This window comes from Eleutherodactylus coqui, chromosome 7, assembly GCF_035609145.1.
Source record: "Eleutherodactylus coqui strain aEleCoq1 chromosome 7, aEleCoq1.hap1, whole genome shotgun sequence".
Taxonomy (NCBI): domain Eukaryota; kingdom Metazoa; phylum Chordata; class Amphibia; order Anura; family Eleutherodactylidae; genus Eleutherodactylus; species Eleutherodactylus coqui.
This window is the reverse complement of record NC_089843.1, coordinates 193,744,308-194,001,367: the sequence shown is the minus strand read 5'-3', so window position 1 is coordinate 194,001,367 and position 257,060 is coordinate 193,744,308. Positions and strand designations below refer to the sequence as shown.

General features: G+C 45.4%; 3 protein-coding genes across 6 annotated transcripts; 2 read left to right on the top strand and 1 right to left on the bottom strand.

Annotated features, from left to right (window-relative positions):
- Positions 1-13,531: 13,531 nt before the first annotated feature.
- Positions 13,532-147,694, top strand: MYO1F (myosin IF). The gene is made up of 28 exons (XM_066574187.1): positions 13,532-13,685; positions 58,801-58,938; positions 66,783-66,872; positions 69,989-70,083; positions 70,656-70,743; positions 77,363-77,452; positions 81,794-81,925; positions 82,048-82,182; positions 82,293-82,425; positions 88,545-88,741; positions 89,413-89,493; positions 93,878-93,964; positions 95,666-95,752; positions 96,843-97,010; positions 97,209-97,294; positions 100,791-100,872; positions 110,107-110,213; positions 110,297-110,395; positions 110,495-110,639; positions 120,911-121,025; positions 123,516-123,685; positions 125,575-125,720; positions 137,492-137,638; positions 140,654-140,802; positions 144,666-144,740; positions 144,814-145,003; positions 146,390-146,559; positions 147,480-147,694. Exons 1-28 carry the CDS (start codon positions 13,683-13,685, stop codon positions 147,554-147,556), a joined length of 3,282 nt encoding a protein of 1,093 aa, XP_066430284.1. The 5' UTR covers positions 13,532-13,682; the 3' UTR covers positions 147,557-147,694.
- A 32,698-nt stretch (positions 147,695-180,392) lies between these two features.
- ZNF414 (zinc finger protein 414) lies at positions 180,393-212,898 on the top strand. The gene is made up of 7 exons (XM_066574186.1): positions 180,393-180,717; positions 186,826-186,961; positions 188,319-188,426; positions 189,814-189,919; positions 190,789-191,297; positions 210,694-210,846; positions 212,434-212,898. Exons 1-7 carry the CDS (start codon positions 180,715-180,717, stop codon positions 212,502-212,504), a joined length of 1,086 nt encoding a protein of 361 aa, XP_066430283.1. The 5' UTR covers positions 180,393-180,714; the 3' UTR covers positions 212,505-212,898.
- Positions 212,899-229,324: 16,426 nt separating this feature from the next.
- Positions 229,325-238,559, bottom strand: LOC136573049 (acidic leucine-rich nuclear phosphoprotein 32 family member B-like). Of its 4 annotated transcripts, none has more exons than XM_066574185.1 (7): positions 238,397-238,559; positions 237,618-237,767; positions 235,986-236,108; positions 233,518-233,680; positions 232,329-232,400; positions 231,189-231,242; positions 229,325-230,576 (listed from the first exon to the last, which is right to left on the bottom strand). In XM_066574185.1, the coding sequence occupies exons 1-7, from the start codon at positions 238,448-238,450 to the stop codon at positions 230,488-230,490; spliced, it is 705 nt and encodes a 234-aa protein (XP_066430282.1). In that variant the 5' UTR covers positions 238,451-238,559; the 3' UTR covers positions 229,325-230,487. The 4 variants fall into 4 exon arrangements, with proteins under 4 accessions (XP_066430282.1, XP_066430281.1, XP_066430280.1 ...); XM_066574184.1 differs by having other exon boundaries at positions 232,329-232,403; positions 238,397-238,557; XM_066574183.1 differs by having other exon boundaries at positions 231,189-231,240; positions 232,324-232,400; positions 238,397-238,557.
- Between the last annotated feature and the right edge of the window lie 18,501 nt (positions 238,560-257,060).

Below are 257,060 nucleotides of genomic sequence, written 5' to 3'. Positions count from 1 at the left end.
ATGCTCCGTGCGACCCGGCATTGCAATGGGAGCAGATATGCTTAAATCTGCAACCTTGCCCAAATTTGCATTGGCCCTCATTAAATTGCCAACACAAACCGACCCTGTTACCCCCTGACTGTCCACCTTGGTTTCCTCCTTGAGAGGTAGAGGCCAGGCCTGACGGCCCGGCTCCCCTGTGAAAGGACTGCCCATAGCGACTTGGCGCCATAACCCGTAGCCATAAACCGATGTCCTTCTGGTCCCATTGGATTGACGGCCTTATCGCCTTCCTTTGCCTAAACTGTTCATCGTATCTTAACCAGGTTTGACCCCCATACACTCGATACGCTTCGCCTATTGAGTCTAGATAGCAGAAAAGGCCCGAGCAGTTATCCGGCGCCTTCTCTCCTATCACACTCGCCAAGATTGCAAAAGCCTGCAACCAGTTATTGAAAGTCTGAGGAATTAAACGCCACCTGCGTTTCTCTTCCTACTCCTTTTTGTACTCCGTTCTTTTGCCTTTGTCCAAATTGAATTTTTCCAAAGGCAGGAGGGAGAATATTTCCACATATTCGTCCCTCCATATCTTCTCCCTAACCTCCTTTTTTAAATGGGCCCCTAAGGGGCCCTCGAAGCACACATACACTTCACCCTTTGCCCTATCGTCCAATCGCACCGCTTCCCCGTCTTTTTCTGTTTGTACCGCTACCGCAACCCCCGACGCCGACTCCTCTACCCCTACCGAGCTCCCACCCAGAGTACTTACCCTACTGGATGATGCTGGCAGCGAGCTACTCCAAGCCGCAACCGGCGACGGTCCAATGCCTGGCCCCCCACTACCTCTTGCCTGTTCTTCCCCAGTCCCCCCGGCGGGGGCACCCGTCACTGAAACCCCCCTTCCGGATGACGCACTACACGCCATGCTATACGCCAAAACAGGCAATCCGGCAGTCCCCATTTCCTGCCTCCGCAAAATTTCCCACATACAACCTTACAATGCCCTCATCTCACTGTCCCCCCCACGCGTCCCGGAAAAACCGACGCCACCACTGCCTACCCCCAAATTCTCCCCGGCGGGCACAGATCTAGTAACCACATTGCAAGTGTTTTGTAGAATGAGTAACTCACCGGGCTGCATAGGTGCTGTGGGCCCACCAGCCGCCGATCCGTCTTCCTGGCGTCTCGTCCTGGAATCCATCCACGTCCCGCTCGGTCCATCTGATTCCTCTGCCGACTGCCACCTCTCTGCTGCGCACGCAGCCGCCCCGCTGAAACTCAAAAGACCGGCATTAGGCACATCTCCTGGACCAGCCTGACGCTGTCCCCCTCTATGCTCCAACCTCTGCTCCCCACGCTCCCTGGCCTCCTGGCCGGCCCCACCACTGAGTCCACACTGCTCCTCACCTGCAGCTCTGGACCCCCTGCTAACTACTTCCCCGGATCCTCCCGACGAGCCGGGGCAGGGGCGCTCCTCTCTGCTACCGACGATGCTGGAACGGCCCCCCCTCTCACTGCTCCTGGAGCCGACTGTGCAGCCGCAGGCCCCACCCCCCTTCCAGCACGGGCACCTGAGCTGCACGCTGCGCTACGCCGCCGGGCAGGATTCCTCCCAGCCCTGTTCCCCCCTGCCTGCCGTTGCGGGGTGCAACACGGCTGGAGGTACCACTGCTGGGCTCCTTGTGCGGCGCCGGCGCACAGGCGCATGCTCGGGGCTAAGCCTCTTCGGAGCACGTGCCCGACGCGGCCTCCTCTCTCTCTCCGGAACTGCCGCCGCTCCCTCCTCACCCTCACTTGCCATCCTCTCCAGCCACCCGATGCCTCTCTCCGCCGCCGCCGCCCGGATCCTCTCCAGCAAAGCCTCCATTCTAACCAGGTACCATCCTCTTCAGGCTCTTCCTACTCCCTTCTCCCTCTGGTCTTCTCCTGGAAATCTTCTTCCTCTGGTCTTCTCCTGTAATTCTTCTCCCTCTGGTCTTCTCCTGTAATTCTTCTTCCTCTGGTATTCTCCCGCTGCCCTTCTCCCTTCTCCCACTGGTCTTCTTCTCTTCTCTTGCCTCTGGTCTTCACTCTTCTTTCCGTCCGGCTCCAGGTCCTTCTTCTTCCTCTGCTGCACCCGGAATGACTCCTCCCCCTCTTTTCACGCTCTTTCTTACCCATAATCCTTTACTGCCCCCCTTTTTAGCCCCTCCCCTTTTACCTCATACTCTCCTGTTTACTTTTAAAACTATTAACCCCTTCCTCCCCGTTAACCCAGTCATGTCCGCCTCCACCTATTGCCCTGCTGGCTCAGGTTCCGGCCTCCCTATACAGCCTGAAATATGGTGTAAGGTCTAGTTTCATTTATAGATCTAAGATTGGCGTAGAGTTAAAGCTGCTTCCATTATAGAGCGAGCTCATGATTTTTTTAAAACCAGAACAGTAATCGAATGAGAGCAATTGTTGTTGGCATCATAAAGATAACTATTTTCACAGCACAGATTTAAGACAAAAGATGCAAATATCAGTTTATGCCGAATAGCAAATAACAGAAGTGTTACTAGAAAAACATACAGGATGCGTTCATACGAGGCATAAAAATTCCACCACGGACAAATCTGCAGCAAAATCTTAATGTCTCACATGCAGATTTCGATAAGGATTATTTCTGCAACTGCTGTTGATTTAGTAAATCTGCAGAAATTTAATGGAAAAATCCGCATGTAAGAAATGAGTATTTTGGTGCAGATAATTCTTTAGTGGAATTTTTATGCCACATCTGACCGCAGCCTTGGTGTAAAGCATGTTCTCACTGCGGTATCAGACATGGAGCTTTCTGCGCCGATTCCACATTATTCTATGTCTGAGACTCTATTGCGGATCTACTCGCAGATTTAGCCCTGTCGATAGGCAAAATCTGCTTGTGAAATTTTAAGGCTGGGTTCACACAGGGCAGATTTGCTGCGGAAATTCCGTGCGGAATTTCGCCGCGGCAAATCCTCTTGTGGCCGCTAATCCTGGGATTATCCAGCCAAGTGGACGAGATTTCTCAGAAATCTCATCCACAAGGGACGGCAAATCCGCTGCGGCTAAGCCAGCAGAAGCTGCTGCTGCGGCGCGGATTTGCCGACCGCAGCATGTCCATTTTTTTCCCGCCACGGCCGCGCTCTCCTCTATGGGAGCGCCGTCCGCAGCGGAAGAACGGGCTGCCGGGCTGCTTCAAAGCCGCTGCAGGTTTTGCAGCGGCAGTTCTACCGGCGGAAATGTCGCGGTTTTTCGCTGCGGCCAAACCGCGCCTTTTCTGCCGGGAATCCGCCCTGTGTGACCGTGCCCTAAAATGCACGTCTGCATTGATAGTACGATATCCATGCACAAATACAGGGGTCTGGATTGTGCTTTTGTATTATATCCAAGGAAGTATTTTCTATAGACATCATATTGTGTCCACCTTTTTGCTTTTGTTAAAAATCACTTTCTTTTGAAATTATGTGTAGTTTTTTTTCTACATTTTCTCTAATTGAATTATTAGAATTGAAACATTCTTTTGTTAAAAAGAAACATGAAATGATAGTTGTACATTCCTTGTAAATGTTCATCAGGAGTGTCAAATGATGTAATTGTGGAACAGGCGCACAAAGCAGAAACACAACTCGGGCTCATACCAGTTGTTGAATGCTGGAACTTGTGCCAGTGTGAAGGACTGAGCAGTGAGGAAGCAATGTACTAAGTCAGCCAGACTAAAGTCAACCAGGAAGGATCTTGCAACACTATAAGCAGCTCTTAGCCGTCAGTGAGATGGTTAACACTTACAGTTCTGCTCTCAGAATGACACTTACGAGCAGGAAGAGAGTAATTTAAGAAAACATATAGTAACTAAGCTAGAATTATTGATCTACAGCTCTCCTGGGATTTTCTGGATTGCCGTGTCTGCAGACAGAGCTCTTGTTTCTTAAAAACTACAGTATCTAGCAAGTGTGTTTCTCAACTCCAGCCACATTTGGTGGTTTTTCTGATGTTGACACCTGAGGAACTGTCGCAATTACTTTTTGTATCATTTCCCCAAAGAGCTGTGCTAAGTCTGAACTCAGTGAGCTCCATCGCCGTCATCCATTTGCAATAAATATCAGAAAGGCAGTTAAAAACTGTTGTTATTCTGTACTCTATAGAGGTTAATATTTGAGGTGGTCTGATGACTCAGGCATACGGGCAGCGGACGAGGAACCATGGTAGAAGCAGTTCACACTTCCTCACTCGGAAACAACACTTCTTAAAGTGAATGTCTATTTTGTATCATCACATCATTTCTAATTCTAGAAGTACATTGCTGATTAACTTCTTTATCTGTTTAGAGAGATTGGAGTTCTGTTTTTTTCTGGCAGAGTTCAAAAATCTCTTAAATAGATACATAATTAAAAGATACTTGGATTATATTCAAATAATGTCTTAAAGGTGCAGTCAAACTGTACCACAGAAGCTGCGTTTGTTTTACAGCACTTCAATGTATTTTTCGATGTGGCTGTGGTAAACACCGCTACTGCACTGAAAAATGTAAAAAGTAAAAGGCATGCACTTTTTTCAGTGTGGTTTTTGGCGTATTTTTAATTGCACCTCAACCATCTGAAGACACAGAGCATACTGTGTTAGAATAGAGCTTAATGCATAGGACGTTTGCAGTGAGCGCACTCTAGTGGTGGCTGGAAGCAGTCAGATTATTATCTTTTACATCTATGTAGGGGACTTGGAGTTCAATATAAAAGAAGTTCTGACTACTATTAAGATGTGTGAAGAGATTAATCTGTATAGCAACTTAGGACAAGTTCAGGTTGTTAGTTTTAAGAATTTACAGATGGACTTAATGAGATACTGCTTATAGGTGACTTTAAAGGGATTCTGTTATCAAGTTCACACAGCCTGAACTACAGGCAGCCTAAACCCAGGATAGGGAAGCCTGTTACCCCCTATATGTTATTTGGAATCACTGCGGGATTTCATAAAAGCAATAGGGTGATGGCTACTGCAAAAAGCACCTACAATGGCACATGAGCAACTAGAACCGTGGAGCAATGAAAGAAAGGGGCCTGGTCTGATGAATCATCTTTTTAATATTATATGGATAGGCTGGTGCATGTACAAAGAGGGTATGTTGGCAGAGTGATGTTCTTGGTAATGTTCTACTAGGAAATCTTAGGACCTGACATTCATGTGGCTGCAGACCAAGAACATCCCTTGATGGCATCAGCAGGGTAATGCATCAAACACATTGTAAAAATTGTTCAGGAATTGTTTGAGAGACATGAAAGAGTTTAAGGTGTTGAGTTGGCCTCCAAAACTCAATCTGAGCGAGCATCTGTGAGATATGCTGGAAAAACATGTCCGTTCCATGGAGGCCCCACCTTGTGTATTTCAGGACATAAAGGATCTGCTGTGAATGTCTCAGTTCCAGATACTGCAGAGCACCTCAGAGGTCCTGTGGAGTCAATGCCTCCTCAGAACATCAGTCAGAGGTGGGCATGAGCAGACCTGCACAACATTAGGCAGGTGGCTTTTATCATTTAGCTGATTGGTATAAGTCTTTGTTAACAGACATATGGTTCATTTCTCTGATCTTGTGATCTTGTCTATTTAGATTTACTGATTTATATTTCTAGATTTTGGATCTGGGATGATTTAGTAAATCCTGCACTGAGCAGGGGGTTGGACAAGAGGACCCTGGAGGTCCCTTCCAACTCTACCATTCTACAATTCTATGATCTCATTTCCAAAAACCCACACAATACAATGTATTTAATTTCTTAAGAGCACTTACCTAGAGAAGAGAGCAAACTTCAAAATGTGAAATGTCATACATCCAACAAGATATTGTACATTTTAATTTATATCTTAGATTGATAAGAATTAGGGACTAATCTGCTATTTTTATTATATTTTTCCCACCATAAGCATGTGAGGAAAGTAGGCGCCATTCAAATTGTAAAGCACATGTCATTCTTTCTAGCCCATGGACTTGTTAGAGCAGTCACACTGTAAGGTTTCCGGTGTATTGTGTTTTTGATGTCACCATGTGGTCTCTCTGGGCCAATCAAATAAGTGCGATGTTAAATTAAGGTACACTACAAGAGCACTTGACTTGTTAGATGGTCAAAATGCGCGTCCTTCTTTGAAATCCATTCAAGAATTTATATGAAACACATATAGTTCCCTATTTACCAGTCTGCTAGAAATTGCTCAAGTTAAAAAGTAATTTCTAAAATTGTGCAAAAATTTGCAACATTGGTCTTCTCAAGTGAACAAGTGAGAAAACTCATCGTGGTCAAGTTGTAAATGTGATTTACAACTCATTTGTTAAAGAAGAAAATGTTAAAAAGGGATTAAGAGGCATGTTACTTCTAATAAATTATGCCTAGTTCTCTCCAACTGTCCTCCACATTTTCATTGGTGTAAAATACTCCATTAATTATAAATGTAATAAAAGTCTTTATAAAAGGTTAAAGAACCTGTAAATACAACGGGGCAGATTTACTAATGAAAATTCAACAGTTTTCTGGCACAGATTGCACCCAAAAACTATTTTACCCAATTTATAGACTTTTAGGCATTTTTCATGACTTATCCGACAATGGGTCATGGCTTTGTAGAGAGGTGGTGGGGCCTAAATTTTACATTGTATGCCAAAAACTGGACCAAATTTTTGTTGTATACTTAGCCAATTAATATCTGGTGAAACGTTAAACTACACAGATTAGACTTGAACAGTCACTGTGATAAATCTGGCACATTTAAAGATTTTATATGTTTACACTGTGTAACCATTGGATAGTATTAGTAAATCTGCTTCATTATCTGGTCATTATCTGGTCATGCGTATTTATTAACTGGTCATGCGTTTTACTCTGTTATAGTCAAGAGCAGCTGTAGCGTTCAGGCGCTGGATTGGAGCCATAGGTGTGGTAGCGCCAGTCTGGATAGTAGTCAGGGAAATCCAGGAGTCAGTATCCGTAAGTCTGGATCCGCAGTACAATGGAGAAGGCAGGTGGCTCTGTAAGGAAGAGAAGCCAGAGGTCAGTATCGGAAGATCTCAAGTTGCAGAATAAATGAGGAGACGGATATCAATGTTAGGAGGAAGGCTAGAGGTTGGTATTGGAAGATCTCAAATTAGTGTTGTAGAGGAGCAGGCAGGAGAGGAGCTTGACTAAGGCTGCGCAGCACAATAATCATGCGCTGGAGAAGAGACCGGGCCAGGTTTATATAATGCCTCTAATTAGGAGCAGGGTGATACCAAAACAAGGCAACAGATCAGGAACCACAGAAACATTGCTAGGTGTTTAGCAGAGGAACTGTCCAAGGCCTGGATGGCTCAGCGGACAGGGCTGCTGACTGGAGTGCAGAAGGTCCTGGGTTTGATACCTGACAATAGCCCCCTCATTAAAGGATGGCTTCTGGACATCCTAGGGGCTGGTTTCCCTGGGTCTTTCTTGTGGAACTCCCTCGTGAGCATCGGATGGTGCACATTTTGTTCTGGTTCCCAAGAGTTCTTCTCTGGCCCGTATCCCTGCCACTGCACAAGGTATTGTAGTTTTCCCCTGTGTCTTGTAGAATGAAGGATCTTCTCTACTATAAATTTGTCTTGCCCTTGAACTTTTATAGTGGGAGAAGTGGCTGCCTTCTTCTGAAGAAGGTATTCTCCTGAAACAGCTTTAACAAGGACAGATAGAAGACGGGGTGAATCCTCAGGCTGCCCGGGGGCTTCAAGCAAAATGCCACCTGGCTGACCCTCTCTGAGACTAGGAAGGGACCGATGAATCTTTGGCCAAGTTTGGGAGAGGATATGTGGTTCTTTAGATTCTTGGTGGACAACCACACCTTCTCTCCAACCCAGAAGATAGGGGCCGCTTGGCAGTGTCTGCCACTTTCTTATAGATATCCTGGGCTTCTCATAAGGCTTCTTTCAACTTCTTCTGAGTTTCAGCTACGTCTGTCAGTCTGTGATTGACCACAGGACAAGAGTGTTGACAGGAAGGCCAATAATAAAGACAGGCTGTATTCCGTAGTTGTCATACAACGGGTTCTGGGCAGCTGAGCTGTGTTGGACATTGTTGTAGGTAAACTCCGCTGTCAATAAATAATCCACACAGTCATTCTGAAGATGGAAAATGAAACAGTGGAGATGGTGTTCCAGAGTATGGTTTGTTCTTTTGGTCTGGACGTTAGACTGAGGATGAAAGGCTGTGGATAAATTCATGGTAGTTCCCAGGGCCGTGCAGAAGTGTTTTTCAGAATTTTGACATGAACTGAACTCCTCTGACAGAGACCACATCATCAGGAATTCTATATAGTCGGAAAACTTACCAAATCATCAACTCCGAGGTGGGCTCGGCGGTGGGAATATTATTGATAGGGATGAAGTGAGCCATCTTTGTAAGTCAGTCCACTACAACAAGAATCGTAGTCATTCCTTTTGTGGGGGGCAGATCCACAATGAAGTCTATAGATATAGATCCCCATGGCCTGGATGGGACTGAAAGAGGTTGTAGGAAACCCAAAGGATGAGCCCGTGGTGTCTTGTTTTGAGCACATGTGCCGCATAAGGTGACATAGCTCTTCACATTGCTTCTAAAGTTGGGCCACTAGAAGGAACGAAGCAAGAGTTCCAAAGTCTTTGTGATCTTCCCCCTCAGGTGACCGGCGAGCTTGAAATTGTGGACCAGTTTAAGGACTTTGAGTTGACCAGCATTGAGGTCAAATACTTGGTCTTTTCACATCCATAGTCCATTCTTAAAAACAAGCTCCACATCTTTAGAGGGATGACTCAGAAAAAGGGTCATTTTCGTATCCTTCTTTAAATTTAGCTATTATATTTTCTGAGGGCATAATGTCCAAAAATGTATTGGAGACAGAATAGTACAGTTTCTGTTTTACCCCCTTTCAGCTTCAGAGAAAATCCTGACAAGGCGCCCACCTTGCCATTTCTGGAACTGAGTTGGTAGAAAATGACAAAGTTGAACCTTGAGAAAAACAGAGCCTAGTGTGATTGTCTTGCCAATAACCTCCTGGCTGTATGGAGAAATTCCAAGTTTTTAAGGTCAGTAAGGACTGTTACTGGGTTATAGGCTCCTTCCAGGAGGTGTCTCCACTCAGTGAAAGCGACCTTCATGGTCAGAAGCTCCTTGCTTCCGACATCATAGTTCTTCTCTGTGGGTGACAAGGTATATGATAGAAATGCACAATGATGTAATCGCATCCTATCTCCAATCGTTGTGATAGGATAGCCCCTATTGCGGAGTTGGAGGTGTCTACCTCAACAACAAAAGGCATTTCTGGCCTTGGGAGGATCAGCACTGGTGCCAAAGTGAACAGAGTCTTCAGTTTCTCTAAAGCAACTTGTGCCTCTTTGTGAAGGAGGTGATAGGAGAGATGATCTTTGAGAAGTCCTTTATAAATCTTATGTAGAAGTTCGCAAAACCAATAAGGCATTATACCTCTTTTAAATTTCCTGGAATGGGGAAATCAATGATGACTTTAATCTTGCTGGGGTCCATACTTAGGCCATCTGGAGAAATGATGTATCCCAGGAATTGCATCCAGGTTTGTTCAAATTCGCACTTCTCTAGTTTGATGTAGAGATGATTCTTTTGGAGTCGTTCTAAGACCACCCGGACGTGGCTGCAATAAGTCCCTCTTAAATCTAGTTTGGGGAAGATTTTAGCAGAGCAGAGTCTCTTTAGTAATTCCGGAATCAAGGGGTGGGGGGTAGAGATTTTTAATCATAATCTTGTTTAACTACCTGTAATTGATACATGGTCACAGGGTGGAGTCACTCTTTTCTTTAAAAATATGGGCACCCCAGCTGGGGGAATACAAATGGAATACAAGCTCCGGCGAGCAATTCCATTGGGCAATCATAGGGCTGATGAGGTAGTAGTTGGTAAGCTTTCTTCTTGCTGCAAACATCCCTGAACATTTGATACTGAACCGGTAACTTCTCAAAGTCCTGTTGACCATCCATGGGGTCTTGTACTGGTTTAGGGGCGGATGGTGCCATCTTGCAGTCCTCTTTACAGTATTTTATAGGGAAGGCAATGGTCCTTGATTACCCATTGATAGAGGTATTATGATTAGAGAACCAGGGAATCCCGAGAATCACCGGAAATTTAGGGGACAAGATGAGCTGGAAACTGATTGTTTCTTGGAGGTCAGGTTTCATGCAGAGCTCTAGTTCGATTGTGTCCTGTGTGACTGATCCTGAGGACAATGGTGATCCAGACACGGTTTCTATATATCAACAGGTATGGGCTTTGGTGAGTTTGGAATGTTGTTGTCGAGAGCTAATCTTAAGTCCATGGTTTCCTTCTGCTCCTGAATCCAACATCGTTGAGGATTGTATCTTCTGATTTCCCAATACGATCTCTACAGGGAGGACAAAATGGTGGAACAGGGGAAGGGTCTTCACGCCATCTTGAATTACAGATGAAAAGGCTTGTTTGGTGGCATCCCCCTGTCTCGTGATGGTTGAGTCAGTCATGGTCTTGATGTTGGCTAGAGTGCGAGTCATTTGGAACTTATTTGGGCACTTTAAGGCATAATGTCCAGGGTTTCCGCAATAAAGTCACAAATTTTCAGCTTAGCACCTCTCCTCAGTGGAAAGGGGTTTATGAATGACATCAACCTGCATTGATTTGGGTGCTGTCTCATACCTTGGCTGGGAAGTCAATGTGGATTGACTGAAGGAGTAGGTAGGGTTGTTATCCAAACCCTGCAGTTCCTCCTTTTGCCGTTCGAAAAGCCTCCGGTCTATTTGGATGCATAGCTGAATGAGGTTTCCCAGGGTCTGTACTCTGGCAAGCTCATCCTTTACACTCCCAGATAATCCTCGACAAAATTAGCTTTGTTGTGCAGCTTGGTTCCATGTAGTATCAGTCACCAAACGACGAAATTCTTCTTTGTTTTTCACAACAGAGCAGCGCCCTTGTTGTAGGTTATGTAACCTGCCTTCAGCTGTGGCACAGTGATTCAAAGATCTGTTCCATCACGGTTGTGAAGTCAGCAAGGCTAGATTCGGCATTCATTTAGGAAACCTCGGTATTTGCAACGATCACCTGCAAATTTTGCTGGCAGTGGCATGCGGATGTTGGGCACTGAATTGCGCATCTCGAAAAGTTGCCTCTGTAATCCCTCGATCTCTCAGTGTATACAAGCAACCTTCTCCAGTTAGGAAGCGCAAAACTTCTGAAGCTCAGTAATCTGTTTCCTCAGAGTGGCCACCATGGAATTGATCTTTTGGCGTTATTATTTTGTATAGTTCAGAACTGGATGGAGCTGTAGGTGTGGTAGCCGAAGGTCTGGATCAGGGAGAGCTGGGAGTTGGTATCCATAGGTCTTTGTTTGCAGTACAATGGAAGAGGCGGGTCACATTCTCAGGAAGGGAAGCCAGAGGTCGGTATTGGATGTTCTCAGTTAGGGCTGTAGAGAAGCAGGCAGGAGAGGAGCTTGACTAAGGCTGTGCAGCACAATAATCACGCGCTGGAGGGGAGACTGGGCCAAGTTTATATAATGCCTTTAATTAGGATCAAGGAAGGCCGAGACAAGGAAACAGAACAGGAACATTGCTAGGTGTTTAACAGAGGAACTGTCCAAGTGCTGGATGTCTCAGTAGAGAGGGCTGCCGATGGGAGCGCAGGAGGTCCTAGGTTCTATTCCTGACAACTGCAATGCACAGTTCTGCTTATTGCTGTAGGGACAGTAAATTGATGTGCAGCTCTTCACTTCTCAGAAGACAAAGAGCCAGAACATTCTTTTTGCAAAAAGTCAGCAAGTAATGCTGAAAGATTTCAACTTCTTGGGCTCTCTTACATGAGCATATACTACTGCATATTACGCGCATAAGTTTTGTGCGAGTAATACGCAGCACTAATCTTTACATTACTCTCAATTGTGCCTCTCACACACAGCATACGAAATATATGCAAAAAAGAACGCAGCGGGCACTATCTTGTCAGGTATTAGGCACGCCTACATACCAAGATGGTGTATGGAGATTGTCGGCATGCAGTAAGTTCGCAATACATTGCGTACTTGCTGCGTGTTCCCACACGGTACATACGCTACCATAAAGTGCTTCTGCTAAAGAGCCCTTAGACTAATTTCAAATGAACGCATTTGCGAAGGCATTTCCGCAGGTAAAAAGTCAGGGTGACCAAGCGATGCCTTTGATTTTAATGGCTTAGTTCAGACGAACGTGTTTTTTCTGCAAAATATTAGTGTGGGAAAAGATAGTACCTGCTCTATCTTTCTCGGAAGTATCTTTTATACGGGGCGTAAAAAGATAGGTCTTGCCCTATCTGTGTTACACAAAGTTTGTATGGCAGCTGAAAAAAAGGAATTGAGAGAGAATTACTCTGCGTACAACCCTGGGAAAAGGAGACAGCTCGCCCTAATTAGCCATTTAATTGCCATTCCAAGCATTTCTTCCGATCGTTGCTTGTGATCGGTTCACTGTGTTTTTTTACCTGCCCGCTGCATGGCTTTAAAAACTCCACTTACTATCGTACGTCGAGTGTGTTAAAAATGAATTCATGCATAAATACGTTCCGTATGGATGAATGAGTGAATGTATTTACGCATACATTCATGTAAATAAAACTTAAAACTGTAAATCCAACTCTGGACTGTAATGCAGACTGCAACACGGAATAAGTCCGAGATAAGTAATGTGGTATTTTACCAAGCTAGGCCCCCTGCACACGGGCGGCAATTCTGCAACAGGATTTGCCGCAGAATTTCCACCCGTACCCGCCTGCATAGGATTGCGTTACAAAACGTAATCCTATGCACACAGCCACGATTTGTCCGCAGGAAAACACGCACAGAAAACAAATCGCCGCATGTTCTATTTCTGTGCGGGTCTCGCAGAGGCCCACACAGAAATGTCAGTACCAACGCGCTGACTCCGCGGAAGCAGGTGAGCCCCATTGGTCACTGCAGGGGCGGGGGTTGGATTCCGCTGCGAGGATTCTCGCAGCGGGATCCGACCCGGACGTCTGCAGGGGCCCCTACTCAACTTCAGTGGTGGAGATTATTTGTATATATGTCAGGTAGGTTTACAGTTCACAGTGGAAATAAAAAGACATATCTACATATATACTGTAGAATCTGCAGTCTTCTATGGGCGAGTCATATGTGAAAGTGTGTTCTTCGGGCTTATGTCTGGAAAGTTTACGCCCTGTTAGTTTCAGTTATAAAATGTTGTGGAAAGGTGAATGTGACTATTAAGTAAATGAAATTGCACAGACAAACTCTAATTTACTCACAGGTTTAACTGCTATGTGGCCTTATAACCAAACACATCAACAAACTTAGAATACATGGCTTACATTTCACACTTATGTTAAGAGAATCCACTTCGATGCAGACAAAGGTGATTTCATGAAATGTTCTTTTAGGGTGAAGGGTGCCTCCAGATTAGGTATTTTTACCATTGCTCTTTGCTGAGTACAGAAATACATACTCCACCCTAAGCAAGATAATATTTTCAAAAAGCTGACAATCAGAAAGAAGGAAGTGGGTGACTGATAGAGAGAGGAACTTCTGCAATAACCAACTTTTCTCACTAAACTTACGATCAGAGGAAGAAAGAATGACTCCTTCAATCAACACTTGGATTATGGTGGCATTTTAAGATCCAGAGGACTGGCAGAGGCAGAATCACTACAGAAGGAATCCATCTAATCATGGTAGTATGCTATCTACTTATGCATCGTATTATACACAAGAGAAGGCTGAATCATACCTCTCACTTCTGAATGTGAATAACAATTTCCCCTGTCTCTGGGGACATATGATTTAAGGAGACACAATATAATGTCTTTATAGCAAATGTTTTTCTTTTAGATGTTTTTAGATTAATAGTTTATGAAAAAGATGCAAAACCCTTTAGTGTCAGGATGGAGTAAAAATGAAAAATATTGAAAGTTTTCATCAGTGAGTACTGTGACCCCTTCAGCCCATTTTAGCTTTTCTCAGCTTCACCTAGGCTCACAGACAGTAATGCAAGTTGATTAAACTGAGAAAATCTGATAGAATCCAAAGGGACACAATACTATGTAATTCTACCACTGACATTTTTCTAGAAGACAGAACACTCATTACAATGTAGGATTGGCTTGTTACCTTGTCTAATACTGCAAATTAGTCCAAAAAAAGAGAAAAAACAAGCTGGCAAGGCAGGATGTGCATCTAAAATAAGGAATGCAGAGTCTTTTGATGCCTCAATAATTAAAGGGTTTTCTACCAAAAGTGATTAACACAAAATGATATAATACTAATAAGGATGAGTTTGGCCAAAGACAAAGACCATATGGATGAAAGTGCAATTTGTATTTAGCAATATATTTATACAATTATTCCTATAAGTTGCACCCAGGAAATAGATTTTGATACTGTATATAAAGGTGTTTAGCAGATTTAATCACTAACCCAAATCATAACAGGAAATATTATCACATTAGGGGCAGGCAACCCTGGAATCAGATGCGATGTGGACATCCTGTGGCTTACAAAAATATATAGATTTTTTATTTATTTTAACAAATAACCCTGGAGATGAAGTTGCTGTAGAAGCTTCTGTTAATAGATAAGCAATGTGTGGTTATTCAGAAGGGTTAGACAACATAATTGACTGTGACTAAGAGTCTGTTTAACTCTACTGTGAGTGGGGAATGGTAGCAATCTGTTATAAATCACAGAGATCAGCCATACACTTAAATGCAGAACAAGTGGCAGCATCACCGAATGTTTCACCATAGCAATGGTGGTCACCAGTCCAGAAGCAACGCAAGTGTTGTCCAACAACTTGTCCACAACTGGCGGATGAATATGTGTCCTCTGGTTTCGGCTTAAGCGTGTGTATTTTAACTGGAAGGCCTATATTTATGTCACTTCCTGTGTGCACATGCCGGGCCTTGTCCTGAGGGCCTACCTCACTTACATATCTCCAACGTGTTCGGTGCCATAATGAACGTGATGCATCTGCTGGAGGTACCTCCATGCACAGAACTGCTGGACAATGTCTCTCTAGCTGTAGTCCCTGCAGCTTTGTGTCCACAGCAGCGTCTGTTCTGGTGCATTTTGGAGCACCACTTCCCAAACACAGACTGCCTCCTTTCTGGTGTCCATGTCCCTCTTTAACAGGCACAGATTTTCTAGATTACATCTCCCCAAGTCGACTCCTCACTCCATTAGCAGCTCTCTTTCCCAGCAATGCAGTATCTCTTAAGGCTCAGTACCATTCAAATTACTCTCCAGCTTGCAGCTCTCTAACATCCCAAGTCCTCCAGATCTCCCACATGACAGCCAATGGAAAGTCACAAACAACACTCTATAGAGAAATACACAAACTGCAGTAATTTATGATCGCCAGTAGAGGTCGCCCTTATACCATCTAGATTATATAACTATAAGAACTATAACAGAGCCAATTACAGCATAAACTCAAACCTGGGCTCTGTTCTTACAATAGTAAAGTTATGCCCTAAAATTCTGTTTCACTGATTACACAAGCTTCTTTTCAAAAATTGCGAAACAATCCAATAACTGGACAGATCTACTAGGTAAATGTGTATGGGGCAGCCCAATATTAGATAATAAGCTTTAAAGCGGTTTTCCGGGAGCGACAAAAAAAACTAAACTTTAGTAAAGCAAAATTTGATTAGCTCAGAACTACTCTTAAGAACATTAATTGGTACAACATCCTCATAAAGAACAGGCGACAAATGGGAGAAGTTTAGAAACATCCTAATTACCTCATGTGAGTAGTTCATACCCATTAAAAATAATAATGAATGGAAAAAAAAAGCATTTAAATTACAAAAACAAAAAGGCAGCGACGAAGCCTTTAAATCATACAAGGGGGAAAAAAATTATGTAAAGAAAAGATCAAAATTGCTAAGGAGGCGGTAGAAAGACTGATTGTCAAAGAAAGCAAAAACAACCCTAAACTATTCTTCAATTATATGAACAGTAAAAGGATTTGCACTGAAAGCAGTGACTGGCTAACAAATAATGCAGGAGAAACCATAGAAGACAATAAAAGGAAGGCAAATCTATTAAATAGTTTTTTTTCTAGTGTATTCACGAATGAAAATTAAATGCCACATGAGATGCAGGGGAATAAAACGAACGCCCCCCTAAATATTGCATACATAACACAGGAGGAAGTGCAGAGCCATTTAAGGGCTTAGTCACACGGGCGCTGATGTGCCCGTGTGACTGAGCCCTCACTTCAGGAAGAAGACAGTCGCACTTCAGGACGGACGACTCCCCGCAGCGCAGAAGAAACAACTCATGACCGGCAATGAAGCCGGTCACATGCTCTTTCTTCCGGTGCTGCAGAGAGACGTCCGTCCTGAAGTGCGGCTGTCTTCTTCCTGCAGTAACACGGGCGCCGATGCGCCCGTGTGACTAAGCCCTAAGAGGATCAAAATCAATAAATCGCCAGGCCCAGATGAAATACACCCAAAGGTTCTAAGGGAACTAAGTGACGTGATAGCTAGACCGCTATTTCTTATATTTGTGGACATTATTGAGACAGGGGTTATACCGCTGTTCATGAGGGGTCGATCATGTCAGAGCAATTTGATCAGCTTCTACAATGAAGTAAGTTCTAGGCTGGACCGGGGAGAGTCTATTGTATATCTGGATTTCTCTAAAGCATTTGACACTGTGCCGCATAATAAGTTGATATATAAAATGAGACAGCTCGGACTGGGTGAAAACGTGTGTATCTGGGTAAGGAACCCAGAAATCAGATGGTAGTAATAAATCATTCTTACTCCGATTGTGCCACCGTTGCTAGTTGGGTGCCACAGGGGTCAATACTAGGCCCCATTCTGTTCAATATATTTATCAATGACCTGATATAGGGACTGCACAGTAAAATATCAATATTTACAGATGATAAAAAAATCACACAAGACAATTAATACAAGGGAGGACAATGTACGGCTACAAAATGACATGTAAGGTTATGCACATGGGCAGGAGAAATGAATGTTACCAATATACACTAAATGGGGTACTGCTAGGGAAAAGTCATATGGAAAAAGACCTGGGCGTACTAGTGGACTGTAAACTTAACTGGAGCAATCAATGGCAGTCAGCTGCTGCAAAAGCAAATAAAGTCTTGGAGTGCATTAAAAGAGGTATAGGGGCAAGGGACGAGAACATTATTCTTCCACTATATAAAACACTTGTCAGGCCTCACATGGAATACTGTGTACAGTTGAGGTCACCGGAGCTCAGGAAAGATGTTGCAGTGCTTGAGGGGGTTCAAAGAAGGGCAACTAAATTAATAAATGGGGAGGACTGGAATATCCAGAGAGGCTAACAAAATTGGGATTATTCACCCTGGAAAAAGACAGCTAAGGGGCGATCAAATAACTATGTATAAATACATTAGAGGACAATACAAGGATCTCTCCCAAGATGTGTTTATACCCAGGACTGTGACGGTAACAAGAGGGCATCTAGAAGAAACCAGGTTTCATCACCAACATAGAAGGGGGTTCTTTACTGTAAAAGCAGTGAGACTGTGGAACTCTCTGCCTGAGGACATGGTGATGTCAAAATCCATAGAGGAGTTTAAGAGGGGACTAGATGTCTTTCTAGAGAGCTACGATATTACAGGATATAGACATTAGGTGACCAGTGGGGTTGTTGATCTCAAATGTTGATCCAGGGATTACTGCCATTTTGGAGTAAGGAAGGATTTTTTTTCCTTCTTAGGAGCTAATTGGCTCGCTGTTTTTTTTTGCCTTCCTCTGGACCAACAAGGGGGAGGTTCAGGGTGGCTTCACACTGGCGAGGCAATCACACGATTTCCCAGCGCTGTGAGGCTGTGAGAAATTGCTAAATTATGAAGCCAATGGCTTCCAATGGCTCCATGCACATGTGCGATGTTTTAACTCTTGTGATGCAGAGTTAAAACAAAATCGCGGCATGTTAATTCTTTTTCGATCTCTCCCATTATCCCCAATGGGGTCGGCGGTAGCAGCACCAGCCCCATTGAAATCAATAGGTGAGGATCGCGATCCTCTGCCACTGCTGTGACAGCACTGGCAGGGGACTCTCCACGATGATAATTTTTTTTTTGGGGGGGGGGGCTTGAGATATTTATTGGTCACAGCGCTCAGCCAATCAGAGGTAGCGCTTCAGGAGGTGGGGGATTTTTTAAATCTCCATCCAGAAGAGAACCAGAAAAAGACTGCAGTGGACCTGCAAGAAGACGCATTTTCTTTTTTCTTTTTTTTTTCTACAGATTATTTTCAGGGAGGGGGTAATCCTTGCCTAGGAGAGTCCCCTGCCACTGCTGTCACAGCAGTGGCAGAGGATCGCGAACATCTCCCATTGATTTCAATGGGACTGGCGCTGCTGCCACCGGCCCCATTGGAAACAATGGGAGAAGAACACTATCTCCTGCTGTGGCTGGTTCCTTCAGCCCTGCAGGGATGGGAGGCTGTTTCCCTATGGAAACGCCTTGCATCCAGGGCTTCAAGAAAAATTGCGAGAGCTCTTTCCAGTATGCAGCACCCCTAAAACAGGCTAAACTAGATGGACAGTGTCTTCATTCAGCCTATCATACTATGCTACTATGTTACTATGAGTTGTATTTTTTAAGTAAAACCCCATTCCCCATGCTAAAACATAACTAACCTGCATATATTCACGTCTCCTCGCTCCCCGTTGTGTCCCAGGGCATTGCTTGGTCCTCGGCTCTTTGGTTTGTTAACAGGCTGAAGTCCCTCCCAGTTTACAGGATGTCACAAGCACTGCAGCCAAGGACAGAACTCAGTGATCCTCTATATGCCTTCCTGCCCTCCGTATCACATCATGTATCCAAGCTAGAGGCAGAACAACAGGGTACTAGAGCCTCCATGGCCACCCATATCACATCTTGTATCCACGCCAGACAAGCTGGAGGCAGTACAACAGGGTGCTAGAGCCTCCATGCCCCCCCCTTCTCCCTCATCCCCGTGTCTCATCTTGTATCCAAGCTAGAGGCAGTACTTTGAAGTGTTTTTCCATGAATTTTTCTGTTTGCTCACCTTGACATTTATAACAGACTAAAAAAGTAATAATGGGCTCAGAGACTTCTATTATCTGTGACACTAGGGGATCAGTCACTATACAGGATCTTCTTTACTCAAGATGGTGGCATCACTCAGTGATCTCACTTTACAACTGGAACTTCTTTACAAATCAGGCACCTGCCAGTTATATTGTGTCACAGGAACAATTCACAGCACCTCACTTTGTACGTTAACCCAAAAATAAATCCTGGTCGCTCGACCTCTACCTAAACATAATCTGCGTAGCTCACTAAATTGACCTAACGCCATAACATCACAATAGCGTTGACTTATGCACAGACCATTTACCATCACTTTCTGGCAGTACAGAGGTCTTCTCTCCCACACTCTGGGTTTCACCTCTGTCCACCACATTAATTACCATTTTGAGGAACATTTTGTTTTGCTACACCAAGCCAGGATTGCAAAGGCTCATGGGTGCCAGAATGATAGAAACCCCTTACAAATGTCACCATTAAAAAAAATATACACCCCTCAATGTATTCACTGAGGGGGTCATGAGTATCTAGACCACAACGTTTCTTTTCAGGAATGAATGCAATTTAGAGGAGAAAAAATAAGATTTCATATTTTTGCAAATATGTCATTTTAAAGACAGTTTTTTTCTATAGTACACATGAAAACAAGGATTTGCACCCCAAAATGGATATTCCCTGTTTGTCTTGCGTTCAGAAACATATCTATTGTGACCCTAATCTTCTGTCTGTATGCACAACGGGGCCCAAACAGAAAGGAGCAGCCGGTGGCTTTCAGAACAGACATTTTGCTTGATGGTGATTTAGGCCCCATTGCCCACTTGGAGAGCCCTTGAGCGGCCAAAACAATGGAGAACCCCGCAAATGACCCCATTTTGAAAACTTATACCCCTAACAAATTCATCTAGGGGTGTACTGGATACTTTGACTGCACAGTTTTTGAATGAATCTTAGCAAAGCAGAAGGAAAAAAATTACAATTTCTGTACAGCACACACATGAATGAAGACTTTCACCCCAAAATGGACCCCCTTGTTTATCCTGTGTTCAGAAACATTCCCATTGTAGCACCAGTCTAATTACAGGACACATGGTTAGGCCTATAATTGAGGGAACACCCGTTGGATTTCAGGGCACAACTGAATAAATTCCAGGCCCCATTGCTCACTTACGCAGAGAAACAATTGGCTCTCCAAAAATAATCCCCCCCCCTTTCCCTTTTTGGCATTCCCTAAATCCTAGATAAAAGTAATAATGTAAACTGTGCAGTATGTTGGAGGACAGGTGTAATTACGGGGGCCTGGGTATTTCTCAGTGGCAGAGATGGGGGGTAAAAAGTGGTGCTCTGTGAGGCTTTTTTTAAGCTTGCTGAAATGCGGTGGTCTCACACAGAAGTCGCTCAACAAGCTGCTCCTGGAACTGCAGGAAGGCAAATGTTCCCGGGGCTTGTAAATTACAGGTAGCGGTCTGAATAACGTCTGGCTCACATGGCCGGATGTAAAATCCGCTTGTGGAGGCCCGAAGTGGATCGTAGCTGTGGTCCTGTGTACGGCCGCGCAATGTACTGCCTCTAGCTGCGTACTCACACAGGCGGTCATGCGCAGTACAGCTTTTTTTTGTTTGTATTTCCCGCGCCATTGCTTATCGATGCCGCAGGTACACGCAGCCTGTACACAATGTAGTAGCGTATGGGCTGCGGGTATATCAATGAACATGGAGCGCAATGGGCCCTATGTTGTGGATATCCGCAGTAAAATAGAACATACGTAATTCCGACCTACTAATGTGAGCCAAATTGTATAATCCACTGCATTTGTTTGAACCGCGTATTCCTGCAGATTAAACGCATGCATAATCCGTGATTCCTATCTGCTTGTGTAAAACCGGCCTAAGGTAGAATACCTTTTTATCACGTGACCGGGGAGCACTCAAAAAGGCCACCAGTCACTGTTCTAGACTCTCGGGTACCTTTGGTAGCCAGGAGCTAGGAGATTTTAAATTTCCTGGGCCCTCCCCGGCTATTGCCAAGTGTCCAGCACGCACAGAAGCCCGCGGCAATCTGGACATGCTGCTGGTTTCTGCGCATCACAGAGGATGGAGATGAGTATTTTCAGCTCCCCTCATTGATCCGATCTGTGAGGGGAGCTGAAACTTCAATTTAATTTCACTTTTTTTCATTTTCCACGAACGCCTTTATCTATTGGATAACAGCGATCAAGGGCCCGGGGACATAAGTATTCACACCCTATACTCAGTACTTAGCTGAAGCCCTTTTGGCAGTGATTCCTGCCTCCAGTCTTCTTGGGGATGATGCCACAAGGTTTGCACCCTGGTTTTGAGGATTTTTTGCCCTCTGTCAGGTTGGATGGGGGCCGTCTGTGGACAGTCATTGTCAGGTCTCTCCAAGGTGTTTTATTTGGTACAAGTCAGGGCTCTGGTTGGGCCACTAAAGGACATTCACCGAATTGTCCCTAAGTCTCTCCTGTGTTGTCTTGGCTGTGTGCTTAAGTTTATTGTCTTGTTAGAAGAGGACCCTTCTGCCCTGTTGGAGGTTCCTTGCACTCTGGGTCAGGTTTTCATTAATAATAGCTCTATATTTTGTTTTGTTGGAAATTTACAGTGTAACAGAAGTTTTTGTAGCTTCTCCAGATCTGAGTATCCACACATTCCTGCCTCTAAGCTCTACAGGAAGTTCTTCCCTCCTCATGGCTTGGCTTTGACTCTGATATGCATGTATAGATAGGGATTAGAGATGAGCGAGCATACTCGCTAAGGCAAACTACTCGAGCGAGTAGTGCCTTAGTTGAGTATCTGCCCGCTCGTTTCTAAAGATTCGGCTGCCGGCACGGGGGAGCGGGGAGTTGCGGCAGTGAGCAGGGGGGAGAGAGGGAGAGAGGAATCTGCCCTCCGTTCCTCCCCGCTCTCCCCCGCCGATCCCCGCCCGCCACCGGCACCAAAATCTTTAGAGACGAGTATACTCGCTCATCTCTAATAGGGATCGATCCTCAGAGTTAAATTTCAAGTAGCATACCAAAGGGTGTAATTACTAATATCAATTCAAAAATAGCTTTCATTTTAAAAAAATGTACAAATATTTTGAACATTCTGTTCTCACTTTGTCATTATGGGGTACCAAGAACCAAGTGATGGGGGGGGGGGGATTAGAATTTTGTAAAACTTTTTTATTACAACTTTTTTTCATAATCAAAACCAAAATAAAACATATCATCAACTCACATTGCGATACAAAAAAGGAAAAAAATTTTTTGCTTAATCAAATTATATTTACCTCTTAAACACATGTACACAATGCCATTAGGAAAGTACACTCACCCAGGGTGGAATCCACTTATTAGTTTACTGATATAACTCAATTAAATAAATAAAACATGAATGCATTGTGTCTTATGTATTCAACATCTTTGAATAATTGCATCACAATGGTTAATTTTATATATATATATATACACACACACACACACACATATATATATATATATATATAAATATATATATATATATATATTTATATATATAGCACATTAGCTTTAATTGTCAACATAGAACAAAATAAAATACATAAACAACTAACGGTGGATGTTGAGAGTACAACTTTGTGTCTCTTTGGTTTTTCTTTTTATTAATTTACTATATGCTACGGCGTATCAATATACAAAAATTTATATTTGTTTCCTGAAAATATCGTCTTCTCATCTCCTATGTGATTTAATAATATTGCTTTATGATATTTTTAATCTTCCTAATCTTTTTGCTCCTGCTGGAGTGTAATACCAGGATGTGTTACAAAATGTGCGCATGTATTCTATGATCTCATTTGAGTCCATGAATTTTTCTATTAGAACTCCCCATTTTCCAAAAAATTTCGATGCTTGGGATTTTGCCTGTTTTTCCGTCTCCAGTCTCTCCATTTTTAGAAGGTGTTTTAGTTGTTGCATTATATCTGACATTCCCGGGGGACCAGTTTGCAATCATTTTGCTAACATGCTCCTCTTGCCTATTATGAGAATAGTGTGTATCAAATTAGCATTTTTTATTTGGCTAGGGAGAGAGTGAAATACATAAGCTTGTGGGCTCAATGGTAGTTGAGTTCATGTACCAATGCAAGTTCATGTACCAATGATTTAATTTCTTTCCAGAGAGTTTCGATTTTGGGGCAATGTCAGATTCCACGCAGAAAATCTCTTTTTGGTTGTGAGCATCTAGGGCACGCCTGCAGTCTAGTTGGGCTCCCGGGGTGCGGGGGTATGTTGAAACCATAAATCGCTCCATGTATGATTTTAAAATAAGTTTCCCTCCATCTCTCATTGGTTATAGCCTTTCTATAGAGATCCAACCATCCACCAGTTTTTGAGATAGTTCTTGGTCTTGTAGTTTCCTCTCCCATTTTTTAAACACCCCTCTCTAAATCGGTAGTATAGATCAGATATAGAATGCCTTTGTGATGATCCTTTAATGAACATGTCAATTGGATTTGTTATTGCCTCTTTTGAGACATCAGCAAGTCTAGCTCTTAGATAACCTTTTATTTGTGCATATGGTAAAAAGAGTGATGCGGGTAGGCCATATACATCATGAATGTCTTCAAAAGTTTTGTATCTAGGCTTCCTATGATGAAGAAGGTGTTGGACTTTTATAATCCCCCTACTACGCCATAGTTCAAACATTTTATTGTCTTGCCCTTCTTTGAACTCTGCATGCCCCCACAATTCCATATGTTTTGATAATTTGAATGGTAGCTGATAGTTTTTGCGTTTTTTTTTTTCCAGGCGGCAATGGTGTCCTTTGCTATAGCAGAATGTTTGGCCCCTGATGGGAGATTAGAAAATCCTGCGTGTAGGAGAGCATTTAAGCTCCAAGGGTGCATCAGATCATTCTCTAGCTCGTAGTTTGAGAAATGGCTGGTCCTCAATAGCCAGTCAACTGGGTGTCGCAAAAGGCTGGCTATATTATATGCACGTATAGCTGGAAGGTTCAATCCACCTCTAGTCTTATTCTATACGTGGACGTTTGCGGGACCAGATAAAGGCTGTGAATGCTGTATTTAGCCTTCCTTAATCTTGCCGTTTAAGTAAAAGTGGGTTAGATTGCAGGGGATAGAGAAGCTTTGGAAAACGGCCCAAAAGGTGGAAGGTTGTTCCATTTATGTAGTTTGTTTATGATTTTATGTGGTATTGGGGGGTAGTTCAATTTTAGAGATGAGTGAACGTACTAAGTAAGGGCGATTTCGCAATCGAGCACCGCGATTTTCGAGTACTTCACTACTCGGGTGAAAAGTACTCGGGTGCGCCGGGGGTGAGCGGGGGGTTGCAGCGGGGAGTGGGGGGGAGAGGGAGAGAGAGAGGGCTCCCCCCTGTTCCCCGCTGCTACCCCCCGCTCCACCGCGCCCCCCCCTGCCCCCCGGCGCACCCGAGTACTTTTCCCCCTAGTAGTGAAGTACTCGAAAATCGCGGTGCTCGATTGCGAAATCGCCCTTACCGAGTACGTTCGCTCATCTCTATTCAATTTATATATACTATCAGGGACCTTACCTATATTTATTCCCAAATACTTAATGGAGGTCTTTACCAACGTTTCTGCTATTGATCCTAAAACCAGATTGTTTCCCAAATGACTCAAGGAGAGCAAAAACCCGTGGCAGATCCATATGTGGTTGCGCCAGTACCAACATGATATCATCTGCAAAGAGCATTATTGATCTTGACTCCTTCTATATCTTTGCTTTCCTCCAGCATACACTCCAGTGGTTCTATTGCAATATTAAAAAGTAACGGGGATCAAGGGCATCCCTGTCTGGTTCCCTTCTGTAGTGGACACCTTGGGGAGAGAAAGCCAAGAGTATAAATTTGTGCTAAAGGAGATGTTTATAAATTCCATATATAAGAAGAGAAGGAGCCCTCAAAACCCTTCTTATCCATCACCGCCCTCAACCAATTCCATGAGACGTTGTCAAACACCTTTTCTGCGTCCATAGTTCGGAATTCCACAAAGGGATGAGCCAATGAGTTACTTTTAATGCCATCGAGAATTGTAAATATTTTTCATATATTCGTAGTGGCAGATCTACCCTTCATGAACCCAGATTGTACTGAAGAGATTGAATTTAGTTTTAATTTATATGAGGGCACAACATAACAAAATGTTAGAAAAGTGAAACAGTCTGAAGACTTTCCAAATGCAGTGTTTTTTGACTTATATACAGTTCTTTTGAGCATTGCTAGCATCACCATCAAGATATACAGTAGAAATTAGTTGACTTTATGGGAGCAACAGGGCAGAATAAACTTTTCATCACATTTCACTAAACCTCTACTGGTTGGTTGCTCTGTCTACTTAACCCAATATTGTGTACTCTGGAATCAGAGTCCAGGTAGCCCAGTAGATAGCAGAACCAGAAGTGATGTGCTTATGCAAGAAGTCATTGCTGCTTAAGTAACAGATGATCAATGAGGAGACGTTAGGCAGCAGGTTTTCGGTGCAAATTACTTTATGTGTCCATAGGAGTACAGAGTAGACACCTCTACATCACACAGAATAGCAACATTTTGACCTTCTATGCTGGTCTTATGATGTAGAGGTGTCTGCTCTGTACTCCTATGGGCACATAAAGTAATTTGCACCGAAAACCTGCTGCCTGACGTCTCCTCATTGATCATCTGTATCTTCAAGGGATTTGGATCTGATCCCGGTTTGGGCGTGCAGCCTATTTATATATAACAGAAAGACACCCCCCCCCCCCCCCCGGACTGGTGGTGGCGAGTGCTGCTGGTTCTTTATTTCGTTTGCTGCTTACGTAAATGAGAAAGCACAGGCTAACATATTAGTCTTGACAAATACATTTATTGGGAACCTGTTATCCTTCTGAAGCACCATAAACTACATTATAGTCCTGTTAGTTGAGGTTACAAGGAGACGGGGGTGTATTTTATATACCTACCCACTCTCTGGTTTCGGCGCTATCACCCGCCGCACAGTACACACAAACTGACATTTTCAAATGCCATGCACACACACTCCCATAGAAGTCTATTGGGGAGTGCGCACGGTAATGTGGAAAGAGGGAGTTTTCCGTGCGATGCGTGAACTTTGGCGGGTGACAGCGCAGGAACCAGAGAATAGATGAGTATATAAAATACACCACCCCCCCGACTCCCTGTTATCTCCCCTAACAGGACTATAATTTAGTTTATGGTGATGCAGGGAGGTGACAGGCTCTATTTAATGCTGGATCACTTTAGCAGTAAATGTATGAAAAAGTATATTCTTCTGCATATGCAGTGTCCCGTAGGGTAACTCAGAACACGGGGCACACGCTGAGGTGCTGGGAGGGTAAAGCTGTCGTCACGGTGGCACTTACCAGGCTCCTCCCCAGAGGGACACATGCAGCCTCGGCCAGTATATCGCTGGACCTCTTCCGGACACCTCTAGGAGAGGGATGACCAATATACATATAACAGGAATAAAGCTTGTCACATGACACCACCGTTCCTTTACTCACCGGAATGACCCTTGGCGATAATAAAGAGAATTCACACACGTTTTTGTGCTTAAGTACCTCAGTCCGTGGGAACGGTCAGGGCCTGGCAAAGCTTTACTGTAAAACTTTAACACTTTACATTTCAAAAACACACTGTTGCAGGTAAAATAGAAGAAAGGAGGTCAGGGAGGAACTCAGGATGATGCCAGTCCTACAGTCCTTGTTACCTGTATGGTACCCCTCCTGGAAGGGGAATTTTCTCAGAGAGTATACTCAGGATGATATCGGTCATACAGTCCTCATTATCTGTATGGTACCACTTCTGGAAAGGGAAGGGGCAAACTCTCCACAGACACTCACTTTTAGAAGTACTTCTGCACGGTGGTCTTGACTTTCCTCTAATTTTCTCTCTCTCTTTCTCCTTACTCTCTATTGGCTCCTGGCATCGAGGTCATCAGGAAACCTTTCTTCCTCTTCCATCCTCTTCCCCACATGAGGGTTCAAGGTACTCCCATGTGGCTGGCACTCTCGCTCGGAAACCCAGAAGATGATGGACTGAAGACTAGAGATGAGCGAGCATACTCGTCCGAGCTTGATGCTCGTTCGAGTATTAGGGTGCTCGAGATGCTCGTTACTCGAGACGAGCACCACGCGGTACTCGTCTCGATTAAACGAGCACTGACTATTGAATTCAATGGAGCCGGCAATACAGCCGGCTCCATTGAAAGCAATGGGCTGCCGGCGATCGCGGGATGAATTGTCGGGAAGGGGTTAAATATATAAGCCCTTCCCTGCAATTCATCCATAAATGTGTAAAAATAAAAAAAATATATATACTCACCTGGTCTCATTGGCTCAGCGGGACCAATCAGATGAGAGGCAGCAGTCACTCACCCATTCATGAATTCATGAATGGGTGTGTGAGTGAGATCTACCTCTGATTGGTCAGGCTGTGACCAATTAGAGGCAGCTCATTCAGCAGGCGGGGATTTTAAATCCCCGGCTGCTGAATACTACTCACTGCTGTTCAGAGCAGTTCAGGAGTACTGCCGCTGGCCACGCTGAACTCCGTCTGCCGGGACCAGGTGAGTATATTTTTTATATTTATTTTTACACATTTCTGGATGAATTGCAGGGAAGGGCTTATATCTTTAACCCCTTCCCGACAATTCATCCCGCGATCGCCGGCAGCCCATTGCTTTCAATAGAGCCGGCTGTATTGCCGGCTCCATTGAATTCAATGGGCTAACATCGTTCTGTCGGGACAAGGTGAGTATATATTTTTTTTATTTTTACACATTTCTGGATGAATTGCAGGGAAGGACTTATATATTTAAGCCCTTCCCGACAATTCATCCCGCGATCGCTGACAGCCCATTGCTTTCAATGGAGCCGGCTGTATTGCCGGCTCCATTGAATTCAATGGGCTAACATCATTCTTCTCTGCCACAGCTGTTACAGCTGTGGCAGAGGAGAACGATCTTTATGCTGACAGTGCGGGGAGGGGTCTCACTCTTGCCACTATTGTGGCTTAATAGTGGGACCTGGGAACTTGAGATGCAGCCCAACATGTAGCCCCTCGTCTGCCCTATCCATTTCTGTGTCGTTCCCATCACTTTCTTGAATTTCCCAGATTTTCACAAATGAAAACCTTAGCGAGCATCGGCGATATACAAAAATGCTTCAGTCGCCCATTGACTTCAACTTTTCAGTGATGCTCGAGAGTTCGTTTCGAGTAACGAGCACCCGAGCATTTTGGTGCTCGCTCATCTCTACTGAAGACCTTTTCCCGCTCTCAGACACTCATATTTATAGCCTCTAGCATCCCACATGACAGGACATAAATTGATACATTTGCAGACATCTCCCAATCTCATGTAGACATTAACCTCTCACTTGCTGCAGCTTTGCAATACACATAACAGAAGACAAGACATTTTGCACAGTTCATCCACACAAAAGACATTACCTGTATGACATTTATGGAGGGGCCAGGAATAGATATTCTGGGCCACTACACATATAATGTGATTGTGTACACAGTATCTATCTCTATGACTCCTGGCCCTACACAAATGTGCATTATTTGTGCAAGTGGAAGGGGAATAAGCTGCTGCAAGATCCCTCTGACACCAGCCTGTTTCTCATGGAAACAAAGTTAGCCATGTTGAACCCCAACATTCCTAATCATGCTGAACATCCGTCATCAATGTCTGCCCCTGTAGACTGTAGAGATTGGACTACACACACCTAATGAAATGCAAAATCCTTGTCTATTTTGCATATTTAATCGTGTGCGCTGTCCAATATCAACGTTCTAAGGTGTCTGAGGTCCATGATAGTGTGAGACCCCTGGATATCACCACACTCTAACACATCCACACATCTACTCTGCCTGCCCTTAGACCCCATTCACGTAATATTTGCCACTAAAATTGGCAGGTTTGAGCGACTTGCCTGGCCAACCTTAGATTGAATATATGTAGAAATTCAGGAAATTCAAGAGCTTACATTAGTTGTAGCACCACTTTACATACGTACACCAGCACACTCATTCACTAAAGGTTTTTTCAGGTACAGAACTGATTTGCATTAAAGACACTCCATCACCCCCTCTCTGAGAGCACCATACGGTAGTACCCGTCGTACTGAATACAGTGATGTGTCTGCTGTGTGGATCTGTTTGGGAGAAACTTGTGTGACCCTGTTTGGGAGGGGGATATGAACACTATCCCTCCCTCAGTGAACTTTGGCGCTAACCTGTATGGGATGAGGAGACCTAAAAACTTCACTGAATAGAAGAATGGGCATGTAGATAGTTCTAACAGCGCCTCCACCCAGGATGGAGCCTTAGTACCCAGAAAGGATCACTTCCCGACAATAAGGGCTTCTGTTCACGGGCGTATGCGTAAAGAGCTAGCAGGGACCGCGTATGGCACTGCGCATGGCCACATATCAAATGCTCACCTGACGGACACACGCACACTGCCTTTTTTTTCCTTTTTTTTAATTTCCAGCTCTGTTTCATAGCGGGGATGCGTATGAAAACGCTGCCCGTACACATTGCATATGGACAGCATATCATATGCAGCCCATACAAGTGTATAGGGCTTGCATTGTGTACGTTCGCAGAGAACTAGAGCATGCTGGAATTTATTTCTCTTGTGTATGGATACGCAGTGTCCACACGTTGGTGTGCATGGATCTGTAAAATTCCATTGACTTTCGTTGACTCAATTCACCATGTATCATGTGGCCGTGCAACGCAAGTATAATACGCAGTGAAAACACAGTGGTGTACATGAGCCCCAATAGTAACTATATTGGGATACCAATTAAAATAATAACTTTATGGGGATATATATATATATATATATATATATATATATATATATATATATATATAGCAGTCCATACACAGATTACATTTAATATCACGAATAGTCTATAAGAAGTCCCAATATGCTGCACTTATATACCTGGGTGTATATATATATATATATATATATGTATATATGTGTGTGTGTGTGTGTGTGTGTGTGTGTGTATGTCTGGAAAGTCCTGTACACAACATCGACAGACAGATGTGAGAGATGATTCTGATGCAAGGGACCCCGATGAAAGATGCCAGATTCCTCCAGAGACGATTCGCCCAGTAGTAGATAATGATGATAATGGGGATCTCCTCCAGCTTGGGCTCAACAGACAGGGTTGCAGATGAGGAAGATCATGGCAACCTAACTACTAGAACACTCGGTCCGTAACAGCTAACAAGTCCAGCAATGTGATAGGACCTCTAACTCCCTATGGGCCAGTGGTCGCCTAACCTAGCACATCCGGAACTACACAATGATACCTACCAGTGCAACTTGCCAGAACATGGATGCGTAGATGGAGGTGGCAGCAATGGTTGTGGTCACGGAGGCTCCGCTGTTGTCCTTCATGACCGGATGGTGGTATGCAGTTGTAAAAATAATAAATTTGTTTTTGGCTCTTTCGGCTACCCATGAAGTCAGATAGATTACAATGGTAAATTTGCCAAATTCGTGATACCAGTCCGCATACAAGCCGACAAAATAATAATAAAAAGTGGAAAAAGAAAATAAAATTAATTTGTCCTTTCTCCTGGAGTGAAATGTGGTACCTCAGCGCAGATGTTGCAGTACTGAGAAGGAATTCCAGGAGCCGGGGTTTAAACTTTTGAACAGTGGAACAGTTTATTTTCTTTAAAAAAAAGGGTCTTCTATACACTTCATACAATTAGCATTATTTGGTTACCTAAGGTAGATACATACTGTTGGCTTGCAGGCATTAACCCCTTAACGACCAGCCCATAGTGTTTTTACGTCCTCCCGAAGTGGGCTTTATTCTCTGAGGACGTAAAAACATGTGTCCTGCAGAGAATAAAGCCCCTCGGGCTCTGGACGTGACAGCTTCATGCTGTCGGTGTCCGCAGGTAGCTGACAGCATGGAGCTGTCATCCCGGGCTGTTCAGACCCCCCCCCCCCCCTCCGGCTATCGATTGGATAGCGCCGATCGCAAAAAAGTAAATAAAACTGCAATAAAATTTAAAGATTCAGCTGCTCTGATGGATCGGATCCATCAGAGCAGCTGAAATTACTCACCGAGGTCCGCGGCACGGCTCCCCGCTGTCCCGATGCTTCGGGCCCCGTAGCCGTCCTTCTGCGCATGCGCGCCAGGTGGCATTACGTCAGCCGCATGCGCAGAAGGCCCGGCGGCGCGGGAAATTTAAAATCTCCTGGCTCCCGGCTCCTGTAGGTAGCCGGGAGGCAGGAGATGTCAGCGGGGACTGCGGTGAGCGGTCCCCGTTACTGCGATCGTCGTTATCCAATGGATAACGGCGATTGCGGAAAAGTGCAAAAAAGTGTAAAAAAAGAAAAGTTTCACCTCCCCTCATGGATCGGATACATGAGGGGAGGTGAAAATACTCACCTCAGGTCCGCCGATGTCCTCCGGCCGGTGTCGTGACCCCCCGCTGGCTTCTGCGATGTGCCGATGTGGCGCGCATGCGCAGAAGCCGGTGAGCCCGGCAAATTCACAATCTCCTTGTACCTGGCTCTCACAGATAGCCAAGTGCAGGGAGATATGACTGGGGACCGCTGTATGCGGTTTCCAGTCATATGATCACCGTTATCCATCGGATAATGGTGATCATATAAAGTTAAAAAGTTAAAAAAAAAAAAAAAAGTTAAAAGTTTAAAAATTTTTTAAAAAGTTAAAGTTTCATCTCCCCTTACGGATCATATCCTTAAGGGTGGATAAAATTACGTACCCAAGGTCCCGGATTTGTTCCCTGGTGGGATGTTGATCCGTGGACCTTACCCCAGCTTCGGCGCATGTGCCCGTCAGCATGATGGCGGACGCATGCGCAAAAGTGAAAGATTGCCCAAGAAATTTAAAATCTCCCTGCTGCTGGCTACCAAAGGTAGCTAAGAGCCTGGAGATGTCACGGGGAGCCGTGGTATACGGTTACTGGTCACGTGATCGCCGTTATCCAATGCATAATGGCGATCACGTAAAAGTTCTTTAAAAAGTGGCAGTTTCATCTCCCCTCACTGATGCGATCGGTGAGAGGAGATGAAACATCTTCTCGGAGGCTTTCGCATTTGAATCCAGATGTGAATATCCTCCATGGATCCTGCCAGCTTCTGGGTATGTGCCCGCCGGCAAAATGCCGGACACATTCGCAGGAGCCGGGGAGCCCAGGAAATTTTAAATCTCCTTGCTCCCAGCGACCAACGGTCGCTGAGTGCTTGGAGCAGTGACCGGAGGCCTCGTCGAGCGGTCCCCGGTCACGTGATAAAGTAGCGAACTAACATTAGGCCGGTCACACATGACCGGAGAGGAATTACGGGTTCTGCATGCGCTTGATCAGCGGTAATCCACGGATCAATCGCATGCATTGGATTACACAATTCCCCCCCAATTAGCGGGTCGGAATTATGTAATCCACTCGCAGAAACAGAACACGGCATGCTATATTTTACCGCGAATATCCGCGACCTAGAGCCCATTGCGCTCTATGACCGCGGATATACCCGCAGCCCATATGCAAAAACATTGTGTACAGGCTGCGGGTACCCAGGTCATCTCTAAGCGACGGCACGGGAAATATAAACAAAAAACCGCCTGTGTGAGTAGGCTGTTATGCGCAGTACATTATGCGGCCATACGCAGAGTCACAGCCAGGCTCACAGCTTGAATCCGCTGCGGGCCTCCGCAAGCAGATTCCGCCTACGGCTACGTGAGCCCGGCGTTATTCAGACCGCTACCTGTGATACGTATTTTACAAAAAGCCCCTGGAACGCTCGCCTTCCTGCAGTTCCAGGAGCAGCTTGTTGAGCGCCTTCTCTGTGAGACCGCCGCACCGCAGCAAAATTACAAAGCCTCACAGACCGCCACTTTTTACACCCCATCCCTGCCGCTGAGGTTACGAAATACCTCCCAAAATACATGAGAGGAGGGGGGATACCCGGTTTTCTTGCCCCATGTGCCCATCCCAAGCAGCCTCCGTAATTACCCCTGTCTTCGGACATAAAACGCAGTTTATATTATTACCTTTATCTAATATTTAGGGAATGCCAAAAAAAATGGGGATGGCGGGGGGGGGGAGGGATTATTTTTAGGAAGTCAATTTTTTTTCTGTATAAGTGGGCAATGGGGCCTAGAATTTATTCAGTTCTGCTCTGAAATCCAGCGGGCATTCCCTCCATTATGGGCCTAGCCATGTGTCCTGTAAGTAGATGAGGGCCACAGTGGGTATGTTTCTGAACACGGGACAAATGGGGGTATCCATTTTGGGGTGAACGTCTTCATTCCTATGTACACTGGACAAAAAAAAAACAGTTTTTAAATTGACAAAATTGCCAAACAAATGAAAATCGTAATTTTTTCCTTTTGCTTTGCTTAGATTCATTCAAATACTTTGGGGTCAAAATATGCAGTACACCCCTAGATGAATTTGTTAAGGGGTCTAGTTTTCAAAATGGGGTCATTTGTGAGGGTTCTTTTTCGTTTTGGCCGCCCAATGTCTCTACAAGTGGGCAATGGGGACTGGAAGTTATTCCGTTGTACCCTGAAATCCAATGGGTGCTCCTTCCATTATAGGCCTAGCTATGTTTCCTTTAAGTAGATTAGGGCCACAATGGGTATGTTTCTGAACACGGGACAAACGGGGGTATCCATTTTGGGGTGAACGTCTTCATTCCTATGTACACTGTCCAAAAAAAACAGTTTTTAAATTGACATAATTGCCAAAAAAATGAAAATCATAATTTTTTCCTTCTGCTTGGCTTAGATTCATTCAAAAACTGTGAAGTCAAAAAAGTCATCGTACCCCTAGATAAATTCGTTAGGGGGTCTACTTTTCAAAATGGGGTCACTTGTTGGGGTTCTCCATCGTTTTGGTCACTCAATGGCTCTACAAGTGGGCAATGGGGACTAAATCTCCTTCAAGCAAAATTTCTGTTCCGAAAGCCACCAGTTGCTTCTTTCATTTTGGGCCGCATTGTGCATATAGACGTAATACTAGGGCCACAATGGGTATGTTTCTGAGCACGGTACAAACAGGGGTATCCATTTTGGGGTGCAAGTCTTCATTCATATATGTGCGGTACAAAAAAAACTGCTTTTGAAATGACAGAATTACCAAAAAAATGAAAATCGTATTTTTTTTCCCTTCTGCTTGGCTTAGATTCATTCAAAAACTGTGAAGTCAAAAAAGTCATCATACCCCTAGATAAATTCGTTAGGGGGTCTACTTTTCAAAATGGAGTCACTTGTGGGGGTTCTCCATCGTTTTGGTCACTCAATGGCTCTACAAGTGGGCAATGGGGACTAAATCTCCTTCAAGCAAAATTTCTGTTCCGAAAGCCACCGGTTGCTTCTTTCATTTTGGGCCGCATTGTGCATATAGACGTAATACTAGGGCCACAATGGGTATGTTTCTGAGCACAGGACAAACAGGGGTATCCATTTTGGGGTGCAAGTCTTCATTCATATATGTGCGGTACAAAAAAAACTGCTTTTGAAATGACAGAATTACCAAAAAAATGAAAATCGTATTTTTTTTCCTTCTGCTTGGCTTAGATTCATTCAAAAACTGTGAAGTCAAAAAAGTCATCATACCCCTAGATAAATTCGTTAGGGGGTCTACGTTTCAAAATGGAGTCACTTGTGGGGGTTCTCCATCGTTTTGGTCACTCAATGGCTCTACAAGTGGGCAATGGGGACTAAATCTCCTTCAAGCAAAATTTCTGTTCCGAAAGCCACCGGTTGCTCCTTTCATTTTGGGCCCCATTGTGCATCTAGACGTAATACTAGGGCCACAATGGGTATGTTTCTGAGCACAGGACAAACAGGGGTATCCATTTTGGGGTGCAAGTCTTCATTCATATATGTGCGGTACAAAAAAACTGCTTTTGAAATGACAGAATTACCAAAAAAATGAAAATCGTATTTTTTTCCCTTCGGCTTGGTTTAGATTCATTCAAAAACTGTGAAGTCAAAAAAGTCATCGTACCCCTAGATAAATTCGTTAAGGGGTCTACTTTTCAAAATGGGGTCACTTGTGGGCGTTCTCCATCGTTTTGGTCACTCAAGGGCTCTACAAGTGGGCAATAGGGCCTAAATCTCCTTCAAGCAAAATTTCTGTTCCGAAAGCCACCGGTTGCTCCTTTCATTTTGGGCCCCATTGTGCATCCAGACGTAAGATTAGGGCCACAATCGGTATGTTTCTGAGCACGGGACAAACAGGGGTATCCATTCTGGGGTGCAAATCCTAATTTTCATGTGTACTATAGAAAAAAGTCCTGTCTTTAAAATGACATATTTGCAAAAATATGAAATTTTAGTTTTTCTCTTCTAAATTGCATTGACTCCTGAAAAAAAACTGTGGGGTTAAAATACTCATGACACCCCTCAGTGAATACGTTAAAGGGTGTAGTTTTTAAAATGGGGTCACTTGTGGGGGTATCTATCATTTTGACTCCTATGAGCCTTTCCAATCTTGGATTGGTGTAGGAAAACAAAGTGTTCCTCAAAATGCTGAAAAGTAATGTTAAATTTGTATGTCTCCTAAATGGTTAAAAAAAAAACGAAAGTTTTTCCAATGTGCGCCCAAAATAAAGTAAACGGATGAAAATATTTATCTTAGCAAAAATTTCTATATTATGTTTTCACATATTTGAGATATTGCAGTTGGAAATGTGAAAAAAATGATGATTTTTTCAAAATTTTCCCAATTTTGGCGATTTTAATAAATAAACACAAATCTTTCGGTCTTTTTTTTCCACCTAAATGAAGTACAACATGTGACGAAAAAACAATGTCAGAATCGCTTGGATATGCAAAACCTTTCTGGTGTTTTTCCATGCTAAAGTGACACGTGTCAGATTTGCAACATTTGGCCTGGTCATTAAGGCGCAAACAGGCTTGGTCACTAAGGGGTTAATACAGGAACTATATTATTGAACTTGGGCTTTATAATACGAAAAAACCATGGGAATCCTTTCTGTCCACTGTGCACCCTTCTGTTTATCTCTCTTCTCCTTCTAATTACTTAAGTATGAATTCTCTTCTTTCTTCAATTATTGTTACTTTACCTGACCCTCTTTTCTTCTAGCCTTACATAAACTGGTTCCTTTCTTTAATAATACAATACTTTGTTTGTACTCACACTTTCCTCCTTCTCACCGCACTGTCTTTCCTGGTCCTTCTCTAACACTCATCCAGTCTTCTCTTAGTGTCCAACTCTCCTTCAGACTCCTTCTGTCACTTCCCTCTCTCCCTTTTATCTGATTTCTTCTAAGCAACCCGTGTGTGAGACTTAGCCCACAATTCCAGAATAGCTCTCTCATAGCTATCGAAACCACCAATAAGTCCAGGATGGTGTTTCCAGTGACAAAACAACCAAATTGCTATATGTGTGGCGATACCTGCAGATATCTATTGCCTCTCTCCAGCTATAGAAACTAGGAGGCTTGCTTGCCCTCTCTGCTAAAGTCTGACTATCTGTTGCTATATGTGTGCTGCTACCTGCAGATAACTGTTCACAGCAGCCCCCTCTAGGAGCCACACGGGCACCTGTATTACTTCCCTACAGTTTCACTATCAGCTGCTATACGTGTGCTGCTACCTGTAGATAACTTTTCCCAGCAGCCCCCTCTAGGGGCCACATCTGTACCAGCACTACTCCTCTACGGTCTCACTATTAGCTGCTATATGTGTGCTGCTACCTGCAGATAAATGTTCCCAGAAGCCCCCTCTAGAGGTCACACCTGTACCTGCACTACTCCACTATAGTTTTACTATCAGCTGCTATATGTGTGCTGCTACCTGTAGATAACCTTTCCCAGCAGCCCCCTCTAGGGGCCACACCTGTATCTGCACTACTTCTCTATCAGCTGCTATATGTGTGCTGCTACCTGCAGATAACTGTTCCCAGTAGCCGCCTCTATGGGCCACAACTGTACATGCACTACTCTGCTACAGTCTGACTATCAGCCGCTATATGTGTGTTGCTACCTGCAGATAACTGTTCCCAGCAGCTCCCTCTAGGGGCCACACCTGCACCTGCACTACCCCTGTACAGTCTGACTATCAGTTGCTATATGGCAGCCTGCAGGCGGGCGGAAATTCCGCAGTGGGATTTCCCACGGAATTTCCGCCCTTGGAAGCTGCCATAGGATTGCGTTAGCAAACGTAATCCTAGACAGACGGCTGCGGTTTGGCCGCGCGAAATCTCACGCGGCAAACAAACCACGGCATGTTCTATTTCTGTGCGGGCCCCGCACAGAAACGTCACTCACTGGCCGCCGGCTCCGGTCTGCGCATGCGCCGGCTGCCCGGTAGCTGGCACATGAAAGATCCGGAGCTGTGGGGCGCGGGTGAGTACACGCTGCTCTCTGCAGGCGCTTGGGTTGGGTCCCGCGGCGAGAATTCTCACTGCCGGATCCGACCCGGCCGTCTGCAGGTGGCCTATGTGTGCTGCTTCCTGCAGATAACTGTCTCCAGCAGCTCCCTCTAGAGGCCATACCTGTACCTGCACTAATCCACTACAGTCTGACTATCAGCTGCTATATGTGTGCTGCTACTCACAGATAACTGTTCCCTCTCTCAAGCTATGGACACTAGCTAGCTTACTTATCCTCTCTGGGTAATTATTAATCAGAGTATACCTGCAGATCCTTCTACAGGCCACACCTGCACCTGTAGGCAGCTCTTTTTAATGCTAAGCCCTTGGGGTTTATGATACAGCACTGCAGGGGCAAGTACTGAACCAACGTCATCTAAACCTGGGAGGTGTTGGGTAATTCCCTTACGATCAGTTTGTATGCCCTGGGAAAAAGCAGTTCCATACACTTGCATTTTATTAACAGCAGCACATTCGTAGAGGACTACTTAATGTAGTCCTCGATATTCATGAGCTGCAGGGTAGCTCCACCCACCTTCCAGTGATTGATTGACTGCTGTCTGCCTATTCCCCTGTATAGAGAAAGAAACTGCAAATCATTGGCTAGAGGACGGAATAGATGTGTCTAGGCTGCAGCTCATGAACATGGAGGACTACTTCTGTGTCTGGGTGCTACTAATAAAGAGGAAGTTTCTCAGAAACTCCTACACAGATCCACACAGCAGACGCATCACTGTAATCATTGTGACAGGCACTACCTTATGGAGCTCTGGGCGAGGGTTGCAAAAACATGGTGACAGAGACTCTTTAAATATATTATCTAGTTAGCTTCATGATGATGAATAAAGTGACATGACAAGTCCATCAGTATAAACAGGTTTTCAAGGCTGAGCTCCAGTCCACATTATCACATTTTCTAACCTTGACCAGGGTATCACGGAGTCGATGCTACTGTGACCTGACTCCCCCCTTTTTCCAATTCCCCCCCAATTAACACAGACTCTATAACTTGGATTAATTATGGCCACAGCAGCCATGTTTATTTACAAACATAAATTAACATATAATAACAATTCTAACCCCCTCTGAACTAAACCTTAAGAGAGATCCCTGGAGCCCTAACAATTAAACTAACTGTCGCCTCACCAATAACTGCCGGAAAATAGTTGTACCTGTCGCCGGTCACAATTCCGACTCAGGCAACACTATTTTCCTACCATTGCCCCCGCCGCCAGTCGATAGACTCGGAGCCCCACCACTTATCACCTCGCCCCAGGTCGCCTCATCCGGACCCCGAGGCTGGCTAGCCATAACTTGGCTAACCACACTTACCAACTCAGCAGGGCCCGCCCTGCGAGACCCAGAGGCGACAGTCCTAAAATAAACCACTTCAAAGAGGGAAAGGAAGCTATCCAGCCCCTGCTACCCCCCCTACTACCCCTTTTACTGGCTCCAAGGGACCCCTACCCCCCAAGCTGCCATGACAAATGCTCCCGCCCCCCTCCTTCTTCGGGCGGGTGGGCAGGACTCTTCGCAATCTCGCTGCAAGTGAATCTACCCCACCTTAACTGACTCCTCCCTACCCCCTCCTAGCTTTCCTCTTTGACCCCCCCTCCCCTCTTTCTAGCAAAATCTTACCCATTAACCCTTCCCTCCCCGCTAACCCCGTCATGCCTGCCTCTGTCTATGCCCCCTGGCCTCCGGCTCCGTCAGTTCTTTTATCATCATTTTATGGTCAAACAGTGTTTTATTAAAAGACAATGATCACTATACGATCTAGAAAATCAGACATATACAAAATAATGCAGTATATGATATAATAAGTATATGAAGTTAAACTGAAAAATCAGATTAAAACAAATTGATTTCTTCCATTTTAAAATGAAAATAACAGCAAATTAAATATAAAATTACCATTAAAGGAGTTCTATACTTACCTATTCCTCACCTGTCAGTCTTCTTACCGCATCTTCTCCTGGTCACTTCCTCGCAAGCCGGGCGATTCTTCTTCTTCCGGTGACGGAAGAAGTCTCCTTCTCTGCAGTCTCCTTCTGGCTGATCAGTATACCCAGTCACCATGGGGCCCCATAAGTTCTATGTACATCCCAGACTATAGTAGGTCATGAGGAGCCCCTGAACCACCCATAAAATTTTATGAAGCCTTCAGTGGCCAGTGCCCCAATATGGAGGGTGTCTGTGATTGACAGCTCACTACGTAGCCATTGCCAGTTGGCAACACAATACTGGAGGTACTGACTTCTGGCATCTTAGCAAGGCCTTAGAGCACAGCGCCACAATATAAGTCTTGCCCTGATTTAGAGAGGAAAAGCTAAATGTTTAGCTAGCGGATAGGCAGACAGGTTTTGTTTTATGATGCTGTGTTACATGAGAACATTAATAAAAGCTTGTAGGAGAACAGTTTTAAAGATATATATACCGTATATACTCGAGTATTAGCCGACCCGAGTATAAGCCGAGTCAATATGTTTTACCACGTAAAACTTATTAACTCGAATATAAGCCTAGCTATACTTGAGTATATACTAGGTAAAGAAAAAATGCAACACCCACCTCCCAGCCAGCGTCTATGTCCCTGGCGCAATGATCTCCCCGGCGGTGCGGTAAGCTGCTTCAGACTTCTCCCCGCTGTCATCTCCATGCTCGGCTTTGAATTCCCCCGCCATCAGCGCTCTGTAGGTAAGCGCTGTGATTGGGTCAAGCGCCAGCCAATCATAGCCGGTGCTCTATAAACCAATCACAGCCATTCAGTGATGTCATCCACTGAATGGCTGTAAATAATCGAGCGCCGGCTGTGATTGGCTGGCGCTCGATCAAATCACAGCACTTATCTACACAGCTCTGAGGGCGGCGGATTTCAAAGCTGAGCAAGGAGCTGACAGTTCGGAGAATTCTTAAACAGCTTGCCGCACCACCGGGGAGACCATCGCGCCGAGGACACAGATGCAGGCAGGGAGATGAGTATTGCGGGTTTTTTGTTGTCGGTAGTTTTTTTTTTCTTTGAAGAGGGCTACACACAATTGGAGTGACAGATCGTCGTTGATGGGGGTGGTTCTCTCATAAAAGAGATAAAGATATACACAGAATATAAGGATTGCAAAGAAAAATCTGGCCTAGATGGGGGTGATCTTTACAAAAACCCTAGTCTTTAGGAGAGGCTCCACTGTACTCAGAATGTGTCATTTTTCATGCCAGAAATACACTACCACATCCTTTGGACATTAGTGTTGCTTTCATTATTAATAGCAGCCTGTTTAGTATGAAGTTATGATGATGATTTTTTTTTTATTTTTGCACAATAAAAACACTTTTTCTTAAAAGATCATTTGTTTCTGCACCACTGCATTCCAAAAGTCACAACTTTTTATATTTCCGTTGATGAAGCTGTGCTTGGTTTTTGCAGGGCAACTTATCCTTTTTACTGCTGCCATTTAGGGTACACATTTAATTTTTTTTTGGGGGGGTGGGGGGGTTTGATAAGCTGAAACCAGCAGATCTGGCATTTTTTATTTTGCCTTTAATGCCCCGTCCACGGGCGTTGCGGTATCCCGCGGTGAATCTCAGCCGCGGGAGCCGCCGCCTGGGAGCAGGAGCCGGCAGTCGGTTCTCCGCAGGTCAGCCTATCTGACAGATAGGCTGACCACGGAGAATTGGGGCAATTCGAAGCATGCTGCGAATTGCCGTCCGCGAGCGGAGAATCGCAGTGATTCTCTTCTTGTGAACACGGGGCCGGCGCCGCTATGGAAAGCTTCAGCCGGCGTGATTCGCCGGCGATTTCCCGACGGCGAAATCACTGCCGTGGACAGGGGGCCTTAGGCATTCATTATGCAGTTGCTTTATTTTACACATCAACATGATTGGGCCTCGTTTACATGGGCGTCATTTTGACGCAATGTAGGCGCCTCCAAAAATTGCTTCTAAAAGAACCAATGGTTTCCTATGCGTTCCTTCAGACAAACAATTTTTTGACATACCTAAAAGATCGTGCGTCAAAAGATAGAATATAGGCGCTTTATTTTAGCGCAGAACTTTCTTGGTGCATTACAGGGGGGGGAGGCAGAAGGCTGCTAAACAATAATAGGTACCTCTAGCGAGGCATTTAAAGTAATTAAATGGTACTTCTGCCACCTAAGGAATTTCCAGGCTGCAGCGTTTTTTCACCGCAGCCAGCTGTCTGAGTGGATGATAACATTGCAAAGCATAGCCACGATTTGGTCGCATCTATTCTTCATTCCTCCGATTCGCAGCTGAGTTAGTTGCGATTTTTTAGCACGGCTAACTCAGCATCAGAATGACACTTGTGTGAACTAGCTCTTACAGTGATACCAAAATTATATAGTTTTTTCTTAACTTTTACTTCCTTTTTTTAAAAAAAAAAACTTTAAGGGTGGGTACACACGAGCGTGTTTTTGTGCTTACTTAGGTGCGTACATACGTCCGCACCTAGGTACAAGCAAAAACACGCGTGTACACAGCTGCGTGCTTGTTGTCAATGGAGACTCAGCTGCTGCCGGCGGCTCCATTGAAAACAATGCTCTTCCGGCACCCCTGCATTCTTTTTCAGGGAAGGGCTTTACATGTAAGCCCTTCCCTGAAAAAAAACAACATTTTAATGCAAAAACTTACCTCTCCGCCGCTGCCGTGACCCCTGCGGGCATGAACAACACATCTGCCGCATGCGGCAGATGTTTCCTTCACCCCCACTAGTTAAAAGAATTCCCTGCTGCTACATCTGCACCATCTGTGGCAGATGCAGCAGAGGAATTCTTTAATTCTCAACCGCAGCTGTCACACATGACAGCTGCGCTAGAGAATCCTGCTGCCCACATGCCCTTCATAAGCCCTTCCCTGAAAAGCCATTTAAAATAGTGTACAAAAAAAAAATCAATACTCACCCTCGGGGGCTCAGCCGCAACTTCTGCCGCTGATAGCTCAACAGCACTACAGAATCGGGGACAGCGTCAGAAGTCGCTGCTGAGCCTCAGCAGTCATCAATGGCTTTTCTGGGAAGGGCTTCATAAGCCCTTCCCTGAAAAGCCTTTTAAAATAGTGTTTAAAAAAATTCTATACTCATCTGCCGCTATCCCAGGCTCTGTAGTTCTCAGCTATCAGCAGCCAGGGATTTCAAATCCCCGGCTGCTGATAGCTAAGTACTACAGAGACGGGGACAGCTGAGCCCCGGCAGGTGGGTATTGTTTTGTTTTGTTTTGGGTTTTTTTGACACTTTTTAAAATGGCTTTTCAGGGAGAAGCTTATGAAGCCCTTTCCTGAAAAGCCATTGACGGCTGCCGGGGCTCAGCAGCGACTGCTGCTGCTGTCCCCAGCTCTATAGTTCTCAGCTATCAGCAGCCGGGGATTTTAAACCACCGCCTGCTGATAGCGCAGAACTACAGAGCCGGGAAAGGCGCCAGAAGTCAGGGCTGAGCCCCGGCAGCTGAAGGGAGGTGAGTATGCTTTTTCTTTTTTTTTTGACACTATTTTTTGGGGATTTTCAGAGAAGGGCTTATGTTTAAAGCCCTTCCCTGAAATCCAATGACGGGGATGCCAGCAGCAGGATTCTCTACCGCAGCTGTCATGTGTGACAGCTGCGGTTGAGAACTGAAGAATTCCTCTGCTGCATCTGCCACAGATGTGGCAGATGTAGCAGCAGAGAATTCTTTTAACTAGCGGGTGGTGAAGGAAACGTGTTCTTCTTGCCAGCGGGGGTCACAGCAGTGGCGTAGAGCTAAGTATTTTTTTTTTTTTTTTTTTACACTAAAATGTTTCTTTTTCAGAGAAAGGCTTATATGTAAAGCCCTTCCCTGAAAAGAATGCAGGGGTGCCGGCAGACCATTGTTTTCAATGGAGCCGCCGGCAGCAGCTGTGGCTCCATTGAAAACAATGCGTACATTCCCAATGGTGCACACATATCCTATCTTTGCAGGCACGCACCTGCAAACTACGGACATGTGAACACACCATAGGGAATGCATTGTTGTAAATACAAGCGTGTTTTTGTGCGTGCGTATGTACGCACAAAAACACGCTCGTGTGAACCTACCCTAAAAGATTGCTCGTGAATCACCGCATTCCAAGACCTTTTCACTTTCCTTGATGGAGTTGTATGTGGGATTGCTCTCTATGATGAGATGTAGATTTTATTACTCACAAGTTTTTTGCTACATACAATGTTTTGATTTCTTTTTAAAATGTTTAGTAGAGGTGGATGAATAAAACCAGCAATTCTGTTTTTAATTTAAATTAGAAAACTAACAATCGATTAAGAAAAATTGTTCCACCTGGTTGGAAATCTACTTACATTCTTCCATTTCAGTTCTCCAGATACAAAGACAAGGTTTGCCCACTTTGAATAATTCCTTTTTTTTAAAGGAGTTCCCCTGTTAATAAGTTGATGTGTGGGGCAATTTCCCATCAGAACCACTGGAGGTTAAATGAAGCAGTACAAAGTGCCAATTGTTATCAATTCCGAGGACTTATTCAAGCAAGCGCATATTGGCCGGCGTTTTCATGGCTGGTCAATATACGGTACCATGTGATGCACAGGATCAGCATATATGCCATCAGACAGGGGGAAACAGCTTAGCCCTGCTAAGCTGTCTCCCCCTTCTCTCCCCCTCATCGGCTCACCTCCTCTCTCCACCCCTCTAGCTGTTTGCAATAGGAGGGGGAGGGGTGCAGCTAAGCTCCCATCCCCTCCCCACCCCTTGTCTGCAGCCAGCAATAGAAGGGGCGGGATGGGGGCGGAGCTAAGAGCCCTCCCCCTCCCCTTGTCTGCAGCCAGCAATGGGAGGGGTGGGTGGAGATTAGCTCCACCCCTGCCCTGCCTATTGGAAACAGCCGGAGAGGAGGAGAGAGGAGGAGAGAAGGGGCAGGGAGTTTAGCAGTCACACTGCTAAACTCCCTCCCACTTCCCTTCTCCGGCTGCTGTCATTGGCTCACAAAGGAGTCAATGGCAGTGGCCGCAGATCGGCCAGGGAGATAGTTCCAGGCTGTTATGCTGCAGGAATACGCCTGTGTGATCTGATGCATTGGATTCCAATGCATCAGATGGTAGCATATATCGGCTGGCCATGAAAATGGCGGCCGATATACGCTTGTGTGAAAGAGCCATAAGGATGTGACCTTTATTTCATTTTCGTCTTTACCTCCTCACTTTCGAAAAATCATAACTCTTTTATTTATCCATCGATGTAGATGTCTGAGGGTTGTTTCTTGCTGGACGAGTTGTATTTTTTAACAGTCCTATAATGTACCATATAATTTACTGAATCGTTTTTAGAAATTAAAAAGTGGATTGAAATAGAAAAAAAAATAAATTATGCGATCTTTGCAGGGGTCTTTACCTTTAGTCTGTGGTCAATCCGATTGCGATACCAAAAATATATATACGCTTTTTTTTCGCTGTACTATTTAAAAAAAATAAAATATCTTTTTAAAAACATAAAATTATTTTCTGCCGCCATCTTCTGACGGCCGGACATTTTGTTTTCTCATTAACATAGAGGCTTCACACAACCTATCTTTTGTGGAATGTCCTGTAGTAACATTTTGGAGTACATACAACTTTTTGATTACTTTTTATTACATTTTTTCTTGGAGATAGGGGGACCAAAAAAAAGCTTATTTTGGTGTTGTGTATTTTTTTTACAAATGATATTTATTATGTAAGAGAAATCATGCATTACTTTGATTGACCAATCAGCCATGGCAGCAATGGGGGTCCTTCGTGGCAATCAAGTGGCACCTCTCAATCTCATCAAAGGATTTAAATGCCACTGTCAGAACCAACAGCAACATTTATGGGGTTAACAGCCACAATCAGCATTAGAAACAACTGGCACCATGCAGCTGAGGAGTTTCTTCTGGAAGCCCCAGTACAGCTGTCTTCCATAGGAGCAGAAAGCCCTCTACACCAGAGGTTAGTACAGGCTGCACTGCAACTATGCACCCCAGGCCCCTAAATCGGCCTCTAAGCCATTTAAGGGTCCTACACCAGCTAGAAAAGACTGGATTGATCCTCCAGCAGAATCTCCACAGACCTCTTTCCCCTTCTCAAATTTTGACCACCATAATGAGAAATGAGGATGCTCCTCAGAATCTCCTTTAGAGGACAATATGCCTTTTACATTCAAATCTGAAGAGAACAGATGGAAATATCACTTAAGGCACTTCCTACTAAAGAAGACTTTAGATCTCTTGCAATAGAGGTTAGAGAAACATGTCAAATGTAATGTTGACTTGGGGAATGCACCCATGATGATGCTCACCAATGTATTTCTGAGCTTCAAACTACTTTTTCATCTTAATCTGGGACTCTGTCTGTAAGAGCCCAGCCAGCACTTACAGGATCTGGATAACAGGACCACCAAAATAATATTATACTACAGAGCCTACATGAGCTCACTAGTCCTGAGCTCTTAAAGTTGACTTTAAGAGCCATCTTTAATATGCTCTTAGGTGAATCATCCTTGCGTGCTAACAAGCTGAACAGAGCACAACAGGTCCTATGCCCTAGAAGCACAGCTACCCACCTAAGAGATGCCATCTGTGTCCATGATTTTGAGACTAAAGAGACAATTATGACAAAAGCTTGGGCTCTATGCTCCGTGGACTTTGATGGAGCTTTTATCCAGCTTTATCTGTATCGCTTGTGCACAACCCTACAGAATCTCCACCATTTAAGCCCTCTGCTTTAACAACAGAGAGAATGGGATTACATATCAGTTGGAATTTGTCCTTTCCTCTCAATGTGACTAAGACTGTATACTCAGCCACTCTGTGTGTACATTCACAGACTTGCCATAGTTTTGTAGAGCATTGAACATCCCAGAACTCTCAAATTGGGAATTGGAGCTCCCTCCGCCTATATGCCCAGTGGTGTGGACATCAGTCCAGCAAAAGAGATGTTGTACAACCACTCTAGGATCTATGCATTCTCCTGGCAAGACCAAGATCCCCTCGAGACTAGTTAGGCCTAGATTCTGGGACTTGGGAATACCTATTGCTGTCTAAATGTTCCTCAGGGCCTACTTTCAGTTTGCTTAGTTCCTCGCTTACTGTTTATCCCCCTATTATAGATACTACTGCCTGTTTGTGTGGCGTAGACATGACCCCCTGGCTTGTCACTCTTCTTGTTTCCTTTGAATCAGTGTTATCTATTTTCTTGACTGGTTGATTTACCAAATCACCCTCCCACTGAAGGTTGGACAACAGTCCCCCCCACTCTGTGGGAGTTTATTATAGGCTCCAAACCTAGATATTTAGCAATTTTACCCTCTCCAGAATTACAAACTCTGGGTATTGAAAATGTTAATTCATTATCCTATTTCTTTTTTTTTTGTATGTCTGTGTGGTTTACCCTCCACTTTGTGTCTTTCCTTCCGCCGTTGCCTTCTGTGGACCTAGTACTGGTTTTTGGTGTCCACTATGGGGCCAGCCTATGGTGGTGCCTTAAGGGAGAGGCAGTTCTTTAAAACTTTGAGACTGGTAAGAATGATTATATACATATGCTGGCCCCTCCTTTCTATTTCAATATGGTTAGGTGTGTTAGTTTAAATGGCTCTCAACTCTAATGGAAACAGATGCCTAGCACTTAATGAACTTCACACTCTTCTAGCTGACATTGCATTTTTCCAGGAAATGAATTTTGAAAGCAAGCTTATTTTACTCTTATAGAGACTCTGTCACTATGTTTTTGCACCCCTCTCTGACACTACCATAAGATAGTAACAGGCCCACTGATTACAGACACCAATGTCTGCTGTGTGGATCTGTGCAGGAGTTTGGGAGAAACGTGCATATTATCAGTAGCAGCAAATACATAGAGGACTATTTAATTTTCGCTATTAGTGGTGTTCTTTCTCAATTAAATCCTTGGGGGTCTACCTAATGTCCTCCTATAATGTACCTTATTCCAACAATTTTCCCTCTTCTATTCGAGAATCATGTGACACTGATGCAGTGATAAAAAGAGGGCTTTGCCTAATTATTTCAATAAGCCAAGATTCCGTTGCTCTCCTATGACTTCACTGACAATGGAGGTCACGATACCATGTGACCTCTTGTTGGAACGCAACCAGAAGTGGCAAGTCCAACTCTAGGTGTTCCAGTAAGAAACTTAAATTGCCAGATAACCTCTTTAACCTTTTAGGCTTGAAACAACATAACAAACAGCTAAGCACTGATATGTTTCCCCATACCAGACTACAAAATTATATTGTATACCCTATATACAAGGAACAAATATCACCATTTATATAACCTTCACAGTCTAACTGAAATACACCCACTGTATGCTGTAAGATCAGTATTCCCAAAAACAGCACTATATAAGGGCCATATAATACCCCCCGGACGTGACATTACTGGTACTTAACAAAACACCAAACCACCATACAGTAACCATATAGATATGAGTTCTATACAGGCTCTCTGCATGCTGTATAAGTGATTACAGCATCATTATATCCAGTGATGACAGGTAATATCCTCTCTGACTGCAGTTGTTCAGTTTCCCTTTTCCATCAGGCCCAGACCGCCATGACTGTTTCTTAGGGTCACAACTTATCTCTGCAGAATTTGACACAAACTTATTTGGCTCCTCGCTTTTCCAATACCCTCCATGTTTTCCACACATCTACATAATAGATAATAATAATTACACCCCTGGTGCCACACAGTAATATTATCCCCCCTTTTGTAGCCACTGTAGGTTACACACAACAAGTGTCGCTTTTAGTCCGCATTTACTAATACAGTAAAATAGCCTCCTTTATGCCCCCACTCACTAATAATAACCACTTTTGCACCCATCACAGTAATAATGTCTTCTTATATCCCCACTCAGTAATAATGCCACCTTTGGTCCCTATTACAGTAATTAAACTTTTATCACATAAATTTTATTAAGGAAGCTACGTCTTAACCGTGTCGCCCCGTCCCAGCAACCAAATAGTTCATTCTGTTCCCCATTTTGCAACAGACATTGAAAATGGAGCTTTGGACGGGGTCCTGTCTTCAGGTGGACATAGTAAAGCAAGATACTTGAATCTTCAGCAACAAGCCATGGACTCTCTCTGGGATGGTCCCACTATGGAGAGTGGTAGCATTGTATTTGTTCAAGATCGTGCTTCATACACCAGTGCACCATCTCTGATGATTCTAGTAGATTTATGGCCCTAGGAGATGAATCCAGAGCTGATAGATTCAGGAGAGAGAGAGAGGGCGTAAAGGGAAAGGTACTGTTAGGTCTGCTACACGTGTCTGCCGTCCTCTTATGTTTCTGGGCAGATGCGAGCATCGCTCTGCTTCTCCTGTATGTATTGACTCTATGTCTGTTTTTTTCCAGTACTGAAAGAGTTAACCAGTTCTCTGCCTCTTGGCCCAGCTGCGAGGTTAATAGGCATTACTTTCCTAGTTAAGCTGGGCTGAGGCACTTCCTCTTTGCCTGAGATTTATTGTTGTGTTAATCTCTGATACCCAGCTTTCCTAGATCACCTGTTCCTGTTTTTATTGTATGTTTGATCCTGTACCTGTATGTGTATTCTGTTTACTGGTTGCCTCCCTGTTTCTGCACCTTATCCCATATATGTGTTTGGCTCTGTCATCCTGCATAGCCTCCCCTCTCCTGTCTTCTCAGTCTGCCCTTTGTCTTGAATGTTTGCTGTGTACTGACATTTGTTTCTTAGCCTGGTGTGAGCCTTGCTTGTGTCTTTGTGCATGTCTGTCTGCTGCCTAATCCAGTCCTGGAACTGTTCCCGATTCCATGGTTTGTACGGCCCGGTCCTGCTATACTGGTGCATCCTGTACCCAGTACTTCTCTCCTGTGTCATGTCCTGTTGAGGATAGTCAGGACTAAGAGGAAGACAAGTTGTTCTTATCAGGATGCCTACTCGGTTTATAGGCAGGGGTTCCCCCATCTCCCTCACTAACAAAGCGAGACATTTCTCATCTGAACACCAGCGCAGCTTTCATTTTACCTCAGCAGTATAACAAATGAAAGCTGGGCTGTACGACACAAACAAACAGATTTTGCCTTACAACTTGAACAAAAGACACATTAACATGGATTAAAATTTTAAATAAAATCTGTGTTGCCCATAGCAACAAATCACAGCGCAGCTTTAGTTTTACCTCAGCAGTATAAGAAATACCAACCAATCACAGCGCAGCTTTTAGTGAAATAATTCCAGGCTGCAATTTCCTCTAAAAACAGCCTTTGCAATGACAATCTATAAGACTGAAGGGCAAACACTTAAGGCAGCAGGTGCACATTTAGAAAAAAACAGGTTCTTCTCATGGGCAAATGTATGTGGCGGCTCAAGTGTATACAGCCCACAAAACCTTTATATCCTAGCAAAAGATGACAAGACAAATAACATACAGAACCGTGCTGATAGCAGATTGCAGTTACATTCATTTCACTATTTTAATTTTTTTTGTTTCAACGTACAGCAAAACACAGATTAGATTTAAAAAATACAAATTCCACGTGGACAACGTTGTGGGTAGCAAGACAGTTAGGATTCTAATAAAGCTCAATAGAGGTCATTGGGGTTCATTGAACACAGACAGGGAGGACTGGAAATGTCAAAGCCTTAGGTACTTGAAAAATTCCCTATGTGGTAGGGAGTAGGTGTGTGCTATTGAGTCTAAAAGATCAGCATAAAAAATATCTTTTAGTTGGGGGATACCCTTATCAGTAGATACCGTTATCAAGCCACATGGAAAAACAATAAATTTTGTATGACCTCCAGGGTTATGATCCTCATAGCAGGAGGTTTCAAGACTTTCAAATTAATCATTTTTCTCATAACATAAGGCCTGCAGAGATCGGGGGAGTTAGTGGTATTTGTTGAGAGAGGCAATCTATAGGAAACCAGAGAAAAGAAGAAACACCTGGAGGGTCTACAATGTTGAACTCCGCAGAGACCCAATTGTTTGTCAACATTTAACAACCACCAAAATTTGCATTGATCAAGAATAGCAGCTCTATAGCAGGAGAAAATGCTTGGACAGGTCAAACCATCTTCTTCAATTCTAGCGTCTAGTGTTTTGGCCCCTACTTTCGGACGTTTATCGTGCCAGATGAAAGACATGATTAATTTCTGAATATGGGCTAAATGGGAGAGAAGGAATAAAAAGGGAATGTTGTGGAAATGGTAGCCGATTTGGGGTAGAATAGGCATTAGTAATTAAGCTCTTTTATGCCCCTAAATCAGTATTAACCCCTTGAGTGGCACGCCTGGAAATTTTCCGGGACGAGCTCCACTGCGCATAGCGCTATAGCTCGGAAGATTTCTGGGCTATGTTTTACTATAGGAGCTACAGAGCACACTGCCATAAGCTGTGGCATTGTGCTCTGCCTCCACAGACCCACACAGAGCAGTGTAGGACTTTGAAAAACACAAGCAGGAATATATTGCCGATCTGCCAGCAATCTCGCCTTCTATTTTCAAAGTCCTGCACTGCTTTGTTTACAGGTTGCCATAGAGACCATCAGCTTGTCAGGAGCCAGCCGATGGTCTCTGTAGCACAGAGAGCTGGTGCTTGGCTGTCGGAGGATAGCCAGGCACCAGCTCTACACAGCAGAGAATGGAGAAAACCTCTGATCTCTGCTGTGTTAACCCTTTACATGCTGTGGTCTATAAGACCACAGCATGTAAAGGGCTGACAGAGGGGACTCCCTCTGTCAGAGGATAGCCAGGCACCAGCTCTTACACAGCAGAGAATTGAGAAAACCTCTGATCTCTGCTGTTAACCCTTTAAATGCTGCAGTCTATGTGGAAGTCCCCTAAAGAGACAAAACTAAAAAAAAAGTTTAAAAAATTATTAAAAAAATTAAAAAAAACACTTGTCTCCCTTTACTTTATAAAAAATTAAAAACAAAATTACACATGTGGTATCCCTGCATCGTAATGACCCAGAGGAGGAAGTTAGTACATTATTTAGTACACTATTTAACCCCTTAATGACGCAGCCTTTTTTTCTCTTTTTCTTTTCTTCCTCCCCCATTTTAAAAAATCATAACTCCTTTATCCATTGACATCACTGTATGAGGGCTTGTTTATGGTGGGACGAGTTGTATTTTTCAATGGTCCTAAAAAGTACCATATAATGTACTGAGAAACTTTTACAAAATTCTAAGTGCGGAAAAATGAAAAAAAAAATGACGTTCTGCCATCTTTCAGTGCGTTTTGCTTCTATGGCGCACAAACTGCAACAAAATGACATGATAACTTTATTCTATGGGTCAGTACATTTACTACGATACCAAACGTGTATAGTTTTTTTCTGCTGTAGTACTTGTATTTTTTTTTCAAAGACATTTAATTTTTTAAAATTATTTTCTGCTGCATTTTATTTTTTCATCGAAGTACTTGAGCAAGGGCTCATTTTTTGCAAGATGTCCTGTAGGTTACGTTAGTACTAAGTCAGTAATACATATGACTTTTTGATTGCTTTTTTATTGCATTTTTTCTGGGAGACAGGGTGACTGAAAAGTGCATTTGTGGGGTTCTTTATCTTTTTTTTTGGACAACGTTCACCGTGCAGGGTAAATAATGTGCTACTTTGATAGATTGGAATTTTACGGACGTGGCGATACCAAATATGTATTTTTCTTTTATGATTTAGATTTTTTTATTATAGATATGGCAAAAGGAGGGCGATGTAAACTTATTACTTTTTTTTAAACCGTGAAAAAGTTGCGAAAAAGAAAAAAACTCTTACAATTTGGTATTGGCATAATCGTACTGGCCTGCAGAATTACTTTAACATATTATTTATACTGCTCAGAGAATGCAGTGAAAAATGAAAATAAAAAACACGCCAGAATTACAGATTTAGTTAATCGTGCCACTGGAAAAAATGGAATAAAAAGCGATCAAAATTTTATATGCTCCAAAAAATTAGATAAATGCAGACTAGAGTTCATCCTGAAAAAACAAGGCCTTCTAGGGCTCCGGCAATGGAAAAATAACATTAATCCGGCTCTTGGAATGTGGCGACACAAAAGCAAACCTTTAAGAAAAAAAAATGTTTTAAATGTACAAAAATAGCAAAGCATAAAAAAACTGTATAAACTCGGTATCGCCAGAATCGTACTGACTCAGAGAATAATGTTATCACACTATTTATTCTGCATGCTGAACGCCATAAAAATGAAATACAAAAAAACAAATGGCAGAATTTCTTTTTTCCCCCAATCGCCCTACAAATTTTTTTACAAAACTTATGCAATACATTATATATACCCAAAAATGATGCCATCCAAAAGTACAACTTGTCCTGCAAAAAACAAGCCCTCACATGGCCGTGTTAATGGAAAAATGAAAAAGTTATGGTTCTTGGAACGCGACTGCAAAATTAGTTGAAATTAAATGATTAGGCCATTTAAAAAACCTGCCCTGGTGGGCACGACAGGGTCGTAGGAAACCCGCCACTCAAGGGGTTAAGGGTCCCTTATGCAGCCACCTAGTGCCACCAACTCTCTAATTATGCCCCTACAATAGTAGTTTCCCCTTGAAAAGAAATAAACTGCTTGTACTCCCCTAACCCCATTTGAGGAGTCTGAAATTTCCCCCTCTGCAGTCTGCAACATCGCCCCATCCTATTACTGCTACCATCAGCCTCTGCAGAGTTTGACTATCGTGCATATTAGCTCTGCCTTTTTCAGTGCATCCCAACGCTGCTGGGTGCATGGCTGGATATTTGTGCCGGACTGGTTTATCTAATGCTGCGGCACCAGTTGTCAAGGCATTCCGATGACTGCAGTGCAGAAGACTTGTGTACAGGCTGGGTGGCCGGTCCCCCTATTGCTGCGAACTCTGTAGCGGTCACCATGTCTACTTTGGTAACATCATTTTTGGCATGCATCCATGTGCAGATTAAGCCCTGTCAATGGCCAAAATTCATATGCGTAATTCTGATGCTGAAAACTATGTTTCTTTTTAGAATTCTACACGCAGATTTTGCCCATTGGCAGAACTAAGTCTGTGCTAAAAACTGTGGCAGAATGCCACAGCTTTTGATGTGATTTTGTAAGGCAGAATTTGCAGCGGCAAATTCCACTGCAACTTCACCGTATGAACATACTTATATAATTTCTTTAATGAAATACAGATAAAGAAAGACTGCTGATGCAATGCACGGACATGGCGGACCAGGCATCATAGGGGATGCTTTTTATAACATCTTATGCATCTGGCTAATAGATAAGCGACCTTCAGAAGTGTTCACAGATTGTTAGCTCGGCACAAGAGTGGGATCATTTGCAGTCTTACTTCCAGGGATACGATCCCGCCTGATCGGAGGGTCCCAACTGCATGTCCAGGGAGTATTGTGCATGCATGGGGCCTACTAATCAGATTAGAGCCCGACAACGGTAGTGCCCAGAGTGCAGTTACGTCTCTCCATGCCCGTGGAATATCTGTGACGAATGCGCACCAAAATCTGAAAGTGTTGCATGTGGATATTTGCTGCGGATTTGTTGCAGATTTCCGCCCACTCATGTGAAGGGATTTTAAATTGCGCTGTGGACTTTCACCCTGAATTAGAATACAGGGTTAAAGTCCACAGCGCAATTTAAAATCCATGCTGCAGTTCAATTTATGCTGCAGGTATTTTTTTACAGATTTCTTAAAATCTTTTCCACTTTGCTTGCATTCTAATATTCTGTGTATTTTTCACCAGTAAGGCCAGATTCACATGAGCAAATGCATATTTTACGTGCACATGAGCGTAGTACTTTTTACCTGCTGTAAGAAAGTCCTCCAGGGGGTGGGGGCGGCAAGGATACACTGGACTAGAAAGTACATAAAACTTACTTCAGTTTTATTGTAAAGTACACACCAGGCAAAGAAAATAGAAAAGTCCTTTTAAAATATCAGGTGCAAAGATACAAAGATGCACCACGCAGGGTGCTCAAGTCCACGCTGCAAGGTATTGCTCCTTCCTCAGCTTGACAGACACTGACTCCAAAGACCTGCAGCCTTTTATGCCCCAGTAACAGGGTCAGTGCCTACAGCTGAGTTGAGAACCAGGGTAAAGTTATGGACTGGATCTCCACCCTGTCCAGACTAAGAGCCTGGGAGGGAGATATACTCCATCTACAACTTCACCCTTTAACTGCCTACACTGCCCATCTCAGCTCTAAGTAGACATAAGCAGGTTCTCTCGCACTAGACATTCAACAACACACCCTCGTGTCCAGACTTTCCATATCAGGTTTTTATGATGTTTTTTTTTTTGCCTTTCTAAAGGCCTGTGTTTCACAAGAGCATACGCATTTACGCACACACGAGCGTAGCATTTTTGCGGAATGAGCAATACTCTTTTGCACGCGCATTGGCGTATTTGCTGTACATTTTGCGCCCATGAGGCATGTCCATTTGCTTGCAGCAAACAAAGATGCACCAACTGAAATGGCTTGTTTGTCTAATGAGGCCCAGACATATTATTTTTCCAGCTAAACTATGCAGCGTATCACACATCTCTCAGCACAAGAAAATAGGGCATGCTGCATTTTTTTTTATAGTTTTTTGCACGTGACCGAAGTGCACAGGGAACATACACACATGAACAAACCCATTGAAATCAAGGGGTGCAAATACGTTTGTGCGAATCTGTTCTAAATTCGCAGCATATACTTTGCAGATGATTATGCCCTAAGTGTGTTCACTTGCTGCGTTTTTTTTGGATTTTCAGATTTTACAGTGAATTCGGTGCAGAAATCCTGTGGATCAGCTTCTTCTGCAATGTGTGAACATACCCAAAATGTTGTCTGAATTAAAGAATCCTACTTGGGATTGCTGGTTGTTTAAATGGACGCCTGTTGGCCTCCATAGTCAATAGTTGCTCCATATTTGCCTCTTGGTGTACAATGAACCAGAACATGGCATGTACGGTAGATGGAGAGCATTTGCTAAATGACACTGAACAGATAACGGATGTCATCACTTCTCAGCAAGACTTTCTATACCAAGCATGGTTGTCTACGATTCATGTACCTTCTTGTCAGTTGAGAAACACAATGCAGGCTTGTACAGATAGAGCTAATAATAATAGTAATAATAATAATCTTTATTTGTGTAGCTCCAACTCATACAATACAACAATTACAATGTGAGGTACAATCAGTTTGAAACAATTGGGGTGGGGGTGGTACAGGAGATACAAGTGGGGAGGAGAGCGAGGCATGGGGGAACACAGGCAGTAGGGGATTTCATGTGTAAAATCAGTTATTAGAAAGCAAACGGGGTGGGGAGCCATAGGGTGGCGCGGGGGAAAAGGTCAGGGGATTTGGTATGCTTCTCTTAAGAGGTGCATTTCTAAGGCATGTCTGAAATTTCGTCCATCGGGAATCGTCCGGATGCCTTGGGGTAGAGCGTTCCAGAGGATGGGTGCTGCTCTGGTGATGTCCTGGAGACGAGCATGTGAGGTTCATATTAGAGGGGTGTTTAGTCTGAGTGTGTTAGCAGATCGGAGTGAGAGGGCTGGGTCATGTACGGACAGGAGGGAGGTGATGTATGGTGGCGCGGTTCCATGCAGAGCTTTGTGGGTGAGGTTGAGGAGTTTAAACTTAGTTCTTCAGTGAATGGGCAGCCAATGCAGTGACTGGCATAGTGCAGAGGCGTCTGAGTAATGGTTGGATAGAAAAATGAGCCTAGCTGCTGCATTTAGTATGGATTGGAGTGAATTGAGTCTAGTGCGGGGGAGGCCGATGAGTAGCGAGTTGCAGTAGTCAAGTCGGGAGTTGATTAGGGTGACCACAAGTGTCTTTAGCATGTCAGTGGTTAGAAACAGCCGTATTTTAGAAATATTTCTTGGGTGCATGTGGCATGTTTGGGCCAGAGATTGGATGTGGGGGGTAAAAGAGAGGTCAGAGTCCAGTGTTACCCCAAGGCAGCAGGCATGCTGTCTGGGGTTATGATGGTGTCAGACACTGGAATGGAGATGTTGGGGGGAGGTCTGTTGGAAGTTGGAAAGACGAGGAGGTCAGTTTTAGAGAGGTTAAGTTTGAGAAAAAGGGAGGACATAGTATTAGAGACAGCAGACGGACAGTCAGTGATATTTTGGAGGAATGGCTCAGAGATCTCACGAGAAGAGGTGTATAGTTGGGTGTCATCAGCGTAGAGATGGTATTGGAGGTCGAACTTATGCATGGTTTGTCCAATTGGGGCTATATAAATAGAGAAGAGAAGGGGACCAAGGACCAAGCCCTGGAGGACCCCAACAGCTAGAGGAAGTGGAGAGGAGATTGAGCCAGCAAAGGAGACACTGAAAGAGCAGTCAAAAAGGTAGGAAGAGAACCAGGAAAGAGCAGTGTCCTTTAGACCAATAGAGCGGAGCATAGTGAGAAGGAAGTCATGGTCGACAGTGTCAAATGCAGCAGACAGGTCAAGGAGGATTAGTAGGAAGTAGTCACCCCTTGACTTTGCCATCAACAGGTTATTTGATCCTTTTGTGAGGGCAGTTTCGGTCAAATATGTAGAGAGCGGAAATTAGACTGGAGGGGGTTGAGAAGTGAGTTGTCAGAGAGAAAGCGTGTGAGGCGGGAGTAGACCAGGCATTCTAGTAATTTGGAGATGAAGGGGAGGTTTTAGACGGGTCGGTAGTTGGCAGCAATAGTCAGGTCCAGGGTTGTTTTCTTTAAGCAGAGGGGATATGATGGAGTGTTTAAATGTGGAAGGGAAAGTGCAAGAGGTTATGGAGAGGTTGCAGATTGTGGTGATGTGAGTAATGAGAGCTAGGGAAAGGGACCGGATGAGGTGAAAGGGGAGAGGGTCGCTAGCACAGGTGGTGGGGCAAGCAACGGAAAGCAGCCTGGAGAATTTTTCCTCTGTCATCGGTTCTAAGGTAGAAAGTGAGTAAGTGCTGGATGCAGTGCCGAGGAGACTATGATCAAGGCTAGTTTTCAGAGATTTCTTTTCAGGTGTTGTCAATTTTGTCTTTGAAATAGGCAGCTAGTTTTCCAGCAGTCAGATTTGTCATGGGGACCTGTTCTTTGGGGATGAGGAGGGAGTGGAAGGTCTTGAAGAGTCGCTTGGGGTTATGGGATAGTGAGGAAACAAGGGAGGTGAAATAAACTTGTTTGGCATGGTGAAGGGCTAGGTTATAAGTTTTAAGCATAAATTTGAAGTGGAGGAAGTCTGGGGCAGCTTTGATTTTCTCCACAGCCACTCGGCACACCTAGAGCTCCGCCGGATGAAGCGCGTTTGGGACGTGAGCCAAGGTTACCGTGGTCTGCGGTTGATGGCACAGGTCACGGGTGGTGCTGCTTTGTCAAGGGCATGGCTGAGGGTTGTGTGGTAGTGTTCGGATGCCAGGTTAAGGCAAGGGAGGAAAGAGATAGGGGACAGGGAGGACTGAATTGTCTCGGCGAACTGTTGGGTGCGGACGGACTGGAGGTTCCTAGAGGTGCAATAGATAGGAGTGTCAGGGGAGATACTAGGGTGCCTGATGGAGAAAGAGAGAAGGTTTGTGATCTGAGAGTGGAAGTTAGTAAAGTGAGAGGCAGAGCAGAGATGGGTGGGGGAGTCAGAGATTAGCAATAGGCCGAGGGAGGAGGTAAGCGTTAAAAGCCGGGAGCTAGATTTGGGGTCGCTAGTAAGGATGTTGAAATCGCCAAGGATGAGGGTTGGGATTTCACAGGATAGGAAGTGGGGGAGCCTGGCGGCAAGGTGGTCTAGGAAGACGCGGGTGGGACCTTGGGGCTGGTAAATGACTGCGACACGTAGGGGCAGTAGGCGGAAGAGTCGCAAGATGTGGACTTCAAATAACTGGAAGGTGAGCGAGGGAGCTGAGGGAAGGACCTAGAAGGTACAGTTAGGCGAGAGGATGACACCTACTCCTCCGCCGCTCCTGTCGTCCAATCTGGAGGTGTGGGAGAACTGCAGGCCATCATAGGACAATGCAGCAGGGGAAGTATAATCGGACCGCTGTATCCAGGTTTTGGTGAGGGCGAGCAAGTTCAAGTGTTTGGTGGTGAAGAGGTCATGGATAGTTGGGAGTTTGTTGCCTGCGGATTGGGAGTTCAATAGGGTGCATTTGAATGGGGCAAGAGGGGCATTTTGGTAGATCTATTCCATTGCCTCTATTATAAATACTTCATGATTTTACTGAACCAAACTGTGATAACTCTGGAACCGTTTGATAAGTCTAATTCAGAAGAACCACTTGGGGTCCAGGGGTAGTGGACATGTTACCGCAGTCTGAAATGGACCTTAAAGATATAATTGCAGTTCTTTTTTTCCCCCCTTTCATGTTGTCTGTCTTTCTCTAGGGAAGCAAAGAAAGGTATCATTGGCAGAGCCAAAATGTCAAACAGAGTGGAGTTGATGATATGGTGCTCCTTTCCAAAATCACAGAGGATGCCATAGTGGAGAACCTCAAAAAGAGATACTTGGATGACTACATTTTTGTATCCTTTCCATTACTGTAATATACTTTCAGGAGATCTTGTTTGCAGACTTTGCCATCTTGAGCCATGAGTAAAAGCCTTAAGCAGTAAGTAAGCAATCTTGTTTTTGATAGGACTTTCACTAACTTCCTAATCTGTGGGATGTCTGTAGAACAGTGACCAGAAACCCCATGCACTGAGCAAAGGCAGATAAGGTTCTGGGGAACAATGTCAGCGTTGACAAAGAAGCCGGTTACAATATTTCTATCATTGTCTTCAATCTCGTCTTGGCTGGATGAACCAGAGCAGATGCCATTACTATCCTTCCTCCCTCTCACAACATTATTCATAGATTTTAGTTTTAGAATCTTACTTTTAGAACTGATTGCATAACATGAGCAGCAGCTTCTCTGATATCTACTAATTAGTAACATTTGGTGTGGGAGGGAGAAATTAAGAGAGAAGCTGTGGTTAACTGAAAGAGTCCATAAATGGACATGAAAGAGGAGAGGAAGGAAGAGGCGCCTGGTGGAGGGCCGCTGTGTGTGACGCATCCCGCAGCAATACATGCTGAAAGTGCAAAGAGTTTTAGAAATGTCCAACTTCTGTTTTTGGTATTGAGATGAGTATTTGTTATCAAAGGTTAGGAATTGTGAATGTTCAGCTTTTCATGTTCCGGTAGATGGATTTAGATAGCAAGAGTCTGGTTGCTGGACAACTTAAAAGATGAGAGTGGGCATCTCTGCTAGAGACGGGTAACGAGAACCGATGTAAATGTGCCTTTCTTGCATTCTGCAATGTCCATTTCCTGTAAGTGAGGTACAGTAAGAGATGCTTCCACATTCAGTCGCACTAAACCTATATCACTTGCCTTTTGGTTTAATAAGTTTTTATTAGGACAGACAGTATTCTGGTACAGACAGGGCATAGACAGTGATTACACAACGATTCTAGTGCATTTGGCAAAAGTATGTTTGCTTGGTTCGTCCCTCTCGCACCTGGTTAGTGAGATGGATCAATTTGTCCTCAGTTTTATAGGTAACAATACTTATCTAAGCACGAGATTGTGGTCTAGTAAAACTGCAAAGTAAACTTCGGGGGAGGGGATACAAAACTTAGAGAGAAAGAGAGAGGGAGAGAATGAGAGGGGTGTGGGGGGGGGGGGGGGGGGGGGAGATAGGACAGGTCACCCTACCATTCTTGTTTGGCTATCTTGTCGTTTTCACTTGCCTTTTATTAGACATCACATGGCCATATTTGCACGCACAATCCGCAGAGAATAGAACCCATTGATTTCAATAGGTTTGTTTACAAGCGCTTATTTGTACTGTGCATTTCAGATGTGCAAAAAGACTGCAGCATGCTCTACTTTTATACTTTTAAATAGTTGCTGCCGGCCACTCCATTGAAGGCAATGGTCTGCCAGCACCCCTGAATTGTTTTTCAGGGAAGAGCTTTACATATAAGCTCTTCCCTAAAAAACAAAAATTTTGGTGTAAAAAAAAAATTTGAAAAAATACTTACCTGTCTGCTGCTGCTATGTCTCTGCGGGGTTGAAGAACACATCTGCCGCATGCAGCAGATGTTTCCTTCATCCCTGCGAGGAAAAAGAATTCCCTGCTGCACCTGTCACATCTGTGACAGATGCAGCAAAGGAATTCTTCATCCCTATGGGGAATAAAAAATTCCCTACCACAGCTGTCACAGATGACAGCTGCGGTAGGGGATCCAGCTGCCGGCTTCCTGTAATTGTTTTTCAGGAAAGGGCTTTAAGTATAAGCCCTTTCCTGAAAAACAACAAAAAATGGTGATATAAATAAAAACAAATCTATACTCACCTTTCTTTAGCTACCAGGGCTCTGCTGCATCTAGCTAGCTCTTCTCCTGCACTGCTGTGAGGAGTATTCAGCAGGCAGGGATTTAATTCATGAATAGATGAGTACTGCCTTTGATTGGCTGAGCACAAGGACCAATCAGAGGCAGCTCTCAGCTGTCATTCAATAGCTAGGAGCTGCCTCTGATTGATGAGAGTGCTCAGCCAATCAGAGGCAGTCCATTCAGCAGGTAGGGATTTTAATTTTTTTTGTTCTTTTTCAGGAGAGGTCATATATTTAAAGCCCTTTCCTGAAAAACAATTACAGGATGCTGACAGCCGGATCCGCTACCTCAGCTGTCATCTGAGACAGCTGTGGTAGAGAATTTTTTATTCCCCGCAGGGATGAAGAATTTCTTTGCTGCATCTGTCACAGATGTGGCAGCTGCAGCAGGGAATTCTCTTTCCTTGTGGGGATGAAGGAAACATCTGATGCATGCGACAGATGTGTTCTTCATCCCCGCGGGGACATGGCAGCAGCAGACAGGTAAGTATTTTTTAAATTTTTTTACGCTAAAATTCTTGTTTTTTTAGGAAAGAGCTTATATGTAAAGCCCTTCCCTGAAAAACAATTCAGGGGTGCCAGCAGACCATTGTCTTTAATGGAGTGGCCGGCGGCAGCCGCGGCTGCATTGGAGACAATGCGTGCATTCCCTGTGGTGCACAAATGTCATATCTTTACAGGCACGCACCTGTAAAACACGGACATATGAACACACCATAGGGAATGCATTGTTTCTAATAGAAGCGTGTTTTTGTGGGCACATATGCACGCACAAAAACACGCTTGTGTGAAGCCACCCTTAGGCCAGCTTCACATGAGCGTAAGCACAATTGTGCACGCCTTAGTGCAACTTTTCTGCACTATGAACGAGGCTTTTTTAATTCCAGATATGTTCTTTTTTCCAGTGGATTTATGCAGCATTTCACGCATCTCCTTGCATATTGCGCACGCATTTGCACACACTCCATTGACTTCAATGGGGACCTTTGTTGCGTAAATATGCAGAAATATAGGACATGTGCTATCTTTCTGCAAATGAAATGCGCACACCCATAGCACCTGCAATAAGATCACAGGGTTGGTGTCCAGGCTGCCATGACACCTTCTGAAGGCCTCCGGGGCTAATATGATCATTTGTCTGTTAAAGTAATGCCTGTGGCCTATCTTTAATCAGCAGCCTTTAAAAAAACACGTACAATGCAATAATGCAGTATTGCATTATACTATATAAGTAATCAAACAATCACAACTTTAAGTCCCCTGTGGAAACTAATGAAAAAAAGTAAAAATAAAGTCACAATAAAGATTTTTTAAAATTATTATAAAAAATACATATTAGGAGTTAAAAATAAACTTTTTCCCAGTTGTCGCAGCTAAAAAAAAGAAAAGAATATATAAATATCGCTACATCTGAAAAGGTCCAATTTATTAAAATATCACATTGCTAATCTTGCAAGATTAACTACATCCGAAAAAATTACAAGGGCAGAATTGTGCTTATTTGGTCTCTAGGTCTCCAAGAAAAAAATTGAATAAAAGGCTATCAAAAAGTTATTTGTTCTAGAAAATGATACCATTGTAAATTATAGGTCACCCAGCAAAAAACCTGCCCCAGAGACAGAAATATAAAAATATGGTGACAGAAAGCAATCCTTTCTAAAAGGTATTTTATTATTGTTAGTATTAATATGTAAAAAGAGAACTATATAAATTTGGTATTGCTGACTTCATACTGACCCTCAGGATAAAGGCAATGTGTCATTTTTACTGTACAATGCACACTGTAAATATAACCCCCCCCCCCCCCCCCCCCCCATACACACACACACACATACAATGGTGCAATTGTGGGTTTCTCCCCCATTTTGACCCACTTAGAAATGTTTAAAAGCCTTTCAATAAAACATATGGTGTGTTAAATGGTGTTATTGAGAGATAGAACTTGTCCTGCGAAAAACAAGCCCTCATGTAGACATGTGGAAAATAAAAAAGTAATGATTTTTTGAAAATGAAAATACCACCGAACTAATTCAGTAAATAGCGTTTTGGGCAAAGCCTGAGATCTTGCGGTCTGAAACTGAATGCTGCTGCAGGGGATGCTGGAAGGACGCAGGAGATGGTGGGAGGATGCAGGAGATGCCAGGATCACAATCAACAAGAAGTTGGACCGCCTTGATCTGGGAAGTCTGCTCATTTGCATGCGTGAGGAACAGCTGCTGCAAATTTTTTTTTTAGAATTTTTTCTTAAATGGCATGTATTTAGAAAAATATTGATTTTCAGTTTATTTTCCTCAAAACAAAGACCCTCTGTCAGGCGATGGCTCCTCTTAATGCCCTGTAAGTTCATGGATCACACTTTTGCCATTGTAACAAGATTACCACTTCATTTTATGGCTGTTGGTTCTGCTTTTGTACTCCTTGTCTGGATCAGCAGATTTCTACTGCATTAGGGCTTATTTAGACGACCGTATATCGGCTCGGTTTTCACACCAAGCCGATATACGGTGTCCTTGTCTGCAGGGGGGGCGGAGGATGGAAGAGCCGGGAACATAAACTGAGCTCTCGCCCCCTCTCCGCCCCTTGCCATTATTTGCAATATGAGGGGGTGAGACAGGGGCGGAGCTAAGTCTCGTCCGCTTAGCTCCACCCACATCCCGCCCCTCCCATTGCAAATAGTGGCGAGGGGCGGGGAAGGGGCGGGAGCTCAGTTCCTGCTCCTGGCTCTTCCATCCTCTCCCCCCTCCTGCAGACAAGGACTCCGTATATCGGCTCGGCGTGAAGAGCGAGCCGATATACGGTCGTCTTAATAAGCCTTTATGCTGCAAAAATATCCTGAAATGGGATAAGCACAACAAATGTATAGTAAAATACTAACAAATGCACAAACTACTCAAACCTACCAAGATCAATAATATCAGAAAACATGAACAAACAATTGATGCTTAAAAATGGTCTTGATGAAGAATAACGAAGTCCAACCAAAAATAATTTATTTAGGGTCTTTTAGGTATGCTAAATTTAAAAATGCCACTAGCGTTGCCAAATTGAATCAAGTTTTAGTGATGAGGATACCCCTCAAATCATTATTTTACCCAAATCTGGCTGTATCTGCTAATATATACCGTAGGGATTCTGTTACGCAAATACCGTGCTGGACCTGCACCTGTGGATATGCACAAAGATAGCCCAAAGGGCGACAGCCCCAAGCAACACAAAGAAAATAAACAGCAAGGTCTTTCCCTAAATACGTCATGATTAGGGAGAGGGCCCTAACCCTACTTGGCCAACAAAATAAAGGACAAAGCAAACCCCAAAGGAAAAAACAAATGAAACACTACACTTAGCTGGTGGTGAAGCCACAGCACATGGAGCCGTCCTCTGTTCACGTCACAGTGGAGACCACGCTGTCCATGGGAGTCATTTACTACCAGCTCAGACAGCGAGCAACTGGCAATTCACAGCACCTAAGCTCACTTTCCAGCCCAGGTAAATAGCAAGCTAATCACCCCCAGGTGTGACTACATTACCTCACACCTACTGAGCTAGAAGGTGCAGAACCAAATCTAAAACCTGCATCAGACTTCGTTAATCCGACAGCGATCTCAGCACTGCTGCAACAGATTTGTCTGTTTTTTCACTCTTTGACATTGTTGTTACCTAATGTGATGATGATTGTCTGTTTAGTGAAGGACAACCTTTGGTCACTTTCTGGACCATCGTTCTCCATGCCAGCTGTTACCTAATGTACAGTTAATTTATTCTCAAATTCATAAAATCATCAACTATTCGAAGTTCACAAATATTATGAATGAGGTTGAAGCTTCTGTCTGGCACATATATGTCTCAGTTGTCAAGGACAACTTGGGTAACCATAAAGCAGACGACTAGGATGAACTGGTCCAAAACATATTCACAAACCTTCAAAATTTAAATACTGATCGTTCCGTCGTTCTCAGTCATTAGTACAGAGAACTAAACGACTGTGCGATTTATCGAGCGAACAATGTATCTGCCTGTGTAAAGAGGATGCGCGAGCCAACCCCATCATCATTCGCTTGTGTCAACGATAAATCATTCTGTGTAAAAGCAGCCTTAGTGATTTTACTGCAGAACAAGAGGAGAAGTTCCATGATGGCAGACTACTGCGGAAGCCTTTAATGTGATTGTCTTAATGGCCAACATCAAAGAAACTCATACAAACCATGTTTTTCTATGTATCATGTGTGATTAGCTTACTTGGTTCTGTGATTATACCAGACACAATGTCATTAAGTGTTGTGTGTGTTTACTTTTTTTGCATTTTTCTTTTGTTTTTCAATGGGGCATCTAAAACGTAGAGCTGTCTTTTTGCAATAATGAAAAAATTATCTCACCTATAGAAGAGCTTTGCGGTACTTGTAGTTTGTCTGCCCAAAGGAAAAACAACCTTAGATCCGTTGAGCCATCCGGTCCTATGGCTTGTTCATTAGCAAAAAAAGGTGTGGGAATCCGGACACATGGATAACATTTTTCTTTTGCTTTATTTCCATATCAGGCTTGCATAGTCAGGTACATGGTTTCACAGGTACATGGTTTTACAAGTACAAGAACGCGTATCGGCGTAAAGCCTTGTTCACCTGACTATGCAAGCCTGATATGGAAATAAAGCAAAGGAAAAATTTTATCCATGTGTCCGGATTCCCACACCTTTTTTTGCTATAAAACGTAGAGCCAATTTACCAAAACTGTGTTTTGTATATGCAAACAGTTGCATTGTTCTTGTTGCTTTCAGCTAGTGTCCCGCTGAGAACTGCCAGCGGGATACCAGCTGAAAGAATGCTATCATCACCAGCTGTGGAGATATTAGTGTGCAGCGCTGATAAGGCTCATCCCTTACTTCTAGCTGGCTAGAAATGAGTGGTGAACGAACAGTGCACGATGGCCGCACATTTAGACGCAACGATTATCGTTGACCGATAATCTTTGTGTCTAAATGGGCCTTTAGTCCTTGTTTTTAGCAATTCATATCATCACTAAGGTGTTTCATAAAGCAGAAAAAAACCAATAAGGATGTAAATATTTATCTTCATAATCAGGGATTGTATTCTACATTGTTTGGTGATGTCACTTCTTGTCTTACTATATTAACCTTCTGTATAAAGAGTATTGAGTTAATAAGAGCTTATTTTATAAACGGAAACTGGGCTTTTTTAGTTGCTGTGTGCAACTACTTTATTTCCCTGAATTCTTTTTGCTACTTCCCTTCTTAGCCAATCATGGCCATGATGGCAATACTCCTTTGCATGAGGCTTCTTCGAGTTACGGAAACAGCCGAGCGAGTTATCTTGTACGGTTTTCATAACTCTCATAAAGATGAATAGAAGTTATGGAAACAGTGTAACGAGTTATCTTGTTTCCATAACTTGGGAGCTGGGGAAAAAGTTTAGGTTGTTGTGCCACATTGTTTTAGTAACTCCAAATTTCCTTCTACAGGTGTTAGGGAAACATAGCGCAGCCCACTTGGCTGTTTCCTGACAGCTGGGGCCGGAAAGCAAAATATAGTGCGGGTGGCAGGGGTAAGAGCACATCTATTGCCATAAAAGTGTGAAAAAGGAATACTCCTTTAAAGGGGTTGTCCAGCTGTTGCGTATCTACAAGATAAGCCATCAATAGTAGATCTGTGGGGTCTACCACCCGGTATCCTAGCCAATCAGGTGTTTGCCGACCCAGTGTGATCATGACTGAGCTTATTAAGAGAGTGAGAACTTTGCATGGAATTCCATGTCTCGCCGCTGCATTGTGAACAGAGCTGTCTGCTTACTCCATATAAAAGCTCATTGCATGATCACTTCAGCCCGGTGAATATGTTTTTCTATATAGATGAGTTGATTTCATCTAGCGCAATTCACTTCACTGCAAAAGTAATTTCCACACAGAATTTCTAGCATTGCATATTTTAATGCTTTATTGCATGACAGACCATCTCACTTTCCTTTACTCTGTTGCCAGACATACATAGGTTCTGTACTTATTTCAGTTAATCCATTTAAGCAGATGCCCTATTTTACAGACCGAGAGGTGGAGTTATATCAAGGAGCTGTAAGTAATTCTGTGTCCGTACTCAGATTATATTAAATAATATGAGAAATACTAAAAGGGTTGTTCAGGCTGACGTAGATAAAATGTCACTCATTCCTAACTGTGGATTTCATATTTTGGGCCTTGATACCCACAAGAAAATTTCACCTTTTGCATGTTGCAATGTAGAGCCTCATTCACATGTAGATGTGGTCAGTATTTTGCTACATAAGCAGTAAGGTATACAGTATGTTCACACCTGCCAGATTAAGGTCCACAGCCCTTACGGAATATTGCTAGCGATATTCCGCCGCGGGGGAGGGGGGGACCCGGCAGGTCTCCACGATGAGCCTATCTGATAGATAGGCTCACCGCGGAGAATTGCGGCAAAGCGCAGCATGCCGCGATTTGAATCCCGCAAGCAGAGAATCCCTAAGATTCTCTGTTTGTGGACTCCAGGCTGTGCTTTCCATAGTTAAGTCTATGGGAAGCGTTCACTTCGTTACCCGCAGCTGGATTATCGCCACGGATAACGCAGTGATATATCGCCCGTGTACAGGAGACCTATGGTAACCCAGAGGAAGCCACAGGGAAATCCTCAGCAGCAAATGCATGCAGAATTTCCATGGTGCATTCACTTAATGTTCTGCTGTTTCCCTGGTCCGCACCGGTCTCTGCATCCTGGTCTCCAGCAATCACAGTAACACATGTGACAACCGTAATCTTCACGCGTTCAGGCCATACACATCCTCACTGAGGAACCAGCAGAAGATCAGCAAAGTGGGGACAGACTTTATTTTACATTTTTTTAAATTGCTTTTTAGTTTTTCAGTTGTCCCATCTGTGGATTTTCGGGTGTGGATAATCAGTTATACAATTGGAAACTATTGGGTTTTGTTGCAGATTTAGATTGCCCTATTGCACTCAATTGGGAAAATACGCAACAAATCTGCAACTCCTCTATGGCAGAAATCGAGTTCAGATGTACAACGCGGGTCAATCTCCACATTTTTATAGTGTATGGATGAGATTTGCTGTAAGTAGAGTTGAGCGAATATGCTCGTTCAAGTATTAGCATACGCGATGGTGCTCGTTACTCGACCCCTGAGTTCGACCCCTCCCCGTTTTGACCCCTCACCACATTACCACTTCCTGCTGTGACGTGCCAGTGTCCGCACGTCCACAGCAGTATGTGGCTTGCTGGGGGAGAGAGGGAGAGGAAGAGAGAGAGAAAAAAAAAAAGCTCGGCACCCGGCGGGTCAAATACAAAAATGCTCGGGTCTCCCATTGACTTCAATGGGGTTCATTACTCGAATAGAGCTCTCGAATATTACGAAAAGCTCTACTCGAATAACGAGCACCCGAGCATTTTGGTACTCGTTCATGTCTAGCTGTAACCCATCTACTTGTAAGTACTGTAATCTGTTGCAGATTTTCCACCCTCAAATTCAAAATCCCCAACAATTTCATCACTTGTGAACAAGCCCTACTCTTTTTTGGTTACATTTCCCCTATAGCTTGGTCTGGAGAAATACTGTTATAAAATACTGACCAAATCCCCAATGTGGGAATGAAGCCTAAGGGCTAATGCATATAGCAGAGCCTCTTCAGGGGGACGAGAATGGTATAGTCGGGTAAATCTGGGAACTGCATTAAAGGAGTTGTAATATGACTGAAACTCCTTTCCCATGGATATACTAAAACCGCATATCTGCACCTTTTCCCGCTCCCACTGTCCCGCGCCACTCTGGGTCTCCACTCACATTTACGGGATGTCCCTGGCACTGCAGGTAATAAAAGAGCTTAGGGCTTGATTGCTGAGTTCTGTTATTGGCTGCAGTTCCCGGGACACCCAGGAAGGTGAGCAGGACTGCAGCGTGTAAAAAAAGCAGCAGAGGAGCGAGTGGCATAGGATGCATCTGAGCTGGGAGTGGGCAGTATATGTGGGTTTGTTATGTTAGTGCAGAGGGAACGGGTTTTACAGAACCATTACAACCCCTTTAAGGATATGATAGATAGAGAACAGTGTTGGGCTGTCAATCTACCCGCTGTACCCCATTTCTTAGGTTTTGACAATGATTGCAAACATCTCTATTTAATCAGTATCGAGTATGAGTGCTACACAGAGAAATACACCCACTTACATGCCTTGGCACGCTATCAATGAGGTTATTAAGGATTGTCTGAGGAATGTTCTACTGGATGCACTTTGGCATGCAAATCATCAAGATGCGCTGCTGGCGGCTCCCATTGCAACTGTCAATCAATGAGGTCCCAGATGTGCTCAACGGGAGACAAGTCCAAGGATGCTGCAGACCATTGTAGTATGTGTAGGCTATGTTGTCCACTCACAGTTACACAAGCAACATGCGGCCCGGAATTATCATGTTGGAAAACGGCTCCTAGGACCCTTCGAGGAAATGGCCCTACTGCTGGTTCCATGACCAAATCAACATAATGCTGAGCTGTAAGCATACCTAGAATGAAGGTCAGAGGGGTCCTGCTACTGTTGGAGCTGAGAGCTGCTGCTGAGGACTGCTCTTGGCTCCGGCAGGCCTCGGCGGCAGCAGCCCTCCGCTCCGGCAGGCCTCGGCGGCAGCAGCCCTCCGCCCTGGCAGGCTTCGGTGGAGGCAAGCCTCAGCAGTAGCTCTTTTGCTCAGGAATCAGCAGAGCAGAACCCAAATGTCTTTTCCCAAATTCATCACCAGCAACAACCACCACTGCTCTATTCAGCCTGCCTTTGAGCTCCCTTTCTAGAAGTTTCCTGAAAAAAGTTTGGTACCGTGTTTCCAGCACAAATACTCTAGCACATTCCTTTGAGCATCCTCAGTAAAGTCCATACAATATAATGGCTCCTATTCACCTCTACTGACAATAGTCTCTGACTGTATCGGAGAGTCCTCTAGTGGCCAACTTTAATATTATCCTTAACAGAGCCCAACGCTGATATGAACATAGCCTCATATGTATTTGTGGCTGTTTGAAGCAGCTTGTGGAACTAATTATTATATTTTATCACCATTTATTTTGATGGTATCAACATATTACGCAGTAGAGTGCTATGCAGATCATAATACATGATTCCATAAGATGTATATGTTTGCTAAGTGGTTTATTATTGAATATGTTCTTCTTAGGCTCAATATGAGAATCCCCCACATATCTATGCATTAACGGATAACATGTATCGCAATATGCTGATTGATGGTGAGAACCAATGCGTCATCATCAGGTGAGTATGCTGCCACTCTTGCAGTACTTAGCCCCTGCTAATAGATAGTAATGGCGCTGTCTCAGGAAAACAACCGCTCCTAAAAATAAAGTCAGTGATCAGCTCTTCTCATCGGCATCCAGGCGAACATCACCCTTCCGGTGGCTCTTTATTCCTGTGTATAGAGGGAGACCCCTGTAAGATACTCTAACGTCCTGAGATGACCCCTTTAATAGAGGAGCCTGCAAATATTGAGCATACATAATATGGGAACCCAAAAATCCTGCAGACTGAGAAGCGGCGTGAATAAGGGTATCTCCTTCTAGCATTCACTTCCAAGTTTGGTGATCCTTTATTAAGGGTTCTTTAGGCCCAAACCAGGAGTGGATCTAAAAGGGATGAAAGATTTCGGGGAAAGATCTAGACTTTTCTTGATCCCGGAGTATATCACTTGTTCCTATCATCTTTGCCAACTATCTTTAGCAGAAGTACCTACCTTTATTGAGGTTCCTCATGATATTTTATGCTGCTAGATCATGAAAGGTAAATCATCTTCTAGGAGAACTATATATGCAATAATGTTCTTTTTTCAGCGGTGAAAGCGGTGCAGGAAAAACCGTGGCTGCTAAGTACATCATGGGCTACATATCCAAAGTATCAGGAGGAGGCGGGAAAGTCCAGGTAACCTGCATTTCATTCCATATTAAATTATTCTACCGTTTGTCTCTTAAGGACACTTATGTGTCCTAATTCTATGCATTGAATGTATTAACCCTTTCCAATCCACTGTCTGACGTCTTCAGACATTCTGATTGAAGCCTGTACAGCTCTGATGTCGGAAAACGTCCGACTGGGTATTCTTACAGGGTGTTTTTGGCTGCTCTGCTGTCCGAGCTTCTCTGGCGCATCACACACTGCAGTACTGGCTGTAGCCAGCAGATGGTGCCGTTGTATAATGTCAGAAAGAGAAAGCCCCCTAGGAAACCCTGAATCTAAAATTGGGTTGGTATGGGTTACGGCCGAGGCCAGCTTCACTCGTTGCGTTCAGCATTTGTTGTGCAATTTCAGTTGCAGAATTTGCACTTGTAGTTACAACATTAAATCTGCAGCGGATTCTAGACAAGCTGCAGCTATTCAAATCTGTGTTCATTGCAATCAATGAAATCTGCGGCTATGGCTGACTTCACATGACAGGGTCGGATTCCGGAAACGGAATCTCGCACCCAAATCCGACCCTGTGCCTGGCCGGTGACTTCACGTACCTGACTTTCTTTATCTTTTTCCTGTACTGCAGATGGTCCGGACAGCTTGCTGTTGGACATGCCTTACAGATTTTCCCGCACTGTCGCTAGGTGATGACACGGGTCCCACAACCTTTCCGTAATTTTAATGCGGAAGGGCTACGAGTTGGATGGCTTCCATTGACCTCATTGAAAGCCATTTGTGCAGAGCCCGCACAAAAGTAGGCCATGCTGCCGTTTTTCCTCCACAAGTGGAAAATCGCAATTAATTTCCACTCGTGTGCAGGAAAATGTGCTTTTCCATAGCATGCTATGGGTGGTATTTGCTGCGGAACCCGTGGTTCTGGATTCCACAATCAAAATCCGGCTGTGTACAGCCGGCCTTAGTCACACATACTACCAAAAAACACTGTTTTGAAGGAACACAAAACATAGAAAATACATAACCCCCCCCCCCTCCCCGCTCCCAAAAAAACAGCATTTCCCCCCATCCTCTCCTCTTATCCTTACAAAATGATTCAAATCCTTTGTAGTGATTTATTCCTACATAAGCTGACATATAGCAGCCAGAAAGACATAACAAGAAAGAACTCTCATACATGGGGCGATATATGGCTTTGACATCCCCCAGCATCCCAGAGGCCCTGCCAGATTACAGGCGTGTCCTAGGTGCTCCCAACCAAAGACCAGTTTTCTACATGGTATATGGCATTGCCCACAAATTAAAACATTTTGGGCGGAAACCCAAACGCTTTTACAGGAACTTGGGGGATTGACTATTCAGTTAACACCACAAGTGTGTGTATTTCATTCTCTCCCTAATTGCACTAGAAATTCTAATATGATACATACTGTCCTTCTAATAAGCAGAAGGTGTCTGTTGACAAACTGGCTGCAAGCCAAACCCCCGAGGATATTGGATATAATACATCAAATGAAATATCTTCTGAGGTTGGAGAGATTGGAGACGGAAAGATGTGTAGAATCTCAGGCATCAAAGTTTTTTAAGAAATGGCAACTTTTTATAGAAAGGTTCCTAGACCCAAATGAGATCATTGAGTGCATGCGGCCGTTAACCAATACAACTTGGTACTATATCCAAGCGGATGCGAATCGGTTGGAGAGATTAAAAATAACATAAATCCATAGTTTGTGATCTTACAGGAGAAGCTGTACCCAGGGGGGACTGTAAATTTGTAACCAAAATCAATATAGTCCTAAATACGTTAAGGAAGAACCAAGGAAGACATTTCATGAAACGCTAGTAGAGATGAGCGAGCGTACTCGCTAAGGCTAATTACTCGAGCGAGTTTTGCCTTCTTCGAGTGCATGCTCGCTCGTCTCAAAAGATTTGGGTGCCGGCGGGGAGCGGCGGGGGAGAGCGGGGAGGAACCAGGGGGGGTGATCTCTGTGTCTCTCTCTCTCCCCCTGCTCCCTCCTGCTCACTCCCGCAAACTCACCGCTCACCCCCGCCGGCACCCGAATCGTTTGAGACGAGCGGGCATGTACTCGAAAAAGGCACTACTCGCTCGAGTAATTTGCCTTAGCGAGTATGCTCGCTCATCTCTAAGCGCCAGTAATCTCCACCTTTATTTATTTAGTTGAGCTCATTCAGCCGCATTTTTTAGGTTCAAATGTTGATTTGTTGATAGATTACAATTTTGAGTGTATGTGCACATGGGTGTGTATATGCATATATTTCTATATACCTGATAACTGATTTATACGGTACAAAAAACTAGAAAATGCTGTCTGCACAATATTTACTTCTGTTCCTTAACCTAAGCCTATTGACAATACCCATAGTAATTTGAACATGCATAGGAATATTGGTAATTGGCAGTAAAGATAACATAATCAACTGTTTCTCCCTTGTGCAAGAATATAAATCAATTGTACTGTGATATTTTATTTATTTGGCTGGTTATATTGTTAATATGGAGAAAAGACAATAAAAAGGAGTTAAAAAAAAAAGAAGGGAACTCTTCAGATTTTTAGTACACCTTACAGATAAGGTGGCATCACCAGTGGTTCCCACATCGAACATTTAGAAAGTGTATTTAAAAGTTGAAGGGCTCTTCCATCTTACCATGTCATTCCGGCTGCTGTCAGTTCATGTACAAATATATCAGCTATAGGGCTCGTTGACATGGGCGTATGTGTACAGCACTGCGAGTCATCGCAGCCCCTACACTGTGGCAGGAGAGATAGTGTAGGGCTGCGATGGGCACTGCGCATGCCCGGGACTATGACATCATAGACATGCGCAGTGTGATTTTTTTTCTTAAATTCCCTGCTCTGTGCGGAGCAGCGCTCTGTACTAAACGCTGCCCTTCAAAGGCTCCATATGAAACGCAGAGAAATAGAGCATGCTGCGATTTATTACTCCTGTGTTTTATACACTGCGTCCCCTTGCAGCTCCAACACCGGTGTGAATGGAAGAATGAAAGTCCATAGACTTTCATCGCATCCATTCACCCCGTGTTATGCACGGGAAATACATGTGTGTAATACGCAGTGACAATACGCCCGTGTGAATGAGCCCTTAATTTTTGAATCCCCCTGTATATAGCTAAATCTTCTCTGTGCACCAGCAGACTAGCCTCACCCTACTCCTCCTTCTGACTGTCCTGCTATCAGGAATTGGGCAAAAAAGATTTTGAAGCGCCATCCATCAGTCATTCCACAGATGAAAACTGGATAGTTCAGCAGGAGATTAGTGTTTTCTTCTGGATCTACTGTTTGTCTCAAGAATGTGCACTAAATCCTGCAGACTGGCGGACATTAGGGGCAAAGTTATTTCCGATTCACGCTTATCATTCATTTCTAGGCTTAGTGTTCCTTTAGGCCTGTTTCACATGGACGACACCATAGCGCCGCGAAAAAACGCAGCAATGCCGCATCAGTGGTCTGTGCCATATTGCTGTGTTCTCTCACGGCGATACTGTGATTTTGTGGCGTTACAAAGTTGCGCAACTTGGAGGCACCACATGTGAGGATTTTTGGGGGTGAGGGGCTGGAAATATAAGACCTACCCCAAAAATAAGCCCTAGCTGCAGAGAAAAAAAAACCACATACATCACCTCTCCCTGCACTGGTCTTCAGGCATGTCTTCTGGTCGGAATTGGAAAATCACCACCACTAGGAAGTGCTACCTCTGATTGGCAAAGTGGTCAGCCAATCAGAGCCAGTGCTTGACCAACGAATCACAGCCATTCATTGAAGCCCTGGCTCTGATTGGCTGACCGCTCAGTCAACCAGAGGCAGCGCTTCCTGGAGGCAGGGATTTTCCAATTCCCAGCCAGAACACATAACTGAAGACAAGTGCTGGGGACCAGGGAAAAAAAGTGCCGGAGCCAGACAGCACTAGAGAGGTGATATATGTGTTTTTGAAAAAAATTTTAATGCAGCTAGGGTTTATTTTAGGGCTTTTACAGTAGGATTTCCTACTGTAAAAGTTATATTGCACCGCACGAAAACCGCGTTTTAATGTGATGCAATGCAACAGAGAAGAAGGCTCTATAGGGAAGCATGAGCTACAAAACCTCGCAAATTGCATGAATATCGTAAAACTTGCAAGGTTTTTGACATGCAGTGTCGCAGGCTACAAAACATCACAAATGTGAAGCATGCATCACATACATGCGATTTGTAGCATTGTTGCACCGCGAGAAAATCACGCAACTTTGTTGCGCCTTGTTAAAGAGGCCTTTAGGCCTCTTTCCCACGGGCTACAAAATCTCGCCACAAAACACATGTATGTGAGGCTCATGATTTCCAATAGGTTCTTTCAGGCTACAAAACATTTCATGTGAAAGAACCCATTGGAAACCATGAGCTTTAGTTCGCTTCTACACGGGCAACTTTATCAGGGGAATTTCTTGCAATGCGACAGTGCCACAAATCACATGCAAGATGAGCCCATGCTTTCCTATGGGTTTTTCCACACAAGCGAGACTACAAAATATGGCATGGTCTATAGAGCCGCGATTTCCAAATTTTTGTAGCCCACGTTTTCCTATGGAGCCTTCCTATGTGTTGCCTCGCACGAAAACCATGTTTTTGTGCGGTGCAATGCAACTTTTACAGCAGAAAATCCTACTGTAAAAGGCCTAGCTGCAGTAAAAAAAAATTTAAAAATTCACCTAAGCAGCTCTGTCTCTTCTGCAGCTTCGGCACTCGTCTTAAGTCCTCTGCCAGGCGTTCCTGGATTGGACGATCAAAATCCCCGCCTTCAGGAAGGGCTGGCTGTGATTGGTTCACGAGCGCCAGTGGCTCAGCCAATCAGAGCCAGCGCTCGATTAACCAATGACAGCCATTCAATGAATGAATGAATGTAAATTGTGGACGGGCCGTGGATCAGACAGCTTCCATTGACTTCAATGTAAGCCGTCCACATGGAACCCGCCTGAAAAGGGAGCATGCTGCAATTTGTTTTCCGCATGCCAAATCCTGCAAACAAATCTGCATGTTTTAATTGAGGTGCAGACGCCCATGCTTCCCTGTGGATCTTCACCAGTGAGTATTCCGCAAATCAAATACACCCGTGGACATTGGGCCTAAAGTAGATATATTATATTGAAAATGTCTTACAGCCTTCCAGGAAAAGAAGCTGAGTAAACTGAAATATAGTGTTATGGTGGCCGGTGGCATCACCTACCTCCTCCTGACGTTAGTCATGGCCTGTGCCATGTTCTCCATGTCCTATGCAGCAAACGTCACATCAGTGTTCAGTTTCCTGGTGCCCGTAGGGCGCATGAGAACAGCCGGTCTGTCTCTTGGGGCTCCTGCCCACGGGCGGATATTTGCTGAGGAATCCGTGGTGGGGGTCTACACTGCAAATCTGCAGTAAATAGCGCCCATAGCATGCTATGGGAAATTGATTCCTACTCCACACTTGTGGAAACCAATTGCAGTTTCCGCAAGTGGAGTAAAAATTGCAGCATGCTCAATTTTTCCATGGATTCCACGTGGACGGCCTCCATTGAAATTAATGGAAGCCATCTGAACATTGCGGACAGGCTGCGGATTCCACGTCATCGCCTAGCAACGGTGCGGGTGAAAAAAAAATCTTTATGCAGTACATGAAGAGCCGTTGGGTCTATCCGCAATACAGATTACCTGGCAACAGACCAAGTGCATGTGGACGCCACATGCGGAATCCGGCTATGCAGTGTGCAGGAAACCTTAAAGGGCCAGCATGTGCAGACAGTTTTTCATTCCCAGGCAAACCAAAGAGGTCTGTGGCTATTTAATGTACCCTCCCCAAATAGAAGGTGCCTGAGCAATTAGGGTGAATACTATGGGACCCCTCAGAAGTAGCCCTGGGTCCACACATGTGTGATAAAATTCTGTAGAATATAGAATGTAGTTCTGTGAATTCCTACTCTTTTCAGGCAAATTATTCCAGTGGGTGGTCTAAGGCCTAGTGTCCATGAGCAAATTTGACTTGCGGATGATCCACAAATCAAGCTGCCCATAGAGAAGCATGGGCGCCCACAAATGGATTAAAAGAATGCAGATTTGATTTGCAGGCCTTTTGGTTCGGAAAACAAATCACATCATGCTCCGTTCTCCTGCAGATGCCGCAGGGACGGTTTCTGTTGAAGTCAATGGAAGCTGTCCGATCTGCGGCACAGCTGCAGCTGACACTGTGGACGTGCCAAGGATCTGCGGGAAACCGGGAGATTTAAACAAAAAACTTTATTGCGCATGTCTGCCGGACCATGTGCAGTACAGCGAACCTGGGAGTGGTCAGATCCGCGCGGACACCGCTGCCGGGGAAATCAGGTAAGCAGGGCCCACTGGGCATGGGCGGATTCCATACATGGAATCTATGTGTGCAGTGGACTTAAGGCCTTACTTAGATAGTGACAGCCTCCACTGAATGAACAAGGGAGCAATGAAGCAGTGATTATATTGCCTAAGACTTGTAAATTGAAATCAAGAAATGACTGAATTCTAGATCATTTGCATATAAGTTGTCATCTAGTATTGTTAAAGAGAGAGAAATGCAAAAACTGTAAAAATAATATTTGGCTATATGTATTATTTTCCAGCATGTTAAAGACATAATCCTCCAATCTAATCCTCTCCTTGAAGCTTTTGGCAATGCAAAAACAGTCCGAAACAACAATTCAAGTCGATTTGTAAGTTACAGAACTCCTAAAATCGCTTAGTTAATTATGTAGTTAATAAAAAATTTTTAATGTTCTAAATCCTTCATAACACAAAAACATCCTGTATATTTAGCTCAGAATATCATTAACACATAATTTACTTTAGTTAATACATAATAAACAATTATTACTGAAAAACATCTGACAATAATGTGCTAACACTCTAAGGCCTCCGTCACATGAGCGTTTTTTCCCGCGATTTGCGGATCGCATGATGGATGTGCATCCGCAAATCGCGTGACCGGGGCCGAAAAATCGCCCGAAAAAACTGCTCCTAGCCGCGTTTCAATAGAAACGGGCCGGAGCAGTTCAGCGCTGTCCAGCGCATTGAATTCAATGGAGTCGGCAATACAGCCGGCTCCATTGAAAGCAATGGGCTGCGGGCGATCGCACGATGAATTTTCAGGAAGGGCTTAAAAATATAAGCCCTTCCCTGAAATTTATCCAGAAATGTGTAAAAACAAAAAAAGAGTATATACTCACCTGGTCCCGGCAGACGGAGTTCAGCCGCGGCCGGCCGGCAGTTCTCCTGAACTGCTCTGAGTAGTATTCAGCAGCCGGGGATTTAAAATCCCCGCCTGCTGAATGAGCTGCCATTGATTGGTCACAGCCTCACCAATCAGAGGCAGCTCTCACTTACCCATTCATGAATTCAGGAGAACTGCCGGTCGGCCGCGGCTGAACTCCGTTTGCCGGGACCAGGTGAATATATATATTTTTTTTTTTTTACACATTTCTGGATGAATTTCAGGGAAGGGCTTATATTTTTAAGCCCTTCCCGAAAATTCATCATGCGATCGCCGGCAGCCCATTGCTTCCAATGGAGCCGGCTGTATTGCCGGCTCCATTGAATTCAATGGGCAAACATCATTCTTCTCTGTCACAGCTGTTACAGCTGTGGCAGAGAAGAATGATTTGTCTTCTATATGTTCTCAATGGGGTCGGCGCTGCTGCCGCCGGCCCCATTGAGCGCATATAGAGAAGAGAACAGGAATCGCAGATCACAGATAGGTGCGATCTGCGATTTCTGTTCTATAATTTATCGGACGAGCGCATAAAAAGCGCTCATGTGTCCGATACCATTGCAAAGCAATGGTTCTATAAAATCGCCAGACGCATGCGCAAATCACGCGAAAAAACGCCCGTCTGACTGAGGCCTTAGGCCTCCGTCACATGAGTGTTGCGAACTTACGCCGTCCGTGTCGCGGCTAAAAAACGCAACAATGAAGAATAGCCACAATCGAGTCTCTAGATTAATTTGCGTTTTCACATCCATTCACACAAGCGTATCGCGTGAAAAATATGCTGCAGCCCAGAATTCCGTCAATTGGCAGAAATCCTCGGAATGACTTCTAATGCTTACATAGAGCCAGCTGTCTTCGTTTTTGACCGCTGAACACAGGTAAACTCCCTCCCCCTCCTTTTGTTTCCAGCTCCAATAGGCATCTGTGGAGCCTCCAGCAATTTTCGTCAAAAGATAGGTGAAGATCTATCTTTTGACACAGCATAAAAAACATCGATGACTAAAAATGGTTGTCGTTTTGACATTTTGACGCTGCAATTTTTTTATATGCCCGAAAATCGCTAATGTGAATGAATGCATTGGAATCCAAGGCTTCATAAGGTCGCAATTTTCAAAATTCACAAACACTTGTGTGAATGAGGCCTGAGGGCTCAGTCACACAAGCGCATCGGCGCCCGTGTTACTGCAGGAGAAAGATAGCCGTACCTCAAGACGGATGTCTCTTTGCAGCGCCGGGAGAAAGGACATGTGACCGGCTTCATTGCTAGTCATGTGTTCTTTCTTCAGCGCTGCGGGGAGTCGTCCGTCTTGAAGTACAGCCGTCTTCTTCCTGTAGGAAGGGCTCAGTCACACGGACGCATCGGCGCCTGTGTATGGCTGCCGATGCGCCCGTGTGACTGAGCCCTAAAAGAGATTCCGGACATGGCAGAATGTTTCCCACTGTGGTGGTGGTCTATAGCAAATCTGTAGCAAAATCTTATTGATTTGCCTTGTACTGTAATGTACTGTGGATTTCACCTGCACAAATTTGTAGATAAAATCCACAGCAACTCTGACACGTGAAATCACCAAACAGCGAGCGCCTGTCAAATATGCTTCAGTAAATAATTACATCCCCATAACAATTTTGGAGCATCATTTCTTATAACTCTACATTGTCCTTCTGTCATACTTTTTGGATAAGTATGAATAAATTGATGACTGGGTGTTAAATTTTCACTGTTCGTAGCAACAGTGTCAAAGTCTGTAGGCAGGGCTGGGCTTAGGTTAGATGGCGCTATGTGCAATTTTTTTTTGGCGCTCCCTTCCCCATCATAGTAAGAGATATTAGGTAAGACAGTTGCAAGCTGCAGTTCTACCAGCTGAGCACTCGGCTGGCTAGCAAATTTTAACCTGGAGGGCAAGCACAAAACACTGGCTCATGAGTACAGGGCCACCATTAGAGTATGTTCATGCATGGTGAATACAATTAGTATAAAATGTATTAAATTAGAGATGAGCGAGCGTACTCTCTAAGGGCAAATACTCGAGCAAGTATTGCCTTTTGCAAGTACCTGCCCGCTCGTCTCAAAAGATTCAGGTGCCAGCGGGGTGAGCGGTGATTTGCGGGAGTGAGCAGGGGTGAGCGGGGGGGGGGGGGGGGGGGGGGAGAGAGATCTTCTCCTCGCCCCCCGCCGGCACCCGAATCTTTTGAGACGAGCGGGCAGGTACTCGCAAAAGGCAATACTCGCTCGAGTGTTTGCTCTTAGCGAGTACGCTCGGTAATCTCTAATTAAAATTCTATCTGTACACATTGATAGTGATTACAGTGCGGTTACCTCCAGTGATCACAAGTGATGTCATCTCTTTTTGGAGTCATCTGTATTCGGTTTTCTTCTCTTTAGGCCCAGGCTGCCATTAAGAGCACTTTGAGCTACGACTTGCTCCTGCACACTCTCCCCAACCTGCTGGAGACTCTAATCAACTTTTAGTGCCTTCCCTCATAGTAATAATGTTCCCACTGTGTCCCAACTTAATAGGACCCCATTTGGCTATACTTAGTAATGGTAACCTCCGTTTGCCACAGTTAGTAATAAACCCCCTCTGTGGCTGCATTTAGTAATAGGACCTCCTCAGTGCTGCCCCCATGCATGTTTAGGGCCACTTGGCCCTGCTCCTACAACTCCAGCTGTTGGAAAGGGTTAAATTCATTAACACACTCACACACTGGCTGCCGCCTGAATCTCTGTGCAGGCTTGCAAACCCCTGCCCGTCTCTGGCACCCACTGTACTCGAAGCATTGGAGCCAGAGGACTGAATTAAGAAGCGGTGCTATGCAAGATCACACAGAGCCTCAAATAACAGCCAGTGTGTGAGTGCATCACTGAATTTAAACCTTTCCAACAGCAAGTGTCTTCTCCTCTGCTAGGCCGCCTGCAGACGGGCGGAAATTCCGCGGCGGGATTTCCCGCCCTTGGAAGCTGCCATAAGATTGCGTTAGCAAACGCAATCCTAGGCATACGGCCGCGGTTTGTCCACGCGAAATCTCGCGCGGCAAGCAAACCGCGGTATGCTCTATTTCTGTGTGGGGCTCGCAGAGCCCCGCACAGAAGCGTCACTGCCCAGCCACCGGCTCCGGTCTGCGCGTGCGCCGGCTGCCCGGCAAGCCGGCACATCAAACAGCCGGAGCTGTGGGGTGCAGGTGAGTACGTGCCGCTCTCTGCAGGCGCTCGGGTCGGGTCCCGCGACGAGAATCCTCGCAGCCAGATCCGACCTGCCCGTCTGCAGGCAGCCTTAGGACAGTGCTGTCACCAGAGGGAAAGGCTCAAAGGAAGCAAGATGTGCATTGCATTGCTAGTGCAGGGGGTGGAGCAAACTCCTGTCTAAGGGCCCCCCCCCCCCCCCGCGCGGATTCACTGGCTCCTTGATGGGCCAATCTGAGCCGCCACAAATATGCTTGATTTACCAAGAAATCCATCATTTTACCTAATGATAGACACAATATAAGTATATTTGAAATAGGAAGCAACATGTAACACAAGTAGTAATGCGGAGATTACTAGTGAGGGTGATCAATGAGTGTAACAGGTTGCCACGCGAGGTGGTGAGTTCTCTTTCAATGGAAGTGTACAAACAAAGGCTGGACAAATATCTGTCTGGGATGATTTAGTGATCCTGCACTGAGCCGGGGGTTGGACCCGATCACCCTGGAGGTCCCTCCCAACTCTACTACTTTATGATTCTATGAGATGCTTCTACCATATATTGCTAAAAATGTCCCTACAAATCTCTGTTTCTGCTTGTTGCAGGGTAAATATTTTGAGATACAATTCAGCCGTGGGGGAGAGCCTGATGGAGGTAAAATATCCAACTTCCTTCTGGAGAAATCCCGCGTTGTCAATCAGAATGAGAATGAGCGTAACTTTCATGTCTTCTATCAGGTAAACTCTGTAACATTATTCTGGACTGTAGCGGAAAGGCTCATATTTATGTCAGTATTGTGGACAAATGAATTTGTTGTGAAAGAGGAGAGCTTTGATGCCCGCATTATTGTCTCCAACAGCTGTTAGAGGGGGCATCACAAGAACAAAAGCAAAATCTGGGCATCATGACTCCTGATTACTACTTCTACTTGAATCAGTCAGAAACCTACAAGGTTGAAGGAACCGATGATAGAAAAGATTTCGATGAGACAACTGTAAGTTTTCTCTAATATGTTCTATTTTAGGGACTATAATGTGTGTTAGATAAACACTAGCTTGCACCTCGCTCATAATTGGTTATTGTTTCCACCCTTGTTTCCTACAGAATGCCATGCAAGTCATTGGTATTTCATGGGAAGAGCAGCAGTTGGTCCTGCAAATAACAGCAGGAATCTTGCATCTTGGGAATATCAGCTTTCAAGAGCAAGGAAATTATGCCATGGTAGAGTGTGCTGACCGTGAGTAGTACTATTCCATTCTTGCATCCAACACGTAGTTACTATGACAGGAGAGGAGAACCGACATGCAAGGCTGTTAATGTTATGTCATAGTTATGCATCGTAGATAGATGTCAGGAGTATTCCTCAACACAAGGCCAGTCTCATGAAATGTCACTGCTACCAGTTTGTAGACAAACTGGCAGCATGTCAGTCCTGGATCGTCAGGTGTAATGCACTGCTTCTTACTAAATTTTATACTGATGGCAGCTGTTTTTTTTAAGTCTGATAACGTTTTTAATAGATGTGCTGCTGTTCAAACTTGTATTTTATCCAACTACTAACAACCACTTAAAGGTCCCTGGGGACATCATTGAAGGTTCTACAACATATATAAAACATGGAGCCTGACCGACAGAAGAACAACACAGTTGGGGCTCTTGAAAATTGGAGGACAAAAATAACAAAATGAGAATACAACTAAGCCGTTATTATCTCAGACACAACTCCTGACAGGAGACACCAACCTACCACCACCACAGAGATCTGGTGGGCCGAAGGACCTGCGGTGACGTCACTGCTGTGGGAGGAGGCAAACTGTGTTTGTGCAGTACAGGCCACAGCCTTTAGAATACACAGTCCAAGCCAAAGGGCTTTAGCATACAGCCCGGGAGATTTTTAAGGATGTTTTACAAAAGTATGCTTTCAAAAGCAAACAAAGTTATTTAAGGAAAGTACTGTAATTCTATGATCTGCTCTTCTAGTTACTTTACATGGGTAGAAAACCCTCACAGGTTCCTTTTAACCCCTTAAAGACCAAGAGCTGTAAATTTACGGCACTTGGTCCTGGGCTTTAACCTCACCCGATCGCAAAAATACGGCGCTGTAATCAAGCAGGAGCAGGTCAGGTTGTCCTCTGTTAGTCACAGCCGAGGACCCAAAGGAGAAGGGAGAAGAGTTTTTTAATCGCTCCTGCCTTCTCCTTTCTGGGGTACATAGTGCTCAATGATCACTATGTACTAAGAAGTGAAAGTGGAAGTGCTTCTTCCACTATACATTGGAATACTTCGAAAAGTACTCAAAGCTGACGCCAACCAAAACCATTGCTGTATGCGCCCTGAAATCCAAAACCATACATATTATATATGAAAACATTCAAAACAAAATGAGGAACCCGTTCCCATACTTTATTTTAGCATAAATATACTAATTTAAAAGAAAAACTATAAATATTTTAAAAATCTTTGTTTAGCTTTTTACCCCCAATAAGACTAAAAAACTAAACAAAGTCAGTGAGAACGATATAAAAAGAAAATAGCCGTATATGTCTGCGGATAAAAACCGCAGCAAAAATTATTTAGGTAACTGAAGGAAAAAAAAATAGGGTAGTAAAACCATCACAGGTAAAATCCCTAAAAAGTGTCCTTAAGATACAAAACAGCCTGGTCCTTAGGGGGTTAATAGGTAAAGGTAGAGGAAATTTCATGGCTAATTTTTAAACTGAATGAATACCCTGTTTCCAAATGGTTTGAATGAGCAAGTTGAAACTACTTGAGAATTTCCCTTTTCTCTGCTTTTTGATATTAATCATCTTCCCTACCCAGTGATATTTATTTTACACTAGCTTACCCGTCGCGTGTTGCTGCGAAGACAGACAGACATACATTCATTCGTTTTTATATATCTAGATAACAACCAATCACAGCGCAGCTTTCATGTTACCTCAGTGGTATAATATATAACAACCAATCACAGCGCAGCTTTCATGTTACCTTAGCAGTATAAAATATAACAACCAATCACAGCGTAGCTTTCATGTTACCTCAGCAGTAAGAGAAATAACAACCAATCACAGCGCAACTTTTATTCTGCCTCAGCAATATAAAAAATAGCAACCAATCACAGCGCAGCTTTCATGTTACCTCTGCGGTATTCAGGGGCGTACCTAAGGGCTCAGGGGCCCGGGTGCAAAAGTTCAGCTCGGGGCCCCCCCACCCCGGGCCTCCACCCCACATGCCCCCATACCCATACCTAGATCGTGCTGCATACGTGATCTCCCCCTTGGCGTAATTTTTCCAAACATGACGCATTTCCTGCACATGAACATTTGTTTGTAGCCCCGCAGGCCACTCTCTCACACACCGCTTTGTACCGCTATTAGCGCGGTGTCCCGAGCGCCGTACTAACCGCGGTACAACACTCCCAGAGATTTTAATGAGCTTACTTAAACCTGCGCTCGAACATGGTGTTTCTAACGCTGTGATTTTAGAGAGCTGTCTGTTCTATTTTTGCGTTGTCGTGGTTTTTAACACACCTCCTCACAACGATGGGGTGCATTAAAAAGCGCCGGCAGACGCTGTAACCTGTGTTCAAAAATGCTGCTCAAAATCCTGGTAAAAATGCCACGATTTCAAGCTGCGTTTTCTGAACACGTGTCTATCTATCTATATACTATCTATCTATCCCATATCTATCTATATACTATCTATCTATCCCATATCTATCTATATACTATCTATCTATCCCATATCTATATATATACTAGCTATCTGCTATCTATATACTATCTATGTATCCCATATCTATCTATATACTATCTATGTATCCCATATCTATCTATATACTATCTATGTATCACATATCTATCTATATACTATCTATGTATCCCATATCTATCTATATACTATCTGCTATCTATATACTATCTATCTATCTCATATCTATCTACTATCTATACACTATCTATCTATCTACTATCTATACACTATCTATCTATATACTATATATACACTATCTATCTATATACTATCTATACACTATCTATCTACTATCTATACACTATCTATCTATCTACTATATCTTTACACTATCTATATATACATTATCTATCTCATATCTATCTATACACTATCTATCTATCTCATACTTATCTATATACTATCTATCTATCTGCTATCTATATACCATCTATCTATTCATCCATCTATCTATACACTATCTATCTATATACTAGCTATTCATCTATCTATATACTATCTAGCTATCTCATATGAGATAGATAGATAGCATATAGATAGCAGATAGATAGTATATAGATAGATGGATGAATAGATAGATAGTATATAGATAGATATGGGATAGATAGTATATAGATAGATAGTATATAGATAGATAGATAGATAGATAGTATATAGATAGATAGTATATAGATAGATAGATAGATAGATAGATAGTATATAGATAGATATGGGATAGATAGATAGTATATATAGCAGATAGATAGTATATAGATATGGGATAGATAGATAGTATATAGATAGCAGATAGATAGTATATAGATAGATGAATAGATAGATAGTATATAGATAGATATGGGATAGATAGAATATAGATAGATATGGGATAGATAGAATATAGATAGATAGTATATAGATAGCAGATAGATAGTATATAGATAGATGAATAGATAGATAGTATATAGATAGATATGGGATAGATAGAATATAGATAGATAGTATATAGATAGCAGATAGATAGTATATAGATAGATGAATAGATAGATAGTATATAGATAGCAGAAAGATAGTATATAGATAGATGGATGAATAGATAGATAGTATATAGATAGATATGGGATATATATATATATATATATATATATATACACACACAGACACACATACTATAGATATATAGTGTGTATGTATATATATATATATATATATATATATATATATATATATATATATATATATATATATATATATATACATACATACATACTATAGATAGATAAAGGAGGGAGACAGACAGACACATACATATGCACTTACCCCAGGGCCCGGTCCACTTCTCCTTCATGTGACAGCAGCAGCAAGCCAGCAATTCAGAAGCTTCCCGTTCAGCAGGAAGCAGGGGGGGGGGGGTGAGCACATGATCCCTTTCATGTGACTTCTTCCCTCCTTCCCTGCCGTCCCATGTGACTTCCTCCTTCTCCCCTGCCGCCCGCATATTAGGTATTTCAGCCGCACTTAAGCAGCTTAATATATCTCCAAAGGGGGGTGTGTACCGAACAACCAATCAGGTCGCGGGAATCGCTCACTGCTGCTTAAGTGCGGCTGAAATCCCAAATATGCTGCCGGCCCATGTGAGTTCCTCCCTCCTTCTCTCTGCTCTGCCGAGCCTTCCTCTCACGCTGGCCGTTCCGGCTGCCGCATGGTGAGAATTTTGCTGCAGTCAGAACGGTCAGCGATTAATGCACTAAATGTGCATGTTGGTTATGCAGAGGGCGGCGTCGGGGCCCCCTGAGCGCAGGGGCCGGGTCGCCATGGCGACCCCAGCACCCCCTGACGCTACGCCTATGGCGGTATTATATATAACAACGAATCACAGCACAGTTTTCATGCAACCTCAGTAGTATAAGAAGTAGCCACCAATCTCAGCACAGCTTTCATGTTGCCTCAGCAGTATAAGAAATAGCAACCAATCACAGCACAGCTTTCATTTTACCTCAGCATTCTCAATATCCAGCAATTGTCTTGTGAAACATTCGGCGGATGCATCATTTTGTAGTTGAACACGCATCCCGTTGCTCGTAATGCCTTTTGCTTTCGTGCTTGAGATGGAAATCAAACAATCTTTGTCTGGGGGGCATAACTGTCGACGATGCTCGCACGCGCGGCACCTATCGTAGGATAGTTGTACTATGCTTATAATCTTCCCAGGAGTGTACTCAGCAACTTCCCAAAGTCTCATGGCAATTGGATGAATGGTGTAGTAATGCATAAAGGACAGACAGACAGACATACATTCATTTATATATCAGGAAGTGAGAGAATTACATTCCGTACGTAAAATTTGGACGCTAATTCTTTGGCGCATAGAATTGAATAACCGAGTTGGGACCCATTAGCTTTTCCTATTTATGACATATTCAATGCCCGTGCCAAATTTCATGTTTCTATGTGAGAAAATTACATTCCGTACGTAAAATTTGGACGCTAATTCTTTTGCACATAGAATTGAATAATCGAGTTGGGACCCATTAGCTTTTCCTATTTATGACATAATCAATGCTCGTGCCAAATTTCAAGTTTCTATGACATTGGGAAGCGAAAAAATTAGATTCCGTACGTAAAATTTGGACGCTAATTCTTTGGCGCTTACAATTGAATAATCGAGTTGGGACACATTAACTTTTCCTATTTATGACATAATCAATGCTCGTGCCAAGTTTCATGTTTCTACAACATCGGGAAGTGAGAGAATTAGTGGCAATGATGGAAATCGAACGATCTACGTGGGGGGGGGGCGGAACTGTCGACGACGCTCGCACGCGCGCCATTTATCGTAGGATAGTTGTACTATGCCTATAATCTTCCCAGGAGTGTACTCAGCAACTTCCCAAAGTTTCATGGCGATCGGATGAATGGTGTAGTAGCGCATAAAGGACAAACAGACAGACACGCAGACAGACACACACGCATACATTCAATTTTATATATATAGATAAAATAATATGTATTTCATATTAATTGTTTCAAATTTATTGATTTTTAATAGTTTTTTAAAAATATTTTTTCCTTCTGAAATGTTTTATGTATTTTACAATATAATTATTTCAGAAACATAACATTTCCATGTATTTGACTTTATTTTAATTCATTATTATTAATTATTGTGTGTTATAGGCCATTCTTATTCTATGTATTATTCTATAGTACTAATTGTACTGACTGAGGCAGCTGGTGCTGGCACACTGCATTTGATAGAATCTCTGTGATGTCAGACATCAGTCTTTCCCCGCTTTTCTGTTTAAATTTTCTCTTTTACCTAAGTTCTGTAAGTGCTCTGATGAAGGGGCTTGTTTGGCTCAGAAACGTGTAGCCCAGTGAAGCTTTCGCATCATGTGAAATACTATCCGCATCATCCTCTTCCTCAGCAATTTCCTCCATATTTTTCTCAATTAGTTATTAACAAATGATAGTACCCTTCATAACTTGTTTTACTTCTGCTGTCCGTCTTACTTCTCTTTTCTGCCATTATGTATATTACAGGTAAAGATCATACTTAGAATGATGTAGATCAATAGAGCTATATTTGTTTCATTGTCGCTAAGTCTCTTACTCATCGTATTCTAGTCTTGGCCTTTCCTGCCTATTTACTTGGCATAGACAAAGATCGCCTCAATAACAAACTAACCAGCCGCAAAATGGATAGCAAGTGGGGCGGACGGTCCGAGTCCATCACTGTCACCCTAAACGTGGAACAAGCCACCTATACTCGGGACGCTCTGTCAAAAGCTCTGTATGCACGGGTCTTTGATTTCCTGGTTGAGGTGAGAACTATAATCAGATTATGTGTGATATCAGGTACTGTTTACAGAGGCAATGTGCAATCTAAGGCCTCATTTACACGAGTATTTTTGCACAGCTAAGTTGGCCGTACAATAAAATCGCGACCATCAGAACCAATGGTTTCCAATGTATTCATTCAGACGAACTATTCTTAGCCGCACAAAAATATCCGACTGAAGAACATAGCACATAAGCGACTAAATTCAGCAACCAAAATTTCCTGCTGCCGAAAAATATAGGTCTTGCCCTATCTTAGGACCGAAAAATACTGGAGCCCCCATAGACGCTTATGGGAGCTGCAAAACAAGGTAAGGGGAGAGAGTTTAGCTGCATCCAATGCTGGGAAAAGATGACAGATGCCTCTGTTTAAATCATTAGAAAGTCATTAGGAGGATTACTGCCGACCGAAGGTATTCCAATCAGCATCACATTTTTCAGCAATACTTTGCACCCGGCCATGTGAATGGCAAGAAAATGCTAATTGAGCTCAGGATTTGTTTGCAGAAAATCGTCCATTCACACGATTTTCGACAGAGATGGTCACAATTTTATTGCTTGACTAACTTTGGCGTGATATTAACGCTCATGTGAAAGAGGCCTAATATATAGATTCGGTATCAGCTTATACTAAACTAATTTTCTTCTGTTTTAGTCAATTAACAAGGCCATGCAAAAACCACATGAAGAATACAGCATCGGGGTGCTGGATATATATGGCTTTGAGATATTCCAGGTATAATGCTTTTCTGCTGCTTTTACATCTGCCAATAATGTACATGCTGTACTGATTGTTAGACTAATTGAATCTGTCCACACTAATGACCACACAAAAGGCATCAAATGATTTCTCAAAAATGCAAAATATAACTGAGTAGTGTCGGGGGCATATTCCCAAAAAAGCGTTAGGGCTTTAGGATCTGGTTAACCACATGTGTGAGGGAGGGGCCTTGATAATAAAGGGCATAGTTAAGTGTTTAGGGACTGCATGATTTCTATCCTGAGTGCTCATGCAAAAAATAAAATAAACTGAGATACTGTTTGCAAAGTGGTATAATCGGGTTATAACGGGTGTCAGCATGCCAGGTCAGACATTTTATAGTCTAATTAGAAAGGACTCAGGAGACAGTCACAGGAGAGCACTTATAAAAATGTTATTAGTATTAATGCTTGAGGAAAAACAAGCTTGGAAGAAGGAAGTCTTTAGAGAAGAGGGAGGGGAAGAAGCCAATTGTTATATCCACTGTTTACACTTGCTCTTCTCTCCCTGTTTCTGGCAGATGTGGGCGTCGTCCTGCTTTTCCTGTAGCCTGAGCTTCTACACACTTTCTTCCAGCAAGTCAATGGTTACATGCCCCAGGTATTCTAGCTCAGCTGTAGGGCAGGGTCAATCATTGCCCTATTTAGCTGAGCTGGGAATCCTTTCTCTTTGCCTAAGTGTTGTTGTGAGTTTCTCTCTGAGACCCAGCTTAGGTACTGCTTCTGCATTTATCCTGTTTTTGTCCAGTGTTTTTCTGTTTGTTGTGCTCCTGCCTCTGTACTCTACCTGTCAGGTAGTCCTTGGTCTTTTCTGCTGTCTCGTTCTTGTTTGCTTGTCCACAGCCCCTCTGTTTCTGTTCTTTTTGCATCCTCGGTCTGTCTTTTGGTTTTTACAGTGTTTTGTCCTGTGTCCTGTCAGGGTTAACTAGGCCCTAAAGGAAGACCACTTCTAGGCAGGGCTGTCCCTTCTCTCCTGTACTAGCTGAGGGCTAGGTATTTCGTCCATAGGTCTCCTCTCTGGACTGTCACATTGCCCTGGTATCTTTGCCTCTGAAGGTCAGTTGCCAACCTCGCTGGATTGGTCCTTCGCCTGCCCTGTAGGTTGACCCAGTAGTTCCACAACCATAGCCTTAACACCAATTCATAATAGAGGGAAGAGTCATGAGGAGGGAGAGGAGAAAGTGGAGAAAGCTGGAAATAAATCTTTAAAAAAAACATTCTACTACAATTCAAAAAAATGTTCAAAGCATTATTATTAATAACTGTTACTAATTACTGTCAGCCATTTTCTCTGCCAAGCCGTTTCAAAAAATTTGAACTGGCTAATTTGTAAGAATGGTTACTTGGAATGCAAATATGGTAGTTCTTTAAGAACTCCAGGACCTTATAAATTCCAGGAACTACTAAAAGCCAAAAATCATAATTCTTTTTCAGCTGCTGAAGATCTAATTCAATTATAACTGTTGACATGGACATCACACTTGTGGAGCCAGCATCACATTTCAGAGAAAGAGTTACCAAATTGTTGAAAGAAAAGTAGTTGTGCCATTCTTGGTCTGTTCTATTTTCCGTATCCTCTGGTTCTTGATCAGTAATTTCACAATCACTGAGAAAATGTTATTTTATCATCTCAGCATTTTATCCATCTCAATTTGTGGAACAGTCTGACACTTTTAAGCTCCCTCTTGGACTCCGCATCAGCAATTTCATAGTAACATAGTATGTAAGGTCGAATGAAGACAATGTCCATCTAGTTCAGCCTGTTTATCCCCCTATGTTGTTGATCCAGAGGAAGGCAAAAAAAACCCAAGAGGCAGGAGCCAATTAGCCCATTTGGGCGAAAATCCCTTCCCGACTCCCTAATTGTTTCATGTTCCTTTTCAGCAGGTGTCTTCATGAGTAGTATAGGAACAGATTGCCTAATTAGTTTGTCTGTTTATTTGCAAGCTCTGTCTTCTCATTGTAAAGACTCTACAGTAATGGCTCACTTACACACAACGATTATCGCTCAAAATTCATTCAAATGGCCGAAAATGAGCGATGGTTTTACTTTAAAGTTGAGTGTTTAACCCTAAGGATTACCACTAGAAATGGATGTGGCGCCTGGGCATTTCAGTTGTTTGTTGTGTCACTGGGTAGCGTTTACATGTAAAGATAAGTGGACCATTGTTTAATAGGAGGGCGTGTGCATTAGTGATGAAAAAAAAACATTGCTATTGTGCAAGTGTGGATTGGCCTCTGAAAGTAGGTGGCTGTGCATTGTTTGTGTGCAAAAACAAAAAGAAGGAGCTCTGTGAATGTGAAAGAATCCCTAGGTGTCGGTTTAGGCGTTCTCTCTGTTGACATTGTGAAAGAATCTCTAGGTGGTAGGTTAGAGTAAATAGTTTTGTGAATTGACATTTGAAGCGTTTCATGAATCTTTAGATGGAAGAAGTAGCGAATCCAGCTGGCGTGCAAAGATAGATCTTCGATGAAGATGCCGTGACCTTTGCATGCGAAGTAAAAGATGGTGAATGTATGTTCGATCCTCTTTGTAGCTGCTGCGGTGCGCGTCATAACAGCCGATGATTTACCAGCCAATGGTGGAGCACTAGGAGGGGATACAAAAATAGTTGCTTTGTTGTCCCAACAGCCAATCACTGAGCCTTTTTGGATGCAAGCAAGTACGCCCCGCCAAACGATAACCCCTCCCCACGAATCGCTGAGCGATTGTCATTTAAACCAAGCAAAAAGCCAAACGATGGCATTTATGCGAACTACAAGTAGGCAATGAACGAATAATAAACAAAAAATGTACGACTGCCCGCGTTTACACGTAACGATTATCGCTCACTTTCGGATGCTTTAACAAATTTTTTACGATAATCGTTGCATGTAAAAGGGCCTTAAGAAGACCGAGCTCACATAGACAGGAAGAGCAGTTCTTATAAGGGCATCATGTGCTTCATTTTGCTGGCTTTTCAGACTCACTGGGCAGGATGTGTATGTGAGTATACCATTATTGGATGTCACAACTGTTTGTATGGTACAGGCATGACTGTGTATCCTCACTTCTTTTCAGTAATGTTTGTTGATATTGGGTAATATTTGAAGCCTTTGTTCAAGTCTAGCAGATTGTTACTTCTATGGCACTTTGCACTTTTTTATAGTAGTCATTTGAGACTCCGGTATTACATAGCACTTAATTGGTTAGTGTCTTCCTGCAGAGACTACTATAAGTCAGGTTGTTCTGGGGCTTGCATACCACGTAATCTTGTGGGGTCATTTTCGAATTGCTTTTAAACGTGTTGTCCTGGCTTTTCAATAAAAGTTTGTTACTACTTTGCATCCATTGGAATGTGCTTTATGCGACTGTGTCGCCATTTCTTTGCATTAGCAATACCCATGTAATGTCTAGATTATGACCAACTTTCGTCAGCTGAGCACTTGAGACAGAAATTGTTTAATTCCTTTATATATTTTTTTGGAGATTTATTATAAGCAAAGTATATGTCTTCCTTAACAGCCTTAACCCTTTAGTGACCGGTCTGATCATGCCATTATTTAATTGTCTCATTCCATAATATTTTATTTTCTCATTAACATAGCCGTCTGTATTGGGGGAACAGTTGTATCTTTTGTGTCCATTCCACCACTTTGGAGCACATATACTGTATTCCTTTAATATTATAGATATTTTGGGGATGAAGAAAACCCCAGAAACTCTGCCATTGGCTCCTGGGTTTTACTTTTATGGTGTTATAAACACAGTAACTTTATTTTCTGGGTCACCCAGATTACAACAATACCAAATGTATATACTTTTTTTTTATGTCTCAACTTTTGCACAGTAAAAATACTTTAAAAAATTGACTTTTCATCATCACATTCCAAGACCCATACCACTGTTATCTTTCTTCCAACAGAGCAGCGTAGGGTATTGTTTTTCCTTTCTTTTTTTGGGGGGGGGGAGCTCTTTTCTATCCAGCTAAATAGATTAGCAGGGATGGAGACCATGTGGACAGAAGTGGTCTCTGTCTCACATACTGAACTTTATGGTGTCACCGGATTCCAATTCCTATGCAATTTTCTGCAAAAGAAAAGAAAAACCCAAGATGAAACTGATGCTTGAGCAAATAACACCATGTGAAAGTAGCTGTATTGTTTCTATTGCAAGGTTTCTGAAGGAGAATCTCTTTTATGGCATCATATGAAGAATTCATACATAATCAGACAGAAAAAAAACATCCATGACAAACTGAGATAGATGAGGGCTCCATAGAAGTCAATGGGTGTATACTACTGCTTTGTACAGAGCCGTTATATGACCAGATACATAAAGCCTTAGAGATAACAATTCATCTTTTCTCTTCTGCACACAGAAAAATGGCTTTGAACAGTTCTGTATAAACTTTGTGAATGAAAAACTGCAGCAGATCTTCATTGAGTTGACTTTAAAGGCTGAGCAGGTAATATAGACAAGGTAGAGATGGTAAAACCGGAACATTGCCTGAATGGAACTTTCCGAGTTCAGAATAAAATTGGCTGTAGAGAGGAAATGGCATAAAACAGACAAACAATTCCTGAGCTGATCTATCCCCGATGCTCCTTGCTAGTGTTTGTTTATTTGGCTGTAGCAATGACATGTATATTCACATGACCATTGCAGCCAATCGTTGGCCTCATGGCGTGCATCACTGAGGTCAGTATTTGGCGGTAGTGGTCATGTGGGTAATCGGGTACATCATTGCTGCAGTCAAATAAGCAGAGGCCGGCAGGGTGCATCAGACAATACTGCCGAGGCTGGGAGGGGTGGATAGGTTATCGGGCAATTGTTCTTTTGTTACATTACATCCTCATAGCCAATTTTCTCCTAAACATAGAAAACCCATTAGTTTTTAATCAGCAAATCACGGTAAAGTGTTAGTGTAATAAAGTATATGTAAACTTATACACTAAAGTGTTTTCATATGTCTATGGAGCTTAGGCTGGGCTTTTATATCAATTATTGCTAGGTTAACCCCTTTTGTCATGGGGTTTCATCTAAAACCACTAAAAACGCAATTCGGAAAAAAAACCAAACACAACCATTGGCTTAAGTAAAAGCGAAGCAAGGCTGGAAACTTTGGTTTCCATCCAACTAGATTTCCATTTATTTCTGGTATTTTTGGAGGATGGAGTAGTGTAGTCAACTTGGCTGTTCTGTCCTCCAAAAATACAGAATAATGAACGGAAATATGGTCAAACAGAGACCTCAGTTAGCAACATTTATTTTGATTAGATAAAAATCAATGGTTTTGTTTGGAGTTCCCTTTAAGTGTCAATTTCAGCAATTCCACACAAAACCACAGGATGGAAAGGGTCAAAGTAGCAATGAATGCCTTGTGAACCTGGTCTTAGAGGGTGTAGAGCAATGGAGAAAGATAATTGGAGCAGACCCTATAGTTTTTATTTAGTAGGGTGCTTCTTTTAAGTATGTTTTTTTGTTTATTTCATTTTTATATAGTTTATTCTCCCCCTCAGAATAGAGGTTCCAGGTCGGAGCATTATCAGTAAGGGAAAAGAGCTCTATGGTAACAGATCAGATGTATAATTTTACTTTTAAGACTGGACACATAAGGCTCTGTTCCCACCTGTGTCCAGGTGTTTTCCTGATCCATTATGGGAGCAGAGAAGGGGAATCCCCTATCCGAATGGATCCACCTTATGATGGAACCCAACAGCTCCTAACAGACGCCATTGACTTTAATGGTGTTCGTTTGGTCTCTGTTCAACTGTCCGGCATTTTACCAGATGAAAAGGACCTTCATGCAGGACTTTTTCTTCCCGGATCGTATGCCGGATCGGTGACGGAGCCTTCGAAGGAAGGTTCCTAACACAGATGTGAACATTGTCTTATTTCCATACAATTCATCTGTAAGGCCAACATTGGCAACTGTAGTCCGCTTTTCGCACTGAATTCATTGACTGTCTGTTTATTACCTAACTATGTATAAGAAGCAGAATGAAAAAACAAAGCATACAAATGTAGAAGACTTCTGTCACATAGGAATATAAGCTTAGACATCCCTTTGGTTGTGGTGTGAATTTGTATTATAGCTAACTAGCATATTAACCCCTTTAGTACTGATCAGTAGACACAGACTATAAACTGAAAATTATATTTTCAGGAAGAATATGTTGCAGAAGGAATAAAATGGTCCCCTATTCAGTACTTTAACAACAAAATTGTGTGTGATCTCATTGAGAACAAGCTGGTGAGTATGCAGATATGTTTAAACTTCCATCTCCGGATCTATATGTAGGTGACAGCTATACGGCGACTTTGGTCATGAGACAGGTTGCATGACCAAAGATTGCAGTGTAGTTAGTGCCACTTAAAAAGGGGCAATAACGTTTCAGAAAAAATGCTCATCTAATAGCCTGTGTGTGTCTCACTGATCTCGTATAGACTTCAAACGTGATTTATAGAGGTAAAAAAAGTAATAATGACAGTATATTACAAGATTGATGAGACAGCCAGGCTAGAATAAGAGCATTACCCTGTTTCCCTGAAAATAAGACCTACCACGAAAAAATAAGCCCTACCCAGATTTTTCAGGATTTCCTGGGAGGCTTGAAATATAAGCCCTACCCTGGAAATAAGCCCCAGCTGCATTACATTAAAAAAGCAATACATTACCTAGCAGATGCAGTCCACGTTCCTCCCGCTGCCCTCGGGAGCTCCAGCGGGCTTCCTGAATTCCTCGGTCACCCACAGAAGATTGCATCCTGGTTACAGGATTCATAAATCCTACCTCCAGGAATCCTGCCTCTAGGAACTGATTGGCTAAGCAGCACTTGAAAACCAATCAATGCAGAGCTCGATGAACCAATGCGATGGCTGTGATTGGTACATACATTGCTGCATTGATTGGTTCTTGACCGTTGCTCAGCCAATCATAGCCATCACGTTGTGGAGGAGGGATTTATGTATTGGCCAATAAATCCTACCTGCACAACGCGATGGCTGGGATTGGTTCTCGAGCGCTGCTCAGCCAACCAATGCAGTACTGGATTGAGAGATTTATGAATCCTGTAACCAGGAAGCGATCTTCTGTGGGCAGACAAGGACTGCAAGAAGCCTGCCGGAGCTCCTGAAGGCAGTGGGGGGGACATGGACTGAGCCTTCTAAGTAAGTATAATAGGAAATCCCCAGAAAATAAGACCTAGTGTCTCTTTTGAGGGAAAAATTAATATAAGACGGAGTCTTATTTTTGGGGAAACACGGTAGTTGTCTGAAAATGTAGTGTTCTTTAATACATATTGTTAGTGGCCATTTCTACTCATTGTCCACTATCTACCTAGAACCCTCCAGGTATAATGAGTGTGCTGGATGATGTGTGTGCCACTATGCATGCCACAAGTGGGGGTGCAGATCAGACCTTACTACAGAAGCTGCAGGCAGCGGTCGGCACTCACGAACATTTCAACAACTGGAATTCTGGCTTTGTTATCCACCACTACGCTGGGAAGGTAAATATTATCCAAACATCAACTGAAGTCAAAGGAAGAAGAATGGCCCGTATCTAATTCAAATTCAGATGATCACCTTCTGTGACTGTGCGGTCATTCAGGCAATCATGTAGCAAAATAGTACAAACAAACTGAACAGTTATGGGTGACATTCCTATTACTCCTTGCAAGCTGAAATATCCTTAATGTTTTCCTCAGGTCTCATATGATGTTGAGGGATTCTGCGAGAGGAATCGAGATGTTCTTTTCATAGATCTCATCGAGCTGATGCAGAGCAGCGAGTTGTAAGTAATGTACTAACTTCTTGGAGAAATTATTTTTGTATACAAATCAATAGATTTAGTGATTAACTTAAATTTACAAATTATTCTTAAGAAATCTAAGGGGAAATATGCAGTCTACAACATAGGGACATGCCTGAGGACGTGGTGATGTCAAAATCCATAGAGGAGTTTAAGAGGGGACTAGATGTCTTTCTGGAACGCTATGATATTACAGGATATAGACATTAGGTGAGCAGCAGAGTTGATGATCTCAAATGTTGATCCAGGGATTACTCTGGCTGTTATGAAGTCAGGAAGGAATTTTTTCCTCAAAATGAGCTAAATTGGCTCGTTGGTCTTCTTTTGCCTTCCTCTGGATCAACAGGGGGGGTGAAACAGGCTGAACTAGATGGACAGTGTTTACTTTCCATAGAGGTCCATTGGTTAGACGGAGGTTAAGAGTGTCATTTTGGCTCTTTCATCATCACAAGTATCCATTAAACATACACGTCAATGAGCTTTTCTATAGCTTTTGATGAGGTGAAACAGATGCTTTTATAGTCTATAGTTGTGACAAATGGCCAAGAGTGGCATCACTCACCCGTGAGCTATAATGGCATTCATTCTACAGGCGTTTCATGAAAAGCTTTGGAAACGTTCATGTTGTATGTGTTAAACCAATAACATTATAGCCTATGGGTGACGGATGCATTTAACACCTTCCCAACATTCCACATATACGGATGGCAAAGGTTGAAAGAAAAAGCCTGTTGCGGACTCGGGAGCGGAGGCCACACCTTATGCTTTGGTTGTCGGCTGTGTTACAGCCATTTAACCCCTTAGATGGAGCGGTCAATGCTGATTGTGGGGCAGAATAGTTGTCATGGCAGATGCCTAATGAAGACCTCCAGGCCTGCCATAGCAATATACCTATATTAGACACGGTGTAATAGGATGAGAGCTGAGGCAGAGTACACTGCAATATAGCAGTATGGCAGAATATTGTACAGGAAATCAATAAATCACATATTCAAGCCTCCTTAGTGGACTAAAACAAAATGTAAAAAAGAAAATGGCAATATTTAACTATTCCAATTATATATAAAATCTAAACAAGAAACACATTGATTATAATTGGTATCACTGTAACCCCAAATGTCTGTAGTCATAAAATATAATGTTAGGTACATAAAAAAACAACAAAACAACGCAATGCCAGAATTACAGGGTTTTTTGGTCCCCTCGCCACTCCTCCCCCCACCCTCCACAAAAAGCAAGCATAATTGATCAAAAAGTCATATGTATCCCAAAATTGTATCAATAAAATCCATAGCCCACTCTGAAAAAAGCAAAACCCTCACGCAGCTCCATCTATAGGCAAATGTGGAGCTCTGCATTTGCTGACATATAGCAAATTTATTTAAAAAGAAGAAAGGGTTTTTTATTTTTTAAAAGTAGGAAAATATAACCAAACAATATTAATTGGGTATTGTCGTAATCACACTGACCAGAAGAATAAAGTCAATATGTAATTTTTACTGCTCAATGCCATGCAAACAAAACCTGAAAAACTGGCAGAAATGCATTTTTCTATTCCACTCAACTTACATTTTTTGGAAGGTGAGATGAAAAAATTCAACAAAAAAAAGAAAAATGGCTGCAATGAGAAGGGATAAACGTATGCAATTTAGAGATGAGCGAACGTGCTCGTTTAGAGTAACTGCCTACTCGGGCGAAAAGATTTGGGGGGTGCCGGGGGTGAGCGGGGGTTTGCGGTGGGGAGTGGGGGGGGAGAGAAGGCTCCCCCCTGCTACCCCCTGCTCCACCCCGGCGCCCCGCGAATCTTTTCGCCCAAGTAGGCAGTTACTCGAAAAAAGCGATGCTCGATCAATTGTCCTAAACGAGCACGCTCACTCATCTCTAATACAATTGCTTTTCCCAGCCATTTATGTGTAAGTATGTACAGTGCAATGCTACATTCGTACCTGCGCTGGAGCCTCGGAGGTTCCTTCACAGATGCGGCACAAAATGCCAGAGGAAAAATTCCTGCATGCAAGACCTTTTCATCCAGTAAAATGCTGGTCAGCTGAATGGAAACTGGACGGACCCCATTATAGTCAATGGGGTCTGTTTGGCGCTTCAATTCCGTCATAAGACTGATCCATATGGCCAGGAAATTCCCCTTTCCTGCTTCCAAACCGCAGCAGGAAAACAGAACCCTTGATGCAGATGTAAAGGCAGCCAAATCTCTTTGAGACAACCACCCAAAAATGTGATGATCTACTGGGGCAATGTATCCAGAATCAGAAAAAAGTCCCCCGTGCTCCTCCAAGTAGGCATCAAGGTGGCAACCAAGTATCCAACTTAGATTCTTTTATTATATCATACACAAAAGGCAAGAACCAGGAACATTTGGTACTTGCCTTTTGTGTATGGTATAATAAAAGAATCTAAATTAGATACTTAGTTGCCACCATGATGCCTACTTGGAAAAGCGCGAGGGACTTTTTTCTGATTTTGGATACATTGGTTCTGTTTGCCGCTTGATTGTAAAGTGGGCAAGACCCAAGCCAGCTCTCCTAGGACCACAGGATAAAGACAGGTGCCAGAGGGCCAGCACGAATTGACAAGTTTACCAGGACATCGAGGTGCTAGTGGAGTGCTCCTACCTGGAGCCTCCGCTAGGCACCGGGTAAGTCCCTTTCTTCTTCTCCCATTGCATGTGTTTTTTGCCCCAAGTGAGGTTTAAACGTAACCTGGTATTACGGAGCGCTGTTTATAGCATTTGTATTATTGTATGATCTACTGGGGGTCCACTAAGAAAACACCTGGATTGAAAAATCTGACAACTTTTGCCAGACAGGTGCGTGTTCCACATTAATAGCGACGTCTGGCAATGTGAAATCATGAGTTTATCTTTTTAGGGTCAGCGACGTGTGTTTTAGGCTGCCTGCACACGCATGGATTTAAATTATGGAATGTGCTGATTGGCGTATGTACCGTGGGTTCGCAGCAAAAATCGTCCTTAGCATGCAATGGGAAATAATTTCTTCCTGCACACTCGCGGAAACAAATAGCAATTTCCACATGCTCTAATTTGTGCGGTGTCCACACGGACGGCTTCCATTGAGGTCAAAGGAAGCCGTCCGACCCGTGGCCAATCTGCAATTGACATTGCAGATAGATGACGGGTACCTTCGCCATGGCCTAGCAACGAAGTGGGAAAAAGAAATATTTTTAAAAAATCTGTGCCGCTGCCGCCGCTATCCGTAATACAGTTGAAGAACAGAAAGGACAGAAACACGCAGACGCTGGCAACTGTCAGGGTTGGAATCTTCTGTCGGGCTCCCGCATGCAGAATCCAACCCGTTCGCGTGCAGTCGGCCATAAAAATGTTGTATTATGTACATTTCTATATAAACTGAACCATAAAAGCACTATATGCGGACGGAGCTTTTGATATAAGACTACTTTGAGGAGTGCTTACACATGTTAATGTTTCTTTCTTCCTGTCCAGCCAGTTCATACAGAGTCTTTTCCCAGAGAAAATGGATTCGGATAAGAAAAGTAGACCAACTACAGCCGTCTCAAAAATCAAGGTAATATTTATCAAAACCTAGCAAATTCTTAGGGCCCTTTCACACGGGCGGAATGTATCCCAGTGGAGACACTGGAAATTGTATTTCTGCCGGGCTAACTAAGAAATTGCCAGCTGATTTAACCCATTTTGAAGCCGCATCAAAATTTGCATGAAGCAGTGCAGATGTTAGTGTGGAATGTACCGCGACTCCGCAGTGCGGAATGCAGAAAGGCCCGGCTTTATTATAGGTCCCTAAAAACAGAACCTTTCAGCTTGAACATGCTGCCCAAACTGCAGGCATGCTATCCAGCAGGAGTTACTGAGCAGATTGATATAAATTGTTTTGTGGGAAAAGCATAGTAGAACCTGTAAAATCTGCTCATTTATATCTCTGCTCATTGGAGCTTAGGGTTGGCGGACCTATCAATGGCCATTCCTCTACGCACAGTCATAGACAGACATCTGTAGGCTTGCCCACTGGACCTCACAGGTAAAAAGGGGAATAGTTTAGGGGGTAAGTCCTCACAGTGTGTGCTTCCAGTTTCCAGTGAGATTTGAGGGGAACCAATCCTACTGGTAGGTGTACCCCATGTGCTGACCTTTATTAACCCAAGACCGTCCCCAGCCTATCTACATTAACTCTGCTAGACCGGTGTTTTTTCTAAGTAGGTGACTGCCTAAATTAGTTTTACTAATTAAGGTTTGGCAAAGTTTAAATTATCCTGCAAGCACTAACTTTGGCTCACAGGGTACCCTAACTTATTTCTATCAGTGTCTGGGAAATTCTGCGTACAGCACCAATCAGGCCCACCCCAATGCCCCGCTGCCGGCGGTAAAGAAGAGACACCACACACGGAGGTCTGGTATAGTTCCTCACACGGGGACATAACTGCGCACTTTATTACAGATTACATGGGATCTTATACCCTTTGGTCTCATCATTAGGAATGGTTAATGGTCTCATTGGCTCAAATTCACCGCATAACCATATATGTTAAGTCCGGATTTCCGGCTGAGGCACTGATGATTATATACGTAGTTGAACAGTCGTTATCTTGATACGGCGCTTCTGGGAAAACAGCCAAGCATACGGCCTTCGTGTTCGGTTCTGTATCATCTCTGAATTTCTGGACACATCTCTCTCAGCCTTGCAAACTTTTGGAATATCTGATGTAAGGCGACATATAAGTTTTTCTCATTTTAACTTTGAATAGAACTTGCATACAGGTATAAAAGCATAAAAAACATATGGCAATATATACATATACCCTCACATCAGGACAAAATCACATTGCAGATTCCCATTCATGCCCTCAAAATTAATTCAGATGCAAAGCACAACATTAATTCAAAGCCAAGATTCCCATACTAATTCAGACCCCAGACTAAGACCCCAGCCAAATTAACGCGACCCACTGGTCCCAAAAAAACTAACATGGCCACACCACTTCTCTGACTACGTGATGCACACTCTCCATTGGTAGTGAATCTGTAGTCTAAGACATCACACACTACTCTACTCACATGATCAGTTCTGGACAATTGGAGGAGCCTTAGACTACTGATGCATTAGGTAGTCAGAGAAATAGCCATCTTTGTTTGTTTAAGACTGGAGGGATACTTTAACCCCTTAACGACCAGCCCATAGTGTTTTTACGTCCTCCCGAAGTGGGCTTTATTCTCTGAGGACGTAAAAACATGTGTCCTGCAGAGAATAAAGCCCCTCGGGCTCTGGACGTGACATCTCCATGCTGTCGGTGTCCGCAGGTAGCTGACAGCATGGAGCTGTCATCCCGGGCTGTTCGGACCCCCCCCCCCCCCGGCATTGCGATCGGCGCTATGCAATGGATAGCGCCGATCGCAAAAAAGTAAATAAAAGTGCCCAAAAAGTTACAGATTCAGCTGCTCTGATGGATCTGATCCATCAGAGCAGCTGAAATTACTCACCGAGGTCCGCGGCACGGCTCCCCACTGTCCCGATGCTTCGGGTCCTGTAGCCGTCCTTCTGCGCATGCGCGCCAGGCGGCATTACGTCAGCCGCATGCGCAGAAGGCCCGGCGGCGCAGGAAATTTAAAATCTCCTGGCTCCTGGCTCCTGTAGGTAGCCGGGAGGCAGGAGATGTCAGCGGGGACCGCGGTGAGCGTTAACGGCGATCGCGGAAAAGTGCATAAAAGTGTAAAAAAAGAAAAGTTTCACTTCCCCTCATGGATCGTATCCATGAGGGGAGGTGAAAATACTCACCTCAGGTCCGCCGATGTCCTCTGGCCGGTGTCGGGACCCCCCGCTGGCTTCTGCGATGTGCCGATGTGCGCATGCGCAGAAGCCGGCGAGCCAGGCAAATTCAAAATCTCCCTGCACCCGGCTGTCACAGATAGCCGAGTGCAGGGAGATATGACTGGGGACTGCTGTATGCGGTTTCCAGTCATATGATCACCGTTATCCATCAGATAACGGTGATCATATAAAGTTAAAAAGTAAAAAAAAAAAAAAAGTTAAAAGTTTAAAAAGTTAAAGTTTCATCTCCCCTTACGGATCGTATCCGTAAGGGGGGATGAAATTATGTACCCAAGGTCCCGGATTTGTTCCCTGGTGGGATGTTGATCCGCGGAGCTTACCCCAGCTTCTGCGCATGCGCCCGTCAGCATGATGGCGGACGCATGCGCAAAAGTGAAAGATTGCCCAAGAAATTTAAAATCTCCCTGCTGCTGGCTACCAAAGGTAGCCAAGAGCCTGGAGATGTCACGGGGAGCCGCGGTATGCGGTTACTGGTCACGTGATCGCCGTTATCCAATGCATAATGGCGATCACGTAAAAGTTCTTTAAAAAGTGGCAGTTTCATCTCCCCTCACCGATGTGATCGGTGAGGTGAGATGAAACATCTTCTCGGAGGCTTCCGCATTTTAATCCAGATGCGATTATCCTCCATGGATCCTGCCAGCTTCTGGGTATGCGCCCGCCGGCAAAATGCCGGACACATTCGCAGAAGCCGGGGAGCCCAGGAAATTTTAAATCTCCTTGCTCCCAGTGACCAACGGTCGCTGAGTGCTTGGAGCAGTGACCGGAGGCCTCGTTGAGCGGTCCCCGGTCACGTGATAAAGTAGCGAACTAACATTAGGCCGGTCACACATGACCGGAGAGGAATTACGGGTTCTGCATGCGCTTGATCAGCGGTAATCCACGGATCAATCGCATGCATTGGATTACACAATTCCCCCCAATTAGCGGGTCAGAATTACGTAATCCACTCGCAGAAACATAACACGGCATGCTATATTTTACCGCGGATATCCGCGACCTAGAGCCCATTGTGCTCTATGACCGCGGATATACCCGCAGCCCATATACAAACACATTGTGTACGGGCTGCGGGTACCCGGGTCATCTCTAAGCGACGGCACGGGAAATATAAACAAAAAACTGCCTGTGTGAGTAGGCAGTTATGCGCAGTACATTACACGGCCGTATGCAGGGTCACAGCCGGGCTCACAGCTGGAATCCACTGCGTGCCTCCGCAAGCAGATTCGACATACGGCTGCGTGAGCCCGGCGTTATTTAGACCGCTACCTGTAATCCGTAATTTACAAGAAGCCCCTGGAACGTTCGCCTTCCTGCAGTTCCAGGAGCAGCTTGTTGTGCGCCTTGTCTGTGAGACCGCCGCACCGCAGCAAAATTACAAAGCCTCACAGAGCTCCACTTTTTACACCCCATCCCCGCTGCTGAGGTTACGAAATACCCCCCAAAATACATGAGAGGAGGGGGGGGATACCCGGTTTTCTTGCCCCATGTGCCCATCCCAAGCAGCCTCCGTAATTACCCCTGTCTTCGGACATAAAACGCAGTTTATATTATTACCTTTATCTAATATTTAGGGAATGCAAAAAAATGGGGATGGCGGGGGGTGGGGGGAGGGGGGAGGGATTATTTTTAGGAAGTCAATTTTTTTTCTGTATAAGAGGGCAATGGGGCTTGGAATTTATTCAGTTCTGCCCAGAAATCCAGCGGGCATTTCCTCCATTATAGGCCTAGCCATGTGTCCTGTAAGTAGATTAGGGCCACAATGGGTATGTTTCTGAACACGGGACAAATGGGGGTATCCATTTTGGGGTGAAAGTCTTCATTCCTATGTGTGCTGTAAAAAAAAAACAGTTTTTAAATTGACAAAATTGCCAAACAAATGAAAATCGTAATTTTTTCCTTTTGCTTTGCTTAGATTCATTCAAATACTTTGGGGTCAAAATATGTAGTACATCCCTAGATGAATTTGTTAAGGGGTCTAGTTTTCAAAATGGGGTCATTTGTGGGGGTTCTCTATCGTTTTGGCCGCTCAATGGCTCTATAAGTGGGCAATGGGGCCTGGAATTTATTCCGTTGTACCCTGAAATCCAATGGGTGCTCCTTCCATTATAGGCTTAGCCATGTGTCCTTTAAGTAGATTAGGGCCACAATGGGTATGTTTCTGAACACGGGACAAACGGGGGTATCCATTTTGGGGTGAACATCTTCATTCCTATGTACACTGAACAAAAAAACAGTTTTTAAATTGACACAATTGCCAAAAAAATGAAAATCATAATTTTTTCCTTCTGCTTGGCTTAGATTCATTCAAAAACTGTGAAGCCAAAAAAGTCATCATACCCCTAGATAAATTCGTTAGGGGGTCTACTTTTCAAAATGGGGTCACTTGTGGGGATTCTCCATCGTTTTGGTCACTCAATGGCTCTACAAGTGGGCAATGGGGACTAAATCTCCTTCAAGCAAAATTTCTGTTCCGAAAGCCACCGGTTGCTCCTTTCATTTTGGGCCCCATTGTGCATATAGACGTAATACTAGGGCCACAATGGGTATGTTTCTGAGCACGGGACAAACAGGGGTATCCATTCTGGGGTGCAAGTCTGCATTCATATATGTGCGGTACAAAAAAAACTGCTTTTGAAATGACAGAATTACCAAAAAAATGAAAATCGTATTTTTTTTCCTTCGGCTTGGCTTAGATTCATTCAAAAACTGTGAAGTCAAAAAAGTCATCGTACCCCTAGATAAATTCGATAAGGGGTCTACTTTTCAAAATGGGGTCACTTGTGAGCGTTCTCCATCGTTTTGGTCACTCAAGGGCTCTACAAGTGGGCAATGGGGACTAAATCTCCTTCAAGCAAAATTTCTGTTCCGAAAGCCACCGGTTGCTCCTTTCATTTTGGGCCCCATTGTGCATCCAGACATACGATTAGGGCCACAATGGGTATGTTTCTGAGCATGGGAGAAACAGGGGTATCCATTTTGTTGTGCAAGTCTTCATTCATATATGTGCTGTACAAAAAAACTGCTTTTAAAATGACAGAATTACCAAAAAAATGAAAATCGTAATTTTTTTCCTTCGGCTTGGCTTAAATTCATTCAAAAACTATGAAGTCAAAAAAATCATTGTACCCCTAGATAAATTCGTTAAGGGGTCTACTTTTCAAAATGGGGTCACTTGTGGGCGTTCTCCATCGTTTTAGTCACTCAATGGCTCTACAAGTGTGCAATAGGGCCTAAATCTCCTTCAAGCAAAATTTCTGTTCCGAAAGCCACCGGTTGCTACTTTCATTTTGGGCCCCATTGTGCATCCAGACGTAAGATTAGGGCCACAATGGGTATGTTTCTGAGCACGGGACAAACAGGGGTATCCATTCTGGGGTGCAAATCCTAATTTTAAAGTGTACTATAGAAAAAAGTCCTGTCTTTAAAATGACATATTTGCAAAAATATGACATTTTAGTTTTTCTCTTCTAAATTGCATTGACTCCTGAAAAAAAACTGTGGGGTTAAAATACTCATGACACCCCTCAGTGAATACGTTAAAGGGTGTAGTTTTTAAAATGGGGTCACTTGTGGGGGTATCTATCATTTTGACTCCTATGAGCCTTTCCAATCTTGGATTGGTGTAGGAAAACAAAGTGTTCCTCAAAATGCTGAAAAGTAATGTTACATTTGTACGTCTCCTAAATGGTTAAAAAAAACAAAAGTTTTTCCAATGTGCGCCCAAAATAAAGTAAACGGATGGAAACATAAATCTTAGCAAAAATTTCTATATTATGTTTGCACATATTTGAGATATTGCAGTTGGAAATGTGAAAAAAATGACGATTTTTTCAGAATTTTCCCAATTTTGGCGCTTTTAATAAATAAACACAAATTCTATGAGTCTTTTTTTTCCGCCTAAATGAAGTACAACATGTGGCGAAAAAACAATGTCAGAATCGCTTGGATATGCAAAACCTTTCTGGTGTTTTTCCATGCTAAAGTGACACGTGTCAGATTTGCAAAATTTGGCCTGGTCATTAAGGCGCAAACAGGCTTGGTCACTAAGGGGTTAAATTAGACCCCAAACTCAGAATCCCATCATTTTTTCCTACTAGAAATCTGTTGATTTGCATTGGCATCAGCATGATCTTTCAGAAATAGAATAGAAATATCCATTATGTTGGAAGTGGTATGACCATTGCTGAGGACCGACAGTATAGCTTTAACAAACACATGCATCTGTGCATCGAATGAAGCTTTGAGTTCCAGCTTGCTGACAGACCTCTCCCAACTTAACCCCCTAATGGTCTCATTAAATTTGGAAAACCCCTGTAGTGGCTCAGGACATATATTCTTGGCCCCTTCATAAATGTCATGCATGTAATGTCTTGTGTAGATGCTCTGTGCAGAAACTGTCTTGTCATTTGTTATGTGTATCACAAAGCTGCAGTGGATGAAGAGTTAATGTCTGTGAATATATCCAACTCATGTCATGTGGTATGTTTGGAGTATATAAATATGAGTGATTTGGGTGTGGTAGTTAGTTAATTAGTCTATCAGTTAGAGATAGTTGGAGATTCACAGATTCAGAGTCTATCACATAGTGAGAGTGCCAGCCACATAGCGGTACCTTCAACCCTCAGGTGGTGAAGAGAATGGAAGAGGAAGAAAGGTATCTTTAGGACATCAATGGGAAGAGCCAGTAGCGAGTGAGGAGAGACTGTGAGAGAGTGAGTACAAAGATGAGCCCAGACCACCGTGCACAGGTACTGTGTGTAGAGATTATCTGTTGAGCGTCAGCCCCTTCTTTTTCTAGGAGTGGTCCCGGACAGATAACTAGGACTGGCAGGCCAATGTCATCCCGACTATACCCCTTCCAGGAGTGGTTCTGTACAAGTCCTACAGATTGTAGGACCAGCATTATCCTGAGTTCCTCCCAGACCGTCTTTCTCTGTATTGCCTGCTTTGGTGTATCATTGTAACTTGTGTAGTTTTCCAGTTACATAATGCTTTCCCAGGCCCTGACTGTTGCCAGGGACTGAAGTACTAAAAAGTTAACAGTGTGTGGACTCTTCTTATTACCGCCAATGTCCTGTACCGTGGGAAAGGAACAGTGGAGTCACCTGTGACAATGTAAAAATCTCATTAAATGTTTATTGGCCATCCCTATCCTAGGGGTGTCCGGAAGCGGCCTATTGGCACTTGGGCTCAGGTAACATGTAGCCTTCCAGGAACGAGATTGTTGAATGCCGCCGTGACCTGTGACAGTTTTACCCTCCCAGCTCTTCAATGTTGGCCTTGTGTCCCTAGTGGACCCTCCTAGAAATGTGACCTTTTTTTTGTAGATTTTGAATTTATGTCTCATGGAAATATAGCTGGTCCATAACTTGGTTGCCTTAAATGCATTTTTAACCCCTTAGCAAAAGAACTAATTTTAGCTTTAAAGGGGTTTCTGTACCCCTACCTCAGCGTACCTTATGAGCCCACTGAAGTGAAAAAAATCTGTTATTCTTGGCTCCTGTGATTCCAGAAAAGCCCCTGTTATTTTTTCCTGGCTCCTGGTACTTTTGAAGCAGCCACACCAAGAATTCCTCCGCATATCCAGTTGAGCAGAGAGGGAAGCAAGACTGAGCATGTGTGATTATCACTGTAGATTTAGGGCTGGCTTACACGGGCGTAAGCATATTTCAATTGCACAAATATGCTGCTTGTTTGGATTATGGGTGTATTCTGCAGAGGAACCCCTGTGAAGTAAGTGCTTCACATACAATATTGTGTTTACAACCTGGTGCACTGGAATTTTTAAGGCTTGACGTATGCTCTAACATTTGTTTCCTTTCCGACTATATGCCTATATGCTTGGACCCCCATTTATGCTCTCCACTGTTGGATGTCCTGAGGACCAGTTTTTGTAAACCCACATTTCCGCCTACCAGGATTGTGGACGTACCGGAGCTTCCTTAACATAGGGGGACCCTGGTACGTCATGGTGAGTGAACATGTGTATTTCTCTCACCTACATCCTGAATTACTCACATAAATAGCTATCTCTTACCCCTACCCTTTCTCTGGAGCGCTGCTTTGCTGATTGGTATTGTCTCTGTTTGTTCAGTGGAACAGTGTCCTGTTCCTGCATGTCTGTGCAGGTTGCCAGACGTGTGGTGTGAACAGTCCTGTTCAGGGTGCATGGTGTTTGGTGTTGTATGCAAATCCCTGTTGTGTTGGGGTGATCTGTGTTCAGTCCTGCTGTGTTTCATTTCATAGAATCCTAGAATGTCAGAGTTGGAAGGGACCTCCAGGGTCATCTGGTCCAACCCCCTGCTCAGTGCAGGATTCACTAAATCATCCCAGACATTTGTCATCTGGGTCTAGGTAGGTCCCTAGGTTTCAGTGCGGGGCTGTCCCTGTTGGGATGGTCTTCTCTGCATGAAGGCAGGTTTCATGTGGAAGTTGTCTCATTAGAGTGGGGACTCGCAAAATAACGAGGACCCTTGAAGTGGGCTTGCGGCCTTAAGTATCTTGGGCAAAATACGAATTAATACCTTGTACATTTTATAGCAATGCCATCTGGCTATGTGTGAAGGTATGTAGGTGAGTGTTTTTGAGCATTTGTCAGTTGTTTGTTTGTCTGTCTGCGAGTATTGTGTCCAGTTCGCAATTCTTCAGATCATGTATCAGTTAAACGTAACACTTTTACATAAATACCTTCACATCTTCAGGTATGATTTTAGTACACAATATATACATACTTATATTGGTAACCCCCAACGAAAGTACAAGATTGGCTGGGGATTTCAATATCCGAAAGTTACCTTTTCTCAGCAGATATTTATTGTAGTTTGTAGTCAGATTCTGAGATCCAGCACCCCAAGTGTCCTGTGCAAAGGTGAAATTCCACTTTTAATTATGTAATGCGTGACTATACCTTTTTGTGGCTAGTACAATATTATATGAACCAATGCTTTTTTCTAGAAACAAGCAAATGACCTTGTAAACACTCTGATGAAGTGCACGCCTCATTATATTCGATGTATCAAACCAAATGAGACTAAAAGGCCTAAAGACTGGGAAGAGAGCAGGTCAGAAAATAGTTCTTAGGAATTAGAAAATATGGAACTTGCATGAACAGCATTTCAGTGTTCTAATACTTTGTGCGTTCCAGAGTCAAACATCAAGTGGAATATCTGGGTCTTAAAGAAAATATTCGTGTACGCCGTGCTGGCTTTGCTTATCGGAGGGTTTTTAACAAATTTCTACAAAGGTAAAAAACTAATAAGAATCAAGTATTCAGGAACATAACAGTGTGACGGTGATCCTCAAAAAACCTGGTATAAGATTAACCCATCTACTTTGTCTTCAGGTATGCCATACTGACACCTGAAACATGGCCTAGATGGAGAGGAGATGAGCGACAAGGAGTACAACATCTCCTAAGATCTGTCAATATGGATGCTGATCAGTACCAAATGGGGAAAACCAAAGTGTTTGTAAAGAATCCAGAATCGGTATGCTTTAAGAGTACTTTCTCCTATATCACGTCTTCTGCAGGTTGGAGTATAACAATAAAAGTAAACCCGTATTGGTTTATTGTTATACTCCATACTGCTTTTCTACAACAAGCTTCTGGTTATCCAGTTAAGCTTGACTAAACCCAGGACGTCTCTCCATTACCAATGGATTTTGGATTGGCAAATAAACTTCTACAGGCTGATGTGGACATCGGGTGCTGGAGGGTTTTTCCTGATACAGGGTTAACCCTTCAGGCACCAGGTGAGGAACATTCACCTGCTATTTTCTTCATTAGAAGACTTGTTTACTATTGAGGATATAAGGCGCATTCTGACTTATCCTATTTGTCTTCTGCAGGTTATATCACATCTGTACTGTAGGTTATATCTGTAACACACTTATAGTGCTTCCTACATTTCTCCATATTTGATTGTCCAGCATAAAAGCTATGTGCTCCAATTACTACATATCAATTACTTGCACCATGCCTCACTGCAGAAACAAACATTAGACCAAGCAATAATTTACTTGTCTTCAGACAAAATTATTTTTAGTTGGGTTCCAATCTTTCTATTATGATGACATTAAGGCTACCTTCAGACAGTTTTTGGCTACAGAGAAGTCTACAGATAATGCTTGGCAAAAAAATGCCAACCCTAGAGTATTCTGCTTTTCTGAAGAAACACCATGAGCCCATAAAAGTGAGAGAAAATCCACTTCTGCCTTTGGCTCAAAGAAGAGAAAACTTTCTTAAAAACATGCCACAAAAACGGTTACAAAAACCTGCGTGTGAAGCCATCCTTAGGCCAGTGTCAGATGAGCAAATCATAAGACAAATGTAATACAGATTCATTATATGGACGTGTTACAGATGACATTACAAGCATATGTCATCAGTATTTGCCTCCGTATTTACTGTCATCTGTTTTATTTTCTACTGTGCAAATGCTGATCTGTATTTGGCAAATAGAATACCAATACGGAGACAAAAATGGACAAAAATAGGTCATATTGCGTTTTTTTAAAATGTCTGTGAAAATATATGGCCATGTGAATAGATACAAGGATTTGTGTTAGCTCCATATTGCGGTCTGCTAATTATGCAGCTAAAATACGCTTGTCTGAAAGTGGCCTTAGGCGGTACTTCAGTCATTATTTTCCATCAGTATTTGGAAGCCAAAGTGAGGAGTGGAATCTACAGAGAAAAAAGCTCATGGAAGCATTTGCATCTCTTCTGGACCCGCTCTTGGTCTTACATGATACAAAATACTGTTGGGTTGTTTCGTGTGATCTCCCGGGCCACAGTATATCTGAGGGGATGGAGATGCTGGGGTTGTAGGCTTTCTTTACTGGATGCTTCTTGGTAGGATATAGTTATTTGTTGACGTCTTGTATATTTCTTAGAATGTCCTGTTTTCTTCTATATCCTCTCAGCATCCTGTGGCGTCTCTCTCTGCTAGGGCTATCACTAGGCTCTGCATCTATAATTGAGAGGTTTATGTTTTGTAGCCCTTTATCCTGGTACTATGAAGCATTTATGACTTTGTATATGAATTACTTATATTTATGAAGATTTATGCATTTTATATTTGGTGTGGGTCTCTATTAGTAGGTTCCCAAATCCTGCATTCACTACTTTCATCCATGAAAACAGACAAGAATAGGATATGCAGTGATATTCTGCAGATGTCTAAATAGCTTCATGGTTGTTCTGGGGTTGGGTGCTGTCCGTGAAATATGCAGACATCACACAACCGAACAATGCTGCTTAGGCTTCTTTTACATAGCAGGATTTTGCATCAGTATTTGCAAGTCAAAACCAGGAATGGATACAAAAATGAGAAGAGATGGATATCTTTCCATGATACTTTTTCCTCTAGATACCACTCTGTGTTTTGGCTTACAAATACTGTAGCAAAATAAGTGCTTTATATACTATTCCACACTGTACATTAGCTGGTACACAGAATAAACCCTGAGCGCCTGGTCACTCACTATTAGAGATGAGCGAACGTGTTCTTCCGAGCTTGATATTCGTGCGAATATTAGGGTGTTCGGGATGTTCGTTATTCGTAACGAACACCATGCGGTGTTCTGGTTACTTTCACTTCCTTCCCTGAGACGTTAGCGCGCTTTTTTTGGCCAATTGAAAGACAGGGAAGGCATTACAACTTCCCCCTGTGACGTTCAAGCCCTATACCACCCCCCTGCTGTGAGTGGCTGGGAAGATCAGGTGTCACCCGAACATAAAAGTCGGCCCCTCCCGCGGTTCGGCTTAGATGCCTGGTGAGTTAGCTGAGGGACAGTGCTGTTTGTACCGGAGCTGCTGTAGGGAAAGAATTGGTAGTTAGTGTAGGCTTCAAGACCCCCCAAAGGTCCTTATTAGGGCCACTGATAGCTGTGTGTTGGCTGCTGTTAGCAGTGCCATTTTTTTTCTTCTCAAAATCGGCTCTGCAGAGCGTTGCACCTGGCATTAGGGACAGAAGTGCTGCATAGGCAGGGAGAGTGTTAGGAGTGAGTGTAGCCTTCAAGAACCTCAACGGTCCTTTCTAGGGCCATATTTATCCGTGTGCAGTACTGTCCAGGCTGCTGTTAGCTGTGCTGCATTTTTTTTTTGCTTCTCAAAATCGCCTCTGCAGAGCATTCCACCCTCCATTGATACTGCAGGGAAAGAATTGTATAGGCAGGGCCACAACACAGTTATTATTCATAGAATATACGCAGTGCTGCCTTTTGCTTGTAAAACAAGTGAAAATAATTCTATTTGTCCTGCCTCTGTCCGTCCTAACGCCGGTGGACACGTGTCGGCTGCGTGTGCAACCTGTAAAAATCATACGCACCCAGCTACGTTTTACTCCTGGCTTCGCCATTTGCTTTCCTTAATTGGGAAAAAAAATACCTGCTCTGCCACAGTTAATAACTCTGCTACCCTCACGTTCTGTGACACATTAGCAGGAAAACAGCACAGTTATTAAACTTCTCATGTTCATAGAATATACGCAGTGCTGCCTTTTGGTGCAAAAAAACGGAATATAATTCTATTTGTCCTGCCTCTGTCCGTCCTAACGCCGGTGGACACGTGTCGGCTGCGTCTGCAACCTGTAAAAATCATACGCACCCAGCTACGTTTTACTCCTGGCTTCGCCATTTGCTTTCCTTAATTGGGAAAAAAAATACCTGCTCTGCCACAGTTAATAACTCTGCTACCCTCACGTTCTGTGACACATTAGCAGGAAAACAGCACAGTTATTAAACTTAGATTATTCATTCACTAGAGGCAGTGGGGCCTTTCGTTTTCAAAAAAGGGAAAAAATTATATTTGGCCTGCAGTCTTGCGCCAATTTATTTCCTGCCTGTGAAATCAAATCACTGGTAATACAGCATGCTGAGGGGTAGGGGTAGGCCTAGAGGATGTGGACGCGGCCGAGGACGCGGAGGGCCAAGTCAGGGTGTGGGCACAGGCCAAGCTCCTGATCCAGGTGTGTCGCAGCCGACTGCTGCGCGATTAGGAGAGAGGCACATTTCTGGTGTCCCCACATTCATCGCCCAATTAATGGGTCCACGCGGGAGACGGTTATTAGAAAATGAGCAGTGTGAGCAGGTCCTGTCCTGGATGGCAGAAAGTGCTTCGAGCAACCTATCGTCTACCCGCAGTTCTGCGCCGTCCACTGCTGCCAATCCGAATCCTCCGTCTGCTGCTCCTCCTTCCTCCCAGCCTCCTCACTCCACTACAATAACACCTGCTCAGGAGCGGGAACACTCCCAGGAACTGTTCTCGGGCCCCTGCTTAGATTGGGCAGCAGCGGTTCCTCTCCCACCAGAGGAGTTTATCGTCACTGATGCCCAACCATTCGAAAGTTCCCGGGGTCCGGGGGAAGAGGCTGGGGACTTCCGCCAACTGTCTCAACAACTTTCTGTGGGTGAGGAGGACGATGACGATCAGACACAGTTGTCTTGCAGTGAGGTAGTAGTAAGGGCAGTAAGTCCGAGGGAGCAGCGCACAGAGGATTCGGAGGAAGAGCAGCAGGACGATGAGGTGACTGACCCCACCTGGTGTGCAACGCTTACTCAGGAGGACAGGTCTTCAGAGGGGGAGTCAAGGGCATCAGCAGGGCAGGTTGCAAGAGGCAGTGCGGTGGCCAGGGGTAGAGGCAGGGCCAGACCGAATAATCCACCAAGTGTTTCCCAAAGCGCCCCCTCGCGCCATGCCACCCTGCAGAGGCCGAGATGCTCTAAGGTCTGGCAGTTTTTCACAGAGACGCCTGACGACCGACGAACAGTGGTGTGCAACCTTTGTCGCGCAAAGCTCAGCCGGGGAGCCAACACCAACAGCCTCACCACCACCACCATGCGCAGACATATGATGGCCAAGCACCCCGCAAGGTGGGACGAAGGCCGTTCAGCGCCTCCGGTTTGCACCCCTGCCTCTCCCCCTGTGCCCCAACCTGCCACTGAGATGCAACCCCCCTCTCAGGACACAGGCACTACCGTCTCCTGGCCTGCACCCACACCCTCACCTCCGCTGTCCTCGGCCCCATCCAGCAGTGTAGTTCAGCGCACCGTCCAGCCGTCGCTTGCGCAACTGTTGGAGCGCAAGCGCAAGTACGCCGCCACGCACCCGCACGCTCAAACGTTAACCGTCCGCATAGCAAAATTCATCAGCCTGGAGATGCTGCCGTATAGGGTTGTGGAAACGGAGTCCTTCAAAAGTATCATGGAGGCGGCGGCCCTGCGCTACTCAGTTCCCAGTCGCCACTACTTTTCCCGATGTGCCGTCCCAGCCCTGCACGACCACGTCTCCCGCAACATTGTACGCGCCCTCACCAACGCGGTTACTGCCACGGTCCACTTAACTATGGACACGTGGACAAGCACAGGCGGGCAGGGCCACTACATCTCCCTGACGGCACATTGGGTGAATTTAGTGGAGGCTGGGACAGAGTCAGAGCCTGGGACCGCTCACGTCCTACCCACCCCCAGAATTGCGGGCCCCAGCTCGGTGGTGGTATCTGCGGAGGTGTATGCTTCCTCCACTAAAGCACCCTCCTCCTCCTCCTCCTCTGTCTCGCAATCAAGATGTGTTAGCAGCAGCATGTCGCCAGCAGTCGGTGTCGCGCGGTGTGGCAGCACAGCGGTGGGCAAGCGTCAGCAGGCCGTGCTGAAACTACTCAGCTTAGGCGATAAGAGGCACACGGCCCACGAACTGCTGCAGGGTCTGACACAGCAGACCGACTGCTGGCTTGCGCCGCTGAGCCTCCAACCGGGCATGGTCGTGTGTGACAACGGCCGTAACCTGGTGGCGGCTCTGCAGCTCGGCAGCCTCACGCACGTGCCATGCCTGGCCCACGTCTTTAATTTGGTGGTTCAGCGGTTTCTGAAAAGCTACCCACGCTTGTCAGACCTGCTCGTAAAGGCGCGTCGGCTCTGCGCACATTTTCGCAAGTCCCACACGGACGCTGCCACCCTGCGCACCCTGCAACATCACTTTAAGCTGCCAGTGCACCGACTGCTGTGCGACGTGCCCACACGGTGGAACTCTACGCTCCACATGTTGGCCAGGCTCTATGAACAACGTAGAGCTATAGTCGAATACCAACTCCAACATGGGCGGCGCAGTGGGAGTCAGCCTCCTCAATTCCTTTCAGAAGAGTGGGCCTGGTTGGCAGACATCTGCCATGTCCTTGGTAATTTTGAGGAGTCTACCCAGGTGGTGAGCGGCGATGCTACAATCATTAGCGTCACCATTCCTCTGCTATGCATCTTGAGAAATTCCCTGCAAACCATAAAGGCAGCTGCTTTGCGCTCGGAAACGGGGGCGGGGGAAGACAGTATGCCGCTGGATAGTCAGGGCACCCTCCTGTCTATTTCTCAGCGCGTACAGGAGGAGGAGGAGCATGAGGAGGATGAGGAGGAGGGGGAAGAGACAGCTTGGGCCGCTGCTGACGGTACACCGGCTGATTGCCTGTCATCCTTTCAGCGTGTATGGCCTGAGGAGGAGGAGGAGGAGGATCCTGAAAGTGATCTTCCTAGTGAAGACAGCCATGTGTTGCGTACAGGTACCCTGGCACACATGGCTGACTTCATGTTAGGATGCCTTTCTCGTGACCCTCGCGTTGCACGCATTCTGGCCACGACGGATTACTGGGTGTACACACTGCTCGATCCACGGTATAAGGAGAACCTGCCCACTCTGATTCCCGAAGAGGAAAGGGGTTCGAGAGTGTTGCTATACCACAGGACCCTTGCGGACAAGCTGATGGTAAAATTCCCAGCCGACAGCGCTAGTGGCAGAAGGCGCAGTACCGAGGGCAAGGTAGCAGGGGATGTGCGTAGATCGAGCAGCATGTACATCCCAGGCAGTGCAACAGTCTTTAAGGGCCTGGCCAGCTTTATGGCTCCCCACCAAGACTGTGTCACCGCTCCCCAGTCACGGCTGAGTCGGCGGGAGCACTGTAAAAGGATGGTGAGGGAGTACGTAGCGGATCGCACGACCATCCTTGGTGACGCCTCTGCCCCCTACAACTACTGGGTGTCGAAGCTGGACACGTGGCCTGAACTAGCGCTGTATGCCCTGGAGGTGCTTGCTTGTCCTGCGGCTAGCGTCTTGTCGGAGAGGGTGTTTAGTGCGGCTGGGGGAATCATCACAGATAAGCGTAGCCGCTTGTCAACCGACAGTGCCGACAGGCTAACACTCATCAAGATGAACAAAGGCTGGATTTCCCCAGACTTCTGTTCTCCACCAGCGGACAGCAGCGATACGTAAGCAATACGTAGGCTGCACCCGCGGATGGAAGCTACGTTCTCTCTCACCATCCAAAACGGGGACATTTCTGCTTCATCAATCTTAGTCTAATATTCCTCCTCCTCCTCCTCCTCCTGCTCCTCCTCCTGAAACCTCACGTAATCACGCTGAACGGGCAATTTTTCTTAGGGCCACAAGGCTCACTCAAATAATTTTTCTGAACAATTTTTATAAGTTTCAATGCGCTTAAAAGCGTTGGAACTTTAACTTGAACCAATTTTTCGTTACACTGGGCTGCCTCCAGGCCTAGTTACCACTTAAGCCACATTAACCAAAGCGATTAATGGGTTTCACCTGCCCTCTTGGCTGGCCATGGCCAATTTTTGGGATGTACATTAGTACTGTTGATACAGCAATTTTTGTGGGCCCTCGCCTACAGTGTAATCAAATTAATTTTTAGCCCACCTGCATTACAGCTGACGTTACCTCAGCTGTGTTGGGCAATGCAATGGGATATTTTTATGTACCGCCGGTGGGTTCCAGGGAGCCACCCATGCTGTAGGTGCACACGGAGTTTTTAATACATGTGTCCACTTCTAAAGAACCCCAGTCTGACTGGGGCATGCAGTGTGGGCCGAAGCCCACCTGTATTACGCACGACATTACTACCTCAGCTGTGTTGGGCAATGCAATGGGATATTTCTATGTACCGCCGGTGGCTTCCTGGCACCCACCCATGCTGTGGGTCCACAGGGAATTATAAATGCATCTGTTTCCACTTATAAAGAAACCCAGTCTGACTGGGGCATGCAGTGTGGGCCGAAACCCACCTGCATTAACCCTTTCCAGTCCACTGTGTGACCTGTGAAGACATTAGGGTTTAAGGCTGTACAGTTCCGTTGTTGGTAGACGTCCGTCGGGGTTCTCTTACTGTATATTGCCAGCCTCTCTGCTGTCGGAGCCTATCCTACGTGTCAGCTCATGCAGTACTGGCTTTAGCCAGCATATAGCGCCGTTGTATAACGGCAGAAAAAGAGTAAGCCCCCTAGGAAAACCATATACAAATTGGATTGGAAAGGGTTAAGCACAACATTACTACCTCAGCTCTGTTGGGCAATGCAATGGGATATTTCTATGTACCGCCGGTGGCTTCCTGGCACCCACCCATGCTGTAGGTGCACAAGGAGTTTTTACTACATCTGTACACTTATAAAGAACCCCAGTCAGACTGGGGCATGCAGTGTGGCCCGAAGCCCACCTGTATTACGCACGACATTACTACCTCAGCTGTGTTGGGCAATGCAATGGGATATTTCTGTGTACCGCCGGTGGGTTCCAGGGAGCCACCCATGCTGTGGGTCGACAGGGACTTCACAATAGGGAGTTGTACCTGCCTGTGTCTATGAATTAAAAAGCCCGGTCTGACTGGGGCATGCAGACACCTTGACAGAATGAATAGTGTGTGGCACATAGGTTCCCCATTGCTATGCCCACGTGTGCAGCTCCTGATGGCGGTGGCACAGGATTCTATTTCTCATTGCTTCTGTACAGCATTGTGGGCTATCGCTCCGCCACTTTTAAAGAGGGTCGCTGCCTAGCCGTGCCAACCTCTGCAGTGTGTGCCTGCGGTCCCTCGTCATGGCAGACGCAATTCTAAATAGACATGAGCGTGGTGTGGCATGAGGGCAGCTGAAGGCTGCCCAGGGACACTTTGGTGTGCGCTGTGGGGGGGAGGGGGGGCGGTTGGGCAGCATGTAACCCAGGAGAAGTGTCAGTGGAGTGTCATGCAGGCAGTGATTGTGCTTTGTTGGAGGTAGTGTGGTGCTTAGCAAAGGTATGCCATGCTAATGAGGGCTTTTCAGAAGTAAAAGTTGTTGGGAGGGGGGGGGGGCACTCTTGCCGGTATTGTGGCTTAATAGTGGGACCTGTGAACTTGAGATGCAGCCCAACATGTAGCCCCTCGCCTGCCCTATCCGTTGCTGTGTCGTTCCCATCACTTTCTTGAATTGCCCAGATTTTCACACATGAAAACCTTAGCGAGCATCGGCGAAATACAAAAATGCTCTGGTCGCCCATTGACTTCAATGGGGTTCGTTGTTCGAAACGAACCCTCGAGCATCGCGGGAAGTTCGTTCCGAATAACGAGCACCCGAACATTTTGGTGTTCGCTCATCTCTACTCACTATACATCAACCTTGTCTCCCTCTATTTGGCCTAATGCCATCACATTATGCATTAGTAACTCAGTGCATTCCCCCACTCTTGGGCTGCAGTACAGAGAGCTTCTCCGCTCAAACTATTTGGGTTCCCACCTGTCCTACCCAGGAGCCTCAAGCTGACTGCTGAGGGAATCACCTCCCTTTTACCAAATCTCATCAGGTGCCTCCTAATTAAAAACTTGAGGCACTCTTTCTTTGCCGAAACACTGTTATAGAGTCCTCTAATGGCCGTCTGGTACTGTTTTACCATGTAATCTTCAGTAGCCGTACTCAAGGCAGTTCTTTGAATTAACAGGAATGTATTAGCTATATTATTACATATACAGAGTGCCCCCAAAAATGTATATATAAACTTCAAGAGTGGTTATCTATATATATATTTTTTTTAAATCTGAATTGAATTATGGCGGCTACATGTAGTGTTTTGTTGCCTCTTGTGATGTCAGTAATTGTGGATGTCAAACAGCCTTTGATGTCTATGTTAATCTAGTAATAAAGCTTTTCTGCAGATATTTTTTATCTTGAAGGGTGTATACATTTTTTCACACACCCTGAATTTTAACCTAGATAGTAGATGATAACTTTGACCCTCTCATGAGTAAGCAGATTTTATTTCTTTCCTTAGATATTTAGATGTGGTAAGTCATAAAAATTTACACTTTTTTCATTCAGTTTATACAAACAATCGATGGATTTTTTGGTCAGAAAATCTGCACAGAGAATACATCATTCACAACATGATGGGCTTACTTTTCCCTGATTCCACAGATATGCCTATTGGCACTAACCCCTTATAGACATCTGCCGCAGATGTACGGTGGATGCCGGGGGTTGACAACGTCTGTCACAATAAACAGATTGTTACATATCAAACATTATTAACTATGACATTTATCTTAATATTCAGGGCTATTATTACATAGTGCTCAGTAGTGATGTAAAGTGTTCTCCTTGCTGCTATTACTCTCAGTGCTATAGAGAGCAGGACCTGTCGTTTTCTCCATATTCAGCGTACAGAAGACATCATAGCAACTAGTCTGCACCCAACAGCTCAGAGAAAACTGAGAATTAGAAATACAGCCTGCAGAGATGGAGAACTGGTGAAAAATACAAGTCAAATACTTGAAAGAAATGGGGTTAATCCTCATGTACACACAAACGGCAGCTTATTTTGAAAAGTACCTGAAAGTGTGGGTACGCTGTAGCTCAAGGACTTGAACACTACTTTTAATTTTAGAGGTAACTGGTTTTAAATAGTCATTTCCCTATTCTCTTATTAATCTTTTCATTCCTCTTATCTCTGTAGTTGTTTTTATTGGAGGAAATGAGGGAGAGAAAGTTTGATTCTTTTGCCAGAACTATCCAGAAAGCTTGGAGGAAATACATTGCCAAGAGGAAATATGAGCAGATGCGAGAAGAAGGTGGGAGACAGTAACAATGATACTTATATGTCTGCTACAATACAGGAGGGGTGCTGATAAGTTTCTGGCTTTTCCTATTTTATCCACTTTTTAGACTAAGATTATTTTTTACATCAAAGTTTGTCATACTTTTTATGTGTATGACCTAAATTTCATTGTTGTAGCTGGATTATTTAAATTTTTTTGCAGATTTGAAGTAAACATGGCGGCAAGCTTTTAAAAGGAATCTTGTTTCTTCAAGACAATTTTGCTCCTCGCAAGGTGGGCACATGCACTAGATAATGGTAGATCGTCACTTTGAAGTTGTGAAACACCGTGCCTTAGGGTAGTTGCACTCCTGCATGGGAGATTCCGCTTTCCTGATCCATTCTGGAGATGGAACTGAACAGCACTGGATGAACTCCATTGACTACAAAGGGGTTTGCCCACTTTCTGCCCAGTTTTGCATTCAGCAGTTTTTCTTCCAGTATTTTGAGCCAGATCCAATACAGATGTGAAACCGACCTTACTCACGTGATCTATCAATTTCTGCCGTCCTTCCAATTTATTTCTAAAGCTTGCCTCAACATTTAGAGACCATGTTCACTTCAGATATGCAAAGAAATAAACTTTGATGCGAGATAAGTAATATTAATCTAAAAGTAGGTGAAATAGGAAAAAGCCAGAGACTTATTCACACTCCCTTATATGTGACATTTTGATTACCTAAACAGTTCAGATCTGCACTATTCTTAGGCTCTGATCACACAGCATTTTAGCACAATCTTAGGCATTTATGCTGGAAAGATCTCATAAATGCCTGTATGGCAATACGTCACCAATAGGTCCCATTGTTTAAAAAAAAAAAAGGATGGCAGGCCACTGCCAAGGGAAGTGCAGCAGTTTAGACTTTCCTACATAGTAAAACAAAAAAGTATGGCGAAGCATACTACCCCGACAGAGGCTAAAAGAAAACTCTTTTGGCTATCAGGTGAAAGGGGCCTGTGCATATACTTGGTGCATATGTTGGGAGCTTACTTGATGCACCAAATAAAAAAGGAAAACACTACGGGGCAGATTTGCTATTCAAAATATGACAGTTTTTTTGGTGAAAATTTTGTCAGAGAACTGTCTTGCATGCTTTGCGCCATAATGTATTTTTAGACACTTTTGGGCTCGTCCAAAAAGAAACGTGGCTCTGTGGAAAGGGGGCATGGCCTAAACTGCGCCAAAAATGGTCCCAAATTGCAGGAAATTGTGCCAAAATTTACTAAGCCAACTAATAGGTGAAATAAAGTCTAGACAATCTTAAAATTCAACAAATTTACCCTTCAGCATGAGTCCCGGTGATGAATCTGGCACATTTCTGTCTGTCTTACTTTGCACTGTCTAATTCTTTGACAATATTAGAAAATGTGCCTTTATGTGAACATGGCCTTAGCTTGACATGTGACAAAACAGTTCTCTTCCAGAATTACATGCTTTGTCTAAATAGATAGGACTTATGTCTTTGTGGATTATGAGAATTACCTTGACTTGGTTTATCCCATACACACATATTGTTTAAAAGGAACCTATCAGTAACTATAAGTACCATAAAGTTAGTTATGGTGCTTATTGTTTAGGTGATGGGTAGTCCAGGAACCGGGAGGTCCCTTGTTCCTGTGGTATTCCCCAGCAAAGACACAATCGAGGCATCAGGTGAGTCTGAGACACCTCGTCATCTAACTTAGCTTATGGTGCTTACAGTTTCTTACAGGTTCCCTTTAAATCAAGTGTTAATGCTCTACAAATCTAATTTCAAGAATGATCTAGTTGTACAATGGTGGAGCTTGCATGTGGATTAAGCATCACCGGGAGCAACTGAATAGTGGAGTTTAAAGGGGTTGTCTCGCGGCAGCAAGTGGGGTTATACACTTCTGTATGGCCATATTAATGCACTTTGTAATGTACATCGTGCATTAAATATGAGCCATACAGAAGTTATTCACTTACCTGCTCCGTTGCTAGCGTCCCCGTCTCCATGGCTCCGTCTAATTTCGCTTTCTTCTGGCGTTTTTAGACGCGCTTGCGCTGTGCGGTCTTCTGCCTGGTGAATGGGGCGGCTCGTGCCGGAGAGCTGGTCATCGTAGCTTCGCCCCGTCACGTGTGCTGATTCCAGCCAATCAGGAGGCTGGAATCGGCAATGGACCGCACAGAGCCCACGGTGCACCATGGGAGAAGACCCGCGGTGCATCGTGGGTGAAGATCCCAGTGGCCATCTTGGTGAAGGAAGAAGTAGGAAGAAAAAAGAAGTCGCAGAGCGGGGATTCGGGTAAGTAATATATATATTTTTTTTTAACACATCCCTTGGGTTTGTCTGGGGCCTATGGAAAAAAAAAAACCGTTTCGGCGCGAGACAACCCCTTTAAGTTGTGCTTCATTCTCAGCAGTAAATGATGCAAATTCTAAGCAATATGTCAAAAAGGTAACAAATATATCTCTTTCCTGTTTAACTTTTTATTATTCTAGCCTCGAATATTTTGTATGGCTTCAAGGAACGACGTAGAAATAGTATTAATCGCAACTTTGTTGGTGACTATCTGGGTATGGAAGATAAACCTGAGCTCCGACAGTTCATGGCCAAGCGGGAAAGGGTAGACTTTGCTGATTCCGTCAACAAATATGATAGACGATTTAAGGTATGGACACCATAGACAAATGTGTGAACCAATTTGCATGTGTACAAAGTAGATACCGTGAAACCTTTTGAAACAACCATCCAAAATTGCATTGCAAAGTGGTCTTCTAGATAGGTGGTCCTCTCAAAAAAGATGGCCGGCATATATAGTATTCAGTAGTATTTAAAATCTGCCGCAGTATATCTCTCTGGATAAGGGGGTCTTTTGGAGAGCTAACACTGTAGTGTATTGACCGGTTTTTAAAAAAGAATGTCTATTTTTAGTAGGAAGAACTGTAAGAACTCGGTACAGCTGATCACTGTATACTGTATCACAGCAAGTATCTAATAAAAACAATGGTTACCTGTTGATTTGAACTACCTAAGGCTGGGTTTTCACAGGGCAGAATCCTGTCGGAAATCTTGTGGTTTTGCCGGGAAAGCACAACTTCAAAACCTGTGGCACTTAGCTGCAAGTTTTTTAGTGGCTTGGCCGCATGCTTTTACGTTGCGGCCGGCGCTCCCATAGAGAGTAGCACGGCCGCAACGGAAAAAAAAATAGACGTGCTGCGGCTGGGGAATCCGCAGCGACGGATTGGCCGTCCTGTGTGGACAAGATTTTTCACAAATCTCGTCCACATCGCTGGCTAATCCTGGGATTAGTGTCCGCAGGGGGATTTGACGCAACGAAATTCCCCAGGAAATTTCTGCGACAAATCCGCCCTGTGTGAACCCAGCTTAACAGTTTTGCCCGAATGGTGCTCGGACTTGGAGAAAAGGACCTTATATTTTAGCTCACGCACCATTCAAGCAGCGGGGCTGCTATTCTAAAGGATATTTGAATAACACCAGGGTTTTGATATTGATCGATATTGATTTTTGCATTCCCTCCAAAAAAAAAAAAGCAGTCATTCAATGATATATTATACACCCCAAAATAGTTCCTATAAAAAGTCAAAGTTGGCACACAAAATACAAGGTCTCCCACAGCTCAATTGACTTCAACATAAAATATCAGGACCGCTGAAACACAAAGGAAGAAAAAAAGTTACTGGCCCTTAAGTCACGAATAGGTTAAAATGTACTTGGAGCAACAGCGTTCTACAGCAATTATATTTACGTGAGACATAATTTAAAAATCAAAGTGATATTTTCAGGAGGGTTTTTCTAATTTTAATGTGACTCGTAGGGGATTGATGAGCACTGTGTAAATCAGCAATAAAAACTTATCACTGGGTCTCAGGAAGACCCACAATCATAAAAAGAGTTTGTCACTACCCGAAAACTTTTTAAGGCAAATTTATACGGATAGAAGGTTTTATGTAAATGAAGTGTGTTTGTACAACAACACTTGGCAATAGTCCTGGAACTATAGAAGATTCTGGATATCAATTTTGTAAGTCTGAACAATGTTATTTCTTCAGTAAGATAATGCTAGACTCCGGGCCATGAGATATATGTAAGCCATACAATCATTCATGGTACAAGTTGTCTGCTCCAGCTACATCATAAACATGCAAGGATAAGCGGCTGACAGTCTATTGCTACTTATGCCAGGGAAAATGGGATTGGATCCTTGTACCGCCAATACCAGATGATCCCATTATTATGGTGCCCGGCAGACTATTAGCTCAGATGCTATATATAAAGCCCTGACAGCCCATTCATGCAGTGGTGGGGATAATCCTAATCTGAACATTTTCTTCCGCACTTCTATTTTTTCTTCTTCTTCTTTCCTTCTTGTTTTGTTCCACCTTCTTGTGTTTTCTTTGGTGCTTTTCTGTTCTTGTTATCTGACATTTCCAGAGAACCTTTATTTAGCCAGTTACTCTGTATCAGGTCATTATTTGCATGTCTAGATAGATTGAATACTATATAATCCAGTTAAATATAATCTCCCCTTACTACCAGTCAATCAAGAGAGATCTAATCAGCACTCCAAAATACATCTACTTGATTGGACGTGAGAAAGTGAAGAAAGGACCAGAGAAGGGCCAAATAAAGGAGGTGCTGAAAAAGAAGCTGGAAATTCCTTCTGTTAAGTGTATTTCTCTAAGGTATGTAAGAGGCTTCTTTACTTCTGTTTAGGTAAACTGGACCACACTTTGTAATAATGGAATATTTTGCATCTACAAACTTGGAGAGGGTAGTTGTATTAGTATTGTGCTTAATTTAGTAAAAGGTGCTCATCTCTTAATAAATCTGATGCATTCGGAATTTTCCAACTTGTGCTGCAGCTGCCCAGTTGAAAGCAATTGTATGCACACAACCCCTGCAGTGATTTTTGGGGAAGGGCTTGAAATATAATTCCTTCCCTCAGCGAATCACAGGCAGCACTCAGCCATTCATTGAATGAAAGCTGAGCACTGCCTGTGATTGGTCACAGCACTCAGCCAATCAGAGGCAGCGCTCAGCCATTCATGGAATTTAATTGAGAGTATTTTCTGACTTATATCTGCTATATGCTTCAATATAGACATACAGTCGTATATGTCCCTAATAAGGCTGACTGGGGAGAGATTCAGCAGTGAAACCTGCCTCACAAATAACACCGCAAAGGTGTTAAGGAGCCACTCAGACGGCAGTCCATCCACAGGGAAACACCATCATGCACTCAAACTACTAAATATACAGATCCAGAACACCAAATTCACACAAGCATAATACATGCATATATTTGTGCTCATATTACAGGTGAACATCCCAGTATGATTGCAGGTCTGATCACCTAAACTGGGAGAACAAAAAAAAAGTAGTGGGAATCAAAAAATACAATATTGGGGTGCTGCTCTCATGTCAATGGACCAAGATAAAGAGCGAAAGAAAAGCAACACAACATACTGTGTGCACACCCAAATGGAAAAAAAAACAATTATTTTATTACAGGACACAAAATACAATAAAAAAACATTTAAAAACAAAGCCTATCTCAATAAGACAACCCGATGACCTGAACTCACAACATCCTAAAGAATTATGACTTTTTAGTTCGGTTGATCAGACTTGTGGTCGAGCTGTTAAGTTGTAGTACAGGCACAGAAATGCACATGTATAACGCTCACGTGAAATTGGCCTTATGATACCAAATTGGAATTTGTTGACAATTCACAGCTTTCAAAAAGAAAATGTACTTTTACATTGAAAATACTAGCTAAACCATCAGGAAGTTACTATGCCGGTGGTATCTGACACCATACCGCTTATCAAAAATGTCACCACAACACTCTAACTTATATTGGAGATGCAATAAACAAATTGGGCCCTTAATGCATATTTGGTGGTCTTGTGAATGTCTCAAAACATTCTGGGAGCAAATCCACTATGCATTATGTTCAATCCTGCACATTAAGTTGCGTCGGGGCCCTGGTGTTGCTCTTTGGTCGTTATTATATCACATATCATAACAGCTGCCAGAACATCTATAGCAAAACGATGGAGGAGTGCCAGGGTTCCTTCCTTGTTGGACATTTTCCTGATGGTTCAGCATAGTTGTACAATGGAACACTTGATTGCAACTAGACTTGATTCTCTAGCTGGGTTTAAAACTCAGTGGGCAAAAGGGCTTGATTTTTCAGGATATACTTGTTAACCTCCTTTAAAAGATAAAACAATCATTGGGTTTTCTATTTTCAGTCTGTGGAGATTCTATGGTACATTATACCTATATACACCTTGCAGCTTCCTATGTATGCAACCTACTATTGGCAAGTGTATCTAATCCTGGCAAGGCCATCCTAAGCCTTTAACCTTTACAACCTGGACCCAATTTCAAATTCACTTTTATTAGTTTACACCTGTTACTCTCCCCCCATCTACTCCGTTAAACCCCCTTTCTCTCCAGGTGATCCTCAATACCAACTCCTGATGTTGATTGCATTAAGAAAACAATACATAGTATGTTAGGCTGATTGAAGACAATGTCCACCTAGCCTGTTTCAACACCTCTCCTCCGTTGTTGGTCCAGAGGAAGGCAAAGAAAAATCCAACGAGCCATTTAGCTCAATTGGAGGAAAAAATGCTTCCTTAATGGCTCCATAATGGCAGCCAGATTAATCCCTGGATCAACATTTGAGATCAACAACCCTGCTGGTTACCTAATGTCTATATCCTGTAATATCATAGCGCTCTAGAAAGACATCTAGTCCCCTCTTAAACTCCTCTATCCTCTATGGATTTTGCCATCCCCACGTCCTCAGGCAGAGAGTTCCACAGTCTCACTGCTCTTACAGCAAAGAACCCCCCTTTAATGTTGGTAATGAAACTTGCTTTTTTCTAGACGTAGTGGATGCCCTCCTGTTACCGTTGCAGTCTTGGGTATAAACAAATCATGGGAGAGATCCTTGTATTGTCCCCTAATGTATTTATTAGGGTGATGACTTTTATACAGCCTCGTTTCCCTGTATCATAATTTGATGAGCTTTCATTAAAGTTAGGTAAAATCTTATTTTCAAGATGATTTGATAAAAAAAACCTCACACACAAAATGATTTGAAAATTTTATTTATCGGCTTTTTTGCCCATTTTTTTAAGTCACTGTAATCAGATACAAAATTAAACACAAGCTTTAGAGTCACATTATACAACATTATATAGGGTCATCAAACACCAAAGAAAGTCAATTATTCACAATAATGTCATTGGACAGGATGAATCTCAGTGGGAGATCGTCCTTGTTGTGGTAGGATTCCTGCAAGTCTTGCATAACTTTGATCGCACGCTCACAGCACTGATTGCTTCGGGGAATGTTGATTGGAGATTCGTCTGTTTTCCAGTGGGTTTTCAAGCATTTGAGACCTGTTGGGTAGTCATTCAAAGCTACCTGTTGGGTAATCATTCAATGGCCTACATAACATTTCAAGGTGGTTTGTGTGTGACCTTTTTTAATATTTCAATAGAATAAGTGTCATTTTAGTCATTAAGAGGCAAAAGTTCATTCACTTGTCCTACAGGAAATAATTTTTGAGAAAAAAAGTCATCACCCTAGTATTTATACATTAGTTTTTTACAGTTATCTGATCACCCCTTAACCGTCTTTTTTTCGGGGTAAAAAAAATCTCAATTTTTTGGGTACTCCAGTCCTCCTATTCTGTTCATTAATTTAGTTACCCTTCTTTGAACCACCTCAAGCACTGCAACATCTTTCCTGAGCACCAGTGTCCAGAACTGTACACAGTATTCCATGTGAGGCCTGATAAGTGCCTTATATAGTGGGAGGATAATGTTCTCATCCTTCGCCCCTATACCTCTTTTAATGCACCCCAAGACTTTATTTGCTTTTGCAGCAGCTGATTGGCATTGATTGTTCCAGTTAAATCTATAGTCCACTAGTACCCCCAGGTCTTTTTCCATCTCACTTTTCCCTAGCTGTACCCCATTTAGTGTGTATTAGTGACATCCGTTTCTCCTGCCCATGTGCATAACCTTACATTTATCAATATTGAACTTCATTTGCCATTTTTTTTCCCAAGCCCCCAGCTCATCTAGGTCCTTCTGTAGCCGAAACATTGTCCTCTGTTGTATTAATTATCTTGCATAATTTTGTATCATCTGCAAATATTGATATTTTACTGTGCAGCCCCTCTATCAGGTCATTGGTAAATATATTGAACAGAATGGGGCCTAATACTGAACCCTGTGGCACCGCACTAGCAACGGTGGCCCAATCAGAGTATGAACCATTTATTACCACCCTTTGCTTTCTATCTCTGAGCCAGTTCTTTACCCAGATACACACGTTTTCATCCAATCCGAGCTGCCTCATTTTATATATCAGCCTATTATGCGGCACAGTGTCAAATGCTTTAGAGAAATCCAGATATATGAGATCAATAGGCTCTCCCTGGTCCAGCCAAGAACTTACTTCATCATAGAAGCTGAACAAATTGGTCTGACCTGATCGACCCCTTGTAAACCCATGCTGGTGAGGGGTTATACTGTTGTTTTCCATGAGGTATTCTAGAATGGCATCTCTCAGAAATCCCTCGAATATTTTTCCAATTATTGAAGTGAGACTTACCGGCCTGTAGTTACCAGGCTCTCTTTTGGATCCCTTTTTGTATATCGGAACCACAATGGCAATGCACCAATCCAATGGTACAACCCCGGTCTCGATAGTGTCCACAAATATAAGAAATAGCGGTGTAGCTATTACGTCACTTAGTTGCCTTAGAACTTTTTAGTGTGTTACATCTGGGCCCAGCGATTTATTGATTTTAATCCTCTTCAACTGCCTCTGCGCCTCCTCCTGTGTTAGGCATGCAATATTTAGTGGCTGGTTCATTTTATTCCTCTGCATCTTGTGTGACATTTCCTTTCGGTTTGTGAATACACTTGAAAATAAACTATTCAACAGATTTGCCTTCCCCCCATCGTCTTCTATGATTTCTCCTGCATTATTTGTTAAGGGGCCAGTGCTTTCAGTTCAAATTCAGTTTTGCTCTCTTTGGCTGTCAGTCTTTCTGCCTGCTCCTTAGCAATTGTAATCTTTTCTTTACACATTTTGTTTTTTTCCCTGTATTATACAGCTTATAAGACGTGACTATCCTTATGGCATGTTAGTGGTTTATTGTGTGCATTTACTACAGATAGCGCATGTCAGATTTAAATTGGATCATCATTAGAGATGAGCGAGCACCAAAATGCTCGGGTGCTCGTTACTCGGGACGAAATTATCGCGATGCTCGAGGGTTCGTTTTGAGTAACGAACCCCATTGAAGTCAATGGGCGACCCGAGCATTTTTGTATATTGCCGATGCTCGCTAAGGTTTTCATTTGTGAAAATCTGGGCAATTCAAGAAAGTGATGGGAACGACACAGCAACAGATAGGTCAGGCGAGGGGCTACATGTTGGGCTGCATCTCAAGTTCCCAGGACCACCCTCATGTCTATTTATAAGTGCATCTGCCATGAGGAGGAACCGGAGGCACACACTGCAGAGGGTTGGCACGGCTAGGCAGCGACCCTCTTTAAAAGGGGCGGGGCAATAGCCCATAATGCTGTACAGAAGCAATGAGAAATATAATCCTGTGCCACCGCCATCAGGAGCTGCACACGTGGGCATAGCAATGGGGAACCTATGTGCCACACACTATTCATTCTGTCAAGGTGTCTGCATGCCCCAGTCAGGCCGCGGTTTTTTATAAATAGTCACAGGCAGGTACAACTCCGCAATGGGAATTCCGTGTGCACCCACAGCATGGGTGGCTCCCTGGAACGCACCGGCTGTACATAAATGTATCCCATTGCAGTGCTCCTCACAGCTGAGGTAACGTCCGATTAAATGCAGGTGGGCTTCGGCCCACACTGCATGCCCCAGTCAGACTGGGGTTCTTTAGAAGTGGACACATGCAGTTACAACTCCCTGTGGACCCACAGCATGGGTGGCTCCCTGGAACCCACCGGCGGTACATAAATATATCCCATTGCATTGCCCATCACAGCTGAGGTAATGTCATGTTTAATGCAGGTGGACTTCGGCCCACACTGCATGCCCCAGTCAGACTGGGGTTCTTTAGAAGTAGACACATGCAGTTACAACTCCCTGTGGACCCACAGCATGGGTGGCTCCCTGGAACCCACCGGCGGTACATAAATATATCCCATTGCAGTGCCCAACACAGCTGATGTAACGTCAGCTTTTATGCAGGTGGGCAAAAAATTAATTGGATTGCACTGTAGGCGAGGGCCCCAAAAAATTGGTGTACCAACAGTACTAATGTACGTCAGAAAAATTGCCCATGCCCAACCAAGAGGGCAGGTGAAACCCATTAATCGCTTTGGTTAATGTGGCTTAATTTGTAACTAGGCCTGGAGGCAGCCCAGTTAAAATAAAAATTGGTTCAGGTGAAAGTTTCAACGCTTTAATGAGCATTGAAACGTATAAAAATTGTTTACAAAAATTATATGACTGAGCCTTGTGGGCCTAAGAAAAATTGCCCGTTCGGCGTGATTACGTCAGGTTTCAGGAGGAGGAGCAGGAGGAGGAGGATGAATATTATATACAGATTGATGAAGCTAAAAGGTCCCCGTTTTTGATGGTGATAGAGAACAATGCTTCCATCCGCAGGTGCAGCCTACATATTGTTTAGGTATCGCTGCTGTCCGCTGGTGGAGAAGAGAAGTCTGGGGAAATCCAGGCTTTGTTCATCTTGATGAGTGTAAGCCTGTCGGCACTGTCGGTTGACAGGCGGGTACGCTTATCTGTGATGATTCCCCCAGCCGCACTAAACACCCTCTCTGACAAGATGCTAGCCGCAGGACAAGCAAGCACCTCCAGGGCATACAGCGCGAGTTCAGGCCACGTGTCCAGCTTCGACACCCAGTAGTTGTAGGGGGCAGAGGTGTCACGGAGGACGGTCGTGCGATCGGCTACGTACTCCCTCACCATCCTTTTACAGTGCTCCCGCCGACTCAGCCTTGACTGGGGAGCGGTGACAAAGTCTTGCTGGGGAGCCAGAAAGCTGTCAAAGGCCTTAGAGAGTGTTCCCCTACCTGTGCTGTACATGCTGCCTGATCTCTGCGCCTCCCCTGCTACCTGGCCCTCGGAACTGCGCCTTCGGCCACTAGCGCTGTCGGATGGGAATTTTACCATCAGTTTGTCCGCCAGGGTCCTGTGGTATAGCATCACTCTCGAACCCCTTTTCTCTTCGGGTATGAGAGTGGAAAGGTTCTCCTTATACCGTGGGTCGAGCAGTGTGTACACCCAGTAATCCGTCGTGGCCAGAATGCATGTAACGCGAGGGTCACGAGAAAGGCATCCTAACATGAAGTCAGCCATGTGTGCCAGGGTACCTGTACGCAACACATGGCTGTCCTCACTAGGAAGTTCACTTTCGGGATCCTCCTCCTCCTTCTCCTCAGGCCATACACGCTGAAAGGATGACAGGCAAGCAGCATGGGTACTCTCAGCAGTGGGCCAAGCTGTCTCTTCCCCCTCCTCCTCATCCTCCTCATGCTCCTCCTCCTCAACGCGCTGAGATATAGACAGGAGGGTGCTCTGACTATTCAGCGACATACTGTCTTCCCCCGCCTCTGTTTCCGAGCGCAAAGCGTCTGCCTTTATGCTTTGCAGGGAACTTCTCAAGAGGCATAGCAGAGGAATGGTGATGCTAATGATTGCAGCATCGCCGCTCACCATCTGGGTAGACTCCTCAAAGTTTCCAAGGACCTGGCAGATGTCTGCCAACCAGGCCCACTCTTCTGTAAAGAATTGAGGAGGCTAACTCCCACTGCGTCGCCCATGTTGGAGTTGGTATTCCACTATAGCTCTACGCTGCTCATAGAGCCTGGCCAACATGTGGAGCCTAGAGTTCCACCGTGTGGGCACGTCGCACAGCAGTCGGTGCACTGGCAGATGAAACCGATGTTGCAGGGTGCGCAGGGTGGCAGCGTCCTTGTGGGACTTGCGGAAATGTTCGCAGAGCTGGCGCACCTTTCCCAGCAGGTCTGACAAGCGTGGGTAGCTTTTCAGAAAGCGCTGAACCACCAAATTAAAGACGTGGGCCAGGCATGGCACGTGCGTTAGGCTGCCGAGCTGCAGAGCCGCCACCAGGTTACGGCCGTTGTCACACACGACCATGCCCGGTTGGAGGCTCAGCGGCGCAAGCCAGCGGTCGGTCTGCTCTGTCAGACCCTGCAGCAGTTCGTGGGCCGTGTGCCTCTTATCTCCTAAGCTGAGTAGTTTCAGCATGGCCTGCTGACACTTGCCCACTGCTGTGCTGCCGTGCCGCGCGACACCGACTGCTTGCCACGTGCTGCTGCTGACACATCTTGATTGCGAGACAGAGGTTGCATAGGAGGAGGAGGGGGAGGAGGGTGGTTTAGTGGAGGAAGCATACACCGCCGCAGATACCACCACCGAGCTGGGGCCCGCAATTCTGGGGGTGGGTAGGACGTGAGCGGTCCCAGGCTCTGACTCTGTCCCAGCCTTCACTAAATTCACCCAATGTGCCGTCAGGGAGATATATGCACATTTAACGCTTGAGCGTGCGGGTGCGTGGCGGCGTACTTGCGCTTGCGCTCCAACACTTGCGCTAGCAACAGCTGGACGGTGCGCTGACAGACATTGGTGGATGGGGCCGAGGACAGCGGAGGTGAGGGTGTGGGTGCAGGCCAGGAGACGGTAGTGCCTGTGCCCTGAGAGGGGGGTTGGATCTCAGTGGCAGGTTGGGGCACAGGGGGAGAGGCAGCGGTGCAAACCGGAGGCGGTGAACGGCCTTCGTCCCACCTTGTGGGGTGCTTGGCCATCATATGTCTGCACATGCTGGTGGTGGTGGCTCCCCGGCTGATCTTGGCGCGACAAAGGTTGCACACCACTGTTCGTCGGTCGTCTGCACTCTCAGTGAAAAACTGCCAGACCTTTGAGCACCTCGGCCTCTGCAGGGTGGCATGGCGCGAGGGGGCGCTTTGGGAAACAGTTGGTGGATTATTCGGTCTGGCCCTGCCTCTACCCCTGGACACCGCACTGCCTCTTGCAACCTGCCCTGCTGCTGCCCTTGCCTCCCCCTCTGAAGACCTGTCCTCAGTAGGCGTAGCAAACCAGGTGGGGTCAGTCACCTCATCGTCCTGCTGCTCTTCCTCCGAATCCTCTGTGCGCTCCTCCCTCGGACTTACTGCCCTTACTACTACCTCACTGATAGACAACTGTGTCTCATCGTCATCGTCCTCCTCACCCACTGAAAGGTCTTGAGACAGTTGCCGGAAGTGCCCAGCCTCATCCCCCGGACCCCGGGAATTTTCCAAAGGTTGGGCATCGGTCATGACAAACTCCTCCAGTGGGAGAGGATTCGGAACCCTTGCTGCCCATTCTGGGCAGGGGCCCGGGAACAGTTCCTGGGAGTCTGCCTGCTCCTCAGAATGTGTCATTGTAATGGAGTGAGGAGGCTGGGAGGAAGGAGGAGCAGCAGCCAGAGGATTCAGAGTTGCAGCAGTGGACGGCGCAGAACTCTGGGTGTTCGATAGATTGCTGGATGCACTTTCTGCCATGCACGACAGGACCTGCTCACACTGCTCATTTTCTAATAAAGGTCTACCGCGTGGACCCATTAATTGTGAGATGAATGTGGGGACGCCAGAAACGTGCCTCTCTCCTAATCCCGCAGCAGTCGGCTGCGATACACCTGGATCAGGAGCTCGGCCTGTGCCCACACCCTGACTTGGGCCTCCGCGCCCTCGCCCGCGTCCATGTCCTCTATGCCTACCCCTACCCCTCAGCATGGTGTATTACCATTAGTGCAGAAACAGAACACTGTAATTAAATGTGCCGCTTATTGGCCTGTGGTTGGAGGCTGACTTCGCTTACGGAACGCCAGGAAATAATTTTGCGCAAGCCTGCAGTAACACTTAGCTGGCTGCGTATGAATTAGGAGGACAACTACACCCAGCACAGACCCAGTACACTGAGGACAGTCACAGGCAGCCCAAATAGATTTTTTTTCCCAAATGTTTTTGGAAAGGCCCACTGCCTATATTCAATAAATATATGTCTTCTGTCCCTGCCTCACTGCTACTGGCTCTGGAGTATGTAAAATAACTGCAGACTGTTGCACTGAGGACAGGAATACAGCGGTGATGTAACAGCCAACACAGAGCCAGAAAATAATTTTGCGCAAGCCTGCTGTAACACTTAGCTGGCTGCGTATGAATTAGGAGGACAACTACACCCAGCACAGACCCAGTACACTGAGGACAGTCACAGGCAGGCCAAATAGATTTTTTTTCCCCAAATGTTTTTGGAAAGGCCCACTGCCTATATTCAATAAATATATGTCTTCTGTCCCTGCCTCACCGCTACTGGCCCTGGAGTATGTAAAATAACTGCAGACTGTTGCACTGTGGACAGGAATACAGCGGTGATGTAACAGCCAACACAGAGCCAGGAAATAATTTTGCGCAAGCCTGCTGTAACACTTAGCTGGCTGCGTATGAATTAGGAGGACAACTACACCCAGCACAGACCCAGTACACTGAGGACAGTCACAGGCAGGCCAAATAGATTTTTTTCCCCAAATGTTTTTGGAAAGGCCCACTGCCTATATTCAATAAATATATGTCTTCTGTCCCTGCCTCACCACTACTGGCCCTGGAGTATGTAAAATAACTGCAGACTGTTGCACTGAGGACAGGAATACAGCGGTGATGTAACAGCCAACACAGAGCCAGAAAATAATTTTGCGCAAGCCTGCTGTAACACTTAGCTGGCTGCGTATGAATTAGGAGGACAACTACACCCAGCACAGACCCAGTACACTGAGGACAGTCACAGGCAGGCCAAATAGATTTTTTTTCCCCAAATGTTTTTGGAAAGGCCCACTGCCTATATTCAATAAATATATGTCTTCTGTCCCTGCCTCACCGCTACTGGCCCTGGAGTATGTAAAATAACTGCAGACTGTTGCACTGTGGACAGGAATACAGCGGTGATGTAACAGCCAACACAGAGCCAGGAAATAATTTTGCGCAAGCCTGCTGTAACACTTAGCTGGCTGCGTATGAATTAGGAGGACAACTACACCCAGCACAGACCCAGTACACTGAGGACAGTCACAGGCATCCCAAATAGATTTTTTTTCCCAAATGTTTTTGGAAAGGCCCACTGCCTATATTCAATAAATATATGTCTTCTGTCCCTGCCTCACCACCACTACTGGCCCTGGAGTATGTATAATTACTGTAGGGCGCAATGCTCTGCACGGCTGATATACAAAAAAAAAAAAAGTGCAACACTGCAAAAAGCAGCCTCCATAGTACTGCACACGGTTAGAGGTGGCCCTAAGAAGGACCGTTGGGGTTCTTGAAGCCTAAAATACTCCTAACACTCTCCCTATAGCAGCTCCGGCACCAACAGCACTTTCCCTCCTCTATGTCAGAATGCATCTGTGGCGAGCCGCGGGAGGGGCCGATTTTTATACTCGGGTGACACCTGATCTCGCCAGCCACTCACTGCAGGGGGGTGGTATAGGGCTTGAACGTCGCAGGGGGAAGTTGTAATGCCTTCCCAGTCTTTCTATTGGCCAGAAAAGCGCGCTAACATCTCAGAGATGAAAGTGAAAGTAACTCGAACATCGCGTGGTACTCGTCACGAGTAACGAGCATCTCGAACACGCTAATACTCGAACGAGTATCAAGCTCGGACGAGTACGTTCGCTCATCTCTAATCATCATGTTTTGTTTTTTTTCTTATTACCATAAATTGTTCATAAGCATTGCATTTATGCGATTTGTATTGGCAGCATTAATTAAAACAATGAAATATTTGTTTAAAAAAAAGAAAATACTAGCTAAATAACAACCAAAAACTTAAAACACACGTGGCATTTGTTGTCTATATCACAGTTAGAGATGAGCGAGTATACTCGCTAAAGGCAATTGCTTGAGCGAGCATTGCCTTTAGCGAGTACCTGCCCGCTCGAGACGAAAGGTTCGGGTGCCGGCGCGGGGGAGCGGTGAGTAGCGGCTGTCAGCAGGAGGGAGCGGGGGGGGGGGGGGAGAGAGGGAGAGAGAGATCTCCCCTCCATTCCGCCCCGCTCTCCCCCGCAGCTCCCTGCCCGCCGCTGGCACCCGAACCTTCTGTCTCAAGGGGGCAGGTACTCGCTAAGGGCAATGCTCGCTCGAGCAATTGCCTTTAGCGAGTATACTCGCTCATCCCTAATCACAATTATTTAAAAGTAGAGGGTTATAATAAAAAAAGGGTATTTACTTATGCAGTATATTGTACTTTATGGTAGACTCTTTCTTAAAACAGAAGTGTTCAGTCTTGTTTTATTACATCAAAGTCTAAACCACAAGCTAACTACTGTTTTTTGTGTGATTTCTTTTTCCTTTTAACCAGCACACACCAGGACGACTTCTTCATCTTACATGAGACAGATCACGACACCCTGCTAGAATCCATGTTCAAAACAGAACTTATTAGTCTCTTGTGCAAAAGATATGAGGAGATGACCAGGAGCAAACTAGCACTGAACTTCGCAGACATGTAAGAGAACAACCTCTCATGGTTCCAACTTGTGTGACGAAGAATGCACATAAATACTAGTGACAAGAAACAGAGAATATGATCAGCATTGTCTAGAGGAAGGCACAAGTTTTTTCATTAAAAATATCTGTGGTGGTGGCAGGCCATGGCTAACAAAATGGGAGAATTAGTAGACAAAATTAGAAGATTAAAGGAGATGTCCCGAGGCAGCAAGTGGGTCTATACACTTCTGTATGGCCATAATAATGCACTTTGTAATGTACATTGTGCATTAATTATGAGCCATACAGAAGTTATAAAAAGTTTTATACTTACCTGCTCCGTTGCTGGCGTCCTCGTCTCCATGGTGCCGACTAATTTTCGCCCTCCGATGGCCAAATTAGCCGCGCTTGCGCAGTCCGGGTCTTCTCCTCTTCTCTATGGGGCTCCGTGTAGCTCCGTGTAGCTCCGCCCCGTCACGTGCCGATTCCAGCCAATCAGGAGGCTGGAATCGGCAATGGACCGCACAGAAGCCCTGCGGTCCATGAAGACAGAGGATCCCGGCGGCCATCTTCAGCAGGTGAGTATGAAGACGCCGGACCGCCGGGATTCAGGTAAGCGCTGTGCGGGTGGTTTTTTTAACCCCTGCATCGGGGTTGTCTCGCGCCGAACGGGGGGGGGGTTTAAAAAAAAAAAACCCGTTTCGGCGCGGGACATCTCCTTTAAAGACCGGAAAATGGGCAGAAATAACTTGTTAAGATGTAAAGGACAAGTGCTTGAGAAGCTATGTTAGTGCCCAAGACAGTGGTTTCAAAAGCAACCTACCAACCCAGTACTTGAATTTCAGTATGACAGTTGATGGTAGACAATAATTAATTTAATTCTATGGTGTTGCACCATTCCCAACCAATCCCTATTGTTCTTATAGGAAAACACCGATTAGTAAAAGACAGAACATTTTTCCCCCATCCATAAATTGAGTCTTCTCAATGGAACCCTAAGCAATTGCCTACCATTTGTCCTGAACATGGTGAAAGAGACTCATCATGAGTCACCTGATAGATTAAGTGAAGAGCCTAGACCTGGCACAAAATCCTGTACAAGATATTGCAGCATGCTGCACTTTTGTGGTTGGAAAAATTTTGGCCAACATGCCAAAAACTGGACAAACCTCATTATACTCAATGGGGTCCATCTGGCACGATTCAGATCCACCATGTGCTGAATCTAGTCGTTCCAAGTCTGCAGCCGACTAATGGAAGTACAAGTGCAGCTGTGGAAGGGGCGTAACTGGTTTTCTTTAAATAATAAACACAACCTACAACAGACTGTGTAGTAATGTTCAAAAAACTAGCAGTCGAACATCATTACCCTGCTAAATCACTGTTTTTGGTAGAAGTGATATTTCTACATAGCAAGTAATTTACCGTATATTCTGGTGTATAAGACGACCTTTTAACCCCGAAAAATCTGCTCTGCAGTCAGGGGTCGTCTTATACGCCGGGTATACAAAAAAAAAGGTGTCAAAAAAACAAAACAAAACAGTACTCACCTCCCCCAGCGTTCTGCGGCGCTGCTGCAGGCTGATGCTCCCTCCTCTTCCCCGACAGAGCATTGCTTTCTGGATGCGGGACTTGAAATCCCCGCCTCAAGAGAGATAATGCTGTGATTGGCTAATTCACGCGGCGTCAGCCAATCACAGCCATTCAATGACATCAAGACCTACTTTGCTTAAAAAGTTGACTGGCAAGGTTAAAACATATATACAGAGAGCAGAGGCGTAACTTGAAGCTCCTGGGCCCCAATGCAAAACCTGGAACGGGGCCCCTCAACTATAATGCTTTATTCATAGTACTGGGCTCCCTGTATGGAGGAGAGGCCTTATGGGCCCTCTACGGCTCCTGGACCAGGGTGCAACCGCATCCCCTGCATCCCTTATAGTTACGCCTCTGACAGAGAGAGAGAGAAAGAGTGAGATGCAGCAAATTATAGGCTGCTCAACTAAAATGATCTCAAATGCCTTAAAGTGGTGACCCAAACCTGCAAAAATCATGATATGGGGATGTTACTCATACCAGGGTGTTGGGCCTATTCATCGCAAAAGTAAGATCAGTTTAAATATACCAAATATTTGAGGAGATCGTGTTGCCCTATGCTGAAGAAGAAATGGGGTTTTGCACACGACAATGAGCCTAAAAACACCAGTAAGTGGACAATATCTTAGTTACTGACAAATAGGATTGAGATAATAGAGTGGCCGGCCCAATTCCCTGACCTTAGCCCCATAGAGAACTTGTGGTGTCACATCAATAATGCGGTTTATGAGGTAAAAGCAAAAAAATGTAGAAGAACTGTGGAATGTAGTCCAATCTTCCTGGACTGAAATACCTGGTCAGAGGTGCCAGACATTGGTAGACTCCATGCAACGCAGATGTCAAGCAGTTCTTCGAAACAATGGTTATGTCACTAAATGTTAGGCATTCAAAGCCAAGTGAAATCTTATACATATTGTTCAACTTATACATTTTTGAGTTTTTTTAATAGAAAAATGCTGCTGCTATTTTATTGAAAAGCCAAAAATTCATTTTTCTTTACTTTCTGTAAAGGATTAATTAACACAAACTGGATGCATTTTGTTATTGTTTTGATTTGCAATTGAATGTGTAGGATCTGCAGGGCATTTACTGAAATTAAAGTTATGTTAATGATTTTGCTTTTCCAAACTCACAGCTTTTTTAACCCTACTGTGAGGCCACTCTCACACATGCGCTTTTTACCACAGTATAACGCTCCCATTGATTTCAATGGGGCCTCACAGATGTGTTCGAACGCGGCGTTTACGAGCACCGCAATTTTTGAGCGCTGTCAGCTCTATTTTTCCCCGATTTATATGACTCATCACCTGTCAGAATGATGGGTGAGTTAAAACCCGCTGTGGGCAGGAACCTGCGTCTGAAAACGGCGGTAAAATTGCGGCATTTTGCTGATGGAATATGTGAGCGTGGCCTAAGGATCAAATTGTTGTATTCTTTACAGACTACAGCTTAGAGTAAAGAAGGAAGGCTGGGGAGGAGGAGGCACTCGTACCATTACATTCTTGAGGGGACAAGGAGATATTGCACAGTTTAAACCTGGAGGAAAAGCCCTGACAATCAGCGTTGGGGATGGACTGCCCAAAAATTCCAGTAAGTATCTGCTTGGGCAGAAGAGAACAGATATGAGTGCACAGAAAAAAAGGTCAGAAAAACCAAAAGATGTCGGCACTGTATAAAGATTTATTAATTCCTCTAATGCAGGGGTCCCCAACTCCAGTCCTCAGGGACCACCAAATGGTCATGTTTTCAGGATGTCCTATAGTAAGAACACCTGTGGCAAGGTCTGAGGCACCGACAATAATTACATCACCTGTGCAATACTGAGGAAATCCTGAAAACATGACCTGTTGGCGGTCCCTGAGGACTGTAGTTGGGGAACATTGCTGTAATGCATCCAAAAAATAAGCCTAATAATCTGGAATAAAACCATTTCCTCCTGTTTTGTGTACACAACACCTCTGCAGACATATGTGTCTCCAGGATTACACAACAGGTAAACCATGTGTGTAGTCCTAGAAATAGTGGAAGAGAGGCAAGAGGAAGCAACACATTGCTTAGGCTGGCTCCACACAGGAGATCGCAATTTTGCAGCAAAACCTTGTTTTGAATGCGTGTGCATGATAATAATATATGATGACTGTACGTATGTGTGTGCTGTATCCTGAAAGCTCTCTACACTGGACACGATCAATTATTGCAGAAGAGGAGTGTCCTGATTGTCACCTAAGGGGACAGGCAGATGGAATTCTGTTTGTCCAAGGTGAAGACCCTAGTTAGGACAATGTTAAAGGTTAATATTCCTTGTATTTGCCCCTTATTACCTCATTGCCCAGTCCTAACCCAAGGATTTGCTTAATGAAGTAATGGACAGTTCTGCAAGCTAGGCCAGGAACTGGGGACTTTAAAAGATGAAATATGTTCGAAGGAACACAGAGCTGTTAGGCACGTGCTGTAAGCTTAGGTTTCTGTTTTTTCTCCATTTTATCTTCAGAACTTTTTTGCAAGTATTGTAGGTCATTTTGTATTTTGCCTTCTTTTTTATCTCTTTTTAAGCTCTGCTTTTTTTTCTATTAACCCCTTAATGATACAGGATGTATAGTTACGTCCTGCAGCTTCAGGTTATGTATGGAGGGGGATCGTGGGTCAATCCTGCTCCATACAATGCGGGTGTCGGCTGTTTCTTACAGACGACACCCGCCCGCAACAGCACCAATGTTTGGGGGTCCTGCACAGCCTCCCACGATAAGATTGCAGGTTCCCGTGCGGTTTCCGTGGCAGCCAGGGGCCTTTTGAAAGTCCCCATGGATTGCCTATCAAGCCATGCCTGCGGTGTGGCTTGATAGATTGTCTGTCTGATCATAGTGTAATGTAATATTATGCCATTACATAATACTGCAGGAGTGATCAAAGCATCGCAACTTCTTGTCCCTTATGGGGGCTAAGAAAAACTGTAAAAACTAGTTTTAAAAGGTTTTATTAATAATTTTAAAAAATGAAAGCAATAAAAGTAAAAAAAAAAAACCTTTTGCCATATTTATCTAAATAATAAAACAAAAAAACCTATTTCGTATCGCTGCATCTGTAAAAGTCCGATCTATCAAAGTAATGCGTTATTTACCCCTCACGGTGAACTTTGTCAGGAAAAAAAACAATGCCAGAATTGTGGTTTGTTGGTCACCCCGTCTCCAAGAAAAAAACTATCAAAAGCCGTCTGCTCTATTTTGCCACACCTCATCACCCATCACAATGATGGGGTGTGTTAAAACCCACTGTCGGATGCAGTAACCTGTGTAGTGTCCTGCAGCGACCAAGATACAAGGTACACGCTAAGGAGATGGCAGGGTAGGGATGGCACTTGTCACAATGGCTCTACCAAACTCCCCAGAGGGATGCATGTAACCTCATCCATGGCACAGCTAGGCTTCTTCCAGGCAACACTGGGGCAGCAGTTACCTGAATAATGGTGTAATGGACCTGAAGAGTTTGTCACGTGTGACGCCACCATTCCTTTACTCCATTGGATGTCTGACGGGCAAATAAGAGAGTCCACATACAGTTAACTTAGAAACATCAATCACTGGGAATGGGCAGTGACTGGAACTTTACTTTTCTACCTGAAAACTTCACACCAGTGCAGGAAGAACAGTTCAAAGAGGTCAGGGAAGAGAACACAGGATGAAACTGGGCCTACAGTCCCAGTTATCTGTATGACTCCGCTCCTGGACACATACACCGGAGGAGGACACAACACTCCACTGACACTCACTTGCAGGTGGATATCTGGACACTGCATGGCAGGCTCCTTCTCTTACTCAGGGTAGGGGTCCTAGAGTTGGAACATCCGGGTACCTCTCCTCTTCTTTCATCCTTCACCACATGAGAGTTTAAGGTACCCCCGCGTTGCTGGCACTCTCCCTCCACACTCTACCATTGAAGAAATTGAACTCGGCACTCTCCCTCCACACTCTACCGTTGAAGAAATGGAACTCCTTTCTTGCACTCCTATTTTTACCTTATATACTTACGTGACATGACAATTGGTTACAATTTCCAGACATATCCCAGACATTAATCTCTTGCATGCTGTAGCTGTGCAATACACATAACTAGAGACAAGACAATTTGCACAGTGCATCCACATAAAAGACAAGACAGGTATGACAATTATGGAGGGGCCAGAAATAAAGACTTCGGGACACTACACCTGCGTCTGAAAACGACAGTAAAATCGCGACGAAACGCTGTTATCGAAATCGTGGCGTTTTGCCGACGGTATGTGTGAGAGTGGCCTCAGTTTCCTAGGGTAGAGACACATGGGGTGACCCCGAAAGTGTTCGTGTGCAACTGCTGCGGTTTTTAAATAGATTAACCCTTTCCAATCCAATTTGTATTCTGGTTTTCCTAGTGGGCTTACTCTTTTTCTGCCATTATACAATGGCGCTATATGCTGGCTAAAGCCAGTACTGCATGAGGTGACACGTTGGTTAGGCTCCGACAGCAGAGAGGCTGGCAATATACAGTAAGAGAACCTCGACGGACGTCTTTCAACATCGGAGCTGTATAGCCTTAAATCCTAATGTCTTCAGACGTCAGACAGTGGATTGGAAAGGATTAAGTAGCTTCATGATATTGCTGCAATAGCTGCTTTCTTGCAAAATTATGCAGCCACTTAATCAATGTAAAAAGTGCAGTATTAAGCAATAGCCCGATATAATTAAAGGTTATGCAATATACTCAGTCTTGTTACTTCCCTGAGGTCACTTGAGCGGAGTACCAGATGCTCTCAACCTAGTTGCTTTGGTTCACTCTGGACCCCATTGCGAATACGTCCGCTGATGTGTAGTCTATACTGGAATAGCTTGGTCTCTCTTTGATGCTCGAGGAGGGGATCTCCGTTGGCAGGTTCTTTCCACTTTTTAGTCTCACTATTTGTTCTCATATTTCTTGCTCCATGATAATTTCACTGCAGAGATCCATTACCTGACCAGTTCCCATATTGACTTAAACTCCTTCACTACATGTCATGGACGTTGATTCAGGCCCCCACTGCTGGGAAATGCAGGTACAGCAAAACTAATATATTGTTACACTGGAAGTGCAGTAATGCCTCTGTATAGTATAGCCAGTACGGAGACACAGGACTTGTATGCTGCATTGCTCTATATGCATTGCATGCACAGCAGTTTGTTGACTGGGAGACCAAAATATTAGCCTCGTAAAAGCTAATTTGGCTGCAGGAAGTAGTCTCTTTCTGTCCCCAAGACTGTCAGGAGACATGCTTGATCTCACAAAAGTTAATACTGCACAGTTACTAAATTGAAGGACTTAAGAATACTGCTTTGCTTCCATTTTTGACTTGAAGTACGCTTTAAATAGTGTGTATCTGAATAGAAAACCAAAAATTCTGAATTTTTGATGAAACACCTAATATCATAAAATTATTTTATACCTAGAACCTACAAGAAAGGAAAGATTCCAAAACCGTGGACACAGACCAGCCCCAAATCGTCCCGCTCCTTCACCTCCAGGTGATTCTTCAGACAAACACAGTTGTATCTTAGTACTCTCTACACAATACTAGAAATCTATTTATTTTTAAAGGATTTCAGAGAAATGGGGCTGCCCATGTCTATACAGAAAAAACAAGAACCCCAACATATTCCCAAGCCAGAAAACAGATCAGAGCACCACCTACAGCTGCTATACCTCGACAGGCTGCCCCAAGAAAAAGTCGTGCTCCTTCTGACCACAATATGGAGTTCCTTAATGTACCAGACCAAGGCGTAGCGGGGTAAGTAGATGTAATATATATATATATATATATAGCTTGGCTATCTCTACTAGTCCCACAGACAAGTAATGGAGCATCAGGACACACACATGATCACTGCTTCTTTAAGAATGGGGGACTCAGAACCCTCATTCTAGGTGAGCCCATTCTATGTAGCCAATACCAACTTGTACTTCTTTAGATCAGAGATAACTCTGATCCTTACAATTGAACCCCTCAAATGTTGCAGTCAACAGAGACCATGGCAACTGAGCTGTTCGACAAAGGAAGGGGACTCCCTGTTCCCCACTTGGCCTTCACGGGGTGCTGTGTGGTTGTCACAGAAGGCTACTAGGTCTGCCATTATAGTTCTGCTGCCAGAGGCAGGGTGTAAATGGTTAAAGGGGTTGTCCCGCGCCAAAACGGTTTTCTTTTTTTTTCAATAGCCCCCCCGTTCGGCGCGAGACAAACCCGATGCAGGGATAAAAAAACAAACCGGGTAGTACTTACCGAATCCCCGCGCTCCGGTGACTTCTTACTTACCTTGCGAAGATGGCCGCCGGGATCTTCACCCTCGGTGGACCGCAGGGCTTCTGTGCGGTCCATTGCCGATTCCAGCCTCCTGATTGGCTGGAATCGGCACACGTGACAGGGCGGAGCTACGAGGAGCAGCTCTCCAGCACGAGCGCCCCATTCAGAAGACCGGACTGCGCAAGCGCGTCTAATCGGGAGATTAGACGCTGAAAATTAGACGGCACCATGGAGACGAGGACGCCAGCAACGGAACAGGTAAGTGAATAACTTCTGTATGGCGCATAATTAATGCACAATGTACATTACAAAGTGCATTAATATGGCCATACAGAAGTGTATACCCCAACTTTGTTTCGCGGGACAACCCCTTTAATTCAAAACACACAATACCGTGAAATACTGTAGAATCGTAGTGTATTTCACAAGCAGTCAAGGAATTGCATATTTAAGTCTTAGGCCCCCTGTCCACGGCAGTGAATCATGCCGGCCGACGCTTCCCATAGCATTGCTATGGAAAGCGCCGGCACCTGTCCACGAGTGGAGATTCATTGCGATTCTCCGCTCGCGTCGGGCAATTCGCAACATGCTGCGAATTGCCCTGATTCTCCGCTGTCAGCCTATCTATTAGATAGGGCTGGCCGGCGGAGATTCAGCAGCGGCTCCGGCTCCCGGGCGGCAGCTCCCGCGGCGGAGCTTCGCTGCGGGATACCGCATCGCCCGTGGACAGCCGGCCTTAAAGTTACTAAATGAAAAGTTTTATAGTTTTCATAATATATAAAAAAATTACAGATTCTAAACACCCCCTTTACCCCACATACTACATGTCCTCAAGGGATTAAAAAGTATTGTCTGTGATTTTTAATTCCATTTCAGGGCACAAAGGAGAAAAAGTGTATCTCTGAGACCCCCTCCAGGAGTGGGTCGGCCTAAACCAGTGGTCAAGCCTGCAGGCCCTCGCTGTAGAGCCATTTACCAGTACATAGGACAAGATGTTGATGAACTTTGTTTTAATGTTAATGATGTCATTGACATTCTACTAGAAGGTGAGTTATGTGACATGTGACAGGGTTTCCATTTTGTATTTTCCCCTTAAAAAGTGATTCTTACACGCACACACGAGCGGAAGAAAAATCGCAGTATGCTCCATTGTGTTACGTTTTCCGCACAGATGGCTTCCATTGAAGTCAATGGAAGCTGTCCATCCTGCAGCCTTTCCAGAATGTCAATTCCAGAAGGGTCACAGGACCTGCGTTGTCACCTACCGATGGCGCAGGGAAATTTGTACTGCACATGTACAATGGCCGGCCCATCCGCAGTACAGAGAATGAAGAAGAATGCAGGTATGCATGGGGTCACCAGCCGTAGCCACAGCTGGATTCCGTGCGAGATCGCCCATGCGGAATCTGTGCGTGCCACGTGCATGAGGCCTTACAAGATGGCCAGCCTTATGGGGTTTTCTCATGTAACAGTGCCTGAATATACCAAGCATGGTGTGATAGGGGAAAAACATGAAGTGAAAGAGAATTCTGTGCTGCGCTACAGGAAGCCAAGGGAGGTGCAAGGCACCGACTAGATAGGCGTCTCTACTAAGGCGTCTCTACTAAGGTATCCATTCAGTGTATATCTGTGAGACAAAACGCAGCAAACACTTCCCAAACCGGGACTGCAGAGTCTCTTCTAGCTCTAAGGAAAGCACAGAGTCAGCCCTTAAAGGCCCTTTCACACAGGCGAATGTTTCCGCATTTTACAGCTAAAAACGCTATTTTCTGGGTTTGGGCACTGAGTTGATTTTCCGCAGGAAGGAGAGAGCACCATTCCCACTGCAGTGACCCAGTTTGGTACTGCAGGCAAGTTTCCATTATCATTTCAATGACATTCAAAAACGCACTAGAAATCTTTATGCCATGGAGGCACACTTGAGTTTTGCCCTATATAATTAATAAGTCTCACGGTTTCTTTTCAGATCCCTCCGGCTGGTGGAAGGGAAGACTTCATGGAAAGGAAGGGCTGTTTCCAGGAAATTATGTGCAGAAAATATAATGCTAATGCATATTTCAATAAAATGTATACTAAAAAAAAAAGTACCTAGAATGAATTAGCAGCTGGCGATTTATTCCCATTGCCCATGCAGGTCAATATACGCTCTGTATATAGTTTTAATAAACAAAATTAAATGAGCAGACCCCTTGTATCTGTCCGTATTCTGAATACTTGCAGCTCTTCTCCACTTTCACTGCTCAGTACTTCAGTCGTTTTTAAAGGTTTTATTTCTATATTTCATTAGTGAACAGTTGAAGTCACAGAAAACATACATACCAAGTGTGAGGCGCACTAATGGCTCCTTTACACACAATGAGAAATGTACGATTCTCGTTTACTCAAGCGAACAAGCTGGTGATGTATAGTGGCCAAGCGGGTCCTACAGAACACTGACGGTACACTTGTCCTGTCTCACCTCTCTGTATGCAGTCCATGGATACAGAAGGTGCCATCTAGGAAAGACCCTGTGTCTCCCCTTCTGCTCTATGCTTAGAGCTTAACTCTGATGTCAGCTGGTCTCTCATTGGCTGACAGTCAGGTTTAATTTCACTGGTGTAGAGAGCAAGGGCAAGGAAGCAGCTTTACAAGTTCCTATGCAGCAGGAGGAGTCCAGAAAGTGTGGGAAGGAAAGAGAGGTTAGAAAAAGGAGTGACAGAGAACAGTTAGGCAAACTCAGCCAGGTGTGAGTAAAGAGAGGTTGCAGTTCAGTTGTCGGAGAGGAGGAGTCTGTTACAGCATACTTGCTACCCGAGGTAGAGTGAGGTGAAAAACTCGCTCCCTTGGCATCGTGCAGCAGAGAAAGAGAAGAAGAACCTTTCTGAGGTCCATCTTCATCAAACAGTGACTTATAGGTACGCAGTGAAATCAAAGCCAGGATTAGCATACAGCCACCTGTCCCTCTGCTTTATAATATCCCTAAGTCTTATTCAAAACAATTATTTATCTAAATTCACTAGTGGGGAAAATTGTCTCGGTAAATTAATCTACAGTAAGGCAAAGGAGAGAGCTTTGAAGTTAGCATATCATCAATTCAATACTGCTACATCTTCTTGTTACTCAAATTGTGTTACAGTAATCGACCCTGGATACGCCAGCCCGGGTTGCCCTGGATCTTACCTGCAACCCCTCTCCCTGTCTACTTGCCTCCACTCCTGCTAACCCCAGATGGGTAACTGGGCGGCAGTCCCTACACTATCTAAGGACCGAGAAGGAGCGCTGGCATACCTAGATGAAATGGGTGGACTACCGACAGGACAGGCAGGTGGAAAAAAACAACACGAAACAATACTGATAGTACCGAGGCAGATGGAACAACCTGGCAGATGGTAACAATATAGCAGACAAGCTGACAGAGACAGGAGACCTACAGATGCAGACAAGCTAGCAATCTGAGGGAAACCAATAACTGGCAGTGATTGCAGTCACTGCCAGACTTTTAAACAGAAGCCTCAGCCCAGAGGTGGAGAGAGGGAGACTGCCAACTCCCCATAGCACATCAAAAGGAAGCTCATGCACGGCAGCTGCACTCCCAGGTGCACACACGCACAGCGCCGCCAGGACTACCGAGCACACGCACCGCACCGCAAGCCACCAGCACCACGCCGGTCTGGCACCTGCACCACAAGTCGGGGGACGCGCCCCAACCGCTGGACCCAGAACAACGCCGCCTCGGGAGGAGCCGCAACCGTCGCATGGTAACAAATAGCCTCTGTACGTGCTGCAAGTATGTTACAGAAAACTGTTAACTGAGTTGTTACTGCAATTTTCAAAGTTAGTAAATCTGCAAACTCTCAGATTACTAAACCGCCACTGGACTTGTCTCCATTATTTCTGCGGCATATCATCCGTAGTGTCCAATTAGAGTGTTGGCGTCACATGACAAGGACTAGGCCTCCGGCCACATGGATAGTAAGTTCAATGGGGCGTACAACCCCCAAATCTTGGCGTTCTACGAACAAGATAGTTCATTCTGTGCCTTACAAGCATAAAATCAAGATGTCAGTCGTCGGAGATAACCCCGATGGCAGCCAGCCAGCCTAAGTGACCCTGCAGACATTGCTGCACCAGTTAATGCTGCTGCAACAGTTATTGTGCCTGCAGAATCAGCCCCTGCAACTACTAGCACCCCTAGCTTTGCACCGCTAACCATGCCCTATTGCTTAGGACCGCCATGGCTATCTAAGTACAGTGGCGAGTGCCACACTCTTAGAGAATTTAAGGGAAAAATGGGAGTAGTATTCCGCCTATACTCATTAGCCATTGAACAGAAAGTAGAAATTCTCATAGGCCAGCTAGAAGGTCCCGCTGCAAAAGAAGTCAAAACATAGCCGTGAGAGTACAAAAAGATGGTGGAAGATATTATGGATAGGCTGCAGACTATCTTTGACAAACACACTATGTCAGAGATAAAGAAACGCTTCTTTAACAAAAGACAGAAAGTGGAGGAGACTCTAAGAAAGTATGCACTGTCCCTGCAGTAGGACATGAAGGCCGTAGTAAGGGCCAACCCTAAAGAGTCTGCTGGTGCCGACCAGGCTCTTTGGGAACAGTTTATTGAGGGCTCATTAATGGAGACTCCCAGGAGCCAGTTAACCCCTTAGTGACGAAGCCTGTTTGCGCCTTAGTGACGGAGCCAAATTTTGGAAATCTGACATGCGTCGTTCAACATAGCATAACTCCGTAAAGGCTTTACATATCCAAGTGATTCTGACATTGTTTTTTCGCCACATGTTGTACTTCATATAGTTGGAAAAAATAGACGGATAGTATTTATGAATATTTATTAAAAGTGTCAATATTGGGAAAATTTTGAAAAAATTGTCATTTTTTTCACATTTTCAACTGTAATTACGCAAATATGTGCAAACATACTGTACAAATTTTTGCTAAGGTATATATTTCCATCTGTTTACTTTATTCTGAATGCACATTTGAAAAACTTTTGTGTTTTTTTTAACCATTTAGGAGACATACAAATTTAACATTACTTTTCAGCATTTTGAGAAACACTTTGTTTTCCTGCACCACCGCAAGATTGCAAAGGCTCATAGGTGTCAGAATGATAGCTACCCCCACAAATGACCCCATTTTAAAAACTACACCCCTTAATGTATCTACTGAGGGGTGTCATGAGTATTTTGACCCCATAGTTTTTATTCAGGAGTTAATGCAATTTAGAAGAGAAAAAATAAAAATTTTAAAAAAATTTAGCTTGAAGGCTCTTTAGGCCCCATATCACACTTGTAGAGCTCTTGAGCGACCAAAACCATTGAGGACCTGCACAAATGACCCCATTTTGAAAACTAGACCCCTTAACGGATTTATCTAGGGGTGTACTGACCATTTTGACCCCACAATTTTTGAATGAATTCAAGCAAAGCAGAAAGAAAAAATTGGGATTTTCATTTTTTTGGCAATTCTTTCATTTTAAAAGCAGATTTTTTTCTTCAGCACACATATAAAAGAAGACTTGAACCCCAAAATAGATACCCCCGCTTGTCCCGTGTTCAGAAACATACCCATTGTGGCCCTAATTTTATGTCTTGAAGCACAACGGGGCCCTAAATGAAAGGAGTAGTCAGTGGCTTTCAGAACAGAAATTTAGCTTGAAGGCTCTTTAGGCCCCATATCACACTTGTAGAGCTCTTAAGCGACCAAAACCATTTAGGACCCCGACAAATGACCCCATTTTGAAATTAGACCCCTTAACGAATTCATCTAGGGGTGTACTGCGTATTTTGACTCCACAATTTTTAAATGAATTTGAGTAAAGCAGAAGGAACAAAATCCCAATTTTGATTTTTTAGCTGATTGTGTCTTTTTAATAGAAAGGTTTTTTGTGCAGCGAACTTATGAATGAAGACTTGCACCCCAAAATGGATACCCCTGTTTGTCCCGCGTTCAGAAACATACTTATTGTAGCCCCAATCTGCTAACTGGGGACATGGTGAAGCCTGTAATGGAGAGAACACCCATTGGATTTTAGGGCACAACTGAATAAATTCCAGGCCTCATTGCTCACTTGTAGAATCATTAAACTGCCAAAACCATTGAGGACCCCCACAAATAACCCCATTTTGAAAACTAGACCCCTTAACGAATTCATCTAGGGGTGTACTGTGTATTTTGACTCCACAATTTTTGAATGAATTGGAATAAAGCGAAAGGAACAAAATCCCAATTTTGATTTTTTAGCTGATTGTGTCATTATTTTTTTCATAAATTTGTCATTTTCATGACAGTTTTCTTTGTTTTAAGCAGAGAAAACTGGGGAGATGTACCCCAAGGTTTATAGCGGTAATTGTTCTGTGTTCAGCAATACCCCCATTATAGGTCCAATTTGCATACAGGACACATTGCTAGGCCTATAATGGAGGGACCACCTATTGGATTTCAGGGCGCAACTAAATAAAAATGACTCCCTAAAAAGAACACTCCCCCCCCCCCCTCCTTTTGGTGTTTCAGGACAATAAATTATAGGGCGGCATAAGTGATAAAGAAATTAAAAAAGTAAAATTAATAATGTAAAACGGTGTGATAAATTTCGAAACAGGGGTAATTACAAAGGCCAGGGTGGGATGGGCACGTGGGGCAATAAAAACGTGTATCCCTCCTCCTCCCTTGCTTTGTGCAGACGCGACACCTTTTTTGAGAGTATTTTTTGCCCGGAGTCTCCGGGATGGGGTGCATAAAGTGGCGCTCTGTGAGCCTTCGCACCTCCTCAGATTCCAATGCATTTCGAGGTGCGGTGGTCTCAAATAATAGATGCTCGATGAGCTCCTCCTGGAACTGGAGGAAGCTCAGCGTGCCCCCAGATAACTTATAGACGACGTGCGCGTTATAGGTAGCGATCTGTATTAGGTAGATCGCTACCTTCTTATACCACGCACGCGTCTTTCTTTTAACCAAGTACGGTTGTAGAGCCTGGTCGGATAAATCGACCCCCCCCCATAAATTTATTATAATCAGTCACACAGACCGGTTTTATTTTCTGCTTTGCAGCCCCCCTCTCCCTTACTGCAACGCAGGCGTCTGTGTAAATGGTGGACAGCATATAAACGTCCTTTTTGTCGCACCACTTTATCGCAAGTAAGGGGTCCTTTGCCAGCGCGTAAGACGCTCCTTTGTCCACGCGTCTTGAAACTAGGGGTTGTGGGAACCCTACTCTATTTCTGCGCACCGTTCCGCAGGCACCTGTGTCTGCGTCATGTAATGCCTTGAACAGGGGGATGCTGGTGTAATAATTGTCCGTGTAAATGTGGTACCCTTTATTTAAAAAAGGGCCCACAAGCTCCCACACAATTTTCCCACTCACGCCGATATTTTCAGGACAATTGGGGGGATTTAGGTGGCGGTCTCTGCCCTCATAAATAAAAAAATCGGACGTATATCCGCTCGCGCTTTCACATATTTTATATAGTTTCACACCATATCTTGTGCGTTTTGATGGTATGAACTGGCGAAAAGATAGACGGCCCTTGAAGCTCATTAGCGACTCGTCTACCGACAAATTTTTTTCTGGGGTGTAAACGTTTTTAAAATAATCATTTAATAGAATTATAAGGGGCCTCAACTTAGACAAGCGGTCATACTCGGGGTCGTTTCTGGGGGGAATTTGTGTATTATCGGCGAGGTGGAAAAATCGCATGGTGTTTTCGAACTGCTGGCGGGGCATTACTGACGCAAACACAGGTGTTGCGTGAACGGCGCTAGCAGACCAGTAGGACCGTAAAGATGGTTTTTTTACGAGTCCCATAAGAAGGACAATTCCCAGGAATTTTTTAACTCCTGGGATGTCAATGGGGGTCCACGTCCTGGAGTATAACGACGCAGGGTGCGCGGTTATGTACTGTCCGGCATAAGTGTTTGTCTGCCGGACAATGAGATCCAGGACGGCATCACTTATGAATAAATTTAAAAAATTAAATGGAGTGAAATTAGCGACGTCCGCATTTATGCCAGGCGTGGCGGTAAATGCGGGGATGCGGGACAAAAATTCATCTGCGTTACTCCACGCAGTCGCAGGCGCCACAATGCTTGGCCCTGCTGCCCCAACAACTACCTCAGCCTCTACAGCGCTAGAGGCTGAGTCGTCGCTTAAAAAAAACTCTGATACGCTGGTAGCCTCGCTACTGGAGCTTGACGCAAAGAGCATCGCATACGCTTGCTCTGTGGTATAGCATCTACGATCCATTTTATAAATTTTTTTTAAATGGACGTAAAAAAAAAATGAAAAAAAATAATGTAACCCACAAAAAAAGACGGACGTGGGTATAGTGGGGTAATTAGGGTATGAGGGGCGGCGAAGACAGGGTGAGGAGGTAGACAAAATAAAAAAAAAATATTTTACCCCCCCCCCCCCCCCCAAAATTAAAAAAAAAAAAAACAGACGCGGGTGTAGAGGGGTAATAAGGGTACGAGGGGCGGTAAATATGGGACAGCGGCGGGGTTTTTTTCTGTGTTTTTTCACTGAATATCGCACACGATTTTTCTCAGCTATCTCTCTCCTGTCACAAATCACTCTGAGTGACAGGGGAGAGATACACAGGACTCATCGTGTGCGATATTTACTAAACAAATGTCATGGATGGCTGTGATAGGTATATCACAGCCATCCATGTCAGCAGGAACCAATCACTTTGGTCCCTGCAAGTCACTATGCCCAAGGCAACTTTTGCCTTAGGCTCTACTGCGCATGCGCCGCCATTTTGGCAGTTTTGCCGTTATTTTCGGCAATTTTGGGGGCTTTGGGGACTATTTTCATCTCCCCTCACGGATCGGATCCGTGAGGGGAGATGAAACTTATACACTTTTTAACTTTTTACAACTTTTCCATGATCGCCGCTATCCATGGGATAGCAGCGATCACGGAAGCGGGGACCGCTTACCGCGGTCCCCACTGACATCTACCGGCGCCCGACTATCTGTTGATAGCCGGGCGCCAGGAGATTTCAAATCTCCCGGGCGATCCGGGCTTCTGCGCATGCGCAGAGTCCCGCGGCAATGGCAGATCGCCACGGAACATCTCGGAGGACGGGGGTAAGTATTTTCACCTCCCCTCATGGATCGGATCCATGAGGGGAGGTGAAACTTTTGTTTTTTACAACTTTTTGTAACTTTTTCGCGATCGCCGTTTACCTCCGGTAAACGGCGATCGCGGGTCCAGGGACCGGTCACCGCGGTCCCCGGCGGCATCGCCTGTCTCTCGGCTATCTGCAGGTAGCCGGGAGACGGGAAATTTTAAATTTCCCGGGCGACTGCCGCTTCTGCGCATGCGCCGCCAGTTTTCTCCTGGCGCGCATGCGCAGAATACACCGGAGGGCCGCCGACATCGCCGGGGACAGCAGGGGACTGCCGGGGACCTCGGTGAGCAGTTTCAGCGCCCCCCATGGTTGCGATCCATGAGGGGAGCTGAAACTTCATCTTTTTTTCACTTTTTGTTTACTTTTTTGCGATCAGCGCTATCCATTGGATAGCGCCGATCGCAATGCCGGGGGGGACTGCCCGCATCCTGGGATGACAGCTCCATGCTGTCGGCTACCTGCGGGCACCGACAGCATGGAGCTGTCACGTCCTCAGGCAAGTGGGCATCAATCCAAAGAGGATGCATAAAACTACGTCCTCTAGGATTAAGGCCCACTTAGGCAGGACGTAGTTTCCCGATGGGGCAGTCGTTAAGGGGTTAAAGATGCTGTTGGTGCTGCACCCTGATAGTACATTTTTGCAATTTAAAGAACTGGCCATTGCTGTTCTGGGTATAGAGCCCCAGACCGTTGAGAGTGACGAGCTTAAGACGGGAATGAATGTCTTGAGTGATGAAAGCTTGTCCGCCCTCATAAGCGTGACATACATCGGCAGGTGGAGCAATCTAGCAGTGATATGTCTGCTCCACTGTTAGAGATGCAGAAACAAATGATGGAGCTGACTTGCAGTGTTGCCGCGCTGTATCAGAAAGTCAGTGAGCTAGAAAGCCCACGCCCAATGCCTCTGCCATTACTGCCTGAGCGCTGGTTACCACCGGGACTGCATCAGCCACCTGGAGGTTATCCACGCCCCTCGTAGCCATTTTGTGAACAATGCCGCCAAAACGGACATGGTATTCAAACATGCTACCATTTAAATAGGCAACCCCTGGGCAGAAGGACCGTACCCTGGGAGGACAGACAATAGCTCCACAGGTTGCAAAGGGCATTCCTCTGAAGAGGATACATGGGAGGACGTTGAGATGCTGGATTTTACTCTACAGCAAGCACACAGAATTGCCAAACCAGTTCTTCTGATTGTCCAGCAAAAACAGAAGACCAAATAGTTCTTACTGTAACAAGACAGTAGGACGTTTGGAAAGAACATTTGCTCACTGGAGCCATCCCAAAAAACATATTGTGCAAATCCATGGACCCTGAGCTACAGCGATTGTGGAAACAGGAAAAGGCTGTTTCTGAAGAAAAATGGCCTATACAGAAGTTCCATTGATCCTGCATCTGGACACCACCTGCACCAGTCAGGACTGGTGGCTCTCGGGTCCTCTGTGCCCACACTGCCGGTCCTGTTACCCGGGCGGCTGCCATGCAGCGCAGGGGGCCCTGGTCCTGGTTACCTCCCCTGGCTGCCACGCTTTTTCTCAACGGCGGATTGCTAGGTACGTGGCGGGTGCCGCCCCGTGCTGTCTACTTGGCACCATGGGAACCAGGCACGCGTCTTGATCTCCGCCTGTCCTACAGGGCTGGGGATGGGTTCCCCAGCACAGCTGTGTGTATTCTGGCTGTCAGACTTTCTGCCCCAATTAGCTGCTGGAGCTGGAGCTCTGACAGCATTTAAACGTGTCTGTGTGCTCATATCCTTGCCAGTGTTAGATGGGTCTTCCAGCTGCACCCACGTTTTCTTGTATTTTGACTCTTGCTTTGACTCTGTTTTCTTTACCCGACTTAGTCTTTGCCTGACCCTTTTTGTACTGCGTACGCTCCTGTTGCCGACCCGGATAGTCTGACTTGCCTTTGTGTTGTTTGTCTGGTTGAAGCAAGAACATCGTACAGGAAAATTAGACACCTGTTGGGAACCTACCCCCTATACAGTAATCACAGCCATATCCCCAGAAAAAGGACTCTACCGTATAGCCCATCCTGATGGAAAGATCCAAGTTGTCTACTGTAACCGCCTCAAAATTTGCCTTGCCCAACCTGCTTCACCTACAGATTCAGAAGAAGAGGAGGAAATCATCAAATCTATTCCCCAATCAGACCAAGAATGTCCATCTCCATTCAGCCTAGAAAATCAATTCCTCTGATACTTGAATCCGTTCTCATGTCTAGTATACCAAGCACCACCACCCTATTCCATAGAAACATCACCAAGTCCCTCAGCTTCAAGTTCTTTACCATCAAGTTCTTCCATCTCATCCAATTCATCCAACTCCACACCAGCTTCTCCAACTTCATTACCAACTCCCAGAAGAAGATTACCAGCATTTCCCACAACCCTAAAATACCTTTATTTATTGCAACATTTCCTGCAACCAAGCTCATTGCCCTGAGAGACTACTCAGTGTGTCCTACAATTCCAAGTTTAAAAGTTATTGCAAAGTTAAGGATATATGCCTCAAGAGACTACTTGAAGTTTGCTACCAGTTTTGTTATTCATTGTTGATGCTCAAATTTTTCTACCCTCTTTCCAGAGACGCTTGTATTAGTGCATCGCACCATCGCATTGTGAAATTATTATGTTTTCTATGGACTCTTGCACATCCTGGTGGCTGTTATGCCGTCAACAGAAGGTTTGCCAAGAATCAAGCCGTTGTTGTTGCATGTTTTCTTCCAGGATATGCATGCTAAAATTTGCACAGGACTCTAAAGCAATGTTGCGCCGTGTTTGTTGCTTAACCTTAAAAATTCCCTTCCTTACAGGTTGTCTACTATACAGTACATTTCTCATGTCTTTATTGCATTAAATGTTATGTATTTTCTTTGTGCCTTTGTAGTTTTCCAGAACAACATCCTGGTCCCCTCCATAATTGTCATACATGTATTGTCTTATGTGTATGTGTGTTGCACAGCTGAAGCGCCTGAAGGATTAACTCCCTTAAAATCATTGCCTGTCAGCTCTGCTGCTGAATGTATCTTTCCTTCTGTGTCTTGTGGTACAAGTGAGGTTATAAAAGTGAGTGTCTGAGAGCAGGAAAAGGTCCATTTTCAGTTGTAGGAGCAGAGAGTTCTAACACAGAGCCGCATGGAAGCACCGTTAGCTTCCATGTTGGTGAAGATGGAGGAAGAGGAACGACTACCCATCGCGGCTGGAGAATGGATGTGAGAGGAGTGAGTCCCTTCCAGATAAAGAGAGCATGCAACAACCTAGTTTACTAAAACAGGTACCCGTTCACACTACAGGCATTTTTCCTGTGTGGCCGTCCCCGTTAGTATCCCCACACAAAGTTACTTTTTTGTGACACCCACGCGGATCTACGTTAAGCCATATTTCTGAGTAATTGTGTCTGCCAGAGTGTATGTGGAGTGGCCCCTACCCTTTGCCTCCTCCGGAGTGCTCCCTAATTCCAGGACCGGTAACATATAGATAGCGTGGACTATAGGGCTGTATTGTTTCTGTGTTTCCTCCCAACCTCTGAGCTTCTGCCTGTAATTACTGCAAGTGAATTGTACCTGTAACTACCTGCTTATTCAAGTTTATCCAAGTAAAGTTTTACTGAGCCTTAACTGTTACTAAGGACCCGAGATACTACACACTAGTCTCCATGTTATTACTCGGCCACTTAGAATAACAGTGTGTGGGAACGGTGGCGTCATGACATGATATCAACTACTACCCCCCCTCATTCCCCTATTGGCACTCCCAGCCAAAGGAGTGTCGAAGCTCGGCCGGCAATCTACACTGGCCTTGGCAGTGTGTCATCCCTCTGGGACCAGAGCATGGTAAGTGCCACCGTTACATGTCAGCACTTCACCCTCCCAGCTCTTCATGTTAGCCAGGTGCCCAGGGTCACCCCTTGGAGGTGTTGCACCTTAGGGGAGAAAAGCTATGTAAGTGCCCCATAGCAAGCTGCGAGTTAGGATTCCGTTCTTACCCAACCAAACCGCAAAACTAACAAAACTTCAACTTATGTACTGCCACACATACCTGGTAACATAGTATGCTAGGCTGCATGAAGACCATGTCCATCTAGTTCAGCCTGTTTCAACCCCCTTGTTGATCCAGAGAAAGGCAAAAAAAACCAAGAGGCAGAAGCCAATTAGCCCATTCGGAGTAAACAAATTCCTTCCCAACTCCATAATGGCAGTCAGACTAATCCCTGGATCAACCTTTGATAGTTGCTACCTGAATGTAAGACCCGGATCAACAACCCGCTGGTCACCTAATTTCTATATCCTGTAATATTATAGTTCTCTAGAAAGACATCTAGTCCCCTCTTAAACTCCTCTATGTATTTTGCCATCACCACGTCCTCAGGCAGAGAGTTCCACAGTCTCACTGATCTTAGAGTAAAGAACCCACTTCTGTGATGGTGATGAAACCTGCTTTCTTCTAGACGTAGAGGATGTCCTCTTGTTACTGTCGCAGTCCTGGGTATAAACAGATCATGAGAGAGATCCTTGTATTGTCACCTAATGTATTTATGCATAGTTACAGTATTTGATCGCCCCCGTAGTCATCTTTTTTCTAGGGTAAATAATCCCCGTTTGTTAGCCCCTCTGGGTATTCCAGTTCTCCCATTCCGTTTATTTAGTTGCCCTTCTTTGAACCCCCTCAAGCACTGCAACATCTTTCCTGAGCACCGGTGTCCAGAACTGTACACATTATTCCACGTGGGGCCTGACAAGTGCCTTATATAGTGGAAGAATAATGTTCTCGTCCCTTGCCCCTATACCTCTTTTAATGCACCTCAAAACTTTATTAGCTTTTGCAGCAGCTGACTGGCATTGGTTGCTCCAGTTAAGTCTACAGTCCAGTAGTACCCCCCAGGTCTTTTTCCATTTCACTTTCCCTAGCAGTACCCCATTTAGTGTGTATTGGTGACATCTGTTTCTCCTCCCCATGTGCATAACCTTACATTTATCAACATTGAAATTAATTTGCCATTTTTCTACCGAAGCCCCCAGCTTGTCTAGGTACTTTTGTAGCCGCATATTGTCCTCCGTTGTATTATTTTAAATAATTTTGTATTATCTGCAAATATTGATATTTTACTGTGCAGCCCCTCTATCAGGTCATTGATAAATATATTGAACAGAATGTGGCCTAATACTGAGCCCTCTGGAACCCCACTAATGACAGTGGCCCAATTAGGGTTCGAACCATTAATTACTACCCACTGCTTTCTATCTCTGAGCCAGTTCCTTACCCAGATACATATGTTTTCGCCAAGACCAGGCTGCCTTATTTTATATATCAAAATATATATATTAGGCACACCTTTTCGCCTCTCGCAGCTCAGTACAGCTGAGGGGGGGGGGGCTGTTTTTTTTAAGTAGGGGGGAGCTGTAGTGGCCCAGTGGGTCCTACAGAACACTCATGGTACACTTGTCCTGTCTCAACAGTCTGTATGCCATTCATGGATACAGAAGGTACCGTCTGTGGGAGAAACCCTCTGTCTCCCCTTCTGCTGTAAGCTTAGAGCTCAACTCTGATGTCAGCTGGTCTCTAATTGGCTGACAGTCAGGTTTAATTTCACTGGTGCAGAGCCCAATGGCGAGGAAGCAGCTTTACAAGTCCCTATGCAGGAGGAGTTCATAAAGTGCAGGAAGGAAAGAGAGGTTATAAACAGGAATGACAGAGAACAGTTAGGCAGATAGTTCAGTAGTTGGAGAGGAGGAGTCTGTTACAGCACGCTTGCTACCCGAGGTAAAGTGAAGTGAAAAACTCACTCCCTAGGCATCGTGCAGCAGAGAAAGAAAAGAAGAACCTTTCTGAGGTCCATCTTCATCAAACAGTGAGTTATAGCTACCCACTGAAATCAAAGCCAGGATTACCGTACAGCCACTTGTCCCTCTGCTTCATAATATCCTTCAGTTCCCAAGCTGCTACTGCTGATGCTGCACCAGGACAATGTGCCGTATCTAATGGTGTGAACGGGTGCATAACTGGGAAACTTGCAAAGAATAGACAGCAGAGGTGCAATATCGAGGTATAGGCAGATGGTCAGGGCACAAGGCAAGCAATAATGAAGTCCAATAATAATAGCTGAGGTCAGGAGCACAGAAGTCAGAATGGTCAGGAGTCAAGCACGAACCAGAACAAACATTGTCTCAATGGCTCATAAGACCAATTGCTTAGGCATCCTCTTTGTTGAAGGGGGAGGAGAGAAGGATGTATAACATAGCAGAAAGTAGAAGGTGGTCGGTGGGGTATGCACACTGGCCCTTTAATATGGAGTCAACCAGTGGTGAACCATACATTGTACACAGCATGTGGTGAATGATGGCGCCCAATTTTGGATTTAGTTACAGGTAAGCGGTGACTGTGTACCAAAGTAATATTTTTTTTAGGAAGCAATTGTTCATATGTACTTTGAAATATACTATCAGTTATAACCAGAAGATATACCTGTAGAGACAAAATGGTGGGAAATTCAAACTGCTTGTGTAAAAATTGTAGGACTACTGACAGGAAAGGAACAAGCATGGGACAGGGCCATGCCGACTGAACAAAAGAACCAATATCAACATGTCTAATGAGGAGGTGCCAAGGGGTGCGTTATATACCGCATCAGTGGGTTAAAGACAAGAACAGGAATGAGTCCTAACATGGAAAAAGACCAGAGATAGGAACTCCAGGGGCAGCGTGCAAAGTTGTACACTAAGTAGTATCTTCACGATAATGCTTAGCTTTTAGAAGTATGGAAGTGGACATCATTTGACAACATGAAAAAGGAGAGGAGCCATATAGTGAGCTGCAACGTATGTTATATGTTACAGACCTACCAGAGTAAAAGCCAAATTCACCTGCCAGAAATGCAAGCTTGTGTCTCTACTGGAGGAAAAGGTACATAGCCTTCTGGAGAGAATAGCTACATTGAGGCTGATTAAGGAAGATAAGGATTTCCTTGACCGAGCAGAAGAAAGTTTTTAAAATGTTGAAGGAAAAGAAATATCCAATGTACCTGCAGAAGCTGAGGAATGGAAGCATGTGACTCAAAGAAGTAGGAGGATCAGGAGTCAGCCAGTACTCATACTGCTCGGGAACCAGTACCAGGGTCTCACACAGGGGGGCATGGTACTGGTTCCTGAGCTGAAGGAGAAAGAGGCAATGCAAGAAATGACTCTACCCACAAAGAGCAGAGGAGAAAGAGATACAGCAAGAAATGACTCTACCCACAAAGAGCAGAGGAGAGGAGAAAGAGATACAGCAAGAAATGACTTTACCCACAAAGAACAGAGCAGAGAAAGAGGAACAGCAAGAAATGACTCTACCCACAAAGAACAGAGCAGAGGAGAAAGCGGTACAGCAAGAAATGACTCCACCCACAAAGAGGAGAGGAGAAAGAGATACAGCAAGAAATGACTCTACCTACAAAGAGCAGAGCAGAGGAGAAGGAGGTACAGCAAGAAATGACTCTACCCACAAAGAGCAGAGGGAAGGAGAAAGAGATACAGCAAGAAAGGACGCTACCTACAAAGAGCAGAGGAGAGGAGAAAGAGATACAGCAAGAAAGGACTCTACCTGCAAAGAGCAGAGGAGAAAGAGGTACAGCAAGAAAGGACTCTACCTACAAAGAGCAGAGGAGAGGAGAAAGAGGTACAGCAAGAAATGACTCTACCTAGAAAGAGCAGAGGAGAGGAGAAAGAGATACAGCAAGAAATGACTCTAATCACAAAGAACTGTGTAGTAAGCACACAGACTCCTCTTGAATGGAGAAAAAGAAGTGCTGTTGTGAAGAAGAAAAGGCAAGTGGTGGTTGTGGGGGATTCCCTATTGAGAGGAACAGAGGCTGCTGTCTGCAGACCTGACACCTCACGAGAGGAGTGCTGTCTTCCAGGTGCACAAACCAGAGATGTGTCTGACTCTTCAGTCCTACAGAACGCTACCCATTCCTACTAATGCATGTAGGGACAAATGACACTACAAAGAAGGACCTTGCAACTATCTGCAGGGACTTTGAAGACATTAGAAAGAAGGTTAAGGAACTGGGAGCACAGGTGGTCTTCTCATCCATCCTCCCAGTGGATGGAGCAGGATTCTAGAAGTGAACAACTGGCTACATTGATGGTGCTGTCAGCAAAGATTTGGATTTCTAGACCATGAAGTGAATTACCTATACAATGGACTGCTTGCTAGAGAAGGGTTGCACTTGACAAAAACATATATTTGGAGGTTGCCTTGTTTCACTCATTAGGAGAGCTTTAAACTAGAACAATATGGGAAGGGAAGGGAAAGGCCAGGTAAAAATATAAAGCTAATTAATACATTTGACAACCTTGCTATTAGAAGTGGAAAGAAAGAACAAAGACAAAAAATTCAGAAGGAAAGTTGAGGAGCAAGAGACACCGATCACAAACTAAAATGTTTGTACACAAATGCCCAGAGCATGGCAAGCAAACAAGGAGAATTAGAGCTCCTAGCACAGGAAGAGAAATATGATGTAATAGGCATTACGGAAACTTGGTGGAATGATACACATGATTGGAATACAAGGCTTGAAGGATACAACTTATTTATAAGAAACAGACCTAAAAAAAAGGGGAGGAGGTATTGCATTGTATTTTAGGAAAACATTCATTTCCACCAAGATTCAAGCTTCAGAGCATGGTAGTTCTGTAGAAACTGTTTGGGTAAGAATACAAGGAGAGAACAACAGAAATTGTAGATACCATTTACTATAGGCCGCCTGGACAAGCAGAAGATATTGATGAACTCTTTCTACATCAGATGGCCAAGCTCTCAAGACAGCATGACATAGTGATTATGGGAGATTTTAACTATCCAGACATTTGTTAGGAATCTCTCTCAGGTAAAATTAATGGATCCAACAAATTCTTATCCGCTCTTTCTGACAACTTTAACTTCCAAAGGGTTAAAGAAAAAACAAGGAGATCTGCTATATTGGACCTAATTCTTACCAACGGAGAAAATGGTTGAGGAAGTAAGGGTGTCTGGGACCTTAGGATGATGCTATCCTTAAATTTTGGATAAAAAGGGAAGGAAGACCTGAGAAAACTCAGACCTCAAGGTTGGATTTCAGAAAGGCAGATTTCAATGAACCCAGAAAGATGATCGAAAGAATCCAAGGGCTGGATGTTCTTAAGGACAGAAATGTCCAAGAAGGTTGGGAAATATTGTGGAATCAGATTCTCAAAGCACTTAAAGAGACCAGGATGGATGAACACAGAACTTGCACACATGTTAAAAATGAAGAAAAATATATTTATCAAATGGAAAAAGGGGGGAATATCTAAAGAAGACTATAATGCGGTCTGCAGAAACTGGAGGGCAAGTGTCAGAAACACTAAAGCTAATAATGAATTGAGGCTTGCAACAGAGGCCAAAAGCAATAAAAAAGGATTTGGGGGTATGTCAAAAGCAAAAGAAAAGTCAAGGATGCTATTGGATGCTTACAAGATGAAAATAGTGAATTGGTTAAGAATGATGTTGAGAAGGTCGAACTTTTAAATTCCTATTTTGTATCTGTTTTCTCTCAGAAAGTAGATGGGACATCAAATGATCTTCCCTGTGCTATTGGGGGAATAAAAGAATGCAGGCTATCTATAATGGTAAGGGAACACATAGCTAACTTAAATGAATTCAAGTCTCAAGGTCAAGATGAATTAGATTCTAGGATACTAAAGAAAGTAGTGGAGGTAATTGCTGAACCACTTGACATAATCTTTGAAAATTCTTGGAGAACAGGAGAAGTCCTAGAAGATTGGAAAGGCGCAAATGTAGAGATGAGCGAACGTACTCGTCCGAGCTTGATACTCGTTCGAGTATTAGCGTGTTCGAGATGCTCGTTACTAGAGGCGAGTACCACGCGATGTTCGAGTTACTTTCACTTTCATCTCTGAGACGTTAGTGCACTTTTCTGGCCAATAGAAAGACAGGGAAGGCATTACAACTTCCCCCTGCGACGTTCAAGCCCTATACCACGCCCCTGCAGTGAGTGGCTGGCGAGATCAGGTGTCACCCGAGTATTTAAATCGGCCCCTCCCGCGGCTCGCCACAGATGCATTCTGACATAGCTCAGGCAAAGTGCTGCTGATGCTGGAGCTGCTATAGGGAGAGTGTTAGGAGTGATATTAGGCTTCAAGAACCCCAACGGTCCTTCTTAGGGCCACATCTAACCGTGTGCAGTACTGTTGAGGCTGCTTTTAGCAGTGTTGCACAATTTTTTTTTTTTTTGTATATCGGCCGTGCAGAGCATTGCGTCCGCAGTCTGAAGTCATTGTACAGAGTATAGGGCCAGTACTGGTGAGGCAGGGAAAGAGATACTCAGGCTATATAGGCAGTGGGCTTTTTCCCAAAAATTGGGGAAAAATACTATATTTGGGCTGCCTGTGACCGTCTTCAGTTTACTGCGTGTCTGCTGGGGGTAGTAGTCCTAATTAATACGCAGCTAAGCGTTACAGCAGGCTTGCGCAAAATTGTTTCCTGGCTCTGCTGTCTCTGTTACATGATCGCCGTCATCCCGCCAGAGGGAAAGAGTATACATAATATTATACGCTGCCTACAGTATCTATCTGCTGGGGGTAGTAGTCCTAATTAATATGCAGCTAAGCGTTACAGCAGGCTTGCGCAAAATTGTTTCCTGGATATACTGTCTCTGTTACATGATCGCCGTCATCCCACCAGAGGGAAAGAGTATACATAATATTATACGCTGCCTACGGTATCTATCTGCTGGGGGTAGTAGTCCTAATTATTACGCAGCTAAGCGTTACAGCAGGCTTGCGCAAAATTGTTTCCTGGATTTGCTGTCTCCGTTACATCACCGCCGTCATCCCGCCAGAGGGAAACAGTATACATAATATTATATGCTGCCTACAGTATCTATCTGCTGGGGGTAGTAGTCCTAATTAATACGCAGCTAAGCGTTACAGCAAGCTTGCGCAAAATTGTTTCCTGGATCTGCTGTCTCTGTTACATGATCGCCGTCATCCCGCCAGAGGGAAAGAGTATACATAATATTATACGCTGCCTACAGTATCTATCTGCTGGGGGTAGTAGTCCTAATTAATACGCAGCTAAGCGTTACAGCAGGCTTGCGCAAAATTGTTTCCTGGATCTGCTGTCTCTGTTACATGATCGCCATCATCCCGCCAGAGGGAAAGAGTACACATAATATTATATGCTGCCTGCAGTATCTATCTGCTGGGGGTAGTAGTCCTAATTAATACGCAGCTAAGCGTTACAGCAGGCTTGCGCAAAATTGTTTCCTGGATCTGCTGTCTCTGTTACATGATCGCCGTCATCCCGCCAGAGGGAAAGAGTATACATAATATTATACGCTGCCTACAGTATCTATCTGCTGGTGGTAGTAGTCCTAATTAATACGCAGCTAAGCGTTACAGCAGGCTTGCGCAAAATTGTTTCCTGGATCTGCTGTCTCTGTTACATGATCGACGTCATCCCGCCAGAGGGAAAGAGTATACATAATATTATGCGCTGCCTACAGTATCTATCTGCTGGGGGTAGTAGTCCTAATTAATACGCAGCTAAGCGTTACAGCAGGCTTGCGCAAAATTGTTTCCAGGATCTGCTGTCTCTGTTACATGATCACCGTCATCCCGCCAGAGGGAAAGAGTATACATAATATTATACGCTGCCTACAGTATCTATCTGCTGGGGGTAGTAGTCCTAATTAATATGCAGCTAAGCGTTACAGCAGGCTTGCGCAAAATTGTTTCCTGGATATACTGTCTCTGTTACATGATCGCCGTCATCCCACCAGAGGGAAAGAGTATACATAATATTATACGCTGCCTACGGTATCTATCTGCTGGGGGTAGTAGTCCTAATTATTACGCAGCTAAGCGTTACAGCAGGCTTGCGCAAAATTGTTTCCTGGATCTGCTGTCTCCGTTACATCACCGCCGTCATCCCGCCAGAGGGAAACAGTATACATAATATTATATGCTGCCTACAGTATCTATCTGCTGGGGGTAGTAGTCCTAATTAATACGCAGCTAAGCGTTACAGCAAGCTTGCGCAAAATTGTTTCCTGGATCTGCTGTCTCTGTTACATGATCGCCATCATTCCGCCAGAGGGAAAGAGTACACATAATATTATATGCTGCCTGCAGTATCTATCTGCTGGGGGTAGTAGTCCTAATTAATACGCAGCTAAGCGTTACAGCAGGCTTGCGCAAAATTGTTTCCTGGATCTGCTGTCTCTGTTACATGATCGCCGTCATCCCGCCAGAGGGAAAGAGTATACATAATATTATACGCTGCCTACAGTATCTATCTGCTGGGGGTAGTAGTCCTAATTAATACGCAGCTAAGCGTTACAGCAGGCTTGCGCAAAATTGTTTCCTGGATCTGCTGTCTCTGTTACATGATCGCCGTCATCCCGCCAGAGGGAAAGAGTATACATAATATCATACGCTGCCTACAGTATCTATCTGCTGGGGGTAGTAGTCCTAATTAATACGCAGCTAAGCGTTACAGCAGGCTTGCGCAAAATTGTTTCCTGGATCTGCTGTCTCTGTTACATGATCGCCATCATCCCGCCAGAGGGAAAGAGTACACATAATATTATATGCTGCTTGCAGTATCTATCTGCTGGGGGTAGTAGTCCTAATTAATACGCAGCTAAGCGTTACAGCAGGCTTGCGCAAAATTGTTTCCTGGATCTGCTGTCTCTGTTACATGATCGCCGTCATCCCACCAGAGGGAAAGAGTATACATAATATTATACGCTGCCTACAGTATCTATCTGCTGGGGGTAGTAGTCCTAATTAATACGCAGCTAAGCGTTACAGCAGGCTTGCGCAAAATTGTTTCCTGGATCTGCTGTCTCTGTTACATGATCGACGTCATCCTGCCAGAGGGAAAGAGTATACATAATATTATACGCTGCCTACAGTATCTATCTGCTGGGGGTAGTAGTCCTAATTAATACGCAGCTAAGCGTTACAGCAGGCTTGCGCAAAATTGTTTCCAGGATCTGCTGTCTCTGTTACATGATCGCCGTCATCCCGCCAGAGGGAAAGAGTATACATAATATTATACGCTGCCTACAGTATCTATCTGCTGGGGGTAGTAGTCCTAATTAATATGCAGCTAAGCGTTACAGCAGGCTTGCGCAAAATTGTTTCCTGGATATACTGTCTCTGTTACATGATCGCCGTCATCCCACCAGAGGGAAAGAGTATACATAATATTATACGCTGCCTACGGTATCTATCTGCTGGGGGTAGTAGTCCTAATTATTACGCAGCTAAGCGTTACAGCAGGCTTGCGCAAAATTGTTTCCTGGATCTGCTGTCTCCGTTACATCACCGCCGTCATCCCGCCAGAGGGAAACAGTATACATAATATTATGTGCTGCCTACAGTATCTATCTGCTGGGGGTAGTAGTCCTAATTAATACGCAACTAAGCGTTACAGCAAGCTTGCGCAAAATTGTTTCCTGGATCTGCTGTCTCTGTTACATGATCGCCATCATCCCGCCAGAGGGAAAGAGTACACATAATATTATATGCTGCCTGCAGTATCTATCTGCTGGGGGTAGTAGTCCTAATTAATACGCAGCTAAGCGTTACAGCAGGCTTGCACAAAATTGTTTCCTGGATCTGCTGTCTCTGTTACATGATCGCCGTCATCCCGCCAGAGGGAAAGAGTATACATAATATTATACGCTGCCTACAGTATCTATCTGCTGGGGGTAGTAGTCCTAATTAATACGCAGCTAAGCGTTACAGCAGGCTTGCGCAAAATTGTTTCCTGGATCTGCTGTCTCTGTTACATGATCGCCGTCATCCCGCCAGAGGGAAAGAGTATACATAATATTATACGCTGCCTACAGTATCTATCTGCTGGGGGTAGTAGTCCTAATTAATACGCAGCTAAGCGTTACAGCAGGCTTGCGCAAAATTGTTTCCAGGATCTACTGTCTCTGTTACATGATCGCCGTCATCCCGCCAGAGGGAAAGAGTATACATAATATTATACGCTGCCTACAGTATCTATCTGCTGGGGGTAGTAGTCCTAATTAATACGCAGCTAAGTGTTACAGCAGGCTTGCGCAAAATTGTTTCCTGGATCTGCTGTCTCTGTTACATGATCGCCGTCATCCCGCCAGAGGGAAAGAGTATACATAATATTATACGCTGCCTACAGTATCTATCTGCTGGGGGTAGTAGTCCTAATTAATACGCAGCTAAGCGTTACAGCAGGCTTGCGCAAAATTGTTTCCTGGATCTGCTGTCTCTGTTACATGATCGCCGTCATCCCGCTAGAGGGAAAGAGTATACATAATATTATACGCTGCCTACAGTATCTATCTGCTGGGGGTAGTAGTCCTAATTAATACGCAGCTAAGTGTTACAGCAGGCTTGCGCAAAATTGTTTCCAGGATCTACTGTCTCTGTTACATGATCGCCGTCATCCCGCCAGAGGGAAAGAGTATACATAATATTATACGCTGCCTACGGTATCTATCTGCTGGGGGTAGTAGTCCTAATTAATACGCAGCTAAGCGTTACAGCAGGCTTGCGCAAAATTGTTTCCTGGATCTGCTGTCTCTGTTACATGATCGCCGTCATCCCACCAGAGGGAAAGAGTATACATAATATTATACGCTGCCTACAGTATCTATCTGCTGGGGGTAGTAGTCCTAATTAATACGCAGCTAAGCGTTACAGCAAGCTTGCGCAAAATTGTTTCCTGGATCTGCTGTCTCTGTTACATGATCGCCGTCATCCCGCCAGAGGGAAAGAGTATACATAATATTATACGCTGCCTACAGTATCTATCTGCTGGGGGTAGTAGTCCTAATTAATACGCAGCTAAGCGTTACAGCAGGCTTGCGCAAAATTGTTTCCTGGATCTGCTGTCTCTGTTACATGATCGCCGTCATCCCGCCAGAGGGAAAGAGTATACATAATATTATACGCTGCCTACAGTATCTATCTGCTGGGGGTAGTAGTCCTAATTAATACGCAGCTAAGCGTTACAGCAGGCTTGCGCAAAATTGTTTCCTGGATCTGCTGTCTCTGTTACATGATCGCCGTCATCCCGCCAGAGGGAAAGAGTATACATAATATTATACGCTGCCTACAGTATCTATCTGCTGGGGGTAGTAGTCCTAATTAATACGCAGCTAAGCATTACAGCAGGCTTGCGCAAAATTGTTTCCTGGATCTGCTGTCTCTGTTACATGATCGCCGTCATCCCGCCAGAGGGAAAGAGTATACATAATATTATACGCTGCCTACAGTATCTATCTGCTGGGGGTAGTAGTCCTAATTAATACGCAGCTAAGCGTTACAGCAGGCTTGCGCAAAATTGTTTCCTGGATCTGCTGTCTCTGTTACATGATCGCCGTCATCCCGCCAGAGGGAAAGAGTATACATAATATTATACGCTGCCTACAGTATCTATCTGCTGGGGGTAGTAGTCCTAATTAATACGCAGCTAAGCGTTACAGCAGGCTTGCGCAAAATTGTTTCCTGGATCTGCTGTCTCTGTTACATGATCGCCGTCATCCCGCCAGAGGGAAACAGTATACATAATATTATACGCTGCCTACAGTATCTATCTGCTGGGGGTAGTAGTCCTAATTAATACGCAGCTAAGCGTTACAGCAGGCTTGCGCAAAATTGTTTCCTGGATCTGCTGTCTCTGTTACATGATCGCCGTCATCCCGCCAGAGGGAAAGAGTATACATAATATACGCTGCCTACAGTATCTATCTGCTGGGGGTAGTAGTCCTAATTAATATGCAGCTAAGCGTTACAGCAGGCTTGCGCAAAATTGTTTCCTGGATCTGCTGTCTCTGTTACATCAGCGCTGTCATCCCACCAGAGGGAAACAGTATACATAATATTATACGCTGCCTACAGTATCTGTCTGCTGTATCAGCTCAGCATTTAAAAAAAATAGAAGCAAAATACTTAAGGCTTACTACTGGCCTTTGGCCACTTGACTGCTTCTGCGCTGTGAATCCCACTAGCTCAGTCATACGCACCTACATCTCACTACAGGCGTGCGCAAAATTGTTTCCTGGCTCTGCTGTGCGTTCCGTAAGGGAAGTCAGCCTCCAACCACAGGCCAATAAGCGGCACATTTAATTACAGCGTTCTGTTTCTGCACTACTGGTAATACAGCATGCTGAGGGGTAGGGGTAGGCCTAGAGGACGTGGACGCGGGCGAGGACGCGGAGGCCCAAGTCAGGGTGTGGGCACAGGCCGAGCTCCTGATCCAGGTGTATCGCAGCCGACTGCTGCGGGATTAGGAGAGAGGCACGTTTCTGGCGTCCCCACATTCATCTCACAATTAATGGGTCCACGCGGTAGACCTTTATTAGAAAATGAGCAGTGTGAGCAGGTCCTGTCGTGGATGGCAGAAAGTGCATCCAGCAATCTATCGACCACCCAGAATTCTGCGCCGTCCACTGCTGCAACTCTGAATCCTCTGGCTGCTGCTCCTCCTTCCTCCCAGCCTCCTCACTCCATTACAATGACACATTCTGAGGAGCAGGCAGACTCCCAGGAACTGTTCCCGGGCCCCTGCCCAGAATGGCCAGCAGTGGTTCCTCTCCCACCGGAGGAGTTTGTCGTGACCGATGCCCAACCTTTGGAAAGTTCCCGGGGTCCGGGGGATGAGGCTGGGGAGTTCCGGCAACTGTCTCAAGAGCTTTCAGTGGGTGAAGAGGACGATGACGATGAGACACAGTTGTCTATCGCTCAGGTGGTAGTAATTGGAGTAAGTCCGAGGGAGGTGCGCACAGAGGATTCGGAGGAAGAGCAGCAGGACGATGAGGTGACTGACCCCACCTGGTTTGCTACGCCTACTGAGGAAAGGTCTTCAGAGGGGGAGGCAAGGGCAGCAGCAGGGCAGGTTGGAAGAGGAAGTGCGGTGGCCAGGGGTAGAGGCAGGGCCAGACCGAATAATCCACCAACTGTTTCCCAAAGCGCCCCCTCGCGCCATGCCACCCTGCAGAGGCCGAGGTGCTCAAAGGTCTGGCAGTTTTTCACTGAGAGTGCAGACGACCGACGAACAGTGGTGTGCAACCTTTGTCGCGCCAAGATCAGCCGGGGAGCCACCACCACCAGCCTCACCACCACCAGCATGCGCAGACATATGATGGCCAAGCACCCCACAAGGTGGGACGAAGGCCGTTCACCGCCTCCGGTTTGCACCGCTGCCTCTCCCCTGTGCCCCAACCTGCCACTGAGATCCAACCCCCCTCTCAGGACACAGGCACTACCGTCTCCTGGCCTGCACCCACACCCTCACCTCCGCTGTGCTCGGCCCCATCCACCAATGTCTCTCAGCGCTCCGTCCAGCCGTCCCTAGCGCAAGTGTTGGAGCGCAAGCGCAAGTACGCCGCCACGCACCCGCACGCTCAAGCGTTAAACGTGCACATAGCCAAATTTATCAGCCTGGAGATGCTGCCGTATAGGGTTGTGGAAACGGAGGCTTTCAAAGGTATGATGGCGGCGGCGGCCCCGCGCTACTCAGTTCCCAGTCGCCACTACTTTTCCCGATGTGCCGTCCCAGCCCTGCACGACCACGTCTCCCGCAACATTGTACGCGCCCTCACCAATGCGGTTACTGGCAAGGTCCACTTAACAACGGACACGTGGACAAGCACAGGCGGGCAGGGCCACTATATCTCCCTGATGGCACATTGGGTGAATTTAGTGGAGGCTGGGACAGAGTCAGAGCCTGGGACCGCTCACGTCCTACCCACCCCCAGAATTGCGGGCCCCAGCTCGGTGGTGGTATCTGCGGCGGTGTATGCTTCCTCCACTAAACCACCCTCCTCCTCCTACGCAACCTCTGTCTCGTAATCAAGATGTGTCAGCAGCAGCACGTCGCCAGCAGTCGGTGTCGCGCGGCGTGGTAGCACAGCGGTGGGCAAGCGTCAGCAGGCCATGCTGAAACTACTCAGCTTAGGAGAGAAGAGGCACACGGCCCACGAACTGCTGCAGGGTCTGACAGAGCAGACCGACCGCTGGCTTGCGCCGCTGAGCCTCCAACCGGGCATGGTCGTGTGTGACAACGGCCGTAACCTGGTGGCGGCTCTGCAGCTCGGCAGCCTAACGCACGTGCCATGCCTGGCCCACGTCTTTAATTTGGTGGTTCAGCGCTTTCTGAAAAGCTACCCACGCTTGTCAGACCTGCTCGGAAAGGTGCGCCGGCTCTGCGCACATTTCCGCAAGTCCCACACGGACGCTGCCACCCTGCGCACCCTGCAACATCGGTTTCATCTGCCAGTGCACCGACTGCTGTGCGACGTGCCCACACGGTGGAACTCTACGCTCCACATGTTGGCCAGGCTCTATGAGCAGCGTAGAGCTATAGTGGAATACCAACTCCAACATGGGCGGCGCAGTGGGAGTCAGCCTCCTCAATTCTTTACAGAAGAGTGGGCCTGGTTGGCAGACATCTGCCTGGTCCTTGGAAACTTTGAGGAGTCTACCCAGATGGTGAGCGGCGATGCTGCAATCATTAGCGTCACCATTCCTCTGCTATGCCTCTTGAGAAGTTCCCTGCAAAGCATAAAGGCAGACGCTTTGCGCTCGGAAACAGAGGCGGGGGAAGATAGTATGTCGCTGGATAGTCAGAGCACCCTCCTGTCTATATCTCAGCACGTTGAGGAGGAGGAGCATGAGGAGGATGAGGAGGAGGGGGAAGAGACAGCTTGGCCCACTGCTGAGGGTACCCATGCTGCTTGCCTGTCATCCTTTCAGCATGTATGGCCGGAGGAGGAGGAGGAGGAGGATCCTGAAAGTGATCTTCCTAGTGAGGACAGCCATGTGTTGCGTACAGGTACCCTGGCACACATGGCTGACTTCATGTTAGGATGACTTTCTCATGACCCTCGCGTTACACGCATTCTGGCCACTACGGATTACTGGGTGTACACACTACTCGACCCACGGTATAAGGAGAACCTTTCCACTCTCATACCCGAAGAGGAAAGGGGTTCGAGAGTGATGCTATACCGCAGGACCCATCCGACAGCGCTAGTGGCAGAAGGCGCAGTTCCGAGAGCCAGGTAGCAGGGGAGGCGCGGAGATCAGGCAGCATGTACAGCACAGGCAGGGGAACACTCTTTAAGGCCTTTGACAGCTTTCTGGCTCCCCAGCAAGACTATGTCACCGCTCCCCAGTCAAGGCTGAGTATGCGGGAGCACTGTAAAAGGATGGTGAGGGAGTACGTAGCCGATCGCACGACCATCCTCCGTGACGCCTCTGCCCCCTACAACTACTGGGTGTCGAAGCTGGACACGTGGCCTGAACTCGCGCTGTATGCCCTGGAGGTGCTTGCTTGTCCTGCGGCTAGCGTCTTGTCAGAGAGGGTGTTTAGTGCGGCTGGGGGAAGCATCACAGATAAGCGTACCCGCCTGTCAACCGACAGTGCCGACAGGCTTACACTCATCAAGATGAACAAAGCCTGGATTTCCCCAGACTTCTCTTCTCCACCAGCAGACAGCAGCGATACCTAAACAATACGTAGGCTGCACCCGCGGATGGAAGCATTGTTCTCTATCACCATCAAAAACGTGTACCTTTTAGCTTCATCAATCTGTGTATAATATTCATCCTCCTCCTCCTGCTCCTCCTCCTGAAACCTCACGTAATCACGCCGAACGGGCAATTTTTCTTAGGCCCACAAGGCTCAGTCATATAATTTTTGTAAACAATTTTTATACGTTTCAATGCTCATTAAAGCGTTGAAACTTGCACCTGAACCAATTTTTATTTTAACTGGGCTGCCTCCAGGCCTAGTTACAAATTAAGCCACATTAACCAAAGCGATTAATGGGTTTCACCTGCCCTCTAGGTTGGGCATGGGCAATTTTCTGACGTACATTAGTACTGTTGGTACACCAATTTTTTGGTGCCCTCGCCTACAATGTAATCCAATTAATTTTTTGCCCACCTGCATTAAAGCTGACGTTACATCAGCTGTGCTGGGCACTGCAATGGGATATATTTATGTACCGCCGGTGGGTTCCAGGGAGCCACCCATGCTGTGGGTCCACAGGGAGTTGTAACTGCATGTGTCTACTTCTAAAGAACCCCAGTCTGACTGGGGCATGCAGTGTGGGCCGAAGCCCACCTGCATTTAATCGGACGTTACCTCAGCTGTGATGAGCACTGCAATGGGATACATTTATGTACAGCCGGTGGGTTCCAGGGAGCCACCCATGCTGTGGGTGCACACGGAATTCCCATTGCGGAGTTGTACCTGCCTGTGACTATTTATAAAAAAAACGCGGTCTGACTGGGGCATGCAGACACCTTGACAGAATGAATAGTGTGTGGCACATAGGTTCCCCATTACTATGCCCACGTGTGCAGCTCCTGATGGCGGTGGCACAGGATTATATTTCTCATTGCTTCTGTACAGCATTGTGGGCTATCGCCCCGCCCCTTTTAAAGAGGGTCGCTGCCTAGCCGTGCCAACCCTCTGCAGTGTGTGCCTGCGGTTCCTCCTCATGGCAGACGCACTTATAAATAGACATGAGGGTGGTGTGGCTATGAGGCCAGCGTGTGGCATGAGTGCAGCTGAAGGCTGCGCAGGGACACTTTGGTGTGCGCTATGGACACTGCGGCGTGCGGGGGGGGGGGGGTGGATAGCATGTAAAACCAGGAGAAGTGCCAGCAGAGTGTCATGCAGGCAGTGATTGTGCTTTGTTGGAGGTAGTGTGGTGCTTAGCTAAGGTATGCATTGCTAATGAGGGCTTTTCAGAAGTAAAAGTTGTTGGGAGGGGGGGCCCACTCTTGCCGCTATTGTGGCTTAATAGTGGGACCTGGGAACTTGAGATGCAGCCCAACAAGTAGCCCCTCGCCTGCCCTATCCGTTTCTGTGTCGTTCCCATCACTTTCTTGAATTGCCCAGATTTTCACAAATGGAAACCTTAGCGAGCATCGGCGATATACAAAAATGCTCGAGTCGCCCATTCACTTCAATGGGGTTCGTTACTCGAAACGAACCCTCAAGCATCGCGATATTTTCGTCCCGAGTAACGAGCACCCGAGCATTTTGGTGCTTGCTCATCTCTACGCAAATGTTGTTCCGATCTTCAAAAAAAGGGAAGTAGGTGGATCCAGGAAACTACAGGCTTGTGAGACTGACGTCTATCCCGAGAAAGCTCTTTGAACAAATTATTAAACAGCAAGTATGCAAGTACTTGGATAAAAATGGAGTAACTAACCAGAGCCAGCATGAGTTTGTAACAAACAAGTCATGCCAGACAAATCTAATTTCCTTCTATGACAGAATCACTGACTCGGTTGATCAGGTAAATGCTGTGGATATAGTATAACTTGAATTTAGTAAAGCATTTGACAAAGTATCTCATACCATACTTATTGAAAAAATGAGGAAATATGGGATTGACAAGGTAACTGTTAGGTGGATGCACAACTGGCTGAGTGATCGTACTCAAAGAGTGGTCATAGATGGCTGCACATCCAAGTGGAAGAATGTGTCAAGTGGGGTACCACAAAGCTCTGTCCTGGGCCAGTGTTGTTCAACATTTTTATAAATGATCAGGAGGAGGGAATTGATGGGAAACTGATCAAATTTGCTGACGACACAAAGCTGGGAGGGATAGCTAACACTAGGGAACAGAGAGTGAGAATAGAAAAGCTTGAACAGTGAGTGGTGACTAATAGAATGGTATTTAACAAGGAGAAATCTAAAGTCGTACATCTGAGCAAGAAAAATTAAAAACAATCACAGAAAATGGCCGTTACTTACTGACTGAGGAGTGCATATAGATGCATCCTCCTCTCACCATGCAGGTAGCTGACTACCAAATGGAGGAATGAATAACACCTGTGCAGGACACCGATAAGACAGCCACTCACACTGCCTCTTGATAATGAGGGGGGTGGATGTTTGGTGTAAACTCCCACACATAGTGGATACAGGGTGCCAGACCATTCTGATATATGTAGTTCACCATGCAGACCAGCCACCCCCTCATTATCAAGAGGCAGTGTGAGTGGATGTTTTATCGGTGTCCTGCACAGGTGTTATTGGCTCCTCCATTTTGTAGTCAGCTACCTGCATGGTGAGAGGAGGATGCATCTATATGCACTCCTCAGTCAGTAAGTAACGGCCATTTTCTGTGATTGTTTTTAATTTCTTAGTTCCCCTTCTGTGATGTATTTTTGGGTACATTGACTATATTGTAAAACTTTTATTATTTTTTCTATGATCGCAGGGAGAGAAAACGCATCAATTCTGCCACAGATTTTTTTTTTAATGCGTTAATTATGCAGCAGAAATGACACAATACATTTTTTCTGCGGGTCGGTACGATTACAATGATACCAAAATTCTTAGATTTTTTTAGGTTTTTCCACTTTACAGCAATACAAACCCTTTTTTTGGAAATCTTTTTTTTCTAAATCGCATTCAAAGTCCTATAACTTTTTCATTTTTCCATGGACGGAGTTCTGTGAGGGCTTATTTTTTTGCGAGACGAGCTATAGTTTTTATTGGTACCATTTTGGGGTACATACAGCTTTTTTGATCACTTTCATTGCAGTTTTTGGCAGGCAAAATGCTAAACATTAGCATTTTGCCTTAGTTTTTGAGCGTTTTTTTACGCTTTGACATGCAGGATAACAAGCATGTTCAACTTATTGTACGTGTCGTTATGGACATGACGATACCAAATAGAAAAAGCCCCCCCAAAAGGTTTTTTTTACATTCTTATTTTTTGTACATTATTTTGATCTTTTTTTTTTTTTTTTTACACCTTTTGTGCCCCTCAGAGGGACTTACATTATAGCACCGATGATTGCTATAAGGCATTGCAGGACTTCTCTCCTGCAATGCCTTATCGCTTATTACAGCGATCATAGGCAATGGTAATACAGGACGCCTGTAGGTGGCGTCCTGTTACCATGGCAACCAGCCGGGCTCTTTGCGATTATATTGTGAGAGCCCGATAACATCACAGAGGGAGCGCGCTGCCACATGCAGAGTGGCCTCAGAAGTAATAGTGTCCCCTATACCAGCCCCAGCAATAATAGTGACCTTCCCACAAACAGTATCTCTAGCAATAATAGTGACTCCCCCCGCACACACACAATATCCTCAGTAGTAAGTGACCTCCACACACAGAAGCCCCAGCAATAATAGTGAACCTGTAGTGACCCAGTGCAACGGGGCCCCTCCATAACTGTATACATGCATTTGTCTTGTCAGTGTCTTCTGTGTTGCAAGAATGGTGTGCATTGCCTAGCTGCAGCACTGAAAGGGTTAAGTGTCTGGTATGTGAGATGTCTGTCTGGGTTTTGTATCTTTTTGCCTGTCACGTGACCTTGTGAGATATATGTGTTTGCACGGTGTGTACAAGAGTTCTGGGTTGAAAGCATTCTGTGCTGGACCTGCAGCAGACAGGTCTTCAGAAATTCCACACAGCTACCTTCGACCCGTGTGGTCCAGAATGGAAGAGGCTGAGAGGATGGTCTAATGACTGTCGGAGACTACTATCCCCAGGAGTTTGGCAGCATGAACCTGACCATGAGTGTGGACTGGCAAAGATTAGGAGAGAGAAGGGAGTGTGGTACGGGGCCAGGACCTACAGATAACTGTGGCTGTGGTTTCTCCTGACGTTCCGTGAGTTCTCCCTGTCACATCGCCTGTCCAGGAAACTGCTGAACATTATTTGTTGCCAAAGTTGAGTAAAATGACAGGTCTCCCATCCGTTTCCAGAGGCCGCTTCTTAAAAATTACCCCCACGGAAGCTGCGCGAGAGAGGATTTACTCCACCATCTAGGAATTACCAGCTGCAGAAGAAACAGTGGCGTCACCCGTGACTAAGGCAATCCAAAATTGAGATTCCCTTTTTATTAACCTGCCCTCGGCCCTTGGACGTATCACTGTTTACCCTCCAGGTGGAAGCGAGTAGAGCCACTGTGATAAGGCCCAAACTCTACCCCACTGTCTCCTAGACTGTGGCCTGCTCCTCGGACGCTGCAACGCCCCCATATACAGTATCGCCAGCAATAATAGTGACCACACACACACACACAGAAGCCTCAGCAATAATAGTGACCCCCCCCCCCCCCCCGAAATAATATTGACCCCCCCCCCAGAAGCCCCAGGAATAATAGTGACCCCATACACACAGAAGCCCCAGCAATAATAGTGCTTCTTTATACCAGCCCAGTGACCCCCACAGTGACCTATATACTTACCTTCCTCCTGGTCTTCACAGCACCGATGGCCAGAAGCGTGTGTGCAGCAGCGCCTCCTCCCCTCTGCTCTTGTCTCCTCTCTAGCAGAACCAAAGAGGAGAGCTCCTCAGCTCCTCTCAGGAGGAGGATCCCGGATGCACACACTGTTATCAGTGTGTGCATCCGGTCTGCGGCACTGCAGAGTGATTATGGGGCAGGGAGCTGCAGCACCTCGCCTGGTAATCACTTTAATGGCCCAGCAGTTGGAACAGGGCGTTGGCGCCGGTGCAGCGGCCGGCACAGGGCAGTGGCGCCGGTGCAGCGGCCGGCACAGGGCAGTGGCGTCGGTGCAGCGGCCGGCACAGGGCAGAGGCGTTGGTGTAACGTAGGCACAGGCATCAGTGCAGCGGCCAGCACAGGGCAGGCATCGGTGCAGCAGTTGGAACAGGATGGAGGCTTTGGCGCAGCGCCGAGGAGTCGGCGCAGGGGCACAGGGCGGTCTACGCAGAGCAGTGCAAGTGACTGAATACAGTGAGTGAAGGTTGGGAATCACATATGACCCAGACTGCAGGCGTGCAGCCGAGGAGTCCGGGAGGCATATTTAGGATTTCAGCCGCACTTAAGCAGTGCTGCTAATTAGAGCCACCTGATTGGCTCTTCGGCACCATGTGACTACACAGCATGCACGCGGATTGCCTTCAGCAGCCGTGCACTACACACTACACTTAGGCCGCCTGCAGACGAGCGGGTCGGATCCGGCGGCAAGAATTCTCACCGCGGGACCCAACCTGAGCGCCTGCAGAGACGAGCGCGTACTCACCCGCGCCCGGCGGCCCCTTCATGTGCCGGCTGCCGAGCAGCCGGCGCATGCGCAGACCGGAGCCGGCGGCCGGGTGAGTGACGTTTCTGTGCGAGGCTCTGCGAGCCCTGCACAAAAATAGAACATGCCGCGGTTTGTTTGCCGCGCGACATTTCGCGCGGCCAAACCGCGGCCGTCTGCATAGGAGTGCGTATTGTAATGCACTCCTATGCAGGCTTTGAGCTGCGGAAATCCCGCCGCGGGATTTCCGCCCGTGTGCAGGCAGCCTTAAACAGAACGGGGTTAGGTTTAGGTAACCCTAACCCTAATCCTAACCCGTGCTGCTTAAGTGTAGTGTGTAGTGCACGGCTGCTGAAGGCAATCCGCGTGCACGCTGTGTAGTCACATGGTGCCGAAGAGCCAATCAGGTGGCTCTAATCAGCAGCGCTGCAGAACTGCGGCTGAAATTCTAAATATGCGTCCGGGAGACACAATGACAACAGAGAGCGCGCCCCCCCCTGCTGGCATCTTGCAGGTATTACAGTTATCGCTGCAGAATTACTGAAAGGATCTACAGGGGATTTCTCTGTTGTCCACGGCAGCCAATCAGCGCGCAGCTTTCACTTTACCTCAGCCGTGTGAGGAGGCAGATATCTATATTACTCTTCAACCAATCAGGTTGAATCAGGAACCCAAACATGGGAGTGACCACAGACAACGGGCGGTGTGTGCCCCCTGCAGGCCATTACAGGAAGCAGGTTTGTGTTGTCTGGGCACACTACAGAACTGAGCTCTGTGAGGAGAGCGCCGCCAGTAACAGACTGGTAGGGGGCGCCCCACAACCAGCTGTCGTGCACATTCATGCGTCTTCAATGGCGGCCGCGACCACAAGATCCTCCTGTGTGAGGTGCTAGACCGCCATATCATGACAGACAGAGCCCGCCTCCTCCGTCATCTCGCGGTATCAGAGCTCAACATGGCCACAATGTAAGCGGCTGTGGGAGGCGTCCCCCCAGATCCTCCACGGCAGCTCCGGAACAACAATGGTAGGTGACCGGCGGGAGTGTCCTGCGCCTCTACACGGCGGCGGCCTTTTGGGGGGCAGGAAGGGGTTAAGTAGGTCACCGCTGGCGGCTTCTCATTGGCTGCCGGCGGCCTGAAGCCATAATAGGACGGATGGTGAATGGCCGCAGTGTAGTGTTAGTAGGTGCCGCGGGTGGGCGCTGCAGGCGGCCGGGCTTTACACTATGGCCTCCCTCACACGGGGATACTGGCTGTGGAATACTGTCCGTTACTTCCTCTGGATTTTCCTGCGGTGTCCGCATTGAAGTCAATGGAAGCCGTCCGACCCGCCGCCCGTCCGCAGTGAACGGACAGTTCGTGGATTCCGCGTCATCGCCTAGCAACCGTGCGGGGGAAAGAAAAACTGTCCTGTGCGATGGCGACCGCCGGGTCCATCCGCAGTACAGAAAAGACGGCGATAGAGCAGGTCCGCGGACGGCGCTGCTGCCAGAGCTGGACCCCGCAGCGGACCTGGATCCGTCTGTACTGCGGATGGTCTGCACGGCTCGCCAGCGCACATTCACACTGTAGTCCCCCCCCCCCCCTGTAGAATTTGGCGCGGACTGCCCGCAGGGCGGATGGCTTCCATTGACTTCAATGTGAACACGGCAGAAAAAAGGAGATCGCTGCGATTTTATTTTATTTTTCCATCCGCAATCGTAAGCCGCAGTTGGTTTCCGCTGGTGTGCCCGAAGAATCCCTTTAGCGCTGCATGCCCCGGGCAGTATTTGCTGCGGGTCGCCCCGGGCAGTATTTGCTGCGGGTCGCCCTTCCAGGCTGCCTTCGTGCGTCTCGTGCAGCAGGTCACTGAGGTGACGCTGCAGCGGCGGATTACATGCGCTTGCAGTTAAAACTGTATTTTGGTGACTTGAGGCACGTTCATACGGGAGTATTGTCCCCACATATTACACACGCGTGATACCTGGTGAATGCAGTGAATGGACTCTCAGGCTGGGTTCACACGGGGCGTATTCCCGGCGGAAATCCTGCGGTTTCGCCGCAGCAAAAACCGCGAGATTTCCGCCGGGAGAACCGCCGTGGAAAAACCCTCGGTGGCTTTGAAGCAGCCCGGCCGCTTGCTTTTCCGTTGCGGCCGGTGCTCCCATAGAGGAGAGCGCGGCCGAAAGAAAAGATAAATAGACATGATGCATATTCTGAAACCGCGGCTGCCGCAGCCGCGGTTCCGGCCTGACTTACTGCAGCGGATTGGCCGTCCCGTGTGGACGAGATTTCTGAGAATCTCGTCCACATGGCTGGCTAATCCCGAGATTAGTGGCCGCAGGCGGATTTGCCGCTGCAAAATTTCACGCGGAATTTCCGCGGCAAATCCGCCCTGTGTGAACCCAGCCTCATTCTTTCATGCCCTTTGGCATGTGTACACTAATACGCAGGAGAGTAGATCCCAGCATGCTCTAGTTCTCTGTATTGGTCCGCAGCGTGACTGCTATACCTGGTGTGATACATGGCAGTCTGCATGCTGAACAGAGCGGAAGAAGTAAAGTCACCGGGCCACCCCGCGACTATGGGCACAGTTATACCACGCTGCCCCCGTGCCAGCTGCACCTTAGTAGGGGACAGTAATACCACCAGATCATTTATAAAAATGTTGACCAACACTGGCCCAGGACAGAGCCTTGTGGTAGCCCACTTGATACATTCTTCCACTTGGATGTGCAGCCATTTATGACCACTCTTTGAGTATGATCACTCAGCCAGTTGTGAATCCACCTAACCGTTGCCTTGTCAATCCGATATGTGGTAATGTAAGGCCGCGCTGCACCCGCACGTTAGTGGGGGCACTGCGAGGCCGCGCTGCACCCGCACGTTAGTGGGGGCACTGCGAGGCCACGCTGCACCCGCACGTTAGTTGGGGCACTGTAAGGACGCTCTGCACCCGCACGTTAGTGGGGGCACTGTGAGGCCGCGCTGCACCCGCACGTTAGTGGGGGCACTGTGAGGCCGCGCTGCACCCGCACGTCAGTGGGGGCACTGTGAGGCCGCGCTGCACCCGCACGTCAGTGGGGGCACTGTGAGGCCGCGCTGCACCCGCACGTCAGTGGGGGCACTGTGAGGCCGCGCTGCACCCGCACGTCAGTGGGGGCACTGTGAGGCCGCGCTGCACCCGCACGTCAGTGGGGGCACTGTGAGGCCGCGCTGCACCCGCACGTCAGTGGGGGCACTGTGAGGCCGCGCTGCACCCGCACGTCAGTGGGGGCACTGTGAGGCCGCGCTGCACCCGCACGTCAGTGGGGGCACTGTGAGGCCGCGCTGCACCCGCACGTCAGTGGGGGCACTGCGAGGCCGCGCTGCACCCGCACGTCAGTGGGGGCACTGCGAGGCCGCGCTGCACCCGCACGTCAGTGGGGGCACTGCGAGGCCGCGCTGCACCCGCACGTCAGTAGGGGCACTGCGAGGCCGCGCTGCACCCGCACGTCAGTAGGGGCACTGCGAGGCCGCGCTGCACCCGCACGTCAGTAGGGGCACTGCGAGGCCGCGCTGCACCCGCACGTCAGTAGGGGCACTGCGAGGCCGCGCTGCACCCGCACGTCAGTAGGGGCACTGCGAGGCCGCGCTGCACCCGCACGTCAGTAGGGGCACTGCGAGGCCGCGCTGCACCCGCACGTCAGTAGGGGCACTGCGAGGCCGCGCTGCACCCGCACGTCAGTAGGGGCACTGCGAGGCCGCGCTGCACCCGCACGTCAGTAGGGGCACTGCGAGGCCGCGCTGCACCCGCACGTCAGTAGGGGCACTGCGAGGCCGCGCTGCACCCGCACGTCAGTAGGGGCACTGCGAGGCCGCGCTGCACCCGCACGTTAGTAGGGGCACTGTAAGGACGCTCTGCACCCGCACGTTAGTAGGGGTAATGCAAGGCCGTGCTGCATCACAGAATTTGTATCAGCAGAAGTGGATCATACGGAGAAGCTGTAACGGGAAGGTATACAGCTCTGCTGCGTTACAGATTAGTGTCGGCCCCACATGTGACAGGAAGATGTTCTTGTCTTATACTTATTTCTTCTTTTGTAAATCCACATCACAACCCCGTGTAAGGCCGGATTCACACAAGTATATGCGGGTTGTGTATTTACGTGTGTAACAGTATTTTTTACTGTACTTTCCGCACGTAAAGGCCCTTTTACATACAACAATTATCCCTCAAAATTTGTTCCAGTGGACAAAAGTGAGCAATGATTATTGTTACGTGTAAACGGGCAGTCGTGCGCTATTCGCTCACTTGTCGTTAGTCGCGGGTTTTTAGCAAGCATAATTTGAATGGAATTTGTCCAGTCTTGTCTGTGGATGGTTTTTCTTTGCCTTGCGTACATAATGAGTACATTGTTTACTCTCCTGGGAGAAGACAATGGAATCTGCTGGCCAGATAATCCCTCACATAAAAACACGCCCAGCTGAGCAAACAGAGAGATGGAGATAATCCCTCACATAAACACACGCCCAGCTGAGCAAACAGCAGGGAGATGGAGAGGAGTAGAAGCCATTATCTGTACCTGTAATTTTATTCAAAAATGTCTGTTCCTTCAGTCATGCGGTCGTTTTAACGATAATCATTGCATGTAAAAGGGCCTTTTGTCGTGTGTAAATAAACACGCATCGATGCCCTCAGCCAGGGAAATGGCCAATTAGTTTAATGAGGTTAAGACGTGTTCTTTCCTTGCGCAAATGCACAGGAAAATGGAGCATGCTGCATATATCTTGCATGACCAAATTGTGCGCACCACATACACGCTTGTGAACGCAACCATCGAAATAAGTGGGTTTTCTACGTTTTTGCGTGCATACATTTTTCATGCACAAATGCGCTCATAGATAATCCGTCTGTGTGAATCTGGCCTGAGGCGCAGATGTCTCCTCTATTTGTGAAAGCAGCTTTAGGCCGGAGTCACACGAGCGCATTGTTAACACGTCCGTAATACGGATCTGAACTATGGACACGTTGGGTATTACATGGCAGCCTTGTGTCCTCGCTATTTTATCCGTATTTACCGTTATTGGTTTTATAGTCTGCTCAGAAAGTACCAGTTCAGTGCAGATGCCGGTGATGTACCGGCACCGCCGCGTCTTCACTCCACGGACTATCAAGGGCGGATTGCGATATTGTCCACAAAAACAGACCAAGTACAAACTAGAACTACTGTGTGTAATTATATATATGTGTGTAATTATATATGTGTGTGTGTGTGTGTGTGTGTGTGTGTGTGTGTGTGTGTGTGTGTGTGTGTGTAATTATATGTGTGTGTGTGTGTGTAATTATATATGTGTGTGTGTGTAATTATATATATATGTGTGTAATTATATGTGTGTGTGTGTGTGTGTGTGTGTGTGTGTAATTATATGTGTGTGTGTGTGTGTGTGTGTGTGTGTAATTATATATGTGTGTGTGTGTAATTATATATGTGTGTGTGTGTCTGTGTGTAATTATATGTGTCAGCGGGCCGCTGCCGCCCTCACCACTGCGCCGGGCCCCTTCCGCTGACTTGGCTGCCGCCCTCACCACTGCGCCGGGCCCCTTCCGCTGACTTGGCTGCCGCCCTCACCACTGCGCCGGGCCCCTTCCGCTGACTTGGCTGCCGCCCTCACCACTGCGCCGGGCCCCTTCCGCTGACTTGGCTGCCGCCCTCACCACTGCGCCGGGCCCCTTTCGCTGACTTGGCTGCCGCCCTCACCACTGCGCCGGGCCCCTTTCGCTGACTTGGCTGCCGCCCTCACCACTGCGCCGGGCCCCTTCCACTGACTTGGCTGGTTTTTGGTTCCCCTGGCAGCTGCAGACGGCCGCATGGAGGTCTATAAGAGGTTTCTATACGTCTCTCTGTGGCCATCTACAGTTTCCAGCAATCAGCTGTTTCAGCAGCGGACCGCACTCATCAATACTTTTGACAAATCAACATTTAGCTGAAGGTGCGGGTACTGCTTATAAATACTAAATTTCCTTCTCCTTTGGTTCCTCTGGTTTCACGTTGAAGTGAAGGGATCTGCTTTAGGCCTCATTCACAAGGCCGGCATATAGACGGCGGTCTCTGCTCTCCTGTCTCCGTAGCCCCCGCACCCAGCATGTCTCATCCTCCTGTGTGACGGCCATGAGATTAGCCTCTTGGGCTGTTGTGGTGCGGTCTATGGGACCCAAATCTACATCTGTGTGAAGGGGCCTGTAATCGCCCATATCCCCCTTAGCGAAGGGCCAAAACACGTCGTGAACCAACCTGAATATGTAGAACAGAAAAGTCAAGTGTTACTTTGGGGGAGTGGAAGTGGGGCACCTTCTGGCGTGGAGGGGAATTGTGAAGACATGATGGAATTAGACCGCCTTGTCACCCGTCGGGGGCTCCCTTCTTTTATATTTTCTGTCAGTAAGGGGGCCCCTTAACATGTCGTTTTGGCCCTTCATTTTCCATATACAAGCTCCTGCGGTATACGTGGATTGTATCCATAAGCCCCCATTATCCAGGCTCATGGTGGGGATGGGAGTCGCAGTTTGGTGTTCGCCTCGGGCAGCTGGAAGTCTCAGACCACGCCGCCTACTCTTTACATTAGTTTTCAGAGATTTTGTTAGCTATAAATCTACAAAATCTGCCCTCTAGTACGTTCCCTACCCTATAATTGTGTGAGAACCTGTGTCAGCAAGTGTATAAATGACTGGGTTATGGCGGCCTGCCGCTGTGATGGGGATGGGGGGGGGGGGGGTACACCGATATTGGGCAGCCGTCAATGGCTTTCATGTGTTTTGCCCGAGGGCTCTGTCTGGATGGCTGACAGCTTTGGCCTCTGTTTTAGGATGTTTTCACATCATTTTGGCTAAACAGAATAGTATAGTTTACTAAGAAGGGGATCCACTGTGTCTTGGCCCCCGCTTATAAGCGGACCGTGATGTAGCTGGGGCCGAGATATACAGCTTTCCTACAGTCCGGTAGTACGGGGCTGTGAACAAGTGTCAGAATGGTTTCGCACAGTCACTTTTGCAAAAAAAGTCCCGATGATGACAATATAATGGACTGTTTGTATTGTACCTTACGTGACATAAAGGATGATTCTTCTGTTGTTGCGATTTGATTCTAGCCGTATCCACATATCTATTCTTCTAGGAGAAGCAAGAGGAGCCGACGGCAGAGGCACAACCTGCAGGTTCACTTCCATCTACACCGCAGTCTGTAAGAGGGGTGAAGGTGGAGACCAAGAGACCAAGAGAAGCCGGCAGAAAAAGGAACCCCGCCCCATCAAGTACGTCTAGTGGGCACATTGTCTCATACACAGCGTAGAGACAATGTGGTTGTTTCTCCCAGTCGCCCTTCCGCCCCATACACACGGACGCCTGGGGAGATGGCTTAAAGGCTCGTTCACTTGTGCAGCCTGTTTGGACTGGCAGATACGTCGTTGGCTCGTTCAATGTGAATGAGAAGGCCTGAACGATAAGTGAGCGAGCCTGCATAAAGTAAACCATTATCGCTCGGTCGCTGGCTGCGTTTAGACTGAACAATTATCCTTCACTTTCGCTTGTTTGTACGATAATTGTTTTCGTCTAGAAGGGGCTTAAGACTCTTTACATGGAGCGATAAATCATTTGCATGCGCGGATGATGACCGCTTTCACTCATGCGCCTGTTTATGAACGCAGTTAAATCATCTGCGGTTCACAAAACGCTCAGTTGTTCACGCTGGCTATACCAGTGAATGACCAAGCGATTGTTGTTCCCTCGCAGCGATGTGCAAATGAACGAACTATTATTTTTAACGATTGATGAATGAGAAGCAGACAAATTCGTGTTCGGCATTACCTGTCTTTACATTGAACTATTATCAGTTACATTTGCACGATCCAATGATTGTTTTGAATAATCATTCCATGTAAAAGGGCCCTAATTAGAGATGAGCGAGCATACTCTCTAAGGCAATTTACTCGAGCGAGTAGTGCCTTATGCGAGTATCTCCCCGCTCATCTCTGAAGATTCGGCTGCCGGCGCGGGTGACAGGTGAGTTGCGGCGGTGAACAGGGGTGAGAGAGGGAGAGCGAGATCGCCCCTCCGTTCCTCCCCGCTCTTTCCCGCCGGCAGCCGAATCTTTAGAGATGAGCGGGCAGGTACTCGCATAAGGCGCTACTCGCTCGAGTAAATTGCCTTAGAGAGTATGCTCGCCCATCTCTAGCCCTAATGCCTCTCCAGACATCTCTGGCAGCAGAATTTGTTTCTTTGAGCAAATTTTGAGCGGTAATTGTTACGTGTTAATAAGCCTGAACTGCAGAACCACAGAGGGTCGTAGCGGGCCTTTCCTATCCTTCTTTCAGCAGCCACAACAGGGTTTCTCCCCAGTGGTCATAGCATGGCAACTTCTGCATGAAAGAGCGTGGCACTTGGTCAGAGACAACCTGGCTCCGTGCGTGCGTCACTGTATGATTGCATTTAGTGCAGAGCTCAAACCTTTGTCAGGGCGATGATTTGCCAGCTGTCCCGATTAGGTTTTGTCTGGTTCTGAGTTCTTCTATAGCCTGGAATCCTCCTATAAATGGTGTGGCCTGTAGGGACAATATGTATGATAATCTTTTTTTTTTATTATTCTAACAAACTCTTTATTATGTTGTGCAGAAAGGGGTCACAGATGTTCTACGTATGGCTGTAACCGGACATTCCTCAACATGCAGGAACTCATCCATCATGTTTCTATCCATTATAAACCCACGCAGTCTATGCAAGGTAAGGCGTGAGACTTCTGCGCACACTGGGTAAAGCCAATTATCAACCTGTTGACCTGATAAATGTTGACCTGAACTTGATCGCCAACATTATGGTGGACAGACTAGCAGTCTTTATGTTTGACCTTATGGCACTGGCTTTTCCGCAGTGACTGATTTTCACACAGAACTGGCGGTGCTCATTAAGATAAACGACCCATCCCTCTGGCCACTCCTCACTATTAATTACACTGGATCACAAAAAAAAAAATGTTGTCTACTACTTGGGGTATTTCATGTGTCCTGTACTAAACCGAGTGTGTAGAGTCCAAGTCTGTAGTCAGATTTTGCCTCAGACGTCGGGTTCTGAAATTATACACTGTCTCATTGGCTACTCAAACAGTCAACTCAGCCAGTTGTGTAGCACATTGTATCTGCCAGTAGTGCGCTCAGCCCTGGACGGCCGCTGCGCCACTTTGTAACAATCGCTCACAAGCAGGCGAAACTATATATCCATCCGCTCGGCTCCTCCAGCTCCACAACATCATGCTGGCAGGGTGGAGCGTTAGGACTTCCTAGGTCAACTGATTTGTTGCTTTGAGGTCACACCAGTGTTTTGACCATTTCCCTGTATTATGGCTCTGATGTATTGCTTGGAGCTTTAATACCACTAGGGCTGGTTTCACACGGACGAGAAAATTTCACAAGATTTGTGTGCTGCTAGATGTACAGGTCTCGCACAAATATAAACCCCATTCATTTGCATGGGGTCATACACATTACTCTGGCTGCCATTATGGAGTCAGAAGGGCACATTTTTCCTCCTAATGAGCAAAATTGGCTGGTTGAGGGTTTTTTTTGCCTTCCTCTGGTCCAACAGAAGGGTGAAACAGGCTGAACTAGAGGGACATTGCCTTCATTCAGCGATGTTTTCCTGCATAGCACCACATTGCGATGCAGAAAACAAATTGCGGCATGTTCTATCTTCCTGTGATATCACCTATTGTTCTCAATGGAAGAACTCCGCGATCCTCTGCCGTGGTTGTGACAACTGCGGCGGGGATTCCCTTCAGCCCCCTTTCACATGGATGGCGAGAGGGATACTGGATGTGATTCACGGCCCGATAATGCCCTCGTCTGTGTGAAACCAGCCTAAATGGCTTTTATTTGAATTTCTAATACATTTGAGGGTTAGTTTCTTCAGTAACATTGTCGTTCTTGTTAACTCTTTGAACACTGGTTCAAGGTTAACATTTGTTCCTCTTCCTTTAATTTCTCCTTGTTTTATATTTCAAATATATAATTCCTGAGAAAAGTGTGTTCCTCTCCTCAAGAAATCTGTTTTGGAGACTATCATATTAATAGTAGAAAAAAAAGCTTTAAATTTTAATTTTTTTCCCCTAACACAGATAAAAAGTTTGTATGCTCCATAATCGGATGTGGTGAAATGCTAGATAGCATGCAAGACCTCATGAGCCATTTGAAAGTCCACTACAAGCCTAATCGCTACTTTAAGTAAGTACATGGATTTGAAGATTTTATTTTATTTTTTTTCCTTTTCTCTCCTGGACAGCCGCCCCAGTAAAACGTTGTGAATGTTGGCTTGTGCGGCTCCAGGCTGTGGGGCATAATCTCGTTATTGAATATCAAGATGTCTGCGTTTTCAGCTCTTCTGCTGACACATACTACTGAATAGTGACAGACCTGGTGTAGACTAGAGTCTACACTGGAACACATATCTCAACATATCAGACTCTGGACAGCCTTGGAAAGCTTCAGGAGAACCTGAGAAGCCTACAATCTGCAGTAGCCCCACCCCCATGACATGAGCACCTTCTGCCCTCGGCTGCTGGCTCCTCCCCCTTCTCTCCTAGTCTGTAAGCGCCCTCCCAGCTTATCGCTTAGTTGTAGCATTCTTGGCGGCTTTCAGTCATACCCCAGCGAGTTCCTGAATGGTCCATATTTGTTCCACAATCGCATCATTTACATCATGTGATTGTAAAGAGCTTAGAGAAATGATCTCGCATTGTATGGTGAACTCTTAAGGGCTTCCTGACCTACAAACCAAACCTCAAAGAAAGCGCGTCTAATCCAGGGAGAAGGCAGCTTTGATCGGCGCCATGGAGACGGGGACGCCAGCGCCGGAGGGGGTAAGCGTATAACTTCTGTATGGCCAATATTTAATGCACGATGTATATTACAAAGTGCATTACTATGGCCATACAGAAGTGCTTAACCCCACTTGCTATGGCGGGACAACCCCTTTAATGTGTTCAATTTTTAACTCTGTCTTTAACCAAACAAACTTGTCCATAAAAATATTAAAATAAGAGGTTGTTGACATTTATCTCATTAATGCGTTTCTCTCTTTTATTTCTTAACAGATGTGAAAACTGTATGCAGCATTTTCGTACTCATCGATCCCTGTTTAAACACCTCCACGTGTGTTCTGACAACGCTGCCCGCGCGGCATCACAGGGCACCGCATCCGTACCTGCTTCTGATTCAGAGTCGGCAACCCCTGCAGGACCAGCGAGTCGCCAAACAAGTGTCATCCAGTGTGTTAAAAAGGATGCTGCTTTCCCCGTGTCCGATGATACTCCGACAACATCTATGGCGGCGGTCGCTTCAACATCCACTCTTCCTGGGGGGCACCTTTCCTCCATGAGCAACTTGGTGTCCCAAGCTACTAACTCATTTCCTGCTTATGACCCAAACCTGTTTGCAGGACGAGCGCCAGGCCCATCTCCAACCAGTGCTGCCAATTCCTATCTACCCTACATGAATCCATCAACATACAACTTGCCACAGGCCTCCATTTCTCAAAGACTTAAACCATTTTTGGGGAACCAAAGCCTACCTGCCTCTAATGCCATGTGGAAAAAGAACCAAGGTCAGGCAGAAAGTTTATGATGGTTACTATGTATTGAAACGTGAATCTGTTCTTTGTGATGGTAGCAGCTATGTGGTAACCAGGTTGCATTCATGGACTCTTATATTTACTTGTGTGTTGCTATTAAAGATTCTTCACACATGGGCAGTAGAGAAATAGGCCAAGTAAGGCCTCCCCTCCCTCGTGGCTATTGGCTAAAAAGTACTGAAAGCAGCTTGAGACAAAGGCATAAAATTGCATTTAAAGGAAATGTGTCAACAGAGAATGACCTATTGTTTAATTAAGTTTTTATTATATTTGTGTTTTGTTTTTTTTTTAAATTTCCCATGTCCCTAACTTTCCATGATTCAAGAAAAAAAAAATCCTAACATGGTATGTTAGGCTGAATGAAGACAATGTCCATCTAGTTCAGCCTGTTTCAACCGTCTAGTTGATCCAGAGGGAGGCAGAAGCCAATTAGCCCATTTGGGGGAAAATTCCTTCCCAACTCCATTACAAGATTTTGTCATTTTCACTCTGGTCGCTAGGCCATGTACTAGTCTGACCCCTCCTGTTCTGTAGAGCTGCCTCATTTACCATAGACAGTAGATGACTTCTTCAAGAGAGTGTTCTAGGTATAGTCTGTGACACATGAACGGTCAGTGTACAGGGCGGGGAGGAGGTGAGCTGTGGCATCACCTATTGGGAATGGTGGCTCCTGTGTTATCTATACATAGGGATTGCCTTTCAGTGTTATCCTGCCTGTTTAACTGGTATGAATGTTTGATATTAATTTTGAAAGAAAAAAATTATATAATGGAAAGACTAAAATCTCCTTTAGAATGTGCATCCTCCTAGAAACTGGTGCTGCAGCACTGCTGGCTCACTAAAGGACAAGGAGCACTAATGCAAGTCAGACTAGATCACAGTTCAGGGGACTAACATTGAACTACATAAAGCCGTTCAGCTCGGGCCCACACTGTTTCCATGTATATCTTCCTCAAATCCACACAATGTCTTACGGCCTTTTTAGATCAAATCTGCTGCGTCTACTCTGTGTCGGCGGCTTGGTCAGTCTGCTAGGATTCAGCCATCCCTTTGATCGCCTCTTGGCGCATGGATCCTGGCGTTACACCGAGGGGGCTGGAACTGATCCTGTAAACTAGTTGTAAAGCAAACAGCTGTGAGTATATACAGCAGCCCAACAGCCGTAAGACACGGCGCGAGGGCCGGGATCCTGCATGGTTTCTGTATACATGTGGGGTGTTTGATTAATATCACGCATTGAAACAGTTGCATTCTATATCCGCCTGGGCCAATATCACAATCTCTACAAAAGGAATTATTCACCAGATACCTCTGTCTCAAATAACAATCATATTTTGCATTTTATAATAAGTGATTGGTGCAATTAGGACATATAAGTGAACCAGGAAGGCCCCACACTGCTAAGACACCAGTTGTTAGAAGGGTATACATTATACAGTATATTGTATTTAGTCTTTTTCTTATCTTTTAAATATTATATAGAGAGCAAAAAATACAACTACGAAATATCAAACCTTCATACTGGTAGCCTTATTATTCTAGTGGTTTCATTGGTTTAACATTGTGTGGGTATAAGACCCACTCCACATCACTATCTTACCCGTGGGTTCAGTGTGCTGCCCATCTACTTGCTACCTAACTCTGCCTGTGCCGATAGAGCTGGCCATACACAGCGGAGCATTCGGCCGGCAGCTATCATGCCGGACCGCCTCGTACTCGTGCAAGTGCTATGAATGCAGAGAGGGAGAGAAAGGCACCGTAAGACCGTTCTGGCAACGACTTATCTCCAACCAAAACAAAAGGATCAGGCAGTTGGAATCCGCAACTGCCTAATCGTCACGTCTCCTCACATCTGCTGTATTGGGACCCTTCCATCCATAATATAGAATCAGGGAATCTAGAAGACACTGGTGTTACAGCCTTCCAAACTACCAGATGAGATTAGATCCAACTTCTCTTTTATTTGTCAATTGAACAACCAGCAAATAAAAACATGTTTTCGAGTAAAGAACCCCTTCATCAGCTTTACTAGATTTAGTACAGCTACAACACCGGTTCGAGTCTAGTCGGAACTGTACATTAAAGACCACTGCTGGACCAACGTCAGGGAAGCGACAGCTGAGGCTTCTCTGGGGTGTGGAGATCTGGTTGGCTGCGCTCCGCTTGTACCATACTCCATTTTATCTACAGCCCCACATTGGCCAAGTTGGCCTTAGCTGCCTATCCTGTTGGGTTTTGCTTCACCCAGTTTTTGTCTCTGAACCTACATATTAGAGAATTGTCCAGACCTGCCCCAATGGATGGGTTCGCCCGATTTACGTCTAGTGTTTGGCCACCCTATTGAAATGACTACTGCGAAGTGATCTCTAGAGAGAAGAAAGTGTCAGCCAATTAGGCTTTATGGCCGGGTGAAAACTGCAGGATTTTAAGATTCTTTTTATATATTGATATTATTTTATATTTTACATAAAAACTTACATTTAAAGAGGTCATTTCTTGATGACACATTCTCATACATTCCCACCAGAATTCTTACAATATGCCTCCCATTCATTTCTGCATTGTGAAGATTTCTGCAGCACAGATTCCACATGCGGATTGTGCCCATGGGATGGAAAGGGCTACATCCTTGTGTGGACCTGCTGCAGAGATCTGAGGCGCTGCCATGGGTTAACAGATGGACTTTGCTTAAAAAAGTCCAATGCAGCTTCTGCCATGTGAACGTACCGTAAGTTTGGCCTTCATTTGCTGCTGTTAGACTACTTTCCAGTGTTTAGAGTTGTGTTTTATTGTGATGTAGATGCTGTTCTGCTAGTGTTGGGCAGTTGGAAAAAATAGCTTTTTTGTACTTTGTTAAACATAAAGGTGATTGATGTGTCCTTATGATTATTACCTGCTGGCTCTATTGAGAAGCACATGATGGGATGTGGTGAATAGGGTACGAGGACCGATCATTAAAGATTTCCCTGACCCACTTCCTGTGGACCGAGAGCTGTGAAACGTGGCCCAGTTATTAGTCCTTCTCTACATAAGTGCCACCTAGGGGCACACACATAACCCATCCCTTTATGCAGTTGTAAACACCTGGCTTGTAGAAGTCGACAGGTCGCTCCAAAAGCCACGTTGTGACTCTGGAAAGCAGAGTCTCATCTGGAAAATACTTGCCCTTCAAAAATGGCTTCATTGGTGGAAAGACGTGTGAGGTTGGGAGAATTTCATACCCGCAGCAGCGTGCTTCCATCTGGGCAACATGTGAGTTGTGAACAGGGGCAGAAGGCGGACCCCTTGGGTGAGCCTGCCTCGTCTCTTGCTTCTGATGGCCTCAGTACGCAGCAGTGAAGCATAAACTATGTCCCAGTAAGTGTGATACCCTTTTTCTAGGGAATCCATCAAGCCTCCTCCGTGCTTGTCCCAAAAGACTGTGAGCATGACCTTGCCTGCGGAGGGTTGGGCACGTGCCTTCTTTAGAGGCGGTGAGTCCGGGTCTTCCATTGCATCAACTGGACTTTAGTCTCCGGATCATAGTGATGGACCCAGCTTTTATCCTTTTGGGATCAGTCTGTTGAAAAGGTCGTCCTGGTTTACATGGCACATCTTCAAACGAGCCTGGGAGCGTTCGACTCATTCCTGCTTCTCGAAAGGTGTGAGCAGCCGGGAAACCCAGCGAGCGGCTACCTTATGCATATGAAGATGGTCTTGGATGATTTTTTTTTTCCACGGACCCCACACTAATCTTGACGTTTTGGGCTAGGTCGCGAATGGTTATGCGGAGGTTTTCCAAAATGTTAGCCGCCACTTCCTGGATGGTGTGTTCATCAATAGCGGAGTGGGGCCGCCCTAGAATTGGAGCTGTTTCCACTGAACTCTGACATTTGAATTGACTATGCCAGTTCTTGTCTACATCATATGATGGGGAATCCTCCCCATACACCTCTTTCATCTCATCGAATGTCTTCCTTGCTGTGCGGCCTTTCAAGTAAAGGAACTCTGTGTTCCACTGGGTCCATTATGAGACCTCGCACCACTTCAGCACCTGTACAAGAAAGACTGTTATCAGTTCAGAGTTGCAAATTGGCACATCACCTATAAAGACTTAAGGCCCATTTACACGCAAAGACAATCTTTCAAGTGATTGAAAGATTGACAGTTTTAGCAATCATTTTGCATAAATTGTTAATAAACACTAATGTCCATTAACACTTTATCAGCTTCATTTGCAGATCCTAGCATGTCTGAGCTCCGCACACAGCTCCATTGTTCTCGCACGGGCTGTCGGCAGAATACAATGTAATCTTCGATTCCTGTGCAGAACACAGCGTGTGATCCCTGTTATCTCTCTCTAGCTGAATGATGCATTTTGCACAAAGAAAGACTAGAAGCCATGGGATGAAACGGAAAGGGAGGAGACACAGATTAGATATTAGAAAAAACTTTCTGACAGTAAGGGTGATCAATGAGTGGAACAGGTTACCACGGGAGGTGGTGAGTTCTCCTTCAATGGAAGTGTTCAAACAGAGGCTGGCCAAATATCTGTCTGGGATGATTCAGTGAATCCATCACTGCGCAGATGGTTGGAGCCGATGACCCTGGAGGTCCCTTCCACCTCTACCATTCCTTGATTCTATAAACTCGCCCTAAAATCATCGTTCAGCCGAAGAGTGAACAATGTCAGCGTTAACACCCAACGATTATTGCTCATATGCCATCGTTTGAATGAATTTTGAGCGATTAATTGTTACATGTAAATGCCCCTTTTATATCATTACATATGTGCAGTTTCAGCATCCTGCGATAAATAGAGGTGGGTCAGAGGAAATCGTTAATGAACGCCCCTCATGGTGATGCATTCTAGTGGGATTGCTCCATCAGGTTGGAGTTAAGAGTGATTTACCGCCCTGCACCGTCTATAGTGTTATTCAGATTGTGTTGTACGTCTGCCTCATGACGTCACCGTCAGCCTCCTCCCTGCCCCAGCTGTGGCCCCTGACCGCGTGGCCCTCATACTCCCTGAGTGGTGCAGTTGCTGCTCATCAATGTGCTTGGAAACATTATGAATACTCTCTGTGGTGGAAGGGTGGTTAACTCACCGATGTGTTGAAGCTTTGTAGAACAATGGTAGCGCCCCCTGGTGCTTGAATGCATTAATACCATGTGATGAAGCTAAATCCTAATTTGCAGTAACTGTGCCTTAACAATATAGACCCTTTAATCTTCATTACATAAAAGCCCTCACACGTCGGGGTCTCCAATACCTCCGCTTCCAAGGCAGATATTCCATAGTATCGCCAACACTGTCGCCATGTTTATTGGTCTTTGAAGAGAAAAACTTTGCTAGAAGACGAGAAAGCAGGAGTGGCGGCAAACTCCCAACGTGACTGCTCACTAAGGCGTCTTTCACAGGACAGTGTGCATTTTTACATTTGGCTGATCGTGACTAAAAAGTGCATGAATGAAGAATAGCAACGATCAAGTCCAGAGCTTTAGACGCTTTTTTGTGTCCATTCCCACGGGCGGCTGCAGAGTAATGGCAAAAAAATGCCCTGCGGCATGGAAATCCCTCAATCAGCAGAAATCCTCAGAATGACCACTGAGGCTGTGGTATTATGAGGCCCCAAGGAATGTGATATCACTTGGTTACAGAGAGCGGCTCTTGCTCTGGTGGACATGCCCTGTTGCATTACACAGGCACCGTCATTGGTTTACATGTAAATTGTGTAATGGCTAATTGGTCCTGTAGAGGCGCTGTAGGGACATTTAAGGTTTCCTCAAAGATTACAGCTGATCGCTGGGGTGCAAAGGGAAACAGTTTGGGATCAGGTTGTTGTAAAAGGGTCGTTTAAAAAGGAGGGATTAAGCAAAGCAGAGAACCCACTTAAAGCAATTCTCCAGTTTGGGAACAAAATCCTGTGATGGGGCAGGAGAGGGAGGGGGCATATCGCCTGCAGTTCTTCTCTGACACCTTCTGATCGGCTGGCTCCAAGCTCTGTTTTTAGCTGTCCTAGATGGCTGTAGCAATCTACCTAATGCACACTGTGCACTACTCTGACTGTCCAGAACTGCTCACATGATCAGCACTAGCCAATCAGAGAGCAGGTATAGTGCATTGGTAGTCTTAGTGCTCCTGCCCATGGACGGATAGTAGCTGTGGAATCCCGGCGGGTGTCTGCACTGAGGATCTGTGGCAAATAGCGCCCATAGTATAGTAGGGGAAATCAGTTCTTCTGCATCCGTGCGGAAACCAATTGCGGTATCCGCAAACAAAGGAAAAATCACGGCATACTCTATTTTTTCGCAGATTCCACGTTATCGCTAAGCGATGACGCGGGAGAAGCAGTAATTAGAAAAAAAATATTTACTGCGCATGTCCGATAGCGAGCTGTACGGGACATCCACACTACAGAAGAACAAGAAATTAACCAGGTACGTGCGGACGCCGCTGCTGGCAGAGCTGGACTTCACTGCAGGATTCATGCGGAATCCAGCTCTGCTGGGGGCCTAATACTAGCAATGCCCTGTGGAGATTACCTAGTCTGGAGATGGCATGGGCCAGTTTGAACTGCCAAAAACAGGACCTTGATGTGAGGATTGAAGGGTCAGCAGAGAGCTGCAGTTACCTTACCCCTCTCCTCCGCCGGCCCTGGGACTTAATTTTATACGGAAACTGGAAGGTCATTTTAAAGGTGATGTCATTAGAGATTAGCGAACCTACTCGTTTCGAGTAATTACTCGATCGAGCACCGCGATTTTCGAGTACTTCTGTACTCGGGTGAAAAGATTCGGGGGGGCAGGGGGAGGCGTGGCGGAGCGGGGGGTAACAGGGGGGAGCCCTCTCTCTCTCTCTCTCCCCCCCCCCCACTCCCCGCTGCAACCCCCCACTCACCCACGGCGCCCCCCGAATCTTTTCGCCCGAGTACGGAAGTACTCGAAAATCGCGGCGCTTGGGCGAAAAAGGGGCGTGGCCGAGTACGCTCACTCATCTCTAGATGTCATCAGAAAATCATCCAGTGTATAAATCAATTTGTGTTAAACATTAGAGATGAGCGAGCGTACTCGGCCACGCCCCTTTTTGCCCGAGCGCCGCGATTTTCGAGTACCTCCGTACTTGGGCGAAAAGATTCGGGGGGCGCCGTGGGTGAGTGGGGGGGTTGCAGCGGGGAGTGGGGGGGAGAGGGAGAGAGGGCTCCCCCCTGTTCCCCACTGCTACCTCCCGCTCCGCCACGCCTCCCGGCGCCCCCCGAATCTTTTCACCCGAGTACGGAAGTACTCGAAAATCGCGGTGCTCGATCGAGTAATTACTCGAAACGAGTAGGTTCGCTCATCTCTATTAAACATCTTTTTTAAGAATGATTGTAATTTTTTTTATTTACGATTTCATTATCTGTATTGTAAAGCAGATGGTGCAGTTTTCTCACTGATCACTGAGCCTAAGGGCCAATGTCCACTTGCAGGTACGGATTCCACTACGGAATCCAGCTGTGCCCGCGGACATGGGGAGAAAAAAAAAGATGATCTTTACTGCTCCAGCGGGGCTCTCCCCTGGGCCGGGCAGATCTTCTTTCTTCAGCATTGTGGATGTACAAATGTTTGCTCTGATCTCACAGATGCAATTGCTTCTTTAGAAACCTACTGAATCCATCTTCAGAGAGAATGCTTTCTCTAATACAAGAATGGTCATTTTTCTATAGATTTGTACATTTGATAGTAAAGCAAAGCTCCAAACAGCAATCTAGTCAGAACCAGAGTCCTGAATTGTAAGATTTGCTGTGTTGCTATGGAATTAACAGATCAATGTTTATAGTATGTCCATTTATTTTCCAAAAGTGCATACATGTATGAAGCAGTGGAACTGTAATGGGTAGCGCCCCCTCTTGTAAGTTAGGGGTGGTGCAGTGTCCGAGTCTCCCCGTCAAATCCTCTTAGCAGGTCCGAAGGCACGTAGTCGCACTGCACACACTTATGTAACATAGTATGTTACGCTGAATTAAGATGATGTCCGTCTAGTTCAGCCTCATAAGGTTTAGTGAGATCATCCAGATATCCACAGTAGTTTGCAACATTATCGTTTCGTGCTAGTACCCTTCATCAAGCTGCATGACCAAACATATACGTGCCAACATTAGAAGAACAGACGGAAAAAAATATACACACAGACTTTTAAAAATATAAATAACAATGTAGCAAAACCTGAGGTGCATACATTGTTATTAGATGGACGGTCTTGTCACCGGAGGCCCTAAAAGTGGTTCCCCCCCTTGGCCTATAAAAAGATCTCGGAGGCTCCTTGTCTGCAGTGACCTCTTCTTCCGCTTGTGTAGAGCTTGTTGACCACTAGATGCCTCTACGACGCAGAGAAGAGATTTCACCCCGTTACCAGAGTCTGAGAGGGGCGCATTATTGGGATGTGAGAAGGTGGATAGTCGTATCCACAAATTGTCCCCAACCCAGAGACAGGTGGCACCATTGTTACACCCCTGTGTCTGTCAGAATCTCCAGGTGCTTGGCTGAAGGATATTTGGTCTCTTTGCGCCCATTATGTATATGTCCTTTGATACCCACCCACTGTCGCCTCCGTCTGCAGTGGTGGAATTGGGTTGTCTGCAGTGACAAATCCAGGTTTGGTTTGGGCACTGGGGACGGCCGTGTTCGTGAACGCCTCAATCCTGCCTTAGCTGTGGAGTGGTGGCCTCCAGATCATCACAACACTCAGTGCCCCCTAGTGGTGGTACGATGGACAATGATAGCTCAGGAATATGTCCAGGACATCCTGTAGCCACATGTTTCTCTCATGGCAGCTTCCAAGAGGCAGCAGGATAATGCTCGGCCGCACAGACAAGGTCACAGGAAGCCCCCACAACATTGTCACACTTCCGTGGCTGCCCAGTCACCACAGTTATCGCCAATAGAACATGTATGGGGCCATCAGGGATGCCAACTTCCGGAGCCTACGAGTTTCCATGAGCTAGAGCAGTGTTTCCCAAACTCCAGTGCTCACAATTCAGGTCATGTTTTGTGGATTTCCTCAGTGTTGCACAGGTGATGTAAATATTGTCCGTGCCTCAGATATTGCCACAGGTGTTCTCTGTATAGGATATCCTGAAAACATGACCTGTGATAACGTATCACACCTTGTATCCAAGCTAAAGGTGGTAGAACAGGGTACTCTAGTCTCCATACCTGCCCGTATCACATCTTGTATCCGAGCTAAAGGCGGTACGACAGGGTACTAGAGTGTCCCTGCCCACCATCATCACATCTTGTATCCAAACTAGAGGCGGTACAACAGGGTACTAGAGCCTCCATGCCCACCATCCTCACATCTTGTATCTAAGCTAGAGGCGGTATAACAGGGTACTAGAGCCTCCATACCCATCATCATCACATCTTGTATCCAAGCTAGAGGCGGTACAACAGGGTACTAGAGCCTCCCTACCTGCCCATATCACATTTTGTATCCAAGCTAGAGGCCGTACAACAGGGTACTAGAGCTTCCCTGCCTGCTCATATCACAAGCTAGAGGGGGTACAACAGGATGCTAGAGCATCCATGCCTGCCTGTATTACATCTTTTATTTAAGCTAGAGGCGGTACAGTAGGGTACTAGAGCCTCCATGCCCACCTCCATATTGTAATCACTTACTTATATCAACGTTACAATCGCAGAGAGAAAGCTTCATCCTGACAACTTCTAGTAGGAGTGTATATATATATATATATATATTTATTAGTGCCAAGGGGGTTTCTTCTTGCCTGCGGATCGCTGGCCTCTCCATCCGAGAAATGATGCACCTCACGCATGTAGGCATCACTCCAGGAACAGGAATTTCTTTTAAACTTGCGCCTGCCAGCATTTATTTCAGCATCACAGCAAATCAAATGTATACGGCATACAACAGTTCACGTTCAAAGTCCAGGGTTTACAAACCCATAGGGTCACCATCACCAACCCTGCCCAGGGAGTCTGGAGGCTGTCCTCCTCTGTCAGACGCAGTGACTGGCCCAAGCATCTACACAGGATCTCACAGGTCCAAATGGGACCTCAGGCTTTCAACCCTTCCAGCTCTAATGAGCTGTTACGCTCTTCTATGAGTCTGGCAGGATCTACTCCTTTTATATTAGTTCTTGCCCCACACATAGGTCTTAAACCTTGTTTTGCAGTATCAAAAGTCCTGTCTGTAGCCCTCTGCAGGCCATCCTGTGTACCGCATATCTACAATATATATGTGTATATATACACTCCCTCTATGGGAGGGATGTTACTGACAATGAGCATATCTATATACCCCTTCTAGGGGAGGGATGTTACTGACCATGAAGTGAGAGAATTTGATTACGTACATAAAATTTGGACACTAATTCTTTTACGCTTAGAATTGAATAATCGAGTTGGGACCTATTAACTTTTCATATTTATGACATAATCAATGCTCGTGCCAAATTTCCCGTTTCTATGACATTGGGAAGTGAGAGATTTAGATTATGTACGTAAAATTTGGACGCTAATTCTTTTGCGCATAGAATTGAATAATGGAGTTGGGACCCATTAGCTTTCCCTATTTATGACATAATCAATGCTCGTGCCAAATTTCCCGTTTCTTTGACACCGGAAAGTGAGAAAATTAGATTCCGTACGTAAAATTTGGATGCTAATTAGAGATGAGCGAACGTACTCGGATAGGCACTACTCGTCCGAGTAATGTGCCTTATCCGAGTACCTCCCCGCTCGTGCTGAAAGGTTCGGGAGCTGCCGCTGCTGACAGGTGAGTCGCAGCGGGGAGCGGGGCAGAGCGGGCGGGAGAGAAGGAGAGAAAGATCTCCCCTCCGTTCCTCCCCGCTCTCCCCTGCAGCTCCCCGCTCCGTGCCGGCACCCAAACCTTTCAGCACGAGCGGGGAGGTACTCGGATAAGGCACATTACTCGGACGAGTAGTGCCTATCCGAGTACGTTCGCTCATCTCTAATGCTAATTCTTTTGCGCATAGAATTGAATAATGGAGTTGGGACCCATTAGCTTTTACTATTTATGACATAATCAATGCTCGTGCTAAATTTCCTGTTTCTATGACACTGGAAAGTGAAGAAATTACATTCCGCACATAAAATTTCGACACCAATTCTTTTGCGCTAGAATTGAATAATCAAGTTGGGACCCATTAGCTTTTCGTATTTATGACATAATCAATGCTCGTGCCAAATTTCCCGTTTCTATGACACCGGAAAGTGAGAAAATTACATTCCGCACGTAAAATTTCGACGCCAATTCTTTTGCGCTAGAATTGAATAATTGAGTTGGGACCCATTCGCTTTTCGTATTTATGACATAATCAATGCTCGTGCCAAGTTTCACGTTTCTATGACACCGGAAAGTGAGAAAATTACATTCCGCACGTAAAATGTGGACGCTAATTCTTTTGCACATAGAATTGAATAATCGAGTTGGGACCCATTAGCTTTTCCTTATTATGACATAATAAATGCTTGTGCCAAGTTTCCCGTTTCTATGACATTGGGAAGTGAGTGCTTTAGATTATGTACGTTAAATTTCGACGCTAATTCTTTTGCGCATAGAATTGAATAATCGAGTTGGGACCTACTAACTTTTCCTATTTATGACATATTCAATGCGCGTGCCAAATTTTAAGTTTCTATGACATTGGGAAGTGAGAGATTATGTACGTTAAATTTCAACGCCAATTCTTTTGCGCTAGAATTGAATAATGGAGTTGGGACCCATTAGCTTTTCCTATTTTGGAGATAATCTATGCTTGCGCCAAAATTCATGTTTCTACGACATCGGGAAGTTGGAGAACTTTTGGCCAGTCAGTCAGTCAGTCAGTCAGTGAATGATTCAGTGAGGGCTTTCGTCTTTATATATATACTAGCTGATATACCCGGCTTCGCCCGAGTTAATTTGGTACTGGTGTTTATCTGGTGTTCACACGGAAAATCTTATGAAGTCGTGGTTACTTTAGAGATACCGAGGAAAAACATATGTTCACCATTTTGCATAGTTCTCTGCGTTACCCAGGAAACACCACGTGGAGGCAACCATGTGACGTTTCCTTTACCGTATATAAAATGACATCAGGAAGTGAGAGAATTAGATTACGTACATAAAATTTGGACACTAATTCTTTTGCGCTTAGAATTGAATAATCGAGTTGGGGCCTATTCACTTTTCCTATTTATGACATAATCAATGCTCGTGCCAAGTTTCACGTTTCTATGACACCGGAAAGTGAGAAAATTACATTCCGCACGTAAAATGTGGACGCTAATTCTTTTGCACATAGAATTGAATAATCGAGTTGGGACCCATTAACTTTTCCTTATTATGGCATAATCAATGCTTGTGCCAAGTTTCCCATTTCTATGACATTGGGAAGTGAGTGCTTTAGATTATGTACGTTAAATTTCGACGCCAATTCTTTTGCGCTAGAATTGAATAATCGAGTTGGGACCCAATTTCTTTTCCTATTTTGGAGATAATCTATGCTTGCGCCAAATTTCATGTTTCTACGACATTGGGAAGTTGGAGAATTTTTGGCCAGTCAGTCAGTCAGTCAGTGAATGATTCAGTGAGGGCTTTCGTCTTTATATATATATAGATAGTTCGCATGTTGCTAGGAGACCAAATAACAAAATGAATAAAAGGAAGCTGGAATGCGGGTAAAAGGCAGTGCAGGAGGAACATCCCATTGTCCATCGCCGCAGCCGGGGTACTCGTATGGGCAGAGTCATTGCTCTCTCAAGCTAAGAGAGCAGTGTCCTGTTCTGAAGGCTCTAAGCGCTCACCACCACAAAAGCGCAAGAGAATGTCGTCTGGGCATTAACCCTTTGTATAGAAGGGTTTTTCCAGAGGGTTGGGCAATTTTCTGACGTAATCACCTGCTTGCAATCTTTTTTCCGGGCGGGCGGTACACTGTGCATCCGCATACATCCGTGCGGAAAAACCATTGAATCTGTGATCATCCGTAAATACTCGCAATTCGTTTCCGCGATGAATTGCAGGTCTTCCGCGGTGGAAATCCGCTTGTGGAATCTCACCAGTTCGTGTGCAGGTGACCTAAGTGTGGTGACCAAAATGCTCCATACCGTCTGTAGGTTGGGGTGGTGATTTAGGGCTGGTTTGTGACCAAACTTGGACAGCTATTAACGAGGTTTTCTGGTCCGAAGCTATTGTCCACTGCTGAGAAGGAACAGAAACCTTGTGGTACGAAAACCAAGGTGATCTCCGTTTCACAAGTCGAGCCTTTGGGTCTGTCCGGGGCTCCGTGCCAATGTACGTTTCAGCATTTGAGACAGAAGAGACGGAGAGTGGGGGCCGTGGTTTGACAAAATGTAAACTGAGCCTTAGGGCTCATTCACGCAGGCGTACTGTCACCGCGTATTACACACACGTATTTCCCAATATGCAGGAGAGATAAATCGCAGCATGCTCTATTTCTTCACTTATCATATGCATAACCGTGATGCGTCATCCCCGGGTGTGCGCAGCGTCATACGTGGTCCCTGCCTGCAGGACATATCAGCTGTACACTGCGCGAGACTCGTAGCATCGTCCGCCTACGTTTCTGTGAACGAGCCCTTATTTGTAGCTCCGCCCCTTACCCATGATATTACCGGCATACGCTAAGATGAGGCTGCTTACGTATGTTGTTTCTAAAACAGGGTGAATGACAAATATGTTGCCGGCTGATGTGCTGATTCCATGATCATGTTTTATTTAGAATCAGTCCGGCTGGCTAAGTACATAAATGTCCGCTACTGTTAGATGTTATCATCTATTTCAGACTGAGGAGATGTTACCGAGTTACGCAGTGTTTTACCACTGCAGAGCCGGCCTATTGCTGCGTATTTCAGCGATATTGTACTGCGCACGATAGTGTATCGCATACGTGCCGCCATGCACAGGCTGTTTGTTTTTCTTTAATTTCCTGTGCGATTACTTCGCAACAGCGTATATATACGCCGCCCATGCGCAGAGTAATGGTGTATAGGTGACGTTGATTACACGCCCATAGAAAACAATGGGCTCCCTTGGAAGTAATATGCGGCAAAATAAAACATGCTGCCTTCTTTTTTGCGCTTGCATGTTACATAATGCATACACGCAAACATCCCACAAGAAGGACCCATTGATTTAATGCTTAAATATGCAATGCATACACCTGTTTCATGTGCGTTATGATAACTTGGGGATTATCACCCGCTCGGGACCACCATCTTCTCCTGAGACGGTTGGCACCACTCAGTAAATCACATCCACAATGTAGTTTTCTCACTGGCTTCAGCAAACTTTATTGTTCATCTTCAGCATTTACATCGGACAGTATTCACACTGCATTCACAGGCTTCACAGCGCACATACCAAAGTAACACCTGCCGACTGGCCGCTGACAAACACAATATTGTACCTCTGAAACCACAAGTCTAATGCCCAACTCTACAGTTCCTTTTCCATAGTCCATACACTACCATTCCAGGAGTGATCTCAGGGGCATCTAACCTGCCCTCATCCCAGAGAGGGCAGCCTCCTGCCAACATGAGGGGAGTCACGAGCTGTCAGTGTGGCAGGAATCAACACTTTTCTTTCCTTCCTGCTGCAGCCACACAGGAGTTTTTTCTCTATAGTTTAGCAGAATGACCGATTTAGAGCCCTCTGATGGCCATTCTGCTAACTGCACTGTCACAGTACTCACTGCATATTTACGTAATCTCATTGACTTTAATGGGTTATTTCGGTCCATAGTACGGATCCAGACAGAACATACTGCGTTTTTGTCACACACATAAATAAGTGCATGAAAAACACACGTCTGAATACCCTCGAACCAATCGGTGGGGTTTCAGCTCTCTGTATTAATATGTCCGTATGAATGAGGCCTTTAACACTAAATGTAGAAAAATTGTAGTTAATGATCAACAATGTTAAAAAAAAACTATTTGTCCAGTTATACCTGACATTATTATACGCGACCTTACACAGGGCAGTACCGTCTCGTCACAGATCGGCTCTAGCATCTCGGTCTTTTCTGCCCATTTGGCCATCTTGTCTATTGCTGATCACTTATATTGTTTTGGTCAGACTAGTTTAGGGTGGTTTCACGTCTGCGCTGGAACATCCGGTCGCGGGCTCTGTCGCAGATCTGGCACAAAATACCAGAAGAATGTGCTGCATGCGGAGCTTTTTCTTCCAGCTAAAAGCGGGGCAGCTGAGTGGAAGCAGTCGGACCCCATTATAGTCATTGGGGTCTGTTCGCCGCTGTTCAGCTGCAGGGAAATTGGGCAATATCAGAAATGTTGTAGCATTATATATGAGGTGTAAACCCTGTTACGTTGAATGTATTATGAGGATAAATCTCCTTTATCATAAATTCTGCGCCATTCTGTTATCCGTGTGATCTTATGGCTTATTCAATTATCTGCCTTTGTTTTGATCCCAAGTTACCTTTCCGTTATTCTCTATTCCTCCACCTACCTTCACCCATTATTTATGTTCTATTCTTGGGATTGTTTGCTTCTGTAATTTCTGTATTTTTAGATTACTTTTTTTTTTTTACTTTTGATGTATAGAGATTCTAGAGCTTATTAACTCCTTCATTACCAAAGGTGTTTGAGGCCTTCCTGCACAGAGCAAAATTACACTTTTTTTTTACAGTTTCTTAGTTTACCCAAAATTGTTTTTTTCCTTCACTATCACACATTGGGCTACCTTTTTTGTAATGGAAAAATGGTCAGAAATAGGAAAAAATACAGCAAGAGTTCCACAGCTTGTAGTCCCACAGGACTTGGCGTTGGTTTTCAAGGGGTTTATTCTTCTGCGGCCAGCTCTCCTCATAGAGAGAAGAGAGGCCGCCACGGAAACGGCAAAACAATTGACATTCCGCGCATGTGGACATAAATTTTGCAAATCTCATCCACTTTGCTGTGTTAACCTGGGATAAAAATTTCAGGCGCAATTTCTATGCAGAAAGTTCCACCCCATATGAACCCAGCCTAAATGTTCCTATCATGCCTCCCTTCTGTCCTCCTGTAATATATATATATATATATATATATATATATATATATATATATATAGGTTTCCATCATGTCCCCCCTCTCTCTCTGCTCTCCTCCTGTAACATATATAAAGGTTTCCATCATGTCCTCCTCTCCCTTCTCTCCTCCTGTAACATATATAAAGGTTTCCATCATGTCCTCCTCTCCCTTCTCTCCTCCTTTAACATATATAAAGGTTCCCATCGTGGCCCCCTCTCCCTTCTCTCCTCCTGTAACATATATATAAGGTTCCCATCATGTCCTCCTCTCCCTTCTGTCCTCCTGTAACATATATAAAAGGTTCCCATCATGTCCCCCTCTCCCTTCTCTCCTCCTGTAACATATATAAAGGTTCCCATCATGTCCTCCTCTCCCTTCTCTCCTCCTGTAACATATATAAAGGTTCCCATCATGTCCTCCTCTCCCTTCTCTCCTCCTGTAACATATATATAAAGGTTTCCATCATGTCCTCCTCTCCCTTCTCTCCTCCTGTAACATATATATAAGGTTCCCATCATGTCTTCCTCTCCCTTCTCTCCTCCTGTAACATATATAAAGGTTTCTATCATGCCCTCCTCTCCCTTCTCTCCTCCTGTAACATATATATAAGGCTCCCATCATGTCCTCCCTCTCCCTTCTCTCCTCCTGTAACATATATATAAGGCTCCCATCATGTCCTCCCTCTCCCTTCTCTCCTCCTGTAACATATATAAAGGTTCCCATCATGTCCCCCTCTCCCTTCTCTCCTCCTGTAACATATATAAAGGTTCCCATCATGTCCTCCCTCTCCCTTCTCTCCTCCTGTAACATATATATAAGGTTCCCATCATGTCCTCCCTCTCCCTTCTCTCCTCCTGTAACATATATATAAGGTTCCCATCATGTCCTCCCTCTTCCTTCTCTCCTCCTGTAACATATATAAAGGTTCCCATCATGTCCTCCTCTCCCTTCTCTCCTCCTATAATATATGTAAAGGTTCCCATCATGTCCTCCTCTTCCTTCTCTCCTCCTGTAATATATATATTAGGTTCCCATCATGTCCCCCCTCTTCCTTCTCTCCTCCTGTAATATATATATATTAGGTTCCCATCATGTCCTCCTCTCCCTTCTCTCCTCCTGTAACATATATAAAGGTTCCCATCATGTCCTCCTCTCCCTTCTCTCCTCCTGTAACATATATAAAGGTTCCCATCATGTCCTCCCTCTCCCTTCTCTCATCCTATAATATATGTAAAGGTTCCCATCATGTCCTCCTCTTCCTTCTCTCCTCCTGTAATTTTTTATATATATATATATATATATATATATATATATATATATATATATATATGTTCCCATCATGTCTTCCTAAGTTTTGTTCTTGAGACCTTCCACCATTTCTGTAGTCGTCTTTGGACTTGCTGTATTTTATCCATGTCTTTCTGTAGATGAGGTCCCCAGAAGTGACCCCAGTAATCCAGGTGTGTCTCCCCAGAGCTCTATACAACGGGATCGCAATCTTCCCCTTTCTACTGGTTATACCTCTAGCTATGCAGCCAAGTGTCCTACTTGCTTTCTCTGTGGACTCAATTTATCAGAAATCAGAACCCCTAAATCTTTTTCTTCTGAAGTCCAAGATAGCGCAATATAGCTGGCAGTCCGGGGTTTTCTTCTCCCCAAGTGCATCATTTTACATTTGGAAATATAATCTGCAGTTTCCTTTGCTTTGACTTTTTATCCAGTAAGTCTGAATCTTCCTCCATGTTCAAGACCCACCAGGTGGTCAGCCCTACACTATGGTGTCATCGGCACACAGCCAGACCTCATCTGTTACACCTTCTGCTATGTCACTTCGCACATATAGGACCCCGGACAGACCCTTGTGGTCACCACTTGTAACTCCTACCTGTTCAGAATGCACTCTATTACCAACACTCTGATATCTATCCTCCTACCAAGTGCAAAGCCACCGGACTATCAAAGGACTAAGTCCAAGTTTCAATAATTTCTCTATGAGCTCTTTATACGGAAGTATATCAAAGTATGTATGTATCAAAAATCAGTGGGATTAGTTTGACATGATTGGCCCTCAGTAAAGCAGTGCTTTTAAACGGTCAGATATTAATTTTACTGCTACAGATGTCAAACTGCCTGGCCTGTAGTTGCCTGTAGTTCTTCTCTACTACCCTGCTCATGGATGGGTACAACATTGGCTGTTCTCCAATCATTAGGACCATCACCTGTTAGAAGGGACTGGTTAAACCAGTTAGATTAGAGTTCTTTAAACGCTCTGGGGTGGAGCCATCTGGACCCATCGCCTTATTCCACTTAAAATACAGAAGTTCGGCCTCCAAAAACTCTGGATGAGAGCCTTACAACTAGAGGGACTACCAGGCCCAAACACATTATCATCCTGAATACCAGCGTCTGGAAATACAGAACAAAAGTAGCTCCTTAAATGGTCCATGATGCCCTCGTCTCCAGTAATATTGTTATTATCCACATTTCTTAATTTTTGCAGTTTTTCCTCTTTTCTGTTACTAATATACCGGTCATATTTCTGTATATTAGTAAGTATATTAATGACAAAGATCTGTATATTTCTGTCAGTAATATACATTAGACTGAAGTAGGTTGATGGTTGAGAGATTGTTGCACCAACGCAGCTCTGCACATTTTAGTCCATATTGGCCGCTTCAGTTCTTCAAGCTGGTCATACCTGTTCAGTAATAGCTGGTAAGAGACTATTGGGCTTTCTGTGGATGTACTATGACTATCAGGTGGAAGTTTTAAGGATGGTCGACGACTTTCCAGACAATGCCGATTTGTCATAAGTCTGCTAAAATGTTCATTCATTGTTATATTTCACCCAACAGATGATGATTATGGTTGAGAACATCCATTTTGATCAACTTTACACTTATGTGGCCATACGCCTTCATTAGCTCCCAGCTTCCCCCAAACACATATACGCTTGGTTTGGCAAAATGCCCATGTGTTTTGCTTAGGGACAGTTGAGAAAGTCAGAGCCGGACAGCTCTGGTGGCCACTTATCTCCAGGTAGGACTAAAGGTGTGGTTGTTGAAATTCAATGTTGTCTGATGTTTTCTTCCTTGTCGGGAGGTCCCTATACACATATAAGAGTTGTCCAGTCCCACCGAAAGTGTCATGTTCGTACAACTGCAATCCTATGTTTTTGGAAACCTTTATATATTTTGCTACGTTTATATGGATATTCAAAAGACTGAAAGCCTGTAGAACCAACAAGTCCGATAAAGTGTGTACAGCAACAATGGTCATTCTATTGTAGTCTCCATTTGGTACATGACTCATATTTCTGGTTTCCTTGTAGGCCACACCGCCAACAGTCGCATCATCTGGGAGCACACACGGGGCAATTACCGCTGTATGCAGTGCAACTTCTCAACTCCAACTAGAGACCAAATGGATAAACACATTGAATTGTTTCATAAGAACCCTCCCTCAACCAGAATGAATGAAATAGGTTGGTAACTGCTTGAATATTTGCTGTTTCTTCACATTTTCAGACAATAACCCATGCAGACAGAGACAGAAGGTATGGGGAACTATTGATTATGGTGCACCATGCAAGAGGTCCACGGGCTCACATCACAGGCCCCTCACCAGCCAAGCCAGAAACCTACTGCACACTAATGAGGGGCAACACTTCCCAACCCCACCCCGAAACATCTGACTATGTATGGATTCTGGGATTCTGGCTTAGCTTTATATTCCCAATCATTGTTTTACAAACTTGTTAAAAAGTTGTACATTGATTTGAAGAAGTGCTGCCATCCAGTAGGTGGCGCCGCAGAAGTATTGTTCCATCTTCCTTATTTGCATAATTTTGAACTCAAATGTCTATTTCGTTACAATGAAGCTGACGCTTACACAATTCTATTCTCATTGGCCTGTGTTTAGAGAACAGAGGATGCGGGGTAGTTTTGAGGGAATTTTGCTGATCCTATGACTTCTGTTTAGAAAGGAAGCAGTTCAGTGTCAGGGCCCTTCTCAACATGGCCCCACAGTAATGGCGTGGTCTGCCTTGAGGTTGGGTACACCCAGGCTTGGACTGGCCTACAGGGGAACAGGTAAATCCACTGGTGGTTGCTGTGCCAGGAGTGCCTGCACCCCATCCACACACAGTGGTGGAAAAGGCAGTGTAATCGCACATAGATACATGACATCTTAGCCAGCCTTCCATAGAATAAACTAACCAGTCTTATGTATTTCTATGGACCCATAGACTGTCTGAGATGATATCTAACTGCAATGGAAGGCCGTCTATCATCCTCCCTTCCTGGGCCTTGCCTTCCTGATGATTCCTCAGGAGCCTCCATCACCATTCATCCTGCAGCCATGTATCCCCAGCTAATTCCACACCGTGTTTCATCAGTTTTTTGGCTTGAAAAAGACCTTTTGTAGGTCGAAACGTCGCCTAAATTTTAAACTATGAAACAATAAAGCATGTTCCTTTAGACAAGGAGTTCATCTTGCATCATTATATGCTGCCACCTTTTTTGCTACATGTATCCCCAGCTGAGAGCACCTAGCCGGGGGCTACTGAGAGGGCCACCAGGACAGGAACAGTCCAAGGAAAAAGACAGGCCTAACAGGTTTCCCCCTTTCCCTGCAGCTTATATGCAAAATTAAATCCCCATCTGTGAACCCATTTTTATTCTATAAGGCTGTTCGCAGACTTGTGAGACACCCTGCACTTTAGTGGAGACCATCTTGCATGCAAACACAACCATCTTTCCTTTGAAGTGTATTTAGAATGTGGCGCCTTGAAATTTGCAAGCAGGGATCAGGTAATATTTGCATGGAAATGTGTAGTGGGGCCCCCAAAATGAATGTTAGAGCAGGGCCCTCGGCCCCAGAGTCCAGCACTGGGTACCGCTGCTAGTAGAGGTGATAGCTGTCCATGCTACAAGTACTGAAACATCCTTGTAAAATGCCCAAAGTTGACATTTTAGTGGTCACAGCACCCTTTATGTTCTTAGTTTTAGGTATTTCTTGTCTAATTCGGTGTTTAACCCTTCAGTGACTGAGCTCTTTCTTTTCTTTCCAGATTATGATGTGGATCTTCTTTCCTTCCACTCCAAGGTCCCTGCTGAAATGGAATCCGATCTCTTACCCTAAATATGAAATATACCTGCTACAACCTGAATCTGTCGCGGTCGCCGCCCCAAGCTTCTTACGTACCTTCCTTTAGTAAAAGAAAAGCTTTTAAGAGGGACACCGGACAATAAGCAGTAGGACGTCTGCAATCGTATCAAAGACTCCCAGCGATAATCGGGCTTGTAGAGAGGAGCGAGGATCAGTCAGTGCATGGAGGCAATCACTCTGGACGTCCACCTCCATTCACCATAAACAGTCGTTCAGAGGTGAATGATTGCTTGGTCACACGGGCCGATCGTCTGTCATCCAATTATCGTTTATCATCCAGTCGCTGCCGCCATTTACGCGATTATCGCTCATTGTAAAAGGGCCCTGATTTTCAGAATTGGACCTACAATAAAGCTGTACACCTACACATTGGATATTTTACTGAAATGCTCTACTCTTGGAACAATCGGGGCAATTTGCTAAAGTTTTGTGAATTAACCCATTAGAGATCGCAATACGCCTTTTGCTGACCTCACTAATGGGAGGTGTCTTGGCTGACTACTGACAGCCAGGAAGGGAGAAACCTTATATCCTGGCAATTTAACCCCTTGAAGAGCCCCGTGTGGCACAGAGTGTTAGAGCAGCAAAAATGCAGTCCTAAGCTCTCGCTCATGACCTGAAGGTTGTGAGTCCAATCCCTGCTTAGTTCAGTTAGCTGGCTGAAGGTTGACTCAGCCTTCCATCCTTCCGAGGTCAGTAAAATGAGTATCCAGCTTGCTGGGGGGTAAAAAGATGACTGGGGAAGGCAATGGCAAACCACCCTGCAACTATAGTCTGCCAAGAAAACGTCACGATGTGACATCATCCTAGGAGTCAGTCATGACTCGGTGCTTGCACCAGGGGACCTTACTTTTACCTACGCCATAATCAATAGCAACTGCAGCATGTAGGTACCAATGGGTTCCCATGGCAGTTGTAAGCCTAACTCATCCTATTAAGCTGCTGTCATAGGCTTTTTTGCCTCCCAAAAAAAGCAATTCAAAAGTCACATATACCTCTTTCTGCAAAAAAACTGTAATAAGTTCTTCAATGCATTATATCTACCCCAGAGGGCGGTCATTAAAATATACAAATTGTCCCAAAAAAACAAGCCCCGTACGGCTGTCAACGAGTTATGGCTCCTGTATTGTGATTAGGAAGATCACTTGCTCTTTTAGTCTCTGAGGGGTTAAAAAGGTTGCAAATTTTGCCACGTGCCATGTTCGGGCTAAAATTTGCGACTTTACTTTACATTTGCTGCTTTTTAAAAGTGCTGAGAATAGAGTGCAGTGATTAGCGGATGTCAGATGGCCAATAACGTTCCGAAATGTAGTAAATTCAAGGCCAGGAAATGGGGCAAAAAATTGCGCAAATCTACGCCTGCACGCGGCTCTTGTACATTTGTCACAACCTTTAATAAGAAGCATGCACCTTTTAATAAATTTGGCGTAACGAACAGCAGCTTAGGCCCGACGGATGAAACGTAATAAATGTACCCCAAAGCGTTGACCTGACCTTCGCCTTCCTCTGCTGGTTTATTGGGAAGCCACGTTATTTACTACTACACAATACAAGAACGTTCGCCATGGAGATCACTGATGGCTCCTGGTTGGTTTTCATGCGGCAGGATCTTCCCGCTCTTCAGACATAAACATGTACATCTATACCTTCACAATACATGCTACATGCTAGGGAGGAAAAATGGGAAAATCAACAGCTGGGTGAAGTCTTCATAAATAAAATGGGTGTTTACATTAAAAGATCTTCTGCTTTATATTTTACGTCTATGGGAAAATCTTGTAAATTAACCCCTACTAGATTCCTTACTCTGTTTCGTCTAGTTAAACGTTCACGATATATCATTTAGATGTTAAGCAAAGTTCATAAAGAAGAGATATGGGCAGTTTTCTGTTATGGTGTGGCTGCCATTTTTGTAAACAATCATATATTTGTAGCCACTCGTGAGTTACCTTTTTACAGGCAAAAACACATTTTTCTATCACTGCAACTCTCACCTGATTGTCACACTCTGGAGGCCTCCACTGTATATTGCAGTCACTTCCATGCACTGCAGCCTCCTGTCTGATGCTTATCAGCCACCATCTTGATGCTGAGACTATATTCCCTGTTTTCTCTTTCTTTATTCTGTGCTATCAATCCCATGATGCATCAGCACAACATCACATGAGCAGCTAGAGCCAGCTAAATTTTTGGCAACCAGCTGAATACACTCTAAAATGATGCATCTGCTCACACTGTGTCGCCACCATCCAGATATCAGTCATCGACGTTGCCGCGCCATATGCAAGTTAAAGGTGGCCCACTGCTGCCAGTGATCCGGGCTCTCTGCCTGTCCACTGTTGGAAACTCCGCCCCATTCAGTGCTTAGTGACGCCTCCAAGTTCGCCCGCTGGAGACATCGTACCAGCACCTGCACTGCACTGAGTGTATCACTGAAAGGGAAATATAAAAACAGACAATCACAGAAAACGGCTACATACCTATTGATGCAGGAGGGCAGACGTGCATCACCTAAGCATGCAGGTAGCCAAACTGCCATATGAGGGAGCCAGTTACACCTGTGGAGGACACCGATGGGACAGCCGCTCACACAACCTCTATAGAGGGGGTGGCTGCTTAGTGCATACTCCTACACAGAGTAGTAAATGTAGGGTGTCGGGCCTCCTAAAAAAAGTGGAGCTTCAAACAGGCTAGCAACCTATAAGTAATGCTATATCAGATCAGCGGTCTGCCCTGCACCCTAAAAGGTGAACCACATTGGTAGTGGCACCCTGGGCTCCTCCGGCGTTTAAAAGCCACACTGCAATAGAATAGTACATAATAAATGCAAGTGTTTTGGCCAAAATCCATCTAATACCTCACATACACTAAGCAGTCACCCCCTCTATATTAGGAGGTTGTGTGAGTGGCTGTCCCATCGGTGTCCTCCACAGGTGTAACTGGCTCCCTCATTTGGCATTTTGACTACCTGCATGCTGAGGTGATGCACGTCTGCCCTCCTGTGTCAGTAAGTATATGGCCGTTTTCTTTGATTGTTTACACCGAGCAAACGGAGTGGAGCCAAGTTTTACAAAAGTGGGCAGGCAGAGAGCCCGTGCCGCAGGCAGCAGTGTAACGCCCATTGGACTCCCACCTCTAATTTGCATACGACACGTGGGGACCTCCATGATTGATATTTGGATGGTGGGGACACACTGAAGCAGATGCAGGTAACACTGGAACCCTTTTATCAGCGCACATTTCAGAGTCTATTCAATTGGTAGCAAAACATGTGGGTGACAGAATTCCTTAAAATTTGTGTTTTCAAAGTTGTAATGAAATGTAAAAAGAACTATAGACTGTACATGCCAGACTGTACAGAAGTGGAGGGACTTTTTGCATCCTTTTGTGCAGTAACTGTATACATTCTTTCTCTTGCATGTTATTGACTTCTCTTGGTAGTAATTTATATAAAATCTTTTTTTTGTGTGTTTCTCCCACCGATGGTATGTAATGGTATATGATGGCGTGCTATGGTGTATGATGGCGTGCTATGGTGTATGGTGGCGTGCTACGGGGTATGGTGGCGTGCTACGGGGTATGGTGGCGTGCTACGGGGTATGGTGGCGTGCTACGGGGTATGGTGGCGTGCTACGGGGTATGGTGGCGTGCTACGGGGTATGGTGGCGTGCTACGGGGTATGGTGGCGTGCTACAGGGTATGGTGGCGTGCTATGGTGTATGATGGCGTGCTATGGTGTATGATGGCGTGCTATGGTGTATGATGGCGTGCTATGGTGTATGATGGCGTGCTATGGTGTATGATAGCATGCTATGGTGTATGATAGCATGCTATGGTGTATGGTAGTATGTAATGGGTTATAGTAAAGTGTAATGGGGTATGCTTGCATGCACTGCTGTGTGGTGGCGTGTAATGGGGTATGGTGGCGTGCTTTGGTGTATGATGGCGTGCTATAGTGTATGGTGGCGTGCAATGGGGTATGGTGGCGTGCAACTGGGTATGGTGGCGTGCAACTGGGTATGGTGGCGTGCTACGGGGTATGGTGGCGTGCTATGGGGTATGATAGCGTACTATAGTGTATGATAGCATGCTATGGTGTATGGTAGTATGTAATGGGTTATAGTAAAGTGTAATGGGGTATGGTTGCGTGCACTGCTGTGTGGTGGCGTGTAATGGGGTATGGTGGCGTGCTATGGTGTATGATGTAGTGTTATGGTGTATGATGGCATGTCATTGTGTATTATGCTGTATATAGTAAATCCTGCACTGAGCAGGGTGTTGGACCAGATGACCCTGGAGGTCCTTTCCAACTCTACCATTCTATGAATTCTATCAATAAGCCCTTAGTATCACGATTTTTGCCCTGAAACTGCTGGTGCTTTGGAAGGCTACAGGGACTCAGGAACTTCAGGCTTTGGGTAGCTACCCAAGACAACCCTATTATAATCCACCACAACAATTACTGCCCTCTGGGTCCTTTGGCTTGCCCATCTCCATCTTCCTCTTCTTCACTAGCCCCAACCACTGTTTGCACATGTTGCAAGCTGCATACTTAAGATCCGAAACCTGGGCTTCCAAATACACAACGTGCTTGCTTCTAGTGCAGAGGTTTTGAGCCTGTTCAAGGTTTACATATATTGCGCAAAACACACACCAGGTAGCATTGCGCATGGAGCGCATAAAGGAAGAATAAGTACGTTTTATACCCATCTTCCCCACCGTTCCCCTAGTGTCAGCTGTGCTTTGCTGAACACTTCCGGTGAACTACATAGTGTGTGCGTATAACAAGGAGGACTACGTAGCACACACAATGGACTGCAGATGCTTCATCAGTAACATTTAATATGAAACCGTAAAACTTGGCACTATGCAAAAACATATTCGAGGACTATTCTCACAGGTCAAGATGGCCCAAAACCCTTTAATGGCACGAAACGGCACAATCAAAGGCAAAAATGAGAAGGAGCTGAATGATCAACAGAGTATGCTGATACTCTGTTGGGCATTCAGCTCCTTCTCATTTTTGCCTCAAATTGTGCCATTTCATGCCATTAAAGGTTTTTGGGCCATCTTGACCTGTGAGAATAGTCCTTGGATATATTTTTTACCCTGAAAAATAATGTGGATCGGTGGAGGAAATACACAGAGGACCTATATGCCTGCAACCACATACCTGGACCATAGCATGAGGTGGAGCCTGTGGACTTGAAGCCCTCCATTACGGAGTCAGAAGTGGTTATGATAATGAAACAACTAGCCAAAAATGAAGCACCAGACAGATAACATACTGGCAGAGCTATTGCTGCCAGTACCAGGGAAAACCATCACAGCGCTGTGCCAGGCAGTATAGGCATCCACACAATGGCCGCAGGACTGGAAAAGGTCTGTCTTCATCCCTCTACCGAAGAAAGGCGACTTACAAAATTGCTCCAACTACCGAACAATAGCTCTCATTCCGCATGCAAGCTAGAACCTACTCAAAATTATACAGGAAAGACTGGGATCAGTAGTTGAAGCAACACTCTTTGATGCTCAGGCAGGACCGATGAGGACGCGGCACCCGCGACTCTATTGCAAACTTGTAATATGAAAAAGCTTGAATACCAAAAAATATCTAAATGCACTTCACCGAATACATCAAGGCCTTTGACTGCGTTGACCATGATAAGCTATGGCACCCCTTACAAGAGCTGGGCATATAGGCACATCTAATCAAGCTAATAAAATCACTTTATACCAATTAAGAAGCTACTGTGAGAACACAGTATGGGGACACAGATTGGTTTGGGATCGGCAAAGGCGTCCGATAGGGCTGCATCCTCTCACCCCTCTTGTTTAACCTATATGCGGAAGTGATAATGCGGTAAATGGACCTACACGAATTGGAAAACGGGATGAGAATAGGTGGCAGAAACATCAACAATCTCCTTTATGTGGATGACACAATTCTGCTTGCAGAAACAGAAGCCGGTCTGAAGCAGCTGATATGCTGAAAGTGAAAAAAATGGGCCTCTACCTGAATGTAAAGTACTACTCCAAAATAACAGTGGGCATACAGATGCATACAGCTGTGCATATAGTTATATCAACCCCAAAAAGATAGTCTCAATACACAGATTAGAAATATATATAAAAAAATATTTACCAATCACATTGAAATATTTCTATTTAAAATGTACAAGTTTCACAAGAGAGTGCAGCCCTCAGTCAAATATGCATTAGTATAATGGTTGATGTCCCATATGCGTGTTACAATGTATAACAAGCATCATATCACAATACATTAATAACAGTCACATGTTACAACGCAAAATAAATTAACATACTTATACCATATAAAGCACCGACCTAGATGCACACCCCACAACTACAAAATATGGCCAAATTCTATTGAGGCAATAGACTGCGCACGAGACTTCATCTTCCTTGGTTCGAACATTGACCAGAATGGAGTATCTATGCCAGAGATAAAACATAGGATAGCATTGGGGCGAAGCGCAATGCTAAACATGGACACAATCTGGAAGAGTAGGGATATCAGAATAGCAACTAAATACAGGGTAGTGCAAGCCACCGGTTTCCCCATAGCAATGTATGGATGTGAAAGCTGAACTCCGAGGGAAGCTGATAGGAGAATAGATGCATTTGAGCTGCTGGCGAAAGTTGCTGCATATACATATTGCTGCATGGACAGCGAGAGTAACAAACAGAGAAGTCCTGAATCGTATAAGACCCGATATATCAGTGGAGACAAGATGACCGGGCTCAGGCTCACAGAGGACAACATGGCCAGGATCAGGCTCAGAGAGGACAAGTTGTCCGGGCTCAGGCTCACGTATTTTGGCCATGTAATGCGAGCAGAGTCGCTAGAAAAATCTATAATGCTTGGACAGATAAGTGGCAAAAGAAGACCCGGCTGCCAAATGATACGATAGCTGAAACTGTCAGAGTTAATACTCATAGGGATATCACACAACATCTCCCTTATGTGCATATTACCCAGAGGAGCATGAATGGCCTTTTGAGTCTCCTCACTCACCATCTTGGTGTTCTCCTTAAGGAGAAAAGAAGAACAGAATGCATTTTTGACCCCCGTCCTAGGTCTCTCACTAGCAAAGCCAGACTCCTACTGTACACTGATGAAGGGCAAACACCCTGAAACAGCTTTCTGGCTTTGCTTTTAATTTCCAGTCATTGTTAAAAGGCTTGTATGAAGAGTCTAACTTTGGCTTAAAGGAAAGCTGCCTTTCAATAGGTGGCACTGTGGAGGTATTATTCCATCTCCCTTTTTTGACTACTTTCAGGCCCACGCTTTTCTTTTTTTTTAAGCCAAAGCTAAAGATCACTGCAACTACAGGAGTAGTATGAAGGATGCGGCTACCCCCCACCCTCCACCATTTTCTTTTTTTCCTCTCCACTTTTAACAAAATCATAACTCTTATATTTATCCATCAAAGTTGCTGTCTGTGGGTTGTTTTTTGCGGGACGAGCTGTATTTTTAAATGGTTCTATTTAATGTACTGAAACATTTTTTATAAATTCTAAGAGCAGTAAAAAGGTTGTGCGAGGGCTTGTTTCTTGTGGGACATCCTGTATTGAATCAGAATGGTAGAGTTCGAAGGGACCTCCGGGGTCATCGGGTCCAACCACCTGCTCAGTGCAGGATTCACTAAATCATCCCAGACAGATGTCTGTCCAGCCTCTGTTTGTACACTTCCATTGAAGGAGAACTCACCACCTCCTATGGAAACTTGTTCCGCTCATTGATCACCCTCACTGTCAGAAAGTTTTTCCTAATATCTAATCTATGTCTCCTCCCTTTTCAGTTTCATCCCATTGCTTCTAGTCTTTCCTTGTACAAATGAGAATAGGGCTGATCCCTCTGCACTGTGACAACCCTTCAGATATTTGTAGACAGGTATTAAGTCTCCTCTCAGCCTTCTTTTTTGCAAGCTTCACGTTCCCAGATCCTTTACCCGTTCCTCATAGGACATAATTTGCAGACCGCTCACCATCTTGGTACCTCTTCACTGAACTTGCTCTAGTTTTCTGTCTTTTGGGATGCCCAGAACTGCACACAGTATTCCAGATGAGGTCTGACTAAGGACAAGTAGAGGGTAATAATTACCTCATGTGATCTAGACTCTATGCTTCTCTTAATACATCCGAACATTGTTTGAAGAGTGACCATTTAAATCCCCTACCGGTATTGGTTTACTTTGCTGTACATGCCGTAGAGTCACACATGACCGCTGAAGCAAACTACTCAAAATAGACAAAGAGCCGCATAGGTTAAGGCCAGCTTCACACTGGCTACAAAATTGCATAATGCAACATGGTTTCCAAGGGGTTCTTTCACATGACAGATGTTTTGTAGCCGCAAAGAACCCCTTGGAAACCATGAACTTCACATACATGCGATTTTGTAGCCCGTGTGAAACAGGCTTTAGCTGCTGTAGGTTTTTTTGAAAGTCACATTTATCGGCCAAACGTTTGTTACTTCCTGGACAATCGTTTAAAAGAAGCGCTTTTGAGCAATGCAGCAGAGTATCCCGGACCTGCGGTGACTCCAGTTGTTTAGCTCGCCCCCTCCAGGCTGGCCTGGGGACTCTACACATGGCTCCCGGTCACCGATACTCTGTAGTCAGGACACAATATTGTCCACCAGCTGCAGAGCTGCATTCACATCGAAATGCTTAATCATGAAAACAGGGAAAACGAAATCATACCTGCAGTGTGTTGATGGGTCTTGAGTTGTACGTTTTCTACCGTTCCCCATGTAGTAACACGGATACTCCCGTTTCCCTGAGGCATTGCTTGTTTACAGGCTGCAGTGCGACCTGGGTTCAGGACATCATAGGCAGTGTACACAGACCGAGGCAGCTGGAAAACAGGACCTGGAGCCGTGGGAGAAGAGGGTAGGAGTGTTCATTCACTGCATAGAAAATAGCGTTTTACAAAGAAGGGTAAAAAAACAAAACACACTACTAAAGGAAACTACTTTAACGGTGCAGGTATTTTTTTTGCAAGTTTTTTCCTCCCTACTCTTAGCTAAGTTGTCTGAGGGCAGAGTTGTACTTCTCACCTTTTTTGGTTGTTCCTATGGCGTACATACTGCGTCAAAAATGCATTGATATGTTTAGGGCTTATTCAGACAGGCGTATATTGGCCGGGTTTTCACGCCCGGCTGATATACGCTGTCCCTATCTGCAAGGGGAGGAGGCGGTCCAAGCGTAGTGCACTGAGCTCCCACCCCTGCTTGCAATGGGAGGAGCAGGACAGGGGCGGAGCTAGGTTCCACCCACCCATTGGAAACAGTGGTGAGGGGCGGAGAGAGGGCCTAGTGCTCCTGGCCCTGCCTCCTCCCCCCTTGCAGAGAGGGACAGCGTATATCGGCCGGGCGTGAAAACCTGTCCGATATACACCTGTCTGAATAAACTCCCATGCTATGGCTCAGTGTGATTATGATACAAAATGTATATATATATATTTTTGCTCCATTACTTGGAAATAAAATCTCTTCAGAAAAAAAATACATTTTCTGCCACCATAACTTTTCTTGTCAACATAGTTGTTTGAGGGCTCTTTTTTTGCGGGATGTTATGTAGCTTTTATTGGCACCATTTTGGAGTATATATGACTTTTTGATTACTTTATTACATTTTTTCTTGAAGAGGGAGTAACCAAAAAACCCTGCAATCATGTTTATTTTTTTCCCTCTGGTGACGTGCACCGGGGTAAATAATGCGTTACTTCGATAGATTGCATCCATAAAAATCCAATGATATCAAATGTGCTTTGGGGGTTTTATTTATTTTTGTATGGGAAAAAAAATCTAAGGTACTAAATAAGGCAGGTTTTTCTTTCTTAAAAACTTAAAGGGGTTGTCCCGATGCAGGGGTTAAAAAAGAACACCGCACAGCGCTTACCTGAATCGCCGCGCTCCGGTGACTTCTTACTTACCTGCTGAAGATGGCCGCCGGCATCTTCTCCCTCCGTGGACCGCAGGGCTTCTGTGCGGTCCATTGCCGATTCCAGCCTCCTGATTGGCTGGAATCGGCACGTGACAGGGCGGAGCTACACGGAGCCCCATTGAGAAAAGAAGAAGACCCGGACTGCGCAAGCGCGTCTAATTTGGCGATTAGACGCTGAAAATTAGACGGCTCCATGGAAACGAGGACGCTAGCAACGGAACAGGTAAGTGAAAAACTTCTGATAACTTCTGTATGGCTCATAATTAATGCACAATGTACATTACAAAGTGCATTAATATGGCCATACAGAAGTGTATAGACCCACTTGCTTTCGCGGGACAACCCCTTTAACTAAAAAAATGATTAAAAAAAACTTTAAACCGATTTTTATTTTACTCTTTTTTTAATCCCCATAGGCTGTTCAGGATTTCAATGGGGGCATTTAAATGCTGTTGTTAATTGATAGCAGCATTTAAAGGGTCAACGGTGGCGGTGCTGAGCGGAGCTGTTGCGGGCATGTGACGGCTGTACCGGCACCTGCATTGTATGGAGCAGGATCGACCTCTTGATCCCCCTCCATACAAACCACAAACCTTCATAAATTTCCAGCATAGTTACAAGTTTTCCACCATTGAAGTATATATGGGCTCGCTGAAGGTACACATAAAAAGGGGCATAAACTAGTCACACAATTTCTGCTCCTCTACTGGTGTGTGTCAGTCGCATCATTTCTGTAATATACTTTCATTAAACATTGCTTGTTCCCCCTGTAAATCACGTTTGAAGTGGCCACCACTAGGGGTCTTCCTTCCAGCTTCTCTGCAGTCATCAAGTACCGAGCTTCTGTAGGAACAGACGTTTCCTTGGCACCAAGGGAGAAGTCCTCTTCATAAGCAGCTCCCACGCCTTCAGAGGCTGCACGGGAAAAGGTTTGGTATGGCACGGAGCCTGTTTGCGCCTTAGTTTGGAAATTTGTGTCGCTTTATCATAGAATAACTCCGTAAAGGTTTTGCATATCCCAGTGATTCTGACATTGTTTTTTCGCCACATATTGTAAAAATACAGATAGAATTTGTGCATATTTATTAAAAGCACCAAATTTGAGAAAAATTTCAAAAAATTGTCATTTCTTTCACCTTTTCAACTGCAATACCTCAAAATGTGCAAACATACTGTACACATCTTTGGTAAGATATAGATTTCCATCTGTTTACTTTATTCTGGACGCAGATTGGAAAGATGTCAGGTTTTTTTTAACCATTTAGGAGACGTACAAATTTACCATTGATTATTAACATTTTGAGTAACACTTTATTTTCCTGCACCAAGCCAAGATTGCAAAGGCTCATAGATGTCAGAATGATAGATACCCCCACAAATGACCCCAATTTAAAAACTACACATTTGAATGTATTCACTGAGGGGTGTCATGAGTTTCTTTTCAGGAATTAATGCAATTTAGAGTAGAAAAAATTAAATTTCATATCTTTGCAAATATGTCATTTAACCCATTCCCGCTGCAGGGCGTAAGTTTACGTCCTGGGAGCGGGGTACTTCCCGCAACAGGGCGTAAACTTACGTCCTGGAGATAGCGCTGGATCATATGTGATCCAGCGCTATCCCGCAGCGGGAGCCGGCTGTCAGTCACAGCCGGCGTCTCGCTGCAGCAGAGGGGGGACATCAGAGATGCGCCCGCCACTGTTAACCCGTTCCCTGCCGCGATCTAAGTAGATCGCGGCAGGGAAAGAGTTCACAGCGGGAGCGCGGCTCCCTCTGTGTCTCCGGCCGGAACTCGCGATGTCATCGCGAGAGCCCGGCATGTCACCATGGCAACAGGACGCCAGACACTGGCGTCCTGTATTGCCTATGCCTGAGATCGCTGTATGAGCGATAAGGCATGGGAGAGCAGTAGCTCTGCCATGCCTTATACCAGCGATCATCAGGGCAGTGGTTAAAGTCCCTCAGAGGGACACAAACAGTGTAAAAAAAAAGAGAGATTTAAAAAATGAATTAAAAAAAATGTAAAAAAAAAAGAGTAAAAAAACCATTTTTTATGCTTTTTCTCAGATTAGCATAAAAAAAGGTAAAAAAAAAATAAAACCCCACATATTTGGTATTGTCGCGTCCATAACGATGCGTACAATAAGTTGCACATGCTTTTGACTGTGCACCGAAAAAAACGCTAAAAAAAAAGCTAAAAAACTGAGGCAAAATGCTCATTTTTAGCATTTTGCCTCACTAAAAACGCAATAAAAGTGATAAAAAAAGTCGTATGTACGCCAAAATGGTACCAATAAAATCTACAGCTCGTCTCGCAAAAAATAAGCCCTCATAGAGCTCTGTACATCAAAAAATAAAAAAGTTACGTGACTTTGAATGCAGCAATTTAGAATAGAAAAAAGATTTCCAAAAAAAAAGGGTTTTTATTGCAGAAAAGTGGGAAAACCTAAAAAAATGTTAGAATTTTGGTATCGTTGTAACCGTACCGGTCTGCAGAAAAAATGGAAAGTCTCATTTATGCTGCATGATTAACGGTGTAAAAAAAAAATAAAAAAAATCTATGGCAGAATTGATGCGTTTTCTCTCTCTGCTATCATTAAAAAAAAAATAAAAAATTTTACAATATAGTCTATGTACCCAAAATTGGCATCGATAAAAACTACAGTTCGCCACACAAAAAACAAGCCCTTATACGGCCGCGTCCACGGAAAAATAAAAAAGTTATGGCTTTTGAAAAATGGAGATGGAAAAATACCAAAAAATCGCTTGGTCCTCAACGCCAAAATAGGCCATGTCATGAAGGGGTTAAAAGACAGGCTTTTTTTCTATAGTGCACATAATGAGGATTTGCATCCAAGATGGATCCCCGTTTGTCCCGTGTTCAGAAGCATACCCATTGTGGCCTTAATCTTGCGTCTCTATACACAACGGGGCCCAAAGTAAAAGGAGCAGCCAGTGGCTTTCAGAACAGACATTTTGCTTGAAGGTATATTAGGCCCCATTGCCCACTTGTAGAGCCCTTGAGCTGCAAACGCTGAAAGCCCCCAGAAATGACCCCATTTTAAAAACTATTCCCCTTAACGAATTCCTCTAGGGGTGTATGGCGTATTTTGACCCCACAGTTGCTGAATGAATCTAAGCAAACCGGAAGGGGAAAAAAAAATTACAATTTTTTTTTTTTTTGGCAATTATGTCATTTTAAAGTTGTTTTTTTCTGTACAGCGCATATATGAATGGATACCCCCGTTTGTTCCGTGTTCAGAAACATACCCATTGTAGCCCTAATATTATGTCCGTATGCAAAACGGGGCTTAAACCAAGAGGAGCAATAAACTTCAACTGTGTTCTTACTTTTACATAATCAACATTATCCATTGGATAACTGTTATCACGTGACTGGGTAACACGCGGCCCTCAGTCACTGCTCCAGGCTCTCCGCTACCTTTAGTAGCCAGCAGCAAGGAGACTTTAATTTTCCCGGGCCCTCCCCAGCTTCTGCACTTGTGACCGCCACTTTGCTGATGGGCACATGCGCCAAATTTGGGGAAAGGTCTGCGGATAAAGATTCGATCAGAGGACATTGCCGAAGGCCTTAGGTAAGTAATTTCACCTCCCCTCATGGATCAGATCCGTGATGGGGATGAAACTTTTTTTCTTTTACGTGATGCAGTTTTCTATTGGAAAATGGCAATCACGTGACCAGGGACCACATATCCCTGTGTAATCTCCAGGGTCTTGTCTACATTTGGTAGGCAGGAGCAAGGATATTTTAAACTACCCTGGCAATGCGGCTCCCGGTGACATCCCTCTGCTCTGGGCTACACGTTAGCCGGGAGCCAGAGATTTTTGAATTTCCCGAGCCGCATGCGCCTGACCTGGAGCCCAGAAAGCCACGGGACATCACGGAGGGCGGGTTAGTACTTTCAGCTGCCCTGATAGATTCAATCCATCATGACAGCTGAAGCTTTAACTTTTTATTGGCTTTCATATGATCGGCAGCATTTAATAAATGCCAGCTCCAGGTTGCAGGCTACGTCTGGTAACCGACAGCATGGAGCTGTCACGTCAAGAGCTTGCAGGGCTTTAATCCCTGCAGGGAGCATGTTTTAACGGCCCCAAGAATTAAACTAAGCAAGCCAGGATGTAAAAATGCAATGGGGTGATCACTAAAGGGTTAATGATACTGGACTCAGTAATATGAGACATGGTGGTCCAAAGATGTGGAGCCTTCCCCATAATTTGTTTTCATTTAGTTAGAACACTCCTTTGTTTGGCATTTTGGAAAGTGGGCAAATCTGAGAGACGGCGTTCAACACTGCAGCCATTTTGAAAGTTGCCACCTTGGAACAAAGTCAATATTTGAGTGGGAAGGGGCACGAGTGACATTTATCTGCTAGAGAATTTGATGAAGAATCCAAATATTTACTTTTATTCCAGCTAGTTATTTTTGTGACTGTATAAACCCATGCCCTGACATCACCTAATAAGTTGTTCAAGGTGGTGACATCAGCTAGGATTGTGTATACTCCACTGGGTCACATCAAATCCACTCTTCTCCCTCTCCCCCCCCCCCCCCCCCCCAAACCTACAGATATTATGTCCATAAAGGGGGCTGGATGGTAGGCACTATCCTTCTAGAAGAACACTCGAATGTGCCATCTTCATTGCAGTGATAGGCACTCCTAGTCACGTAACAATTAGCTACTTGGCAGCAGTAAGTCAGTTTTTTTTTGGTGTCCAAATGCCTGAACGGTCCAGGGAAACTAGGGGCAGACCTATAGATACTGCCATACTAACTTCCAGACAGTAAGTGAGCCCACTATCTTCATACCTCACCATGATCTTGTACCAGTCTTACCAGGAGTGAAGGTTTCTTTACCGCCCCATTTTAATAAAATCTTGCTTTAACATTGTACAGTATCATCTACCTGAAATCTGGGTCCTGTTCCCACGACACCCATTTTGCTAACAATCAGGATGGTCCTTATTGAGGCGATGCAGCAGGATCTTGTAAGGCGCCATCTGTGCACAGCCAGTATATGGTGGTTTGACTTGTCCCACGCACCAGTGAGAAACAGTGGGTGATACACTGTGCGCTCTAGCAGAAGCTAACAGCCAGTGTTGCTGCTTCAGTTGTGGCAGTTTTGTTACATCCGCTTTTTGGCAGACCCAACAGTCTGTTTTGTGAAATTCAGCAAACAATTTATCAACTTTGCTGCAACAGCTGGGTGGTCTGTTAGTGTGCCGACCATGGAATCCCACTGTAATGACTCTGGTACTATGCTTCCTGAAGTCCAGCATAACCTCTGTCCCCTCTTCGCATGTCAATAGTGCAGCCATGTGTCTAACTTTGGCAGGGAAAAAAAAAAGTTTAGGTTTTGCTTTTCCAATCAAAAGCTCCCACCAGATACATGACACATGCACCCCTTGACACATGCACCCCTTTTTTATTTAAAGATAGCAACTTTGTTCGAAGATGGTGATTTTCAAAATGGCCACTGAGTTGGGCACCATGCCATAGCAAAATGCCACACAGTTATTCGAGTGTTCCATTTATTTAGGTGTTCATATACCACCCTGTGTAGTGTTTACTAACAATTTAGCCAGAATATCTCCTAATTCCCAAACGGATAAGGGTAAACCATCAAATACTGCCATCCTGGACTAGACAATGCAGCATGGGAATGGTGACTGCAGGGCAGTGAACTACTGGCAGATGGCTTGTTGAAAGTGGATTGTAAACAGGGCAGTAGAAATATGAGGAAGAGCAACTGAAAATCAGAACCTTAATGTGAAACAGCAATGAGTAAGGAGACCCTGCCATCTTAGACAACTTGAACACTGGTACACTTTTAACCCTTTGCAATACAATTTTGGATTAAGAGTTTTAGGGGGCTTTCTCTTTCTGCCATTATACAATGGCACTGTCTGCTGGCTAAAGCAAGTATCACGGTATGTGACATGCTGGAGAGGCACCCCGACAGAGCAGCCAGTAATGTACAGTAAGAATACCCTGCCGGACGTCTTCCAGCATCGGAGCTGTACAGCCTTCAATCAGAATGTCTTCAGATGTCAGACAGTGGATTGGAAAGGGTTAGCATTCCCTGAAACCAAATACCCCATCTGTGATAGTAAGTTCAGAGTATAGTTAGAACCAGATTCTGGCTGCTTGAACTTCTCTTTACAGGCAATAAAGGAACATTACCTATAGATGGTATTTGTCCCACTGGAGCACACATACGAGGTGGAGGGTATTGACACGTTAACACATGTGCAGAAACACCCAGCCAGTAGATACTTGCTGCAGAAGCTTTAAACAGATGCTTGAGCCAGAAGTATATCCATGTATTAGTGTACACTTTCTGAACAGTGTGAAGTGCTTCCTGAACTGTGATGAAAAGCATCTGACTCAAGTCCCTATTTTACCTAAATGTAGGTTAACTGTTCCCCCAAGCATGGCAAGGCCAGTAAGGATGCTGTCAGAGAATCTGACCCTGTTGGTTGCACCCCCTCCCCATAAGCTCTGGCTTGTAAGAAACCCCACATTCTCTTTTTTGCTCTAGTGAAAACCATTTGTGTGGCTTTACTTTGATGCATCTTCCTAGTCCTATAGAGAAGCCTGTGGCATCATGAAACAAGATCTAGAGCACGCTGTATTTTAGAAAAATCCTGACGGAAAAACCCAGACATAAGCAGAGTGCTGCAAAAAAAAAAAAAAGTTAAGTGAAACCCACCTTTGCTTCCCTCTCACCCACACTGATACCCTAATATGCTGAAGGGTGGTTCCTACTATGGTTAACCAATAAAAAAAAAGCAACATTTTAAAAACCCCAAATATTTTATTAAAAAGGCTTTCTGTAACAACTAAATACAAAAACATGGGTGTTAAATAGGTCAATTCATAATTTTTTTAAATCTTAAAGTGATTTCCTCAACCCCAATTGGCCAAAATCCCCATGAAAAGGGAAGATTAAATGAAAAAAATTATGTAGATGCTCATGGTACCTCAAGTGGCAACAGGAGATCAACCTTATGACAACTGGGAAGGCTGCTAGTGGCACAACACAGCATGGGGGTGGGGGGGCAAAACAAATCATGTACAAAGCTTATGCCAAGTGGCAGGGTCACCACAGATTCAGAGGTAGGGAATGTTAGTTAGGATTAGAGATATGAACAGTAGATTCTAGCAATGGGGATGTGAACATGGTTTCCCAAGAATAAGAGTTGAAGGTGCTTGGAAGTATCCAAGCCGCTTGTTAACACAATTCAGTTCAAGTTTTAGAAAACTTGTGTTGGCCCTCCAGAAACTTGAATTAAAAGTCAGATGAGTTAATGCCAAGAACAGAACTCTAACGTAGCAGTCTGCAACTGCGATGCTTCCATCACCAAGAAGCATTGCCTATACAATGCCAGTGTGCTCTGGGAGGTCTTTTAATGCATCAGCAACTTGAGGTGTAAGGAAATCAAATTGTTAAACCATGATTTGTACAAGGTAATTGTTAAGTCTTATTGCCAAAAATACGCAAATGTTAATCATATACATGATTGAGGAGATAAAGCAGGGCACATTAAGGCATGATTGAACACAAGAATGCAGGATAGAGGGAGACTATCTTTGGAATCCTCCTCAGATTTTTACACCCGTGCACCATTCACAGATCAGAGGAACCACAGAACTTTCACAGAAAATTCCAGGGGAGGAGGGAAGGAATATTTAAAATAAAATAAAAATTGGGGACATTCTACGATCTGACTCCACAAATAGTTCAGGCGGCCATCTGTTTAAATAAAGCGCCAAACAATTTCATTCAGACCAGAATAAGTCTCATCTCTCAGCCCTACACACAAACAGGAGAGGGGGGAAAAAAAGTTGAACAGGGTGGCTGACGGCTGTATACAGTGACCCGTCAGCAGACACTGCCACATGCACTGGTGGCCAGCCCAGACAGTCCATAAAAAAAGAACCAGTAGCCTTTTGAGTCTTATTCATCATCCTCTTCCTCATCATCGAAGTCTTCCTCGTCACCTTCATCTTCCAAATCCCTTTTTCGCTTTTCTCCCTGGGGTGTATCTGCATGTACAAATAAAGTGAAAGGTTACATCTGACAGGTTGTGTTGCCAAGAGGTTCCGCCATTCCTAGAACATGCATGTTAAAGGATTAGTCAGCGTTGTTAATGCTTTGTTCCCGACAGACCTTTATAGTGGCTTTCTTACACAAGGTCACTGACCTTCAAGCAATACATTGTCTGTCAGTCTCATGTAATGGATTTAGTTTCCCTGATTAGATTTAGGCAAGAATCCTGAAGCAGATTTACTACTAGAGTTAGACTGTGCAAACCAAGAGTCTTACAATGTGATTCATACTGGATAGCAAATCAGTTGAAGATGTCTGGTCTGTTTGTACCACCCAATAGTTGGATTAGTTCACCTAAAGTTAGCACCGAGGTGCGCCTGTACACAGTAGGTGGGGCCACAGAGGTGTTAGCACGCATGGAGTAGGGGAGCCACGAAGGTCTTAACAGTATTGATTATTAAAAGGACATGGACTCTGCTCCTTCCCAGTCTATCGCAAAACTTGCCATACCATGAGATCACATTGTGCAATAGGTTTTGTAGTCAGACTAAAACTGGAATACTTCAATCTTTTCCCCTGTGGATAGTAACATTGCTTTCAAGTCTTACCCTCCTCATCCTCTTCTTCCTCTTCTCCTTCCTCCTCCTCTTCCACATCTTCCTAAAATTGTAAAAAAAGGAAGAGATTTAAAACAAAGTTCACAATTGAAGCACAGGAGGGAAAAAAGTGTAGCTTCACATACTTAAGCTCACAAATAGGTTTGAGACTAGCAGGTCATTGATTGCATTGACATTGTCTGAAGTGTAGTGAATCTAGTATGTCACCATATTTGTAGACTAATCCAATTACACACGTTAAGGCCCATTTACACGGAGCGGTAATTGCTCAGACAGATCGAGCGACAGCTTTGAGCAATCATTTTGCATAAACTATTCAGTAGCTACTCAAGAGCAATTAAGTCTGCAACTGAAGTCTTAGCTTAAAGCAGTTCATAGCCCAAGGGCTCTTATCTGCTTTCAGTTACTTTGTTCTCCAGCGGGAACCAATGCTATCACTACACTATTCTGCACTACCTGCGGAGAACTGCCGATAAGGCTGAATATTAAATTCAGTCCAACCTAAAAATTGTCAATCAGCTAGCAGTGCCTGAAAAGTGCACGATGGCTGTGCGTTTAGACGCAACGATTAGCGCTCAAACGATTGTTCTGTGTAATTAGGCCTCTAGGCTGGTTGCAAACTGGTCAGTGCCCAGTTGGCATCTGCATGTACCTGGTCCGGACAGGTCACCTGACATGCGCAGTACAGACTTCCCACGCCATCAAGAGGCAATGATGCAGAATGCACAGCCTTCACAATTCAATTCCACAAGTGTGTAGGAAAAAGCACTTTTAGATAGCATGTAACGAACAGCATTTGCTGCGGATTCCATAATGCTAATCAGTGCGTGCAGGCGGCCTTAGTCCATGGTCACATCTGCACCAGAGGGTAACAGGGCCCAATATAAAAAAGTGGATGATATTGTGCAGTATACTCTGCCATTTCAACTTGGAAGTGATCATGGAACATGTTGGAAGGACCCCATTATAGCAGTCTGGTGCAATTCAGAGCCAACACTTGGGTTCAGCCCAGTCCTAGGGGGGAACCCAGATGTAGACATGGCCGCATACGTTCACCACACTTCTATATCTTACAGAAGTGAACCAAACCTTAGATTAGCAGCTTTAAGTAGTCACAGCAACTGACCTCATCATCTACTCCATCTTCATCTTCTTCATCAAGCTCATCTTCATCAAATTCCTCCTCATCTTCATCTTCCTCTCCTTCTGCAAAGAATAAGATCATCAAGGCACAGAAAAGGGTTTGTATGCTTAGTCTTTAAGCCCAACTCAAATTACCGAGTCACAATTTTCTGTTGGTCTTGTCCGGATTCAGCAAGTCTGGGGGGTTTCCTATGAAATGCCATTTCCACAAGCGAGTCTATGGGCACTGTCACATCAGTAATCAGCATTTGTAAGGCAAGTCCAGGAGTGCAGTCCAAGACAGCAGGGGAAAGCCACTCGCTTCTCTGTAGGTGACAGGCTAGTGGTGACATGCAAACCAGAAACCGGCTCCACTGCAGTTGCTCCCATGCAAGGACTGGCTAGAAGCCACAACTGATGCATAGGAACACAGAAAGCTTATCGTTCGGTTAAGAGCTTTCAGCTCTATTAGATGATCCAGGCAGACACAAAGGAACAGATGACATGTGCCGTCTTACATGTTTCAGGCATGTTTTATAGCCGATTAAGGGCAACATGTTTGTGTGAAACACGCAATGCAGCCCATGCTGCCTGTTCCTTCATATCTGAGTCGTTTAATGAAGACTGAAAGCTTTTCACCCAACGCTGAACTTGGTTTTCCTGTGCAATCTTAGTAGTGGTTTGCACAAACAGATACAAGTTACTGACTAAACTACCCCCATGTGCCCAGACCCAGGCTCTGAACAAGAGCCAATTACAAGAGGGTCATTTAACAGCTCTACAGCAACAATATTATGCATGCAAGACAAGAGGATCACATATGATGCAAAGTATCATTAAAAACATGGTTTTGACAGTTCTTTATAGGTGATGTGGGAACGGATTCCCAGAAGTAATCATCTTTAAACATTTACACAAGGTTTAGCAACAGAAAGCTGAAGGGAAGCTTCAAGGAGTCATCTGGTTTGTAAAAATGGATAGTGGTCCAGTGTCTAATCCCAGGATAGGCCATCAATATCTACTTGGCCCGTCAGCTGATGGAAGGGGCTATGGTGCTTATGGGAGAGCTGCAGCCCCTCAGCTGACAGGGGGTCCCAGCAGACCTCCACAGAGCAGATATTTATGACTAGGGGGATCAATCTCTACAAACACCATTTGTGACCACCTCTTGTAATGCCTTCCCTACACCCATTCTCACCATCTGGCTCTGGATCAGAATCCGGTGCTTCTTGGTCATCGGCATCAAAGCCATCAAGGTATGTTAACTGCGGCAGCAATGCGAATACGCTCTCCCGGTAGTTGTTCAGCATGGTGACTTCACAGTTGAACAGATCTAAACTCATGAGGTGATTCAGCTTTTTCTGTAAAATAAAGCAGCTTCGGTTTAGTTCACGGACGGGCAGGTGCGACAGTTTCAGCCAACAACATTTTCTCTGAAAGGTACATTCCTAGAAACCATGTAAGCGGGCCACTAGTCACCTATGGGGGTGGAAGAACTGAGCCAACATCTTCAGGCTTGGTGCACAAGACATACAGCCAACAAGTCAAGCATTAAAGACTGTTCGATATACTAGAACTTATCCACCTATTGTGTTTCATTCACAGGACCAGATTGCTCACATTGTGCTTCAGCTGCCTTATTACTCTAACAGATTATACCTTCATACAAGTTCATAGTTCAAATACATAGTGACAAATTTACTGAAATCTAGGCCAAAAACACACTTTGAAGTACGATGAATTGGATATTTATCCCAAGGTTGGTATACTGTTGATTCCTCATCTAGCGGCTCCCAGGAAGTCTGTAGCCGGAGGACGCAGGCTGGCAGTCAGTGCTCAGCAGCGAGCTTATGGCCACTGAAGCCTGCAGCTGTCAGGGGGGCAGTGACAGGCACAGCTGTCAGCCGGCCGCTTCTAGTTCCAAGCAGTGGGTACGGGGAGCCTCTAGAGCTTTGTCAAGTCCCAGACAACCCATTTAGAGGAACATTCTATCAGTGCTATAAGCATTGCTTCCAAGTGAGGAGCCCCCCCGCTCCAGAGAAGCGCTGTATGGCAACAGAACGCAGTACTTTGACAAATCCCATTTAGACAAGAAAGCATACTGAGACAACTGCCACAGAGACACCTATAAGACTTGTCACTAACCAGTGTGCTAGCCATAAGCAGTAGGTCCTCAGAGACATGTGAGCAGCTGAATACTGTATGGCTGCTACCGTGCAGAATCCAACACTGGTCAATAGTGACTGGCAGCTAAATACCCACATAATCCATGACATTTTGCATTTAGGTGTTGAGGTTACAAGGTGTTTCCTGGACAAACGTTTGATGACCCATCTTTGAGAGATCATCAATAGTTGATCAGCTGCTGCAGATCCTTGATGATCAGCTGATCGCCTCCACACCGAGAAGGACGTTTAATAGGTGGCTTTACTTCCAATTAAAAATCAAGGGGAATATTGCCTCCTACTACACTTCCTGCTCCAACCCAGACGGCCAAGGCAATTAACTGGTCAGAGGATCCCCAGCAAGTTACTATTGATGCTCCATCTTCACATTTTATCAGTAGTATTTGCCCAGAGACCCACTTTAATAGCCCCACATACCTTCAAGTTTCCTCATTGATTGAGATAGGTACAGTCACTCCAGAAACTCACCACCAACTTCTTGGTGAGCATAAATGTAGATTCCTTCATCCCCTCTAAAACATCTACTTGATTGCACTAGTAAGGGCCCCTCTTCTGCCATGACAGCACCCAAGTGTGCCATGCTGCAGAGATGAAGCACCTTGCTCCTTCACTGCCCATGACACTTCATCCCTGCATACTTCACAAGCTTCAACATAAAGCTGATCAGACAGCTGGGGTCTGGACTGCTTGTGGCCAGCTAGTCAAGTACCCCCGATTTAGAATCGCTGACTCCGCAAGTTTTTGCCAAATTCAAGCATTTCATGAAATGCAGATATGTCCAAGAAGTTAGACCCAATGTCCACATGCAGATTTTATTTATAACATCCACACGTGGCCCCATTCATGGGAGAGCCGTGCATCTTGCTGCCCAATACGGATGCATTAGCATCCGTAGGGCAGCTAAAGCATGCGGATGGATTTCTTCCCAGCATGCAGGACGCACAGAAAGAAATCGCAGCATGCTCCATTTCCCTGCAGGTCTCTGTACGGATGGCTCCCATTGAAGCCATCCAGATCCACAGCACAGCCGCAGCTGTTTGTGCTGTGCCACAGATATGCAGGAGAACAGGAGTTTAAAAAAAAAAAAAGCTGTGCACGGCACATGCGTGCTTGAGCACATCCGCCGGCCAGAAGAAAGATCCAGCCTGCATGTCTGAGTCCCGCAGCGTCCGGAGAGATAAGATTGTGTCTTCCCTCTCCATGGCCGCAGGCATGCAGATTTCACTGCAGGATTCAGCAATGGAATCCATGTGTGCGAGTGGACATGAGGCCTTTGGCTACATGAATGGAAGCCTGGGACGTGCCTCAGACTAGAGCTGCAGTTAGTGTAAACACAATGGCAGCTTCCACTAGTTAGCTGAGCCCAATTATGTATAACGAGGATTGGAATTGTAAATATTCATCAGCAGCTATTGTTCTAAAGCTAATGGAGTAGAAGGATCACATGGCAAGTCACAGGCAAACATGTCAATATACTCACAAGTGGCTCCAGAGTGTTTATGTCCTTAATCTTGTTCCCACTGAGATTCAAGTGTGTTAGATTGGGGGTCTTCTTTGCAAGCACCTCCAGACCACCAGAAATCCTGTTATCACTGAGCTCCAGCTGCAGGACACAAGGCAGATATTAGTTACCGATCATACGGTGTCCCGTCCTCCACTGTAAGCAGCATTATGCATTTTCCATGTCAATTTAACAAAACACCCAAAAAGGCCTTTATTGACTTTATAGTTGGGCCCTTTATAAGGAACGATTACAGGAAGAAAGAATGTATTGATTGGGTGAACCTGAATGATGAAGTGTAAACACGGCCAGCAAGTGATGGATGAGAAGGGGTTTTTGCTTCTTGTTTGTTTCATGCAGGCATAATAGTCTGTCGCTTGTGACCAGTGATCATGTAGATCATATCCCCTGGTACAACCAACATCTGCCTGTAAAGACCAGCTGCACGAGCAAACACATCAACCGCCAGTGCCAACCAGTTATTCTGGGTAAGAGGAGCCTTCGCATCACACTAGCCTGTACATATGGCATGCAGAGGTCTAGGTTTGGGGGATTGTTGGTCCTCCATGTCCTAGGTCTATTACTGAGTGTAACAACTTAAATTCCTTCTTAGGGCAACTTTACACAAATATGTACAATCTGACGGCATATAACAGTACAAATACATCCAGCACACAACTTTAGGCAGTGAAAACTGCAAGTCCCAAGCCAGTTGGCACATCAAGTCATATAGGTGCAGTGGCCCGACAGTCCTGCAATCAGCATGCTACGTGAACAGGAAGCTTGCTTTAAAGGCACTTTTAGACAGAATTGCTCAGTCTAAACCCAAGCCAACAGCTGATGACTTTGCTCATCATTCCATCATTGGCTCGTCCACTAATCATTGGGATTAAAAAGCGAACGTGGAAGACGGAAGGATTTCCCCCCGGATGACCAGGCTGCTCAAAGTGAGCTACAATGTCACTCAGCCCATTTAAGAGGACCCCAACTTGTACAGATGAACATAAGCAGTCAGCAGCGCTGAAGACATTCCTAAAGCTTCCCAAGGTAGGGACATTTCACAGCCCCACAAAGCAGACGAGGTTTCAAGAAAACTTCACACAAGAAACTCAGCACAAGTTGCCCAGCGGTGAAGATTTCAGCTCCACAGCACATGAAGCAGCAAAACCTGCACGTTTGGGGTGGGTGGGGATTCTGCTGTGGGTCTCACTGTTTGCATTGCAGAGTGACCTCCACATGGGAAGCGCCGGCCCGCTGCAGCACCAAGCACTAACAGTAACTACACTTTATAAAAACTTGCTGTATCTAGAGGTCTGATCAGCGGGGGCCAAGACCACCGATCGCTGAAGACTGACAAGCTAATACAGTCATGTGTCAGTCTTCAGTAGCCGAGGGATCAGCAGGCAAGGAAGGGTGCTGCAGGGGAACTGGCAACCCACCGGGGGTCGCACCACAGGGCCAGCACTCCACCAGGGTCACACCACAGGACCCAGCACCCCACAGGTCACAACATGTCACTCCAACAAGCTACAGGTTTTTAAAAATGCAGCTACCCCAACCACCCCCACCCACTCCATGCCTCAGCACAGCCACCATTGTAGCACCACTTACCTTCCTTAACTTCTCCAGCTTGGGTAGGTTGGCGACGGACAGCAGGTTGATGTTGATCATGCTCAGGAACTCCAAGTTCACAAACTCGGCGGTCAGCCCGGTGATCTTGCCATCATCGGAGCGGCAGTTGTCCAGAACCATCTCCTTCACCTGCAGAGGAAGAGCCGATACAATGTAGCACAAGTCCCTGATACAATGTATAACAGTGGGCGGAGCCTAGAGAATGTACCAACACCCCAAGGGCACCCCAAAGTATCACCAGCGGCCAGATCACAACTGGGACCCCAGATGTGATGCCTCTGCCCCGCATATCACACCCAGCTGCCGCCGGAGAGCCCTGCCCGGAAGAGATCGCCATGTTACAGATTGGAGGTCCGGCCGGCGAGCACCCCCACTGGAAGGGCACAAGTATGGGCGCACACAGCTACAGGGCGCCCGAGGAAAGTTATACCATGGCGGCTAACTGCTGCAGAGAGCCGCTCGTAGGCGCAGCCGGCTGGCCATCCCGGAACCGCCATGTGTGACCAGTTGCGCCCCCGGCCGCCGCCTCCACAACACGTGCTGCCGGCCGCCGCCCCACGTGCTCACCCACGGCACAAGGCGGGAAGCGCAGGACACGAGGCCGCACGGTGCGGCGGACCCGCTGCCTCCCCGCTAGTGCGGAGCCCGTGTCGAAGCGTCGGGCCGGCAGAGTTGTCGTCCGCCACGTGTTCGGCCACACACCTCCCCGAGGACCGCCGACAACCCCGGCGTCCTCCAGCGCACGGAGGAGCACTCACCTCCGCCGCCTTCCGGTTCCTCAGCTCCAGGGTGAGTCTCTTCTTCATGTCCATCGTGCGAGGTCCGCGCAGCGCCGAGTCTCCGGGTGGAAATAACCGCGAGCCACCCGCCGCCCCTTATATAGCACGGCGCCAAAGACACAAAGGAGGGGTTTGGTTAGTGGTGGGAGGATGTGGCGCGGCCGCTGCACTGACCTCTGCTGGCCGCGCCGGGTACTGCACTCCCGCCTCCAGCTGTCAACAAGCACAACTTTATCGGCAAGCCAGTCGTGCACAAACACGTCAGCGGCCGCGGCGCCATTACAGGGCAGGAGGCCATAGACGGCGGCGTGAAGGAGAAATACCCGCCCCGGGCAGGACCCGGCCTGTACCGTGTGGTGACGGAGGATTATCCGCCCTGGCCGTCCATTACACGGATACCTGTCTACCTGAGGACATGTAATCCAACCGGACGGGCGCTTTTAACGGATCGCACGATGCGCTGCTGCACGCAAAACCGCTACGGAAAAAAACATTTGTTTAATATTGCAGCCAATGAATTGGCGTAACAGCGCCGCTGGGGACGCGCCGTGTGGTTGGCGTAACCGTGCCGCTGGGGACGCGCCGTGTGGTTGGCGTAACCGTGCCGCTGGGGACGCGCCGTGTGGTTGGCGTAACCGTGCCGCTGGGGACGCGCCGTGTGGTTGGCGTAACCGTGCCGCTGGGGACGCGCCGTGTGGTTGGCGTAACCGTGCCGCTGGGGACGCGCCGTGTGGTTGGTGTAACCGTGCCGCTGGGGACGCTCCGTGTGGTTGGCGTAACCGTGCCGCTGGGGACGCTCCGTGTGGTTGGCGTAACCGCGCCGCTGGAGATGCGCCGTGTGGTTGGCGTAACCGCGCCGCTGGAGACGCGCCGTGTGGTTGGCGTAACCGTGCCGCTGGGGACGCGCCGTGTGGTTGGCGTAACCGTGCCGCTGGGGACGCGCCGTGTGGTTGGCGTAACCGTGCCGCTGGGGACGCGCCGTGTGGTTGGCGTAACCGTGCCGCTGGGGACGCGCCGTGTGGTTGGCGTAACCGTGTTGCATCGGACAGCGCTCGGACGTCCTGGGGGGCTGAACACGACGCAATGTTCTCACCAAACATCGAAAATGGCGCGCAGCGGTCAGATCAAACGAATGGCTGCGGTTTTCAGTCCAAAAATTGTACATATAGCTCATCCATATGCGTGCGCCCTAAGGTGGTATGTGGGCGAGCGCAGGACGGGTCCAAGAAATGCGCACCTGTGTTGCGCTGGTAAACGTGACTATGCGAGTGAGATGCGTTTTACAGGAAAAGCGCATTGCAGGGCGGCACATCAGATTGTCGCACACGGGGAATCTCCTTAATTTAATAGGAAAAATAAACACTGACATCACATTCGCATGAAAATCGTATCTGCCGCAGAGAGTAATGGGCGCCATCGTCCAAGGAATGGCGCATGCAGCGGTCCGCCCTTGTAGATAATGGCTCGTACGACGGAAGAATATCGGCTGTGTGAATATGGCCTAATGGTAAAACGGTCCTTGTTGCCCATAGCAACCAATCACAGCGCAGCTTTCTTTTTATTTCAGTAGTTTAAGAAATGAAAGCTGAGCTGTGATTGGTTGCTTCAGGCACCCAGGACGGTCTTACACATAAGGCCCATGAGTGTGTCATGCATGCGCTCTGCTGTGAACCAGGAGCTTACGCCACACGGACGCGTCATACATGACCGTCGGCGCACCCACTGTTACACGTCTATCAGTCGGCTGGCAGACATTTTGGGGGGAAATTTAAAGGTGTTATCCCAAAATTGACTGACCCCTCCACCGATCCCAAGAATAGAGGTCCCGGATCCCCTCCTCCTCACGTGTGTGCTGATGCGCCATTCATGTCATGGGCTGATAGAAGTAGCCGAGTACAAGCTCTCGTCGGTCTCCCACTGCGCAAGTATGACCACCACTCGGGGACACGGGACCCCAGCTCTCAGCAGTGAGACCCCCACGGATCAGACTGTTATTCCCTCTGCCATGTATATTGCAGCAGGGCGCTGGAATAAACTGCGTCCGTCTCAGACGTTCTCGCCGTCTTCTGCTCCCGGGGTTTAACCTGACATCAGCCAAAACTCAAAAATGGTTGCAGATGTGGAAAAATGACCGGACCCACCCAGTCCTGATGAGCTGCTACCCGTAAATCATGTTCCCATCACCCCACCCCCTCCATTGGCAGTTCTTGGGCTGAATCCAAGATGGCTGCCACCAGTTATTTGGAACTTTTCTGCACAGGTCCTGGATAGTATTTTCACCAAGTTTAGCTGAGTCATGTCCCTGTCACATGGGCTGCCGGTCGGGTAATGACTGCCTGAACGCTGATGTCACCACTGAGGTCGTCGGTGCTCCTGCAGAGCGTTTACACTGACACATCGCGGGTTTCTCGCCTGGTGCTTCTATGTGAGCGGGGAGCGTTTACACGCAACCAGAAGCCAGCGATAGTTTTTTTGCTGCCTGAAAGTCACCGACGCCCAACCCCCAACAAGTAGTGAGCAATTATTTTTTTTGCATTTACACTGAACGATTATCGCTCAAACTCATTTGTTTGAATGCAGTTTGAGCGATAATGGCTACGTGTAAACGGCCGTTCCGCCCAGTAGATGGCGCTCTCGCCACCAGCCCACCCTCACCACTCAGGTTTGATTCTATTCACAAGGCTTTACTTCCTCTAGTATTTATATGCAGATTCCACCCCGTTGTCAGAGGGATCCACATGGCGGCCCTGCAGTAAGGATGCCACCATACAGGTTACAGGGCCTGGCACGTACTGGAGGTGGCACACCAGCCAAGTACTCGCTTGTCCACATATCGCCTGCTTACAGCACTCTCAGGCCTTGTTCACAGCTATTGGAGCCGCGTTAAAAAATGACGACCATCTGAAGTGTCGGTCTCCAATGTATTCAGATGACTGGTTTTTAGTTGTGTAAAGAAAAAAACGTGCCGGGAATAATAGGACATTGGCGGTTAAAAGCAACGCTACTCCCCCGATGTGATGCGAGGCGGTTTTAATACAAGAACACCTCACATCTGCAGGGACATCACGTGTTGGCGAGTGCGAAATGCGGCGGGATTCACGGCTGACACCGCACTCACCCGTGTGAAATTAGCCTTAAGGCCTCATGTCCACGGGGAAAATCGGGCCCGCTACGGATTCTACATGTAGAATCTGCAGCGGGTCCCTCCTGCCCCGCGGACGTGAGCGCTGAAAATACAAATAAATAAGAATTTACCTATCCGTAGCGGGCGGGGAAGCTCTGCTCTTCCTCACGGCCGGATCTTCTTTTTCGGCCGGCGGATGAATTCCTGACGCCGGCGGCACGTCGTCGACGTGCCGCGCGCATGCGCCGGGCACATCCGCCGAGCCGAAGCAAGGTAGATGCGGCCGTGAGGAAGAGAAGAGCTTCCCGGCCCGCTGTGGGTGAGTAAATGCTTTAAATTCCTATTTTAGGTCTCCCGCGGATCCGGACGGCTTCCATAGGCTTCAATAGAAGCCCGCGGGAGCCGTCCCCGCGGGAGACCCGCACGAAAATGGAGCATGGTCCAGATTTTTTCATGCTCCATTTTTTTTAAAATCCATTTTATTGACGATCCGCGGGTATTTATCTACCCGCGGGTGGTCAATGCATCCCTATGGGGTGCGGATCCGCGTGCAGGTAATCCGCTGCGGATCCTAAATCATATTTTGCCCGTGGACATGAGCCCTTGGACTTCATTTAAAACCGTGACGGAAGTGTCGGGCCCCCCACCTACCCTGATACTTCTAGACTCGCCCGCAGGCGACTTTCTACAAGTTGCGCCACATGTGACCTCGCCCCGAGGCATTCTGGGGCAGATTTACCACATCGCAGTAGGTGTACATGGGCGTCCTAAAGGCTGCACCCCAGATTCTTGGGCATAACTTGCATCGGACAGCACTCTTGACACCCAGCGTCAATTGCGGAAGGGCCATAGATTGGCCGGCTTCCATTGTGCATTTTGCAACTCCGCGCCAAAATGAAGCATGCTGCGACTTTTCCTCCACGAGCAGAAAGAATCACTTTTCCGTAGCATGCTGTGAGCGGTATTTGGTGTGGGACCTGGAGGCGGACGCCTGCCCAAGATTCCAAAATGCGAATCCCGTCGCGTGCAGCCAGCCATATACTCCTGTTAAGCTTAAAAACAGAGCAGCTTCCAGCTGGGATCTTCGCTTCTAGAGCGTTCTTGCGTTCGGCGTGCTGGTGTCCGAGGGTCTCGCCGTCTGGAGAGAATCTATTGACTTTCTGCACTCGTATTCATTCTCCAGCTGTTCTGAGCCCTCAGGTGTCTTCTGGGTCTCATCAGCAATGGAGTCCGAGGGATTTAGGACTAAATCTATTCTCAATCTTTACCCGCAGGTTTTGGAGCAGTTGGCCGTCAGCATTCCGCTGCGGCTTTCTCTCCCCATAGAGAGGAGAGAGGCCGCTGCAGAAAAGAGAAAATAATTGACATGCTACGGAATTCAATTCCACATGTCAGTTTTCGTGCTGCTTGGCCGTAGCGCGTGGACTTGGTTTTTGCAAAATCTCGTCCACTTTGCTGGCTAATCCCGGCATTAGGAGCCGCAGTCGGAATTGCTGTGCGGACTTTCCTCACAGAAATTCCACCGCAATTCCGCCCCTTGTTAGCCCAGCCTAAAAGGGCCCGATGTCTATGTAATACCATGGTGACAAATGACAACCTGACTGCGCTCCTTGTTCTCTGGATATTACAAAAGATAAATAAAGCCTTTAAAAACCATTCTATTGAAGATTGAAGCTTTATTGCATTCACCTCTATGCTTTATAATTGGTGATTTAACAATAAGGAATTGGCAAGAATATTGGGAAATGCATAATATAACATAAATCAGGATACCTAATATATCAGTATATACATTATACATGTTTAAGTATGGCAAATAGATGCATAAGTGAGGCTAGGAATAGGTCTTTGGGCACGAAATGCATCATACAGCAAGTAATGTAAGTGAATGCAATCATGTTGGGACTCACAAGTTACCATGACCGGAGTGTTGCTAGAAATCCAGCAGGTTTGTGTTTTTGCAACTGTCAGGTCATGATCATAGCAATTTTGCAAGCCGTAATGCGACCGCATTCATTTATATTACATGTGACACTTCAGATTGTCCATGTGACGTGTTGTGCTATGTAGCCCTAGTAAAATGATAACGCAGACACAAGTGCAGGTATCGTGTTTCCAATATGCTTTCAAGTTAAAAACACGTGCCTAAAGGCCCATGTACACGGGACGCATGACATGCAAACGATGCCCAATACTCGTCCCCGCACATACTCCCTCCTGTGCTGTTGCACAGGAGCGAGTATCACTGGCTCGCTCAGCAGGGAGGCTGTAGGAGATTTCACTCCTCGCTCTCCCCCGCCCCTCCCCATTCACTTGACACAGCGGCGTTCAGTACTGAACGACCATCGTTCAGCATATTAAGCTACATAAAAACCTGAACGCTGATCGATCAGTGTAAACAGCAGCCGGTCAGTACTGAACGGCCACAGCTAAAGTAAATGGAGAGGGATGGGGAGAGAAATCTCCAGCAGCCTGGGCGCTCTGTGAGTGAGCCAGCGGAACTCGCAACGGTGCGGGGATGTGTGTCGGGCATCGTTGGCCTGACATTTGTTGCGTGTAAATGGGCCTTAGGGCCGCCTTCACACAGGCAGACTTGCATTGCGGAATCCGGAGCGGGCGTTCGCCTCCGGATTCTACAGCAAATACCACCCATGGCATGCAAGGGCAAAGCAATTTTTCCTGCACACCAGCATAAATCAATTGCGATTTTCCATGTGCGGAGGAAAAGTTGCAGCATGCTCTATTTTTATGTGGATTTCATGTGTATGACTTCCATTAAAATCAATGGAAGTGGTCTGACACGCGGCCCTTTCGCAATCATTTCGTAAAGGTCTCGGGATCCGTGTCATCCCTTAGCGATGGCGCTGCAAAATCTGTATTGCGCATGTGCGCTGGCGGGACATCCGCAGTCACATTAAGAAGATTCCGGACAGGTAACGCGGGGTCACCGGTCGAGCGGAGGGTCAGATTCCGCATGCAGAATCCAACCCGTTCGTGTGCAGGCAGCCTAAGACAAAATTTTTATAGTTTAGTCTCTTCACATCTGTGCAAGGAACCTTTATCCCAAATTTCATCAAAATATAACAAACCCTGAAGATACCATTGGTGCCCATGATGGGCAGATACCGTTTGTGCCCATCATGGGAAGATACCATTGGTACTTATCATAGAAAGAATACGGCACTGCTGTTATTTTTGGTTTTCTGTTTCTATGATGGAACAGAAACACAAATGCCCCTACAGGTGTGACCCAGCCTCAGTTTGGCATACAAAGGAGTCCCTTTTGTTTGTGGTGAGCGGGGCTTTCATATGGGTGTGACATTTGTTAGCATAACAAGTTTTATTCTGTACACATTTCCATGTGTTAGAGGGGCTAACAAGCTTGATCTGCAGCCAAAATAATCTTATTTATCTAGATTGTCTGCCCAAAACAATCCAGAGCCCCAGCTAACAGTGGCCGGTCCGCAGGTGGTTCTCCACATCCTCTCCATTATAAAAAACCTAGTCTAAACTGTTTAGCTCAGGTAAAGGACTGACCAATAAAACGAGCTGCGTCTATAATGGGCCAAAGGCTCAAATAAAGAAACCATGCAGCAGAGACAAGGGAACAAACAAAACCCTTCTGGCAGACATGGGCTAGAATACAGACTACTGCAGACGATTCGCCTCCTGTTATATCACAGATCTGATACATGAAAGCCAGGTGCAAAATGTACACAGACCGGGTTAATAGTAGGGCTAATTCAACTAAGCATTTCTATTTTTTGCCTGCAAAGACTAGTCCAGTTTTAATCCGTGTTAATGTCATGTTCCATCATTAATCCGTGTTTATGTCATGTTACATCATGAATCCATGTTTATGTCATGTTACATCCGTGTGCATTAGTTGTGTCTATTGTTTTACTTTCAAGTGGCATTGTTTTTTCTCTTACCCAAAAAGAAACTGGAGACGCAATTATGTAACTTTTTTCCCCAACCCACGGAAAGGTCACATGACCACACACACACGCACATCTTCTTTTGCCTTTACTGCACAGAGTGTTTTGCTTGATACCTCTGTTAGGTTTTAGGCTGGTTTTTGGCTTTAGAACATGTCCTTCAAACCTATGAACCTTGTTCTATTGGCCTGGCTTATCTTTTGGAGAGGTCAGATGCTGGAGGAAGAACCAAGAAGAAAGAGGAAACAATGGGCTCATCATATAGTCTAACAGCAGGCCTTCCACATCCGCTGATTTCACCTTCAGCAACTCTCTAACACATTTTCTGCCGCCCACTGCCTGTCCAGATAGACATTTGATAGACCGCCGGAAGAGCTGCTAGAACTAACCTTCAAGAGCACCAAAATAAGATGTATTTCTTCTGAGGAACACCTCATTATAACCCTGAGCTAAAAACACATACTGCTGCATGTCCCAATGCCATGATGTCACTCAGCTTTTTGAGCGAACGATATCATAAATACCCCTTTCGCCCTATGCCGTCATGTGGCCCTGATGCACTACCGTATATGTGATCTGCCTTTTGCGCCAGTATCTACAACTAGTAATGGTGCAGACAGAATACAGTCCTAATTTATTCTACTTTTTTTCAGATTCCCGGTGACTGGAAACTCATCCGTGTTCCTACATTGTCAGTTCCCGCTGGTCATGGCAACTGTTGCAGGATTTTCTGGTTGATCTGTAATGTAATCTGGCCACGAATGACGCTGTTAGCGATGCCTCAGCCTACTGCACAGTGATGGCTGGACACTGCTAACAGATTCTTCGCCGCTGTGCAGCTTCCAAACTATCCCGGGACTCTGGATGGTAAATGTCAAGAAGTTGCCGCGACTAGGGCCCTAGTTGTGCAACTATAAATGGTGCTTTCTGGTAGTGGTATTGTCCTTGGCTGACAGTAATTACGGTTTTATAATTGTAGACATCAGGGCTTCCAGAATGGTTCAGCAGCTTCTGTCCAAACGGCTCTCCCTGAGCCCGATCATCTGCCCCTCAGCTCCATTTCTATTTGTGGCTTAAATAGGCCTTGGAATTACTATCAATGTGATGTGGCCATTTCTATGTACAGGCTTGAACAGCAAGAAGTGCCTTTTTAAATAGGGCAAGTACGGATGGTGAGTGTGCCCACCCACCATGATTGAACGTTTTCTAGGGATAAACTGTAATAGCTAGAAAATGTCAAACACGATGGGTGAGCAGGGTCAGCATGGGCTGTGACACTTCTCTGGCCGCATGCTCCTGGATGACCCTATATGATATGAATAACCACTCTGCAAAAGTCTGCAATTAAAAACTCAAAAAAATCCACACTAGTTGCTAAAATCTGCATCTGTGCTGCGTTATGTCCAGTTCCATCCTGTATTAAAGGTTCCTTAGACATTATTCATAACACAAGTGCAGTTTGCAGGGGCATCAAGTGCTCGAGCATTATATAATTTATATCCTGCAGAGTGTACATTATCCCAAACATGCAATAATTAGCACTGGTCCTATCTGCTCTTGTGCATTCTGTACCTGGATGATAATCCTCCATGTGGAGATGCTGTCTCTAAGGGCTCATTCACACCACCGTGATTTTACCGCGTGATATGCAGTGAATAGAGTCAATGAAAGTATGTTGATTTTCATTGATCCATTCACATTAACATATAAACACTGCGTGTAGATACGCACATGAAAAAGATCTCAGTATGCTTTATTTCACTGCGTATCCTGAAGATAGAGCAATACTATTTCTATGGGCGGTGTACGCAACACTATCCATACGCAATACATTGCATATGGGCGACGTTTAATCATTAGCGGCACTATGAGACAGAATGGGGAATTTAAAAAGAAACAAGTCAAACTACATGTGACAGCGTGTGTGAGATATGCTATGATACGCAGTGCAATTGTTGCCATACGCAGTGATAACCGTCTCCACAGGCCGATAAAATGCTGCGTGGATCATAGAGCTGTGTGAATAAGGCCTAAAGCTTTTTTTGTTTTTGCTTCTATAGCAATGTTAAATGCTATACATTGTATACATCTGACATTGCTTTACACAGAAACATTAGAGGATTCATTTGGGGGGGTAAATATTATTGATTGAGCAAACTCCCTAAGGCCTCGTACACATCTGCATTGGAGGTCCCATTAAGATTTACTGAAAATAATTGTGCAACATTGAGAGCTATTATTTCCACTAAAATGGCATGAGTGAAACCAAGAAACCAATTTAGTCAATTGGCTCCGTTGGAGAAAAAGGGAAGAGGGTGAATCCAGAAAACTACAGGATTGTACAAGATTGTCCTGGAACTATCTTTCGGGTGGGCCAGAATACATCGGCCGCTGCATGGGCTCCTATGAAAGCTAATGACAGTGGCCAGAGAAGGGAGGTGGGAAGGAGTTTAGCAGCGTGACTGCTAAACTCCCTCCCTCTTCTCCCCTCCGGCTGATTGCAATGGGAGGGGATGTGGGCGGAGCTAAGTTCTGCCCCATCCTACCTTTTTCCATTGCAGGCTGCAGACCTCATCTGGAATACTGTGTCCAGTTCTGGGCACCTTACTTTAAAAAAGACATTGACAAACTGGAGCAAGTTTAGAGAAGAGTTACCAAGAGGGTGAGCGGTCTGCAAATCAAGTCCTATGAGGATTTGGGAATGTTTAGCTTGCAAAAAATAAGGTTGAGAGAAGTCTTAATAGCTGTCTTCAAATATCTGAAGGGCTGTCACAGTGCAGAGGGATCAGCCCTCTTCTCATTTGCACAAGGAAAGACTAGAAGCAATAATGGAATGAAACTGAAAGGGAGGAGACACAAAGAAGATATTAGACAGTGAGGGGGATCAATGAGTGGAACAGGTTACCATGGGAGGTGGTGATGTTCTTCAGTGGAAGTGTTCAAACAAAGGCTGGACAAATATCTGAGATGATTTAGTGAATCCTGCACTGAGCAACCTTTCAGTGTATACACACAGAGGTCAGTTAGATTCTCCTCAGTATATACACATAGAAAAATGTTACATTCTTAGTATATACACTAAGAGGTGACATAGATTCTCCTCAGTATATACACAGAGGTGAGGTAGATTCTCACTATATACACACAGAGGTGAGGTAGATTCCCCTCAGTATATACACATAGAGGTGAGGTAGATTCTCCTCAGTATATACACATAGGAGGTGAGTTAGATTCTCCTCAGTATATACACATAGAGGTGAGGTAGATTCTCCTCAGTATATACACATAGAGGTGAGGTAAATTCTCGGTATACAAATCATTTGCTTAGACTATATAGTTTCTGGGAAAAGAACTATGTCATGTATCATACATTTTCACAGTTTTTTACGCTTAGAATTGAATATTGAAGTTGCAATCCCTTTACTTTTCCTATTTACAACCTAAAGAATGATCATGCCAAATTTCACGTTTGTGCGGTAAAGGTGTGTATTATTAGTTACATTACAAACGGGGTCACTTATTTTCATGCTTAGAATTGAATTATCAAATTGCGACCCCTTGACTTTTGCTGTTTAGGACCCAAAGAATGGTTGTGCCAAATTTCAAGTTTGTACTACACCAGAAAGTTAGAGAATTAGATTAGGTTTATAACATAGAGGGGTAACTTACTTTTTCCCTTAGAATTGAATGATCGAGTTGTGATGCCTTTACTTTTCCTATTTATGATCTAAAGAATGATCGTGCCAAATTTCACATTTGTACATCACTGGGAAGTCAGAGAATTAGATATGGTACATTGCATAGGGGGTCTCTTACTTTTGCACTTAGCATTGAATAATCAAGTTGTGACACCTTTACTTTTCCTATGTATGACCTAAACAAACTTTGTGCTAAATTTCAAGTTTATATGACACCGAGAAGTTAGAGAATTAGATTAAGTACATTATATAGGGGGTCACTTACTTTTGCTCTTAGCATTGAATAATCAAGACCCCTTTACTTATCCTATTTACAACCTAAACAAAGGTTGTGCCAAATGTCAAGTTTGTATGACACCCGGAATTTAGAGAATTATATTAGGTACTAGCGTACCCGTCGTGCGTTGCTGCGAAGACACAGACATACATAAATTCGTTTTTATATATCTAGATAACAACCAATCACAGCACAGCTTTCATGTTACCTCAGTGGTATAATATATAACAACCAATCGCAGCGCAGCTTACATGTTACCTCAGCTTTATAAAATATAACACCCAATCACAGCGCAGCTTTTATGTTACCTCAGCAGTAAGAGAAATAACAACCAATCACAGCGCAACTTTTATTCTGCCTCAGCAATACAAAAAATAGCAACCAATCACAGCGCAGCATTCATTTTACCTAAGCGGTATAATAAATAGCAACCAATCACAGCACAGCTTTCGTGTTGCCTCAGCAGTATAATATATAGCAACTAGAGATGAGCGAACGTACTCGTCCGAGCTTGATGCTCGGGCGAATATTAGGGTGTTCGGGATGCTCGTTACTCGTAACGAGTACCACGCGATGTTCGGGTTACTTTCACTTTCATCTCTGAGACGTTAGCGCGCTTTTCTGGCCAATTGAAAGACAGGGAAGGCATTACAACTCCCCCCTGTGATGTTCCAGCCCTATACCACCCCCCTGCTGTGAGTGGCTGGGGAGATCAGGTGTCACCCGAGTATAAAAGTCGACCCCCCCCCCCCCCCCCCCGCGGCTCGCCTCAGATGGGTTGTGACAGAGATCAGGGACAGTGGTATCGTGTTGGAGCTGCTGTAGGGAGAGTGTTAGGAGTTAGTGTAGGCTTCAAGAACCCCAACTGTCCTTCTTAGGGCCACATCTAACCGTGTGCAGTACGGTGGAGGCTGCCTTTTGCAGTGGTGCACATTTTTTTTTTTCCAAATCGGCCGTGCAGAGCATTGCACCCTGCAGTAATACTACAGGGACAGAAGTGGTGGTTAGGCAGGGAGAGTGTTAGGAGTTAGTGTAGGCTTCAAGAACCCCAACGGTCCTTCTTAGGGCCACATCTAACCGTGTGCAGTACTGTGGAGGCTGCTGTTAGCAGTGTTGCACTTTTTTTTTTTTTTCCAAATCGCCCGTGCAGAGCATTGCGCCCTGCAGTAATACTCCAGGGACAGAATTGTGTAGGCAGGGCCAGAAGACATATTTTATTGATTGAATATAGGCAGTGGGCCTTTCCTTTAAAAAAAAAAAAGGGCAAAAATTCTATTTGGCCTGCCTCTGACAGTCCTCAGCGTTCTGGGTACGTGTGTGCTGGGTGGAGAACGTAAAAAAAATCATACGCAGCCAGCTAAGTTTAACAGCAGGCTTGCGCCAATTTATTTCCTGGCTGGGAAATCACCGCTCTGCTGTAGTTAATAACAGTGCAACACTGCAGTTCTGTGACACACTGCAGGGCCACAACACATTTATTATTGATTGAATATAGGCAGTGGGCCTTTCCTTTAAAAAAAAGGGCAACTATTCTATTTGGCCTGCCTCTGACAGTCCTCAGCGTTCTGGGTACGTGTGTGCTGGGTGGAGAACTTAAACAAAAATCATACGCAGCCAGCTAAGTTTAACAGCAGGCTTGCGCCAATTTATTTCCTGGCTGGGAAATCAAATCACTGGTAATGCAGCATGCTGAGGGGTAGGGGTAGGCCTAGAGGACGCGGCCGAGGACGCGGAGGCCCAAGTGATGGTGTGGGCACAGGCCGAACTCCTGATCCAGGTGTATCGCAGCCGACTGCTGCGCGATTAAGAGAGAGGCACGTTTCTGGCGTCCCCACATTCATCGCACAATTAATGGGTCCACGTGAGAGACCTTTATTAGAAAATGAGCAGTGTGAGCAGGTCCTGTCGTGGATGGCAGAAAGTGCTTCGAGCAACCTATCGTCCACCCACAGTTCTGCGCCGTCCACTGCTGCAAATCCGAATCCTCTGGCTGCTGCTCCTCCTTCCTCCCAGCCTCCTCACTCCACTACAATGACACATGCTCAGGAGCGGGAAGACTCCCAGGAACTGTTCTCGGCCCCTGCTCAGATTGGGCAGCAGTGGTTCCTCTCCCACCAGAGGAGTTTATTGTCACTGATGCCCAACCATTGGAAAGTTCCCGGGGTCCGGGGGATGAGGCTGGGGACTTCCGGCAACTGTCTCAAGACCTTTCAGTGGGTGAGGAGGACGATGACGATGAGACACAGTTGTCTATCGGTCAGGTAGTAGTAAGGGCAGTAAGTCCGAGGGAGGAGCGCACAGAGGATTCTGAGGAAGAGCAGCAGGACAATGAGGTGACTGACCCCACCTGGTTTGCAACGCCTACTCAGGACAGGTCTTCAGAGGGGGAGGCAAGGGCAACAGCAGGGCAGGTTGCAAGAGGCAGTGCGATGTCCAGGGGTGGAGGCAGGGCCAGACCGAATAATCCACAAACTGTTTCCCAAAGTGCACCCTCGCGCCATGCCACCCTGCAGAGGCCAAGGTGCTCTAAGGTCTGGCAGTTTTTCACAGAGACGCCTGACGACCGACGAACAGTGGTGTGCAACCTTTGTCGCGCCAAGATCAGCCGGGGAGCCACCACCAACAGCCTCACCACCACCAGCATGCGCAGACATGATGGCCAAGCACCCCGCAAGGTGGGACGAAGGCCGTTCACTGCCTCCGGTTTGCACCGCTGCCTCTCCCCCTGTGCCCCAACCTGCCACTGAGATCCAACCCCCCTCTCAGGACACAGGCACTACCGTCTCCTGGCCTGCACCCACACCCTCACCACTGTCCTCGGCCCCATCCACCAATGCCTCGCACCGCACCGTCCAGCCGTCGCTAGCACAAGTGTTTGAGCGCAAGCGCAAGTACGCCGCCACGCACCCTCAAGCGTTAACCGTCCACATAGCCAAATTTATCAGCCTTGAGATGCTGCCGTATAGGGTTGTGGAAACGGAGTCTTTCAAAAGTATGAAGGCGGCGGCGGCCCCGCGCTACTCAGTTCCCAGTCGCCACTACTTTTCCCGATGTGCCATCCCAGCCCTGCACGACCACGTCTCCCGCAACATTGTACGCGCCCTCACCAACGCAGTTACTGCGAAGGTCCACTTAACAATGGACACGTGGACAAGCACAGGCGGGCAGGGCCATTACATCTCCCTGACGGCACATTGGGTGAATTTAGTGGAGGCTGGGACAGAGTCAGAGCCTGGGACCGCTCACGTCCTACCCACCCCCAGAATTGCGGGCCCCAGCTCGGTGGTGGTATCTTCGGCGGTGTATGCTTCCTCCACTAAAGCACCCTCCTCCTCCTCCTCCGCAACGTCTGTCTCGCAATCTAGATGTGTCAGCAGCAGAAGGACGTCGCCAGCAGTCGGTGTCGCGCGGCGTGGCAGCACAGCGGTGGGCAAGCGTCAGCAGGCCGTGCTGAAACTACTGAGCTTAGGAGATAAGAGGCACCGCTGAGCCTCCAACCGGGCATGGTCGTGTGTGACAACGGGCGTAACCTGGTGGCGGCTCTGCAGCTCGGCAGCCTCACGCACGTGCCATGCCTGGCCCACGGTGGTTCAGCGCTTTCTGAAAAGCTACCCACGCTTGTCAGACCTGCTCGGAAAGGTGCGCCGGCTCTGCGCACATTTCCGCAAGTCCCACACGGACGCTGCCACCCTGCGCACCCTGCAACATCGGTTTAATCTGCCAGTGCACCGACTGCTGTGCGACGTGCCCACACGGTGGAACTCTACGCTCCACATGTTGGCCAGGCTCTATGAGCAGCGTAGAGCTATAGTGGAATACCAACTCCAATATGGGTGGCGCAGTGGGAGTCAGCCTCCTGAATTATTTTCAGAAGAGTGGGCCTGGTTGGCAGACATCTGCCAGGTCCTTGGAAAGTTTGAGGAGTCTACCCAGGTGGTGAGCAGCGATGCTGCAATCATTAGCGTCACCATTCCTCTGCTATGCCTCTTGAGAAGTTCCCTGCAAAGCATAAAGGCAGATGCTTTGCGCGGAGGCGGGGGAAGACAGTATGTCGCTGGATAGTCAGAGCACCCTCCTGTCTATATCTCAGCGCGTTGAGGAGGAGGAGGAGGAGCATTAGGAGGAGGGGGAAGAGACAGCTTGGCCCACTGCTGACGGTACCCATGATGCTTGCCTGTCATCCTTTCAGCGTGTATGGCCGGAGGAGGAGGAGGATCCTGAAAGTGATCTTCCTAGTGAAGACAGCCATGTGTTGCGTACAGGTACCCTGGCACACATGGCTGACTTCATGTTAGGATGCCTTTCTCGTGACCCTCGCGTTGCACGCATTCTGGCCACTACGGATTACTGGGTGTACACACTGCTCGACCCACGGTATAAGGAGAACCTTTCCACTCTCATTCCCGAAGAGGAAAGGGGTTCGAGAGTGTTGCTATACCACAGGACCCTGGCGGACAAGCTGATGGTAAAATTCCCATCCGACAGCGCTAGTGGCAGAAGGCGCAGTTCTGAGGGTCAGGTAGCAGGGGAGGTGCGGAGATCGAGCAGCATGTACAGCACAGGCAGTGCAACACTCTTTAAGGCCCTGGACAGCTTTATGGCTCCCCACCAAGACTGTGTCACCGCTCCCCAGTCAAGGCTGAGTCGGCGGGAGCACTGTAAAAGGATGGTGAGGGAGTACGTAGCCGATCGCACGACCGTCCTCCGTGACGCCTCTGCCACCTACAACTACTGGGTGTCGAAGCTGGACACGTGGCCTGAACTCGCGCTGTATGCCCTGGAGGTGCTTGCTTGTCCTGCGGCTAGCGTCTTGTCAGAGAGGGTGTTTAGTGCGGCTGGGGGAATCATCACAGATAAGCGTACACGCCTGTCAACCGACAGTGCCGACAGGCTTACACTCATCAAGATGAACACAGCCTGGATTTCCCCAGACTTCTCTTCTCCACCAGCGGACAGCAGCGATACCTAAGCAATACGTAGGCTGCACCCGCGGATGGAAGCATCGTTCTCTATCACCATCCAAAACGGGGACATTTCTGCTTCATCAATCTGTGTATAATATTCCTTCTCCTCCTCCTGCTCCTCCTCCTGAAACCTCACGTAATCACGCCGAACGGGCAATTTTTCTTAGGGCCACAAGGCTCACTCATATAATTTTTCAAAACAATTTTTACTCTTAAAAGCGTTGAAGCATTAACTTGAACCAATTTTTCGTTAAACTGGGCTGCCTCCAGGCCTAATTACCACTTAAGCCACATTAACCAAAGCAATTAATGGGTTTCACCTGCCATCTTGGTTGGGCATGGCCAATTTTTTCTGAGGTACATTAGTACTGTTGGTACACCAATTTTTTTGGGCCCTCACCTACAGTGTAATCATAGTAATTTCTATGTTCTTCGCCTGCACTCATGGTACAGAAAGGTGTGTGGGGTTGGCCTACACTTTAGCTACATAAATGTAACTGGGGCCTTGTCTATACTGCAGCTACTGAAATGTGAAAGAGACTGTTATCTCCCTAAACTGCTGCAATGGGAATGTTACTGGGGCCTGTCTTGAGTGCTACTATTACTGAAATGGAACTAAGACTGCGCTCCCCCTATACTGCTGCTAGTGATATGTTAGTGGGGCCTGTCCCTAATGCTACCGCTGAAATGTTAATAATTCTGGGCTCTGCCTATACCGCTGCTAATGCTATGTCACTGGGGTGTGGAAACAGAGGCTTCACAATGACATGATGGCGGCGAGGCCATTTCCCACCAACGCTGTTACTGTTAAGGTGCATATAACCACGGACACGTGTAGAGGACACATAGTGCCTCCAAAACATCCCCCTCCTCCTCCAACAATGAAAACATTCTTGGCAAATACCTTTGCATTGGTCCGTCTGGTGGCAGTCCAAGAATTTCACCTTTAACGACACAACAAGAGAGCACCACCACCATCCCCCCGCCACGGCCCACTTAATCCTGGCCACATTCCGAAAACCAACTACATAAAACCGCGCTACCAGGTCCGCAGTCACCACCATATTACCACCAACGAGGTTACTGTTAAGGTACATATTACCAGTCTGACTGGGGCATGCAGTGTGGGCCGAAGCCCACCTGTATTGTATCTGACGTTAGCTCTGCTGAGTAGGGCACTGCAATGGGATATATTTATGTACCGCCGGTGGGTTCCAGGGAGCCACCCATGCTGTGGGTCCACACGGAGTTGTAACTGCATCTGTCCACTTGTAAAGAACCCCAGTCAGACTGGGGCATGCAGTGTGGGCCGAAGCCCACCTGTATTAAGCACGACATTACCTCAGCTGTGATGGGCAATGCAATGGGATATTTTTATGTACCACCGGTGGCTTCCTGGCACCCACCCATGCTGTAGGTGCACACGGAGTTTAACCTACATCTGTCCACTTGTAAAGTACCCCAGTCAGACTGGGGCATGCAGTGTGGGCCGAAGCCCACCTGTATTAAGCACGACATTACCTCAGCTGTGATGGGCAATGCAATGGGATATTTTTATGTACCGCTGGTGGGTTCCAGGGAGCCACCCATGCTGTGGGTGCACACGGAATTCTCATTGCGGAGTTGGACCTGGCTGTGACTATTTATAAAAAAACGCGGTCTGACAGGCATGCAGACACCTTGACAGAATGAATAGTGTGTGGCACATAGGTTCCCCATTGCTATGCCCACGTGTGCAGCTCCTGATGGCCGTGGCACAGGATTATATTTCTCATTGCTTCTGTACAGCATTGTGGGCTATCGCCCCGCCCCTTTTAAAGAGGGTCGCTGCCTAGCCGTGCCAACCCTCTGCAGTGTGTGCCTGCGGTTCCTCCTCATGGCAGACGCACTTATAAATAGACATGAGGGTGTTGTGGCATGAGTGCCGCTGAAAGCTGCGCAGGGACACTTTGGTGTGTGCTGTGGACACTGGGTCGTGCGGGGGGGTTGGGCAGCATGTAACCCAGGAGAAGTGGCAGCGGAGTGTCATGCAGGCAGTGATTGTGCTTTGTTGGAGGTAGTGTGGTGCTTAGCTAAGGTATGCCATGCTAATGAGGGCTTTTCAGAATTAAAAGTTGTTGGGAGGGGGGGGGGGGGGCCACTCTTGCCGGTATTGTGGCTTAATAGTGGGACCTGTGAACTTGAGATGCAGCCCAACATGTAGCCCCTCGCCTGCCCTATCCGTTGCTGTGTCGTTCCCATCACTTTCTTGAATTGCCCAGATTTTCACACATGAAAACCTTAGCGAGCATCGGCGAAATACAAAAATGCTCGGGTCGCCCATTGACTTCAATGGGGTTCGTTACTCGAAACGAACCCTCGAGCATCGCGATAATTTCGTCCCGAGTAACGAGCACCCGAGCATTTTGGTGCTCGCTCATCTCTAATAGCAACCAATCACAGCACAGCTTTCATGTTACCTCAGCAGTATAAGAAATAGCAACCAAACACAGCACAGCTTTCATTTTACCTCAGCATTCTCAATATCCAGCAATTGTCTTGTGAAACGTTCGGCGGATGCATCATTTTGTAGTTGAACATGCATCCCGTTACTCGTAATGCCTTTTGCTTTTGTCCTTGAGATGGAAATCAAACGATCTTTG

Coding starts and splice junctions, on each gene's coding strand:
- MYO1F (XM_066574187.1), top strand. Junction 100,873..110,106: donor CAGCCGTCTCAAAAATCAAG/GTAATATTTATC, acceptor GCTTTTTTCTAG/AAACAAGCAAATGACCTTGT. Junction 121,026..123,515: donor TGAGCAGATGCGAGAAGAAG/GTGGGAGACAGT, acceptor TTATTATTCTAG/CCTCGAATATTTTGTATGGC.
- LOC136573049 (XM_066574181.1), bottom strand. CDS start 238,450: ATGGACATGAAGAAGAGACTCACCCTGGAGCTGAGGAACCGGAAGGCG. Junction 237,768..238,396: donor GGAACCGGAAGGCGGCGGAG/GTGAGTGCTCCT, acceptor CTTCCTCTGCAG/GTGAAGGAGATGGTTCTGGA. Junction 232,404..233,517: donor TTCTGATCCAGAGCCAGATG/GTGAGAATGGGT, acceptor TATTCTTTGCAG/AAGGAGAGGAAGATGAAGAT.
- ZNF414 (XM_066574186.1), top strand. Junction 188,427..189,813: donor ACCCACGCAGTCTATGCAAG/GTAAGGCGTGAG, acceptor CCCCTAACACAG/ATAAAAAGTTTGTATGCTCC. Junction 191,298..210,693: donor CATGTGGAAAAAGAACCAAG/GTCAGGCAGAAA, acceptor GTTTCCTTGTAG/GCCACACCGCCAACAGTCGC.